Genomic DNA, 288358 nt, shown 5'->3' on the forward strand with positions numbered 1-288358 from the left:
ATATATCAGTGGTCGAAGTGGGGGGAAAAAAGTAGGGGAACTGTGGGTGGAGAATCAGAGGGCGGGAATAACCCAAGGATTGGATCAGTGGGCAGAGCCAGAGGCATGGCCAGAATGCTCAAACATCCCAATTTTTTGTATTTGTTTGGTTTCACTGCCCAGTTTTATCAACCAATGGATACACATGATTATTTAAGGTTATAATGAGTTATTGACAGTAAAATGTGTTCACAAAGTGGGATATGCTTCTAATCACAGAATGTCCCCAAATACGATAAAATGTGGAAGCACAAGCCATTTGTCTCCGAGCCATGGAGTTTCTGTCATCAGCACTTCTCCCTTTTCCAAAACAGCAGTTAAAACATGAATGGCTAAAAATCCTAGTTTGCAAATGTTTTCTAAATAATAATGGCTCTGCCATATTTGCCTCATAATGCAAGATCTGCAGCATGATCTGACCATTTAAACTAATAAATTGTTTGTAGCTCAAACGTATCAAAAGTTAATAAAAAATGTGACTTGTGTTGCTGCGGAGTAGATGACAGTTAATAGCTCACTGTTCTATGTTAGGATTTTAATTTATAAACTGCAAGTAACAAAAGGATCTCTCTGACAAAAGCAGTAGCCCACTGGCCTATTTACATTATGTGCACTTTGTGATCTGCATGGTACATGTTCTTTGCAGCAGGTACATTAACCCTCTGAGCTACCTTTCCATGAGTCAAATCTTCCATTAGACAACATTCCGATCTCTCTCTAGGAAGAACATTAATCACCAGAGTCATCATGACATTTTTATTGTTACCGAAAATTACTGGAGGCCAGGAAGGAGACAGCAAGCGCTTTTAAAAGCATAATATACTTGCAAAAATGATGCCTCCACCTAAAGTGAGCACCTGGTGTGGTCACACCGGTTGCACCGCCCTAGAGCTGGCCCTTCTCAAGGGTCCTGTGATCTCAGTGACAGGGTCACTGTTCTAGGGTGTACTGCTTTATAGGCCTGCCTGCAAGACTGGAGGTGAACTTCAGTATGAATAGTGGTGGACAAGCCTTGAAGGTTAACCTACACTTGTCATGCTAGGCTCCACCTGCTGGTGCTACGACACCGGGGCTTCGAATGTCTTGCGAAGCCTTCTTAGGTCTAGCATGAGATAGTGCTCTCTCAGGAGAGTGGTCTGGCGGACTGGTTATTAAGGCTGAACCTGGATCCCCAGTTTCAAATTCAGCAGCTCTGGCCATAGTGCCACATCCTCTCCCCCACTGAACACCATACTGCCCCACTGAGAAAAACTCAGACTGCCTTCAACTACAACCCAATTGTTGCCATCTATAAACACCTGGATGCGGCTCAATTTAAATTACGCACTGGGCAAGAGCAATATGTGGCCTACAAAAAAAAGTGACAGCATCCTGGAAAAAGCAAACAATCATAGGAAATGCAAAATGTTGCCAACCATGTGAAATGTAAGCAGGAACAACATGGTTACCTTAACGCTTTTAAACTCACTGTTCAGAAATCAGTGGGTGCTTTTGCCTGAAAAGTTAAGGACATGACAACAGGGCCCTGAATGGACCCATTTCAATGGCCATTGCTTATATCCTTACAAAACGTAAGCAGTATGGTAAAAAAAGACAACATCCCTAGATACAGAGCAGCAGTACAAATTTTGTTTTTCAATCCTCACATTGCAGTACCTCCAGGATTGATGCACTAGTTCCAAGCCCAGGGAAAACAAAGCCAAGACAACAAAAATAGCGCTTCACTGGCAAACTCTGTAAAAGTGGCGCTAATGTGTTTGGGTGTGAATAAAATCAATCTGGACAGTTTGCTACCACTCTGTCTTACTTTATTTAGTTATTTATTTTTCATATTTTTAAACTTTTATTCCCGATGCTGCATTTTGGAATTAAATGTCAGAAAAATACGACATTGATTTCCAGCAAAAGTGATTTTCTTTTTTGGATCTATTTCACAGGTAAGCAAATAAAAGAAAGGAGAGGAGACAGTGCGCACTGCGCACAGGCACCTCCTCCTCCTGAAAGGTTAGGTTGCTCTGCGCACACTGGCCCTGTTGGTGTCACCCCATGTGAGGGTGTCACCCGGTGCGGTCCGCACCCCCGCAACCCCATAGTGACGCCGCTGCAGCTAAACAAAATGTCAAGAATGTAAATATCCGACTAGTAACAGACCAATAAATTAGTGAGTTAATGATGATTGATGTCCATGATATCTTCCATGCTCCTTCTAAATCATAGAGATGTCTTCAGCTAATGCTAAAAAGGCCGTCTGTGGAAATCGAAAATAATTGCTGTTAGCATGAGCTGAAGCCATCTTGTTTGCAGCATCCATTTTGTTAGCCTTGTGATTCTGCTTTCGTTTACTGTTGCCTTCTTTTCTATTTTGCTTGAGTCATCAACCTTATTTAACTCCTTCTGTACTGAGCCAGAGCAATGTATGAGCTCAGAAAGGACTGTTGCTGCTAGAATGCACCTGTTTGAGAATGTAACTGTCTATCATATCCTACAGCAGTTCTGTTTCCACCTCCCACTTTGCTGACTAAGTGATATTCATCTGCCCGGGTTTGTCAGTATCTATTCCTGTGTAGGCCTGTACCTTTCTATTTGTAACTACATGCAACAAACTGTGTATAAAAGGCCCATGGTTTCTGTATTCCGTGTACTACCTCCTACTGCTCCTGAGGGTGTTGTATTGATGTACTCCCACTCATGAATGATTATTAACTTGTTATTTTGAATTCCAGCTTCAGAGCCAATCTCTTCTTTGTTAGTCTAAGGACCCGTGGACAAACTTAAGGGTGAACCCTGCACCGGTGTGTCCCTAAAAAGGCACAGGTCCACACAAGGTCTGGTTGAATCTCTCCACCAGACCGTTACCTTGTGGGTGGTAAGGGGTGGGGAACTTGTAGGTTACACCACACTCCTTCCACAGATATGTCACATACTTGGATATGAAGTTAGTTCTTTTGTCAGAAACCACCTGTCTGGGGAACCCCACTCGGGAAAAGATCCCCATTAACGCCTGGCCCACTACCGGTGCTGTCGTTGTCCTGAGAGGGATTGCCTCCGGGTACCGGGTGGCATGGTCCACCAAGACCAGGATGTGCCTGTTGCCCATGGCTGTCTTGGGGTCTAGTGGCCCCACGATGTCCATCCCTACCCTCTCAAAGGGTGTCCCAACAACTGGAATAGGTTGGAGAGGAGCTTTGACCTTCCTCCCACTCTTACCACTTGCCTGGCAAGTTTGGCGAGACCTGCAATGTCCATCTGACTGCCTTCGCATTTGGGGCCAGAAGAAGTGGGTGACAAGCCTGTCAAAGGTCTTGTCCTGCCCCAAATGTCCTGCCAGAGGCACGTCATGAGCCAGACCCAGTAGGAGGGTCCTGAAACGCTGGGGTACCACCAGCACACGGGCTGACCCAGGCTCAGTGACCTTAGGCTCACTATACAGGATGAGATCATTCTCCCAGTAGATCCAATGTGATCCGGACTGATCACCAGCTGCCTGGTCTGCAGCCTGCCACCGCAGACTCTCTAGAGAAGGGCACTCTTTCTGCTCCTTGCAGAATTCCTCCCTGGTGGGACCCCCTTCTTGCTGCCAGTGGGTGAGCTCAGAGATTACCCCCAGTTCGGCTACTTGCTCCCCTGTAGGCACCAGGGTGTCCCCCTCACGGTCCGCCTTCTCCCGGTCCGTGGGAACTTCAGAGGCCGGTTTCCCACGCCCCTTGCCCTTTTTCTTGGCAGGGACTTGGGCCACTGTTTCAGGCTCCTAGTCCTATTGATCACCCTCTCTTGCCGCCATTGACCTAGTGGACACTCATGACAACTCTGGCAACCCAAGCATCTCCAAGTGAGACCTGAGCTCAACATCCTTCCACAAGGACTGCTCCATGGCGTTACATAGCAGATAACCTACAGGCATGGAAGGGCTCACAGCCCCCCTCAAAGGACCTGAGACCCCCCACACTCGAAGGGAAGCTGCGCTACCAGACATTGGCGCTCCAAATTGTCCACAGCTTACTTGGTGGAATGCCCCGGGGACTACCTGCTTCTCAGAGACCAGGTGACACCGGACTGAGGTCACACTTGCGCCAGTATCCCTGAGAGCCTCTACCCTTTTCCCATTGATGGTCACCCAGGTGCTGTATTTCTTTGTGTTAGGGGGCACCTGGTTTCCTGGGACCATCTCACTGTCCCCTAGTGAGACGAGGGTCATTTCTGCGGGGTCCCCACCCTCCTGTGGGTGCTCCTCCTCCCCAAGCGCTACACTAGCCAACACCTTGGACTGTCAACCGGTGGGTGGCTGTGCCCCCTTTGAACACTTGTGGTCCCCCTTCATGTGATCCACCTGGTCACATGCAAAACACTTGCGGGGGCCGGCCTCAGAAGGCTTTCCTGATGAGACCTCTGGTTTCTTATCTGCGTGGGAATGGGAACCTTTACTCTAGGTGTTAGTTTGGGGCCCTTTAGAGAACTCCTGTGCTTTACCCGTGTCCCCCTCACTTTTCTGCTGGGGACCCTGCCCACCTTTGGCTGAATCTCCCCCAAACGCTTTCTTGTGGACCCTGGTACTCACCCAGCGGTCCGCCTTCATAGCAAGCTTCCTGGGGTCAGTCAGCTTACTATCAACTACGTGCTGGCACAGATCTGCAAAACATAGACTAGACAAGTGCTCCCATGCAATCAAATTGTAGAGCCCCTAAAAATCTGTCACATTACTGCCCTTCACCCAGCCATCCAGTGACTGGCAAAACACATCCACACATTCCAACCAAGTGTTGGCATAAGACTTCTTACTGGACCTGAACTGATCCCTGTACTTTTCAGAAGTAAGACCATACTTAGTGAGAAGGGCGTCCTTCATGTCTGGACAGGTGAGGCTATACCCCTTACCCAAAGCTATTAAAGTATCCCTTGCTTCTTCTGGGAAGAGAGGCCACAATCCTGCTCCCCAATTCTCCTCAGGGACCCCATTCATGTGGATCGCTGCCTCATAACCCTGAAACCACATTTGTATGTCATCCCACATCTTGAATTCCTAGCCTACATTTTTAGGGATGTGTACAATTCTGTCTGCCTGTCTTCACGGGTTGCTGCCACCAACTGAGCTGGCTCTAGTCATCTGATCCAGCTCCTTTATCCTGATCTCGTCATCTAACATCATCCTTTTCTCTTCCATGGCTAACTTAGGCTTCTCTGTTCTTCTTCCTAGTCAGGGTAAGGGAGTTACACTCCTAAAATAACCCCTGCTTACCCCCTTGGTAGCTTGGCACGAGCAGTCAGGCTTATCTAAGAGGCAGTGTGTAAAGCATTTGCGCATAACCGAGAGTAATACAGTGTAAGTACTACAAAAGGACACCACACCACTTTAGAAAAAAAATATCCAATATTTGTATATATTTAAGACAAGACCAAAAACGATAAAAATCCACAATACAGTACTTCAAAATCTCTTTTATCAAAATGTAGTTTAAAAATTGTTCCTTGATGTCCGGCGTCGTGAACAAACAAATCCAAAGAGCTCTGGCTGACCGCGGCGTCGCGGGCCAGCTACGGTGTCGGGGAGATGCGCAAACAGTACCTTTTAGAAATGTAGGGCGTCGATGACCTCTTGTTGAGCTTCCAAAAACACGGCGTCTGCAGGCATCAGTTCCGGAGGTCGGTGCCAGAGTCGTTGTGGCCCTCGAAGTCACACGCGTTGCAGGTCGATCTCCTCTCTGTTGGAGTCAGGAGCGCTGTCGTCGGCAGGTGTCGAGTGCTGCGGTGCGAAGTGCAGCAGTGCGGCATGCAGTGCCCTCAGGTTGCGGTGTGACCAGCGGCTCAGTGGCGGCGTCAGATGGCGTCATCTGTGCGAGATGTGGGTGGTGCGCCTCACGGTGCTGGCAGGTCGCGGTGCAAAGCAGCGTCGTCGTCGTTGCTGAAGCGCTGTCGTCAGCAAATTGGAGTCGATAGCACCAGTGTCGGTAGACCAAGGCTGCGGTGTGGGATGAGGGTGGTGCGTCATGTAACTTTACGAGCGGGGCCCTCGAACCACGGTGCAAGCAGCGGCATCGATATCGGCGTGGAGCTGCGTCGCCGGGGTATACGAAGGCGGCGTTGTGAAGCGAGGCGGTGTGGAGTGCGGTGCCCACACATCGCGTTGTCAGCAGCGGCTCGGTGGCAGCGTCAGCAGGCGGCGTCGGTGAGACCAGGGCCGCGGTGCGGCGTTGGGGCGGTGCCCTCTGCGGTGCCAAGGCTTCGTCGTTAAGTGAAGCGGTGCGGTGCCCACAGGTCACGGTACGAGCAGTGGCTCGGTGGCAGCGTTAGCAGGCAGCATTGGTGAGACCAGGGTCGCGGTGCGGCATTGCGGCGGTGCCCTCTGCGGAGCCTTCAGGACACGGAGTCGGCAGCAGTGTCGTAGACGTCGTCGAGTTGCTTTTCTTCTGTTGCAGCAGAAAACACACAGTCCCCAGTGCTGAGGGCAGAGGAGCTTTGAAGTCTTTGCTGTTCCTGAGACTTCTTGAACAGGGGGCAAGCTCTACCTCAAGCCCTTGGAGAAACTCACAAAGTAGATTGCAGAAAGTTCAGTCTAGTCCTTTCACTGCCCAAGACAGAAGCAGTCACTGCAGGCCAACTCAGCAAAGCACACAGCAAAGAGGTAGTTCCTCCTCACAGCTCTTCTTGGCAGTCTTCTTGATTCAAAAGAGTTCTAAAAGTTCAGGGGTCTGGGCCCCAATACTTATATCCCAAAATCCTTTGATCTCTTAGGCAGAGAGTGTCTGTGCCCAGCCAGAACCAGTTCTGCCTTCTCTGATGTGATTTCCTGGCAGGAGGTGGAGACAGCATTGTCAGAGGCAGACCAGGCCTTTTGAGGTGCAAGGAAATCTCCTCCCCTTGCCCCCATCGCAGCCCAGGTCTAATCAGCCCTTTCCTGACCCACATAGACTATCTGGAGCCACTCCTGCTCCCCAGCCTTCTATCATCCAAAACCCAGACAGGCAATCTACATTCCAGCAGAGGCACACGGGATTACTGAGCAAGAAAATACCGACTTTCTAAAAGTGGTATTTTTAAACGCAGAATGTAAAAATCACCTTCACTAAAAGATGCATCTTTAGATTCTGAGTTCAGGCGTACTACATTTTATTTTTCCTACCTAGTTCCCAGGGCCAGTTATGTTTATAAGATGTTATAAACAAATTTCCGATTCTGTCCTATGGGGAACAGGTAGCCTTGCCATAATGAAAAACAAAATGGGCTGTAATTCATTATCAGGACATGCCACACACACCAGGGCATGTCTTAACTTTCACATACACTGCACTGTTGAAAAGGGAAGGTTTAGGACCTGGCAAGCGGGTGCCCTTGCCAAGTCGACATGGCAGTCCCAGACTGCACACAGGCTCTGCAATGGCAGGTCTTAGCCACACTTTACAGGCTGCTTGGGTGGGTGGCACAATCCAGTGCTGCAGCCCGCCAACAGCATTTGATTGACAGGCCCTTGCACATGCAGTGCACATTACTAGGGACTGACACATAAATCAAATAGGCCAATCATGGAAACACCAGTCCATAACACAATTTACCACAGGAGCACTTGCACTTTACCACTGATCAGCAGTGAGAAAAGTGCGTAGAAACACTACGCTAGCAAAAACAGAGTCAAAACCGGGAGGGCAGAAAGCAAAAACTCAGGGGAAACACGCCAAAAGATGCCAAGTCTAACAAGCACATACAAACTTTTCTTTGACAGCCCATACATTATAATCCCCTTTCACCATCACTGTGCCTGGCGCTTTTCCAACTTCACGGGCACCAGTACTCTCCTTGTGCAAAGAGAAGTGAAGGTACTGTAATGGAGGAAACAGAAGTGCCGGTACTTAGTACCGGCGAGTACCAGCCCATTTAAAGCACTGAGTCTAACTGTTGCTGCACCCATTGTTCTGGTAAATGACGTCTATTGCAGGTTTTCTAAGGACTGTAAACGTTAGCCGATTAACAGTGAGATGCTCCCATTTGCATCTGAAAGTCATCTCTTCCCTCTCTCCCACTGGGCTGTTTAACACTTCATTTCCTACAAGAAAAACACAAGAAAGCCAGAAAATAACTTGTTTTTTGCTTCTCACAAATCTGCACTTTAGCAGTAGAGCAGAAGATAACATCATCTTTCTTTTATTTTCTTTAACTAATGGCTTGGTGCATTTTGGGTCTTATAGTTTTGCTTATGGCACAAAACCCCAGCATAATATGTGCTTTTGACTATAATTCCACAATTGGCCACTAGTCAGTCATGTTTTAAAAACTATACCAAGGGACTCATTTACAAGACCCCTGCACCACTGGAACGTCACTTTTAGTGACGGTCGAGCAGTGCACGCTGCTGGGCCATATCTACAAGGCCACCTAAAGCCACCCTGCATGGCTTTTCATTGCCTTGTAGATATGGACTGAGGCAACGCAGCACAAGTCGCTGTGTTGCCTCACCATGCAATAGAGAGGCGTGCCATGGGAGTTACGGTGGGTGTTCCAGCGTAACACCCATGGCATTTGACACATTCACAGATTCACAAGATTTCTTAAAACTGGGAATAAGTCAAAGTCTACGCGTCCTGAGGTGTGGTGTAGGGGAGGCGCAACGGGGAGAAATAACATTATTTCTCCTTGTTATTTCCTCCTTCTACGTGTGCTGTATTTTGCAGCACGGATAGAAAGAGGAAATTGCCTCCATTGATTGTTTTTGCGCAGGAAGGTGTGCCTTCCAGCACCAAAACAATCACCCCTAAAATGCAGTTTGCGTTGGCGCATGGCAGCCATTTATGCGCCAGTGCAGGGGGAAAGGAAAGCAGTGTGCTTTATCCGATGGATAGGACACATTCCTGCCCTTTTCTTTTGATGGAGGGAAGAGAAGCAGGAAGGCTTGGGGCGCTGCCCTACGTCAAAAGAATGAGGCCTGAAGTCATCGGCTATGTTTTAAATTTTACAAAGTTGACTACTCAATCTTTTTAAAATGCTTGTTTCAAACATAAATTCAAAGTTAACTCTGCTCACATTTTGTGAGGGTTCACTCTTTCACTCATATCATGGATTAAAAGAAGCATGAATGAATGAAAGATTTTACAAAGCTTGGAACTGCTTCTCGGAGCAGGAGCATACCAGCGCTAATTGGCAATATGAATCTTTTTTTTCTTTTGTGTGGGTTCACAACACAATAAAGAAACACCATGGTTAGCAGCATCATAACCTTCTCTAACAGAAATAATAAGTTAAGGAACATAACTCGATTCTCTTACACATACAGTACAGGTACAGGTAGCTAATAGACTAAAGAGTGAGTGAGAGGCGTTCATGGGCTGTATAACATCAGTATTGCAATTTTGGTGACAATCTTAATTAAAATAAGTGCATGATTGTCAAACTTTTTAAAAGAAGGTAGTATTCGCACAAAGTAAAATAAAATAGTGTCTGCCTAACTTTCCGTATAGATGAAGTTTGCATGGTATTATTGTAACGCACAGAGAGCCACAATACCCGTTTTATATTTGAGTAACACCAGTACACTGCAGTAAGGGCAGGCTTTTGCACATGTTTCTTTTATCCCAACCTGAAGTTCCAGATGGAAAACACAACATAAAGTCACATAATATTCCTAAGATGTCGCGTTTAATATAGAAATGAGCAAAGACTGCTAACAAGCATCACTGAAGTGTGAGTCTCGTGAACCACTTAATTAAAGGGCAGGCTGCGACAGTTTCTGAGGACATAATCCTTCAGTAACAGATAGTCCAGCACCCGTGTTACAAATACAGTATTGACGACGCGCCTCATTTATAGTTGGCAGTTATGCTACCAATGTGACAGATATCTCTTCACAGTCGCGACTCGCGGGGGAGGGGGGAGTGTTAAAATAAATTTTTTAAAATCCTTATCCTACCTGAGGTCCTGAGCACGTCCGCGCCACCCCGGGTCCGTCCGTTGGCACCTACAGCCCCTCTCAGGCTCTCAGCCAATCCTGCCGCTGCCAGTAGCACCAGGATTGGCTTAGGGCACGGTTACTGCTCGCCCGCCTGCCCATTAGGAGACCGAGGTTTGAGCCTTTGCTCAACCCTCGCTCTCCTAATGCGCATGCGCCAGCCAGAGCAGACACTGATGGGCATGACTAGGCACGGAGCGAAAATTCGCTCACCTTCCCCAATCATGCGCACTTGTGCTGCTGCCTGTTGCCCCTGCCTGGTCCGTCTGACAATCATCATGACGCCGGACCGCCCACCCCCTTCAGACTCTGAAGGGGGTGGGCGGTCCGACGTCATGCTGACTGACATGATTGTCAGTTCTCCCTCGGCTTCTTTGAACGTAAGTAAACTGATTCAGTTTACTTAAGTTCAAAGATGCCGACGCTGCGGGCGACGCTGCGGGTGGGGGGGCTACGCCCCAATGCCCTAATGGACGCACCGCTACTGTCGTACTCTTTCGCTCTACTTTCCCACCGGCTCCACACATTTCCTTTATGTATTCCACCCATGCTTATTTATCTATAACACCTTTCATTGCTCCCTTCTACTTCAACGACCCGTGTTGCACCAGCAGCCAGAACGTTTTTGTATTTTTTGTTTCAATTATTCTGAGCAGCCCCATCTGTGTTGCATCCTGTTTGGAAAGCGAGCACAGTGGAGGCTGGGAAGAGCAGCTCTTAGCCCATCCTGGACCTCCTAACCTGCTGCAAGTGTTGCGGACTTTATTTATAGCTGCGGTGTGAACTTTTACATAATAAAGTGTATTTTGGATTGCTGCACTTTTTTTTACCTTACATTATATCACTTACTGAGTGGCCTGTATTAGAATGGGTGAACAACACCCTTTCTGCCGTGACAGTTTAACAAATGACTCAAGAGACAAGGGTCACACTGTTTGGTCAAGATTGGAAGTCAGGATTGAAACTAGGTTTCCTGATTAGAAATTGTGCAGTTCCGATCCTGGATGGGTATCACATTTTTCTGCCTTCTGCCCCAATGACAATTCTATTACTGAATGAATGAATGAATACAATTTTGTGACATGCACAGATACTTCGGAAAGAAATGTTCCGGCGCTGGAAGTGAACGTAGGATAACCTAAGAGGCAAGTCGGTTTTCTAGTGCCTCCTATACAAGGCTTTTTTGTTGTTGTTAAAGAAGCATCACTATGGTCTATTACATCAATTATTATAGAGGTTTCGGTGCAATGCGCATCCTGAACTGAATTATTTCAAGGTACTCTCAAATTTGATGATCACAGAAAAGAGGAAGAGGGAAGAAAAGTATTGCCCAGGTTCACAAACTTTAGACAAGCTGGGAAGCTGTGATTTAAATCAGCCTGTTACTCAGTGGACTAAGCTCACAGAGCTAGAGTCCCAGCTTTCAATTCCAGTGTTGGTACCAAGAATAGTAATCTTCAAGTTACTGAACTATAAGGACAGGGTTGCCATCCTACAGTCAATTTGCCACATGAGTCCCAAGAGATTTAAAATTACGGAGGTTCTATTGTTTCCAGATTGCACCAAACTAGTTCAACAATAGAGAAAGAGCAGTAAAGTCAAAGGTACGAGGAATGAGGAATACTGATGACGGTTAAAGAACCAGAAACACGTGTCTAGAGATCAGCACTATCTGCGCCAACTGTGGCGAAACACTTGAATACTCTTGAAGCGAGCAAGTAACCGAAACTGCATTTACCATAATGCCAGGGACGAACCTTGCTGGGAGGTGAAGCAGTCTGCTCCCACCCCTGTTCCTGTTTAATAGTACTCCCGTGAGTCATTGAGCTGACGAGCTCGTGGATGAAGCCCCCGCATGCCTGTGAGAGGTACCTGACCTGAGAAAGGTGTTGGCAGCCTACTCAGCAAACCCCAAATTTGGAAGACTGTAATCTCTATTGATGACGGTTAAAGAACCAGAAACACGTGTCTAGAGATCAGCACTATCTGCGCCAACTCTGGCGAAACACTTAAATACTCTTGAAGCAAGCAAGTAACTGAAACTGCATTTACCATAATGCCTGGGGCTAACCTTGCTGGGAGGTGAAGCGGTGTGCTCCCACCCCTGTTCCTGTTTAATAGTACTCCCGTGAGTCATTGAGCTGACGAGCTCGTGGATGAAGCCCCCGCATGCCTGTGAGAGGTACCTGACCTGAGAAAGGTGTTGGCAGCCTACTCAGCAAACCCCAAATTTGGAAGACTGTAATCTCTATTGATGACGGTTAAAGAACCAGAAACACGTGTCTAGAGATCAGCACTATCTGCGCCAACTCTGGCGAAACACTTAAATACTCTTGAAGCAAGCAAGTAACTGAAACTGCATTTACCATAATGCCTGGGGCTAACCTTGCTGGGAGGTGAAGCGGTGTGCTCCCACCCCAGTTCCTGTTTAATAGTGCTCCCGTGAGTCATTGAGCTGACGAGCTCGTGGATGAAGCACCCGCATGCCTGTGAGAGGTACCTGACCTGAGAAAGATGTTGGCAGCCTACTCAGCAAACCCTAAATTTTAAAGACTGTAATCTCTACTGATGACGGTTAAAGAACCAGAAACACGTGTCTAGAGATCAGCACTATCTGCGCCAACTGTGGCGAAACATTCGAACACTCTTGAAGCAAGGAAGTAACTGAAACTGCATTTACCATAATGCCTGGGGCTAACCTTGCTGGGAGGTGAAGCGGTGTGCTCCCACCCCTTTTCCAATTTCTATTAATTAATCAAGGTTTAGACTTCGTGACAACAACAGTCATGAAAGGCTACCAAATCAGATAAACAGCAAGTTCCAATCCTAATTAAGGTATACGGATGTGTAAACCTTGAAACATACGATTGGTGTCTGGATCTCAAAGCGGTGTGTTGTGCATGATGATCTGAACTGCACAATAGTAGGTCTTTTACAGCTCAGGCTCATTAAATAACATAACTGTCACGGAGTGATTTTAAGAAAATCTAGAAAAAGGGAATAATAAATATGGCAGCTGGTTTTAAAATTCAGAAAACAGTGTCCGTGTCGGCCTGGCGGAGGGAATCAGTGGCCGCTAGAGTTTTTATTACAAAGAGATGACAAGGCCAACCGGCAGAAGAATTGCTGCCTTCTTTTTCCCCAGCACTTTAGCAGCTCTGATGACAAATTTGGTGAACCGAATGTTCAGCTTTGTATTTTCTTGGTTCATAGCTGCTATTATGGCCTGGAGACATGTGCGAGCTCCTAGTTTGTTCCACTCTGCTCGCAATAAAGTCCTTCTGTCATTTAGCAGAGCTGGGCATGCGCAGGTTATGTGCTGCAAGCTTTCGGAGTGGTAGCCGCATTCCCTGCATTCGATGTTGAGACTGAGGCGCCGCCATTGCGGCAAATACTTTGAAAAGGGCCACTCGCCTAGCCTTGGGCCATGAACGTAACCTTCCAAAAGAGGGAGTATGTGCTTGATAAGTAGGATGACTCAACCCCTGGTTTATAATCGGAGACAACGGCCCAGGCATGTTTTCTTCTGGATAATTAAACCCTGTCGGAGTGGAAAGACCAGAGCCGAATGCTTCGCTTGATTACGGTCTTCGATGCCTGTTGTGGTGGGTTTGTTCCCCAATATTCCGTGACTCCGAGTAGCTGTAGAGAGCGGGCAAAGTGTTGCCGATATTGTTGGCTAAATGCGCTGGTTGATATTTAATTCCAGAGTTTGGACTCAAGGCTGCCATCCCGGAAGTTGCACAGTCTATTGCATAGCTTGATAAAAGCACCGGCCTCGACGCCGTTGTGATCTAACAGGCCGAGTTCCAATCTGACTTGTGCCGGAGAAGAAGACCTCGGCAGGCGCCATACTCGCTTAAAGATTCTGGTGGTTGATTTATTTAATAAGGTGTTTGTTGAGCCCATCATAATCTCGTGTCCGTATGATAAGGAATTGGTGATCTTGTCCTTCATCACCTTGAGCAGAGGAGTTAGGCTTGGCCCTAGTAAATGTTTTGAAAGTTTTGCCGACGCAACCACAAGCGACAATGCTTTAGCCTTGACGGCGTCTGTTTGTTTGGTGAAGGAACCTCTGGGGTCAAGGAAAATTCCCAAATATTTATAGTGTGGCACTGTCTTGATGCTTTTATTGTTAAAAAACACCTGCTTTTCCGTTGCTTCTGTTTGCTGAAATGAATTATTTTTGTTTTTGACAGATTCAATTCAAGAGCATTGTCAAGTGTGTAGGGAAGGAGTTTGTCAAGAAGCCTCTGCAGGCCTACCTTTGTGTGGCTCAGTAGCACAAGGTCATCAGCGTATAACAGGTTGCTGATGCGGGTTCCATCCAGTTGGGGCGGGTGGGAGTTAACCTTGTCAATTATGGAAGATGGATCCGAGATAAACCGATTAAAAAGAAGGGGCGCCAAGACGATAGGCGTACTTTCTATTTAATGAAGTTTTAACGTGTATACGTGATTCTGTATTACGCTAGAAAGCGGAAGAGAGGGTTCAGGTTCAGACGGATGGATGCCGTTTAAATAGAATCCTCACTTTAGACGGTGCTATGGCCGGCGTATATTATTAGTGCTGGCCGGTGTGGATACGGGTTTGTGGAGCTTCCAGGCACCCACCAGCTAAGGAACGATTACATCCTTTCAGGAGCTGCAGTCCCTGTTCTCTCGACTGACCACACAATTTCGCAAGTATCTGCAGCTCAGACACGCGCTCGCGGCCCACCGACATAACTTGCTCGATCTCCCCGCGTTTAGGCCCCTAAAGGGCAAGCTGCTGATGGGTGCTCTGGGGAAAGGTGGAGTGTCTCAAATCTATAAATCATTAGTCCTAAACTCCCTAGATGATACCTGGCCTTCAAACACAAATGGGAAGGATGGAAGGCACACTGGGCAATGCTCACTGGAGAGCAGCTCAAATGGCTCCCGAACCCTGGCCATTTCATTGTGATTACACCTCATCCAACTACACTACTTGCATGCCAAGTATTATACACCACCCTGGCTCTGGCTCGCCCTCAGCATTAACTCACCAGATTGCTTCCGGTGCTCAACGCTGACTGCGGACTTCTTTCATATGGTCTCATCTTGTCCAATAGTAATGAGATACTGGAGGTCCATGGAAGCAACGCTGTCAGAAGTGTTGAGATTTCACCCTTAGACTGGCACTGATGTGTATCCTGGAGGATACGGAAGGCCCACACGGGGATGGTGAGCCTCGCCACCTTATTGGCAAAACAAGACATCGCCCGACAATGGAAGGGAACGCTTCCACCCAGACTTTCGGAGTGCAGAGCTGGACTGGTGCACCAAGATGGAGGAACCGATTTATCTAGCCAATGGCTGCCAACGTAGACACATGAAAATATGGGGACGATGGTGGGAATATTCCGGTTTGGAGAGTGACTCAGGAGATGTGAGAGATGGCTTATTTTATACTTCCTTCTGTAGACTTGACATGTGTTATACCCCTGCGAGGGGTTCCATTGTATAGTGACTGCTGTTATGGAAAATCAATAAAAGTTGGTTATAAAAACACTAAATATGGGCTGATACATTGTAAATGTCTGCATAGAGTGTACTACTCTCCAGTCCCAATGGGTAAATATGGTATGGCGCTCGAGATGTAAAAGATGCTCCAGGCAGACTTCTTGCATCTGGTTTGGAACTGCCCAAATATTGTGAGCTTCTGGTCACAGGTGATAGGGGTGATCATATGATTATAGGGAGTGGCTTAGAGACATAATATTTTGTGATGAAATGAATGAACGGTATGCTGCCAAGTGCGTCACGGCCAAGGGGCTTTTGGGGGCCACTGTGAACCCACCGGGCCAGCATTAATGATCCTCAGCAGACATGAGTAATGGATGAGACAAACTCAGCTGATTCTTCCAGAAGGGTCTTAACAGGAAGGACTGCTGTGGCCTTCATTGCCTCACACCTTTTGTTCTACGATCTGGGGTATGATTTATAATTTCCCACGCATGCCAAATTAAATATTCTGCTATGCTTGTGATGCCACATAGCTACGATATATACAATACATGAAATGATCGTTCTTTCTTTGACTGTAATGTTATACACTATAAAAAAGCTTTACTAAAAAATAAATAAAGCTGCTTGGAGGCTGATGCCACATGGGAGGGGTACTGGAGTCGGTGCCATTGGTGACCTGTGGGGTGCCTGCCTAATACCCTTCCCTGGACTCGGTGACTGCTGTTGGGGGTCAGAGGGCCTGGCGTTGCCTGTAGGCCAACTTCTTGAGTAGCCTCAGAAAGCCCGAAACTGGCGGGGAAACTGCCTAGCAGAGGTTGAAAATTCTAAAGAACACAATGTGACCCAGCTCTCCATAGAACATTCTAAGGCAGACATAACTTTTTCACCAAATAGGCAGGATCCATAAAAAGGCATATCCATAAGGAGTGCCACGAAATCTCCTGAAAAACCTGTGAACCGCATCCACACATGGTGACAGCTCGCTCCAAACAATCAATGTGTCCAGGCCAGCATGAATGATGTGTTTGGCTGCATCCTGACTATCCTGAATGGTTTGAGCCAGGGATGCCCTAAATTATTCCGAGACCACGGGCAAGATCTCACTAGCAGGGTCGGACTGGCTTATAAAGCTATCAGGCAGTGCCCGACGGGCGGGTCTGAGAGGTCAGGATGTGGGTGTTTTTTGCTGGCCTATTTGTGGGCCTGGTTTAAAGTCTGCTGGGTCGGTTTTTCCTAACAGTAAAACAAACATTACCTGCAGTAAACTCAAATCCATGCACTCTTCCATACCAAGTCACTTACACAACATGTCTTTACAAGTTCAAAAACTGCCCTATTTATAAACATGAGCCATTTTATTTAGCTATTGGGGGGCACTTTTATCTTGATGCCTGGGCCTATTATCTGTGCTAGTTCAACTGTGCTCGCTGTTCATGTCCCAGAGGGTGTGTGTATATCAGCCTACAGCAGAGGTCTTCAAACTTTTGGATGCCGAGACCCCCTTGTCAACATTTTGAGGTGTAAGGACCCCCTCCTGACAAAAATGTCTAAACCTGTAGGGCTACTGGAATTATGAGACAGGTGAGGACCAAATTACACGACAGGCTTGACTAAATTGTGTGGGAAGAAAATGTAAATGATGTTATGTGATGCAGCGTATTTTGGGATAGCATTGCTTCATTATTATGAAATTAATTTTTTGCACACAGTAACACAGAGGAAAGATTACACCCCATCAGTACCTGTTTATAACCAAAATACAGCAATTAACATCAGAAAGATTTCTAGTCAACCTTTGTGAAGGGGCTTCCACTCCGCAGGAATACGTGCTGCCACATTAGAAGCTCACCTGGCCCGGGCCGGGAGATGCAAGGGTCCCATAAAACCCTGGCGGTTTTGTGCAGAGTTAGGCAGTTTATCCATGAAGCTTTCCTCTCACTCACTCCCTCCCTCCCTTCCATCCCTATCTCCTCTCTCAAACCCGGATCCCTCTCTCACTTTGCAGGCCATTTTCTTTCACCCCTTTTTACAACTTCTGAACTCTCCCCATTCAACCTCTCACTTCACCTTTAATCGCCTCTTGCCATTCTGTCTTTTCACTGCCCTCATCTCGAACAGTCTCTCGCATTTATCTCATGGCCTCTCTGGCCCTGTCACCTCCCGTGCCCCTCAGCACTTCTCATTCACCTCGTCTCTCCATTCAAATTTTTGTCTATTTGTATCTTACACCTCTCCAGTCCCCCCATTCATCTTCCACATCTACCCTTTGTTCTAACAGAAGCCCTCACCTTTGGATCACACTCACTTTTTGCGTGTCCACACTTCTCTTCTGCACTTCACATTTCTCCTCATCGCTGACCTCTTCAATCTAACTCTCTCACTCCCTTGCTGTCCTCTCTCATCGCTCCTCACCAAGCATACGGGTCGGGCCCGTATGCTCCTCTCGGCCTGTGCCAATCTGCTTTTTGTTCCCTAATTCAAGAAGGCATGAGTTGTCTGTCGTGCTGATTTGGTGCAGGCCGCGCAGTTATGGAACTTGCACCCTCCTTTGCTTCGCTCCACCAAGAATCTATCATCCTTTAGGAAGATATAAAAACCTGGCTCTATGCTCTGTAGGTCACCCCATTTGGCTGGTTCTCCTTCTCCTTCTGTGTGTTTCTCATTGTCCTTTCAGCAGCAGATGGTTATTAGCCGCAGGACATCTTTTCATAACAGTAGCGCACTACAAATGTAAATAATAATAATATGGAGAAGCAGGGGAGCCACTAGACCAGAACTTCGGGGGGTGGGGGCTAACACTCCTAGCCACGGCTGGCCCTAACACTGGTTACACACTGTGCAACAGTCTTTTTTGGTGCCCCACCCCCGTTTCCTTCTTCTCCATGAATTACCTCACTACCACTCACCAACAATGCACTTCATCTCTCTATAGCAGCTTTCTGACAAACATTTCATTTTTTATAGCGCTACTCATACGTTAGTAACACTCATTTCTGTGATCGGCATGATACATATTCTTTGTAGCAGGCACATTAACCCTCTGCACTGTGTGGGTGACAAGAGTGCCCATCTGAGTGCACGGTGAGAGATGCAACAGTGTGAGAGTAGGGTGAGAGGAGTGACTGCAGGGTGAGTGAGGTGGCCGTACGAATTTGAGTGTGGATGCAAGTTCAGAATGGGACGAATGAATGTATGATTACTGATGGGCATGTTTGAGTGAGTTGCATATTGAGCAGTGAGGGGGACAGGTGAGTGAAGTGTCACATGAGTGCAGGGTGAGTAGTGTGCTTGTGTGACTGCAGGGTGAGGTATAGGGTGAACAGCGCAAGTGCATTGTGAGTGCATTGTGAATGCTGTGAGTGCAGGGTAAGCGTGAAAGAGAAGGGCGAGAATGATGAGTGAGTTGTCTGAATGCAGGGTTTATTCCCAGGCACTTGAAGTAACTCAGCATGTTATTGGAGGCAGCGTAGGGTTTAAGATCTAAGTTAAACTATTGCTATTATGGCATCAATCTGGGATCGAGTGTGGAGGAAATAAATAATGTGCTGATCCTGCAACAAACTTCCAGTCCTATAGTTAGGGTAGCCAGCAGATTATTTTGATGGCCCAGTTGGTACAAAAATAAGCAATCACCTAAAACAGTTTTTTAAGCACGTATCTGTGCATACTTGGAACAGCAAATATAAATAGAAAGCACTTTTAATTGTGTTCTAGGGCTGCTGCAATGATCCATGACTGATAATTAAAGAGAACAAAGACAGAAAAGTCACATAACGAATGAATACATACTTTTTTATTTATAAGTCTATTTGGTGTCAAGAGAAGGTCTTTGTAGGCTCTTTAAATAACACATGGCTCGCATTTTTCTTTTGGCAACCCTACTTTATATTCCTTTTTATTAAATGCATTCTCACACTACAGCAGTAAATCTAAAATACAAATGTAAGGAATAGGCAGAGTGAGGACCCAGGAGGTACTGGAAGGGGGGGGGGGGCACTAAGCCTTTGTAACCGGTTCACAAAGGCATGCAAATATGCAAATGGTCTTTAAAGACCTGTGAAAAACTTGGACGGGTGTGCCGGAGATAAGACTCCAGACACTGCCCAGCTGAGCCTCCAGCAGCTCGAGTTGCACTGCAGCAGCCCGGGCTGAGACACAGGATGGAGGAAGAGGGGGGCTGAATCCCTTGGGCCTCGGCAGAAGTGTGCTTGGGAATACGCGGCCCCCTTTGCATCGCTCCACGCCCCCCCTGGGGGTCGCGCCCCACAGTTTGAAGACCCCTGGCCTACAGGGCAAACCGGTTCACCGGCCTCATGGGTAGACTGAATGAAGAGAACATTTGTTTTCCAAATGCCTCAGTCCTTGAATATCTGTCTGGTGGGGGATGTTGGGGGGGGAGGGTCTTGACGAATGAATTAGGATTCACCTTGTTGTAGGAAACTTGGACCATCCAACTCTCAGGGGCAGAGTGCTGCGTAAGAAAATCAGGGTCACCAGGGACCGCTCTGTGGCATCTTGCCACCTGCCTATTCACAGGTGGGTAAGAGGTACCAAGCTCCCATCAGAGTATCAGTTAGGACTTCAATGAAATGGACTCATAGATGGCAGGTAAATGCTCCAGAACTCCCGAAAGGGCGTTTTAACTTCAACAGAAGGCAGTTTTAGATCCATGTCCTCAGCAGCACATCGAATGCAGGTAAACTCTGGTCAGAGTCAGAATTAGACGATGGAGCCTCTGAGGACGGCTCTGTGGCAGTAGAGGTATAGTATCTGAGCCAGGCTGTACGGGGACCGGGTGCAATGGAGTGAAGTCCGAGCAGGACCTCAGTCCGTCGGAGCCAGAATCGGGTCGGACAACGGCGTTGGCACCAGACCTCCTTCAGTGCAGGCTACATCGGGACTGGTGTCAATGAAAGAGGGCCAGGTGCAGGTCTTGGAATTTCGGGGCAAATCAGGGTCAACTGCAGAATTTGCTCCTCAATCAGGAATCGGGAGTGAGATCGATTGGCATCTTGACGCCCTCGCAACTTCTTTATAGACAGTGATCGGCAGGGTGGAGTTCAGTCTAGCTTCGACATGTTATGTTTCCTCTTAGATTTGGACTTCAACTTAATAGATGACTTCAATCATGAAGGAGATCGAGAATAGGCCCATGCCCTCGACTTGGAGCGGGAATTACACAAGGTCCATGACTTTTTTTTATGTTCGACGACGACATACAACTTCATTTCACAGTCCTGACTGCATTTGGGTGCATGAGGGCACACTCGTTGCATGACTTGGAGTCGTGTTCGGAACCCAAACACCAAAAGGTACACATCATGCAGTCCATTACTGACATCTGCTTCTGACAGTCACAGCATGGGTTGAATCCTCTAGTTTTAGTTTGGGGCATCGTCCCTTGCACACTGGATTTCAATTTGAAAAATCAACAAAAAAGAACAAAGAGGGAGTGAATGATCTGACATCATCAAGCAGAGGTGGCGCTTATAATGGCTCCACACTCTGTCACTCCCAGGGTGGAACACAGCAAATGTGGGACCGCACGGTGCCACCCAGTGGTGCAGAGGAAGATTGCAGAGAACATTTCTGGATCCAGTCTGACACCTGGGGGGATATTCCAAAGTTGAGGAATATGCGGTTGGAAGTATCCATCCAAAATTAGTTTTATGGCATCACACAGACACTGATTTGAGGCGCATCCAGCCCCCAACAATCCCTTGTTTGGTGGAACACACAATGAATGCATGGTTGTCGGTAGCTGGCATACACAATGCCAAGACGTGGGGGACTGGGTTGACAAGCATTGAATGATTATTTCAGGCACTAGAAGTAGAAGTTAAAGAGATTATCAATGAATATTAGGTGGAAATGCCCTTTAGTAAATCCCAATTTGTAGATAGTCAGACGCTAACACGCTATCTGCAGTGTTGCATTTCAGGCATTAGTCAGATTGATTATGCTACTTACCAGTGTGCATCTGTTCTTGGCATGTAGGGCTGCTGACATTCATATCTGTGCATAGATCGCCGCCTAGTGTTGGGTCCGGATGATTGCACATTGTTGTCCTGGAAGAGTCTTCGAAGTATCACGAGATAGGTGGCTCCTCCCCTGGACTACAGTGCGCATGGGCATCCTCTCCATCCTTAGATTGTTTTTCGCCATTGTGGCAGTGATGGAGTAGATACAGTAAGTGATGAGCATGCTATACAGAAAATGTGAGTGCTGCAGCCGCTACAGGCGCCGGGGAGGAGGGTGGGCGATATGAATGTCAGCAGCCCTACATGCCAAGAACAGATGCACACTGGTAAGTAGCATAATCAGTTCGAGGCATGTGGGCTGCTGAATTCATATCTGTGCATAGAATATATAGCAGTACCTTCCTTAGCGGCGGCTACCTGTGCCAGCTGCGGCAGTCTGGAAAAGAGTTTTGAGAACAGCCTGTCCTACAGCTGCCTGCTGTTTTGAGTGTGCATCTACACAGTCGTGTTTGGTAAATGTATGTATAGTGGACCATGTGGCTGCTCTACATATTTCTTGTAAAGGGATGTTTCCTAGGAAAGCCATGGACGCCCCTAACTTTCATGTTGAGTGGGCTTGTGGGGGAACCGTTAATGTGCATTTAGCTTTGTGATAGCAAATCTGAATGCATTTAACGATCCATCTGGCTATTCCTGCTTTGGAAATGGCGTTGCCCTTGTGTTGTGGAGAAAAGGCAATGAAGAGTTGTTTAGTTTTTCTAAAATCTTTTGTCCTATCGATATAGTACATGAGAGCCCGCTTCATGTGTTATACCCCTGCGAGGGGTACCATTGTATAGTGACTGCTGTTATGGAAAATCAATAAAAGTTGGTTATAAAACACTAAATATGGGCTGATACATTGTAAATGTCTGCATAGAGTGTACTACTCTCCAGTCCCAATGGGTAAATATGGTATGGTGATCGAGATGTAAAAGATGCTCCAGGCAGACTTCTTGCATCTGGTTTGGAACTGCCCAAATATTGTGAGCTTCTGGTCACAGGTGATAGGGGTGATCATATGATTATAGGGAGTGGCTTAGAGACATAATATTTTGTGATGAAATGAATGAACGGTATGCTGCCAAGTGCGTCACCGCCAAGGGACTTTTGGGGGCCACTGTGAACCCACCGGGCCAGCATTAATGATCCTCAGCAGACATGAGTAATGGATGAGACAAACTCAGCTGATTCTTCCAGAAGGGTCTTAACAGGAAGGACTGCTGTGGCCTTCATTGCCTCACACCTTTTGTTCTACGATCTGGGGTATGATTTATAATTTCCCACGCATGCCAAATTAAATATTCTGTTATGCTTGTGATGCCACATAGCTACGATATATACAATACATGAAATGATCGTTCTTTCTTTGACTGTAATGTTATACACTATAAAAAAGCTTTACTAAAAAATAAATAAAGCTGCTTGGAGGCTGATGCCACATGGGAGGGGTACTGGAGTCGGTGCCATTGGTGACCTGTGGGGTGCCTGCCTAATACCCTTCCCTGGACTCGGTGACTGCTGTTGGGGGTCAGAGGGCCTGGCGTTGCCTGTAGGCCAACTTCTTGAGTAGCCTCAGAAAGCCCGAAATTGGCGGGGAAACTGCCTGGCAGAGGTTGAAAATTCTAAAGAACACAATGTGACCCAGATCTCCATAGAACATTCTAAGGCAGACATAACTTTTTCACCAAATAGGCAGGATCCATAAAAAGGCATATCCATAAGGAGTGCCACGAAATCTCCTGAAAAACCTGTGAACCGCATCCACACATGGTGACAGCTCGCTCCAAACAATCAATGTGTCCAGGCCAGCATGAATGATGTGTTTGGCTGCATCCTGACTATCCTGAATGGTTTGAGCCAGGGAGGCCCTAAATTATTCCGAGACCACGGGCAAGATCTCACTAGCAGGGTCGGACTGGCTTATAAAGCTATCAGGCAGTGCCCGACGGGCGGGTCTGAGAGGTCAGGATGTGGGTGTTTTTTGCTGGCCTATTTGTGGGCCTGGTTTAAAGTCTGCTGGGTCGGTTTTTCCTAACAGTAAAACAAACATTACCTGCAGTAAACTCAAATCCATGCACTCTTCCATACCAAGTCACTTACACAACATGTCTTTACAAGTTCAAAAACTGCCCTATTTATAAACATGAGCCATTTTATTTAGCTATTGGGGGGCACTTTTATCTTGATGCCCGGGCCTATTATCTGTGCTAGTTCAACTGTGCTCGCTGTTCATGTCCCAGAGGGCGTGTGTATATCAGCCTACAGCAGAGGGCTTCAAACTTTTGGATGCCGAGACCCCCTTGTCAACATTTTGAGGTGTAAGGACCCCCTCCTGACAAAAATGTCTAAACCTGTAGGCAGGGCTACTGGAATTATGAGGCAGGTGAGGACCAAATTACACGACAGGCTTGACTAAATTGTGTGGGAAGAAAATGTAAATGATGTTATGTGATGCAGCGTATTTTGGGATAGCATTGCTTCATTATTATGAAATTATTTTTTTGCACACAGTAACACAGAGGAAAGATTCCACCCCATCAGTACCTGTTTATAACCAAAATACAGCAATTAACATCAGAAAGATTTCTAGTCAACCTTTGTGAAGGGGCTTCCACTCCGCAGGAATACGTGCTGCCACATTAGAAGCTCACCTGGCCCGGGCCAGGAGATGCAGGGGTCCCATAAAACCCTGGCGGTTTTGTGCAGAGTTAGGCAGTTTATCCGTGCAGCTTTCCTCTCACTCACTCACTCCCTCCCTTCAATCCCTATCTCCTCTCCCAAACCCGGACCCTCTCTCACTTTGCAGGCCATTTTTTTTCACCCCTTTGTACAACTTCTGAACTCTCCCCATTCAACCTCTCACTTCACCTTTAATCGCCTCTTGCCATTCTGTATTTTCACTGCCCTCATCTCGAACAGTCTCTCGCATTTATCTCATGGCCTCTCTGGCCCTGTCACCTCCCGTGCCCCTCAGCACTTCTCATTCACCTCGTCTCTCCATTCAAATTCTTGTCTATTTGTATCTTACACCTCTCCAGTCCCCCCATTCATCTTTCACATCTACCCTTTGTTCTAACAGAAGCACTCACCTTTGGCTCACACTCACTTATTGCGTGTCCACACTTCTCTTCGGCACTTCACATTTCTCCTCATCGCTGACCTCTTCAATCTAACTCTCTCACTCCCTTGCTGTCCTCTCTCATCGCTCCTCACCAAGCATACGGGTCAGGCCCGTATGCTCCTCTCGGCCTGTGCCAATCTGCTTTTTGTTCCCTAATTCAAGAAGGCATGAGTTGTCAGTCGCGCTGCTTTGGTGCAGGCCGCGCAGTTATGGAACTTGCACCCTCCTTTGCTTCGCTCCACCAAGAATCTATCCTCCTTTAGGAAGATATAAAAACCTGGCTCTATGCTCTGTAGGTCACCCCATTTGGCTGGTTCTCCTTCTCCTTCTGTGTGTTTCTCATTGTCCTTCCGGCAGCAGATGGTTATTAGCTGCAGGACATTTTTTGGTAACAGTAGCGCACTACAAATGTAAATAATAATAAAAGGGAGAAGCAGGGGAGCCACTAGACCAGAACTTCGGGGGGTGGGGGCTAACACTCGTAGCCACGGCTGGCCCTAACACTGGTTACACACTGTGCAACAGTCTTTTTTGGTGCCCCACCCCCGTTTCCTTCTCCATGAATTACCTCACTACCACTCACCAACAATGCACTTCGTCTCTCTATAGCAGCTTTCTGACAAACATTTCATTTTTTATAGCGCCACTCATACGTTAGTCACACTTATTTCTGTGATCGGCATGGTACATATTCTTTGTAGCAGGCACATTAACCCTCTGCACTGTGTGGGTGACAAGAGTGCACATGTGAGTGCACGGTGAGAGATGCAACAGTGTGAGAGTAGGGTGAGAGGAGTGACTGCAGGGTGAGTGAGGTGGCCGTACGAATTTGAGTGTGGATGCAAGTTCAGAATGGGACGAATGAATGTATGATTACTGATGGGCTTGTTTGAGTGAGTTGCATATTGAGCAGTGAGAGGGACAGGTGAGTGAAGTGTCACATGAGTGCAGGGTGAGTAGTGTGCTTGTGTGACTGCAGGGTGAGGTATAGGGTGAACAGCGCAAGTGCATTGTGAGTGCATTTTGAATGCTGTGAGTGCAGGGTAAGGGTGAAAGAGAAGGGCGAGAATGATGAGTGAGTTGTCTGAATGCAGGGTTTATTCCCAGGCACTTGAAGTAACTCAGCATGTTATTGGAGGCAGCGTAGGGTTTAAGATCTAAGTTAAACTATTGCTATTATGGCATCAATCTGGGATCGAGGGTGGAGGAAATAAATAATGTGCTGATCCTGCAACAAACTTCCAGTCCTATGGTTAGGGTAGGCAGCAGATTATTTTGATGGCCCAGTTGGTACAAAAATAAGCAATCACCTAAAACAGTTTTTTAAGCACGTATCTGTGCATACTTTGAACAGCAAATATAAATAGAAAGCACTTTTAATTGTGTTCTAGGGCTGCCGCAATGATCCATGACTGATAATTAAAGAGAACAAAGACAGAAAAGTCACATAACGAATGAATACATACTTTTTTATTTCTAAGTCTATTTGGTGTCAAGAGAAGGTCTTTGTAGGCTCTTTAAATAACACATGGCTCGCATTTTTCTTTTGGCAACCCTACTTTTTATTCCATTTTATTAAATGCATTCTCACACTACAGCAGTAAATCTAAAATACAAATGTAAGGAATAGGCAGAGTGAGGACCCAGGAGGTACTGGAAGGGGGGGGGGGGCACTAAGCCTTTGTAACCGGTTCACAAAGGCATGCAAATATGCAAATGGTCTTTAAAGACCTGTGAAAAACTTGGACGGGTGTGCCGGAGATAAGACTCCAGACACTGCCCAGCTGAGCCTCCAGCAGCTCGAGTTGCACTGCAGCAGCCCGGGCTGAGACACAGGATGGAGGAAGAGGGGGTCTGAATCCCTTGGGCCTCGGCAGAAGTGTGCTTGGGAATGCGCGACCCCCTTTGCATCGCTCCACGCCCCCCCAGGGGGTCGCGCCCCACAGTTTGAAGACCCCTGGCCTACAGGGCAAACCGGTTCACCGGCCTCATGGGTAGACTGAATGAAGAGAACATTTGTTTTCCAAATGCCTCAGTCCTTGAATCTCTGTCTGGTGGGGGATGTTGTGGGGGGGGAGGGTCTTGGCGAATGAATTAGGATTCACCTTGTTGTAGGAAACTTGGACCATCCAACTCTCAGGGGCAGAGTGCTGCGTAAGAAAATCAGGGTCACCAGGGACCGCTCTGTGGCATCTTGCCACCTGCCTATTCACAGGTGGGTAAGAGGTACCAAGCTCCCATCAGAGTATCAGTTAGGACTTCAATGAAATGGACTCATAGATGGCAGGTACATGCTCCAGAACTCCCGAAAGGGCGTTTTAACTTCAACAGAAGGCAGTTTTAGATTCATGTCCTCAGCAGCACATCGAATGCAGGTAAACTCTGGTCAGGGTCAGAATTAGACGATGGAGCCTCTGAGGACGGCTCTGTGGCAGTAGAGGTATAGTATCTGAGCCAGGCTGTACGGGGACCGGGTGCAATGGAGTGAAGTCCGAGCAGGACCTCAGTCCGTCGGAGCCAGAATCGGGTCGGACAACGGCGTTGGCACCAGACCTCCTTCAGTGCTGGCTACATCAGGACTGGTGTCAATGAAAGAGGGCCAGGTGCAGGTCTTGGAATTTCGGGGCAAATCAGGGCCAACGGCAGAATTTGCTCCTCAATCAGGAATCGGGAGTGAGATCGATTGGCATCTTGACGCCCTCGCAACTTCTTTATAGACAGTGAGCGGCAGGGTGGAGTTCAGTCTATCTTCGACATGTTATGTTTCCTCTTAGATTTGGACTTCAACTTAATAGATGACTTCAATCATGAAGGAGATCGAGAATAGGCCCATGCCCTCGACTTGGAGCGGGAATTACACAAGGTCCATGACTTTTTTCTATGTTCGACGACGACATACAACTTCATTTCACAGTCCTGACTGCATTTGGGTGCATGAGGGCACACTCGTTGCATGACTTGGAGTCGTGTTCGGAACCCAAACACTAAAAGGTACACATCATGCAGTCCATTACTGACATCTGCTTCTGACAGTCACAGCATGGGTTGAATCCTCTAGTCTTAGTTTGGGGGCATCGTCCCTTGCACACTGGATTTCAATTTGAAAAATCAACAAAAAAGAACAAAGAGGGAGTGAATGATCTGACATCATCAAGCAGAGGTGGCGCTTATAATGGCTCCACACTCTGTCACTCCCAGGGTGGAACACAGCAAATGTGGGACCGCACGGTGCCACCCAGTGGTGCAGAGGAAGATTGCAGAGAACATTTCTGGATCCAGTCTGACACCTGGGGGATATTCCAAAGTTGAGGAATATGCGGTTGGAAGTATCCATCCTAAATTAGTTTTAAGGCATCACACAGAAACTGATTTGAGGCGCATCCAGCCCCCAACAATCCCTTGTTTGGTGGAACACACAATGAATGCATGGTTGTCGGTAGCTGGCATACACAATGCCAAGACGTGGGGGACTGGGTTGACAAGCATTGAATGATTATTTCAGGCACTAGAAGTAGAAGTTAAAGAGATTATCAATGAATATTAGGTGGAAATGCCCTTTAGTAAATCCCAATTTGTAGATAGTCAGACGCTAACACGCCATCTGCAGTGTTGCATTTCAGGCATTACTCAGATATGTTGCTTCCTATGATGGCATATCATCTGAGCAAGAGTGTGTTGAGTAAGGCAATACCCGGAAAGCAGGGCTGCCCTTGTTGAGGGAGGCAGGGCGAACAACTGTTACTAAAGATATCTAGACCCACAGCTGCGACAGGGACAGCATCAAGGACGCAACCATGCATCATGGGAAGCGGGCTCAAGGAGGCATGTCAGGTTCAGGTTCCTGGAAAGATATCATTAAACATAATGTCATTTGTGCTGAACAGTAAGTACAGTTGCTATTAAGATGCAAATAGCCAGGATTCAAGCTTGTTCCTGAACCAGAGGACTTTATCTGGTTTTCTACGTCCCATGGGTATGTTGCTGCACAGTCCAGTGGCCAGATATGAGAAAGCGGGACCACCTGGGCTAGTATTAGGAAGCTTCCATATATGGATGTTACTGGCAGGGCTAGAGTTCAGCCTTGTACAGGTGACACTCGCACTTACAAGCAGATCTTTTTATGCAGACAGTATAGGTTTGTACATGCAGCCAGTGCAGTTCTCATCATGCAGACAGTGCAGTTCTCATCATGCAGACAGTGCAGTAGACACCATACAGACAGTGCAGGTCTGTACATTCAGCCAGTGCAGTTCTCATCATGCAGATAGCGCAGGTCTGTACATGCAGACAGTGCAGTTCTCATCATGCAGACAGTGCAGTTCTCATCATGCAGACAGTGCAGTTGACACCATGCAGACAGCAGTCTGTACATTCAGGCAGTGCAGTTCTCATCATGCAGATAGCGCAGGTCTGTACATGCAGACAGTGCAGTTCTCATCATGCAGACAGTGCAGTTCTCATCATGCAGACAGTGCAGTTGACACCATGCAGACAGTGCAGGTCTGTACATGAAGCCAGTGCAGTTCCCACCGAGCAGACAGCGCAGGTCTGTACATGCAGTGAGTGCCGTTCTCTTCATGCAGACAATACAGGTCTGCTCATGCAGCCAGTGCAGTTCTCTTCATGTAGACAATGCAGGTCTGTACATGCAGCCAGTGCAGTTCTCTTCATGCAGACAATACAGGTCTGTATATGCAACCAGTGCAGTTCTCTTCATGCAGACAATACAGGTCTGTACATACAGCCAGTGCAGTACTTTTCATGGAGACAATGCAGGTCTGTACATGCAGCCAGTGCAGTTCTGTACATGCAGCCAGTCTAGTTCTCTTTTTGCAGACAAGGCAGTTCTCTAAAAATAGTGATTTTGTTGCACAATACCACAGTTTCAATCAATTTATTTGATGTCTCTGTTTACTTTCTTTGACGTTGGCACATGTATTCACTTCTAAAACATAATTTAGTTTGAGACAAACCACCATGGTATTACTTAATCATACGCCCTTTTTATAACGCATTGTATACATACCGGCTGAACTAATATCGGTACAAAGACGAGCACTAGAAGCTCAGACAGTTTGTACTTCATTCACAGGATGGGCAAACAGGAGTCTAGTGTGATACCATTGAGTTCTATAAGAGGGCTTGGGAAGACATTCTTTTTTCAATTGACCTCCTGAGTTTAATGGAAACAATGACGTATTTTTGAATATATGCGACCACACTATTTGTATACTCATAATTAATGTTATGGTGTTTAAGTCATGGTAAAAAATACTTTTTATACAAAGTGGGCTGGTTTTAATATTCTGAATGAACTATATTCAGATGGTGTTTTATGTTGCAAAGACTACAGCTATAACCTGTCTGCTGCAATTTTAACGTTTTGCGTTGCATTTAAAATGTTCTCTATTAAAAAGTTATTGTCTGGAGAGTTCTATTATTTGTCTGTTGACCTATACAAATATATGACGCAGCACAGATTCTTGAACCTTACAAAATTAGAACTCAACTGACTGGACACTTCACATTTATTTATTTATTTATTTAGTTTACACACTCCATTTTTCACAGATCCTTATTTCACTACCTTTCAGTCATTGGAAGCTGCAGCCCTGCTCTCCAACAAAAAACACCCAACCTTTGGAAAAATACAGACATTAGACAACTCTCATAACACATACATTAGCAGCATGTAGTCATATTTTATATACCACTGACTGTAGGTTAAACCCTGAAGCATACATTACTTCTAAATAATCCAGGACTTGTCACCATTCAGTCTTGTCTAGCCGAAAGCCCTACACTCGTTAATGGAGAACTATTCAGGACTAAGAAAAGGACATACACTTTCATTTATTTGGAAAACGACAGGATATAATGCTTCCAACACCGCATGGGTGTAGAAAAGCAATAATTAAGAGAAAAAAGCAATATTCTCTTGCACAAAATGGGTATCCAAAGAACTGTTAAACATAACCAAACTTAAGAACTTCGAGGTTACACCAGGATCGGCGGCCCTCTTTATTTGCGACAACTGTGATATGGGCCAAATGTACCAACCACTCTGCAATAATTCACACTACGATTAGCAAAATCACAGGGTTTGCGACTACAACATTTTTTTTTTGCCACTTACTATACCCATTTTGCGATTCAGAAAAACCTTTCCAAAGTGCAAACTGGGCTTACCGACTCAATCCAAATTGCTATCAAGAGATGGGTTGGGGGCTGAGGGGGACATCCACCCCTAACCACAAAACACAATGAGATGTATCAATGGCTTGTGACCATAACTGCGAAGCCAATGAAAAGTCCATACCTCCTCAAAGAAGGTGGTAATCCAGGTGTAAAGGGAAAGCTGTCCTTGTTGGACAGTCTCTTATGGGAATTGTGTCAGGTGGTCTAGGATGGAGCTGGCAGTTGTCCAGAGGACCAAGGCCTGCTCTAGAAATTCAATTGATAATCAAATCCAATCTTTTCGGTTATCTAATACACCAATTGATCTTACGTTTGATACCACTATCTGGTGATTTGAATCAGAAATCCCAAACTAATACTTCACATAGTTCAGTTCATCATTCAATAAGAATCATATGCCCTTTTCCCTCCACATTAAGTTATGCCCTCTAGTGGGCTAATCCTCTTGCTTCATGCAAATAATTACGTACTTGTGTCGTGTGATTGTGCATTAGGGTTTAAATTGGTGTATTAGATAACCGAAAAGATTGGATTTAATAATCAATTGAATTTCTAAAATATATGGGAATAAACCCACTAGAGGGTATTGCTATAATGTGATTTCATTTGAATTTGGAAATGCCAGGATAGTAGCATATACACAATTTCTCCAGCTAAATGCTTCTATGAATTCAATAGTTTAGAAAGCAAAATAAATTGATTATGTTTTGCTGAAAACAATTCTCCCACATGTATGTTGAATGTTGTAAAATATGAAAAATATAGATCATACAAAGTTTATATTCATTCACTAGTTTCATTTTTAAGAACAGAACACATATGTGCACCAACAAACTACCATTTCCCAGGATTCCATAGAGATATAAACAGGAAATGAGTAAATGAAATGAATGACATATTTAAAGTGTGCACAATATGTTGATCGAATATCTGTGAACAAGGTCTCTGTGAGACCGAAACGCGTTGGGACATTGTTAGCATTTGGTTCCTGAAAGAAATTAAGATATTGCATTAAAGGAACGAAAACTGCCTGTGAGTGCAACCCATTTCTTTATTTTCATTAAAGTATGTTTGGGATATATATATATATATATATATATTATCTACTGGCGGTCGCCAGTAGATAGTTATAGTTAGGACCGTGTTTCCATAGGAAAACCGCAACATTCTATTTGGAATAACTTTGGCGCCGGTTGACGAATATATATATATATATTATTATTATATATTATTATATATAATAATCTCTGCTCACTAAGAGATTATTGTTGTAGTAGCCACGATGACATGGCGGACCTAATGCATTGAACTAAATGTGTGCCATGTAAGTCCGTCATCACTTGCCGGTACTCTTGTTGGACAAGAGAAGAGTACAAATGGACAAATTAAAGCGGAGGCGCTGCATTTAAAAACAGCATGCGAGGCATTGAAAAAGGCAGAATGCCGAAACCGGTCTGCCTGCGAAATAAAGAATTTTTGAATTAATGGTGGAGTCCGTGGAGTGCATTGTAAAACCCGATGGCAGGGAGTTGGTGAATACATTTTGTTCGTGATTGCCACAATCACGCCAACGGCACCCACCCGCAAGTTGATTCGGCAGTATGTGGCAATTGGAGGAAGTGTTAATGTGACTGCCAGAACCGCCGCCACTTTTTCAGGAAAGAGATGCCCATTGACACCAAGTCAGCAATTACCTCAATTGCAGGAATGCGGTTACAAAACTGTTTTCTGTGGACTGACCCCTGGATATAGTGGAGCACGGCAGGGTGAGGAACATACCTTAATTCAGCCCCCGTGGTGAGTGAGTTTCAACGTAAGTGTTTATTGAAAGACTGCATGATCGTGTCTACTAGAGTAACAAACCGTCATTGGATGGAAAATCACGACATGCAACCCTGCTCACTAAGAGATTATTGTTGTAGTAGCCACGATGACATGGCGGACCTAATGCATTGAACTAAATGTGTGCCATGTAAGTCCGTCATCACTTGCCGGTACTCTTGTTGGACAAGAGAAGAGTACAAATGGACAAATTAAAGCGGAGGCGCTGCGTTTAAAAACAGCATGCGAGGCATTGAAAAAGGCGGAATGCCGAAACCGGTCTGCCTGCGAAATAAAGAATTTTTGAATTAATGGTGGAGTCCGTGGAGTGCGTTGTAAAACCCGATGGCAGGGAGTTGGTGAATACATTTTGTTCGTGATTGCCACAATCACGCCAACGGCACCCACCCGCAAGTTGATTCGGCAGTATGTGGCAATTGGAGGAAATATATATATATATATATATTCACTGAAAAAACCATAGGTTTCACACATGTTATAGTTAGCGGAAATTTTACTGATAAAAAACCAGTGAAATTCCCCCGTTATAGTTAGTGCAGGCAACTATAACTCACGCGACCGCAATCCTCTGCTGATGCTAATACTGTATTTAGACACTTATTTGCCCATGTCTTCTTCCATACATTTTTAGCTATACATATATTACAAATATTTTTTTTTCATAAAGACACATATGTCATCAGCAGAAGATTGCGGTCGCGTGAGTTATAGTTGCCTGCACTAACTATAACGGGGGAATTTCACTGGTTTTTTATCAGTAAAATTTCCGCTAACTATAACATGTGTGAAACCTATGGTTTTTTCAGTGAATTTGCAAGGTTTTTTAAATGCTAATTCCTAACTATAACGTGTGTGAAACCTATGGTTTTTTCAGTGAATTTGTACGGTTTTTTAAATGCTAAGTTACTTTACGCCATTCGTGGCGTGCGCGCCCACTTAACGCAGTTCGTTCCGTGAGCGCACGGTGCGCTTCGCGCACCGTGCGCGCACAGTGAGCACGCGGTGCGCTTCGCGCACCGCGCGCCCACTTTACGCAGTTAGTGCCGTGCACGCACGGTGGGCACGCAGTGCGATGACAAAGCAAGAAAGCACGTCAACAAATCTGTTTCTGCTTTCCTCCGTGACTATGGTATGGGTGCCATTTACCACAACAACTTGCGTTATGACATGCAAGACATTTATAGAGGAGATGGTGTGCACTTCAATGATGAAGGGAACAGAGTCTTCCTCTTGAACCTTAGACTCTGCATCGGTACTTACTTGTAGGTACCACTAAAAAATCATTTCATAAACACAACGGCTCTTTTTAGAGCCCCCTAATATCTAAACACTTAAATCTGATTTTCATTTTTTTTTTTTTTTTCCTACCGTACGCTTACCGTAAGCTTACCGTGCGCGTACCCCGTGATTTTTTTTAAAATCAATAAATGTTTTCTTTGTACTTTTCTGTCCTTCTTTGACCCCCTTACAAATGTTAGGGGGTCTGTAACTCTCCTCATTGCCCCCTTTCCTTGTTTTCACTCTTTTTTTTCAGAGTGAAATACACAAAATGGCGGCCGCCGCTTCCTGGTTTCGGCCGATTCGAATGTTTACTAAGGTCTAAGAGCCAATCAGAATCGCGCTCGCGCACGCCACCGTACGCTTACCGTAAGCGTACCGTAAGCGTACCGTAAGCGGGCTCAGATATATATATTGATTTAAAGGCTATTTTCTCAGAATCTACTGAACAGATTTACACCAAACCTACAAAAGGCACTTCCTTGACCTAGGGACTACCTCTCTGCCAAATTTTGAGTAATTCTGTTCAGCCGTTCGGGCTGTAGCTCGTTCTAAAGGTCCTATGGAAAAATGCATGGGAAAAACGCGTTTTGGGACCCCCCTTTTATCTCAGCCCCCGCTTGACGGATCCCCCCGAGACTTCCAGGGTAGGAGCGGAGCGTAGCGCCCCACCTATTTTGAGAAATTCGCGAGGATTCGTCGACCGGCGCCAAAGTTATTCAAAATAGAATGTTGAGGTTTTCCTATGGAAACGTGGTCCTAACTATAACTACCTACTGGCGACCGCCAGTAGGTAATATATATATATATATATATACATATATATATATATATATATATATATATATATATATATTTTGATTGATTAGCATGTTCACAGCTCCTGAGCATAGTAGCAGGGTTTTGACCTTCTCGAGTAGTCAGGTTTATGGCTAGCTAAGCTAAACATGTTCGTTTTGTTTTTAAAGCAGCATTGGTTCCTTTAAGGAACATGGATTGCTTTCAAAATAAAAATGTTTCCTGCTTAAGAATGTAAACGCGTGGATGGCAGTCTTCGTGCCTCCGTTCCAAGCAGGTACTTTTACATGGCAGCAAAGTGCACTGTGCTTTTTAATATTTTCACCCTAAATGCATCGTGAAAGACAAGCAAAATAACGGTCTCAGACAAGAATTTAAAGCTACTAGTGCTAAACATAATACGATGTCGAGCCATGCTATAAATTTGCATATTGATGCTCTCTGGGAATTGTGGTCTGAAGTAAAAGCCACATGACCACTGGGACATTAATTCAACTCACCTGTGAACAAGGCACTTTGCGCCGAAACGCGTAAGGTCTTTATGAGTTGTTCACGCTGCCACGTATTCCAGACACAATAAAGAAGTCAGCTTGAAAGGATATCGAAGCTGTGGGCTCTTCCTTTTTTCATGGTTTAACTATCAGGATCTCCATTCCTGTCTGAGCGCCATATATATATACAATTTGATTGATTAGCATGTTCACAGCTCCTGAGCATAGTAGCAGGGTTTTGACCTTCTCGTGTAGTCAGGTTTATGGCTTGCTAAACTAAACATGTTCGTTTTGTTTTTAAAGCAGCATTGGTTCCTTTAAGGAACATGGATTGCTTTTAAAACAAAAATGTTTCCTGGTTAAGAATGTAAACGCGTGGATGGTAGTCTGTTTATCTTACAGGCCACCATCCCAGTGTTTGTAGCCAATCATTAGGGGGGTGCAAACAGCGACCTGCCTAGTTATTATTCATTTGGCAGGTCATAGTGCAACCCTCTGTGACTCAAGAGTTTGCAATGCGATGTATTAGTACATCGGTTGTACCACCAAATTACAGAGTGCAAAAAGTCGATGAGCAAAGTGATCTTTACATAAGGCCGCAGATTTTTAAAAGAACAACAACAATATGAACAGCCAAACTATTAAAAAATGCCTGTAGCTACACCAGATTCAGTCTATAACGCTCATCTTGTATTTTATTTACTGTATATTCCACATCCTAAGCCACTTTGGGCCTGCAGTTCCGTAGTTCAAAACTGTCTTCCATTCTTATATAATGTTTACTTTCTCCTTTCCTTTTCCATCTTGTTCACCTGTACACCTTTCACTCCTTCTTTTCCCCTCTTATTTTCTATCCTTCCCTGGCATCTCTTTATTTTTTATTTTTGACACTTATAAAGCGCCTGGTTTCACCAGCTGGTGTGTCCCCGCACTGAGGCTGCTAACAGACAAAACCAAGTGTAAACGGTGCACAAAGAGGGTCAAACGTAACCAGGAATAGTGGCGAAGACATAGCAAAGCTTAAAGTTGAAAAAGCCAAGTTTTAAGTTTTCTCCAATAGAGGTTCTCTGACTGTTTCGCACGGAGCATTCTAATTTTTAGCCGCCAAGAAGCTAAAGGATCGTGCGCCCATCCGGGCTTTTCTAATCTTGGGAACTCTAACCAGGTGAGTCCCGGTGGATCTGAGATGTCGGCCTGGGCTATAAGGAGTGAGGAGGTCCCGCAGGTAGATCTGGCCTTTCTTCTGTAGGGTGTGGTGGCAGACACACAGGGCCTTAAAGAGAATCCTCTTAGCTTTTGATAGCCAGTGTAAGGACTCAAGTGCTTTCTTAGAGGAAGCTCTCCTGGGTAGATTCAGAACTAGGCGTGCTGCTGCGTTCTGTAAGCACTGCAGCCTATGTAGACATTTACTTGTTGCGCCTATGTAAAGCACATTCCCATAATCCAGTTGAGATGTCACAAGGGCATAGACCAGGGTTTTCCTAGCAGAATGAGGCAAAATGTCCAAGGTTTTCCTCAGCATTTTCAGGGTCCCGAAACATTTGCCTGCAACTTTCCTGGTCTGAGTTTCAAAGGAGAGAGTAGAGTCCAGCCAGACTCCTAAGTTTTCACCTCTGTTTTGGGGCTGGGGACAGGACCTAAAGTTGTTGGCCACCAGGCTGAAGACCAGATCGATGGGGATTTCCCTACTACCAGGATCTCGGTTTTGTTGCCATTCAGTTTCAGGCAATTGCTTGTCATCCAGGATTCCAAGTCCTTTAGGCAGTCTGCAAAATAGTTAGCTGCCTTTGCTGAATTAGGAGAGTGACCACTAGTTGCATATCGTCTGCATACGATACGATGGTGACCCCATGGTTCTCCACAATCTCCGCTAAGGGGGAGACGTAAAGATTGAAGTGGGTGGGGCTCAAAATTGTTCCATGAGGCACCCCTTGAGATAAAGCAATGTTTTTGGAGGTGTGAGGAGGTTGAGTAACCCGGAAACTGCGGCCGTGTAGGTAGGAGGTCATCCACTTCAAGGCAGCACCACCCAGACCTCCTAGTCTGAGACAGTGTAAGAGGATTGTGTGGGACACCGTGTCAAAAGCTGCACTAAGGTCTAATAGGACCAGTGCAGTCATCAGGCCTTCATCCACCCTCATACGTACTGTCTTTGTGGCAAAGAGTAAGGCAGACTCCGTCGAGTGGGATGCTCTAAAACCCGATTGAGACGGGTGGAAAAGGTTATGTTGGTTGATGTGAGCCACCAGTTGTGTGTTAGACACCTTTTCTGCTATTTTTGAAAAATAAGGGAGCAGTGAGACAGGTCTTAGGTTCTCCCGTAGGTTCATGTCTGCCGAGGGTTTTTTTTCAGGGGGAGAACAATAGCTTTCTTCCACATGTTGGGTACCCTCCCAGTTTGAAAGGAAGTTTCTAACAGCTGCTGCACACAGGGAATTATGCTCTCTAACCCTATGCTGATGACTTTAGGCGTGGTTGGGTCTGACGGGGAGCCTGATTTAATGCTTAAAGCAATCTTTCCCAGATCCTGTAGGGAGGGAATGGAAAATTCTGACAGACAGTTCTCCCCCCACTCCGGGCCCAATGTGGCTAGGCAGTCACTGCCATTGCGAGCCGGGAAGGCGTCATAGATGTTTAATACCTTCGCGGCAAAAAAGTCTGCAATTTCATTACATGACTCCTGCGAACTGGAGGCTGGAGCCACTGTTCTCTCTAGAGATGACAGGTCCTTGAGAATAGCAAAAAGTTATTTGGTGGAAATATCTGCTTGCTCAATCTTATCATTGTAAAATGCAGCCCGTGTCTTCTTGATCAGGGAGTGATAGTGTTTTAAATTCCTCTTAAAGGCCACCTTGTTTATCTTCGAAAAGTGTGTCCTCCATTTACGTTCTAAGCATTTGCAAGATTGCTTAGCCATCCTTAGGACGTCATTAAACCAAGGTGCAGATTTTGTGCGTCTGCAGGGGGCCCAGGATGTCCATGGGGTAACAACATCCAGTGCCTCAGTAATCCATTTATCAACTACTCTACTTGCCTCATTACACCTCGGCATGGCTCTGCAGAAAATTTGACAATGCAGTAAAATAGACTCAATAGAATTAAGCCATACATTGATGTCGGGAAGGAATCCTGCAGTAGGAAATATATCTTTAATTTCCCTTTAGAGTCCTGATGTCCCTCCGTCATCAAATTGTATAATATTATCCGAGATCAGGGAGACCTTTCACCATCACCATGTCTGAATACTAGGCAATACTTGATCTATGCAAAAAATACAAACAAATGATCAAGATTACCGTATGTAATATCTCACACTTTTGGCCAACATTAGATTAATTATTGTAGACATATGTAACAAAGCTCAGGATATGCTTCCCTTTTCTCACTTCCTCCCCTTAACACATATCAAAATTGAATGAGCTTTTTCTCAAACATCTAAGAGGCATAGAACTGTACAAGTTCTCATTAACCTGTTCATTTGTCCATTATAAATGTATGGTTGATGCTATTGTCTTCAAGATGTAATTTAATTGCAAGATAATTAATAAAGAATTACAACACAAAAAAAAACGCCTGTAGCTATCACTTCCTCTGTCATCACCAACAGCGGTAAACCAGACGTACATGTTCAGACCAACTACAGATTGGTTGGACTGCTCCATGAGTGATTGCTGGTCGTTAGACAAGCTGCAAGCATTCGTCCCATCACCTTTTTTGTGTTGGATGTTCTGCCCTAACTGGCAAGACTATGACCAGATGTGGGTCCCATGCTCACTGTACACCGGGTACCAAGCTACACCCGACTGATATCCCAAATCAGAGTGAAACTGGTTTTGAGTTGTTTGTGTTTCGGTTGAAGGAGGACAATACGGGCTGGGCTGTTGCTATTAGAGCAGGGTCAAGATTGATTCACATATGGCTAGGTCTAAACAGAGGTGGTATGGTGGGCAAAATAACAAAGGGTTGGAATGCTACCCCAAGCGATTGCCAGTGGTTTAACAAATTGCAAGCCTTCCTCCCATCACCTCTTGTATGTTGGATTAAACTACAGGTTAGGAAAATTAAATGCATTGTCCATTTCATTCTTGTTCAGATAATCTCCAATATTATGTTCAGTGGCGTAACGATAATTGGGGGGCCCCCTTGCAAGGTACGTGGAGGGGCCTCTTCTGGACTCTTATCAGGAGCTCCCCGGCCGGTGTGCAGTGCTGAGGGGGCCCCCTGGAGCCTGCCCCCCCCCCCCGCACTGTGGGGGATGCGGGGGCCTGTGTTACGCCCCTGATTATGTTTAGAAAAGAGTAGCAGCTCTCCTCTTCTTCAAATGTTTACCCTGACCTGCTTTTTGTCTCAGGGAATAGATCTCTTCTACGTTTTGAATTTGGCAGAAGGAGAAAAATAGATTTATCCTCGAATCACATACAAACTCCCAGGCCATGCGAGTCCCATAATCCTGTATGGGAAAACATTATTCGGCACAATGTCTTAATATGCTTAAACTGTCAAGAATGCCTAGTTGCGAATTTAACTGAAATGGAGGATGCTGAAATGACTCATATTTTTATAAGTTACAAACACACAAGAGGTCAGCACTCGGAATTAAACATCTGAATGACATTGTGACATCGTTCAGGGAGTAATCATCTAAAATGGTACCGTAGAATAGAAGGACTTAGTCAAACTCTACGCCTTCCACTGTACACCTCAAAAGACCCAGAAGACAGAAGTAATTTGGATGGCACACTGCAATTACCAGACCAGTGACTGGCATTTGTTTGTAGCAATCACATTTTGTCAACCCTCTGCCTAGGACAATATAATCAAGTTTAGGCATAGCCATCGTAGCTACACCTAAGGGACTGTTACTTCAACAAACTGTGGGTTCAACTCTACTTTAAATGCTTCTAGGCTGATGGACATAAAATGAAAGTCTCAGCTGTTCTGTTCCCATTCTGCAAATAGAGCTATAACAAGGTCCTTATCATAGACAAGACCAACATGTCTCCAGGAGAGGCAATTTGCAGTACTTCGATGCATGGCAGGTTCATCGCAGTAAATGTCCAAATCATAAACCTAAGGTGCCAAGGTGCCAGAGTGACTTCTGAAAGAGAAGTAGGGAGCATATCTCTGATTCCAGCATCTTTGCCAAGCTTCTCTGCAGCTCCAAGATGTCCTCAGCCAGCTAGGGCCAAACACTGCTGCGGGAGGTGACTGGGGCAAAGATGGAGTCCTCAAGGACAACAGAGGAACAAGAGTTTCAGGGCATTGTCTTCTAATCGCTGGAGGTTGGACTAGCGCTGATATTATTCCAGCACCCCATGAATTCTTAGGCAGGTAGACTCCTAAGGCAGGTAGAAGCTATGATTTTGTCTCAATGTCATGCAGACATCAGGGGAGTGCCAACTTAATAAAACGATTAAGCATGGAATGCTCTATATATCCCATCTACACTAAGGAGGAATGCATCTTTGTTCAGTACGGGCAAACTCTGCCTTCCCTGGCCAGGTACTTCCCCTGCTCAGACTTTACATGCAAAGACACTGACTCAGACTTTACCTGCAAAGACACTGATAATACAGTAATCAATTTCTGAAACTTATGGAATCATAAAATTATTGTAATCGCATCCTAGGATATACTTTATTTTAAGGCGACAACACTTAATTTATAGAGGTGTGTTTATTTTTTATTCTGTTTACTATGTTATTGGTTTCTTTTACCAGGAGTCAAGGCATTCCAATTGTTTGTGAGAATTAATTTTATTGTCAGTATTTTTTTTTTTTACATTTTACAGTAGATTTTGTACCTTATCCCTTCCTGCCTGATAGTTGATAATGGTTGACCAAATTTTGAGCTGAGCCATGATGACGTTCTTCCTCTCTGTCTTGATTAGCTGCACCCAGATGCAGCATGCACCAGTATACCCCTCAAAACCTTTATTCTCCCACCCCGTCACCAATTAATGAATTCCTCACACCCAGCCTCCACCTTCAAGCCAAGGTCATACTGCAGGTGTCAGAATACACCACTATTTTAGGGCACTGTTACCAGCTGGCATGCTATTTCACTATGCTTTGCCCTGTTACCTCCATCATATGTACCCAAGAGGCAAGTGACAGGGAAGGCATGGCAGTGCGGCTGTTGAAAAAATAAGCTAGCAGGAGGGCTCAGTGAGTTGAACTCTTGCTGCTGACAAATCTGGTAATCTGAAGGTCACTCATTCAATTCCCTTTAGGGTAAACTCAGCCCTCTGGGGTTGATAAATGGAGTACCATAAAGATGCTCATAGTAAGAGCTGTTCTGTACATCGTTTAGAAAAAGCAGAATTGTGGCATGAGGCACTATGGAAAAGCCAAGTTATTATTACCATATCGATCCTTGGACATGGGAAGAGTTCAATAAATTGAAAAGAAATGTTATAACTCAGTTTCATTCTCCCTACTCACAAAACTGACCTGTTTCTGCTATTTCCTCCCGAGTGCTGTGACTGGGGAAGATGACCCAAAGTGTCCTTGCAGCACGCTTCTCTTATCAGCGGCATATGGACCAATACAAACCATATACACAGACATATACAAATGATGTGCTTGGCAGTCATGAAATGTAATAACCACTCTATGGAACACATTCACAGGTGACAGTCAATCTTTAAAATAAGTTGAGGAGTGAGACCTCTTAGGTGGATCCCATCGTAAAATATTGAAACAACACATCCTTGGTGGGCATTGTACAGCATGCACATCCGAGAAGTGCAAGGTAAAGTGCCATCAGTCCCCGTCTCCCAGTGTCAACCGTCCCTCACATTCTGAAGGCAGATAACCATAGCAAGTGTGCAAATCATTAGAGAACTGCACCATTCTTAACTTTCTATGGGCAGGTCAGCATGGGTTCAATGACGAGTCCTGCTTTGAGATCCTGTCTCATTCCCACTGGAATATGCATCAAATGATCACTTCCAGAAGTTTACTCGCTGTAAACAACATCTCCATACACAAAATAAATGTGCCTGTCGGTTGCTATCTTTTACACAGTGGCTTCTGCGACAGGATCTAAGCGCTAGACTTGGAGATCATTTTCTCTAGAAGGTTCATCATCCTTTCCTGTAGCTGTAGACTTTGGACTTGAATGATGTTCTGCTGGTCCAGGACTCGCCGCACCTCTCTGCAGGTCTCTTCCATAGCTCGGCTTAATTTCTTTTGCTCCTCTAACATGGCTTCCATTACTTTTAGTTTTTTCTTTTGATAATTTCCAGTTTGTATTTTTCTCTTCTTGACTGGTCTTTCTTCAGGCCTAAAACAAGAACATCAAAGTCAACAGGGTACTAACTGGAGTCAATACTTTTTAAAGGAAATGCTTGTCGTCAAAAACAAAATGTTAACTCTTCTTTAACACACAAGGGTAAAAAAAAAATGAAAATCAATCCTTCTAGCTCAGATGCCACTGGGCCCTCCCTGTGAGTCAGGGACTGCATCCAACTCTTGCTTAGTATGAGGCAACATATGAGTTGAAAAACTTTACACACAAGTAAATTTATGCATGTCCATTTTACTCAATAATTTGGCACAAATCACAGTTTCTACTTAATTCAAAATCATCTGCAATAATTCTGTTCTGTTTATAGAAATCAACATTGTAGCTTGTAAAGGGTCAACTGCGCAATTCATCCCACCCTTCACATAAGCATGCGGCTTGCAGCAGTGACTCCAAACCATCACCCCAGAATTTACAAATGAGATTTTCTTTTGGGATGTTTAAGCATCTTACTCTCACCTTCATTCTAGGAATTTTGCAAAATCTCATCAATATAAACATAGTTCTTAATATTGGATTTGAAAATAGTCATAGAATTTACACGATGTAGAATTCAGAGGATTACGTAACTTCCCATAGCACATCTTTGGGAGGAATTAATAAAACAACTACAAACACATATTAAGAATGATAATAGGTCTGCCTGAGCACCAGTTCCTTAGTTAGAACTCTCTGCTGCGATACTCCTTCTTCCTATTCGTCTATGGCATGCTCTAGTATTGTGTGTGGCTCTGACCTACACCAAGATGCCTGATCCCCAGAATGGGGCATTGTAACCCTCCCTTTCTCTGTGTCAACAACAGGGGGTGCTACAATATGGATTGGTCGTTGTGAGATGGGATCTACGACCCCCACCCGATGTGTCCTCTGAGATTGCCCTGACTAGAGGATGGTGACTGTACTGTTGCTGTTTTGCCTCCAATAATTGGTTGGGGTGAGTGGGTATGGGGGGTGGGAGGTGGAAGCTGTTATTGTTTACTGAATGAAAAGGCTCGGTAATGTTTTTCATAATTTGAGACTCAACCATGTTTATTCTGTACTTATTACTACTGCTCTTGCATATTTATATGACGACTCCATTATGGATTGGTTCCAATAAAAAATAATTAAAAAAAAATAACTTACTACGAAGCCATAGGTCTGTCAGACTGCTCAAGAGTTTGTAAAACAGTTTATTAATTATGGTTTTGAATGAATAATGAATAATGCTTTAATCATTTTTTATTTTAAATCAAATTTCATTTTAGACTTGTTTATTGATGTATCTTTGAACAGTATGGTTATATAGTTCTTACAAAAGGCAACACAATTCTTAAATGTTCAATGGAAAGGTTGGGATTCCACCCAATAAAGTTTCCATAAACGTACTTTGGTCGTGGAAGGATAGCTGTATGAAATTATTCTTTGGGATTCTCTAAGCTTTGAGAGCCTTATGAAGTAGAATAAAATTCCAATCGTGAAAACAGATGTTTATGTAGAAAAGAGGAGTTAGGACAGGAATGGCCCATGCATCCTATACGAGCAAGTGCCCTGTTGCATGTGGATCTGTTATCATGACTTATTTTGGCCCTTGCGTCACAATATGTGCACAGACGGCTAGGCTTGTCCATGACAATGAAAAAAAAGAGAGCCCTACTCTGAAAGGAAGGACAAAAGACAAGCTCTCAAAGGTCAACAGTGAAACACCATGATGTTATTCCGCCCTTCAAGCGGTATGATTAAAAAGGGAAGATTTACAGACCAAATCTGATTGTAATGAACCAGGCCTCTGTATGGTTTACATGTTTCAAGCCACTCTTCTCAGTGGCTAACTTCAGGACCAAGGAGCTAAACTCCCTGATTCCACTCCTAAGTTAAAGAGGCAGGGTGTGGACACTACATACACGCTGCATGCTCAAATAAGCATAGACACTTACTTGGAAAGGTAATTTGTAGGTACCTGCTACAAATAATGGGAGAGGTTAACCAGTTCAAACACAAGACCCTATACTGAGATTTCGCTTGGATAAAAATATTCCTAAAGGAACTTGGTGCTGGTACCAAATGGAACACCACCTCGACGTGCTGATGACCTGTGTCAAATAATGCAGGTTCACATTAAAGTGTGCCTCGTGAACACATCTACTAAGCACAGATGCGATGATCCCTAATAATAATGTATACAGTGACCACACACATATAAAACTCAACGCACTGAGTTTTATGGACAAAAGAATGTAAAAAAGTATTTTACATGCATACATTGGTCACAAAGCGGTGGTGGCAGTGTACCATGTTGTGAACTGCAGTATCACCAGACCTGTTATTTGTGTCATTGAGTTTGGGTACTGACTCCTCTTATTTAAAGTTCCACAGAACCTAGCACTAACATTAAAAGAGTATGATGAGTGTGTGTGTGGGTATACAGTGACACTGCAATACAAATGTGCTTGTAGGACTCTTTGTGCGGTTGTATGCAAGTCTAAGTACTGAAGCTAGTGGGATCTATTTGGATGCTTCTGATTTAGCATGGCACGAGATGGAGGATTTTTATTTTAAAACCGTTTTATGGAGTATATTATATGCATAAATTACATCCATTACGCAATTAGATATGCACATATCTACTATCTGGTACAATGGTATGTCTTCAATGATGTGGTAACAGCACTATTGATTACCTAATTAGTTTAATCATGTAATTATTTCTATACCAGTCTTCATATTTCAGAAATTCAGGTATCCAATTATTAAATACTCAGCTAATAAAAAAATAAATCAGCTCTAAAGGGGCTACATTTTTAAAGGTAAATGTATACAGGAGTAAATTTACACGTCTAAAATAATTCCTATACTTTGTAGTAAATTAAATACTATTTGCCATTTAAGAGTGTAAATGTACTACAAAGTGTGGACTTACATGTCCCCATCCCATGAAACCAGGGGGCGGAGACACTTTTACGGGTATAATGTTACTTACTACAAGTAACGTTTCACATGTAGGCCGATCTTTACACCACCAGGGTGAAGATCTCCCTATGGTAAAGTATAAGGAAGTTTTAAAAATTTATTAAAATTAAAAAAATTATAGTGACAATATTTTTATGTTAAATATTAATGCAAATGATTTGTATATATTAAATGTAGAGCAAAATCTCAAAAATGCTACAAGACTATTAACTCAATTTTGAATTAAATATTAAATGAAATTAAATATTTTACATTAAAGTAATTTTTTAAAAGATTTATTCAAACATATTCCCATCCAAAGTAAAATGTGTATATTTAATATGTAGCATAAATTACTAAAAGTTATGTATAGAATTATTTTAAATTAATGTCATTGTTTTTTTAACTTAGAAATAAATGTCAATAAACTTATTGCATAGTAAAATAATATTAACTTTCTACTTAGATATCATTTTTTTAACATTAAATTACATTTCTGTATATTTTTAAAACTCAAAATAAACTAATTAATGTTAACATTATTTCCTATGTGGTGATATTTTAAGTACATGCCACCATTATTTTCTATGAGAAGGTGTTGCGGCACCATTGGTTGGCTTTGGGTGGTGCAGGACTTACTCCAGGTCTAAACTGGAGTACATTTACTACTGGTTGGGGACCTTTTTTAGGTGTCGTAACTATAGATGTGCTTTTTATAAATGGCAATAGGCTTACTCTTCCGTGGGTGGGTGTTTTCCCCTCCCTAAGCCCTTCCTTAATCCTCCCTTAACTACTCATTCTAAGCCTATTCAATTTTGTAGTAAGCATTTCCCATTTGCCAGCAACACCTTCCTGTCTGTCCCCCCAAGAATATTCATCATTCAATCAATCAATAAACTTTATTTCGGTCACCAGACCATAAAAGTGCAATGTGCATATATACGGGTTAATAAAGTTTACAATATACAAAATACTTCAGGTTCATTAAAAAAGTAATATCTAATCGATACATATGACTTAATACTAAAATACAACCATCTAAAAACTATACCAATTGTTATGTTATGTTATAAAGGGTTTTATAGCGCGCTCAATTACTCAAGAGTGTCCTGGCGCGAGCAGTTATCAGAAAAAATAAGAGGGACAGCTAATTAAAAAAGAAAAGTTTTAAATCGTTTCTTGAAGGGTCCAAGCTCCTGAATACTCCGAATTTCTAAAGGAAGAGAATTCCAGGCCCGCGCAGTTTTGACAGAGATGGACTGTTCTCCCAGCCGGGACCTGCGAAAGAGGGGGATGGTCATCCAGTGTTGGGTGGCTGAACGTAATGCTCTGTTAGGGAAATAAAAGCTGAACCGCTTCCTTATGTATAGAGGGCCCATACCATGCAGAGCTCTGTGAGCCACCGTAAGAACTTTAAATTGCACTCTTTGGGCCACTGGAAGCCAGTGCAAGTCACGCAGATGCTGTCTCACGCTAGATCTTCTAGAGATGTTAAATAGAAGTCTGGCTGTGGCGTTTTGAATCGTTTGTAGTTTACTCAGGATGCCACAATAGAGGGCGTTGGCATTGTCCAAGCTGGAGAGAATAAGTGCCCGAGCGACCGTTTCCTTGGCATGGTTAGGAAGAAGGGGAAAAAACCTTCTAAGAGATTCAAGCGTGCCAAAGCAGACACCTGTGAGTTTCTTAACTTGCACCGCAAAGCAAAGGTCATCGCTGAACCATATTCTTAGGTTCTTAGCAGGCGCACCCACTGACTTAGAGCGAGGGAAGTCATGCAGCCACATATTTTCATGGAAGGCAGGTTGAAAAGAGCCATATAGCAGCACCTCTGACTTATCCTCATTGCACTTCAGTTGGGCATGTGCCAGCCACTGAAACACGGAGGAAAGGCAGTTCTGCGCTCGAGAAGTCGACAGGTCGCCATCTTTCCAAGTAAATAGGAGCTGGGTGTCATCGGCGTAGGCAATTATTTTTGCCCCCAGCTCCTCTGCCAAGTAAATAAGGGGTGTCAGATAGATGTTAAAGAGTAATGGGCTCAAGGTAGATCCTTGAGGAACTCCCGTCGACACTTTCCTAGCAATTGAGGAAAAAGGAGGTGACCAGACCTGCTGGGAGCGATCTTCCCAAAAAGATTTCAGCCAATCCAGGACAGAGCCTGCGATGCCGATGTTAGCCAGGCGAGTGAGTAGAAGATGGTGGGGTACCGTATCGAAGGCAGCAGAGAGATGCAATTAAAATATATCATTTGATTAGTGTAGTAAAACATCAATCCACACAGTGGACCTGACTTTCTGGTTTATAAAACCACTCAGTGTCCAGTCTTCATGAGTACACAGAAAGGTGTCACCAATGGCAGTGCCTAAAAAGGTTCATACTTGATCTGATGGACGGAACAACAGAATTGATTTTTGGGCCTATGTTCTGATTCCTCACATATGGTCCAGGAACTTTGCAATTGCACAAGCACATAGGGATCTTGCGCCTGATCTTAAAACACGTAAAGCTACACCATGATCCAATGTTCCCAGCCGTTTGCAAATGGGAATGAGCCATTTTCTCCTAGGGCCTGAGTATGCTTGGCAACCAAAAAAAACGTGGCCTAGGGATTCAGTTGGGGCGGGACAGCAAGGACAGCCCTTGTTCCGAGCCGCATTGCATGGCCATGAATGCGTTAACGAATTCAGGGGGAGTGAACCATGTCTAAATTGGATGTAAAGCTTTATGTCATCATTCAAAGATTCTGGCACTACTGAAGGTCTACCCATAAGAAATAGGTTTTCAGACATGTATCTACTCAAATAAGGGGATTATGCAATACTTAATGACAAAACTGCATATATGCTCTAAAAGATATTCGCTATGATATAAGTAAACTTGTTATAAATGTTTAGAAGGCCTGAGGGGAACCATTTTCTCTTAATGGCTTAAAGTTTGTGGTGGTCTCCCAATATTGTTACTTGGAACTAAGCTTTTCAAAATTATTGAATTGCTCTGCTTATTGTGAGGCTATAAAAGCTAAACTGGGAGTGGCCCTGGGAGATCTTATTTTGATAACAGCATGGAGATATTCTGTAATTCCATTACAAACGAACTAAATGCAAAAAATTGTTTACAGGGCACTCTCTGGATTCAGATTTGTCACATCAGGGCAAGGAAAGAATTGATATGCTAGCGAGTTACTTCTGAATAATGAGCTAGTGGCTCTTTGTTCCACCTCAATAGAAGACTTGATTCAGCTTTAAGAGGAATTATGCCAATATGTTCAAGTTCTGTAATAAAATCTGAATTGGTCTTCAATTACAAGTTAATGTCTTGGGGACCTTTCTCACAAGCAGCCAACATTCTTATGCAAGTTGTCGGCAAATCTATCAGCAAAACACCAACATATGTCTCTGAAAATGTATGTGTACTCTTAAAGGACGCTTGAGGCTTCCCCTCTGTGGTTTTGACAGGTCATCATCCAACTCATTCTCTTGTGTTCCTGCTCAATTCACAGTTTATCTGCGTCTCTCAAGTTCTCGCTTCAGGTGAAGTGAATGGCTTATACATATCTGGGGGCAAGCAAGGCCATTGCTCCAGTCCTTAGATGTTACATCCAAACATCCATAGTCCGACTGAAGCCATCAGATTCCAATCATTTACTTTGGTAATTTAAGCATATGTCACAACACAGCCTATCCTCAAAGACCATGACCTTCATTGCCTCTTCACTTTGATTCCAATGGGGCAGTTCTATTTAACCTTCCGATTCTACCTTCTTAGTCCCAGTACTGACCACAACAATTCATCCTATTTATGGCAATGTGAACAACAGCCAGTGCCTTTCTGCCTGTCTCGTCTCCGTACTGAATTTACAGTTTGGCTCATTCGTGTTTCTTGCCTTGAACTGCACCCTCAGTGCAGCAGTGGGTGTGGTGGACACTTGAAGGTCAAAATTACTATTCTAACTCCAGTCCTAGAATATTTGGGGAATGAGTAACTTTCCTACAATTATTCCAGGAGGCTTATTTTGTATTGCAAATCCAGTCATGGAATATTTTGGGAATTTTTAGAAATGGTTGAAAGTGCTTGTAGGAAGCTGGCTCAGTATATACTATACCAAACTAAGGTATAGTGTGCACAGAGTCCAGTGGATCACCAGAGGCTTTATAGAGGCTCAAGTAGATAATACTAATGCTCTCTTTTGTGGTAGTGTGGGCGAGCAGTTAGGCTTATCAGAGGGCAGTGCTAAGCATTTGTTGTATGCATACAGGCAAGAAATGATTACACACACTCAATGACTAAATCCGAGACCAATGGTTTGTAAAAATATTACTTTTTGCACATTTATGTCTTAGAACCAAACATACTTTGTTGCAGTAATATACATTTTGCAACATCACTGTTTTTCAATGTAAAAAATGGACACTGCATTTTTTAATCAGTACAATGTTATCCTTTGGGGGGGGGGGGGCGCTAGAGGGCGCACGGCTAAGATGGCTGCGTCTATGTGAGGCTGCCGAACCGTAGAGCCGTTATCCGCCGTTTCTCCTGCCTGCAATATGCCCCGAGGCTGCTGCTGCTGCCCGCTTTCCACTAAGAGACTCCGGCGGCCCTGAGGGGCTCAATTTGGGAGTGGAGGCAGCTCCCTGCTGAGCAACTTAGCCCTGACGACTCACCCGGCAGGAAGCGTAAGACGCGCCGGAGGCGGCGGCCGGCCGCGAGAGCTACTGTACACCGCGGCCTGCCACGAGGGGGCTAGGCCGCGCAACGCGCGGACGAAAGACGGCTGGCTGGCTGGCGGCTTGCGGGGATGCTTCCGCGCTCCCACATGACGGCGAGACCCAGAGGGGCTGGTGACAGGCTGGACTGTGGCGCTGCATATATGGGCGTACTGCGGCTGTGGGCACCTACTGTGGCGGACAGCGGTGGCGGCCATTACCGATGGTGATGAAGGAAGCGGACGGGAGATCTTACGGGGACTGGCGAGTGAGCAGACGAGAGGCCCCGTTCTGGCTGTGATCTCTTGGATGAGGATCCGGTGAACATCTGAAGGAGCGGCTGGGTGAGGAGCACGAGATCGCCCTCGGGAGTGAGGGGGACCGCTGCGGCAGTGGGGGTGAGACCTGGAGTGCGTGGTGTGGTCCTGTGTGCGGCGCCGCGGGAGTAACCTGACTGGCCGTCCCTGTGTGTGGCGCTGAGGAGACTGGCCGCTTGAACACTACTGGGAGTGCTGTTGTGGCCTGGCTGTTGTGGACTTGGCGGCAAGGGGCTTGGTGTTCGGACATAGTCCCAGAACAGGTCGCCAGTAGAAACACGGGACGCAACGGACTTCTCGCGCTGGAAAGGCTGACTTGAGCCCCAGTCCTCGGCGGTTGCCTGACTGCGGACGGGGTCCCCCATCTCCTTCCCACCCGATGTCCGTGGGAGGTGTCGGGGCGCCTGTGGGCTTATCGGCAAGGGGTGGAGGGGACGCGCCAAGCCCAGGTGGAAAGCAGAGGAGTGATCCCGAGCACAAGCGAAAGCTCAGTGGAGTATGATATACGTCTGAGAGCGCTACCTGGACTGTGATACCGGCGCTACCACACGGACGCCGGTGCATCGGTTGCAGGCCCCAGGGGCTGGGTGCAGACAGCGGAAGTGGCACATCATTGGTCCCTAGTGGTGAGTGACACAGTCATCGTGTGATTCTGTCACAAGATGCGTCCAATGTGACTTGATCGCAACGCTGTCATACGCTGAGGGGAATCATCCGGATGTCATTGATCCCACGGGGGCGGCCATAGTGCACGGGAGGACCCTGCGACCCCCGCTCTCCCGAATCTGGCTGTGGTGGTGGGACTTGGCCCCTTGTTGTCTGCGTGTAGTGGTGCCCAGGGTTGCAACCAACTGCAACACACCACTGGTACTTCCGAATGCCGTCAGCTCAACAATTGGCCATGGGGCGGCTACGGAATAAGCAAAATGAGCACCTACAGAGGGCGGAGGGCCCTGGCCCGGCGTCGGGACGCTCTGCCGGAAACACGGCGCCGCCAGTGTCGACTTTGGAAGCCAAAATGGATGCCATGCTGGCAGCGGTCGATCGACTGGGCAACACCCTAGAACAAACCAGAACCTCATTAGAATCACGTTTTGACAAAGTCACGGTTGATTTTACTCTGCTCCATGCTGGCCATCGTAAACTGGCGGACACCGTTGCCGGCCAGTGCCAGGAAATACAAGAAGTCCAGCCGATAGTGCGCAACCATTCTGCGACCTTACAGGACTTGATAGATCGAGTTAACACTCTGGAAGACCGTGCGGAGGATGCGGAGGGCCGTTCTCGGCGGCAGAACATACGCGTAGTGGGTCTATTAGAAGGCGAGGAGGGTCGGCATCCGGAGCAGTTCGTTGAAGGTTGGCTACGGCAAATACTCCCCTCAGGGGTACTCTCCGCACAGTTCGTGGTGGAACGGGCGCATAGAGTGCCGATGCGGAGGCCCATACCTGGGGCACGACCACGTCCTTTCCTGTTCCGACTCCTCAACTACCGCGACAGAGACGTGATACTCCGCGAAACGAGGAAGATGGGTGCCCTGGCGGTAGGGGGCGGACCCGTGATGCTATTTCCAGACTATACCGCAACAGTGGAGAAGCGGAGAAGTAATTATCTGGAGGTGAAGCGCCGTCTGCGTGAATTGCAGATCCCATACTCACTACTGTTCCCCTCACGCCTCCGGGTGGTCACGAAGGAAGAGACAAATTTTTTCGACTCCCCGTCAAATGTTTGGGACTGGCTGGAGGAAACGGGTCGACATAGTGGCCCGAAGCCCCCCGAGCCGAGCTTAGGTGGGCGACCGGAGAAACGCCCGAGACGGCGGCGGCAGCGGGAAAGACGTGGAGGAATGAGCCCAAGCCCCCCCGCAGCCCCTAGCCCGGAGAAGATGCGAATGGAGCGCCAGGAAGCTCTTGAGGCGGTGGCCACCTTGGGATCTGTGAGCAGTCAGGGGGACGTGATGATCCGTGAACATAGTGACACTGAGACTGACGGCTCATCCTCTCCATCTATCATACTTCCGGATGACCATGTGATGCCGGTGTTGACGCCCCAGACAGCTGACATTATTGTGTGATCACTAGACTGATCGAACAGTGATAAGTACGAGTGATGTGGGATGGTGGGGCGAGTATCACTAGCTGCTCCTGGGAGGGGGGATGCAGACCTGGCTGCCCCTTACTTGCGGCGGCGTGACTCATTGTGCCAGTACGAATGCGCTAGCTGGGGCGCTGCTCTTGGCCCGGGGGCTGGAGGGATAGCGGGGGGTTCCTTGCACACGAGATGGGAAGCGAGGAACACGCATGATACAGTCATCAGGAAGCGTGCGGCAGAGGCGAGCACATATGCACCCCTAGGGAGTGTTTGCAATAGCTAGCAGCTCCGACGACACACAAGGCCTAGACAGGGTTAACATTGGGCTCTGCAAACTTGGGACCACTAGGATTGCCCTTGGCACCCACTAGCACCTATCTGGCCTGGTAGTTTACAGGCAACTGAGTTCATCACTTTGGACGAATGCCCGGTTTGGGGTTTGCCCTCGCAGTTTTGAGTTTTTGCTGTTAAATTTAGTCTTACTTTTGACTACATGCACTCAGCAGTGCACTGTAACTCTCTTGTTCAACAGGTTATTGCAGCAGGCAGGCAACACAATTGTGATCCTGGTACCCCTCCCTCTGGCTGACCCGCTCCCGGCCGCGGGCCCCGTGTTGTCCTCACGCATCACTGATGGCTGACACTGCGATAGTCACATGGAACATAAGAGGTATGCACACACCGGCACGCCGATACTCTGTGTTTGCCTACTTGCAGCGGCATAGAGCGGCCATAGCCCTGCTCCAAGAGACTCACATGACACGTCCGGAATTAGACAAATTGCGCGCTCGTTGGAGGGGGCAGCTTTTCGGTACCTCATACTCTGCGCATGCCCGGGGTACGTCGATCTGGGTAAGGGCGGGCACACCCTTTACTTGTTCAGATGTGGTGGTCGATCCTGCTGGGAGATACACACTGGTTAGGGGTAGACTCAATGGATACCCTATACTTCTGGGCTCTCTCTATGCCCCGAACGTTGACCAACAGTCGTTCCTGGATCAGCTTTCGGTGACCCTAACCCCTTACGTGGGTCTTCCCTGGCTGCTGGGTGGGGACTTTAACGCAGAGCTGGACACACACCTCGACAGGTTCAACCTGCCGCTTCGTAGCATGCAGGCAGTTTCGAACGCAAGGGGTCTCGCTGATTGGTTGTCGCGTTGGGCCTTATATGACATGTGGCGTACCTTACACCTCAGTGATCGTCTTTATTCGTATTATTCAGAGGTGCATGACCTTCATGTCCGTCTTGATAGGGTGGTGGCCTCTCCCTCGTTGACCCCGCTGATAGCTCAGGCGGAATACCTAGGCCGGACTCATTCGGACCACAACCCTCTTCGGCTGCGTCTCTGCTGGGACCCGGGGAGGCCCCCCATTCCCACGTGGCGTCTGCATCCGGCCGCTCTCGAGGACGCGGAGTTTCGTGCTTCGCTCGGCACGGCGGTTGAACAGTTTTTTGACCTAAATGAGGGTACGACAGGGAGTGTACTGACAGAATGGGATGCACATAAATCCACCATGCGAGGCCATTGCCTGGGGGCGACGGGGAATATTCGTAAACAACTCACGTTGTTGCTTACTGCTTTGGAATCGCGTCTACTGTCGTGTGAACGCAACGGGGAGGGAGGAGGTCGGGACTCGACTCGGCTGGCGCGACTTCGGGCGAGACATGCTGAGCTGCTGGAACGACTACGGTGTCACAATTACGCTGCCCATTCGGCTCGGATTCACGCTACGTCCGATAGGGCGGGGCGGTTACTGGCCTGGCTAATCAGACAGGAGTCGATATCTGGACCAATAGAATCTCTTCGTAGCCCGGATGGGACGCTGGTGCATACACAGCGGGAGATTCATCAAATGTTGACAGCGCATTACACGGCCCTATACACCTCGGCAGGACGTGGACAGGCACAGGATCTGGATCGGTTTCTTGAAGCCGCCTGTCTGCCCACGATTCCGGATGCCCATCAGGAATTACTGGAGGGCCCCCTCTCGCTGGAGGAGATAGGAGAGGCGGTGGCTTCGCTGGCTACTGGCAAGGCGCCTGGACCAGATGGTCTCCCGGCGGAATATTATAAAGCCTACCGGGAATCCCTGGTGCCTCGGCTGCACGCGCTATATCTCGCAGCCCTTGAAGAGGCTACCCTACCTGCCTCCATGAGGAAGGCATACCTGATTTCTTTACTCAAGCCTGGACGAGACCCTAGCAACCTGGGATCCTATCGCCCCCTTGCCCTCCTCAACGCTGACTACAAAATTCTGGCCAAGGTTGTAGCGGAGCGGCTGGCCCCAACTGTACCTGTGCTGGTGCACAGGGACCAGAATGGGTTTGCACCTAAGCGCAGCACCTCTCTTAACCTGCAACAGTTCTTCCGTGTTGCCGCAGATGGAGCACAGCATTGGCCGAGGGCAGGCTGTTTAGTGTTAGACCTCGAAAAGGCCTTCGACTGCCTCGAATGGGGGTATTTGGTGGCGGCGTTGTCACACTATGGATTAGGCCTTGGGTTCCTCCAAATGGCGGCGCTTCTCTATAAGAACCCTGTGGTTCGGGTGAGAACCGACCCGTACATTTCTGCGGCCATCCCGGTTGGTCGCGGTACCAGGCAGGGATGCCCCCTTTCGCCCCTCCTTTTTGCGCTTGCCATAGAACCTTTAGCAGCTACCCTACGGAGGGTGTTGACGGACGGCATCCCCATGGGCGACGCGACTCACCAGGTCTCCTTGTACGCGGATGACCTCCTGGTCTTCATTAAAGATGTGGCGCACATCTCCGGGGACCTGGAACGAGTCCTGACGGAATTTGCTGCACTCTCTGGTCTACGGGTGAATGCGGCCAAGTCGTGCCTTTACCCGTTCCGAGCTGCTACTCTGGATCCCCAGTACCGCCTGGGAGGCGTGCCTGTTAAATAGCAACCGGACACATTACGCTACTTGGGCATCCAAGTGTATAGGCGGCCGGCTGACCTGGTTGAGGGTAACCTGGGCAGGGCAGTAACGGCGGTTAGAGCCCAGATGCGCTTTTGGGGTACCCTCCCCCTAACGGTCACGGGACGCATCGCCTTAGTTAAAATGGTGGTTCTGCCCAGGCTCCTCTACTATTTTGCTAACCTACCAGTCTACATTCCGGCATCCTTTTTTGCAGCCTTGGAGCGCTCACTCCGGGACTTTGTGTGGAGTGCTGCGCGCCACAGGGTGGCACTATCCAAGTTATATCTTCCTACGGGTCAAGGGGGCCTCGTGATGCCATGCTTTGCGCATTATTACCTGGCAGCAAAACTACAATGGGTGACCAGGTGGTTGGCAGATAGAGAACGGGACGACACGGCGTCCACGGAGCCACCTATCCCTCTGACGGCTGTCATGGCATTGTTCCACCCGACTGCCAGGGTGGTTAAGCCGGGGCCCCTCCTGGTAGGAGTGGCCTATAAATGTTACCGACGCGCTCTTTACTTGACCCGGAAGAGTGTCCCTTACGCTCCTGCCATACCGATTGAGGATTCCCTTAGTGGGCGGAGGATACTGCGCTCGGCTGAGCTTGCAGAATGGCATGCGGTCGATATTCACACATTAGGGGATCTCTACCGCGATGGTGCTCTTATCCCATTTGCCCTATTGGCGGAGGAGACGGGGTTGCCAGCCGGCCAATTCCTCTGTCACCGTTCGCTAATATCGACATTGGCGAGCCGATGGGGAGCTCTTCAAGAGGAGCCGGAGCAGCACCTCACGGTGCAATATCTACATGTCATGGGACGGGGGTGCCACATGATACGTTGGTTCGCAGCTTCCCTGCGCACGCAGGCAGCGACCGATTTGTCTCCGTTGCGACGTAAATGGGAAGCGGACCTGGATCGCCCACTGGCTGACAAGGAATGGAGTAATGCGCTACGGGGGCCGACACGTATTCCTAGGAACATGCGGTTTCGCCAAATTCAATACTTTATACTACATAGAGCGTATCTCACTCCCGACGCTATAAACCGGTATTTCCATCGCACAGATGCAAGCTGCCCGCGCTGCAGGGCTCTGGATGCTGGACTGGTTCACATGCTGTGGAGCTGCCCGGCGCTGGACTCATATTGGCGGATGGTGCACGTGTATTAAGTAAATGCGTGGGCCACCAGGTGCCGTTGGAATGGCCGGCATGCCTGCTGCACTTGTTTCGTAGAACCCCCTCCACGAAAGTCGGCTCTCGTTTTTTCGACTTGGGTTTGGTGGTGGCGAAGCGACTGCTCACCAAACGCTGGAAGGCGGCAGAGCCCCCCCGAGTGCAGGCGTGGTTAAGTTCACTGCTGGTAGGGGCAGAGGGCACGGCCCTCTTACGGGAGGAGACACTGGGCCTAAGGCGTACACCAATAGCGAGCCAGTGGAGCACACATTTGCAGACCTTGATGCAGCTAGATGGGGATGCCCTGGGACTCTGTGGGGCGCACGCTGGGGAGGCAATTACCGTGGGAGAGGAGGGCGGAGGTTCGGCTGGGGGTCAGGCTTGGGAGATTATGCAGGGGCCTTAACTGACACAGGTGATGTGCGGGGGAATGGAGAGTTGCCATCAATGAGGTGGGCTGTACTGGGGGGGTGGGGAGCCGCTGGGGTGGGTCAGATCAGGGGACGGAACATGGCGATTTTATAGTACGGACCGAGCCTGCTGCTGTGGTTATGCTAGTGCATTTGTTGTTCTGCTTCTTCCCCTTTTTTTTCTTGTTGTTTAAATGAACTGTTTAGAGGACTATAATAAGGAAAAACAGGTGTAATATGAGTGGCTTCCCTGGGACACATCCCCTGGTGACATGAGACTAGGAGGGGTGGTGAGACAATGGGACTGATTCGGAGATTCATAACACTTGTCTTTCATAGCAAACGGGTGCGACACTGGATCCTGTTGGTCACCATGTACACGATTGGAGAAGTGTCATTGGGCCTGTTGACTCATTGTCTGTCAGTTCTCTCGAATGTACTGCGTGCTATGTTTATATTAACAAAATGCCAATAAACAGATTTCATAATAATACAATGTTATCCTTTGGGAGGGAAACACAATCAGCAATATGCAAGTAAACCATTGACGATATTGAGCTTTCGGATGAAGAATCAGTACCATGCAAGGTTCAAGTAAGTGACCTCAATAAACCTCCAGCAGCACTGCGGCGGCCGGATGCAGAGGTCAAACTTAGGGTCTGTTGCCAATGTTATCCAATGGAGAACTGGGACAATTAAAGTGGTACTACTTGCAGGTAAGTAGCACGGTTTTATAACCCAGACTCCGGGGGTTAGGGTAAGCAAAGGTGGGGCCACAAGGCAGCACCAGACTTACACTTCCAGCCACACAGGGGCGGAGGGTGCAGAATGGCAACACAGTATTGGGAGCCCAATGAAAACCAATGGAGAATGTCCAACCTGGAAAAAGGCTGCAGGCTCAGGCCAGGAAGCTGGATGAAAGAAACCTACAGCTGCACAGGTAAGTTTGGATGTGCTGGAGCGTCAGGACACCATCAGTCGATCTCCCCAAGACCCAGGGGCTCCGGGTGCAGGGATGTCCTTTGGCTTCGGAAATCAGGTTACCGGTGTAGGTCGCGCGGGATGTGGGGGGGGGCGGGGGTTGGGGGGGGGTCGTTGTGTAGAGGCTGCAGGCGTCGACATGGAGTCCGGCAGGGATCAACCCATGAAGGACTCTTGATCAGGATTGCTGGAGAACCTTTGGTGGACTGGCTGGTTTTTGGACACAGGCAGAGCACTTGATCTTTAAAGTTGGTTTTCTTCTGGACAGGTCCTCTGTCCACAAGAGATCAGGAGACTTTTTACAAGCCAGACAGGGTTCTGGAAGCTGCTGGGCGACGGGACAAGTCGCTCTTCTGTAGCAGGGTCTTTGAGGGCTGCAGACTGGTCGGTAGGGCTGGGGTCAAGTCAGTTGGTTTCTCCAGTCTTCTTTGTCCTCTTCTACAAAGGTCGTCGGTAATCTGAGGATTAAGATTCAAGGGTGCCCCTAAATACTCAATTTAGGGGCATTACAGGGGCTAGAAGGCGGTGCCCAACTTAACTGGCTACTTAACTTTAGGGTGACTACACCCATTGTATGTCCAATCCCTCTGGGGAGCGGACATACCCCTAACCCTATTGTCTAAAACCCTACAAAAGAATCTAGAGGATTTTCAAAGGAGGGGGTCAGTTCAGCTCAGGGCACCTTAGGGGTGGTCCTGACTGAGAGGGGATACACCTCTCTTGCTAACTAATTTTCCTACCGACCTTGCTGCCAAATGTGGGGCTTGGTCAGGGGGGCAGGCATCTCCACTAGCTGGAGAGGTCCTGGACAGCATAACAAAGTGCAGAAAGTCCATCGCTGTTCTACGCTGTTCCTGCTTGGGGGTAGGTGTGAAATACCTCCACCCAGAGTAGGCTTTGTTTCGGACCCACAAGAGAAAAAGGCTCCCACCTCAGGGGGTCAGATATATATGTCTAGAGATGGCAGGCTGGTGCAGATCAGTCAGGCACACACTAGTGGTTTGGTAGGTTTGCAGGGGGCATCTCTGAGGTGCTTTCCGATTGCATTTATTAATGAATCCAACACTGGCATCAGTGTGGGCTCATTAATCTGAGATGTTTGGTACCAAACATGTTGGAATTTGGTGAAGCCATCATGGAGCTGTGTAATTCTTAGTGACAAGTTCCCAGCCTATGTACTCAGTAGGGTTTCACCGTGCATGTATAATGTCTAAGAATGGGCTTTGACACTATAGGGGCATATCTGCTCATTCTGTTATTCCCTCATATGAGGTATAGTGCACCCTGTCTTAGGGCTGTAAGGCCTGCTGTAGGGGTGACTTACCTATGCCTCTTGCAGTGCTGGTAGGTCTGGTACACAGGGATGTGTGCCAGGTCGACTCTTAACTTTTATCTGCGCCAAAACATGCAGGCTGCAGTGAAAGCGGGCATGTGTTTGTTGAGGGGCCGTTGAGGGTGACACAATACATGCTGCAGCCCTTAGAGACCCTCGCTGGTCACAATGGCCTTGGTACCACTGGTACCTTTTACAACTGACTTATATGTGGCTAGTGGTGTGCCAAATGTGGAAACAAAGGTACCGTTTTGGGAAAAACACAGGCACTGGGAACCTGGTTAGCAGGAACCCAGTGCACATTTAGTCAAAGATGTGTCAGAGTCAGGCAAAAACTGAGGGGGAACCATGCCATAAGGAGTGCTTTCCTACATTTCTGTCCTGAGGGCGCATCTCCGGCCATAAAAAAACATCCAGAAGCTCTTCTGCCACTGAAACCATAACTAAGACAGCACTGCAACCCATAATTGTCCACAACTGCCACTCAGATCCTTCTGACTTTCCTTCTCCATGCAATTCTACATCTGGGGACAATGTACTGAGCATGATCCCTTTCCTCCTTAGTCTCCTAATATACACTGTTGTGGGTGTGTTTTTTTCCTCTTTTTTTTAAACCTTATCTTACACTATCATGATTTTCTTTTTATGGCTGGGCTGGTATTCGATGGGACTGAAAGGTGAATTAATTTGTGAACTTAACATCTTTGCATTGCTCAGCTACTACAGCACTGGAAGCCATTATCTGCAGCGGCGCTTGCTGAACGTGCAGCAAAAATAGCAGGTCTCAAATACTCCACATGAGCATGACCTCCAAGTGACCAGATAAAGGGGTTGTTCCTTTGACCATCAATAACATTATGATATAAAGAAGGGACCAAGGTGTGCATTTTACAACAAGCAACAGTTTTTAAAGGAAGTTCTAAAGGGGAATTTATTAATTTATCCAGCACCTTAATAGTGTACCAAGCAAGCCTCAAGTATACACATGGGTGCATCTTTTTCCACCTAATTTCTATAAATATAGTTTAAATCTCTAGTTTTTAAAGGAAGTTAAAATCATGTGGGTATGACATTTGAAATGGTTTAAACAAATTACAAACTTTAAATAGCGTCATTCTTCATTTTCTTAAATTTTTCTATCCTTACCCGTCAACGAAAATTGGCAGTCATATATTATGACTGACGATCTAATTGGAATAGGTGAGATTGTAAAATGAAGGGTTATAGAGGTGTCATAATCTCAAACCATACCTGCAGAGCATTCCCTGAAATTTGATGAATATCACATCCTCAATACTAGAGATACCACTCAGATTACAGACATAATAAAGGTTCAGATAGTAGACCAGGTCACAAAAATCTTAAAGGCTACTCAGACATACGTTATGGTGATAAGATCATAAAAAGGTGCATCAATATAGATTATACAATGCTGCAACACGTTTTTAAAGTTTTCCCTCTTCCCAATTTCTTTGCAGCACATTAAAAAAAATAATAAAGGTATAAGTTGACTGTCAGATTCAATTAATCAATTTGTTTATTGCAGTCAGCATTTGCCTTACAATATCAAATATAACTGGAAAATTAAATCTGCATTTAGCTGATAACAGGATAAATGATGTAAAACACTTTATTAAAAACTTCCCAACACAATGCACTCACATTTATAATAGGATACCCTAGACAACTTCAGTTTCTCATACAAATTAAAAAATAATACAAAAGCTCGATTATAGTAATCATAAAAGCCTAGTTGTCTCCTCTTGCATCACAACTAACAATACCAGGGAACATAAGAGAGAACTCACAACTCGGTTTAAAATAGTAGCACAAATATTACTTCCTTATTGGATAGCACATCAGCCTAATCTAACAAAACAACCCTTGATACTTGCTTTTTGGTCATATTGTCAATAGATAAGAGGACACAAAGCAAAATTGTGTTTTTCATCTGCCCTTAGACACAGTGTCAAAGCCTCTGACAAAGACCAAGTACCATATATCCTGAATAACAGAAGTAATCATCACTTAATTGTCTGGGTGAGCAGGGGGAAAAATAGCAAAAAGTGCTTAACAGTATCTTTCTCACCAAATACACAGTCACAGTTATCGTTCCCTTTTCTACCCCTTCCACGCCTAACTAAATATCCACTTGTTGGGATGATCCCCAGTCTAATACTTATATAAAAGGGGGCTTCTCTTCTTCTCAATCCCAAGATCCATTTTACTTATAAGATACCTTGCTTGTAGGCAACCATCTCATACTTTAAATAAAATGTTCCTATAGTTTAAGGAACCAATTCTGCTTTTTTTCATTTCAGTCGAGTCCGGTATGACTTGAGTGGAGTCCTCCTACTGGAGGGAAGTTAGGAGATTTTAATATAGCTCAGCCAGTTTTTACCTCTGCTCCCTATGTACGTTGCCATTTCTGAAACTGATTTCTGAAATATTGCTTCATAGGGGATCCTATGTAAACGTGCCCAAAACAGTACAGGGTTCAGTGCAGCATGGGCTACTATAGGGGAAATATCTAGCACTAAGTATAGAGACCCTAGTGAAGTCCCAGGGCCTAGCAACAACAGAAACCTTAGGAAGTTGTTCTCTACCACTTAGAGCATCTTTAAATTAACATATCCCCAAAGCTCTGCACCGTATAGAGCCACAACCACCACTTTCCATTGGAAGAGTTGCAGGATTATACTCATAGATTGGCTACACATCTTTTGTTTGAAGTCAAGGACATACCTTGAAAATTATAAATTACTGGTGGAAGCCTTATCTGTCTGAGCTTTCCACCTCAGCTGATCTTTAAAAAGTATGCCCAGATAATCAAAATAAGACAGACTCCCTGGTTGGTCCTTCGGCTACCTCGTCTCAAAACTCTCGAATACTCTCCCCATTCACTTAAGGTCAGACCAAAACTTACTCAGCTTTAGGAAACTGTTGAAAACTCAGCTTTCACCCGAGTAAATCCTTCACTGCCTCTCACGTGTTTGCTGCTAGCACTGGGAAGCCCGTACATGGGTAGCTGTGCTCTCTACAAATATTCTATTATAATAATAATAGCTCTAGAGGTCACCATGGTCCCTAGGCTTCCTTCTGAGAAGTGTTGATGGTTTAACCACTATGAACTTGGTTTTCCTAGTGTTTAAAGTTAGATCTTTTCAGAGCAGTACCCTGTGAAGCACTCCAGTGAACTATGCAATGAAGTTTTGGTAGTAGCTAATAACAGAGATTTCTGTATTAAGAACATTTGGAACTTTATGCCCTGCTATAGTTGGTACATTACGGTCATCATTTAGCATATGCTCAGCCATTTCATTTTGAAATAAGCTAATAAGAAGTGGAGCCAGCACACAGCCTTGCCTGACCTCTTGGCCGACCGAGAAGGAACTTCTACACTCGACTAGTGATTCATAACGGACCCTGGCCATATTACTAGTGTGTAGTTCGATTATTGTATTTGAAAGGACCCTCTCAAGGCCCATTTCATGTAGTGATAGCAATAACTTCTCCCGATTGACCAGGTCAATATCCCTCTTGAGGTCTACAAAGGGTTACAGAAATCATAAAGATTCTGATAGTAACTTAGGGCACAACAATCTTACATGGAACTCAGACAACTTTTAATTTTATTGCTACCACCACAACTAAACAAGGCACACCAATATCCAAATTAGTTCACCAAAGCCTTTTGGGAGCTCAAGTACTGGTTATATATAATTGACTGCCATTGGTGTCAAAATTACAACCTTCCGACAAAACTGAAATAGAAAAAATATAACTACATCTATAAAGATTCTATTGGGAAAGCGAAGCAGGTTCTTTGTTCGAACAAAATCTTGAGCACCCCTAATCCCACTGCTGCTGTTTTCTCAGTTATGAGAGAACTATGTGCTCCTTCTAAGCTGAAAGGTCCCAATATATCAACAGTTAAATGTAATAGTATTGCCAATTTCTTCCATTACAAGATTGTTTCCACCCAGTTTTCCTTGAAAGAACATCGGGCTACGTTGGCTCCCATTGTCGAGTCTTCTTGTAGTCACTAACTAGACTTTTGGACACATTTGAATCCTCTCCAGAGGAGTTTAGCAATCTTATAGCACCTTGCAATTAACGATCTCGGATTCATCCTTTATTCCCCTAATCTGCGTGAAAGTTTCCTTCTTTTAGACCCTGTTTGGGCTAGATTAATTGTTAATGCTTCTTTTTTGTGAAGCTACATCCCTGTTTCTCTAAAACTGGCTATGGTGACTTCTTTGTTGAAGAAGCCTTCGCTCCACCCAGACAATCTGTCCAATTTCACGCCTATTTCCCAGCTACCTTTTTGGGCTAAGGTTTTGGAGAAAGCAGTCTTTGTCAGCATGGCTTATTTGTGGAAGCCAAAAATTTTGACACCCAGCTCGGATGGCTATTTTTGCTGGTCATAGTACTGATTTGATGGTAGTTTCAGCTTTAGATGACCTTCACCGCTGTGCTAATGTTAACATTCCTGACAGCACACTGGAGTTTGACAAGTGAGTCATAAAATACTGATGGAAAGACTCTCGGACTTTGGGATCAAAGACCTTGCTTTGTCCTGGTTTGCTGATTACATGCCAAATAGATCCTTCCAAGTATTGCTTCCACCTTACTTGTCCATTTGGTAAACAGAAGGATGCAATGTTGTCACTGCTTTTTAATATGACTCCTTTATCCCATCTTATTTAATCCTAAACTCATATTGTGGCTAAGCGTCTCTATGTTTGCCTATTTAAGGATGAGCAATAGATGTCTGTTATTCACTTAAAATTAAATGGGGACAAAACAGAGATACTGTATTTCCTAAAATCTTCTCAATTCTGAAACCAACCATTTTGCCCCCTTATTTGGGTCCAAAACTAATTCCAGTCCCAATTGTGAGAAGCCTAGGCATTCAGCCTGATTCAACTTCAAAACTGACATCTCAGGTCAATGTATTTAAATCCTGTTTTTACTAATTGTTTATTCTAAAACATGTTCGTCACTTTTCTTTTTTTCTCAACTAATCAATGCTTCTGTGCCTTCAAGTCTGGAATATTGTAATATGATCTTTCTTGACCTCTATGGTTACTTACAAACTTCAGAAGGTGCAGCTCTTTTCACCCAGACTTGTTTATGGTCTTCGGCGTAGACATCATATTATACATGCACTTTTATTTCTCCTTTAGTTGCAGGTGAAACAGGGATTCGTTTTTAAATCAATGTATTTGGTTCACAGGACTATCTTCATTCTAGGTCATCATCCTCTTTCCGTTGTAGTTTTCAGTGGTACCAACACTGTCTACTTTTGAGATCCAAAGACAAACTTCTTCTTGCTGTACCAAAAGGTCAGGGAAGAGAAGTTCAATTTCAAGGGACTAAGATATCCTTTTATTGGGATTTCACATTCCCTGTGCAGGAGGTAAGAAGAGCTTTTGGAGAGATCAAGAAACAGTTACACACCAGTAATGCGCAATAGGCGATGCTGTAACCTGCCAGGCTGAGTGTGCTGAGACAGCAAGGCACACATTTTCACAACCCTTGAGGAGGCTGTTAAGTCTTTCAAAAACATATCAGAAAAAGAGGAAAACATGCATTAAGAAAGGCGAGACATTGTAAGCGGAAGCTTCCCACCAAGACTTGGCAGAGCTCAGTGAAAATGATTGAGTTGATCGCATAGAGGTACTGACCTAATTGCAAAGGGCAAGCTATTCATTGATGGTGCCTAATTAACATTCTTACAATGTATTACTTGTTCATTTTGAGGTTCTGCTAGGTATAACAAGTCCCAGCATAAAAATGGGACTAAGAACGCTTTCAGTGATGCCCAGCACATATATAAACAATTATTTTTATGATGCGAGGGGTGGAGGTTGGGAGCATCTACACCACACTACATGGCGTGTAAGCTAATATATGGAAAGGTATCTGCCGTTTTAAAAAATATATATATTTGTTGTGGGACTCGCTGGTTTGTTGCCTTATCAGTGTGGGTGAGAGGCAACTGATTGTGGTCACTTAGCTGATATTATACGACATGAGCAACGTCTCTACGGTCAGCTCAGGATGGTTAAAAAGAGCCATAGTAATCAGTTAGTATGATCCCTTATGGCTAACAGTTATATGCTCAGAAAACAATAGCAAATTCTTGCCAACCTTCAATGCCAAATGACACATCTGGTATGAGCTTGGAAGCAAGCTCAGCTTAAGTGGGACATCATGACATTACATTACAGAAGGGGGTATCGGTGCCTGGCCTGGAGCGATATTTTCTTACTGCTCCAGCCCACTTTGCAATGTAGCAGTTCTATTCACCACACCTTATGCCACATAAAATACAAACAACTGGCCTCATAGACAATGTCCTGCTACAAACTGTGCTCTCCATATGATTGTCCTACCCCTGAGATAGCATTAACACTGCTTCTTATACCAACAGGCAATGGTATACCTTGGGGTTATGCTCAAATTCACTCACATGAATTCCCACTTCTGAATACTCCCGCTACCCCGCTTTCGACTGAAGGCATTGCAGCGAACTTCTAGAGACAGTGGTGATTGACCGGTGTAGGGCATTTATTCTAAGATAAGAAGTTTTGTCTCTTGACCAATTCAGAGAAAATAGTACAACTAATCCTCTGGACATTTACACTTATTTCAGAGTACAGCACACTATCAGACTGCAATTTTCCTATTTTTCCAATCAACCCCCTCACCTGCTGACTAGGTTAATACAGCTCAAAGATGTCAGAGGCTGAGTAGCTAGGCTATGCAATACGACTAATACTGCAAGAACTGACATACCCATCCCCTCCAAGATACACTGGGAGGCAGTTATTGGGGGCCAGTTAACTGAAGACAAATAGTCATTCTCTCGTACCCAAACGGCCACTATACCTAAAAATTACGTGCATAACCCTCTACATTTCAAGTTCCTGCATACATTATACTACGTACAGATTATAGTACTATTAGCCAAAGTCCAAGCAGCAAAATACTTGTGCAAAGTCCCAGCCTGGATGTAATACATTGGTTTCAAGACGTGAAGTGGTGTAAAAAATAAATACTGAGATAAATGCTGGACTCCAGCTGGAGTGGCAAGTCCAATGGGTGTATAAAGCCACTTATCTACAGAATGATGACGATCCACCACGGTGAAAAAGGCCCCTCTAACAAGCTACTATTAATCAGAATATGTCGAGGACATAACCTGGAATGGAAGACCATACATACCGATCTCCTGCTACCATTCCTGGCTATGGTCTTAGAGAAGATAATTAACAGACACCTCAACGACCACCAACTCCTCAACACCATTCAGTCTGGTTTCAGACCCAACCACAGCATGGAAACTGGCCTCATCGCTGCCTCAGATGACATCTGCATGACTCTGTATGTGATCTCTCACTCCACTCCACCCCATCCTCATCCAACGCCTACATGACATTGGAATCCAAGGACATGCACTATGATGGATCTGCTCCTTTTTGACTGGAAGACCCCAGTCAGTCAGCTTGGCTCTGTACACCCCAGATGCCCACGACCTCATCTGCGGAGTTCCGCAAGAATCCTCCCTTACCCTCTTCCATGTGTGCATGATCCATCCAGCCGGCATCATCCACTCTCATGACATCAACACCCAGTACTATGACAACGATAAATAACTCATTCTCTCCCTCACGTGCGAGACGCCCAGTACTTGGATCCAATTCAATGCCTACATGATGGAAATCTCCCACTGGATGAAGACCAACTGTCTGACGCAGAACACCGAAAAGACAGAGTTCTTCACCATGGAACTCCACCTGATGGCCAACAGAATTATGATCAACATCCACCTCCACCACTCACGCCAAGAACCTCGGGATCGTCATTGAAAGCAAACTCGACACGATGCTCAAGTCAACGCCGTCTCCGCCTTAAGCTTCCATACCCTGAAGATGCTGAGGAAGATTTTCAAATAACTCCCAGTCGGCACATGGAAAACCATCATGCATGCCCGTATCACTAGCAGGTTGGACTACGGGAACACCGTCGATAATCGGATTGTGAGGAAATGGGGTGTATAATATGGTGTGGTTGTGTGACCTCACCAGGTAATATACTTACCAACCCCTTTAGGACTAGTAGGTTCAGTTTGTTAAATCCTCTAGCTCAACCCTGGTTAGCTGTGGCTCTGAGAAGCAAGGCGTACACGAAGGAAGAAGCGGAAAGGATTTAACCAGCATCAAAACGACTGTAGGAATACATGAGACTCCAGAAAATCGAGACCAATTTATTAAAATATACTGTATTTTTAGATACCACGATGAAAAAGATCCACTGAAGGGTTCCGGAGTTATAGGTTTTACAAGGTACAGTAAATATACACTTTTCACTCTACTGCGAACATGCATCGGCAAATTCTACGAATTTGACAGAAACGTTTTTAAAGAAAACTTTGGATAAGTGTCAATGTGGTTACTTAGAGTTACTTTAGACGACAGACTTCGCAAAGGCGCTAGTCATGGGGACCAGCAAGGTCCACCAAAACCGTTACCTTAAAGGTAGAAGCAGTCATCAGGAGTAGGTTCCTATGGAAGTGGTCCTGATGCAAGGGATGCAGGATGCTGAAGATATTCAAGGATGATGTAGATGCGATGCGGCAGACAGGGTCTTCCTGCAGCTACTCCTCAGTTTATGGAAGAGGGTGAGGGGGTCCTGGCCATGGGTTTGACATCCCTTGAAGTCCTAGTGGTCCTAGCAGAAGTCCAGTCACCACCAGTCACCAGATATCGCGGTCACAGCCAAATCCTTCCTTGAACGATAACTTACCTTCTAAGGGACCAAGTTCTAATCCCACAACTCTCCCAAGTCCAGCAGACTTAGGTGCAACTTTGAACCTCGGGCCCTGGTCTTTTGTGCTGCACGGCGAGCAGAGATGGGGCCTTGAAGATTTGGGTTACCAACTCACCACAGAAGGCTTCTTCAGCTGTTGTGGTCCTGTGCTGCATACAGGAGGTCAGCCAACTGACCCTTGGAGTCTTTTGCTTCGGCTGGGCTCTGGAGACGACTTCTCCACAAGCAGGACACAGCAGGCACAGTCCCTCTCCTTTGCTGGACACCAGGTTCAGCAGGTGTAGTCTATGCCGGTGAAGCCTCTCTTTGCCGATTCCACAGTGAAGCAGGGCAGTCCTTCTTCAGTCCTTCTTCCAGTCCAGATGAGATCTGAGTTCAGGGTGCCAGGGGTTCCCTTTTTATGCTCCGAAAATGCCCTCAGGGTAGGATACGGTTGGTAGCCAATGGGCTACCAAGTTCCCTCCCTCCTGACCACTTCCTGTGAAGTGTGGCATTTGGCTAGCCAACAATGCACTATTCTGCCTACTTCCAACATGACAGAACCCCTCTCTTGGTGCCCAGAGTTCCCTAGCTCAACCCAGAAGTGTGGCTACACACCCATTAAAATCCAGTTTGGCAACTGGTTTCTCCTTCCCTGTCCCTGGTGCCAGCCTATCTATCTAGACAATGGAGCAGCCCGCTCCCAAGTGTTACCCAATTGCCCTTCAAAGACGGCTTCTCCTTCAAAGTTTGCCTTTTGGGCCAACACCCATCTGGCTTCCTGCAGGAGGGAGGGAGGTATCACCTCTCTCCAGTGCAGGCTTCTATTGTCTTCTTTCCTGGGAGTCGTTAGCACATCTCCCCAAGAGGGCAGAAAGCTGTCATCGAGCAACAGTTAAAGGCACAGGAGATTTAAAGGAAAAGTGGCAATTTTGTAAAAGTTACACGGTACCACATGTTACATTCATTTCGACTTGAAAGCTAAGTAGAGGTTAATGTAACTTGCCAATATCTCTCCACAGTAAGAATGACACTTTAAAGTTTTTACTTGCAGAACATGTCAAATACATGTTCTCCCCATGAAATATGCTGCATCCTGCCGTAGGGCACAGTAGGCCTGCCATAGGGGTGATTTACACATATAACATACAGAGGGAGGTTTGGCTTTGCAATTGCTTTAAATGGCAAAGCCGGGCTAGCAGTTCTGAACTGCTCTTCCAGTCTGCAATGCTGGACTGGGAGATAGGCTTTACCTTGGTCACACTTAGGGTGCCACATTCAGTGCTTCAAACCCTGGGGTGACCCTCTAACTTACATGCCCTGGGTACCATATACTAGGAGCTTGCCAGTAAGTTAGCCTATGCCAGTCTGGTACAAGCCAATTTGACATACACATTTTAGGGTCAGGGCACTCCCACTGACGTCTGTTTAGAAGGCCTCAGTGCACTCTCAGAGTTGGAAAACCAGGCTCATCAGTCCAAAACATTGGGAGGGACCATAAAAAAAGAGACATTTCCTTACAGGGAGCAACAAAAACTCACTAGAAGGCTGCAGACCAATCAGAACTCAACAGACAGAATCACTATCAACGTCTCATGCCGCACTCACATCACACCACACCTGAAGGAGCTCCACTGGCTACCCATACACAAATGAGCGCAATTGAAACTCCTGACCCACATTTTCAAGGCACCACATAACACTGGCCCAGAATAACTCAACAATCGCATCTGCTTTCACAAACCTTCCAGACACCTCCGCATGTCTGGACTCCTACTTGCACACATTCTACACATACGGAAAACCAGATCCGGTGGACGAGCCTTCTCCTATATCGCTCCCATAACATGGAACAAATTGCCATTACACATAAGAGCTTCCTCATCACTTCTTAAATTCCTAAAGAAGCTGAAGACCTGGCTTTTCGAACAGTCCCACTAGGTCCTAGGTTTGGCTAGACTCACACATGCTCAGCACCAGGGTACCCTCCCGAGTGAAAGTGTGCTCTACAAATCTTCGTAACATAACATAAAACAAGCAATAAAGACCAGAGCTGGACTGGAAACCAAAGTCAGCCCAGGCAAAAATGTTTAAGGCAGTCCTCTTCTGCAGGTATTTGTAATCAGAACCGGGCCATATGGGCCCGGTTGGATCATAGCAGCCCAACCTGATCTCAAAGCAACCACCAAGCCTGCAGCCCAATAGGGAAATAGCAAAATGGCCTAATGGTCTCCAGCGCTGGTGAAACAGAGCTACAATTAGGAGACAGAAAGGTAAGAGACAAGGCTATGCTTACCTTTGGAGGAGAACAAAGATGCATGAAGGAGATGACTGACCTTAATAGTCCTATGGCTGATCAATTGGTATCTGTGTAGAGCCTATGACAGAAAAAGTATGAGAAGCACATGCAGAAAGGAAGGAGAAGGTACGATCTGGCAATGGAGTAACCTGAAGAGCCATTAGGGACTTGTTTCGTTACACTGGGTAACTGATGAGGGTTGGTTAGGTATTAGTGTTAGAGGGAGGGTATAATAGTTCTATACTCATGCCGCATATATTGTGTGGAGAAGTGTGGCTCACTGGTTAGAGCAGGCAGACCCTGAAGCAGAGGTCAGACCCGGGACCAGGGTTCAATTCCCGACGCGGCAGGGTCTTGAGCTCAAATGTCCATGGACTCGATAATTCTCGCTTCGGTGCCTGACCTAATCATGGGTTCACACTCTGCAACTCTGGGCATTAAGCTTGCTTAATCTCCACAACGGCCCCCTGCAGCGGGATGCCTGGCTTTCACCTTGGGGATGCCCTGTAGGGGCTATCTCACAGGGAAAAGCCAGGACGGGTTCCCAAGGCAAGCGCGGAGATACCCCTTCGGGGGTTGATTCAGGCGCTATATAAGAAACATAATAATAATAATACGGAGCTTTTAATAAGTGCAGACTTTCGATTTCTACCTCCAATCCTGCTACTCACCACCACACTGCACAAAGTAGACTTGTGTTCTTGCAAGGAGTTAGCATAACAGTGCATAATTCTGCAAAACAGATGAATATAATAAATAGAATATAAACAGGGAGCTGCCCTACTGCATAGTAGTCATAAGAAAATATAAACAAAAAGATGGCATAATATGGCAGATGCACAGAGAACAATATTGTCTTAGGCATTTCACATATCATATTTTACCCCAAAAGTAGAAACTAACATAGTTTTCAAATACTTACCTGGTATATCGTGTCCACCAGAATACGTTTTAGTAAATGCAAGCCATAGTAAGAAATCCATACCTTAGTTTATACGAGTGTAAGCTGGAAGAACTTTCTGAGTGCTCATCTTCAAAGCACTCTTCCTTCCCTTCGTATGTGAATTGGTTGTATGGTAAGTAGAGGGAAGTCGACTTGGTTGATGGGGACAGCGAAGCTTCAGTCTGAGATGTGGAAGGGCCAGCTTGCTGAGCATCATGCATCTTTATATCACTGTTTTCAGGTACCTTTGACAGAATCCGGTCGATAGTTTTATAGTAAGGCCAGTCAGGTGGGATTGCTTCGCCATCTGTCATGCATTTCAATTTCCTGCATTAAAGATACACAAAAAATAAAATGGATTACAAAATATACAAATTAATTGAACAAGGGCATTTCTCCAATATTTTGCAATGTCCCTTTTAGCAAGTAACATGCCTGCGAGTCTACGCTGTGCCCAACTTCTTCCTTCATCTGATATGATGCCAAGCAGGGCAGTTTTTGGACTAAGAACCAGTTCACGTGCAGCATATATCCTCAAACTGTTTGTGTAGGAATCTGGGGTTTTGTTGCAGTACCCCCCACACACTTTTTGCCTGGGATCAGGGGGCAGATCTACAAGGAAGTGCCGTAGCGTGGCAACGCAAGCCCTTTGGCTGCGCCACGCTGCAGCACTTCCGAAGCACAGGAATCCGACATATTTACAATAATAAGTCGCATTTCTGAGCTCTCCCCTGCGCTGGCGCACAAACTGCAGCCATGCGCCGGTGCAGGCACCCTTGCACCATGGTGCAAGGATGTCTGCGCCATGGGGAGATTGTTTTTGTGCAGGAAGGATCACCATCCTGCACAAAAACAATCAATTGAGGTAATTTCCTCTTCCAATGCGTGCTGTAGAATGCAGCACGTTTTAAAAGAGGAGAAAATGAGGAGAAATGAAAATGCCTGGGGAGGCGTAGCATTGACACACATTTCCAGATTTACGATTCCTTGTAAACCTGAAATGTGTCTTGTTCCATGGGTGTTGCGTGGGAACACCCAGAGCAACACCCATGGAACGCCACTTCCACGCAAAGTGCTGCGTGTGAAGGGCCATATTTACAAGGAGAGAAAAAGTCACACAGGGTGGCTTTTCCACTCCTTGTAAATATGGAGAAGTGAACGTACTGGAGGAGCAGGGGGCTTGTAAATCTGCCCCATGGTGCAACTTTGAATGAGAGTGTACTGGGTTCCTGCTAACCAGGATTGTTCCACAATTGGCACCCCTTTAGGATCCTGGTAAGTCCCTAGTAAGTGGTACCCCTGGTACCTAGGGCCTTAGAAATAAAGATAAATTGTGCCATTTTAAGAGACCCCTCACAAAGCTCATGCAAACTGCCACTGCAGCCTGCTTGTCTTGGTGCAGAGAAAACGGAAGAGTCGACATGGCACACATCCCTGTGTAGCTCAGTGTGCAATTCAGTCGAATTTATCTTACATGTGTAATCATGTAAGTTAAATTCGACTGCTGAGCACACTTAATCCAAGTCACCAGTGGGACTTGGCCTCTATGAGTTATATTGTTAACGTATGTTTTGCAGCACACGACTCAGTGTTGCATGCATTTAGATAGTAGTTTGATAAAGAGTGCTTTTTGTTCTAAACTAGGAGTGCACAACCTACACATTAGAGTTGCACATACCCAGCACTACATCCCCTACACATTAGAGTTACAAATCCCCAGTACTACATGTGGCAGAGGTAAGTCACCTCTACGGCAGGGCTAACAGCCCTAAGGCAGGGTGCACTATACCCAAGTTTGGGCATATCTGCGGGAGTGGATATGTCCCGGTAATATCTAAGTTCACTCTTAGATAATACTAGTGCACAGGAAAGCCATAACGAGTACATGGGCTGGACACTCCTCATTACGAGTTCCCCAGTTACATGATGGCTTCACTGTACCTCACGGTGTTTGGTACCAAACACCTCGTCTTAATAAACCCAAACTGATGCCAGTGCTGGATTTAATAATAAATGCATCCAGGGGGCACCTTAGAGGTGCCCCCTGAAAACCTACCGACTTCTTGTGTGTTGACTGACTGGTCTCGACCAGCCAGCTACTACAGACAGGTTTCTGACCTCCTGAGGTGAGAGCCTTCACTCTCAGAGGTCAGGACCAAAGCTTGCTCCTGACGAGGTGTGCACACCTCCTTCAAGCAGAATGGGCATTCCAGAGCAGGAAGCTTCAAAGGCCCTGCAGACTTTGTTATGCAACCCCTCGTCTCTCCAGATAGTGGAGCTGCCCACCCCTCTGTTCTGACCCCACGTTTTGGTGGCAAGACTGGCGGGAAAATTAGTAAGATTTGGAGTACCCACATTCAGCCAGCACCACCCCTAGGGCGGGCCAGCGATGTGGACCCCACTTTTCAGATTCCTCAATGTTGTTTTGGACAGAATTAGTATTCTAGGATCAGGGTTATGCCCACTTCCCATAGGAAGTGGTCATATAGAGGGTGTAGACTCCCTAAAGGAAGGTAGCCCATTGACTACTACCTGTCACTCCCCGTAAACACCCCTAAATTGAGTATTTAGGTGGCACCCCTGAACTCAAGAACTCAGATTCGACAGAGCAATAAAAAAGGACAAAGAAGAGTCACTGACTGGCGAGAAATGCAGCACAACTTTGGTCTTTGGCACAAAACCCTGCTCTCCTCAGCCCTCTCTTGACAGTCACGGCAGAGTAAACACAAGGAGATGATGGACGGAGCGCTGAAACTTTTCAGACACTCACCCGCAGTCACAGATCTGGTTGAATCCATCATCGTCACTTCGCCACCCCAGTTCAGACACAGCTATATGCAAATCAGTCTTGACCCTGTGCCTCATGGGAACTGTCCAGCCCGACCTGCCAAGCCAGGTCTTCCCCAGACCGGAAACAAGCATCCTGGGACCGGTTTTGGGCTAAAAGCCCTCATCAGCCAGGCTAGCTTGAATCCAATGGGAAAGTGAGCAAGGGACAGAGTGACTCGTCTTGCAAGCTGGAGAACTACCAAAGCTCTAGGTAGCCTGGCACCACCAACACTCTCCTTTGGAGTTGAGGAACTACTCCCCTGCAGTTCACAGGCTCCGACAAGCAGAGTCTGGTTCATCGCCTTGCAGCTCTGTGGCCTGACCGAACACTGTAGACGACCAGGTTCTCGAGTTCTGGAAGGTCAGATCTGTCTCCCCACCGAGTGTGAAGACACCAGGACCAACCGGAGCAGTGCATCTCCAACCCCCGGGGTACCGGACGCCCTGCACCAAACGCCAACAGAGAGAGTCCAGTCCAGATTATCACTGCACCAGGACCAAGCAGCCACTGAGGTATGTTAGCATCACTGAGACCCACTTCAAGAGTGCCTCAGCTGCTTTGATTATGTCCCTGACAGCTGTTTGTTCCTGACCGCGAGGTGCATCTTTGCTCACCCAGCCTAATCAACCCAACCACTCTGCTCCTGAGCCCCCCAACCCGAGTCCTGATGAACCGGATGTGCCCCCATGCTCCAAGACCCTTTGCGACTTGAGCCCCCATGTGGGAGATCTTGGACTTGGCCGCAAGTCCCCCTGTGTAACCTCTTTTTAAGTGGCCCCCCTTCTCCATAGCGCCTGAGTTACCATCCTCACCAACACCCTGCTCCTGGTAGAACCGGGGTGGTTCCCGAAGAACTACTGGTAGTACTTTGAACCTTGGCCCACTGCTATTCTGATCCCAGATGGTGAACACCTGAAACCGACTGTACCTACTTTTATGCATCTTTGACTTTTCCTCCCATAGGATTTCATTGTATGTAAAAGCACACAGTTTGAATGTTTTACTTAGTGTGAATATTTCTATCAAAAATTGAACTTACCTTTGAACTAAGTTCTTGAGTTTAAAATATATATAAAAAGAAGCATTATTTTTCTAAATTGGTCTTGGGTTTATTCTTTGAGTGTGTGTCTCATTTATTGCCTCTGTGAGTACAACAAATGCTTAGCACTACCCTCTGATAAGCCTTACTGCTCGCCCACACTACCACAAAAGAGAGCATTAGTATTATCTACTTTTGCCTCTGTAAACTATTTGGTGTCTCACTGGACTCTCTGCACAGTGTACTTCATTTTAGTACACTATATAGAGAGTCAGCGTCCTACAGTATGCCTGAATTATTGTGCAGTCCTACTCTACATGGAAAAAGGAACCTTCAGACACTTGACGTCTAGGGCAGAGGCCGATCACACCCCTCCCCATCATATGCCGAAGGTATGGCATATAATAGATTCAGTGGCAATAGTTAAAGTGTATTAGGCAGAGACGGAATGAGATAATCAACTGACGAGCAGCCATTACAGCCTCTACCCTGTTTTATTCCACCAGTGCACGAATGACCTTTTCCCATTTATCTCGTAGGGATATTAGGGTATTAAGAGTGCTGACAACCAGTGCTCGGTATATCGAGGAGATACCTTTTGCCTCGATTCTACCCAAAGTTAGTTTGGATTGAAGCAGGTTGAAGGTGAGGTCTACTGTCAACTCTGCCTTGTGATCCTTCAAAGCATGTTTTAGTTTGTAAGTATCAGAAAAATTGCGAGTTATGGAGGTTGAAGCCTGCTTGCAGCTGGTCAAACGACCTCAAAGAGCTCCTCTCCCAGACATCTTCCAATTAGGAAATTTCTATCATATCCCAGGCTTTGAATCCCGAGAATTTTGCTGCAGATGGCAATGAAGTACCGTAACATAAGGACATTAAATTGGTAATACATTTGTGCCAGCCCATTCCCTTTAAGGGCCTGTTCCAACAATCAAGGGGATCCACGTGACCTGCAGAAGGGAGTGAGGGACCCATCCAATACACATTATTGACAGAAGTTGAGGGATATCGAGTGTCTCCATCTCAAGGCAAATGGTCGGGCCTAACCTATCAGCAGTCATTCATTTATAGGTATCAACTGAGCTGCCGAATAATAATGTCTAATATCTGCAATATCTGAGTGTAAGAAACTGCGTTATTTATTGGGGGGTTAAATTCCTTCTCAAACAACAACCACAATTCTTTTCAGGGCGAAGTCACAGTGTAAATTTTCCAAGTTGGCCAGCTCGAATTCCATCACTGCAGGTATGGTCACAGGCAGTCAGGTAGCAAAGAGAGCATATTTGGAAAAACAAAAGTAGCCAATCAAGGGGAATGTTAAAAAACTCAAATTGGTCTTAGATCATGTATGTCGGGTAGCAGTGTAAAACAAAATTACTAGATGGCACAGCACAAACACAAGTCCAAATCTTTGCCGCTAAACACCAGTGTAAGAAATTGGGCTACTGGTTGAGGGGGGATAAAACACTTCTAAGCAGCAACCACAATTCTTCTCAGGGTGAAGTTAGAAGCAAACCCTAAAATAACCAGTGCTCAACTCTTCGGTAGCTTGGCAAAGAGCAGTCAGGATTAACTCAGGCAATGTGTAATTTTTTTGTGCAAAACTTCAAACAGCATCATAGTGAAAACACACAACGAAAGTATTCCAAACCTGCTTAAAAAAATAGACTAACTTTTAATAACTCAAACAAGACCAACATGACAAAAAACAATCAGTATAACTGGAGATATTCAATTTTAGAGATTTTAGTAAAAATAGTGCCAAAAAGCACAAAGGGCCAACTGTGGATATCTGGTCGCACCAGACTGGGAAAATGTCACAAGTTCAGGCCAACCGCGATGGAGCGTTTGTCCGGTTACATAGATTAAGTTAGGCCTGCTGAACAAAGTACAATAAATCATGGTTTGTGGAGCATTGGGAGGATCTGCGCCGAAGATGCGCTACACAGCTGAAGCAATGCCTCGGTTCCAAGATGTGGTGAGGCTGCGGTGCGAGGTTCTGCGTCATCATTGATGATCCCGTCAACGAGGGCTTGCGATGCAAAGTCTGGAATTGAGGATGTATAGCATACTCGGGGAAATGCGCTGGCTCCGAGGAGCTGCGAGGCTATGATGCGGAGTCCAGTGTCATCGTCAAGGCTGTCGTCAATGAGGAATGTGAGAGTCTGCACTGAGGATGTGTTGCACAGCAGCGGTTTCAATGAAGCGATGACTGTGATGCAATGTGGGTCTTTGTGGAGGTTCCGATCCATGCAGCAGAGGTGATGTATTGGTTCTGCTCTGGGTTTTGCCAAGCAGTAGAGGAGATGCAGCTGTTCCGCTGGATCAACAGAGAATGGCAGAGTAACTTAGGCCCACCTCCAAGGGTCCAGGACTGGGATGGTACCACTTGGCAGAGTAGATTCACAGATGGCAGAGTCCAGGTGCTGGGGTCGAGGTTGTTGGGGCCTTATGTCTGTGAAGCTCAAGTCTGAGGGCCAGCCAACACGCCCTTAGAGTCACTGTGCTGGTCCAGGGTTCAACAGATCCCGGTCCAGTCTTCCCCAACCAGTCAAGAGGGCAGCAGGTCAGCACAGTAGGGCAGCAGTCCTTCAGAGCAGCAGTCCAGCACAGTGGCAGTCCTTTCAGCAGAACAGCAGTCTTTCTTTTACTGGCAGAGTATTCGCAGGTCCAGAAGTGTATTGAAGAGGTAGTGTCTGAGGTCCAATATTTATACCCAGTTGTGCCTTTGAAGTGGGGAGGAGCTTTTAAAGGCTTCCCTTCCCTGTCCTGGCTCTAGACTAACTAGACTTATGTGGAGGTAGGACACAGCTAGTGATGGCCCATCCAGGCACACCTAAGCTCTCTATGGTGTGTGACTGTCTAGGAGAATCATACCTTTACAACATAATTAGTTGTAAAGGCATGCATGGTAAAGGAATATGCATTGTAAAATCACACGTGGTAAAGGCAATGTGTGGTAACAGTAGATGCATTGTAACCACCGCGTTGTAAAGGCTATGCGTGGTAACAGCCATGTTGTAATAGCTGTATCCCAGGAAATAGACTCAGAGGAAGAGCTTGTGATCCCTGAGGGTGTGAGTCATCACTTCCACCAAGTGAAAGCTAATGGAATCCCTGTCACTGTCCTGAAGGACACCGGGGTTAGCCACACCATGATAGTGGAAAGGCTAGTTCCCCCAGAGCAGTACACCAGCCAGGTGTGTAGGGTAACTCGGGCCCAAGGACAGGACTTTTTCCAGCCCATGGCCCTGGCATCCTTGGAGTGGGGCGAGGTGAGGAGGTGACCCAGAGGAGGGTCATAGTTAGTCCCCAAATGCCCATTGACTGCATTCTGAGGAATGATTTACCCGTGGTGTCAGGAGAACTGAGAGGGGCGGCCCCCAAGGTGCCCTGACAGCTCTGTTTTCTGGGGGGTACTAATCCCAAGCAGAGGTTACAGAAGCCTAGATGGAGGGGCAGGGTGAGAGAGGACTCATCCCTTTCTCCTGTTCAGCCTCAGGGTACAGACCCTGGGCTTAGTGGCCAGTTTCAGGATACCATCCCTGAACTGCTGGGAGGTAGAGTGGAAGAAGTGTTGGTTCACTCTCTGATAAACCTCAAAGTATCTTCAGGAGCACCAAGGAAACTCCTTGCCAGCCCCAAGGCTTGAAGAGAGGTCTACCCAATGTCCCCCTTGGAGCCTTCACCTGGCAGTGGATGTCCTGGGCCTGGCTCTTGACACTGACTGATGTCAGTGGCCTCTGTTGGTTAGAGTCCTTATTGGAAGACTTTTCCTTGGGTTAGGGACAGAAGTCTGATCCAAGGGGTGGAATGAGCCACATTAATTTGTTGGTCTTGGTGGTACTGTCTGCCTACTGGGATTTATCTGTGAGCAAGTTACGGTTAGGTGCTGCACAGATGGGACCCAGTGGTGAGGAAAACAGTTCCCCATTGAACATTTAAGTGGCTAAGGAGAGTTTAGACAGAGGGATCCAACTGAATTCAAAAGGGCATAGACCTGACAAGTGCTGCTGCACTAAAGGCTCATTGTTCATGTTTGATCGCCTAAGCAGGGAAGTCTGTCAAGGTATTGATAAGTCTACCCTGGCTTTATGATGGAAGGGGGTCATGTTGGACCTGGCCCCCCTTTCTGCAGAGTTATTGCGAAACATTTTGCCTTCACTTCTCCCATTTTGCTGAATTCTTTTTTGTTGGCCTTAGGACTCTGTGCACTTTACCACTGCTGACCAGCGCCAAAGTGCATGTGCTCACTCATGGTAACATTGGCTTATCCCCCAACTGGCATATTTATTTTACTTATAAGTCCCTAGTAAAGTTGTTCTACTTGTACCCAGGGCCGATAAATTAAATGCTATTTAGTGGGCCTGCAGCACTGATTGTGCCACCCACTTAAGTAGCCCCTTTAAACATGTCTCAGGTTGCCACTATAAACTTTGTGTGCAGTTTTTACACTGCTATTTCGACCTGGCAAAATTATCCTTTTACCAGACCCAAACCTTACTTTTTAATAAATATTAATAAATAAATATCAAAGTTAAAGTATCCAGACAGTCGAAGAGTGATGTGTTTCAGTCTTGAGTCTTGTCCCATGACGAATCTGAGGACCCACCCACAGGTAAGTCCTTAAGTACCCTAAGGGAAAGGTTGGAACAACTCAAGGGTCACTCCCAGAGGAGGTGCTGGACAGAGGAGAGGATACTTCCATGTACTTTGTCCAGTTTCTCATCAGAGCGGGAGCCAAGAGATTATCTGTGTGTCCTTGGTAATATAGCCAGTTCCGAGATGGCTATTATCTCAGATCATTTAAAGCCTTCCTGTTTTGAGCACACTTCAAAGCAGTCTGGTAGCGCTGGCAAGCGCCCCCCACCTCAGCCCAATACACTAAGTCCTGTCTAGGAGGTGGTCACACCTCCCTGTGACAGGAAACCAATTGTTCTACCTTCCCCTGCTTGAGCTTGCCTCAGCAGAAGGAGGGCAGAATTGTGTCTGAGGTCAGCAGCAGCACGGGCTTGCTGTCAGACTCTGAAAGGCTGTAATCGGAACTACAGGGGGGTACCCCAAGGGAGCCTGCTTGTACATGGGATCATACTTCCAACACTGGAATCTGTGTTCGGGTTTGATTCCAACATGTTTGATACCAAACATACCAAACATGAGTGGTCACTGCACTTAAAACCTATAAGTCGGGCATGGCTAAGATGGCGACTCGCTAGGACGTGTCCTCCTGTCTCTCTGCTCGCGCCCAGCTCGGCCTTGACTCGTGGCAGCAGAGAGGGGGCCATCGGGGATCGTTTCCCCCAGCAAAACGCTTCCCAAGAGCTGGGGAAGCCAGAGAGTGCTTTCTCAATCGCTTGAGGGCTCAACTTTGCGGTGCCAGAGCGAGTGCGTGGTGAGAGGAAACCGCACGGAGGTGTCCGCTGCGGCTGGAGAGAGGACGGCAAGGTTTTGATGGGTGGAGCACTGGGCATTCCAGAGATCCGAGGCCACCTGTGTGAGCTGAGCCAGAGCAGCGCCTTGGTGGAGCAGCACCACGACGACGACGACGAAAGTGGGGGAAAGCGAGGCCGGTGGGCATACTAGATGAAGCCTGACCTGTGAACATTCCATGGCTCTGCGGTGGCGAGGCGTGGGCCCTCTCCTGCTGGGGAGGGGCTGGGAGTCACGGGCCAGGCTCAAGCAGGGGCAGGACGAGAACCAGGAGACAGCCCTGCAGCCTCCCCTGGAAGCAATCACGAAGGGCCGGTGGGGGCAGCAGCACGGCCAGGAAGGGACCTCGACTAGAGCAGCCTCTGGCTACGAAGCAGCACAGAGCACAGGCAAAGAGGCACGCCAACAGCACAGTGGCCTGCGGAGGCCCCAGGCCGTGACTCGCCATGAGGCCTCGGCAGGCGCTGAGGAGGTCGGGAGGCTCTTAGCGCCTTCATCGTGCAATCTGGAGGAGTAGGCAGCGCAAGGCCAAGGAGGTGAGGGGCGGCAGCGGTGGGGGGCCGAAACAGGGTGCAGAGAGACGGCAGCAGCCTGAAAGTTTGAAGCTTAACGGCGGCGGCCCCCTTCCCCCTGTTTGTTCCCCTCAATTCAATTTCAAGTGAAAGTCCCTCCACGGGCACAAACCATTCAGGAGCAACTTATGGGGCTGGGATCCTCTGACATAATTGGGGGGCCTGCAACACTGCCTCCGACTGCGTGCAAAGAGTTTTGAGGGGCCATAAAGGATTGTGGCAGTAACAGGGGGAGGCAGACTCAGGCCCGAATTCCACTGCACGGCCTGAAGCCCCAACCTCTCCCCCCTCCTGAGTGCTCCCCTTCGACCACCAGTGAATCCAACGCCGAGACAGGGGGGGAAATAGCAGCTGAAGGAAGTGGCACCACTACAATAACGATATAGCTCCCAGTGTGGACCATCACCCTGCTGTCGCTCTTCCCACGACGGCTAGAAAGATGAGCCCCACAGCACAGGGATAAGCCTCTTGACAATGGCTTCCGGCAAAGGGAGGAATGATAGATCCGTGAAAGATATGCTCATCAAGCCGCCCGGTTCGCGGGTAGAGGGCCCACCTTCTCAACAGATCACAGCAGCACCAGAGGAGGTGGACGGGTGGGGCTGGGGGAAGGACCTGGTCAGGCACTCCTTCCTGGAGTCGCTTTTCTCGTCCCTCTGAGAGGATCTGTAAACTATGAAACGTGATCTATCAGCCGATCTTCGGGAGGTTCGCCAGGAGCTGGACTCCATGGGAGAAAGGATCAATGCACTGGAGGAGCACGAAACTAGCAGAGACGAGAAGATAGAAGGCCTCCAACAAGAGGTCATTAGACTTCGTGAGCAAAACCTCAACCTCCAGGAACAAACAGAAGACCTGGAAAATAAGTCCTGGTGCAATAACATTCGTATCCGAGGCATAGCGACCAGGACGGAGGATTTAAACATTGAGGCCCTGGAAGCTGATCTCTTTCGCTCACTCCTAGGCGAAGCGCCAGACTTCCATATCAAGCTCGAGCCGCACAGACAGAGTGGGGCCGCGGAGGGCCGTCTCAGCCCTGCCGGCAGATATATTGACTTGTGTACATGACTTTCAGCGCAAGGAGCACATACTCAAGGCTGCCAGAGATGCCCCCTCTTTCCAATTCAAAGGCCAGAAACCTACACTATATCAGGACTTGGCGGCCTCTACGCTGTTGAAATGCAAAGCATTCCGGGCTGTCCCCCCACATCTGCGCGCAGCTGGTATCTCATATTCATGGGGCCTCCCCTTTCGATTGATCTTTCCTCTGAATGGGGAAATCCGGCAAATGTGCTCTGTGGCTGAGGCCTGCAAACTACTAAATATCAAAGCACCCGTGGCGACGGAACCGCCACCACACAAGTCAAGCAGGAATCGGCGGTGCGGTCATGGGTGGACCACCATCAAGTCTCCAACTCACACATTGCACCCTGATCCAGACACTATGACCAAAGAGAGGCAAGCGGTCCTGGCGACTCTGGCCGGGGACACTCATGGATCGCTGACACCATCAGTTACGGGAGCGGTAGTGGCCATACTGCTGGTCCCCTACTCTTGCTATCTGATCCGCTTTTATGAACACATGAGGCTGGGCTCGGGCGTGAGGGGGGAGACACTAGCCTCTGGTTTCATTTTATTGACTTCCTAGGAGCATGATGCTCCGGACATTCGTCAGTCCTACGATGACACTTCTTGGATTTCTAGTTTACAATGTTGGGGTTTTTCTTTTTCACAGTTGTTGTCTACCCTCCTGGGCTCCTTCATGCCTGGTCCCCTACATTGACAGCCGCCTTCCGCCCGTTCTCACACCTGGGCACGAGGGGGTACTTGAAAGGAAGGGCTCCCTGGTATACTCAGGGCCATCAAGTAGCTCCTGGTCACGGTCCAGTCCCCTATGGTAGCGAACACTAAAATCCTCACATTAAATGTGAAGGGGTTGAATAACCCGATTAAGAGACGAGCTATTTTATCCTACCTTTAGCAATTAGGCGCACACACATGTCTGCTGCAGGAAACGCATCGCCTCTCTAAAGATACGCATAGGCTCCGTTCAAAGGCTTTCCCGCACCAATACTTCTCCTCATATACGAATAAGACAGCTGGAGTAGCCATCCTTATTTCTCGCACCTTTCGAGGAAAGGTGGGCGCGAAATTGGCTGAGATTTGAGGGCGGCTCCTGGCCCTCTGAGTGACCATCAATGCTTGTACCCTCACCCTTGGCTCCGTATATGCGCCTAATGAGGGGCAGGAGGTTTTCTGTCGCAAAGCAGTGATGGAACTGATGGCCTCTCCTGACTGGCTGATCCTTATGGGGGGATATCAATATGGTATTTGATAACCATTTAGATCACTCGGCCCTACGGCAGGGAAATCTGGGGCCCTATCAAAAAGCGGTAGGGAATGGCTGCATGCCTTGGGGCTGGCAGACATCTGGCGCTCCATACACCCACATGCTACAGATTATACATTCTACTCACACATTCATAAAACTTATGCTAGGCTTGATTATTTTATTGGGTCCCGGTCGCTGCTCCCTCTGGCGCTCGCCTTGGACATCGAGCCCCGGTCACTTTCAGATCATGCTGCGCTGACACTCACATCAGCAATTCTCCTCGCACATAAGCCACCGTACTCATGGAGGTTCCGGGATACATTCTTACACCGCCCAGCAGTGGTACACCGCTTAACCAAGACACTGCAGGAATACTTGGCCTTTAACAACACCCCTGACACCTCAATTGTCACCCTGTGGGAAACGCTCAAGTTAGTTCTTAGAAGGGAACTTATCGTCACCTCCTGGGCGGATAACAAACTCCGCAAAGATAAGAGAGAAGCCCTCACTAAGCAACTGTTGGAACTGGGACGTATCCATAAGAGGACAGGGGCACCCAGGGTGTGACGGAAGCTAGAGGCAGTGCGCTTGCAATTTGCTGGCTTAGACCTAGACAGGGCAGAGCACGCCGCCCTGAGTTTGAGACATTCTTTTTACATGGGAGGGGATAGATGTGGGCACCTTTTAGCCCACAAACTGCGCACGCAGCACCAGGCAGCCACTGTTCCCTATGGTCCATGATGTGATGGGCCCTGAATGCGTGAATGACTCGGAAATAGCCCGTACATTTCGCCATAACAAGCCAATCTTTATGCAGTGCAACACCTACCAAAACAGGCCTCACTAAGCTACTTGCAAGGGATAACCCATCCCAAACTGACTCCGGAACAGGTTTCTAGCCTGGAAAGCCCAATCCGCGTCGAGGAAGTGATCTCGGCCATCGCCCGACTTACGTATCTTAAATCCCCTGGCCGACGGGTTTTTGGCTATCTTTCATAAAAAATGTTTGCACTACACTAGCACCTCTCCTTACTCGACTCTTTAAATCGATAGGCAATACTGCTGACATCCCCGCAACAATGCTCCTGGCATCACTCGTCATTCTCCCCAAATCAGGCAAAGATGGTAGCCATTGCGCTTCTTATAGACCGATATCCCTCTTGAACACCGATCTAAAACTGTTTTATGGGGATTTTGGCAGCCAGACTTGGGCCAATGATGCCGCCGGGCCTGGTGGACCCAGACCAGTCAGGGTTTGTGGCCACTAGGCAATGCAGGGACAATACGCAAAGACTATTTCACCTCATTGACAAGGCTGGGTGCCAGGAGGAGGAGCGGGTGGTGCTGTCGGTCGACACTGAAAACGTGTTTGACCGGGTACACTGGCCATACCTGGAAGCGACACTCGCACAATTTGGCATAGGAGCTTGCTTTCACAAATGGATATTTAACAGTTACAGGCACCCTACTGCCACAGTGCGGGTGAACGGGCATACGTCGGACCCTTTCCCGATCGCTCGGGGTACGAGACCGGGGTGTCCGCTCTCCCCGCTGCTATTCGCTCTCTACATGGAGCCCATGGCTCAGAGAGTGCGAGAGAACCCACAGATAACCAAGGTTAAGTTTGGGTTGGTTGGGGATGCGCCACACCGTAGGCTTATACACGGATAATGATATCGCAACACTTGAGGACCCTCGGACCTCCCTCCCGGCTTTCTTTGCTGAACTCAAAAAATTCGCAGAAGCCTCTGGCTGTTGGGTCAACATCTCCAAATTGCAGGCCCTTGGGATCTTCCTCCAGCCCCCAACCGGGGAGGCCCTTAGACAACTATGTCCAATTCAGTGGGAAACCTCGGCATTACATTAGCACCATCCACCCAAGCCACTAACGCCCTGAACTATGCCCACCTCCTCTCCCAAACGCGAGGGGATCTGCGCCGCTGGAGGCCATTTGGCCTCTAGTGGCTGGGTCGGGTTGCGGGGCTTAAAATGAACATAATCCCCAAAATATGGTACCTCTTCCAGACGCTCTCTGCTGAACCTCCCCCCGGAGTCCTGAAAAAACTCCAATAGGAATTGCTCTCTTTTGTCTGACAAGAAACCTAGGATGAACAGGGAACTGAGCTACAGGCCTCCGGGGGAGGGTGGATTGGGAATCCCTAATATAAGCCGCTACTACCAGGCTACCCAGCTACGAGTCCTGCTAGAATGGTCCCGCAGCGCATCCGAAAAGCATTGGCTTTTTATGTAAAGAGCCATTGCTGGCAAGTTATTGTGGAGGGTTCCTTTTCTTCATAAGTCTCAACGGCCTGCAGTACTAATCGCTGGTCACACGTGCAACATTAAAGGCCTGGGATGAAGTGGCTGTACGATGCAGCCTCACTTCTTTCCCATCGCCACTTACACCCATAGTCAATAACCCAGAGGTTACGCCGAGCCTGGACCTAGTGGCCTTCAAACACTGGGACAAGGAGGGGTCTAGATCGATAGGCCACCTTTTCGACAAAGAGGGCCCATTGACCTTCAAACAACTCAGCTCTGATCTTGCGCTGGTGGAGACGGAGCGTTATCATTTTCAACAAAAACGCCATTGGGTCATGCACCACTCAATCTGCCCAGGGACTCTGAGACCCCTTACCCCATACGAAAAGTGGCTACACACTAAGCTAACGAGTAGACGCCTCATCACAGAGCTATATCACCTCCTGCACCCTCCGAAACAGGCGGTTAAATCCACAGAACAGAGGAACTGGGAGACAGAGCTGGGGCGCACACTTACACAGAAGGAATGGAGCAACATCTTTTACTGAGCACGCCACACCGCGTAAAACGTTTCTAGCATAGAAACAATGACCAAATTTGGTACGTACTGGTTTCTTACAGTCCCTAGACTGCATAGATGTAATCCAACTAGCTCATCAAATTGCTGGAGGAATTGTGGGTCAGAAATACGCTAAAGCACTTGTAATGGATTGCCCCATACTCACTCCATACTGGGAACAGATCCTAGATGAGGTAGATAAACATTTTGATACACAAATACTGCGCTTCCTGGCATATGTTGTCTTGGGTCTACCCAATGCACTCACATTCCCTCTCAGATCACGAAAAGGCAGGCAAATGGGGTTAGCTCTATGCGCAGCTCTGCAAAATATATGATCTCACTGGGGCAAGGATCGAATCCCCACCTTTCAGGGTTGGGTACATAGACTATGGCACGTCCTGAGTATGGAGCGCATTTCTTTATCGCTCCAGGGGGACTGTACCTCCTTTGCAGACTTGTGGTACCTATTCCTTGCCCTGCTGACCTCAGAAATTTGGGAGCTTACCTGCCCCAAGTACTTGTGCCTCGTGCGCCTCTTGCGTCTCACAACACCCCCACAAGATGCAGCCTTATTCACACTATCAGACAACACATCTCGCGGGCTCTGACTTTATTCTATTGACCTTGTACCATGCAGGTTCAGGGTGGGCCTGGAGGAGGGCTGGGTTGGAGGCTTGAGAGGGGACACGGGAGGGAGAGGCAGGGGGGAGGAGGGGAGGTGGGTTTTTTCCCTCTTTTATTTTTGTTCTCAATATGTGCCTTGTTGAATATGTAAGTTCTATTTGGCTTATGTCGGATGACACTGTTTATTACATACTCTAAACTTACCAATAAAAAGATTTACAGCCTCATGCATCAACCCAAAATCCAGTCGGTAAAATACCGATTCGGTAATAGCTCCCGGTATTAAGTAAAAAATACCCAATCCCAATGCATCAACCCAAAAGCAGAAATCGCTATTTAAGGAATCCTTAAATAGCGATTCTTTAAATAGGGATTCCTTAAATACCGATTCCTTAAATAAGGATTCCTTAAATACCGATTCCTTAAATAGCGATTGCATTTAAGGAATCCCAAAGTGAGATTCCTTAAATGCAATGCATCAAAGTTAAAAAATTAGCGATTTCGCTAATAGGGGGAGCAAATTACCATGAAGATGAACTGCATGGTAATTTGCAAAAACTTTGAAAAATGCACTTTTGTGCATTTTTCAAAGTTTCATGTTGCGCACACACATGCCCTTAGAGCATGTGTGTGTGCAACATATGTGCACATATCATTTTCAGGGGTGCAACAGGGTGTCCTTTTGACACCCTGGCACCCTTGAAAGTGCTCCCGCTATTAGCGATTCGGTAATACCGATTCGCTAATACAGACTGGCTTTACATTCATTCCTATGGGCCTCCAAGCCCATAGGAATGAATGGGTAGGTATTCCTTATTACCGATTCGGTATTACCGATTCGGTAATAAGGAATATTAAGGAATCGCTATTTGAATAGCGATTCCTACATGCATAGCCTTTTGCTATTCCTTATTAGCGATTCCTTATTTTTCGCTAATAAGGAATCGCAAATGGCATTGTTGATGCATAGGCCCCTTAAACCAAAAACCTATAAGTCACCCCTAAGGCAGGACTTTCAATCCTGAAGGCACGGTGCTCTGTTCAAAGTGTGAGGGTGCCCTTGCATGAGCAGGACACCCCTACACCCTTCGAAGTCCATTCTCCTGGTTTGTAAGTACATCAGCCATGACGAGAGAGAGGGGCCATGCATTATTGCGCAATGGCTAAATTTAAACTGGCTGTAACGAACCCTGTTGTGTTTGGTATTAAACATGTTGGAATCATACCCCAACGGTGTTGCAGGTATGATTCATGCACTGTAAATCTCCTCCAGGAGCCCCTCAGTGCTCCCAGTATTAGTCTTCTAGACCTGGACAGCAAACTATAGCTGCTGCCGACCAGAGACACGATTCTGCCATCCTACTGTTGAGCCAAGCTTGAGCAGGTGAAGGAAGGACAATAGGTTTCCTGTCACAGGAAGGTGTGACAACCTCCCAGACAGGACTTTGTGTATTGGGACAGGGTGTGGAGCTTGCCCGCGCCACTAGACTGCTTTGAAGGGCACATTTGGTGCCCTCCTTGCATACTCCAGTTAGAACCAGTTCAGGGAGCCATTGGCTCCCGCTCAGGCGTGAAACTGGACACATGACATGGGAGTATCCTCCCCACTGTCCAGCCCCTCCTGTGGGAGGGACCCCTGAATCATCCCAACCCTTTCCTTAGGTTACTTAATGGCTTACCTGTGGATGGTTCCTTAGATTCGTTGTGGGACAAGAATCAGATCGGAAACCACTTAATCTTCAACCAACTGGGTACTTTGGACTTCGTTGGACTTTGCTTTGCGAACTGAGACTGCAACTGGAAAGACTCCTGCTACTCCTGGTTTCGTCGTCCTGCCAGTCTTCTGCGTCGTCTATGCCTGTGCTCCATACAGGTTCTTCTACAGGCCTCTGGACATCCAAGACACCTGAAGGAAAATCCCTGGAATTGAAGGATTCACTTCCCTGTATCTGCAGGCACCGCAATGAAGCTGACCAGTCGGCTGTTCCTGAGCTCCTACGGACTCCAAAATGTTCAGCAACACAGGTGGTGGTTCAGCAACTCCCTCGAGGCATGCACTGTCTTCACAACAAGTTTGAAGCCGGTATCCCTCGTCAGAACCGCTGCAGCAGTACCCCTGTGCACCACGTAGACTTGCCGTTACCTAGGCTTGTGGGCACTCTTCACCAGAGATCTGTGGGCTCCAAGAAGCTCCAGCCTCACGTATCTCCTGCAGCCAAGATCTTCGCCTGCACTGCATCCCCTGCACTGTGGGCCTTCATCCTTTGGTGAGCTGCTCGAGGTCCTCTTGAAACTCCTGTGCCTTCGTCACGTGGTTCCTCTTAAGGGTCTTCTGTGGCTCCAATGGGCTCCCCAGCTTGTTCGGGGCCTACTCTGACTTACCTGCTCGTGGTGAGTCCCTTGGACCTTACTGGTCCCGACACCTTACCTTTTTCGCATACTACATTTGTTGCCATTGCCAAGGTTGTTGGTGCCCCTGCCGGACACTGACCCCCTGGCTCTTGACATCCGATGTGGGACAGCTTGTGAACGGCTCCTGGTCTTCTACAGCATTACCTGGTCCGCACAACTGCAACTTCAAGGGCGCCGTCAAACTCTCCTGCATCTCCAACATCGGTGGGCATTCGTCTTCCGTGCATCCTGGTCTCTCCTGAGTGGCGTAGACTCTGCCCCCTCTGCTTGCAGGTACCTCTCATCTTGAATCCACCTTTGGGTTCCACCGGATTCTTTCACCTTCTTCGCCAGCAGCATCTTCACTGAAGTCCTCCATTGTGGTCTATGGTGGTTTCCGACATCAATTCACACCTATGAACCCGGCTTCCTTGGTGTAGGTATCCTGGTTCTTGCGGTATCCATGGGTGGGGTGACTCTCCAACCTTCCATCTTCAATGGGATTTCTTCAGGGTCCTCTGGGAAGGGTACTTCTTCTTAAAAACTGCAACGTGACTTCCCTGTTGACTTGTATTGAGCACACGGTTGTGTTGCCACTCTGCACAAGGCCTCTGTGCGCTTCCTGGGTACTTACCTTGGGTGGTTCCTTGGGTCCCCTGCTCTTCAACGTCTTGTGGGTCCAGTCGCAACTTAGGTCGTGGTTCGCATTCCACTATTTTAGTATATGGTTTGGTTTCCCCCTGGAGACCACTGTGTATTCATGCTACTTACGTGTTCTATTATCAAAGTATTGTGTGTATTGTGGTTATATCTCCGGGTAGGAGACATTGGAATGTGTTAGTGAGTGTTTATAATAAATACATATACAATACACTGTGTCATTCTTTTTCACTTAACCTACACTATAAGATTAAGTACTGGTAAAACAAGCTGCTTTACACTCCTTCTGGACTAAGCCTGAAAGCTGCTCTCCACAGCTACCACTTAGAGAGCTTTCTGAGGTTGTCTAAGACCACTAAAATCACCATAAGGGTTGTCTGGAATAGTGCAGGGTGCTACACTTCCATATGTGAGCACCATATACTAAGCCATCTTCTTAGAGGGGCTTTTTGAACTCCTCTGATAATTTAGTCAGTGGAAGGTCTTGCAATATGGGCCTTTGCTGTTCAAGCTCCTCGGGGTCCCTTTCGGCATACAAGGATGTGTAGTACCTGGCAAAAATGTTAGCAATGCCCAATAAATCTGCTACAACAACGGGCCTGAGGTCTACTATTTGCCAGTGATTCATCCACTCTTTATCCAGGAAAGCCTGCTGTGTAGGTTCTGTCTGACAAACTGCTCTCCTTGTATCAGCTTCCTATGATTCACAAAAGGGACTAGTAAACATTTGTCATAAGTTGCTGCTGAGGGTATAAATTAGTAGCAGCAATGCATTCTGGATCAAGTAGTCCAATAGAAAGGGAGAGAGGGCAACCTAGAATATTTTTGTTTATTGTTATTTCTTGTTGCAGCTCCTTGGGTGTCACTGCTGTGCCTTTTCTTTATCCCTGACGTGTGCTCTTGCTGTCTGTCCTGATACATATTGGTGAGCGGTGATCCTCTAAGGCAGCGGGGAGATGCCTTTTTAGAGCCCATTTCTTTTCTAAAACTGCAGGAACTAGGCAATATCCCTAGAGCACCAAATAGGGAGTCACAGAATAGATTCAGTGTTGTGAAAAACACTGCAACTCCAACTAGGGAACCCAAATACAGCCAGACGAGACTCATAAAGCTGTCAAAGCAGACCCTTCTGGACATAGATCATGGAAATATATAAAATTAAATGTACAAATAAAAAGGTTAAAATTAATTACCCTGCATTCAAATTGATCATAGTCAGTGCAGAATATCAAAACGTAACCACTGACATCAGGCACATCAATACTGTAAAGCAAAGGGAAACAGGAGGTGAAATAACGAAATAGCACAACAAAATGAAACCTCAGTGTATTTAACTGGTAAACCGCAAAAGCCACTGGTGGGAGATTAACAGAAGGAACACAATGTCTAAGTCAAACAGCATAATCCAGCAGAAGGCACAGCAAACAGAACAAGCATTGGCATAGCCAATAGGTCTCGCTTTTGGGACCTTATAAGTATTTAGTCATGCAGCACAATATCCTTGGTGCAACAACATTAACTGTTGCATGGTTAAACACTTATAAGGTCCCAAAGGCGAGACCTATTGGCTAAGCCAATGCTTGTTTTTTTTTTAAAGGACAAGCAGTGCTATCAGGCTCCGGCTGCCACTTAGAGGTAGAGAGAGAGAGGTGTGTATAGAGAGAGAGCGAGAGAGAGAGGTGTGTAGAGAGAGAGAAAGAGGTGTGTAGAGAGAGAGAGGAGTGTAGAGAGAGGAGTGTAGAGAGAGGTGGGTAGAGAGAGGTGTGTAGAGAGAGAGGTAGAGAGAGGGGGATAGAGGGAGTGGTGTAGAGAGAGGGGTGTAGAGAGGTAGAGAGAGAGGTAGAGAGGTAGAGAGAGAGGTAGAGAGGTAGAGAGAGGTAGAAAGGTAGAGAGAGAGAGAGAAGTAGAGAGAGGTAGAGAGAGAGGTAAAGAGAGAGGTAAAGAGAGAGGTAGAGAGAGAGGTAGAGAGCCAATAGGTCTTGCCTTTGGGACCTTATAAGTATTTAGTTATGCAGCACAATATCCTTACTGCAACAACATTAACTGTTGCATGGCTAAACTCTTATAAGGTCCCAAAGGCGAGACCTATTGGCTATGCCAATGCTTGTTTATAATGTGGTGGCACCTTGTAAGCGAGATCCAATAAGAGTGGTTGTTCAAGGCAACGCCTCCGACACGAACTCCGTTCAATTTTGTGAGGACTGTCGGAAGATGAGCCACGGCAACAACCAATCGAGCCACCTGCAGCACCCTGTGCTCGACATGGACGTAATTTAGGGGCCACTAGGGGTCGCTACTGCACCCTTACCATTCCCTTTCCCCTTGTGACCCCTTGCACTGTCTTTGCGACCCCTAGCATCAGCAGTGGCAAAATCAGTGGCAGGAACAGAAGCAGCTCGTCCTTATGGATGTGAGTGGGGGCTTCACTCACCTCGTTTTTTTTGTCAATTTCTTATTAACATTACATTATTTGCAAATAGCGGGAATATGACTTTCCCTGGCAGCTGAGGTAAGTTTGAGTGTATTTATGTAAGACAGAGTGTGTGTATGTGTGTGCATGTGTAGGCAGAGTGTGTGTGTGTATGTGTGAATGTGAGTGTATGTACAAGCATATGTATGTGTGAGTGAAAGTGAAGGTCAAGGGGCATGTGAAGTACTCTCCGCAACCTCTGGCATTTTGGTGAATTGACGTCCAACGTGGTGGTGCCTCAAATTTTGGGGGTCACTTCCCTTTGGTTTGACGGCAGCTTGTAATCTTTACACACCCCTGGCTGATTCCTTCACTCTGGAGCTCCAACAGATTGCAAAATAATTTACCACTGTAGTGAGTAAATCCTCTTTGAGCACTGGAGTGTGCCCAAAATTCTAACACAGGCTTCCCTTTTCAGATTGTCAATGGATTTAATTTGCTGTTCTATCTTAACCATGCCAACAACTGCACAGGGCAAACAGGGTTTTATCTGACAAGACAAACTTCTCTCAGAGATTTTCAGCGTTCAGCGTTCAGCCATGTTTGCTTTGTGACCCATTTGGAGCTTGTTAGTGCGATAGTTTGCAAGCTGCGATGATGTCATAGCTGGTGAGCTGGTACAATCAAAACCAGGATACTCGATGGCAAAATACAGAGCTTCCTGCCAGTGTATCTTTAAAATGTTCTATGGAAACGTGTTATTGCCCAATGAATGTAGCATTTATAAAGCGCGTGGCTACCCGTAGGCATCCCAGTGCTGAGAAGTGAGAGAAGCTTCTGAGACTCATCTGGGGAAGAGCTAAGTTTTCAACAGTTTGTGAAAGATCAGATGGGAAGATTCTTTTCGCAGCTGAAGGGGAAGAGTATTCCAGAGCTTGGCGGCGTTATAGGAGAAGAGCCGGCCTCCGCTTCTGGCTCGTTTGATCCTCGGTACGAAGGCCAAATGCAGTTCATCTGAGCGTAAAGGCCTATTAGCTTGATAAGGTTTGGCCAAGGGGGAGATGATCTTAGGCCCATTCCCTCCAAGCAGTTTGTGAGTAATACAAAGAGCTTTGAAATGGACTCTCTCCCGAACAGGCAGCCAGTGTAGAGCTTTCAAGGCAGGTTTGGCCGACAGTCGGTAGGGAATGCCCATAAGAATTCTTGCCGCACAGTTCTGGATCATTTGGAGTTTAGAGAATACTGCTTCAGGGGCACCTAAGTAAAGTACATTGCTAAAGTCCAAGCGTGATAAAATAAGCGCTTGGACTACGAGTTTCCTAGCTAGGAAAGGGAGCAATGGGAGTAATTTACGTAGCATTCTTAGAATGCCGAAGCAGGCAGCAACTACCTTTCTGGTTTGGACTTTAAGAGTAAGGTCTGAGTCCAGCCAGAACCCCATACTTTTTATATTTGACTTGGGGATGGGTGCTGATCCCATTGTAGTCGGCCACATCATCTTAGGTCTAAATAATGACGGGTTACCAAGGAGCATAAGCTCTGTCTTGTCGCCATTCAGCTTCAGGTAGGAGTGGTTCATCCATATGGCCACTTCTTCAAGGCAAGTACAGAGGCGGGATGAGGAGGTATCTGGGTGGTTAAGTGAGACCACTAGTTGAGTATCATCAGCGTAAGTTACGATATTCACTCCGTAAGGCTGTATGATCTCTGCCAGTGGAGCCATATAGGCATTGAAAAGTGTAGGGCTTAAAGAGGAGCCCTGTGGGACTCCACAGAAAAGGGGCCAAGGTTTGGAGATGGTTTCACCCTCAAATACCTGAAAGGATCGTCCTTCCAGGAATGACATCAGTCAGGTTAAGGCTATTCTGGACACACCCAGATTTCTGAGTCGGTCAATCAAGATACGGTGGTTGACAGTATCAAAGGCCGCACTAAGGTCCAGGAGGATAACGGCAGATGATCCTCCCGAATCGAGAATTTTTCTTGATTCTTCCATGACCGCTAAAAGCGCTGTCTCTGTGCCATGAACCGGGACGGAATCCTGTTTGAGTTGGGTGAAGGAGGTGGTTGGATTCCAAGTAGGCGGAGAGTGTGGTGTTTACATGTTTCTCTAGGATTTTGCTAATTCCCGGGAGAGAAATAGGACGATAGTTGGCCTGGCAGTCAGGGTCTAAGTTAGATTTCTTTAGGAGAGCTTTGACCATGGCTTTTTTCCAGGAGGAGGGGACTACTCCGGATGAAGTAGATGAGTTTATTAGGTCTAAGATGACCGTGCCGACTGTCTCTGTTACTTGTTTAAGGATCCTAAGTGGAGCAGGATCATTAGGTGACCCGCTTTTTACTCGGTCAGCAGTGGCTAGCAGACTGTTATAGTCCATTGTAGGAAAGGCTACTATGGACATGTTCTTGTCCTCTATGTGGGGCTTATCTGAGTGGGTGGTATTGGTTTCTTTAGTGGAAGTAAAGGAACCATAGATAGTCTTGATTTTATTATGGAAATATTCCGCCATTTCATTGCAGCGTTGGTCTGAGATAGCGGGGGAGTCAGGGAGAGAGGGAACATTCATTAATTTCTTGACACTTTGGAATGTTTCACGGGGGGGAGTTGGCCGAGGAAGCTATGATCTTCTCATAGTAGAGAGCTTGGGTATTTCTAATTTCAATTTTATATGTTTTGATAGCATTCTTATATTCCTTCTTCTTGTCTGGGGAGAAATTCCTTCTCCAGCCTCTCTCTGTCTTTTTGCAAATTTGTTTTAATTCCCGAAGTTTGGGAGTATACCAAGCCGCTTTATTAGGTCCTTTATGTAACTGGATTATAGTTTTGGGAAGAACTGAATTGAGTGAGCTGTTGATCCAGTTTTCAAAATTGTTATTGGCCGCTATCAGATCGGAGTCTGGAGCAGGCCTAGATCTCTCCAAGGTAGATATCCAGGCGACCAGTGGAAGTTTTGACCAGCATCTGGACTTAGTATGTACCAATCGGGTTAAGGGAGTGGCCTGGATGGGAGACCAGGAAAAAGGGATCAAAAGGTGGACTAACCAAGGGACGAATATAGTGGCTTGGCAGGATAGCTCCTCCAGACCCAAGAAGATGGGGTCTAGAAGGTGTCCTTTTGAGTGTGTAGCGGAAGGTACTTTTTGAGTGAGCTGTAGTGCCACTAAGTCTGAGATCAATTTGGATGCAATTTTAGAGGTTAAATCATCGAAATGGATATTAAAATCTCCAAGAATGGTGAAGTTCGTGGTGGAACTTGCTAGCTTGGGAGCCATTTCTGCAAGTGAATTGCAGAATTGACCTATACATCCTGGAGGACGATAGATCAGGATCCCTGATAGAGTTAGCGTAGGAGTGAATCTTATGGAGAACTGAAGATTTTCGCAGTCTAATAGAGGGCTTCCAAAGGTTCTACAAGTAAGGTGGTTCTTTAGCACGATAGCAATTCCACCCCCTTTACCATTGGTTCGATCTAGCCTCTGAATTATGTAGCCAGGAGGAAGAGCTTGAACTATGTCAGGATCAGAGGCTGTGTTTAGCCAAGTTTCCGTGAGAAATAGTGCATCAGGGCTTTCCTCCATAAGCAGCAGGGATACTTCCTCTGCGTGTTTGGGTGAGGAACGGCAATTTAATAAAAATAACTTAAAAATTTGGTGTGGTGTAGTAGCATGAGAACTAATGGGAATGGGGTGCTTAAGACTGTAAGGGCAATGCTTACAATTGTAATTTCAACAGTCAGGGGCACTAGAATGAAGACAGGCGGGATTTGAGCTTGAATTCAGTTGTTTGAGTAAGTTTGCACTGTAACGGTGTATTTGTTATAATCCAAGTGCCCGAAAGCTTAAAGGACGCACTCCCAGCAGTGTAAACCAAAGGGCTTTAATCATTTCAGCTAAACTAGCAGCTTCTTTCAGAGTGAATTTTCGCCGACGCGTTTCGAGGTCAAAGCCTCTTCATCATGGGCAGCTTCAGAAACGCACAGATGCCTCCAATGTAACGGTGTATTTCTAATAGGAGACGGGCAGGGGTTCTGGCCCCTGGTCCCAGAGGTGCGCGGACGGGCGCAGACGGGCTTGCCTTAGGTCGCGTCATCGTGCTTAATTTTAAAATAAGCAGAGTAAAAACGATTTTTAAAATAGTTCAATTTGCAAGGTTGCTAATCAAAACGCTGCTCTTGCACCTGGCGCGATTCACGCAGCTTCTGTCACACTGCGCGGTCGCGTCATCGTGCTTAATATAGCCCTGGTAGGCTCAGCGACTAGAGCGCTGACCTACTAAGATGGCGGCCAAGTAATGCGGGCAAAGTTCCCCCCTCAATTCCCACACAGTGCAGTAATCAATCAGTGCAAAAATACAATTTTAAAATGAGTAGAGTAAAAACGATTTTTAAAATAGTTCAATTTGCAAGGTTTCTAATCAAAACGCTGCTCTTGCGCCTGGCGCGATTCACGCAGCTTCTGTCACTCTTTGAATTCAAGAATTTTCCCAGTGCCTCCACAACCTGGCCACATGTTTGAGCCCAACTAGACAGCAGAAACATGCCGGCAGAAACATTAACTCTATCAATGCCCCACTAATGGAGCAAGCTGGCAGCAACTTTAGCCCTGAAACCCTCCTTTTCAACAAGGGTGGCAGAACATGAACATGCCACGCAGATCTTGGGACCAAACCCCTCAAATAACAAGTGTCATCCTAAAACCCACCGCATTGGCAGCATGCACATCAATAGAAGGCTTCTATCTAATGCGGACCAAGCAGATAGACCACCCTCCACAGTGCCCCTGCATCTGCCAACACTGAGACGTGCTCCGACCAAACATTGGTGAAGACACTATTTCCACCTGCATTCAGTCCGATGACCTAAGTAGTGCTGTGAGGTGGCATTTTCTGGCACCAAGCTACAATTGAATAAATACTGATAAAGCACCAATGCACCAAATCAGTGATGCAGAGATCTTAAGAAAATGTACTCAGTAACCCGAAGTGTACTGCTGGAGGTCAAACAAGCATTGGCATAGCCAATAGGTCTCGCCTTTGGGACCTTATAAGTGTTTAGCCATGCAACAGTTGCATAACTAAATACTTATAAGGTCCCAAAAACGAGACCTATTGGCTATTCCAAGCGGCCGTAAGGCCGCGAAAGTGATCGCAATCAAACATCAGAGCGGGCCTGCGGCCGTGAAAGTGAAAGTAATCGCAACGCCCGCGCACATGCACTGTAGCTCTAGGCTGGCCTGGTAGCACTTTTTGGAGCCCTCTCAATAAGTCTCGCCAGACCAGCACATGCGCTGGGTCAGGCGAGACCTAAAAATCAGGTTTGGCTAAATGACTCTAGGTGGCAATGTGCCCAAAAACGCGAACAACTGTGTACCCACCTTCTATCCATGTCGCCGTCGGCCTCCATGACAAAACAACGTCTTCAACAAAAAAGAGAAAAACTCGCTCAACTGGATAAAGTGAGTGGGCTCAGACAGTAAATCAGAGTGCAAATTGTGTGGTGGGCGCCTTTTATCATTGCACATATAAATAACGTTTTACCCAAAGTGCTCTCCGTCCATTAATGGAATCTTTCACACCTAATTGCATGCATAAAAGAGGCGCAGGCGAGCAGCTGTTTACAAGGAGTGGGCGGGCAGATCATGAGAGGCCGCAGGTGCGTTTTAAGAGGAGTTATGACATGAGAAAATTATGAAAGACTGATGTGGAGAGGAAGACAAAAAGGTTTCTGAAGGCAAGAGGAGGGAAAGGAAAATATTTACAAGCAGCACAGGCAAGAGTTGGCAGGAGAAGTGGTGACAGAAGTCCAGGAGATCAGTGGGTTGTTGAAGAGAGAAAGTAATATTTTTATAGAGCACCTTGGACTGCAACACAAAAAATACGGGGGTGGAGTAGAGGGAAAGGCAGAGAAACAGAAGTGGGGGAGAAAAATTAGAGAAAACAGGGAGAGACAAACAGAAGGGGGGGCAGAAAGAGCAAGCGGGAGAGCAACGGAAAGGAGAGAGAAAAACGAGATGGACAGATGCACCTATAACCTTAGTGAGGTAATAGCGGGGAAGAGCAACAGTATAGGGCAAGAGAAACCAGCAGTGAAAGAGACGCAAGGTGAGAGGGAGAAGCAGTAGGTGAAGAGAAGTACGTGGGAAGGGTAGGAAAGAGAAAACAAGAGCTGACACTGAATCCAGAATTAAAGGAAGAACAATGGGGAAAGAAATGCAAGAGAAGCCCAGGAGTTGTGTGCGAAAGTGAAAGTGATCGCGATGCACTTAATGAGGCCAGCAGAGTGACGAGATCTGTGGTGGGGGAGCGGGAGGGAATTGAAGCGCGGAGAGAGGCACGCAAAGCACGCGCCCGCGCACCTGCACTCAAGCTCTATGCCGGCCATTGCAGCATCTGGTAGCACTTTTTTTTACCCCTTTACTAAAAGTCGAGCAAGCAGGGCATGCGCTGCTCTAGGCTCGACCTAAAACCTAATAAAAAGGGGCTCAAACAAATATGAGCCCCAGTAACAGACCACCTATGAAACAAATCTTATCAAAGCAAAATAAACAAGCTCATCCCAATACATTTAAACTTAAAAATTGATGATGCGCGCATCTTCTTTTCTCCTTCAAGTATAACAAGCATTGGCAAAAGCCAATAGGTCTCACCAATACAAGAGCTATTGTCTTTGCCAATGTATTTTATTTATAATGTACACCAGTGTGGCTGCTGTTCAACATGGCTAAAAGTTAGTGGCATAGGGAAGAGTGGCGTGGAGTGTCGTAGAGTGGAATGACGAAGAGTGGCATAGAGTGTTGTGTTTCGGAGTGGCATAGAGTTGAGTCACCACGGCCGGACTGGCCGGACCGGGCATTTGCCCGGAAGGCAGGGCAGCTGGTTTTGTTTCTGGGGGCCATTTTCATAGCAGTGCAGCAGCTTTGAAGGCACCCGCTGCAGAGTTCCTTCTATATCCAGTAGTTTTCTGGAAACAATAAAAATGTCAAGATAACTCTGGTGATTAATGAACCTGCTGGAGAGAGATCTGAGTTTTGTCAAGTGGCAGTTTTGACTCATCTAAGGTAGCGCAGAGGGTTAATATGCCTGCTGTAAAGAACGTGTACCGTGCATATCAAAGAAAAGTATTTTATGTGCATAGTTTCATTGGGTTACTGCTTTTGTCACACAGATCCTTTTGTTACTGTGCAGTTCATAAGTTACAATCATAATCTAGAACCGTGAGCTATGAACTGTCATCAAAGAGCTGCATGCAAACTACATGGTACAGGTTGGAAAGTTATGTTTTTCTGAGTCTTTCACTGTCCTAATGTTGCTAAAAAGGGTTTGTTTGGGTATAAATAAATGATTATTAGTAAAGCCAACCCTAACCACTGTGTTACATTCTGAATCTTGAGTTTGTGCTTCTCCAGACCAAGCACTCCTAAAGAATGCCTACAAGTATCGAAAACATGAATCCTACACCTTGTAGTCCCTTTTGTTTTATGTAACATTTTTCATACACTGATTTACACACGTATGATTCATTGTCTCTGTATTTGTGTGTGATGTAAAGTGCTACACTGGTATGAAAGGCGCTATAAAACAAATGAAATACATGAGAGAGGGGCTATGGACAGATGCAGGGCCCTGTTGGAAGGTGATAGGGAGGTCCTGTCCTGGTGTACTGTAAGATTTGCATTTACTATGCTTTAAAAGCTAATACAATTGAATATATCATGAAATATGTGCTGTAGAATGCACCTTTTTTGCCCATATTTTCTTGGGAGAGAACCACCCCAAACCCTCCTTGTAGTGGTCAGGCTCGCTTACTTTATTCACTATGCACCGTACCGGGGCTGGTCTGTCAAAATTTGCCAGGACTGCTTTGGGCTCCCAGTTCCGCTGTGAGATTCGCATACAGTGGAGTGGCATGGAGTATAATGAACTGGTCTAGAGTGTATAGCAATGGGTGTCAAGGGAAAAACATGCGCTACCCGCAAAAGTACACAATCAATATCAGCTCGCCCAACAATTTTCACTACGGTGCATTCAACTTGAGGTTAAACACCCCATACCCCAAACAACAATCAATGATTGAATCATGTATTTTCTTATGATGAAGCACACGTAAAATTAATAATTAAAGTCTCCTAATGATAACAACAAAAGAGAAAACAATTAACCCCTTCTGTGCCCATGACGAGCTGGACTCGTCATGGGCCGCGGTTGCGCTGTGCCCATGACGAGTCCAGCTCGTCATGAACCCCGCCCGCTAATGCAACGCCCGGCACAGGGCGGGGAAAGGGCGTGGCACACAAGGGGTTAATGTGGGCTTCTCTTCTTCTTTATTTCCAAGTTGGATCTTCACATTCCTTGATTTGCAAACATTCCTCCACTCCCCAACGCGTTTCGTCGATAAGGGATTAACCCATATGACTTCCTCAGGGCTGGAAGTGATAAATTATATAATTGGAGTACAAACACTACTTGTTCATTTTTTAAAACAGCCCACAAATTCTCCATGTGCAAAAAGGAAATAAACATGCTGTGTAATATCACACCTGCTGTATCCCGTGTTTGGCATGTTATTTTTATACTCATTGGCAACATTTCCACAAAAAATATATAAGTCACACCCACATAGCCAACATAAGAAGTGTGTGCCTTGAACAAATCTCATAATAACACCATCCCATCTGTGAGGCGCATGCCATAATGAAAATCCTGAATGAAAGTTCTGTACCTTAATTCTTGTGTCTATCACCTAAAAAGAAACAACCATGTAGAACCGCATTAATCACTGCGGAGCACATGAGGCAAAGGCTGAACACATCAACACAATTCTCACCACATTAACATACCTTAGTGCTTATGTTGATATCCTCAGTATTATCTGCTAATCAAGTCCAAAAAAGCGTCGTTGGCGCTAACCTAAAATGTAATTCAAAAGTCTAAGTGAACTTAATCCTCTAATGTTCCCTACGTAAATCTTAATAAACATCTTTTCTACCTGTCTCATAAGAGTCAGTCTCACCTGAATTCTTCTTCCTGTCGCCCAATACACAAATTAAATCCTTGCTCTGTTTCTATATTTTAGAACCGCAATCACAATCCAAAAGTATCTTCTGTCCTTAAGTCACGAACATCAATTATTAATTCCTCCACAAATCCCTGCAGTACGGAGATCTATAAAATAAAATACCCAAATTACAACCTAGTTATTGCAATCATGATAATGCCAGTCAAATTGTATATAACACTATGACTGCTCTGCCACTTACTTTTGAAACGCACTGGCCCCCGAATACAGGAACGCATCCGTGTTCACTAATCTCGCGTTCGTTTATAAAGATCCTAAAAACAAACGAGGTGACTCGCGTTCGGCAAACTTCACGAGCGCCATTTTGGATAAGTCTTGTACTGAAATAATATCTCGATCACGGCAAATATCACTAACGTTATCGTGAACTAGTTTTCTAACTGTACAAGAAACTATTCTGCAATCATTTCAATCATACTCCCGCAATGCAAAATATAAAACACTGAGACTGCTCTCCCGCTTACTTTTACAACGCAAATGTCCCCGTATACTGGAACGCATCAGTATTCACTAATCTCGCGTTCGTTTATGTGATTCTAAAAACGAACGAAGTGACTCACGTTAGGCAAGCTACAACGGGCGCCATTATGGTAAAGTTTTATATTTAAACACTACCTTGATCACCGCAAGCGTCAATAATATATTCATCAACTTGTTTATATTAGGCAAAATATTTTTTATTCAACAATCTCTTTTCTTTATTTCACAGAGGACCATCTTAGCAATCACTGCTATGCTAATAATAGTCAGACTTAATTCAAAATGAACACAGAGTAACTTCAGTCCAGCCACCTTGGGCAGCATTTGATGCAGTGTTGCACAATAGTAAAAATCGTAATACTAAAAATAATCCACATGGGCACCATCTAAGTTTCACTTTCATCCAGAATCATTCATACTATAAATCACTTAGACACATTCATTTTGAAGAATGCACACCAATACTGCAAATCCACTTACACTATACTCTAACTCCTATAATCAGTTCATCATCCTTATAGGGACCATATAAGCACCTATCAAACCTTACAAAAGCACCTTATATGTCCTGCTTACATCTAAAAAGATTGCATTGGAAGGTATTAACCCAAATCTCTCTCATGACCATTTCTAACAAATTCAACCTTAATCCTCATTAACTGAAAATTCCACTAAAAACCACTATCCTAATCAAAAGCCTCATCATCTACTCCCCTAAGAAGTACTGTAGCTCTCGGTCATAATTAAGACCCTCTTCCACGGCCCTCAAGCGCATAATCCACCTCGCCTCATGCCTCCGCAGTGTAAGTTCTCTATTACCTCCACGTGATTCCATTTTTACATGTTCTATGACAAAGAATTGAAATGATTTATGCATACCTTGCGCTATACAGTTATGCACATGCTCTGCAATGGGATACCTCTGATCATTATTCTTGACAGCTCTCCAGTGTTCACTAATCCTATCCTTAAGAGCCCTTATAGTGCTACCCACATATATTTTCTCACATTTGCACATGATCAAATACACAACAAACTTCGTGTTACAATTGATATTGGACACAATGTCATAAGTTTGTTCACCATTGAACTTAAATTGCTTCGTTTTGTCCTTTGTGTGTTTACACATACCACAATGGCCACATTTAAAAAATCCTTTACTAAACTGTGAAAGCCATTGTTCCTTTTCAACCTCTACTGGGTAGCTTGGACTCAAGATTGTGCCTAATGTTCTACCTCTACGAAAAGTGATCTGTGGTTTATCTGAAAGAAACTCTTGTAAAGTCTTATCCGCTTTAAGGATATGCCAATGTTTAGACATACTTTTGTACAAAATAGTACTGATAGGTGTATAATCAGTAATCATCCTGATAAAAAGTGACTCTATTGTTCTTGTTTTGTTAGGTTTTAAGGTGGATGCGCGCTTTTTCTTAAATGATCTTTGTTTCGCTACCTTCAGATCTTCTTTACCATAACCCCTTAGGGTAAACCTTCTTTCCATATCATCTACACATTCCCTAAAGTGACTATCCTCACTGCAGTTACGCCGTGCCCGTAACATTTCTCCATAAGGGATCGCCCTGATCTGATGCCGGGGGTACGCGCTAGCAGCATGCAAAATAGCATTACAGGAAGTAGGTTTCCGATACATCTTACTGCAAATCTTGTCATTCTGTATGTATAATTCTACATCCAGAAACACCACACTGGTGGAGCTAATACATGAAGTAAATCTTATATTCATATCATTACTGTTCAGATAACAAATGAATTCTCGTTCACTTAGACTTTTGAATTACATTTTAGGTTAGCGCCAACTACGCTTTTTTGGACTTGATTAGCAGATATTACTGAGGATATCAAAATAAGCGCTAAGGTACGTTAATGTGGTGAGAATTGTGTTGACGTGTTCAGCCTTTGCCTCATGTGCTCCGCAGTGATTAATGCGGTTCTACATGGTTGTTTCTTTTTAGGTGATAGACACAAGAATTAAGGTACAGAACTTTCATTCAGGATTTTCATTATGGCATGCGCCTCACAGATGGGATGGTGTTATTACGAGATTTGTTCAAGGCACACACTTCTTACATTGGCTATGTGGGTGTGACTTATATATTTTTTGTGGAAATGTTGCCAATGAGTATAAAAATAACATGCCAAACACGGGATACAGCAGGTGTGATATTACACAGCATGTTTATTTCCTTTTTGCACATGGAGAATTTGTGGGCTGTTTTAAAAAATGAACAAGTAGTGTTTGTACTCCAATTATATAATTTATCACTTCCAGCCCTGAGGAAGTCGTATGGGTTAATCCCTTATCGACGAAACACGTTGGGGAGTGGAGGAATGTTTGCAAATCAAGGAATGTGAAGATCCAACTTGGAAATAAAGAAGAAGAGAAGCCCACATTAATTGTTTTCTCTTTTGTTGTTATCATTAGGAGACTGTAATTATTAATTTTACGTGTGCTTCATCATAAGAAAATAACTGGTGTAAAGTGCATTGGTGTAGAGCGTTGCAGAGTATAATGGCGTACTGTGCAGTGGCCTAGAGTGCGGCGGCATAGAATTCAGCAATGTAACAATGCAGTGGCGTAGATTAGAGTGTAGCATAGTAGACTGCAGTGGTGTAGAGTGCAATGGTGCAGAGTGGAGTAGAGTGACGTAGACTGCACTGGTGCAGAGTAGAGTACAGTGGCATAGAGTGGTGCAGAGTAGAGTGGTGCATAGTGGTAGTACAGTGGCATAGAGTATAGTACTGCAGAGTGCAGTTTCATAGAGTGGAGTGCTGCAGAGTCGAGTGGCATAGAGGGCAGTGGCGTAGAGTGAATTGGCATAGAATGCAGAGTAATTTAGAGTGTGAATAGAATTTCTGCAGAGACTCAGCATTAACGAGACATAGAAGATTGCTTTTTTGCAGTCTTTGGTGAGTATACTTTTATTGTGGCTTCATTCTCTCCGTACTGAGGGGCAGATTTACAAGCCCCTTGCACCGCCGGAGCTTCACGCTGCAACGTAAAGCCACCCTGCGTGACTTTACCTGTCCTTGTAAATATCGCCCCTTTTCACCAAACACTTTGCGTGTTAGGGGCGTGACATGGGTGTTGCTGTGGGTGTTCCCATGTGACACCCATGTCTACTGATGCATTTTTAGATTTACGAGCAATTGTAAATCTGGAAATGTGTCAGAATGCTCCGCCATCCTATGGGTGGCGTAGCGAGGTGCAATGAGGAGAAATATTTTCATTTCTCCTCGTTTTTTCCTCTTTCAATGCGTGCTGCATTCTACAGCACGCATTGGAAGAGGAAATTACCTCAATTGATTGTTTTTGCGCAGGAAGGTGATCCTTCCTGCACAAAAACAATCTCCCTACGATGCAGTCATCCATCCACCATGGTGCAAGGGTGCCTGCTCCGACGCATGGCAGCAGTTTGTGCGCCAGCGCAGAGGGAAGCACAGAAATGCTACATATTGTTGTAAATATGTTGCATCCCTGTGCTTCGAAACTAACGCAGCGCGGCACAGCGAAATGAAATGCGGCACCACACTGCGTTAGTTTCTTGAAAATCTGCCCCTGAATTTTCATCTCCATAGTGCCTCAAACCGGGATTGGCTCGGCAACCAGATACTTAGGGCTTCATTTAGGACCTAAGGAAACAGAAAATCCTCCAATTTCTAGGGAAACCCCTAAATATGGCAGAATTTCATCCACAGTCTTATCTCTATTCTGCGGTACTCTTCAAAACTGTCAGACAGCCATCACAACGACAGATGTGCCTGGGATTATGTAACGATCATTTTCAGCCACAAATGACAACCTTACATTTATGGGTGCAGGTGCTGCAGAAAGCAGGGAGGTGAAGCGCCATCATAGAGAAGAGCTGAGGTGGGTAATGTATCTAATTTCTGCACCAGGAGTCGCTACTCCCCACAGATCTGCAGCAAAGTACTGAGTACCTACAGAACAAGAAGAGGTGCCCAAAAAGATTTTTTCAAGCAGCGCCTTACCTAAATTTGTTACGTCCCTGCTCTTGATGCTATGACCACATTACTCTAATTCTGAATTCTGATACCTCCTGAGGCCAAAGTGTTGACTGTTGAATATTCAAGACAGAAAACCAGACTTAGAAGTCCACCCGCTTCACTTCATGAGCTACCTGCTGCAAAACTCACTACATCAGGCACAAACTGACACATCAAGGAGGGCCTTTTACACATGAATCTGAAATTCAGGGAATAACAAACACTTATGCAATCATTCTCTGATTACATACATACCAATCGACCCGAATCAGGCTGAAGAGTCTCGATTTCTTAAAGCCAAAAATGGCCTTATTTTGGCTGTTTCCCGCCTGAAATTGCCCTTTCTTCAATAGAAGTCAATGGGGGAAATACATGTTTCTGGTTATTATTTATTTTAATCTCCCACTTTCCTCTTGTAAAATGTTGGCATGTATCTATGTGACTACAATCTGTGATTACCTTCCAAGCAAGCTGCAACAATCCCCCAGCTTCAGAACTTTTCAGGTTGTATCTTACCCAAAAACACTGATCAACTCTACTGTCAACTTTCTATCCCATTTGCCCTTCTCTCGTGTACAAGCGAGACGGCATATTGCACATATTTACCTCGGCACATTAAATGTGTACATATAGGAGGCATAGTGAATGCATGTCATTTGAAAGTTGATTATGTATTCCTCCTCGAACCCTTAAACCTCGACAGCCCTTTGTTTAGTTATTGCAGCAATTTCCTACCACCAGGAAGCACCACAGCACTTTATAAATACAAATAACACCTTTACTGTAGCAGGAGCAGCTCCAACACAAATTGCTGTACACAGGGCTATAAGTGGGATGAAGAAACTGGGAGGTCTCTCAAAGGGGCGTGGCCGATGTAATTAGGGGGTGGCTTAAAACACATAAGCTAAAAATCTGTGCTTGGCATAGTGTATCGCCCAACTGATATTTTGCTGCTTCTGTTAGTGCACCCAGATATATATTACAACAAGTAAAATTACACCTACAACAAACCAGGACTACTGGCATTGTCAATGGTTGTTAGTTGCATAATATAAATAAGTAACATCTATGGATTTGCTGTATATAATATTCAAAATGCTTCAGTTCTAAAATTTTGAGACGGTGAAAGAACTATAGCAGTCTCTTGGAAGTTACATCAAAGGCAGTGAAGGATGGCAATACTGCAGACTTAAGATTTGTTCTTCCATCCTGAGGGTAAGGTCAAAAATGGAGAGCCCGATAGGGATTTGTCTCAGTATCTGCTTTTTAGAACTGCCTGTGCTGAGCGCCGGCAGGAGCCGGCCCACTTAAAGCCCTAGCTGTACATTGGGTTCCTATTTCCAGTGCCACTTCCAAATGGATGTTTTGTGCATGGTGGACGTCGTGAGTGAGGGTGCGCATTGTGTTACTTCTCATGACTGGCGAACTTCAGTGGTTTTCCGTGCTTGAGCAAGAACCACAACTTTTTGTAGCTGTGCTCTTGCAGTGATTTTTTTTTTAATTAAACTTGTTTTCCAGCTCCTGCTGACCAAAGCCTTTGGCCAAAAGCAACAGAGTTTGGAGGAAATGCCTGGAGCCCCACACCTTGCCTTCAGTCAACCCCCACTGCGCACAGCTACCGTGCTGCTGGGATTGAGTGTATGGCAGCATTCAATACTCTGCTGTCAGCCAATCACAGCTGCACATTGGGGACTGGGGGGGGCCACCCGACCACAGGGAGGTCTGCCCATGGGGTTTTTGGGGAAGCGGTGCAGTGAAGGTTTTGGGCTCTTTTTGGGCTACGTTTGTGGCCCAACATGTATAATGCCAGCCACCATTTTGTCGTGGTAGCATGGTGGCTGGTAGCTAGGCAGGAGCATTTTTGTCCGCTCGCTCCCGTCCCTAATTTAAGTCTATTGGAGTGGGGTTTACCATGAGATTGTCATCATTTGGGGTATGGGTTTGTTTTATTGGTCCAGGTGTGCAGGGGAAGCTGTGTGTTCAGGTTGTCGTTTGATTCAGGTGCACAGGCAGTTTTGCCATGATTGACAGAAGTTTATCTTTTGTCAGTGGCACTTCAGGCTGAAAGGGAACGGGTAGGAAGTTCACGCCTGGACAACATAGGAAGTTCAAGGTTGGGTAGGAAGTTGAATGAGGTTCAAAGGGTAATTAAGGTAGAAAAAGAGAAGGGATTTTAAAGGTTCCACTTACAGTTGATCAGCTCTGATGCAAGTATGTTATTGAGATTTTAAGTTGTTATGGAAGTGAAGGTTAATTTAGGGGTGGGGGTAGTTTATCATAGGTGATAAAGGATGTACACTCAGGTTATAGTTTTGTAAGGCAAAGGCCCACATTATGTTGTAAAGTGCACCTGTTTCAATAAAGGGGCCTTTTTCACACAATCCGGGTGTCAGTAGTCTGTGCTGCCCTCCTCTTCCCCAAGGTCTTTTGCCCTGAGCAGAAAGGGCTGGGCGTGGGATGTAGCCTGTTTCAGGGCCTTAGATCCAACTCTCTTCCTGCAGCCTTGGGTTTTCCACACCTCTAGGCCCCTACCATTTTTGCCCTGGGTCTGACACTAGTTATAGTGTCTCCCCTTGCCTATGGATTTTCTTCCACTGCACAAAAGTTGCAAACCATAACCAATTCGCAAATCGTTCATAAAATTGGTGTTGCCTACATTATCTAAAAAGGCAGCTTGCGGGATCACAATCACTTTTTGATTTGCGAATCACGCAGCAGTTTCAGTGTTTTTTCCTGGTGTGAGACTTAAGTTTTCTATGACTCTGGGTACCCCTCAGCATTCCCCCTGACTCCTCTAAGGATACCCCTCCCCTTGGCTAAGGACAGTTTTTTTCCACAGGACACAAATTGCAAATCAGAATTGAGTCGCAATTTTGAAAATGATGGGAAAAAATATTCAGAGAGGCCCTCTAGCCAGTTACATTTCTCAAAAAATTCAAAATGTGATTGACAGGAGCTGCGAATGATCTCACCATTTTAAACAGCATCAATATACAGAAGGGTTAACCCTTTGAAGTCCAACCATCATCTTTGTAAAATGGTTGAAACTGATTTGCACAAAGCCAACAAAAGCACACTTTCTGAATCTAGATCTACTTTTATGCCAAGTTCCGCGGTTTTGGCTGTAGGCGTGAGCAAACGTTTCTATCGGAACTAAAAAAGGGAAGACGCTTCTTTTTTCAGCCCTCTAATGTTTTCTCCTCACACGGATCTACATGAAAATTGGAGTGACGAACATAAGCTTACTATGCAAATGGAGCCAATTTTGGTACAGATACATCCATGGGCTCAAAATGTATATGGAAATCATAAAATGCCTTTTCAATTGAAATTTAGACTGAACTATAACTACAAATTGGCAACTGTGACTGTGTAACGTGTATGTATATATCAATCAATCAATCAATCAATCAAAAATAAGTTTATTTCGGCCACTAGGGCCATAAAAGTGCATAATTAAAAATCACCGCAACAATAGATACATAAAAGAGATAGCCACTTGCAATTATATATTCCATGTATCCAAATAGCCTTCTCGGAGCAGGATTCTCCAGCTTCTACCAAGATGTGACTATTAAGACGTAAGTGTCCTCATACACTATTAAAATCGAATAAAAGCACACATTTGATAAAAACACCGGTTAAAATATTTAGAGGAGTATGAAAATACGAAAGATATAGCCTGGGACAGAGAACCAAAATCATGTTTGCAATAAGCTGGACCTTTGCGGTTCCTACACGTAGGTCTACCCATTGTCGTTCTTAATCAAACCCCGCCGTATGTGCCACATATGATTTAAAAAGCGTGACACTGCAAACACATTTGGGGGGTGCGTGTCATATTTTAGAACTCTGTATGCCTCTAAATGGCGCACAAAGCCTACGTTTCTGCAAATTTGAATCAACCAGCATTTGCGGGGCAATTGGTATGCGGGGCAAAAAAACAGTACATGTACTTCGGACTCAAGCTTGTAATTACAGGCGGGACACTCAGCCGTGTTTTCTTTAGCCCATTTGCTTGTGTGTGTAGATAGTGGAAGATTCCCTAATCTAAACTGCACATACAGTTTCCTGGCCAATGGGGGATGTATCACATCCAGGAAGGGTTCCTTGCTATATACATCTTTCACTTGTAGGAACTCTGTTGTCATCCGACCACCAGTGGGACTTCCCTGAATGGCCATAATGTTCACGTGCTTGTAGAGTTGCACTAGTTCCAACCTCGATAACGTTAGGCATGAAGACTCGGGGGTTTTCCAGAGGTCCAACCTGCCTAGCCTTAAGGCAAGATCCCTTATGTAGCACAACCACGGTATTTTCTTGGGGACAGAGATTGACAAAATCGCCTTGAGCTCAGCTTTGTAGAAAGATAACTCCGTGGTCACCCATACCCGGCGCCAGAATGTAAAAGGTCTAAGGGCGATCTCTTCATCAATGGGCCTCATACCCAGGTCCATGCAGAGAGGTACTAGGGGGGTGCTACGAGGAAGGCATAATAGCTGCCTCATGAAGTTGTTCTCGACCTTCATAAGATTGGAGGTGGAGCAATGCCCCCACAATTCTGCCCCATATAATGTGGCTCCCCTCGCTTGTGCTTTATAAAGTTCCACAACAGGGGCTGCTGGCTTGAATGCTGAAGTTCTGTGCATTTTCATGATCCCACCCACAGTCTGGGTTAACTTAAAGCTTGCTTTAGCCAACTGAGGCCCCCACTCGAAGTGCTCTGATAGTGTGACACCCAAATAATCGAATATCCGCACCCTTTACAGGAGTGTACCATTTAGGGAGGGATTTGGACAGGTTGTTCGGGGGGGCGGGGGGTTTGAAGACCATGTATTTGGTCTTTGTTAGGTTGATCTCCATACCCCTCATGTTACAAAAATTAGCAAAGCCGTCAAGGATGCGCTGGATACCCGTTGCCGATTTTGACAATAAAAGGGTATCGTCCATGTACATCAGTGCGGATACCTTCCCCAAGACTAACTTGGGGGCATCATTATACTGGATCATTTTGAGGTGGTCGATGAGCCCATTGATGAAAAGACAAAATAGAGTAGGAGCAAGGACACATCCCTGACGTACCCCATTTTTAACGGGGAAACGTGAGGAAAGTTCCCTGTGTTTTCCACACCTAACTTGTGCATAGTTTTCTGCGTGAAGCCTTACTATCACATTGAGGAGATAGGGTGGAATCCCAAGATCACTGAGGACTTTCCAGAGTTTCTCCCTGTGTACAAGATCGAAGGTCGACTTCAGATCAACGAATATTAGATAGAGGCTGCTACCCTCTATCGTCACCGTTTTCCAGAAGAGTAGCTGTAATCTGAATATCTGGTCTACAGTTGATATGTTTGATCTGAAGCCAGCCTGAAAAGGGACTAAATATCTCCTCCTCCTTCATCCACCCCTGTAGACGGTCCAGAAGGACCCGACCCATCAGTTTTTGGGTGATGTCAATTAAACTGATAGGTCTATAGTTTGAGGGTAGAAGAGGGCAACCTTTTTTAAACATGGGAACTATCTCCGCCCCACGCCAGGTATCCGGGGGATCCATACCCTTCAGGATTGCATTAAAAAGGGCGCACAGATATGGTGCCCAGATTATGGGTTCCTCCGGAAAAAGGTCTCCCGGAAGTTTGTCTAAACCTGTCGCTTTACTACGGTGCAGATTGTTGATAGGTTTTCCTACTTCAGCTATCGTGATCTCCCATCCCCCCTCCTGATGGAACTCCAGGTATGAACTGGGTGAGCTAGGGTTGTCACTGGTGCCCTCCTCAGTGTCGTACAGAGACCCTTAATGTGACTCCCAGGCATCGGGCGCTATATTGGGCTCTATAGCCAAACTCCCTTCCCTATCATCGGAGCTCACTATAGCCCAAAAAGTTTTCAAATCTTTATCCCTTAGGGCTAGCCTGAGGGCATCCCACCTATCTTCTTCCCAGTTTTTCTTTTCCTGCTGGATGGTCCCTTTATAAATAGCCTTGGCGAGGATGATTTGTGGCCTGTCCTTCGCCTTCACCGCATCCAGTAGGTTCTGTTTGGCTTTACGGCACTTATCATTGAACCAGGAACAAGTGAAACGTTTATATACTCTTGACTGCGACACCGGATAGAATACATCGGTCAGTTTTGTAATTAGCTCCGCGTGGATTTTACCTGCCATGTCTCGTTCCTGTGATGGAGTTTCCTGTGCTTCCCACCACATTTTGATTATCGTTGGCGTTGCTATCTGGTAGACTTTCGCCAACTTTGAGGTAGAGTGTTGGAAGTGGCTCCACCTTATTTTCCTTCTATTGTTGTGTTGGACAGCGTTAATGCACAAGGCTCATTTATAGAGAGGGAAGGAGAGTTAGACACACCGAGCTCCCCAGTTTTTAGGATCACTATCAGGGCATTGTGGTCACTATCCTGCCTTTGCTGGACATAGAAGTCAGAGACCTTTTCCCAGAGTCTTGTTTCCACCATGATCAAGTAAAGAGGCCTGCCCAGGTCAGTTAAATGTGAGATGGCACGGGAGGTCCGATTTGGTCCTCCCATTACATGCCCTCAGAGAAAGAGCCAAAGTGAGTGAGTGGAGTTGCAAAGCCAGTGGTGACCATACCTTGATCGGATTGATCTGCGAGTCAGGGATCGGCCAAAATAGATCTTCATCCGAGGACATCGAGTGATTAGGATCAGTGAGGGGCTCGAACTGGCTGTTGAAGTCACCCCCAACAATCAACCACTTCGCTGGATCCAAGGTTGGTATAAAGCGCGCCAGTTGGTCTATAACAACAGATTCTTGTCTGTTGCTCGCGGGTCTAGAGAACACATTGATTAGGGCAATTTTTATTTTTGTAGGAAACGCCAGCAAGACACATTGGATGTCATTTGAGGGTGGTGTCATCTGCTCGGCTCTACAGCCCAGATGTGTGCCTACCCAGATAGCTAGGCCACCAGAGGGTCACCCTCTCCCCCCCATAGTTGCCAAGATGTTAAAAGACGCAAAGTCGACCCGCTGGAAAGCTTCCCACGCCCAGGTCTCTTGGAAAATACAAATGTTCTGTTTGTCCACAAAATGCCCCCATTCTGGGCAGGGCAATTTGTTTTTGAGACCTGCCAGGTTCGAGGACAGGATCCGCAGTCTGCCGCCCTGTGCTCCTATCCCTCTCGGTGCCTCTGGAGCAGTGGCGAGGGAAGAAGGAGGATCACCTAGTATGGCCCCACAATAACTGTCAAGTGCACCTCCTGGTCCATCAACCCTGTTTGTGCCACCCAGTAGGGGAGAGAATGTGACATCAGGAACCCTTCTCCTCTGTGTCATAGCTCTGAGTGGACTAGTCCGCAGATCGGTGACTAGGCTACTGCCCCTGGGTGGTCGCCTCTCATTACACCCTTCTTCTCCCTTTTGGTCCTGCCACTGCATTGGTGGGTTCACTCCATTGGGTAAACCACCCCCCAGTCAATCTACCCCCTGCAGGCTTTCGTATCTATTGCTCACCGGGATGCTGAATTGGGGGCGTCTGGTATGTACGCCCCAGCTACCCTCACTTAGGGACCCAGTACCGATTGTTAGCGTTAGAGGATAAACACCACCTCTTGTAGGCATTAGGTTTTGGGGGTAAAAGAAATTAAATGGACGCAGACTAATTCCTGTTGGAACATTATGACAGTGGGTAGTGGAATTTAGAAGATTTCTAGCAGTATTGGGATTTTTAAAGTTGATAATTACACACTCCCCTGGATCTATTTTTTGACGAGTTCCCACCCACCCTACTCTTCAGACCATTAAAATCTCCCCTGCTCTGGCGTACTCAAAGTGTTTATATCTTGCAAGCCAGAATAGACATTTATTTCTAAGCTCGAGTTGGGTTTCCTTTGTGTTGGGTGTAATTGGAGGGGTTCCGGTCAGGATGGCTACATAGGGTGCGCAGGCTGAGGGAAGGTTTATGTTGGGCAAGTGTGTGTTTGTGCTCACCTTCCTCTCTACAGTATAATCTTTCTCTGGTTGCCTACCCTTTTTACTTGTGGCATCCTGAACATGGGAGTTGGGATTGTCACAGCCCCTATCGTTAGGAGCTGTGGGCTCAGCACTAGGCTCAAGGCCAGAACTCACGTTTCCCCGCTCCCTGTTGGCACTCAGTTCCCTTGTCTCAAGGCTAGTGGTAAGACCCTTGGGAATGCTCTTCCCCACCCCAAGTGAATGTAATGTACTTGGGATATCCACCTGGCAACCTTTATCAATCTCTTTGCTTGACTTACTGGTGGAATGGTTTAGATGAACAAGTGTCACTGCATCCCTTGCTGCCAGTGCTTTCTCCAAGTTATCTAGCAGGCTATTCAGGGGAGCCAGTTCTTCTTTAATGGTAGCTCTCAGTTTGTTATGCAGATCTGCCATCAGATTCAATGCCCACGGAGGGTAAGATGTGTTAGCACAGCCTGTTTGAGGACTACCCTGGTTTTGTTCTTGCTCAAACCCCCCCCCCCCCCCGATCGGCTGAGGTGCCCACACAAAATTTATTTTTTTTAGGACCAACCTCTGTTGTTGATTTACGTTTACCATTCTTATTGATATTATTTGTAGCTCTGCCCTTACGAGGTGCTTTTTTTGTTTGAACTTACCGGGGGGATGCCAGGGGGGGGGTGATATAATGGGGTCTCCTAGCTGGGATTGGGTCATCAGCGTGGCCGGGTCCAATGATGAAATAAATAAATCTGGGGTGAGTGACAACCGCCTTTCCGTAAGTTCAATTTCGGCGTGCACCACCCCAATGGCCCTCTGTAACATTTTATCTATTTATGTTGGATGGGGAGGGGGGCACTGGTACTTTTATTTCTACCAGTGCCTGCCTTTTTTCCCATTTTATTACCTGCTAGCATTCTAGTACTCGTACGATCTGCCCACGGGTGATCCGCGTTTCTGTCCTACCTATACAAATGCGGATGACTTACAATTGGATAAAACACACCACTATTAGAACGAGAGTCCGAGTGGCGGGACACCTTGTTCACACCCAATTTTCAACATACATGGTCCATTCAGTCCTTGCCAGTTCTCAAGTTACAATTGACTGTATGCACTGGTCCAGTTTTCAACTGTGCAGTTAATAGGGCAAGATGATAATTACTATCTCAGACACACCCTATTTTGGGGAGAGTTTATCAATCTTGGCTCTGTTTCTGTATCGCAAAGTCTCTGCAGGAATACAAAGGTCTTACCCCAGTCTTGCAATTACGATGGGTGTCGAAGGATACTATATGTATTTAATTACTTTAGCCACTGTTTGTGGCATGAGCTTGGACCCATTAGGTGTTGTTAAAAAACCCCTCACACACCAACCTAGTTGGTGTCATGCTTCATCATTGGGGTCCCAACCGGGCAGCCGAGTGCCCCCCGGTTGTGCTGTGACGCCTGATTACAGCGGAGCTGGTGTTGGTGCGTAAGTGTGATGTGATGTGATATTCTACAGTTAAAAATACCTCTGAGAATCCTTGCCTTTATTTTTAATGTTGGCGGCTCAGGATATAGTTAAAATATGTGTGGTGCAACTGTTAAGGATTAATTACCTATAAGTTGGCTTATGTGTGGCGGTCTACATGTTTCAGCAGCCGCTGTGTGATTAACGGGGCTTTCTTCGGGACAGAAAGGTGATAAGTGAGTGGCGAAAGGTGAATATGGCCACGTGAAAAACCAATGTGGTACCTACACACGCGCTAAGGTGTGTGGTAGAAAATGTCGGCGTACTCACAGACACTTTAAAATAGCAAAAAATTCCAGCGGGAAATAAGAAGACAAGACAAAACATATAGGGTTTCGCAACATAAAATGCAATCTTAATGGTTATGTTATAGTTATGCAGTTGTCCTCATGGAAGGCCACTACAGTGACTAGTAAATATGCCCATGCAGATACTGTGAGGCATGCTGCTAGGTTAAAAACACACTGAGAGCGACGTGGTTGAAGCTGCGCTCCTGTGAATGGGTAGACAATGACTGTATCTGTAAAGGCGCTGGGCGCTATGTGCAGATTCTATATAGAGGTGAATGTGGCACTGAATCGTGCGTGTGGGCCACTGGGGTGAGTGTCAAATGGTCTCGGCGCACAGCGTGCATTTTTTGTGGGAATGTCATGCACTGGAGCGGTACATTGCACCTAAAAAACGGCCCCGATTACGAGGACATTGTAATGAGAAAAAACGCTGGAAGTGCGGTGTGATATTCAAGTTACAAAGAGTTAAAAATGTGTATTTACAATGCTAAGGACTTTGCGACAGAAATCGTGGCTCGAGGGGAGAGGCTCAACCCGGATCCGATCTGAAAGTAAACGTAAAAGCGCTGCGGTAAGCCCTATCGGGAAAGATAGGCTCGCTGAGGATGCAGCGTTTGGTAGTGTACAAGGCCTTACTTGGTAGAGAAGAGTCCTCTGCTGTAAACCTGATTATGGTCCCCGTGGTCCCAGCTGGTGCGTTCATTGCCGGTATGAGGTGGCTTATGTAGTGTCTAAACTCTGTTACGCGTGAGGCGGCATTTCCGGATCTGGCAAGACTCTGTGTACCCGGGTGGTGCGCATGCGTGCGCATGTGCAATGGCCTTCTACCTGATGTTGGTTCCGGCGGCCATGTTGGAAGGGGTCTATACACCCGCCAGTATCATGTAATTGTATCGCAGGGAGGTAATGACAGTACGCCTAGCGTTATTGCACGCAACAGTATTCTTATCACTGGGTATGCGTGCTGGGAGCTGCGAATCACTGAATATGTGTACTGGCAAGACCGACACAGTGCACAGTACACTAATCAATAAATGAATAAAGTATATGGATTGTTACAACAAACTGGAAATTAAAGGGTAGTGTGCCTGGGGTGTCATGGGCAGATGTGTCTCTGTGCAGTGCACAGTAGACATTGTGTGTATTGTCAAAATCACGGGATACGTGCACGGGCTGGAGACAGTTGGAATTATGTGTAGGATAGCTCTAGCCCCGTTTATACTGGTATGCGCTGGCACTGAAGCGCTATAGGTGGTTATCATGAGGGCAACAGGTAGACTTTAGGCAGCCCTTGATTTGGGGCAATCTGCATGAGCATATTTACTAGTCACTGTAGTGGCCTTCCACGAGGACAACTGCATAACTAGAACATAACCATTAAGATTGCATTTTATGTTGCGAAACCCTATGGGCCCGATTCACAGAATTAACTTAAGACAAAATCCTAAACTTACTACTTTTGGTATTCACAGAATGCACTTACTACTTTTGGTATTCACAGAATGCACTTACTACTTTTGGTATTCACAGAATGGATTTACGACTACTAACTTTACGTCCGCACTCGGGCCGGAAATTCTGGCCCAGAGGCGGAGCTTCCGGCCCGGAGGCGGAGCTTCCGGCCCGGAGGCGGGGCTTCCGGGCCGGAGGTGGAGATTTTGGCCATGGCTACATCTCCGCCTCCGGGCCGGAAGCTCCGCCTCCGGGCCGGAATTTCCGGCCCGAGTGCGGACGTAAAGTTAGTAGTCGTAAATCCATTCTGTGAATACCAAAAGTAGTAAGTGCATTCTGTGAATACCAAAAGTAGTAAGTGCATTCTGTGAATACCAAAAGTAGTAAGTTTAGGATTTTGTCTTAAGTTAATTCTGTGAATCGGCTCTATATGTTTTGTCTTGTCTTCTTATTTCCCACAGGAATTTTTTGCTATTTTAAAGTATCTGTGAGTACGCCGACATTTTTTACCACACACCTTAGCGCGTGTGTAGGTACCACATTGGTTGTTCACGTGGCCACATTCAGCTTTCGCCACTCACTTATCACCTTTCTGGTCCTGAAGAAAGCCCCGTTAATCACACAGCGGGGCTGAAACATGTAGACCGCCACACATAAGCCAACTTATAGGTAATTAATCCTTAACAGTTGCACCACACATATTTTAACTATATCCTGAGCCGCCAACATTAAAAATAAAGGCAAGGATTCTCAGAGGTATTTTTAACTGTAGAATATCACATCATATCACACTTACGCACTCCGAGGTAATCAGGCGTCACAGCACAACCGGTGGGCACTCGGCCGCCCGGTTGGGACCCCAATGATGAAGCCTGACACCAACTAGGTTGGTGTGTGAGGGGTCTTTTAAACACACCTATTGGGTCCAAGCTCATGCCACAAACAGTGACTAAAGTAATTACATACACATAGTGGGCCCGTCCACATTGTTTAAGTAGAGTACGCTTCTGGGGATCAGGACGCGCCCCAAAAACCCTTGCTCTCCCATTGATTTCTCTACTGTCGAAGGATGCTGCCAAGGGGGGTGGCCCAGCCCTGCCTCTTGCTGTCGATGACAGGCGCAGGGCGGGCCTGCCCTGCGCCCGGGCTTTGCCCCGGCGCACCCGCACCCATCCCGCGCTGCGGGAGCCCGTCGATGAATTTGAGCGCCTACGGGCGCTGGTGGCTGCTGGGCAGGGAACAGAGGAGCCTGGGAGGTGGAGTCCGTGGACCCGCTGAGCACGGCTCTCTACTCCGTCTGTGCCGGTAAGTGCTGCTGGCAACTGTGACTGAGTAACGAGTATGTATGTATACATATATATATATATATATATATATATATATACACACATATATATAATTCACTTAAAAAACCATAGGTTTCACACATGTTATAGTTAGCTGGACATTTCACTCGTAAAAACCAATGAAATTCCCCCGTTATAGTTAGTGCAGGCAACTATAACTCACGCGACCGCAATCCTCTGCTGATGACGTCAGATATTACATCACTGTATTTAGACACTTATTTACCCATGTCTTCTTCCATTAATCTTTAGCTATACATATATTACAAATATTTATTTTCCAGAAAGACACATATGTCATCAGTGATGTAATATCTGACGTCCTCAGCAGAGGATTGCGGCCGCGTGAGTTATAGTTGCCTGCACTAACTATAACGGGGGAATTTCATTGGTTTTTTACGAGTGAAATGTATTTCTACCAGTGCCTGCCTTTTTTCCCATTTTATTACCTGCTAGCATTCTAGTACTCGTACGATCTGCCCACGGGTGATCCGCGTTTCTGTCCTACCTATACAAATGCGGATGACTTACAATTGGATAAAACACACCACTATTAGAACGAGAGTCCGAGTGGCGGGACACCTTGTTCACACCCAATTTTCAACATACATGGTCCATTCAGTCCTTGCCAGTTCTCAAGTTACAATTGACTGTATGCACTGGTCCAGTTTTCAACTGTGCAGTTAATAGGGCAAGATGATAATTACTATCTCAGACACACCCTATTTTGGGGAGAGTTTATCAATCTTGGCTCTGTTTCTGTATCGCAAAGTCTCTGCAGGAATACAAAGGTCTTACCCCAGTCTTGCAATTACGATGGGTGTCGAAGGATACTATATGTATTTAATTACTTTAGCCACTGTTTGTGGCATGAGCTTGGACCCATTAGGTGTTGTTAAAAAACCCCTCACACACCAACCTAGTTGGTGTCATGCTTCATCATTGGGGTCCCAACCGGGCAGCCGAGTGCCCCCCGGTTGTGCTGTGACGCCTGATTACAGCGGAGCTGGTGTTGGTGCGTAAGTGTGATGTGATGTGATATTCTACAGTTAAAAATACCTCTGAGAATCCTTGCCTTTATTTTTAATGTTGGCGGCTCAGGATATAGTTAAAATATGTGTGGTGCAACTGTTAAGGATTAATTACCTATAAGTTGGCTTATGTGTGGCGGTCTACATGTTTCAGCAGCCGCTGTGTGATTAACGGGGCTTTCTTCGGGACAGAAAGGTGATAAGTGAGTGGCGAAAGGTGAATATGGCCACGTGAAAAACCAATGTGGTACCTACACACGCGCTAAGGTGTGTGGTAGAAAATGTCGGCGTACTCACAGACACTTTAAAATAGCAAAAAATTCCAGCGGGAAATAAGAAGACAAGACAAAACATATAGGGTTTCGCAACATAAAATGCAATCTTAATGGTTATGTTATAGTTATGCAGTTGTCCTCATGGAAGGCCACTACAGTGACTAGTAAATATGCCCATGCAGATACTGTGAGGCATGCTGCTAGGTTAAAAACACACTGAGAGCGACGTGGTTGAAGCTGCGCTCCTGTGAATGGGTAGACAATGACTGTATCTGTAAAGGCGCTGGGCGCTATGTGCAGATTCTATATAGAGGTGAATGTGGCACTGAATCGTGCGTGTGGGCCACTGGGGTGAGTGTCAAATGGTCTCGGCGCACAGCGTGCATTTTTTGTGGGAATGTCATGCACTGGAGCGGTACATTGCACCTAAAAAACGGCCCCGATTACGAGGACATTGTAATGAGAAAAAACGCTGGAAGTGCGGTGTGATATTCAAGTTACAAAGAGTTAAAAATGTGTATTTACAATGCTAAGGACTTTGCGACAGAAATCGTGGCTCGAGGGGAGAGGCTCAACCCGGATCCGATCTGAAAGTAAACGTAAAAGCGCTGCGGTAAGCCCTATCGGGAAAGATAGGCTCGCTGAGGATGCAGCGTTTGGTAGTGTACAAGGCCTTACTTGGTAGAGAAGAGTCCTCTGCTGTAAACCTGATTATGGTCCCCGTGGTCCCAGCTGGTGCGTTCATTGCCGGTATGAGGTGGCTTATGTAGTGTCTAAACTCTGTTACGCGTGAGGCGGCATTTCCGGATCTGGCAAGACTCTGTGTACCCGGGTGGTGCGCATGCGTGCGCATGTGCAATGGCCTTCTACCTGATGTTGGTTCCGGCGGCCATGTTGGAAGGGGTCTATACACCCGCCAGTATCATGTAATTGTATCGCAGGGAGGTAATGACAGTACGCCTAGCGTTATTGCACGCAACAGTATTCTTATCACTGGGTATGCGTGCTGGGAGCTGCGAATCACTGAATATGTGTACTGGCAAGACCGACACAGTGCACAGTACACTAATCAATAAATGAATAAAGTATATGGATTGTTACAACAAACTGGAAATTAAAGGGTAGTGTGCCTGGGGTGTCATGGGCAGATGTGTCTCTGTGCAGTGCACAGTAGACATTGTGTGTATTGTCAAAATCACGGGATACGTGCACGGGCTGGAGACAGTTGGAATTATGTGTAGGATAGCTCTAGCCCCGTTTATACTGGTATGCGCTGGCACTGAAGCGCTATAGGTGGTTATCATGAGGGCAACAGGTAGACTTTAGGCAGCCCTTGATTTGGGGCAATCTGCATGAGCATATTTACTAGTCACTGTAGTGGCCTTCCACGAGGACAACTGCATAACTAGAACATAACCATTAAGATTGCATTTTATGTTGCGAAACCCTATGGGCCCGATTCACAGAATTAACTTAAGACAAAATCCTAAACTTACTACTTTTGGTATTCACAGAATGCACTTACTACTTTTGGTATTCACAGAATGCACTTACTACTTTTGGTATTCACAGAATGGATTTACGACTACTAACTTTACGTCCGCACTCGGGCCGGAAATTCTGGCCCAGAGGCGGAGCTTCCGGCCCGGAGGCGGAGCTTCCGGCCCGGAGGCGGGGCTTCCGGGCCGGAGGTGGAGCTTCCGGCTCAGAGGTGGAGATTTTGGCCATGGCTACATCTCCGCCTCCGGGCCGGAAGCTCCGCCTCCGGGCCGGAATTTCCGGCCCGAGTGCGGACGTAAAGTTAGTAGTCGTAAATCCATTCTGTGAATACCAAAAGTAGTAAGTGCATTCTGTGAATACCAAAAGTAGTAAGTGCATTCTGTGAATACCAAAAGTAGTAAGTTTAGGATTTTGTCTTAAGTTAATTCTGTGAATCGGCTCTATATGTTTTGTCTTGTCTTCTTATTTCCCACAGGAATTTTTTGCTATTTTAAAGTATCTGTGAGTACGCCGACATTTTTTACCACACACCTTAGCGCGTGTGTAGGTACCACATTGGTTGTTCACGTGGCCACATTCAGCTTTCGCCACTCACTTATCACCTTTCTGGTCCTGAAGAAAGCCCCGTTAATCACACAGCGGGGCTGAAACATGTAGACCGCCACACATAAGCCAACTTATAGGTAATTAATCCTTAACAGTTGCACCACACATATTTTAACTATATCCTGAGCCGCCAACATTAAAAATAAAGGCAAGGATTCTCAGAGGTATTTTTAACTGTAGAATATCACATCATATCACACTTACGCACTCCGAGGTAATCAGGCGTCACAGCACAACCGGTGGGCACTCGGCCGCCCGGTTGGGACCCCAATGATGAAGCCTGACACCAACTAGGTTGGTGTGTGAGGGGTCTTTTAAACACACCTATTGGGTCCAAGCTCATGCCACAAACAGTGACTAAAGTAATTACATACACATAGTGGGCCCGTCCACATTGTTTAAGTAGAGTACGCTTCTGGGGATCAGGACGCGCCCCAAAAACCCTTGCTCTCCCATTGATTTCTCTACTGTCGAAGGATGCTGCCAAGGGGGGTGGCCCAGCCCTGCCTCTTGCTGTCGATGACAGGCGCAGGGCGGGCCTGCCCTGCGCCCGGGCTTTGCCCCGGCGCACCCGCACCCATCCCGCGCTGCGGGAGCCCGTCGATGAATTTGAGCGCCTACGGGCGCTGGTGGCTGCTGGGCAGGGAACAGAGGAGCCTGGGAGGTGGAGTCCGTGGACCCGCTGAGCACGGCTCTCTACTCCGTCTGTGCCGGTAAGTGCTGCTGGCAACTGTGACTGAGTAACGAGTATGTATGTATACATATATATATATATATATATATATACACACATATATATAATTCACTTAAAAAACCATAGGTTTCACACATGTTATAGTTAGCTGGACATTTCACTCGTAAAAACCAATGAAATTCCCCCGTTATAGTTAGTGCAGGCAACTATAACTCACGCGACCGCAATCCTCTGCTGATGACGTCAGATATTACATCACTGTATTTAGACACTTATTTACCCATGTCTTCTTCCATTAATCTTTAGCTATACATATATTACAAATATTTATTTTCCAGAAAGACACATATGTCATCAGTGATGTAATATCTGACGTCCTCAGCAGAGGATTGCGGCCGCGTGAGTTATAGTTGCCTGCACTAACTATAACGGGGGAATTTCATTGGTTTTTTACGAGTGAAATGTCCAGCTAACTATAACATGTGTGAAAACTATGTTTTTTTAAGTGAATTTGCAAGGTTTTTTAAATGCTAATTTGTAACTATAACGTGTGTGAAACCTATGGTTTTTTCAGTGAATTTCAAAGGTTTTTTAAATGCTAATTTATGTATGTATTTTTTTATGGGATTTTTAGCGTGCGCGCACGGTGCGCGAACCTCGCGGGTTTTTTCCGTTAACAACTAAAAAAATATTTTTACGTTTGTTTTTCAGCGTGCGCGCACAGTGCGCGCACTCCGCGATTTTTCAAAAAAAAAAAATCTTTTTTTGGCCCTTGGGGGTCCTTCTGGGACCCCTGACAAAGGCTAGGGGGTCAGGAACTGTCCACCCTGCCCCCTTTTCACGTTCTCCACCTTTGTTTTTCACCCCCTCAGACTGCGAGAGACAAAATAGCGGCCGACACTTCCTGGTTTCGACCGATTCGAATGTTTACCGACATCTAACAACCAATCAGAATTGCACTCGCGCAAGGCAGGATGCGCGCACGGTGCGCGCACGGTAAGCGCATATAGATATTGATATGGTTTTAAATGCTATTTTCTCAGGAAATACTGAACAGATTTACACGAGACCTTCAAAAGGCACTTCCTTGACCTTATGGCTACCTCTTTGCCAAATTTCACGTAATTCTGTTCAGCCATTCGTGCTGTACCTTCGACTAAACGTCCTATGGAAAAATGCATGGGGAAAACGTGTTTTGGGACCCCCCCTTTTTCTCGGCCCCCGCTTGACGAATCACCCCGAGACTTTCAGGGTAGGAGCTGAACTGAGCGCCCCATTAGTTTTGAAAATTTCGCGAGGATTCGTCAACCGGCGCCAAAGTTATTCAAAATAGAATTTTCAGATTTCCTATGGAAACTAGGTTGTAACTATAACTATCTACTGGCGACCGCCAGTAGATAATATATATTTACACATATATATATATACAGATACATATATATATATATATATATTCACTGAAAAAACCATAGGTTTCAGGGGTGTTATAGTTAGCTGGACATTTCCCTCGTACAAAACCCTAGAAATACCCCCGTTATAGTTAGTTCAGCTAACTATAACTTGCACCCCCGCAATGCACTGCTGATGACGTCACATATTACATCACTCATGACGTGGTCAGTGACATCACTGATGACATCTCAAATGACATCACTGATGACATCATCCATGTGATAAATTAGTGCATCTTCTCACACCCTAATTTAACCTTTGATACACCGACTCAAAATTTCAGGCGGGCATTTTGAAAACCATAGATACTCCAATACCAATAACTAAATACCCAATCATTAACTCTTAGGTCTACATACACCTCCACTCACTCACCTGTACAGTCACTCATACTTACAGTCACTCCGTACAAGACTATCATATGCATTTATACACCTATATAAATACTCACACACCGCCAATCATCCATTGAGGTACTGACACCTAGTCAGTCGTGCAAGTAATTAAACACAGTCGAATTTACTCACCTATACAGTTAAACACACTCAAGTTCACTTACTCATAAAAATAGTACCACATTCTAACGCTCTTATACAATCATTGATGCAAGCACACACTCATCCATACAGCCACTCTCACAATCACACACTCTCACATATACCTACTTATATACTCTTACACACATATATACTGCCTTTCACATATGTAGTTAGACACACATGTACCAATGAGATATACATTCAATCCCTAACACACCTGTACATACACTCACCCAACCATACAGTTCATCACAGATGCACTCTTAAAACCATGCACCCATAGAATCACCCACTCACACATCTATGCATAGAGTCACACACACCCTACCCACACAAACACTCAGGCACCCATACAGATACTCAGACAACCAATCAATAACCCATATAGACACTCATATAGGTATTCACAAAATCATGCAGCCACTTATACACCTACACACAGACACATACAGACATTCACACAGTTTAATCACTAGTCTGCAGTAAGATACATTTAATGACTCACTTATAGAGTCAGTTATGCACCTAGAAAATCATCCATTCACACACTTGTACACCCACTCATTCTTCCACAGGTTCTTTCACTATAAATATATAAAACATATTTAAACTTTACAGAAACACACAGTCACTGGATGACGTCATCAGTGATGTCATCAGTGATGTCATTTGAGATGTCATCAGTGATGTCATCAGTGATGTCACTGACCATGTCATGAGTGATGTAATATGTGACGTCATCAGCAGTGCATTGCGGGGGCGCAAGTTATAGTTAGCTGAACTAACTATAACAGGGGAATTTCTAGGGTTTTGTACGAGGGAAATTTCCAGCTAACTATAACACCCCTGAAACCTATGTTTTTTTCAGTGAATTTCTAAGGTTTTTTAAATGCCAATTCCTAACTATAACGCCCCTGAAACCTTTGGTTTTTTCAGTGAATTTCAAAGGTTTTTTAAATGCCAATTCCTAACTATAACGTGCATGAAACCTATGTTTTTTTTCAGTGAATTTCAAAGGTTTTTTAAATGCTAATTCCTATCTATAACTTATCTCTGAAGATATCATGAAAAGCATTCTTTTTTTAAAGTAGGGTGCACATTAGTTTTGTAGAAAAGCATCTTTGTGATTGGTTAAGAAAAAACAGTTTCAACGTGGAGTACATATCATAGGATAAAATTTGCTCAGCTCAACCACACCTGCTTCTTGCATTTGGTAGGCACTGTTCGAACTTAAAACAATCGTCAACTTTTAACCTGCACGTGTCGTTAAATGTTCAAGAAAAGGTTACAAAAAAATATCGTAAAGTTTTAAAATATTTATGAACTTTTAAGCTGCACGTATTGTAGAATGTTCTAGAAAGTGTGTTGATAGAATACGTTGCACTTCTGACTTCTATGTGTTGTTGAATATTTAAAAAAACGGTTCATATGGAAAATTAAAAAGAAACCAATAGAGAAGTTTTGAAACCTAAAATAATCAAGGAACTATTGTAATTTATTCTTTACATGTATTTATGTCTGCAGCAACAAAATTATAGACACAACAGCACTAGGATGAGGAAGAAGCAGGGAGTGGGGGAGATGGGCAGAATGGCACACATGCACAATTAAGTACAACACACATATAGACTAACAATGGCCAAAATGAAACACACCAACAAGGAGCACAAGTCACACAACCTGCCAACATCACACCACTGAATGAGCATAGAAGTTAAAACCACGCTGCATTCATACAGGATGTGTACAAAGGCCAGTCGTTGGTGTTGTGGGATGTCTGAGACCGTGGTCATCATGCATGAGATGCCCAGCATGTGGCACATGGTCGAGTTCACTGTGTGTTATGTTGCCAAACGGCTGCTCCTCCCTCCCACGAGCCCCCACACTTTTGTACGGTGAGCTGTTGTATCTCGTGCACTCGTACGGCACGCCATTGTAATGCCTATTTGCGCATGTCCTGCTGCATTCCAACTACAACATCACAGTGCCGTTTGGAGGTGGTGCATGCCACTTTACAACATCGACTGCTGTGGCTCTTGTAACAGGCCACACCAGAACACAGAGACACACTTACCGCACTTCCTGTACACGGACATGTCCGAGACACCCCGTTCACCTTGCCGGATAGGCACACCCCTGCACTGACCTGTGAATGACAGACCAGCACACGCCAGTTGTGCATGCAGGAGGATGCGTGCGTAGCTACACATCCAGCCTCACTGCCAACGCTGAGGTGACAGCACACTGTGATGTTGCAGGGCTCGTGCCTATCATGCTAAGACAATGACCACAGGGACACACTTACTAAGATGTGGGTTTGGGGGGCATTGGCGGTCCTGGAGTTGTTGAGATGAGTCTTCTAGCCCTCATGGGTATCCCTGTATCATGCTCATTGACTCTATGGCACCTGTGGGTGTTCTGGTGTGGCTCTTAGCTGTGTTCCCTTTCATGGTGCAGGTAGTTGTCCTGCTTAACACCAGCAGAAAGCAGGTGTAAAATCCCCGGTGCTAACGTGTCTTATCGCCGGAATTTGTTTCGCATTGCAATTGGTGTGAAAGTTGTGATGTGATTTTTTTCGTGTGCACAACAATATACGAACTGAGCAGTGTATCTCGTCAAGATCCAGCACGTGATGCACTATTCCCAATCAATATATATACAATTACATTTCTTAATAGATTTTGTGTGTACACTGTAAGTGCAGCCAATACCTCAGTGCAATACAATTCAGAATTTAAGTATTTAGAATAAATCGCAAAGGTGCACCTCGTGTCTTTTTGCACGGGAACAGCTACTCTCCATTTCATTATCAGCACTTTAACGGAAGTAAAGTTGAGATAAATCTAACACACTATTCACAAGTTGGTGCAAACTGCAGATATCACCAGTATTCCAGCGATAAGTGCCCCAAAATGTAACACCATGGTGCACTCCATCAAATAACAGTAATAAGAACAAGAAAAAGTCACACAGCAGTTAAGAGAACAACCAAAAACATTATTAATTTTTTTTTCAAACTTTATTTTTTATAATAATAAATATATAAACGATAAACTATTTTCAAACTTTATTTCTTTATTAACATAAATATAAACAATAAACTAATAAACAAAATGTAACAACAATAATACAAAACAACAAGGCGGAACACTCCTGTGGGAACCATGGATGTCGACGACAGACCTGGAAAATCTGAAAGATTGTTGAGAATACCACATTGGATTTTTTTAACAAAATACCATAAGAAACCAATCACAGATATATAAAATGCATACAGCTAACAAAATTTTATAAGTTTAACTTACAAAAACTGTAAATGTTGCCGCTTTAAAATATTTACCGAATCTGAGGATTTTTTTTGCAGAAGGCACCACGCCCACAACGTTTTTCTTCAGTGGTGAAGAAATTTTTAACTTTTTCCAAGGGGCAAACAAAGACCAAGGCCACCTTCTTCATTTGCAAGATTTGCCAAAGAGTTCTGTTACGAGGGGATCCTAACAAAAAATACTCGTGCGGCACAGCAAGTATGATGAAACACCTAAAGACCCTTCATCCAAACAATCTGGCACGAGAAGAGTGCAAACAGATGAGAAACACTCCTGTTCTGTATCTGTAAAAAAGAATCACAAATAAATGTATATTAATAACTTTCAAATTTATACTATTCCATTACTGTACAAACACATTTTAATAAAATCTGACTAAGAAACTATAGCCCTGAACCACAAGTGTGACGATGGTTAAAACACTACATGCATAGTGCATACTACTTTGAAGCAGTTCATGCCCTAACGCCTACCTCACTAAAAGACTATATACTAACTAACTAAATGATTACAGTACTATAAGGAGACACACTGGGTGAGTGACAGGGTGTTTGCTAGAAGTGTATGAATACTAACTAGGGAATTGAAGGTGTGAAAGACAACTGTGTAGGTGGTTAGAGGACTGCATGCATACTGGATAGGCATTTGAAGCAGTCCATGTGCTAAGGCCTGGCTCAGTGCATGAATACTTAGGCACTGACCGAATGATTAGAGTACTGCAAGGAGAGTGCCTTGGTGAATTTATAAGTGTTTGGGTTTTGGCACAGTGAATGAATTACTACATGGTGCTGAATGGGTCACTAGAGGAGTGCAAAGGGAGTGACAAGTGCTGGACTGTATGGATACTGACTACGAAATTGAAAGTGTGAAAGACAAGTGTCTAGGTGATTAGAAGACTGCATGCATAGTGCATAGGGGTTTGAAGCAGTCCATGTGCTAAGGCCTGGGTCAGTGTATGAATACTTAGGCACTGACTGAATGATTAGAGTACTGCAAAGATAGTATCTTGGTGCATTTATAAGTGTTTGGGTTTTACCACAGTGAATGGATTAGTACATGGTGCTCAATGGGTCACTAGAGGAGTGCAAAGGGAGTGACAGGGTATTTCCTGGAAGTGTATGGATACTGACTAGGGAATTGAAGGTGAGAAAGACAATTGTGTAGGTGGTTAGAGGACTGCATGCATAGTGGATAAGGGTTTGAAGCAGTCCATATACTAAGGCCTGGGTCACTGGATGAGTACTTAGGTACTGACTGAATGATTAGAGTACTGCAAGGAGAGTGCCTGGGTGAATTTATTAGGGTTTGGCGCAGTGAATGGATTAGTACATGACGCTGAATGGGTCACTAGAGGAGTGCAAATGGAGTGACAGGGTGTTTGCTGGAAGTGAATGGATACTGACTGGGGAATTGAGGGTGTGAAAGACAAGTGTGTAGGTGCTTAGAGGACTGCATGCATAGTGGATAGGGGTTTGAAAAAGTCCATGTGCTAAGACCTGGTTCAGTGCATGAATACTTAGGCAGTGACTGAATCATTAGAGTACTGGAAAGAGAGTGTCTTGGTGAATTTATAAGTGTTTGGGTTTTGGCACAGTGAATGAATTAGAACATGCTGTTGAATGGCTCTCTAGAGGACTGCAAAGGAAGTGACAGGATGTTTCCTGGAAGTGTATGGATAATGACTAGGGAATTGAAGGTGTGAAAGACAAGTGTATAGTATGTTAGAACACTACATGCATACTGCATAGACATTTGAAGCAGTCTATTTGGTACTTAGAAACTGACTAAATCATCAGACTACTTCTAGGACAGTGCTTGGGGAAAACTTTTAAATTTTCAGGTCTGCCACAGTGAAGAGAATAGTACATGGTACTGCACCTTAGTGTCAAACTCTGACTCAGCAAAGACTAGCTTCTAATGCTACTAAAACTTGACAACATGAGAGGTTTTAAATTGGTTATCTGTCAGCAAATACACAATGTTACCAAATGCTTCTCTCACAGTGGTTCTCAAATGCACACAGACTCACAGTGTGATTCCAGACAACAACCACTATACCTAGGAGTTTACCAAAAATCATTCACTACTGTGGAAGTGGTAAGCGAACTGCACCCAATCTTCATATTTCAGGACTGCACTTTTATGTCAAAGCCTGACTCATATAATCAAAGCATAAGCAAAGACTGGCTTCTAATGCTATTAAAACTTCACAACATGACCGGTTTTAAAACAGGTATATGTCAGCAAATACACGATGTTACCAAATGCTTCTCTCACAATCCTTACCCAAATGCACACAGACTCACAGTGTGATTTTAGACAAGCAACACTATCCTAGGAGTTTACCAAAACTCATTCACTACTCTGGAAGAGTTAATGGTACTGCACACAATCTACATATTTAAGTACACCACATCAGTGTCAAAGCATGACTCATTTAATCAACGCATAAGCAAAGACTGGATTCTAATCCTACTAAAACTTCACAACATGACAGATTTTAAAACAGTTATCTGTCAGCAAATACATGATGTTACCAAATGCTTCTCTCACAGTGATCCCAAAAACACACTAACTCACAGTGTGATTCTAGACAAGCACCACTATCCCTATGACTTTACCAAAACTCATTCACTACAGTGCAAGTGGTAAGGGAACTGCACACAATCTACATATTTCACAACTGCAATTTACTGTCAATGCCTGACTCATATAATGAAAGCATAAGCCATAACTGTCTTCTAATGCTACTAAAACGTGACAACATGGCATGTTTTACAACACTTATCTGGCAGCAAATACACGATGTTACCAAACACTTCTCTCACAGTGGTTTCCAAATGCACACAGACTCACAGTGTGATTCTAGACAAACAACGCTATCCCTAGGAGTTTACCAAAACTCATTCACTACAGTGGAAGTGGTAAAGGAACTGCACACAATCTACATATTTCACGAATACACTTTAATGTCAATGCCTGACTAATTTAATCAACGCATAAGCAAAGACTGGCTTCTAATGCTACTAAAACTTGACAACATGACAGGTTTTAAAACAGTTATCTGTCAGTAAATACACGATGTTACCAAATGCTTCTCTCACAATCCTTACCCAAATGCACACAGACTCACAGTGTGATTTTACACAATCAACACTATCCTAGGACTTTACCAAAACTCATTCACTACTGTGGAAAGGGGTAAGGGGACTGCACACAATCTACATATTCAAGTACAGCACATCAGTGTCAAAGCATGACTCATTTAATCAACATATAAGCAAAGACTGGATTCTAATGCTACTAAAACTTCACAACATGACAAGTTTTAAAAAAGTTATCTGTAAGCAAATACATGATATCACCAAATGCTTCTCTCACACTGATCCCAAATACACACTAACTCACACTGTGATTCTAGACATGCACCACTATCCCTAGGAATTTTCCCAAACTCATTCACTACAGTGCAACTGGTAAGGGAACTGCACACAATCTACATATTTCAGGACTGCACTTTTGTGTCAAAGCCTAACTCATTTAACCAACGCATAAGCAAAGACTGGCTTCTAATGCTACTAAAACTTGACAACATCACAGGTTTTAAAAGAGTTATCTATCAGCAAATACAAGATATTACTAAATGCTTCTCTCACAGTGGTTCCCAAATGCACACAGGCTCACTGTGTGATTCTAGACAAACAACACTATCCCTTGCACTATACCAAAACACATTTCTTCATCTAGAAGTAGTACTACATTTTAGTATAGAAACATAACATAACTCATTTCACAAATTCATAAACAATGACTGGTTTCTAATTCTACCAAAATATAAAAACAGCACAGTTATCTATTTACAAACACATGAAAAACACAAATGCTTATCACAGAATGGTTTCTACATGCACACACATTGTAGAGAAAAAAAGTACTCCCTACACTTTATCAGGAAAAATACATTAGTCTGATTAAAATCAAAATAGTCTACATATATCCCCTCACAATTAAATAACTCATCTTTCAAGTTCTTTTGTAGATTAAGAAGTATATCAATCACTCACCATATTTTCTTTTACAGAATCTCTGCACTGTGCACCTCTCAGCAAAAGCAAAGAAAAGAAAAGTTTGCCTTTCATTTTCCACACATATACATGTAAACATCAAATCACAATCCTTCACACATAAACTCAAAAGTAATCACACATTTCTATTGGTTAAACATTTCAACCCTTTCCAACTGAAATACATTTCAACCCTTCCCCCAATCTGCCTTCTGCCTGTTACCATAGAAACAGGTCATGGAACACTGCACTGAGCTCACAGGTCACAAGTTCAGCACACAATGTTCCTACACAAGATAGGAAGTGTGCTTTACTTTTCAACATATCAGCTTATCATATATAATGTTCCTTACAATCTGTTTTTGTTAACCAATAACAATCATACCTTTAAAAAACAGAAATATACACCCTACCTTTCAGTGTAGAAAGTTGTCATACAACCAATGATTTCTTGTCGTTTTTCAAAAAACGTTGCCGTGGATCCGCGCACCCACCGCGAGAGAATCCGTGCATTCAACGTGATAGGATGCGCGCACCGTGCGCGCATTTCCCCGGTTTTTGTTTTTTAAAAGGGGGACCCCTGGGGGTCCTTCTGGGACCCCCTAAGCACCTCTAGAGGGTCAGAGTATTTCCACTCTGCCCACTTTATATGTTTTACACACTTGCATCTTCAGCCTCGCTTCTACCGAGGCAGAAAATGGCCGCCAACAGTTCCTGGTTTCGAATGTAGAGAGACACTCGACAGCCAATTAGAATTCAGCGCGTGATCGGGAGGGTGTGCGCTCGGTTCGGGGAGGGTGCGCTTACGGTGCGGGTACGGTCCGCGGATCCTCTGCGGCCATAGATATCACTAACATTTTTACCCTAATTTTCTCAGGAACTACTGAACAGATTCACACCATATATGCAAAAGGCACAAGTCCGAACTGAGGACTACCTCTTTGCCAAATGTGGTGCCATTCCGTTCAGCGGTTCGGGCTGTAGCTGCGACAACAGATCCTATGGGAAATTGCATGGGGAAACGCGTTTTGGGACCCCCCTTTTTTTCTTGGCCCCCACTTGACGGATCACCGCAAAACTTTCAGGGTAGGAGCGGAGCGGAGCTGGACAAAAGTTTGGAAAATTTCGCGAGGATTCGTCAACCGACACCAGACTTATTGGGAATAGAATGTTGCGGATTTCCTATGGAAAATAGGTCCTAACTATAACTATCTACTGGCGACCGCCAGTAGATAATACATCTGTATATATACATACATATATGTTCAAAATACCATCTGTTTACCATCTAAACAAGAAATAACTAGCCTCACTAGGTGCAATGAAATTCAGGGGTTTTAAATATTTGTAATTCACGATAGACATATAACTCCAACATGTTTTGCCTAGCGTGAGCCTTGCTCATGGCTGTGCAATAAAATTTCCCATGCCATTTTTTTTTCTCTTCACACTATAACTGAGTATCCTTACGCTGTCATGCACATATGTTCTATTGACAACCAGGCCCTTAAAAATTAAAGGAGTTTATATTAGCCCAGCATTTTGTTAAACTATGTAACGTAGGTCAGACCCTGAAGCAAACACCCCCTGAGAAGGAGATTGGTTATACAAGGCAGTATGGGTACAGAGTCCTGGTTGTAGGTCAGGCCCTTCAGTAAACCCTTACTACACATAGCCAAAAAGGAAAGCCATGGTGATCCAAAGGACGCAAAATTGGAATTAGAGAAATTACAAAACTTCATTTTATAGGGGTTAATGTTGAGGAGGTAAGATTTCATCTAGTCCTTGATCATAGTAAGGCAGTCCCTCACACAAGGAATGTTCATGTGGGGGAAAACATCCATAACTAGAGATGGGAATTATCAGTATACTGGTCGACTGAGATGTCCAGTGGTTTGATACAGATGTTTTAATGAGTAAGGGCACCAGAATGGATCCCTGAGGCACTCCAAAAGTAATGTGGATGACCGAGGATCTGAAGAAGTCCATCTTTACACACAGGCAATGCCCACCAAGAAAGGATGAGAATCAATCCATGATGGAACTGTTGCTCCCACGCCCATACACCTAAACCATGGTTATCACGGACTCATGTCAGGAGACATGGCTTACTGTTTATAGCACATTATTCAAAACTCACTCATGCCAAGTAAATTTCAGTGAAAGAAATGTTGGTGATGTTCAAAGGGTGTCAGTGTTGCCTTGTGTAATGCTATGTGTTCGTGGAGAACGCACCACATGACAACGCGCACCATCAGCGAACTACATTTCCCAGTAGTCCTTTCACTCTCACACTATTTGGATTACGTGAATTCACAATTTGGGTTTGGAAGAAGAGTTCTTTCCATGATAGTTTAATGGAAAACTATTTTAAAAATATGGACAACTATTCTGAAATTCAAGTCGTTATGAGAAATTACATTTGAACAATATTGAGACTTTGACTTTAAATATTGTAAAATACTTTCGAACATTTTTGGCAGTTGAACTTTGGGTCGTATTATTCGGTTTTACTGTCTCCATGAACAGACTATGAAACAAATTATGGCTTATGGCAGGCGGCAAAATTGTTGGGCGCAGGCCTAGCTACATGCACCTCAGTGGGGAGAATTTTCTTGACCTCTAAAGAAGCATCACCCCTTCAGATTGTTTCCTATCTACTAGAAAACTGAAAAACGCTTTCATTATATCATTAAAATATGATTCTGATGAACGCCAATGAGTAATAACTTTGGGTTTAATGTTGATATCTAAACAAGCGAAGTGGCAAATATTTAAACAGAAGACACTGCAACTTTATTTGTGAACACTTTTTCTAATTAAGTAACGAGGGTATATATAGTTCTTTGTGGACAATATGGAAATTTAGTAATACGTGTGTAAGTGAATATCTGCAAACATTTGTTGTACTTTCAAGTTTAGGAACATGAGGATTGTTTGTGAAATGATGAACAGTGTCTATAATAAACCTTAATCAATTTTACTAAGATTTCTAAGTAACAAAAAAGAGGAAACAAGTGAAGACAATTAAGTTAAAGGTGGTATAAGGGAAAGGTAATTGAGAACAGTTAATGTATATTTCTACAACAAACAGAAGAGAGATACATTTTGTAATAATGAATAAATCAGGGTCATCTGTCATACCTGGACTGACTCAATTCTCCCTGAGGGTATGAAGTGTATAGGAAGGTGTTTAAATACATGAAGAGTCTGGGTTACTCCAGCATGATATTGAATTCCAAAGGGCATAGTGTGCGTCATAGGTTTAAGGGTCATCAGAAGTCTGCTGTTTTAAATGTCCTGCATGTTTCTGTGTGCTGCCTTCCAAACCCTGTCCTCTGCAGCCATTGTAAGTCTGGTGTGGGAATGACATCATCGTCAAAGCAGCAGGAATTTCTCTGGGCTTCCTTTACCTTGATCAAACCAGTTCCAGAATCATCCTGTGATGTGAGAAATGAGATACCTAAACACAAAGCTGAGGCCAAGCGTATGGCTACAAACACACCAACACAAAAGAGACAGATTTCTGTATTCGCATCATCTTGTGTCTTGTTCTGCTCAATAAGCAAAGCCCTGTGATTGGTTGGAAACTGACAGCTTCCAATACACATAGAAGTGGACGCTATAAGATGCCTTCAATCCCCAAGCAAACCAAAGAGGCCTTTCACATGAGCTGCCGACAGCTTCTCAAACTCATCTGATGTGACCACGAGTTTTTCCAACCACGCCAGTTAGTTCGTCCTTTTGTTAACCTGTGCAGCTCATCCCCACTGCACCACCATTACTGATAGCCTCTTCCTGCCACGTGAGCCTGATCACATGGTGTGCACACAGGAAGCTGAAGTAAAACTATTGTGCGGTGCAAGCCTCCCTCTCAAACCAGATACTGAGCTTGGGCTTCCAACCACCGTAGTCTTAGAAAAAGGAGCATCATTTATACAAGCAACTGTACTAAACAGAAGAACAAATTACTTACCTTCGGTAACGATATATCTGTAAGAAACATTAGTTAGTTAGATTCCTCACCTTAGAATATCCCCAGGAGTCAGGCTGGATCCGGAAAGATTTTTCGTCAGCAATACCCTTGCGCGTCATTAGGCGTCGTCTGCGGCTCCGCGTCCGTCGTCGTGATCGCCGGGATGACGTCGTCAGAGTACTTAGACGCCGCCCTCGCGCGCTGACGTCAGTTCTTGTACATAGCTTTCCGTGCCAGGAACGCAGAGCCATGCAAGAGACCAACACTGGTGCCAAGAATCTAGGGCCCTGAAAAGGGATGACCTTAACCCTAGATATCAGTTCGCAGAACGGGGAGGATGGGTGGGGCGGTGAGGAATCTAACTAACTAATATTTCTTACAGATATATCGTTACCGAAGGTAAGTAACTTGTTCATCTGAAAGAAACACGTTAGTTAGATTCCTCACCTTAAAATAGATACCCCAGGTGGTGGGTCTGCGAACCAAGATCACACCAGGAAGTCCTGTAGAACGGAACGGCCAAAGAAGCCGTCTCTCCGGACTTGGCTGTCCAGGCAATAATGTTTGGCAAACATGTGCAGCGAGGCCCACGTCGCCGCTGTGGCCAGAGTGGAATGGGCCCTCAGCCCCACATGAGGTTCCTTCTTAGCTAAGGAATAACAGGCCTTGATGCACAAAACGACCCACCGAGAGATGGTGCGCATGTGCACCACACGCCCCTTCTTAGCGCCCACGTAGCCAACAAAGAGTTGGTCGTCCACCCGGAATTGTTTAGTGCGGTCCAGATAGAAGGACAGCGCCCGTTTTGGGTCCAGACGGTGGAGCCTCTCCTCCTCTTTTGAGGGATGCGGAGGCGGAAAGAAGGTGGGCAGTGTAACAGATTGGCCGATGTGAAAAGCAGTTACCACCTTAGGGAGAAAGGAAGGACGAGTCCTGAGAACAACCTTGTCCGGATGGACAGAAAGGAAAGGAGGCTTAGAAGAGAGAGCCTGGAGCTCACTCACCCTTCTAGCAGAGGTGATGGCAACCAGGAAAGCAGTCTTAAGAGTCAGAAGACGAAGGGGACAATTATGAAGTGGCTCAAAGGGAGCGCACCTCAGATAGGTAAACACTAGGTTCAAATCCCACTGAGGCATTACAAAAGGGACAGGAGGAAACATGTGAGTAATGCCCTTAAAGAATCGAGAAACAACAGGGGATTTAAAAAGAGAAGGCTGATCAGGAAGCCGTAAAAAAGCAGAAATAGCCGAAAGGTATCCCATGAGGGTGCCCAGAGCAGAGCCCTACTGGGCCAGGGAAAGAAGAAAGAGGAAAACCTCAGAAAGAGGGGCGAAAGGGGATCCACAGCCTTTGCTGTGCACCATGCCACAAATTTGTTCCACCTGCAGGCGTACACCGTTTTTGTGGAGGGACGCCTGGCTGCCAGAATGACATTACAGACTTCAGGAGGCAAGTCAAATGGCATCAACTGTCGCCGCTCAATCTCCACGCATCGAGGTGGAGGCTGGACAGGTTCGGGTGGAGGACCGTCCCCTGCTGCTGCGACAGAAGGTCCTCCTGAAGAGGCAGTCGAATCGGGGCATCGATCGATAGACTGAGTAGCTCGGGATACCAGTATCTTCGTGCCCAATCCGGAGCCACAAGGATGACTTGGGCCCGGTCGCGCCTGATCTTCTTCAGCACTCTGGGCAGAAGTGGTATAGGCGGAAAGGCATACAACAGACCGCAACTCCACTCGTGACGAAAAGCGTCTCCGAGCGAGTGCCGCCTTGGAAATTCCAACGCGCAGAACTGATGACATTGCGCGTTCTCTTCGGTGGCGAATAGATCTAACCAAGGCTCTCCCCACTGCCGAAAGAGTCCTTACGCCACGTCCGAGTTAAGACGCCATTCGTGATCCATCATGCACCGGCGGCTGAGTTCGTCCGCTCTGGCGTTCAGAGAGCCCGCCAGGTGTTGAACCACCAGGGTGATGCCCTGATGTTCCAGCTATGTCCAGAGGCGCAGAGCCTCCTGACAAAGGGTCCACGACCCCACCCCGCCCTCTTTGTTGCAATACCACATGGCGGTGGTGGTGTCCGTGAACACCTGCACTACACTCCCCCGAACAGAGGGAAGGAATGCCTTCAGTGCAAGTCGGATCGCCCGCAGCTCCAATAGGTGGACATGGAGCCGGGACTCCGCCGGAGACCAGAGGCCTCTGATCTCCGCCTCTCCCATGTGGCCTCTCCATCCCAGGAGGGACGGATCCATCACCACTACGTGCTCCGGTTGGGGTAGGGAGAGGGATCTGCCACTGACCCAATAGCGGTCCGTGAGCCAGCACTGCAACTGTCTTGCAGTGTCCTCTGAGATCAAGACATGGTCGGACAGGTTGCCCCGATGCTGGGCCCACTGAAACTTCAGGTCCCACTGCAGAGCCCGCATCCGCCACCTGGCGTGATGTACCAGCAGGATGCAGGAGGCCATCAGACCCAGAAGCCGCAGCATCAACCTGACAGAAACCCGGGATAAAGTCCGAAAGATCGGAATCAGAGCCTGAATATCCCGAACCTGCTGTTCCGGAGGATAGACCCGGAACTGCGCCGAGTCCAGAACCGCTCCGATGAAACGAAGCTTCTGGGAGGGACTCAGATGCGACTTCGGCACATTGATGGAAAACCCCAGCAAATGCAGGTGGTCGGCCGTAGTCTGGAGGTGGGAGACGACTGCCTGGGGCGAGCCTGCCTTCAACAACCAGTCGTTGAGATAGGGGAATACTGGAACCCCTAATCTGCGCAGATGAGCTGCGACCACCGCCATCACTTTCGTGAACACCCGAGGGGCACTGGTGAGGCCGAAGGGGAGCATGGTAAACTGAAAGTGCTTGTGGCCTACCGTGAACCGCAGGTAACGCCGGTGGGCCGACAGGACGGGGATGTGGAAATAAGCGTCCTGCAAGTCCAACGCTACCATCCAGTCTCCAGGGTCTAGAGCAGCCAGAACCTGAGCTAAGGTGAGCATCTTGAACTTCTCCTTCCGGAGGAAGGCGTTGACGCTCCTGAGGTCCAAGATAGGGCGTAGGCCACCTTTGCCCTTCTTGGGAACCAGAAAGTAGTGAGAGTAACAACCCCGACCTACTTCTGGGCCAGGAACGTGCTCGATGGCCCCCTTGGCCAAGAGGGCCGTAACTTCCTCCTGCAGAAGTTGCAAGTGATCCCCCGACATGCAGTGGCACTGCGGTGGCATGGCTGGAGGGGTCGCCTCGAAGGGGAGGGAGTAGCCCCTTCGGACGATTTGCAGCACCCACCTGTCCGATGTGATGGTACGCCAGTGAAGCAGGTGATGGCGAACTCTGCCTCCCACTGGCGTGGAATGGGCCTGAAAGCTCAGACTAGAAGGGCTTTGAGGCGGATGCTGCTGGGGCAGATGTGGGCGGACCGGCTCTCTGCCCCCTACTCCGCCACGGCGGAATCCACGTCCGCGACCACGTTGAGGCTGGTTCTGCGGCCTGTGGCTAGACGGACGTGAGGGGTGCCCCTTCCTTGGCCACGAAAGGGGCGAAAAGTGGAAGTTTGCGGGCGCGGACCGAGAGGCCCAAGGACTTGGCCGTAGCCCTGGAGTCCTTAAAGCGCTCCAGCGCACTATCCGCTTTGTCGTTAAAAAGGCGACGGCCATCGAAGGGCATGTCTATAAGGGTGCTCTAGACATCCCCGGAGAAATTCGTGGATCTCAGCCAGGCGTGGCGACGAATCACCACCGTGGTCGCAATTGCCCTGCCTAGCGAGTCCGTTGTGTCCAGCCCACATCGGATTGAATACCGTACCGCATCCCGCCCCTCGGCAAGAGCCTGGGTGAGCCGGGTCCGGGCCTCCTCCGGACATTAGAGCAGCACGTCCGCCACCATATCCCACAAGGAGTGGATGTAACGGTCAAAAAGGCGCGCGGTGTTGATAGACTGCAACCCCAAACTAAGGGAGGAGAACAGTTTCTTCCCAAACTGTTCCAACCTTTTGGATTCCCGATCCGGGGGAGCAGACGGGAAGGCGGTCTGGCAGGTAGAGGCCTGGATAACCAGGCTCTCTGGCGTGGGGTGCACCGACAGAAAGCTGGGGTCGCCCGGTGCGGGCGATGGCGCCGGGTCACGTTCCGTTCCACAAGCGGGACTGTGGAGGGCTCGGACCAGGTGCCCATCAGAACGTCCGTAAGTGCTTCATTGAACTGCAGCAGAGGCTCCAAGGAGCTTACTGGCGGTTGAAGCACTTCAGTGAGGAGATTAGTCCTCACGGCCACAGCAGGGAGCTCCAGCCCAAGGGCTTCGGCCGCCTTGCGCAGCACCACAGAATAGGTAGCACCCTCCTCCGTAACCACGGAGGGAGGAGAGATGAAGCCAGTGTCAGGGGAGGTGTCAAGACCACTGGCATCCCCCAGCTCTTCTGCCCAGTCCTGAGATAACTGGCACTACTGTGCCAGAGGGTCCTCAGACCCCTCCCAGTCGTCCCCATCATCCGACTCCTGGTAGACAGGTGGAATGGTCGGAGCCGGGCAGAAGATGAACCTGTCATCCATCGGCGCCGGATACGGCGCCTGGCGGCGCCGCTCCGATGCCGGGCCCGGACCGGGACTAAACCTGGGGACGACGTTGTCCGAAGAAGGCGCCAGGGGTGGCACCGAAGGGGTCGACACCGGCGGAGGGGTCAGAAGGTCGACTAGCGTCGAACGGGATCCAGGCCTGGATCCCACGGGGGCCTGCGGCGTCGGGACCGAAGTCGACGACGGTACCGGGGCCGGAGCTGCCGGCTCGCTAGGCCTCCCTGTCGAGCCTGTGGGGCCTGAAGGCGCACCGGCAGGCGTCGACGGCGGAGCCAGACTCCTCATGGCCACGAGGAAGTCTCTGATCTCCGCCGGAGTCGCGTCGGACCCAGGGACTGGAGGGTATGGGGTCGGACGCGACTCCTGCGGCTCCGATGGAGCCACGTGGGTGGTGCCACCCGAACCCTCAGCCGAGTCGCGCGACCGGCGAGGGGAGTCAGAAGAGCAATGTCGCCTCTTCGACTTCTTCTTACTGTGCCTCGACTTACCGGAATGCGAGGGCTTTGACCCCGACGAGTGGTGATGGCTGCGGCTCCGCGACTGGTCCCTCGACCTCCTCCTCGGCCGGGACCGTGAGCGGCGCGGAGCCGACTGCCAGATCTCGAGCAGCTTGCAGGACCGCTCCCGCCTAGCCTTCGAGGTCAAGGCACGACTCGTGGTCGGCCCCAAGGCAGTAGAGACACCGGCGGTGGTGATCCGTGACCGACATCAGGCGGTGACAGGCGTCGCACGGTTTGAATCCAGGGATCCCTACCGGCACCAGAGTCGAGGTCGACTGGAAATGGAACCAAAAGAGTTCAAAAAGTTTAGTCAAAAAGTGACTAAAAGGGTATGCTCTTCCCAGATCGGCGCTTACTCGCGCGGAAAAAAGAAGAACTGACGTCAGCGCGCGAGGGCGGCGTCTAAGTACTCCGACGACGTCATCCCGGCGATCACGACGCCGACGACGGACGTGGAGCCGCAGACGACACCTAGCGACGCGCAAGGGTATTGCTGATGAAGAATCTTTCCGGATCCAGCCTGACGCCTAGGGATATTCTAAGGTGAGGAATCTAACTAACGTGTTTCTTTCAGATATAAAGAAATAGTTCCTTTTTTTAAAGACAACAGTACTTAAACAACATAATTGTTTCATACTGCAAATGCATTAATTGAAATCAACTTTATATATCATGACCAGCCTTCTAGAGAAAGCCTTGACTGTTTGATCTTGCTACCCCCTGAAAGTCAAATAGAAACAAGCATTTGCAATGCAATAGGTCTCGGTTTTACTCGAGTTTGAGCTTTTGACAATGCAAATAACAATGCCGTTTATTTTTGTTTTTGAAACATAAATAAAAGGCATTGTCATATACAATGCCAATAGCTTAAACTCGCGTAAATGCGAGACCTATTGCATTGCAAATGCTTGTTAATGCTTGTTAATGATTTGCAGGGTCTCCAGGCGGAGAAGGGCACGCACAGAGGCAAATAACATTTCAGCCACACATTCAAGCAAAAGCATACACTTCACAAATCAAATGGTAGACAACGCCGGCTGCTATATCTTGTCCAGTCAACCTTTCGTGGGTGAGGGAAGCACACCTGCCGGTAGTCTGCATTCCAATACTGAGGGCCGCCACCTTTTGTGGTGGGAAGCGTATTTGTTGATTTTTTTTCTCTTGTTTTATAGAGCGCGAACTCGACCCGACCCGAATATATGATCACCAGTTACATTACACAAGGAAACCTTCGTTTTTAATTTTTTTTAAGCACGGGTAGGTGAAGCAACATGCCCAAAATCACAGGATGTTGAGCCGACGCCGAGATTCCAAGCTGGTTCCCCAGTTCAAAGGTCGGCAGATCTGGCGTTAGTACACATTATTTGGAAGTGAAAAATGTTTTGTCCTTACTGTGCATGTATCAAGTCCACACACCTTTTTCTGGTACATTAAGGAACAATGATCGCACTGCAATCAGTTTTGTCACAAGCGCTTGACCAACAGATACACATGCTAAACTTGACTGAAAAAAAGAAGCATTGACAAAGTCAGAAGGTCTCACCTACCTTTTAATTACATTACCCGAACCTTTGGTTTTGCCAGTGCTTTTTACTGATGCTCTTCTACTTCAGCTAAGAGAAAAACATGCTTAATTTTGAATGCGGGATGGCATTGGCTAAAAAGAGTTGCTGCAGCGCGATGACACGTGTGCATGGTTCACCATGCAAGTGCACATATGCATCATGACATAGCAGATTTTTATTTTTTTAACTTTTAATTTACCTTTCCTAGAGGGTGGGTGCCAAACTTGAGGTGGAAATTAAAAAAAAATTTAAAAAGCACATCCAACAAAAGGATAGTTCCAGTAGCAAATACCAGTTGCCAAACCTCACAAAAATATTTAAAAAGCATAAAAAAATATGATGGCTGTGACGGTAAGAGTGGAACGGAGCAGAAATCAACATGGGAGGGGGTGTGGGAGCAAATAGGAGCTATGGGGTGGGAGAAGAAGAAAACATGAGCTACATAAGAGATACACACAGAAAGAAAAATTGCAAATGTACAAGTCGAAAAGTCACTCAAGGAAGTTCTTAGGCAAAACAAACGGAGCAGGCTAATTTTGGTGGTGTCTAATGTACATCGGATTCAAACAAACCAACTTAAAACACCACAGACTGAGACAGTAGTGCCTGTACCCGCGCTTCCTTCACACGGGCAGCTTAAAACCACCACAAATGTTTACGCTCTGTTTAGCTAATTCAAACAATGCTGATATAAGGCTGATATTTAAAAGCAATGCTGTGCGTGCGTATATGTGTGCACACGCAGTGTGCTATTTTTCAAAGCACATACTCGTGCTTGTGGCGTGTCGCTGCGCACTCCCACAAGGCGTATGCCGCCACAAGCACGAGTATGTGCTTTGAAAAAGAGTTGCACGACGGCTAAAGGTCTCTTATGCACTGCATGCGCGCTGCGTAGGCGAGACCTAAAAAGGAGGCACTTAGTAATTTAGTCAGCTCAAAGTAGCACCTGGCTCCTGTGGTAACAGCAATATTTATCATATACAAGTCTACCTGCACACTGCCCAATTTCCGTTACACGTATTTCCACAGATCAAGAATTATTTCTTCTGGATATCTTCCCCACTGGATTGGCAAAGCAAAGGAGATTTTAAGAGCTTGAATTTGGACAATTTCCGTATGAAAATAAATGGTTAAGAGTAACTAAGGAAGGCTCTTGTGGTCTTATGCGAATTCAATAATTTTTGATACAGCGGAAATACATGTGATAGAATTGGAAGGTCTGGGGGTAGACTATATGTGTTAATCCTTGAACTAGGTGTACAAGATATTAAGAATTGAGGAACCCACAATGCATTCCTACCTTGCCACTCGTGGAAAAAGAGCTTGCTTTGTGAACTGAAAGACTAACAAATTCATTGAGATTCATGCTCCATGGTGTGTGCAATTGCAAACCTCTGGTTGCTTAATATTTGGCAATATTTGAACCTCTGCCTCTGCATTATTTGTAATGGTGTACTAAGCGACTGTTTAATAAAAAGAATAAAAAATATATATTTGGCATTATTTGTTACAAGGATTACATAGTTGAGCTTGAGTCCCACAGGACCAGAGGCCAGCCTGGCGCTTGAGGTCTGATTTTGGAGTATATTTATACGATACTAACCTTGAATTGGCCTATAGCCCTTTTAATGCGTATCATTCAAGCCAGTCAACACAGTAGTCTAAATAATCAATAATAATCAACAATATAGCTAGGTAATATCCGGGTAGACCATGCATGTTTGTAGGGTGAGTACACATGCAGCAAGTCCACAATAATCTTCATTAAAAGGAATAACAGTAGAATTAGTACCCAATTGGGAATGTATAGTACACGGTGTATAGTGTTCAAACACATGGGGAATGCAATGTATTCAAAAGATAAAACTTTGACAATTAAGCATGTGGTAGTCAGAGGCAAAGGAGAAAGATATCTGTCAGGTGGTGAGGAAAAACTTCAGAGGCATCCAACCAGATATGCTAACACAATATGAACTTAGCCTCGGGTGTTTACTTGTAAGTGTTAGGCCCTTGGATGTGTCTGTACAATGAGAATGGTGACTGCTGGGATGCATGTGGAACTATATTCGTATGTTTCACCTTCCTCAAGAGTCTACTGAAAATATTAAAGGACAGAAAATCTATAGTTCAAAAAAAATTCACTAGCAACTACACTCAGGTTAGTGTACGCATTCCTAGTACTACATAATATTTAAACATGTTTGTAGCAAAGATGTAAAAAGTTACATACTGGTAAAGCCGCGAGACCGCATGTTTGTAAAAACAAATATATACTTCTGTGCATGAGCGTCCCATAAGAAACATGAGGGACAGTGATTAGAAGCTAATCCTTTAACATAGGTCAAGTCTGTCAGTTTTCACACTAATAAGAGACAAAGATTGACTCCAGTGTGTGCTAGGTAAGTAATTTAAGGTGTGCATCTGTGATCTATGTCAACCTAAGAAGAACTGTAATATGTTATATTGTGACTGTCACTGTAGGCCAATGATAGTTTCTGTTATCAACCTAGGCAAAAGATACATATCATTTAATCATGCGGAATTTCTTGAAAATGAGACTTTTAAGTTCCTTCCTAAAATTTAAAAGATCTGGATAAAGTATCCTTGTTTTGCGAATCAACTTATCTACATGCAGTGGACTGACTCTTACCAGGGTGCATGTACCATTCACACAAACAAAATGTTAAGATAACATCATCAGAGTCTGTGTTTATTTTGTAATGTCTGGGACAGAAATTCCGTGGGTTGGAGTATTGGGGTACACCGTTATGGGATTGTTTCTTGACAAGATTCTTTAGGGAGTCTGTGATTCTCTGTATGCCGGTAAAGATGGTGCTTCAGCAGGCGGATTACCACTAATTAACTTAAGCACTCACATATGTGACTACTATCTGTGGAACACTGGCGACGAGGATTGGATAATTTGGCATGTACCATTTACCCTGATGTGTAGAAGGGCTGCATGCATACTAAGATGTGGCCAGTATGGTGGGATATAAAGGGTGCCAAAGGTGCTCTGTTTAGAAGTAAGTGAGAAGGTAGAGGTACATCAGAAGAAGATTCCAGTGGAAGAAGTGGCTTGAGCCAGAAAGCCCAGAGGTGCGCAGAAAAAGAAGTCTTAACAATATATGCCTTCTACAGATGTCAATGTGGGCACATATTATGTGGTTTTTGAGTTGAAAGAAGGACAAGTACAGAGAGACTGGCCACAGTGATGTACAGTGTTGGGATGGAAAAGTTCTCCACATGAGAACAGACGTGCACCCCAGGTTTGTTGTCATAGGCAAACAGGGATCATGTTTGTGAGCCATGACATAGGCCTGACTCACGTACTGTGGTCTTGTTGGACTGGGAGGGGTGCCTAAAGTGCTACCCTCAAAGTGGTCAAATGCTACTGCCTTTCCAGGAGTTAAGCAACACAAGCATGTTGGTGGCAGCATACTGGAGCGATCAGTAGGAATGAACAGGTCCTTTTTAACTTGTGTCACTGGAGTGAGGCCCGCAGGCCCACTCATTTAAAGTACTGCTGCTGTGTACTTAACTCACCCCTTGGCCTACATCGATTTGGTGTGGTGCATGAGTGGTGTACCTGCACTGGGTATATATGTGCCTGGGGAAAGGTACAATAAATGGATAATGCAGTACACGTGTGAGTGGTACAATACATGAAGGGTGTAGGGCTGTGCAGTATGCGTATATTGAATTCATGTGCTGGATGCATGTGTGCTGTGAATGGTTCAATACATGGCAGATTTGGAGTCCCATTTTGGGAGACCCTGGGGTGCATGGTGAAACATGAGGAGAGGAGGTTGAGGAATCCCCCCAGACTGCATTATGTAGTGCTGCATTCCTGTAAGCTGGGTGGGACACAGTGGAGAAGAAGAGCCAGGCTCCCCAATTACACTTTAAGGGGTGCTCTCTGATTCAGAGAGAGGACACAAGAAAGAGTACTGGGCACATTTCAAGAAGGAGATCAGGCTGATAATAGAATCATAGAGTGGGACTGAGGCCCTGGGCTAACGTTTTGATACACATATCCGCTTTGGAGTCCCAGACTTCTTTCAAGAGGAAGAGAGGGCAGAGGAGTGGGCACTTCTAAAGGAAGCATACATCCAACATAAACCTCGAAGATACAGACTCAAAACCACATTTGGTATCTGGAAATGGACTAGAAAAAGGGGGGCTTTAACTTTCAACCGTCAAGCAGCCTGTCTGGCTGAGCAAGGAGGAGAAGCTCTGCAAGACTTCTGCCTGTGACCAGGACTGGAGGCCAAGGCCAGCTAGCCTCCCAGCTGTAGGACCAGTGCCTGCCTGATTGCCAAGACCAGTGTGCCCTGTAAAATGAGGAGAACCCTGGAGGGAGTAAGGTCCAGTTGGGAATCCTGTCAAGTGGACTCCTTTTGCGAGGTGTGAGGAGACAGCTGCTGAACCAGTCGGCTTGTTGCCCGTGTGTAGGAAAAAGTCAGCCACCCTTGTATGTCAGAGGAGGGATGCTGTAAAGTGAGCCGTGGACCCTAAGTATCACCCCACAATCATAGGTGATGCATCTAGCATCACTTCTCGGGCTGTGGAGAGAAAGAACGCCTTGCATAGAAGCTGCCCGCTGAAGAGCACCTTCTGCAATTTTAGCCTATACTGCCATTCTTTGCCCAGGCATCAACAATACATCTTTGAATTCCTCGCAGACAATTCCCCTGATAACATGTTCCTCATGGAAACTTGGGTACACTAGGCATCCCTACCAGATGTTACCACATAACTATTTTATTACTAGAAGGGACCACGAGGATAAGTTAGGAGGCAGCATTGCCATTATCTACCATGACAACTTCCAGTGTAAATACAGGAGCTTCCCTCCCCAGCTTGCAAAGCCTTCTTCTTCTCACTTCGCCTTACGCCTAAATTTGCGGTCTCCAGTGCTTTAATGTATTGGCCACCCGCCTATGCCGGGAACTCGTGCTCTACTATTCCTAACTTAATCTCTCCATATATATTAAAAAGTGCTAACTCTACATTCCTTCCCACAATATCTGTTTTTATAATACTTTTCCCCAGTTGGTACATCAGGTTGACCGTGATCAGCCTACAAATGATAACTGGCTCAAAAGTTCCCTTGACACAATTCTACCAGCTAAATTAAAATCTGTGTCCAGGCAGCACCCTCCTGCCCCGTGGTTTAATGCGCCCCTACTGGAAGAAAAAAATCTCTGTAAGCGACTTGAAAGGGAGTGGACGAAGCTATACGATCCGAACTCTAAATCAAAATATAAAATAACCTTGAACCATTACCATATGAACTGTAGAAATGTCCATGCCTCCTTCTTGTCCGAAAAATGTCAAATGCCCAAACTGCCTAAAAATACTCTTCAAAGTGGTCCCAGACCTCTCTGACCCCAGTAACACAGTCTCCTCCCTGGCGCTGTCATAAGCCCAAATGTGAATAGCTGGCGGTTTATTTTGTCGACAAAGTTACTGTTAGAAATGGGATTTCTGATTGGCTAGGGCTTGCGCCAAAGCCAGGCAGAAACCACCACTCTAAGTCAGAGCTGGGGAGTTACACGCCAAAGATAACCCCTGCTCACCCCCTTGGTAGCTTGGCACGAGCAGTCAGGCTTATCCCGGAGGCAATGTGTAAAGCGTTTGCGTGCGCACACAGCAACAACACCTTAGGTCCACCACAAAAAAAACTCCACACAAGGTTATATCTAACAAATAGCATTTGTATTATACCAAAACACATTAGATAATATGCACACAATTTACACTGTGCCAACTGGCACTGGCAGAATTTACAGGGGACTATTTACACAAGACAGGGCCACATGGACCACTGTCAGAATTAGCACAAATCACTAATTGTAGATATAAAACATATATCAACTGTAACACAAATTATCACTCTAGAACACAACCAGTACCTACTGGTAAAAGGTAAGTACACTAGGGGTGGGCGGAATTTGCGAAATCCACTTTCGCGAAAATGTTTAAAATTATCGCAAACAAGCGGAAATATCGCGAAGATGCGGAATTTTTTTTCCCGCATGTTCGCGAGATTTTCTGCATGGTTGCGGGTCGCCAACTTACCCATGTGGTTGCTTGGGGGCGCGGCCATCTTGTTTTGAGTTGTCTCGCGAGACAGCGCAAATGGCTAAAAACAATCCAACATCTCATGGAGAACGCGACCGGATCAAGAAAACTTGTCGGCGAACGCAGGGATTCAGGTAAGGCGATCGCGCGCGCGAGAATGTATTATTTTACAGCGCGAGCAAGAAACAAATTATCGCCAAGCTGCGGAAAGCGGAAATTTTTGCGCTCTCCGCGGAACGCGAAAATGTCAAATTATCGCAATTTCCGCGAACGGAACGAAATTTTCGCCCAGGCCTAAAGTACACCCTACGCAATCCTAAACACCTTAGGCGTATATCACGCAGGGAACCATGAACTCACTAGCACAGCCTATACTAGGAAAAACCCTCTCCTACGCATAGACACAGTCAGAAATACAAATAAGCATAACGGCAATGCACATTAAATGTAGAACAAATCAGAAATGTAGCGCACAACCAGTAACTACTGGTAAAAGTTAGGAGCACCCTATGCGATCACAATCACATTAGACATAAAACCTATTAGACCTAAAACACAGGAAAACTGTCCCCAGGCCAACCTGGCCTCTCAGGGGCTCAAACGCCCTTTGTCCAAAATGTCAGGGCTGGGCTGCGCAGGCAGCCAAGGAAGAATGCTCAAGGATTTTGAGGGCCTAAACGATGCAGCTGCCCACTAACTGCTGGGCAGCTGGGAACCTGAGCCTGGCACCAGCATGCCTCCTGGCTCTCCTCTGGGCTCTAATAGACAATAGGGCCCAAAACAACGTGGGAGCCCTATAGGCTCTAAGAACAAAACAACGGTGTCCTTTGAAGCCCCACTCCGGGACTTCTCAACCTAAATCCCCCCAAAAGAGATGTCGCAGCTGCCCACTGTCGTGCGGGGCAGCTGAAAGCAGCCAACAATCACTGGCACCCTCTGTGTCTCTGTAGAGCGTTCCTAGGGGGAGGCACTGACAAGGTGCCCCAATCTCACCCCCCCAGACACACAACACAGCCCCACTCACCGAGACCTTCTCGGTGAGCACGCCGCTCCTCCTTGGGCTCTTATCCGGGCTTGCGGTGACGGCGGCTGCTGTGCTGCACACGGGGCCCTCTTCCCACGCGGCGGGGCCGGCACCGGCAATGTGCCTCAAGCCCCCTCCGCTTCACTGGTTGTAAGGGCGGCACTTGCGGGACTCTCAATACTAACGGGAGTCCCACGCCGCAGTAAGCCTCACTTCACCCGGTCGCTCTCCTCGGAACCGGGACTCCGTTATGGAGCCTGCGAGGCTCCGGGTCACTTCCGCCTAGTCCCGCGGCAGAGCCGGGCGAGCCTCCCTGTTGCTAGGGACGCGCTCGAGGCGGGGACCAATCCGGGCTCGGCTCTGGCCGGGACGCGGCACGGCCGCTAGGCCTACGGCGGGGATTGGCCAATGCACCCAGCAGCATGGGTGATTGGGTCACGGACTCCGGGCCAGCTGCGGTGAGTCTTCGCTACGGTGATCAGGAGGGGTGGGCTCCCTTTCTTTTAAGCAGAGAGACCCTGGTGGGGTGGGCACCCGCTAGGGATATAAAAACGGCAGATATGCGGGGTAGGCACCCGTTATTAATTAAATTAACGAGGCGGCATAACGTGGGGCACCCGCTAGGCATTAAATGTCCGAAGCAGCAGTAACACGGGGTGGGCACCCGTAAAAGGTGATAAATATGAGGGGTGGGCACACGCTTTTACAAATCTGCCAGAAATTGTCACAGATGCGGGGTGGGCTCCCACTTTGAAGGACGCACCAATGCGGGGTGGGAACCCGCTTTTGCAATTCCCAGACAGCAGCCCAGCGCTGCAATTGAAGAACAGGAACGCTTTCCACGTGCCAGGGCAGAATCCCCAGCCCTCTCCAGATGCAGAGAAAGCGCGCTTCAGGGCAAAGTTCCCAGCCCAGAGAAAAGTCTTTCAGGAGGCAGGGAGGCAAGGGCTGGGCCCAGGGGCCAGCTCACAAGGCCCTCCAGGCAGGGAGGCAGTCCCCAGTGGCGGTCCTCCTGGCGCCCAGCAGCAGCAGCAGGCCCCTCCAGTTAGGATCAGCAGAGCAGAACTTTTTACTGGGGTCACAGCTCCTTTTTATATACACCTTTCCTTTGTCTCAGCCCCTCTCCCCATTCACTGGACAGGCTAGGGACATCAGTCGCACCACAGGGGGCGGAGCCAGCATTGTGTGGGGAAAGCCCAGCCCTATTCAGGTCCCAGGTGTACTCCTCCCTGCCATCAGATCTCTCCACCCACCACCTGGGCAGACCCATCCTGACTCCTGGAGCCAGGCACACCAGCCAATCACCAGCCAGACAGTCACTTCACATTCATTACACAGACATACCAGCTTCTAGAAGTGGCACTTCTACACTAGACACAGTAACGCCGCACACATCATCGCGCAGCATTCAATCTCACGAGTTCGCACATACCAAACTCGACCCTGCACTCCCCACGCATCAGGAACTACCATGGACACATACATTCCCCATGCATTCCTATGAAAGGGCAGGTCAGTCTCACTAAATGTAACACAGAGCGCACGCACTTTCCACTGGGACACAGTGTAAAAGCGCCTAGAGGCCTAAAACCACTTACACAACATAGGGAAAAAGCTAGGATAATTGCAAAAAGTTTTGGTGTGAACCTGCCAGAAGGGCCAAGTCCAACAGTTACAAATATTTAACTCGCTCTAGCCACAGCAAGCACTGCCATGCCCCAGCCCGGGAGCACAAGCTCTTCTACTACTCCCACCCCATCTTCCTTAGAGGAAAACATTCACTCGGCCATGAGCCAGCCGCTGACTCAATAACACTCTCTGGCCCCCTTATAGACTTATTGCAATTTCTGGACCAGTACAGTCAATTAAATTAGGTTCCCTGCTCAATCCTTTCCCCCCAGCCAAACTGTGCACTTTGAATCCTCACCTCATGTCTTCCCTGGTTGAACTCCAGAGCTTTTCTTTACATGAGGGGCTTCTTCCTAAAGCCTGGAAGCATGCCATGGTGATCCCCCTGTCAAAAATACCCACCTGGATCTATCCAATTGGTCCAATTTTAGGCCCATCTCTTTGCTGCCCCTTCTCTCCAAAATACTGAAGAAGCACGTAATCATCCAGCTCACTTCATTTGTTGAACCCTAGAAGGCCTTTCCTCCTTCCCAGATTGGATTCAGGGCTGAGTATAGCACTAAATCCGAACTCAGTGGAAAGCTGTGGCCTCACCCTCTTTTCATACCATGAAAACACCCAGATCATTTTCTCTTTGTCGTCCGAGCAGGATGCCTCCTCAGAAGACCTCAACTCCTGCCTCTGCCTTGTTTCCTCTTGGATCCATTTCAATTCTCTAAAGTTGATTGGTGACAAGACCAAGGTTATGCTTTAAGGTAGGAATCCCCAACTCTGGCCTTCCATGCTTGGGACTCTTCCCGTACCCACTAACAAGGTGAAGAACCTCGACTTTTGGTTAGAGTTCACTCTGCCCATGAAGCCTCAAGCAACCAAGGTAGCCGTCTTATGCTTTACCATTATGAAATGGATTAAAAAGATCTTATGGATATTTCCCTTCTCTGCTCAAAGAACCGTCATCCAGGCCATGATTTTGTCCAGGTTAGTTTAAGGTAACATTTTATATTTGGGAGCAGATAAGACCATGATCAGATGCCTTTAAGTGGTTCAGAACTCTGCCGTCAGGCTCCTGTTCCGGCTCTCCAAATATTCTTCCATGTCTGGCCTCCTTCATGACCCCCATTGATTTACAGTAGACAAGGGCATTAATTTTAAGGCACTGTGCTATATGTGTAAAATGTACTCGCGCTCAGGACCTCAGTATCTGCAAAATAATCAATCTCTCTTTATAGTTCCCAGAGTTAGTTGCGCCCGGATGGGTGGTCGCTCCTTTTCTTCACTCGGCCCCAGACTATAGAACGTCCTTCCAGAGTCTTTGCAGTGCTGCACTCTCTACTCACCTTCCGCAGGGAGCTGAAAACCTGGTTATTTTAGTCTACTCCTTAAGCTGTCTAGCTTGCCATCTAAGTGCTGGGAAACCCTATGGGTAGCTATGTGCTGTATAAGAACTCAATAATAATAACATTGCTGTGCCGGGTCCTTGCCCATATGCAGTAAGGAGTTGGCAACTTCATATGCCAGGGGGAACCATTGCAAGGTGAACTGTGATCATTGCTGTGTTGTTTGGCCTGGAGCTTGTGTGGTGGTGAGCCGGTGACCCCATATGCCAGGAGGGATCGCCATGAAGAAATCTGTTGTGCCGATCAGATCTGAGCCCTTGTGTAGTAGGGATGTGGTGACTCCATATGCAAGAAGGGGTCACCAAGACCAGCAAGAAGTGTGACCTGGTCAGGTTCATCACCAGAGAAGAAGGGCCGCAGGGGGAGCGATTGCCCACTTACTTCAGGACAAAGGATTAGCATGAGGACCTGTGCATTACTTCTCTCCCACCAAAGGACGGATAAAGAACTTAACCTACAGGAGGAGCTGCGAAGAACCTCTGGTTGCTGCAGTTGCACGACCGCATGTGAAGAACTCGAGGACCGTTGAGCTCAGCCCACCTGGGCCGCATGCAATGAACTCGCCTGAACCTGCCGCTGCTACTCCAGTGATTGCAGAGGGGGTGCGCTCAGGAACTCCGGTCACTCTGATAATGTAGGTGCGGATAAGACTGATTTTGTGCCAGTCGCACCAGGGGAACTGGCTTGATAGATGGTGCTTTGGCACTGAAACACTTTTGACTTTAATAGAGAGTCAAAGTGGACTCTTGAAACTCGAACTACTAGTGGGGCTTACCCAGAATGTTGCTTAAAATGAATAGGGAATAGCCACTATCACCAGAGCGAGTAGGTAGTGGGACACAGGGAACTGTCTACGAAACACAAGAGTCTCTAGCTCAGGAGCATTGTAGTTGATTGTGAATATTGTATTACCAATTGTGTTGTTAATGGTAAAATAAAATACTTCTTTTTCATAAACGTTAGTGTTTTTCTGGACAATAATTTATTGCTGCTACGGTGTGTATTTTGAGTTGTGAGCCTGTGTCCACCCATCCTGTATCTACCTCACACCAAGGGAGCTTTGGGCTACTAGGACCACGCTATTATGGAGAGTCCAGGGTTTAAGGGGTATTTGGCGTAGTTGCTCAGGATCCATAGTAGGTTGGGTCCCGTGATGCGGGGATACTCGGCCCAGATGCTCAGGATCCATGGTGGGTCAGGAACCAGGACATCAGGAGTAAAGGGCCTCAACCTCCATGGTTGGGCTCAGTGGCTCCTGTTTGTTTGTGGCCCACTGAACAGGATGTGACACAGAGAAGTTTTAATGGCATGGTTAAAGTGAGCAATTGCCCAGGGCCCCCACCACGTAGGGGAATACTGGGAAAAGGGTATTGTCTACCCAATTGACCTCTAGCTATCCAATTCCTATATCTAAACCCATCTCCCTCTCTGCCTACCTCTACCTCTCTACCGTGTGTCATTTTATTTATTTTTGGGGTCCAAGGAAGGACATAATTCAACTGTTTAGGTGTTGCCATGTTAAAGTTTGACATATAATTGAATATTGTTTGGCATAGTAATGGATTGAATTGGTAGGACATGGGTAATAAAACTCACTTTTTTCCATACAGGGGCCCAGAAATATGTCTTGCCCAGGGTCCCCAAAATCCCCAAGATAACACTGTTCTGACACACACAGCATTTGAAGGGCGGTGTACTGTGCCTCTTAGTTGCCTTTGTGGGCACACACCCATGGTTTAATTTAAATGAGTGTATGTGTAGTTTATTTAATGTAAATGTTTGCACTGAGTTTGTGGATTGTTTAAGGAGAGGTTATGTGTTGTCAGGGCTAAGATACAAGTATGGTGGGCTGCAATATTGGATACTGCTTGCTTGGAGTTAGAAAATGCCCTGTTTGGAATGCCCAAATATTTCCTATATCAGCTTTTTATTTGAATAAATACATATTTTATTTGTTTAGCCTAAGACTCACATTTAAGACATCCCGTGAAGCACCCAGAATCGATGCGAAGTCTAATTGCCTGAAAATTGCGATTTGTTTCATTTCCCTCCCCCTACTCCCTCCTTTCGTCGTTTTTACCCAGGGCACATTGCTCCCCTACCATGATAACAGCCACAGCATTCGAGTTCCCTGCTGCTGCCCCTTCTGATGTTTGGAAGATCAGTGGGTGACAGCAGGCACCCGCACTCCGCCCCCAGCCATCCAACACCCCCTCAACACTCCCCCCCCTCCCCCCCTCCCCGCGTAGATTTGGATTCCATGAGAAGCGCCTCGTCAGGCGGGGCCAAAGCCCGGGAAATCTTAAACTGGATAGAGGCCGCCGCCATTTCGAGGCTGAACTTTCACTTTTAAGTCTATTCAAGAACGCCTCTGCTGCTCTGCAAAAAGCGCTCTCCGTGAATAAGCCCCTCCCACACACACACTCATTCCAAGGTGCAAAGGTATAAGCTAAAATGCACCCTGCAGCAGCATGCATCAGCACTTCAGGAACCCAACGCAGAAAACACCTTCTGCTGCAAAATGATGCAGTTGTGTGACACCACTGCTGCCTGCCTGTGTCATAAACAAAACAAGCCCACTCTCTCTTTCATATTTTTTTTCTCAGTATCACACGGACGCAGAACCAGTTTGCAAATAAAAAAATATGTGAATATCGTCTTACCTGTACTGAAACGTCATGTTTGTGATTTTAATTTTAATTTCCTCTCCGAGGCGGTGCTCCCCTGTCATTTCAAACAGTTTGTTAGCCATTTTCTCGTAAACTTTGGCATTCCTCTTGGTCTGCTTCAGCTCGTCAAAATATTCCTCCCAGACGAGCATCAGGCCTCGCATTTCGGCATCAGTCCAGTTCCTGGCCCTCCTGTGCTTTTCATTCTGAGAAGAAAGCATGTAACTGGGGATGTCTGCTGCGGCCATCTCTGGCTGGTCTGAGAGGGGTTTTAAAAGAGGGCTCTTAATATACACTGGAAGAATTCTGCTTTAGATTTTGCAGGAGGAGGCAGGCAGGCCTGTGTGGCTGTAGGAACTGAGCAGCAACAGCACATATGAAACCTTTTTGCAACAGCTTGAGAGCATAAAATGAGGCCTACATCTGACAGGCTGGAATTTAGTTAAAAGCTTTTAAACAGAGAAACGTCATTTCGATGTCAGGTTCCCATAGCAACAGAGCAACTGCATAAGCTACAACAACAAAAACCTTTTAACTGAAAGCCAAGGAATCAGGACAAAGTTGACAGGCCATCAATATTAAAGCTTTTAAACACTTAAAGAAAGGTTTCATAGAAAAAGGTCTCTACAGCCTGGCAAGGATCCACTTTTAAGTTCCATTTCTTTTCAGCCCTGCTCTTCTTGCCTTTCAGGCACAACACTTGTGGGCGGATGGGGGTGGGGTGGGAGGTAGCTTTTAAGTTGCCCTCCCCCGCAGATGCCATGTCTGTTTAAAGAGACAAGAAGCGATGCATGCAAGAAGTAGCAGTCTTTTAAATATAGCAACTAAACCCGGATGTACACCTACAAAAAGAATTCATGCAGATTATGCAGCACACATGGGAGGAATACATCAGATGACACACACAACATGCTGTATCGGAACACTTATATATTCTCATAATTTTTTAAAACTTTATTTGTACTTAATCACGTTATAAACAACATAAATAAAACAGCTCACACACTCACATGCGGACATTGCTTGCAGTAATATATCAAGTAATACAAATCACTGAGGTGCCCGTACCCCAATCGGAGTCAACCACACATCCAATTGAGCCATATATGGTGATTCCATGCCAAAATATTCCCACCAAGCTCCTCAGATCCTTTGGTGTTTAGGAGGGCAGCTCTCCTTTGGCAGGTAGGCACTTCTACTGACAAACAACTTCTCCATACCACTTAGATATGTTTGCAGTACTGGAACTCCAATGCTTAGCCAAGAATCGCTGAGCCGGAAGCTAAACCAGGTTAAGAGACTACTTAGCGCTTCTGGCACGACCTACATCATTAAGCAGGCCCACTGAGGTAGCTTTAGTGAGGTTCCACCTCGATTACAAAGAAAATTACTTTAGACAAGTTACCAGCGGCCTCCTCCCAGTATATCTGCAGGCTGACCGACAAAGTCACCGCAGGGGACCCTCATAAGAGGGCGGCCCCTTTAGTGCCACAGGATGGCACACTGGGCAGCCTAGTGTCCAGAGACCCCTTCGGGGTCCTGTTCGTCACTTCCGGCCGGGGTGGGGTTTGGGGAGAGGTATAAATTCCTTCCCCGCCCACCTGGGGGCCTCTTTGTCCCCTCGCCCTGGGATAGAGGAAATTACATTGTTTGGGGGCCAAACTCTCAGCGGATGATTTTTATCTTTTCACTGCAGCTTCAGCTGGTTTGGGGCAAAAATCCCATCAACTAAATTTCAGAGTGCATTTCAAGGCAGCTTTTGCTGTTGGGCTCAATGAGAGTTATGTGGCGGAGTGGTTTTCCACTTCTAGCCACATGAACATGTTCCAGTTCAGTACCAGGAGAGAAGAGATTGTGGGGTCAACTGGGTATCCTCCAAGGGGTTGTTTTCAAAGCTGATTGTCCATCCTGACCTAGTGGGTGGCTTGGCATCCGAAGTCTCTTGCATATTGCCTGTCAGGGGATTGCTTAGTACATCACCTCAGGCATTTATAGGCATGTCCTGGTTCATGGCGAGGCTTAAGGTTTCATTTCTAAAAACATCCATTTTGCTTTGAATTGCATCAGATGCTGGGCAGGCATGTATCATAGCGGGGACAGTCACCAACGTATATATGTCTTTTGGTCCATGTATACTAACTGGAGCGCTTGGTAATGCAACGCAGGCAAAGACTTGGTTTCAATCTGATAAGCAGGGGGCATATTGAAAGCACTGAGGCATTCACATATTTAGAAAGGGCAGGCAAACCGCTTGATTGTTCGCCCCATTCCAGTCGCTTTTCCACACTCAGGCCTGCATTCTGGTAGGCGGCAGCAGGAGTGTGGCCATGGGCTACTCACGTGAGGGTAGGGACCTGGGCCGGCAATTGGAGACGACTTGCTCGGCATGCTCCCTGCAGTCGTCCTCTCTGACTAGGGTGATGCAGGGGACAGGTTGCAGTATTTACATGCCCGGATGTACGTAGTGAGGAAGTAATAGTTCCCTAGTTGCGCAACATGTATATACATATGTATAGGGTGCTTGTTGAACGCTTCTTTGGGACCAACGAGTGCCAGGCAAACGGGGACGACTTGTACAAGAGATAAACATGAATAGTTACTCAACACTGTGTGTTAGAAGGGATGTTGCCTAAGCAGAACTTAAACTGGCCTTAAACGCATGATGGAGACAATAAGTGACATGCCTAAAGAGGAAAAACCTGTGTTAAAGGGAGGGTATGCCAAGGGAGATAGCTTACATATTTCACGGAATTCCATCAATCCAACATGCCTAAGTAAGCGAGGAATGTCTGAGTGATTGGTTGGACCTGTTATTAGTTTTATTAAACACACCAAGTACTGCGAAGTAGTGACATTTGAACTCATATCAATGGTACTTCCAGGACACATCTCCTTCAGTACACACACTGCCAGACAGGGCTGCTCTCCCCTGGAGAAAAGGGAAGCTAAACACCATAGACGGCATAACGCCAACGTTGGGAAGCAAGAAAGATGGTGATGGAGTGGGGAGCGATGAATCTTGGTCTGCTCGCACAGGCAGGCGATTTCCGCAGGGGCTGATGAGCTGTTGAAGTGGAAAAGCGACTGAGCGGGCTGGGTGAGCTATACCTAGCGCCCAGGACAAATAAGAGATATAAGTCCTGCGTGCAAAAATGTTGTTCAGTGTCGGGGGCCATGGGATGAAGGCGAACTATCTTTAGAAAGCAGAGTGCAGTCCATCATATTGTGGGCTAAAGACAATGGGAAGAGTCATTCGTGGATATCGGGCCATCTTGCAGCAATCAGCCACCACGCTAGACTAAAGGGCCAGTCAGATCCAACAAGATCCTTTGTGATCAGAGCTGCATTAAAAGGGTGGGCCAGGAGTGAACCAAAGGCACCGGACAATAGGTCCCCCATAGACTTTGAGACACTGCAGGGGATGCTAGATTGGATGCATAAGGCCACCCACTCGGCGTTTGAGGCTGCATTGTTTGCTGCCACATTCAGCCTGGCTTTCTTTGGGGCACTTCGAATTAGTGAGTTGGTGGCCAGAGCGAAGAATGATAAGTCTGGGGTTGCACTGAAAATACAAGATGTGGTGCTCTCAACGGATTCCCTCAAAATATGCTATGAAGGTCTAAGGCTGATCAGAGCGGGGAGGGAAGGGTTTTCTGGCTGTGCAATCTGGGGGATGGCAGGTATTGCCCAGTCAATCTGTTTGCCGCCTATCTGGCCCAGCGCCCGGCAGCAGACGGTTACCTTTTTCTCCACGCAGACAGCACGCCCCTTACAAAGTACCAGGTGGAACACATTATGCACGCCTGGCACTGTCTGGTAACAGGGACCCTAGCAAGTGTTTCTGCAGCCACTCTTTCCGCATAGGGGAAGCAACTACAGCGTTTAAGGAAGGCTTGCCAGCAGAGGGTATCAAAAAGGTGGGGCAATGGCAATCCCACTGTTTCAAGAGATACATACGGCCATGAGCCCACAAACTTTAATGGCCGTTCAGCAGCCGGGTCATGGCAACTGACGGATGAGTGGTGTGAAGTTAATTTCCTGTTTACAATTTTGTATGGCCATGAGCCACGTAATTTCATTTGCTCGCAGGAACCGGTTTGCCGGGTACTGGCGGCAGTGTGTTGTGTAGTGTAATTTTACTGTTTCATTTTGCGTGCTGTGTTGTTAATAAACATTTTGCAACATCACATTTCTTTATTTGCCAGGAACAAAGGTCTGGGTGATTGGCCACTCTGGCGTCAGCTGATTGGCACAGTGGGCTGAAAGCAGGAAGTGGAGGCATGGCTTTTCCAACACCGAGATAACTTGGCTGGGGTACCCGGGCATGCGATGGAATGGGTTGTTGGACAAACTACAGCAGAGACTGGGGGGAGTCACCAGTCCCCCCAACGTGCTAGTTATACACCTGGGGGGTAACGACCTGATAACCCTGGGCAAAAGGACATTGCTTCAAAACATGAAAGCCACAATTTGCAAATTAAGCAATCAGTTAGGGACAGGTGAACTGTGGTGGTCAGAGATCACGCCACGGCTCCTGTGACAGGGAGCCCGATCAGGGGAAGCAATGGAGGCTGCGCGCAGGAGAGTCAATTGCGCAATGCATAAATTCACCGAACAAATGGGGTTTGAATTCATAAGACATGGTTTGCTTCATGCTAAATCCACAGGGTGTTTCAAGGACGATGGGATACATCTCTCCAGAATAGGCATGGACTTGTTCCTCCTGGAACTAGGGGAGGCCCTGGAAATAGCGGGATGTAAGTAGGATCGCCGGCCTGGCCACTCTGGCGTCAGCAGATTAGCACAGTGGGCTGAAAGCAGGAAGTGGAGGCATGGCTTTTCCAACACCGAGATAACTTGGCTGGGGTACCCGGGCATGCGATGGAATGGGTTGTTGGACAAACTACAGCAGAGACTGGGGGGAGTCACCAGTCCCCCCAACGTGCTAGTTATACACCTGGGGGGTAACGACCTGATAACCCTGGGCAAAAGGACATTGCTTCAAAATATGAAAGCCACAATTTGCAAATTAAGCAATCAGTTAGGGACAGGTGAACTGTGGTGGTCAGAGATCACTCCACGGCTCCTGTGGCAGGGAGCCCGATCAGGGGAAGCAATGTAGGTCAATTGCGCAATGCGTAAATTCACCGAACAAATGGGGTTTGGATTCATAAGACATGGTTTGCTTCATGCTAAATCCACATGGTGTTTCGAGGACGATGGGATACATCTCTCCAGAATAGGCATGGACTTGTTCCTCCTGGACATAGGGGAGGCCCTGGAAATAGCGGGATGTAAGTAGGAGCGCCGGCCCTGGTGGGGGGCCCTGGCTGCGACGGTCACCACACCCAGGGCTGTGGCGGAGTTACATGGCGATTCAGAGGCGGAAAGGTACTCAGGGATACCCTCTTCAGGAGCACAAAGGGTGCTGAGGCCGAATAGCCCTAGGAAGTCTGTGCGGTGGACCCTGGGGTGCGACGGAGCCCCATCTGTCCTACGGGCGGTTGGCAACCTGTACAACCGGGGGTCGCTTGAACACTCCACCCCTCGTAGGGGGGGGGCGTGAGTTATATGGTGGACCAAAGGTTCACCGGAAGTGGGAGGGGCTATCCCCTCACCACAACCGCTAAGCACTGTTTCGCTACACATCTTTCTGTGATTTTCGCAAGAAAAGGTAGGTTAGTGATGGGGCGGAAGTTTTTGAGGTCGTTCGCATCAGCAGTGGGTTTTTTAAGCAGAGGGGGTGACCTTCACCAGTTTTGAAGGAAACAGGAAGGGAGCCTTGACAGAGGGAGAAGTTAACCAGAGTGGTCCAATAGGAAAGAGAATGGGTATAGAAGTCAATGGCAATGGCACTAGGGATATGGTCAAGAGAATGGTTGGAGGGCTTTGTTTCGAGGATGCATTTGAGGAGGGCATCTTCAGAGATGGGGTCAATGTTCTGCCAAATGGCTAAGGATTTGCGCTCCTCTGGAGGGGTAGGATGAATGACTTGATCCACAAGTGATTTCACTCTTTAGTCAAAGAATATAGCGAATTCCGCTGCTTTCTTTGTAGAATCCTCCAACTTCGAGGTTGCGGGAGAGCAGTTTGGATTCTTGATGAGATCGAATAGTTCTTTGGGTCTATTTTTGGCTGAGTGGAGGAGGGTTCTGAAGTGCGACGCTTTTCCAAGGAAGATGTGCTTGTGGTACTTGGATCTTGCTGAACGAAGCGTGGCCAAATTATAGGTGGAGGGCGCTTGTCTCCATTGTTTCTCCAGGAATCTTAGGTACTGCCCTTCTTCATAGAGGGATTTGTTGAACCAAGGTGTTGAGGGAGTAGGCCTTTTCTTTTTGCTTTGGAGAGGAGCGACGTTATTGATTTCGACTGCAAGGACTGTGAGGCATTGGGAGGTGAGTTCATTAACATCTAGGTTCGGGTCTAGCCTTGGAAGTGATAGCAAAGCTGATTCACAGAGGGTACCGAGGTCAATATTTTTAGTGTCACGGAACCAGGAGGTAGCCCTCTTAGGTTGACCGAGAGTTATAGAGTGTGATAGGTGAAGAGAGAATGGGATGAGGAGGTGGTCAGACCAGTCTACATGAATAGGGGTAGCGATAGTAAGCATGCCTGCTTTAGAGATAACAAGGTACAGGATTGAGCCCTTAGAGTGTGTTGTTTCTGTGCAGTGTTGGATAAGATTGTTTGCAGAGAGGAAGGTGGCCAGCAAATTCGCAGAAGAGTCTGGAGGCGAGCCCCAGTGGAGATTGAAGTCACCCATGAAGATCTGATTGTCACTTTGCGAGTATTGGTCGCTGATGAAGTCAGTGAGTTCCTCCATAAACGAAGGGCCGCTACCAGGCGGGCGGTAAATGGCATGGAATCTGAGGGGTGAGCGTTGGTGCAATAGAAGCTCAAGAGATAGGCATTCAAAAGTGTGGAAGGAGCTGTTGGGAAAAGCCTTAAGTTGAAGGGAGTTTCTAAAGATGACTGCAACACCTCCCCAAACTTTGTCAATTCTGTCATTTCTAAATATAGAATAGCCTGTGGGTAATAGGAGATCAAACATAGAGTGAGATGTATCGTTGAACCAGGTCTCTGTGAGGAAGAGCATGTCAATATTGTGAAGGATGATGGTATCGGAGATTTCAAGTTGGTGTTTTATTGCAGATCTGCAGTTATGGAGCAGACAGCGCAGCTCTGTTGAGACTGTTTTGGTGACGGTGGCACTTGGGCTATGAGGGGTGATAGGGATATTGTACTTATACGAAGGTGCTCGGGAGGGTTTAGGTGGATGAGTGGTTCTGACAGAGGAGATGGTCGGAATAGTGTAGATAGTAGGGTTCCTTGGAGATGAAAGTGGAAGAAAGGGGGCGTTCGAGGGCTTGTGTGAGTTTGCGATGTTTGCAGACGACAGGTTATGCTTGGCTATTATGGAGTGTGGGGGCGAGGTGCATCTCGTGGGAAGGTGATTGTTTTCCAAAGGAATTGAGGTGTATGGAAAAGTGGAAATCTTGGAGCTTAAAAGTGAAATGGTAGCTTCAAGTTGGGAGATGGAGGTGATAAGAGAGCATGTCCACCAGTGTCCTATGGACGGAAGTTGTGGGAGGGGTAAGGGCTTGATGGAGGCACCTATTGGGCTTTTAACAGGGAACCCTTGTAAATACAAAAAAGAATATTCAAAATCTTGGGAAAGTATTCAATTACAAAATGTTTGGGGCAGATCTCAGGCCTGGGGCTGAGGATAAGAGGAGCAGCAACCTGGAGGGAAGGACAACTACATTGGTTAAGGTTTAAATTGGTTCATTGGCACTGCTTCTCCCATGACAAAGATGCTGCTTTGTTGTTGGAGTGTGTGATTAAGGAGGAGTTCAGATTAGGGAACCAAGGTCCCAGGGGATGGTAAGATCATCCAAAGACTGACCACAGATGGTACGGAAATACTGTTTAAGGAGGTAAATGGCGGGCCCCTTTCATTACTGGCAATTGGAAGATTTGATACTTTCCCCATGTTTAGGATGATTCATCATTTATTGTTGCCAGAAGGGCAGTCGGTGAATGATTTCATTGCTAGCGAGGATGCAATAGCTCAGTCTGCATCAGTGGATGTCACCATGGCGTTGGGTGGAGTCTTGTGGAGTTAGGGGGGAAAATTGTAATCTGCAACATTAAGTCAGCGTTTAGGCCTTTACAATTTCACCTGGGGGACTTTGCTTTGCTGGGGATTTAGTTTCAAGGGCAAAGTTGCCAAAGTGTACCTGTGGGTTGTGCTATTTCTTGAAAATTGTTTGAAACATTTAGTACATTTTTGCAGTGGTGTTTTGTGGCTTGTTCTGGTTATGAATAGATTACACATTACATGGATGATTTTGTGTTTGTAGGCATTGGCGAGGCAGGTGCACACGTAAGGCACTGGCACATTTTCAGAGTTTGGAAGGTGAGTTGGGGTCCACATTGGCGTCGGAGAAGACCAAAGAACCGACTACTTTATTGATATTTCTAGGTATCAAGTTGAAACCAATATCCATGAAGCCAAATTGCTACAGGCAAACATACAACAATTGGTTACTTTGTTGGAAGAAGCAGTTATGGCGTGGAAACTGGAGCTGTGCAAGGTGCAGAAATTGCTAGACCATTTTAATTTTGTATGGATGGTTAACGCCAGCAGAAAGCTTGGCGTTGCTATTTCAGATGCACAACAACCACACCACAGGGTGAGTATTTCAGCCTGGGTGAGAGGAGATTTGAGAGTGCGTCTTTGCACTGTGAGAAGCTTTAACGGCATGACAATGTGGCCCTTGCAGCCCAAGATTACTTTTCAAGCACTGCACATGCCAAGTATGGATAATAATAGCCGACTACTTGTCTCATTCACAGTGGCAAAGAGTCTGTGGTGCACCGGGAGCAGATGCGTAGAAGACAGTGGTGCTGCAGGAGGTCTGTTTACTAGGGGAGTGTGGATCTTGCATTTGATTATGAATTCACTCGAGCTCCCTATTAGGATGGCATACACTACACACAGACAAGCATTGAGAACATTTTAGGCTATGGTAGCTGAGAGGAAAGGTTGTCCAGAGAGTGAGTTGTTGGAGTAGAGAGAAGTTGTAGTATGTTTAATTATGTCTACGGTTGTCAGAGGTATGACAGCAGTGACTTTAGCCGGAAAAATGTTGGGAGTAACCTTTTTATGGGAAGTATTTTTGGGGATATGAACCCTCTGCAGGTGAATTGATGTGAAGGATATTTAGAATAGATGCTACTACACAAGTCAGTAGGATAGGCTTTCGCGATTGAGAGTATAAAGAGTTTAGGAAGATGGTCATCTAGTTGTTGCACGGGGTGTTTTAGACCAGTTGATGAATAAAAGTTGGAAGGTTAACGTTACTGTGTTTGTTTTCTTTCCGATACCATGGCGGGCCATGGCTGGTAGTAGCATTATTGTCCATTCTCTGGCTCAGTGGGTGGTGAAGCAAGCAGGAAAATAACTCTTTGAAAAAATGCCTCGGATTAAAAACAGATGTTTTTGGGTTAAATGGTGGGGTAAGAGTAGAATGAAATGGGGTTAGTGTACTTTACATCCTGCAGAGCATGCTCACATCTCCTGTTAATTCACTTAAGTGAAAATGATTTAGTTTAACTTTCAAATCTGGCGCCTTTGAAAGTAATGAAGTTTGATCTTGACATAATTTGCGGTCAGCTATATTTGAAGCATGGACGGATCAAGTGCAATGGCATGTGTCACGGGTCTGGAAGGCCTGTGGAGTAGCAGCGTGGATGCTTGCAACTAGAAAAAGACAGGAGTGCAGGCAGGGACATCACAGAGCAGGCAGGAGAAATCTTTAGGAAGAAGGAATAGTGCATGGAAGGCAACAGATGTGTTATGTTTTGAATGGATGGTGGCTTGGTGAGGCATAATTGGACTGGAGAAGGTGCTGGTTTAATAAGAAGAGTTTGCAAATAAGGAGGTGGTTTAAGGGAGGCACTGAGTAGGAAAATTTAAGGTACAAGTGTCTGACCTACTTTTTCCACCTGCCAGCTGCACGAAAAACCAGGCCAATGATCATCTCAAAGGCTGGAAGAGCGCACCCCAGAAGTTGTGATAGCAGACACAAGTTACGCAACCTTCCACTTGTTTTACACATCCTTGCCAAACCTGCTTTTCCCACCAATGAGATGCACTCAAAACACGACCATTCATTTCTAGGTCGAGCCTAGCGCAGCACGCATGCGCTGCTCTAGGAGAGGGCCTCTAGGAATCACTCCAGACTTTTGTGGTAAATAATTTAATTACCGGGACTTAATTTGATACGGAAACATAATAAAATAGCTCAGTAAATAAGAGGCAGAATCCGTGGTATTAGAGGTTCGGAATGGGCTTTATTCCAATGATCGATTATAATCGGTTGCTCCAAGTTCCATCACCACGGAGGTTCAGGAAGTGAAGTACATACATTATTGACAAGAAATGACTTTTATAGAACATACATTACAATGAAATAGATGCGGGAGGCGTAACAATTGATAAGGAAGGTGACGATTCACATGCGTAACCGAAAATGGGTGTAATGAGGAGTAAAAAGGAACATAATTGGTTATGATGTCATATATAGGTGGATCTATAAGATTATACTTGGCATAGATGCGCGCGCAGCAGCATGACGTGTGATTGACGTGCAACTAGGGGGTGAGGGGGACTTGACATTTAGCTCTACATGTGGAGACAAGAAGTCTGGGGGGTCAAGTCAACCTAATCCCAAATCATATCTAACATCCTATGTTTAAAGAACTATGTTATCCACAAAGGAAGGACTCTTAGACAAAATCTATTCTATACTGACTGTGTGTGCGTGCACAAGCGTCTAAGTGTCTACACTAGATGCGAGGGCAGGAATCTTCCATAGTAACAGGGCTATGAATTACTTGCATAAAGACAGAGAAGCCGGGCCCTTTTGCTCGGTAGCTGGAAGAATGTTTACTTAAACTACTAGACAGGAATGCATTGGGCAGGGAACGGAGCAGATAATTTCGAAGGTGAAATACAGTTTTTGGCAGAGAATAGGCTGATGTCGGCTTCGTGAGCCGCGCAGAGAATGAGGCAAAGTTCATGGTCACAGATGCAGGCTCAGACTGGAGCTTTCAGAGGCAGAAGGCAAGAGGAGTTTGATGACAGAATCAGGGCCTACTTGCCTGGACTGTAAAATGGCATAAGTGAACCATATAAAGCCGGTGGCCTTTCATACTTAGGAATGGAATATCCGGCCTATTCATGGCGGATCTGACAGAGGACATGTTGACGGTGGACGCACATGTGTTTGCGTCTTCAGAACTAGAACTGGAGGGAACATACATGTACTTGTGATACATACATGGAACCGTTGGGGTCCAAGATAGGGGACATAACTGATCAGAAAAATCCATATTTCCACATTCCCTCCTTGTCCCCTACTTGCCCGTCAAGAGATATCAATCTTCATCAATCCATTGATCTGTTCATATAGCATCATTTGCTCTTCTTTCTTCTTCCGTGATGAATGAAATCCTGGTGGTGGAATACACGATGTGGCACACAGACCACAGATCGCTGGTCCACATTGTAGACATAGACAGCAACTGAATAGTATGAGAAGGCCAATACCTAGGAAAGATAGGACCTTCCATCCAAAGGTAGATAGTACACTCCAAAACCAACCGGACCAAGTCCAGGTGCCTGGGTTCTGGTGTATCTGGCTTACAATCTTATGAAGGCGAGTTATGGCCTTATATACAGATGGCGAATTTTCTGGTATGAAAATGCAACAGCTTGATCCGATGACCCTACAAGCTCCGCCCCTATCAGCCAGGATGACGTCAAGGACAAGACGATTTTGAAGCACAACAATCCGCATAGCAGACTGCTCTTCTGTTAAATTGCCTAAAGCGGAAATAGTTTCATTCACTACTGCTTCAAGGGTTCTAGTTAATCTACGTATCAGCTTACTATTAGTAACAGTACCTATATAGGGAAAGAGACCTTTATTGAAATCTATGTATTTTTCCCATGCCGTTTCAGTGTAATCGACTATTGGGAGATCTCTCCTTACTCTATTATTTACTAAATGAGTGTTTCTGTGATAATCAGGGGGAGCTAGAAAAACAGGTGGCAAAAGGAATCCAATGTAGCAAGTACCATCCCAGTCTAGAGGCAAACGTACATATGCCGTCTGACCACATATGAAATAAGAATGGCGAGAAGCTCTAAATGTAGACTTGCCTTGATCACTAAATTCTACTACAGTGGTGCATTTACTATGGCCCATATGTATGGAACCATTTTTCCTTACACATAGTTCACCCTTTACTGGAAATATTGACATAGCGGGCAAAATTGGAGTAGCTTCGGATTCGACATTTAGGATCATAAGATTAAGTGTAAAATTACCTAATCCATACACTTCATTTTCTAGATCAGTTCCTGTTCTCTGGGGAAGTCCCTCCTTGTTGGGGTAGCAGACCTTAAGCAAAATTAAGTTCAAATTCCCCCATACCCAGTTATCTTGATAAACTGCAGAATTCGAATCTAGGGAATTAATTAAACTAAACCATGCTCCACAGGAGCCGTTGTGTGTGAACGGGTATGGAAAGAGAGGTAAAATTCCTTTATAATTCTGATAGGGAGGGAGTCGGCCACATATCCAACAATTTGTAGCATTGCTAACCTGATGGGAATGATGTAACATACTAATAAAAGTGTTATTGCGCAGCGCAAATCTATAAGACAACTCAAGCGGAGGTAATTCACTAAAAGAATGTTCAGCAGTAACATTGTAAACATGTCTAGAAATAGGATAATATATGTGCAACAATATACTTGCAGTAATTATTAAAAGACTCAAGAAAAACAAAATTAATAACGTCATTATGCAATGGCTACGCAGTGATTTACAGTACGCCTGTCGTTTCAACATTTTTCGCGATTTTCCATGATTCAGGTCTAAGGGATACATGTCGGAGACAGATTCAACCGCTTCACCTTGGAGAGGACTTAAACAATCAAATCGTCCGACGGTTTAGGCCTGAGTTTCAGTTTATAAAGTTCCTGACTGTTGGCCTCAGCCAAAGGTAGTTTTGAGTCAATGGGTGAAGACACACGAGGTGGGCTATTCACATCCGAAGGAAGTCCATGAAATTTCTTGATATGACTTGAATGCACCCATCCTTTTCTGCCTTCGATCTTCACGGCTGTCCTTGTGGTGAGCAGGACCAATTTGGGTGATTTCCACCTGGGCTCCAGCTGAGTCTTTCGGTCGAAATTCCTCACCAGAACGAGGTCCCCCGGAACTACGTCAAGGGGTTTCACCTCAGTGTTGTCGGGAAAGGCTGCAGCTACCTGTGAACGACAAGATTGTAGTGCAGACATCAAGGAAGCCAAGTAATCTGTCAGCATATTACAGTCAATATCAGTTATTTTTCGTGGCATAGGCGTCCCCCACATATTTGGTGGTCTGCCGAAGATCACTTCATACGGGGATAGCCCTGTTCGAGAGTGTGCTACCATTCTCGTGTAAAAGAGTGCAACTGGTAGTGCTACTACCCAGTCGACACCTTTCTCCCTGCATATTTTGGACAATCTAATTTTCAGGGTCTGATTATGTCTTTCTACGAGACCTGCTGCCTCAGGGTGTCGGACACAGTGGAATTTCCACTGATAACCTAACAAAAGTGAAACATGTTTCATTAATTCGGATGAGAACGGCTGGCCGTTATCTGAGTGAACAACACGTGGTAGACCGTATCGTGGGAAGAATTCTCGAACCAACTGTTTGACAGTAGTCGGGGCAGTGTAATCTGAAACCGGGTATGCCTCCGTCCAACGGGAAAGAGCACAAACAACTACGAGAACATATTTGAATCCTCGACATCGTTCCATCTGGATATAATCCATCTGGAGGACTTCAAAAGGGTGATCAGGAGGATGAAATCCACCCTGTTCTACGGGAACGCTTTTTCCTGGGTTGAACTGGCAACAGATCATACAGGTACGGACCTTTTGTTTGGCTGCTGCTCGTAAATGTTTATTGAACCAAATGTGTTGAATGCTATCTAGCATAGCTTTTTCTCCTAGATGTGCTGGACTATGTATAGTGTTAATTATAACTTGGACCATTGAATCAGGAAGGAACCACACAGACTTTTCCTTCATCATCCATCCTTGATCCGTTTGGATCCCTCCTAATTCGGTCCATTTCTTTATTTCATCTGGTGTAGCATGTGTCTGGATGTCAATTACGTCAAAAGTAGGATCTTTAACTGTCATACAATGTATCGGGACTATTGTCTTTGTCATGTCGGATGTTTGTGTTTGAGCAGTCTGTTTAGCTGTTCTGTCGGCTAGATCATTGCCTTGAGAAATGATATCAGTGACTTTCGTATGAGCTTTACATTTCATAATTGATATTGCAGTCGGTAGATGTATCGCATCTAATAGGGCATGAATGAGGGGTCCGTGCTGAATGTGGGCACCGTGGGAAGTTAAATAACCTCTCTCTCGCCACAGCACGCCGAAGTCATGTACAACTCCGAATGCATAACGTGAATCAGTGTATATGTTGACTTTTTTATTTGTGGCTTGAATACAGGCTTGTGTCAGAGCGATGAGCTCTGCGGCTTGAGCTGACAAAGTATTTATACGATTGGTTTCAATGACTTCAGTATCTGTTGTGACTGCGTAAGCAGCCACTAACTCTCCTGTATTTGTTCTCATACATGAACCATCTACATACAATGTCAGGTCTGGATCTGACAATGGGACATCGGTTAAGTCTTGTCTGGGTTTCGTCGTTATTGTAATAACTTCAATACAGTCATGGGCTAGTGGGTCTGTTCCGATTACTGGCAAAAGTGTGGCAGGATTCAATGTGTTACAGCGTCTGATTTCTATATGTGGCTGGAACAATGTAAGTTCGTACCCTGTAAGTCGCGCTATAGTCAAGTGTTGTGTTTGCGTTCTATTTACAAGAACCTCTACTGCGTGTGGTACTTGAACTGTCAATGGATGTCCTAACACTATGGCATCGCTTTGTCTGATTGCTAAAGCTGTCGCTGCCACTGATTTTAGGCACGCAGGCAAAGCCTGAGCTACGGGATCTAATGTACTAGAGAAATAAGCACATGGTTTGTGTGCTCCTGCTTGTTCCTGTGTGAGTACTGACAAGGCAGTACCTTCGCGTTCTGTAACAAAGAGTGTAAACTGTTTTCTGTAACATGGCGTTGCTAAAACAGGTGCTTGACATAAAGCTTTCTTTAGGCTTTCAAAAGCTTGTGTATGTTCCTGAGTCCAAGGGAGGACAGTCGATGTGGCTGCCTCCTGTGTTGTCAACTGAATGAGCGATTTTGCTAGAAATGCATACTGAGGGATCCACTGCCTACAGTATGAAGTGAGGCCTATGAAAGCCCGCACCTCCTTTTGTGTCTTGGGTATTGGCATGTTAGCTATTAACTGAATGCGGTCGGGTGTAAGCTGCCTTCCCTCCTTGGACAGCGAGTGTCCAAGATAAACAACTCGCTGGACACAGAATTGCAGCTTAGAAGGGGACACCTTGTGACCCTTTTCAGCTAGAAATTGTAAAACTGTCAGTGATGCTTTCTCACATTCGGGTTCGCTTCTAGCGGTGATCAACAGATCATCGACATATTGAAGCAAGGCAGTGTTAACTGGCATGTGGATACTGTCGAGTTCTCGTTTCAGTGCTTGGCTATAGATGCTGGGGCTTTCTGTAAATCCTTGAGGTGCGCGTGAGAATTTAAAGCTACGTCCATTTAAACTAAATCCGAACAAATATTGGCTTTCCGGATCTATTGGGACGCTGAAAAAGGCATTTTTAAGATCAATTACAGTAAAGAATGTTGCTTCGGAATCAATGGCTGTCAATAATGACGAGATATCAGGGACCACAGGGAATTGTGGCACAATGCACTTGTTTAATTCGCGCAGATCAATAACCAATCGATATACTGGCGGGGCCTTCGGATCTGTTCGTTTAAGAATCGGAATTATTGGTGAATTACATACATTGGAGTCTGTTTCCACAACTACTCCTTGGGCAATGAGCTCGTCAATGATTTGCAGCAAAGCCACTACAGCATCTGGTGGTAACTTGTATTGTCGCATTCGTGGTAGTACCACTCCTGCCTTTAATGTGACTCGATATGGTGTAATATTCATGCGACCAACATCAGTAGGGCCTTGTGCCCATAGATGTGTAGGTAAAGTCTGCAGTCGGGGATCCATGTCTCTAGATACATAGTGACCTTTAAAATCACGTAAAAACAATCTTACTCCTTCCGGAGAACAACATATTATAGCTCCTAGAGCTTTCAGTGTTTTTATTCCTAACAAATTTTCTGGACATGATTTAGTAAGCAATAAATCTGTAGTTCGGGTCAAAGGTCCTATCGTAAGTGGAAGAGGTTGTGACACTTCATTAACAATAGGTTTTCCTGAAAAACCAAGGGAAATATTCTGTGAGCCTGAGAGGGGTGCCCCTGGAACTTCACTACGTTTTATGGTTGTTCGACTTGCCCCGGTATCGAGTAAAAATTTTCTGTCTTGGCCTAATAATTCACTATGTACATAAGGTCCTTCTTGGTCTACCGGGATCTCGATAAGGGGTAAGTCAACTTCCCTCTCTAGGCTGGTTCATGCGTATCGTTGATAATCAGGATAGTCGTACTGTGCGGTTTGGTACAGTTGTCGTGTCGTGGTTTGTGCGGCAGCAACAGGCAGCGCTGGTGCAGCTGGCACAAACTGTATAGACTGTGGTGGAGCTGGCATGGACTGAGCATGCTGCGGAGCTCCTTGTTCATTCTGATCCTGTCTAGGTGGCCGTGGTCTTTCTTTTGTATTACCTATGGCGATATTATGTTTCAAAACTGGACAATCGTGTACGTAATGACCTGGCTTTTTACAATAATTGCATGTCCCTTTTACAGGTCCTGCGGAATCACCGGAATGCGTCACACCCTTTTTATGTCCTTCAGCTGGAACTGTCTGAGAAACTAGCATTTTCATTTTCGTGTCTTTCATGCGTCTGTGTTCATGTTCTTGTTCCTCTCTAATTCTATTGTGATGGTACTGTAACATTTGTAACATTTGTGATGGGGTGTTACCTTGCCAAGTACTCTCGAATTTTAATACTCTGTTCTTTACTTGAGGCAAGGCATTTTCCACTAATTTTGTCACAAACAGATGTGGGTACGACTCGCTACTTGCTTTTATGCCACTATTTATACCAAAACATTTTTCAAATCGGGCATAGTAATCACTAGTGTCTTCATCTTGCTTCTGTTTACAGGCTGAAATAGTACCCCAATCTTCCTTTTTTGTAGTTAATAAACGTGGCAGTACCTGTACTAGTAAACCTGGTAGTGCTTTAGTTTTATCCCCAAGCCCTGCTCCTGCAGTTCGGGCCCTTTCTTCTGCTTCTAAAGCTGACCATTCTATCTTTTGGTCTCCTACCTCCCACTCTTTTTCCCTGAGTTTTTCGTAAATGCCAGCAGGCATCAATACCTTTAATATTGTCATAATGTCGGGATAGGTATACTCTCCCATGAGTAACATGTCTTTAATTTCTCGGTGGAAACCCGCTGGGTCTTTGTCATGACTGGGTACCACTTTCTTCATTTCTAACAATTCTATTTTCGATATGGGCGTGTATACAAATACGCGTTTAAACTCATTGTCCTCGCCCTTTATTGGGTGTACTTCTCGTAAAGGATTCTGTCTGTCCATGTAATACGTGGTTCTTTCCTTAATGGGTAGTGAAACATGTTCTGAACATACAAAAAGAATGTACTGCTTTCTTGATTCTAGTATTTCTTTAATTAATTTAGTACCTGAACCTCTCCATCTATTCATGAGTAATTCAGTCAATGTATCAGGTAAGGGACCAGGGTCCGAATGTTGACTCTGATATAGTATAAGGAGTTGTTGAATCATATAGATTCCAGCTAAACGCTGTTCATCTGGGGTGAGATTCAAAAACGTGCGTGCTACTGTATCATCACTGTACTTTCCGGGACTGTCAACCCAATGGACAGCTGACCTGGCTAATTCTTGTTCATCCATAGAATCGAGAAAATGATAACCCCTTCGTTCTCGGAGTAATTTGTCAGCGGCTTGGAACGAATGCTCGTTAGACCTTATATGGACTATGGGTGTTGGGAAACTCCTGTTATTATCTGGACATATCGGACGTATCGGGTCAATAAGACATCTATTATTATTACAAGATCTTCCTCTACCTACATAGGCTATGGTGTCTGACTGTCCTGTGGGCAGTCCTGATCCTTCTTCTTCGTTTTGTTCGAACTGGTCTACCGCTAATCTTTCTTCGTGTAGGCGTTCTATTTCTTTTCGGATCTTTCGGCACATGGCTATTATACAATTCTGCTTATCATGTCTTCCTTCTGATATATTCTGACTCCATCTGGTAAGAATTTGCATTGCTTCCGGGTCTACCCCTGTTCGGTCTTGATTTCTGATCACACAATTTATGAGGAAACGTAACAGTTCCCCCTGTATCTCCACTTTCTGATATTCCATAGCTCTGTTAATACATTCAGAATCTCGCCCTGTTTGAACAAAATGGTATATATTATCTAGATGCGCAGTCATTCCTGGTAACTTCCCTAAATACACCGCGGCTCGTCTGATGCGTAATGATGCCATGATCATTTCGTCCTCTTTGCCGGGCACAGGGTCATATCTACAATCTACAAGAAGTTCCTTAAGCGTACGGGCGTTTATGAGTTTGGGGGTACGTGAATGTGCTGACTCTTGAAAGGTAAGTTTATTTATTCTGGGTGGCGTAGAGAAAATGTTGGTAGCACCTCCCGTAGCCCCGTCTGGGGTATCGGGCGTGAAAGGATTCGTTGAACGCGATACAGCAACTATAGGTGTTGACACAGCTATAGAAGTAGCTGTAGGAACGGATGCAGAAACAGATGTGCTTGCCGGAACTTGTGTCAGGACTTGTTGCTGTAGAGATACGGGTACTGGATCTTGGCGTTGAACCTCCCTGTCAGGCGGTCTATGTGGGGCGGAATTAGCATACTCGGGAGCTGCATCATCTAAATATGAGGAAAGAAAAACATCTTCTGCGGTTCTAGGATGCCCCTTAGGATGTACCTTTATTGGGAATAATGGGGGTGGCAAGTCTTTTGGTATCTCTGGAGTAGCCTTAGGTAATCCTTCGGCCAGAAGGGGATACATACCATTCATAAGGGCATGTCTTTGTCTGTCTAATTGTTCTGATTTCACTCTTGTACCTTCTTCAATTAATAGGTTTTCTCGTACTTTATTTGAATTCTCTCTACTTCTCTCTTCCTGTCGGAGGGCTTTTTCGGTACGTCTATGAGATTCTTTGCGCCATAACTCAACGGCATCTTTCTGAGACTGTCTGACTTTCCTTTTCAGGTTCAGGTTTCAGGTTTTAATGTCTTTATTTCGATGATAAAATCATAAAAGACAATTTAAGCAAGTATTTGAAAATAGTATCAAAATCTCCACATTATACAAATTCATGCTAGAAGAATAAAAATCAATTTGTTTATCAAGTATACAATCAGTCTAAAAAAAAATACAATTAAAAAAATTATTAAACCATTATTGGGACAAGATGTTGGATATAGCTGATCATAAAGGTTGGTTTAAACATATACAGATAAACACTATACACATTGTACTTTATGATCCAGAGGCAATTAAATTCCTCCTAGCTCTGATTGCCCATGCCCAGCCTAAGTACTTAGCCAAGCATATCACAATAAAATCAGAGGTGTTTGTTTTTAGAGCCCAAATAGCATCCGAGGATTTTTTACATGTCATACGTTTAAAAATGGGTTTTAACCATTTTAAGCGGGGTTCTCTGTATTGAGGACAGGCGAACAAAAAGTGACCCTCGGTTTCCTTACGTCCGGGGCAGCAACTACAAGAGTTGGTGGAGCTATTGCTCCAAGATGAGGTAAGGGAGTTTAGGGGTAATGAGCCCACTCGGAATTGGTGGTATAGTTTTTTATCCATTGACCTGGTGATAAGGTCCCAGTATGCCTCCCGGGCTGGATCCATTTTAAAACTTAAAAAACGCCCCGTCAAATTGTCAGAACTGGAGGCATGTGCCAAGGGAAGGCGAGTTGAGGCCCAAAATAAACCCTTAAATTCCTTTTTCGGTGGAAAGTTGTTCGTACCTGGCGAGACCCACAAATGGCTCAAGCCCATATCATGCAGGCTCCTTTTCACCGAGCGAAGCCATGGGATTCGCTCCGATCCCCACATGGCCTTTACCTCGGATAGCTCTTTTGCAAAAAGGGCCAAATCCTCCGAAGTCCATATGCGCCTCCAAGTGGACACTACTCTGTATCTTGCCATGTCCGATATTGGGAGGCAGCCCATGTCGTGGCAAAGTGGAATCTGTGGGGTTGATTGGGGCAGCCCTACCAGATTACGAAGAAACCTACACTGTATCCTATACAAACTCGAGAGGTCCATAAAACCCCATAACTCTGCCCCATAAAGTGTCGCAGCATTGATTTTAACATCATAGATTTGAAGGGCGGGGACAACCCTTTTAGTGATTGATTTCTTTTGCTCACGCAAAAGACAACCAGTCAGTTGGGCAAGTTTTAGCTGTTGGATCTCTATTTGTGGTTTCCAAGACAGTCGGCAATCCAGAGTGACCCCCAGGTACGTCATCGTATCAACTTGTTCCAGGTTAACCCTGTTAAGTTGTACACTACTACGTATTGGTTTTTTCCTGGAGAAAACCATAAACTTGGTTTTCCCCACATTTATCTGAAGGTCGTTCTGTTTACAATATTCCTCAAAGTGACTTAAAGCCGACTGCAAACCTCCCCTAGTCTTAGAAAGGAGAAGGGTGTCGTCCGCAAAGATCAACATTGGGAATTTAGTCCCCGCCAAGGACGGTGCGTCAGTATTAATAGGACCGAAGAATTTCACTACCTGATCTATAAAGAGTAAGAAGAGGGTGGGGGCGAGAACGCACCCCTGACGGACTCCCCGTGAAACCGGAAATGAGTCAGTATATTGTCCTTGTAACCCCCATCTTACCCTGGCAAAGTTATCTTCGTGTAGTCTGATAATCATCTCCACCAGTTCTCCCGGCATTCCTAGGTCCCTTAGTACCTGCCATAATTTTCCCCTCGGCACCAAATCAAAAGCTGATTTCAAATCTATGAAAGCAGCAAAGATGGTGCCGCCCCCCAGTATAACAACCTTCCAGAAAATCATGCAGAACCTCAGAACCTGGTCAATGGTACTTATACCAGATCTAAAGCCCGCCTGTAGCGGGGACAGTATTCCTTCTAGTTCAATCCACCCTTGGACCCTCGCCAGAATCATACGGGCAAAAACTTTCTGAAAGCAGTCGATTAGGCTGATAGGGCGATAGTTCCCTGGGTTCGATCTATCGCCCTTTTTGTGTATAGGGAGGATCTCCGCCCCCTTCCAAGTTCTGGGTATATGGGCACCTCTCGCTATAGTGTTAGATATGCTGGTTAAATAGGGAACCCAAAGGCCTAGGTTTTGCTTAAATAGGTCTGCTGGGATTTGATCTAACCCAGGAGCTTTCCCTCTCTTGATTAGGCCTATTGCATGCTCCGTTTCCGCTTCTGTAAAGGACATAGTCACGTTGCCAGGGGGTATTGCCGGTAGCAGATTAGGTGCAGACGTAGGGTCAACAACTACTGTACAAAATTGGGAGGAGTAATGATTTATCCAGACTTCCGGAGATACGTTGTTAGACGGGATACGGAATTCACCGTCTTTTCCGCATTTAACGATATCCCAGAATTTGGTCTGGTTGTTAGATTTACTAGCGTCCAAAAGGTCTGCCCAAAAGTCGTCTTCCCATTCCCTCATTGCCTCCCATTGGACTCTTTTGTACCTTTGTCTGGCCTCTTTTATTGCACTTGAGTCTCTGGATTTAACTTTCTCTATTAGGTGACTGTGCGCCTCTCTACACTCTCTATTATACCATTTTGCTCTTGGAGCATTCTGGTGCCCGTTGCTAGGCTTACAAGGTTTTGAGAGAATAGTTTTAAGCTCAGAGAAGCATTTGTCATGTATACCCATGATCTTGTCTAAATCACCCTGACCCCTCTCAACAACAGCAGACCTCACTTTATTTAAAGAATTAGTCACCACATTTTCAATGTTGGCCTGTATCATTGCATCATTTGATATGATTGACCATTTCAGTCTCCTGCGGTCATTTGATACGGTTACAACCCCTTGCCCCCTTGGATCTGGTTCCGCTAGTCTTTTCATGCCATACGTTTTAACTTTCAGGGACAATGGGTTGTGGTCGCTTTCCGGACGCAAAACAATTTCCATATCGACAATTAGACTCTAATATTCCATTTTTATGAGGATGTAGTCAATACGACTTTTCCTCGCACCATTGTCAAAAGTGGGATTGGCTCCAATGTCCGATTTGGTGCGTCCGTTTGCGGCCCTTAGTCCCCAAGTAAGGCAGAAAGCAGTCCAATTCAGGGCAGCCTCCGTTGCTTTGACTGGCTGTTTATTGGAAAGTTCGGGGATTTTCCAGGTCGCATCTTCTTCAAACCCCCAGTTGTCTTCCGGCAGGTACAGTGGTTCAATTGTGCAATTAATATCACCCGCTATTATAATAAATGAGCCTTTATTCCAACCCATTAGTAATGTGTCTAGGGCGCCTATCAGCTTGGGGCCACGGCCGCCAGGGAGGCCTCTAGAGTATATGTTAATAATAAGCATTTCCTGCCCCCCAACTTCCCTCAGCCTTATAGCCAATATGTCGGGATTATCCACATACAGTTCAGAAACTGAAAAGCACCAGGCCTGCTTTACCCAGGTGATCAGACCCCCTGACGCCCGCCCTTTAGTACCTTTTATAGCTGGTTTAAAAAAATTTATGTATCCAGCCATATAAGACGGAGATGTGGCCCATGTTTCTTGCAGGAGGACAACCTCATGTTTACCTATAAAGGCCAACCAATCCTCAGAAATCATACGGGTCTTAACTCCAGCAACATTCCAAGATACCATATGTGAAATTAAAGAGTTTACCTCTACATGGTTATTGCTAACATTGGGGGGGGAATGGGAGCTCGGTAAGCTGTCATTTGTTAGACTAGTCACAACTTTATTGGAGGTGGAAGCCTCTTCCTCACTTTGCCCCCTCAGCATACTAGTGTTGTTATGGAAAAGGGACTGTTGCTCCTTTACTAATTCCGAAGTGGGGTTAAATGGGATATGCGCTCCCTCCCCCTTCCCTATAGCTGTGTTCGGTAACTGGGTCGGTGCGCATAGTCAGTCAACCCATTCTAGATCTGACAGTGCCTCGAAATGATTGAAAAGGGGAGGGTAGTATTGTGGGTGATGGATTATGGGCTCCCGGGGCATTCCCCCTTTAAGTTTCCAATGATTGGGGCCTATTTGATTAATTGGGTACATATGTGGGTAGAAGTAACCAAGGTGTAAGGTCTGTACATCACCCAAATGGGCAAATCTAGCTTTCCTTTGGATTCTTTCCACCACCCACGGGTCTCTAAATGAAACTAAAATACAGTCCCCTTCCAGGTCTTTTTCGCCCTTGCCTACCCATTCTACTCTCCTTACAAAGAGGATTTCGGTGGGAGATGACGGGGGCAAAGGGCGATGTTTGTTTAGCCAGAAGATGACCTTATTCCGCAGATCCCCTTGTGATTCTTTAATACCTTCTCTTAGGGGGGCCACTCCAGTTAGAACGATGGTGTATTGTGACGTTTCGGGAGGTAGATTTACTCTGGGTGACTGTCGTGAGTTTCTGTTGTCTGTCCTCGGATTCCTATCTTGGAGAGTGGATTTCCTCTCCCTACCCATTATGGAAGTCTGTGCTGGAGTGTTATTAGGTAGATTTACTGCGCCATTTGCTGGAGGTTTTTTCCCCTGCGTGTTGTTAGTTGCCACTGGGCATTTAGCCTTTGGTGTTTCTTTAGTAAGGGCTCTGCGAACAATAGTCGCTGTAGTAGCTGTGGTTTTTGCTCCTGTTAGTGGTTTTTTAATAATAATAGTAGAAGGTGTCCCTACGGGGATAGTTGTGGTTGACCCCCCTTCTTGGTTAGCACCCCCTTTGGGGCCCCTTGCCTTAAAACTAGTAGTCGTTAAGTTTTGCAAGAGGTCCATATTAATATTGACCGCTGCTTCCAGGACATCTATTTTAGCGGACAATATCCTGGTATTTTCTAAGATCGGATGCAATAAGGTTTTAATCATTGCTTCTATTTTTACCAACAGGACATCGTCACTGCTAAAACATGTTGGGCATGGATTAGAAGACCCTGAATGGACCAATGAAGGACAGTACACTATTGGGGGTTCTTGTATGGTCTGGGAATGAGAGGAGCTATTAACATGATCTATTTTAGGTTGTTTTTGTACAATTTCTCCCGTTGAGCTTGGGGCGTGCTTTCTTTTCCGTGGAACCTGATTGGTAAGTACTGGAGGCAAAGCAGGCATGCTGGATAAGGTTAGAGAGTAAAGTTGGGGGGTTCTGGACAGGCTACTCTCGTCGTCCTTCGTATTTTGGCTATCCTCTTCTAAACAGGTCAGGTTATTATCAGATTTTGATTCAAAGTTATCATTAGACATGGATGTTGGATCTCCGTCCCCATCTACATGAGCTATCGCTTCAGTCTCTGAAGTAGAGATACAATTAAATGCAGCATTAGTTAAAGGGCTTTACACAGCGGTCGGAGTCAGCGGTAGGTGGCTGTGGTAGCAATTACAGGTTGCCCAATGTTGATAGGAGAAATCCACCTGATGTGAGGCTCGACTGCCTTTTAACTTTACCGGCGATTGGGGGCGGGGCCGGCAGGGAGAGGAGCCCAGCTGGTAACGGGCGCGCGGGGACTCCTGGTCCGTGGAGTCCTCCGCTCTACCCTCGCAGCCCTGCCGGTTGGAAGAAGCCCTTTGGAGTATTGCAGCCGCTGTGTTACCGCGAAGCGGGACCCGCGAAGCGGGTCCGGCGAGAAGGGGCGGTACACAGCGGTCGGAGTCAGCGGTAGGTGGCTGTGGTAGCAATTACAGGTTGCCCAATGTTGATAGGAGAAATCCACCTGATGTGAGGCTCGACTGCCTTTTAACTTTACCGGCGATTGGGGGCGGGGCCGGCAGGGAGAGGAGCCCAGCTGGTAACGGGCGCGCGGGGACTCCTGGTCCGTGGAGTCCTCCGCTCTACCCTCGCAGCCCTGCCGGTTGGAAGAAGCCCTTTGGAGTATTGCAGCCGCTGTGTTACCGCGAAGCGGGACCCGCGAAGCGGGTCCGGCGAGAAGGGGCGGTACACAGCGGTCGGAGTCAGCGGTAGGTGGCTGTGGTAGCAATTACAGGTTGCCCAATGTTGATAGGAGAAATCCTTTTCCATAACTCTTCCTCTACTTTCATGATGCACTCTGCATCCCAGGTTCCCGCTGTGGGCCACCTCTGACTTTCTGGTAATTCCTTGGTGTAGTCTACCCATAAATCAAGAAATAATATAGCATCTAAGCCATGTTTATGATACATGAAGTACCCTGGAGTGTCCCTAGGAGGAATAGGAACGGCTTCTTCGAGTACCCCTTTTCTTGTTGTGATCTGTCTTAGTTTCGAAAAGAGCGGCATATTGAGAACTGATCTGATACTCGATTTTGAACAAACTTAATACAGTAAACACGATAATGAACAGTCATTCATACCACAATATGCAGAACGTACTTAAAACATTTAACATTTAACATTTACCTGAACAGTCAATAATGATGATGGTCTAAAGAAACTTAATCACTAAAACATAATACTCGACTTTAACTGAATTATTCTGAATTTATATACTTGATATACTAGATATACTGCTAAACAGTACAGATACACTGCTGAAACAGTGCAGACCGGATTTGTGTACCCAAACCCGTCTTGACCGGCACAACCTATGTGCACGTCAGAATGCCTCCCCAGTAATGGTACTCACCGGGTAGCTCGGAAACGGAAGGCCTCGGAAACTGAACTGAACTTGAACCGGACTGGACTCGACTCGACTCGAACACTTCGGAAACTGGACTCGACTTCGGACTTCGGGAACTGGTGGGCCTCTGTATACCTCGGATCTTGCTCTCTCAGCTAGGCTCTGGTCGGGATACTTCGCACTTCTCACCGCCTCGTCTGGGTGTTGATCGCAGCCTCAGTCGCCCCCGCTTGACCGGAGGGAGATACAGGAAATCCTGCTGGTACGCGTAATTGTCCGTCCAGCTGTGGCAGGAGACCGGGCCTGCAACTCACCGCCGGCGCGTGAGATGAGAAAGTGTCCCTGTTCGGGCGCCATTCATGTGGTAAATAATTTAATTACCGGGACTTAATTTGATACGGAAACATAATAAAATAGCTCAGTAAATAAGAGGCAGAATCCGTGGTATTAGAGGTTCGGAATGGGCTTTATTCCAATGATCGATTATAATCGGTTGCTCCAAGTTCCATCACCACGGAGGTTCAGGAAGTGAAGTACATACATTATTGACAAGAAATGACTTTTATAGAACATACATTACAATGAAATAGATGCGGGAGGCGTAACAATTGATAAGGAAGGTGACGATTCACATGCGTAACCGAAAATGGGTGTAATGAGGAGTAAAAAGGAACATAATTGGTTATGATGTCATATATAGGTGGATCTATAAGATTATACTTGGCATAGATGCGCGCGCAGCAGCATGACGTGTGATTGACGTGCAACTAGGGGGTGAGGGGGACTTGACATTTAGCTCTACATGTGGAGACAAGAAGTCTGGGGGGTCAAGTCAACCTAATCCCAAATCATATCTAACATCCTATGTTTAAAGAACTATGTTATCCACAAAGGAAGGACTCTTAGACAAAATCTATTCTATACTGACTGTGTGTGCGTGCACAAGCGTCTAAGTGTCTACACTAGATGCGAGGGCAGGAATCTTCCATAGTAACAGGGCTATGAATTACTTGCATAAAGACAGAGAAGCCGGGCCCTTTTGCTCGGTAGCTGGAAGAATGTTTACTTAAACTACTAGACAGGAATGCATTGGGCAGGGAACGGAGCAGATAATTTCGAAGGTGAAATACAGTTTTTGGCAGAGAATAGGCTGATGTCGGCTTTGTGAGCCGCGCAGAGAATGAGGCAAAGTTCATGGTCACAGATGCAGGCTCAGACTGGAGCTTTCAGAGGCAGAAGGCAAGAGGAGTTTGATGACAGAATCAGGGCCTACTTGCCTGGACTGTAAAATGGCATAAGTGAACCATATAAAGCCGGTGGCCTTTCATACTTAGGAATGGAATATCCGGCCTATTCATGGCGGATCTGACAGAGGACATGTTGACGGTGGACGCACATGTGTTTGCGTCTTCAGAACTAGAACTGGAGGGAACATACATGTACTTGTGATACATACATGGAACCGTTGGGGTCCAAGATAGGGGACATAACTGATCAGAAAAATCCATATTTCCACACTTTCGCTAAACTCGTGCATGTGGCTTTTTATTTTCCACACATTCTATTGGCCTTTGCGTATGGCTTTCAAAAATGAAAGCACGTAATTGGCCAAAGGCGGGTGCATGTCCCACCTTTTCTGTAGATGTTCACTCCCACGGCCTACAGCTGTCGGAAGTGAGCAGCGGCGCGCTGGGTGCCATCTGTTGTGGATCATGTTACTTTCGCTCGGACATGTCGCTTTCACTTTCACGGCCACACGACCACGCTTGTTTACCAAAGGCCATATCTGTTTGACTCGGGCCTGTCTCCATCCAGGTCCCTCCTCTCGGAGATGAATGACCTCATTATCCATGACCACTGTTTCTTTTGGCAACGTGTTCCCGCCTCTGACAAAGGAGCCACCAGGATTGGCTGCTTTCTGTGTTTTATAATGCGCGCAGCTCTAGACTCTTTCCCTTGCGTCTAGGACTTTCTCCAAAGCAAATCTTTCGAAAAAAGATAATAAATCATTCTATTGCACAGAGCACACCAGCAGTAAACACCCGTTATCAGGAGTTTACTGCTCCTATGCATGGCCCCTCAAATCTATCAAACTGTTTCCTGTCAGGCATTTCTCGCCTGGCTCCGCCTTTTCTGCTCTGTATCACTCGGGCGGTGGTTCTCAGGGTTAGTGTTTTAAAAAAGAATTCCTTTGAACTTTCTAGAAAAAAAGAGAAAGGTGCTCCTTGTACCTGCATGTGTTGTGTTGTTTCCCTGGCATCGTCTGCACTTCGGGACTGCTCCCGAGCAGCTTTCACTGGCCAGCACTGCAACCAGAGTCTGACAGAATACATGCTGCAGGCCTTACACGTTCCCAGCCTCGGTTTCGATTTCCATTACAAACTGGTCAATCGGAAGTTTTAACTACGACTCCCAGAATGCATCTCTGTTGCGAACTACGCACACAAGATTGAACATACGAGTCACGTGGTAAGCGGAGCTCTGAAGGCCTGTCGGTGCAGGGTCTCTTTAATGTACCATTGTGCTGCACTTGGGACAAGTGCAAGTCCTCCGCGCTGCCCTCCAGCCCTAGCTGCACGAGACAAACCTCTTGTGGGCGGGGCGGATCATGGTCAGCCTCACAAAGGTAGAATGGTCAGGAGTTTCTCACTACACCCTCACGGGCCCCGGCATGCATTTGTTAAGAGCAATTTCTCAGACAGCGAGATTTGTCAGCAGAATAAGAGGACTGCACAGTGCGTAGTATGATGCAAGCAGCATGTAGTGACTTCTTACCCGGCAAGGTAATAGATTTACTCCCTCTTTGGAATCAGAACTGCAAGATACAGAGCTTTTAAGTGCCCCATTTAACAGAGGTCAGTAGATTGTAGCAAAAGCAAAAAGAAATGGTAGGAACTCTCCCATAAACGAGCAGGTCTTGAATACAGGCTATCAAACACTTACCCTTAAATTTTCTCTGGATAAACTTTCAGTAGCCACAGGTGACCCAATCTTGGCTTCCCATTTCCAAATAACAGAGCTATCCGGTTTCCTTTGTCTATGTCTGAGAAACGGTTCCAATCAGGGTCTCATTTAGCAAACTATAAAATCAGGACTACAATTCCCAGAATGCATTGAAAAAACCTGCACTACATTTGTAAGTTACCTAGGGAAAAATAAGAGCTCTGAAAACATTATTCAGATGTGAGCAAGGATGCAGCAGTCCGTGGAGGCTAGATCGGGGAAAGGGATGGAACCTAGTGAGTATGGGCGGGTGGTGCAGTATGGATCCAAGCTTGGTTTTGCACCCATGCTTGAAGGCATTTTACCACCAGGAATTACGTTTGCCCATGTGCATTTGGCGAATTTCCTGGTGGCAGTCTTTCCAAATTTTCCCTTAGTTAAGACATTACTAAGATCTGTGGGAGGGGGATGGTCCCTAGAGTGTCTCACTCACTCCTGTTCTCCCCTTCACACCACTTTCTTCTGCAGTCTCTCATTGTTGGACACTTACACCCTGTATCTCACAACATACTTCTGAAATTCTCCATCCGCATCTCTCACACATCATCTCCTTCCTCTTCATCACAGCCCTTTCATTCTCTTTACTCTACGCCACTCTATGCCCCAACACAATACACCACTTCACTCCACTCTATGCCACTACCCTCTAATCCACTCTGTGCCATGCCACTCTAAGGCACTCCAGTCTACAGCACGTCAGTCTACGCAACTCCCTCTATGCCAATCCACGTCACTTCACTCCACGTCATACTACTCCACTTTACACCCCTACTTGGTATGCCCCTCCACTCTACTCCACTACACAACATTCTACCAAACACCACTCCACTGGTCGACACTCCACAGCCCTCTATCCCACTCTATGTGACTCCACGACACTTAGAGACACTACTGAACTCCACTTACCTTTACAACACTAACTTTTAGCCATGCTGAATAGCAGCCACGCTGGTGTCAAAAAATGGATAAAACACATGGGCAAAGCCAATCGCTCTTACATCGGCGAGATGTATTGGCTTTGCCAATGCTTGTTCTAGAGACCATACATTATTACATCTGACAGAGGTCACAGTACTTGCCACTCCACAACACTCCAATCTTTGTCTGATCTGCTTTTCTTGCTAACCTGATTCACTCCTTCAGTGGACCAAAAAGGGCATCCCACCACCAGTATCATGGCAGAGGGTGATGCCAGTTTGAACCTGTTGGAGCCCAAGACCCCTGCCCCTCAAAGAGACTTACCATATCCCTCACACATAACATTCCACTCCCCATTCTCTTTTTTTTTTTTGAAAGAATTTTTATTAATTTTTCCCTCCAACCGTTACTTCATCAGATTAGCATTACTTACAATAGCCTTGTGCAAGAGCGCTTGGCAGCTTAAGGCATTACAATATAAATTAGATCCGTAGCATTCTTTTCCCTAACACCCCCACCCCGCTCCCTCTCTACCCCCACCCCCCCTTGTCAGTGTGCCCGTAGCAGACCCCCTCTCCACAATACACATAGTACTCCAAGAATTAGAGGCTCCACTCCCCATTCTCATACTCCTACCCATACTCAGACTACTCACACGCACACTACACCTGCACATTAAACAACAAGAAGTCCAATCTGATCCCTCTAAACTGCTAACACCATTCAACTCACTAACCCACTGTCAACAGTCTTCCACACCACTGGCAATGCAGACATTATATTTCAACACAAACTGGACAGCCTATTCATCACTGAGCCCTTGATCATTCACTTATCATCGTTGTTATTCACAAATCCACATGGCTCTATATCCTACATGATGCAACAATACTGACATAATTTGAGACCTTCATCTGCCACTTCCCACTCTCATCATCTCCCATCTTCAATCTAATCTAAAGACCGCATGAACCAAACAAGGTCTTCATATAGGAAATATCAGACCTCTTCACCATGCCTCAAAGACTTCAACCTCCTCGGTGCTAACGCCAATGAAAGCTTATTATACCCTTTGTTTTGGACTTACCATCTCACCATTCCCTTCACCTTGCACCGTACAACAATAACACAACAAAGTCAACTTAGATGACAAAAATAAACCTATAGCTCCTTTAAAGTTTTCACCATGATTTCACTTCAGAATTAACTCATCAAGCTCTTCAGGCAGCAAGAGGTGTCAATTACCCCTTAATATAATCAACACCACCCTCAAAAACGCTCTAAAAATGTTGTTCTCCATACTCAAACAATCAGCTCCCTAGTGCTCCTAAGAGTTCATCAAGAACAAATTTACCATGTGCAGACGTGAACAAATTGGAGATAGATCAAAGACTTTGATGTCACTCAACTCAAAATACTACACTAAGCAGTTTTGCTTCTCAACACCTCAGCAAAGCCTCATTCTTCAACAGTAAAATAAAAAAACACAAATAGAATCAAAGCACTCTTCAATACTGGTAACGCCTGTATCAGTCCTATAACAGTCCCCCCCCCTTTAGATCACCCAGTTGATAAGTGCAGTGCCATCAATTTCTTCTTCATCAAGAGAACGAATAAGATAAGAACGAATAGCGGCAATACCAGAGACTTTCACCCATTCCCAATCCCCTCTTAAATCACTTCCAGGATGAAATCTTTCAACACCTACTTACCTCACCTAACGCACCAATTATCTTTCAAGCTATCTTCCACAAAGACGACATCATACCATATGCCACAATAAAATCCCTTCACAGTGATGCCCTCACAGCCCTCCTCAACATATGAAGTTGAGGGGGGCTCAGCGCAAAAATAAATAGACAACAGAGGCCAGCCCTGTATTGTTCATCTGTATAATCTCATCTTGTCTGTGCAGGACCCATTCACCCTAAGCGCCTCCAGGGCTTTATAATTAGCCATTACCCAGAGTCACATTGTGTCCTCTTTTTCCAAATTTGATCAGCACTGCTGCTAGGAAATCCCAGCTCACCAGATCAAATGCTTTTCCTTCACCTATGATCACTAGGAAAGCTGTGATTCCTTCCTCCTGGCTTTTCTGATCAAGTGTGCTACTTTCCTTATGTTTTCCGGACCCTATTAGTTTCTAACAAGGCCTACCTGTTCAACCAATCCACCACTGTTGGGGTTAGCTTATCTTCTATTTTCATGAGTACTTTGAAGAAAATTCTTATGCTTGCATTCAGCAGAGCTGTGGGTGTATAGGATTTGCGCTCCTCTGGTGGGGGCACTTTATTGTAGAAATACTTTCTTATAGACACATTCACAATGATTAAACACTTCTCGAACTGGTGTCAAGACTCATACATTCAGATCAGTAATAACAGATTCTCTTCTGCCTGCATGTCAGGCTACAGTACTACTGAGAAGATTGACTTTGAGAGCTTGAGGGTATGGATACATGTTACACACTCTCGATATCCATACAGGAACCTGTAATTAGGTTGGTTGCGGTGGAAGATTTCACGCAGAAGAGTATTCCTCATTATTGCTCTTAATTTATGACTTTTGACAATAATGCGAGAAGTATTTAATCATTGTGACTATGTCTATACGTAAGTTCTAGTATGAAGACTTTATTTCAGATTTGGTGAAGGTCATAAAATATTAATTGCCAACATCATTTGAGCCCAGGTGAAGTTCCAAAAAAGGAGCTAAATACTTTGGATGCGCTGTCTATGATTTTACTACAATAAAGTGCTTTTATCTACACAAGGAATGAAGATTTGAGCTTGATTTCTTATCCCCTGAGCGTAACATGTTCTGTAATAATAAATATAGAAAATATTAAATTCATGTAAGTTGGGCATGGTCCCCCCCATTTAGTTTATAGCAGATGTCCCGCTACAACCACTATGAATCTGCCCCCTGAGTCACAGTTGGTTTCTAGGGGTACACATTTTAGAAGGAATTTGCAAAGAATAGCCACCCCTGGCGTTTTTGTTTCCCTTGAGGTCCAAACTTGTGTAGGATAATTTGTATGTCTCACTATGAATTTCCCATGTCTATTTTCAGCAAGTTGACATCTGGAGGAAGATTATGGATCAATCTTGATATCGTAGATAACTCCATACTCTGTTTCTTTTATTGGGAGAGTTTGATCCCCTCACGTTTAGCGTGATGAGTTTCAATCTTCTGCTGTTGCTCTTCTTTTACAGATATGATCATGGAGGTAAAGTTGCATGGGCAACCTACCATAATGTTCTGCCTCAATTAAACCGGTCACGAAACCAAGATGCGAAACTGAACAAATGTAGCACTTGCCTAGCTCTCTAATGGGGCAAGTTTGATTCCATAGAATACTCGGGCTTCATCCCAAGTGTTCAACCAGTATGCTAACTTTGTTTGCTGACTTTTCCTGAATAAACGTCTCTCCGGACCTGCTCCTGCTAAGCTCAGTGATAATGGAATTATACATGTCTTGTTTCATGACTAGAGTGTCAATGTGCTACTGGGACTCTCTGGTTCTCCTCCTATCTTACATCCTCTCTTTTAGATGCATTGGGTGAGGGGGGCACAAACGTACCCCTGTCCTCTCACTTACCGCAATCAATTAATCAAGACGTATTTTATAGGACGGTTTATAACCCAATAGGCTATTAGGCGCTGTGCTGCAGGCATCAGTCGAAAAGTCAGGTCTTGCTTCTCTTCCTGAAGTGGGTCAGTGAGGGTGCGGTGAGGAGGTGAAGGGGGAGGGCGTTCCAGGCTTTGGTGGCAAGGTGGGAAGAGGAGCGTCCTCCGGAGCGGCAGCAGCAAATTTGTGGTATCTGTCAAGGGGGAGGTGTGCGGAGCGGAGATTCCTAGTGGGTTGGTGGAAATGCAGGCGGTGGTTCATGTAGGTGGGTCCTTGGTCTTGGAGGGCTTCGTAGGTGTGGGTCAGACGCTTGAAAATGCCTCTCTTCAGGACGGGAAGCCAGTGGAGATCCTTCAGGTGCTGGGTGATGTGGATTCTCGTAGGCAGGCTGAGGACCAGTCTACCAGCTGTGTTCTGGATCATCTGGGATTTTTGAATGAGCTCATTGGTGGTGCCTGCATACGTGCATTGTCGTCGTCTAGTCGGTGTAATGCAGTCCCTCGTCTCTGAGGTTTTTTCCAGTCTCTAGAAAGTCTTTATTTTCATCATGCAATGGTGTCCCTTTAGCTGTGTCGAGGGGTCGCTTCAATCCCCATGGGTCAGGAACTGTACTGCGATGATGGGGTGTCATTGGTCTACGATTCGCCTTTGTTATTGGTCGGAAGAATCAGGAGTATCCTCTTTTCCTTTAGTGACATAATGGTGGTATCCATTCCTTGAAATTTAAATTGCAGGCCACCCAGTCATAACCCCCAATAGTGAACCTGTTTCTTGAAAGACCTTTTGTGACTTCCATGTACTCGCATCTTCTTTCTAGTGCTGTGGCTGAGAAAGGGATATCTTGCTGTCGCAATAAGGAATAGTTTTTAATGAGAAAACCTAGGACATGATTTTGCCTTTTGAAGTGTAACTTGAGTTTGACTATGCTGTCTCTTGGGTGTTCTGTGTTTGGCCAAAGTATGAAATTAATAGATGCTTATCAAGGAAATTGAACCTGCTCATATATGTTTGCTTGTTTCATTGTACATTAGGTAGTGGCAGTATGTGCATAATGTAAATCTTGCTTAGCACCAAGTATCAGTGGAACGTCGATTTGCTTGATTTCGGTTCCACATACATCATTCTAGAAAAAAAAACTATTTGTATGGATATTAGCAATATCTATACTGTTTACACAAAATTTGAAATTATGTGGTGCTTGTCAGCAAAATTGAGCCTTCGCAGATATGTATGCAAGATTCCATGTACTTTAGGAAGGTCTAATTCCTAGCCTGTCTTTGTTCCAGCTCCTGTGCAACAAGTGTATATAATTCCTACCCTGTTTCTGATCCTTCTGGAATACTTCTGAAAGGGGCAGTCTGTAAGTTGTTCCAGGCAAATCTCTGCACTGATTGATGCCTGTTCCGAAACTATCGCCAAAAAACATTTGTATATTTGTATAAAGAGATCACATACTCTTTAAAAAATTTCTAACAATCAAGGGTGTCTCATAACCACTACATTTGTGCAGTGATTTACCAGTTTGCTAACTCACAGTTATGCACGACCAATAAGTAAGAAACCCTTTTTCTTTTACCTGTATTTCAGAAATGTTTTATGTTTTTGGATTATTATTTTCAGCATTGTAAAAGCCATAGGCTTGCACGCCCATTAGGGATGAACTACATGTTAACTGTCAAACCGTAGGACCAAAGCCCCTGAAATTGGAAAAAAAGAAATCTTAACAAGGAATAATTGAATAATAGCTTTATGTTCAACCTAAAAAAACTATTTACTTATCACAACTGTACTAATTGATCATACATGATTATATTGTTTTTATTAACTATGCAGTAGTTGCATTATATATTATATATATATTTTTTTTTAATGAATAAACCAAAGGTTACAGTGGCGATATAGTTAGGAAATAGAATTAAAATCTTTTGAAATTCAGTGAAAAAAACAAAGGTTACAGGGACGTTATAGTTAGGTTCAGATTAAAGCCGTAAAAAACCATAGGATTTTAGTAGTTATAGTTATCTGAGCTAACTATAACTTACGCTTTGCCTCACATGACCTCACATATTATATCACTCATGACATGGTAAGTGACATCACTGATGACATCTTAAATGGCATCACAGATTACATCATCCAGTGAGTGTGTTTTCTAAATGTTTGTGTGTGTTAAACATATATACTAAGGTACTACAAAAGTTAAATCAGTATTTTTTGTGTACTACTAATGAGTGATTTTTTTCAACATATTTTATATGTGTAACTGTGTGTATCTGTGTGCGAGTGGGTTTCTGAGTGACTATACAGCTGTGTGAGTGGAAATGTAAGTGGCTGCAAGGGTGTCTTAGTGGCTGTGTGAGTGGCTATATTGGTAAGTGAATGGGTGTGTCGGTGGCTGTGTGAGTGGCTGTATGGGTGAGTGAGTGGGTGTCTGAATGACTATCAGTGAGTGAATAGTTGTGTAAGTGGCTGTATGAGTGAGTAAGTGGCTGTTTGGTGTGTCAGTAGCTCTATGGAAGAGTATCTGTGGGATTGGCTGAAAGGGTGAGAGAGTGGCTGTGTGAGTGGCTGTATGGATGAGTGAGTGGCCCTGTTAACAGGCTGTATGGGTGAGTGAGTGGCCGTATCTGTGAATAACTGGATGTATCAGTAGCTTTATGGGTGAGTGTGTGGCTGTGTGAGTGGCTGTATGAGTGAGTAACAGGTTGTATGATCAGGCTATATGAGTGAGTAGGAGTCTGAGTGGCTCTATGGATGAGTGAGTGGTTGTGTAATTACTTGTATGGGTCTGTGAATGGGTATGTGAGTGGTTCTGTGGCTGTGTGAGTGGGTGTATGAGAGGTTGTATAGGTGTGTGAGTGCTTCTGTAGATAATGTCATGTGAGATGTCATCAGTGAGGTCATCAGTGATGTTACTGACCATGTCATGAGTGATGTAATATGTGAGATCATAAGCAGTGCATTGTGGGGGCGTAAGTTAGAGTTAGCTCAGGTAACTATAACTGCTGAATTTCGATGGTTTTGTGTGAGTAACATCAGAGCCTAACTATAACGTCCTGTAACCTTTGTTTTTTTCAGTGAATTTCTAAGGCTTTTTTTGCTCTAGTTTCTAACTATAACATCTCTGTAAACGTAGTTTTTTTAGTGAATTGCTATGGTTTTTAAAAATGTTATGTCCTAACTACAACGTCCCTGTAACCTTTGTTTTTTCAGTGAATTTCTAAGTTTTTTAAATGTTATTTACTTACTGTAACCTTTAACCTTTGAGAGTGAGTGCCTGACTGTCTCAGTGGGTGTGTGAGTGTGTAAGTGTCTCAATGGGTGTGTAAGTGTCTATATGGGTCTGGGAGTGGCTACAAAAGTGTCTTACTAGCTGTTTCAGTGGGTGCGTGAGTATCTGAGTGAGTCTGTGAGTGGGTATGTGAGTGGCTGTGAGTGGGTGTGTGAGAGTCTGAGTGAGTCTGTGAGTGGGTGCGTGAGTGTCGGGGTGAGTCTGTGCCTGAGTGGGTGTAGGAAGGTGGAATCTGACTAATGGTTGCCCCCAACTTTTTGCCTGGTATTTGAGTGGTTTTTGACTAGTCTGGCTGGGATCCTGCTATCCAGGACCCCAGCCTATCTGCTTTCTCCTTAAAACGATGTGAGTACCCTAGGTACAAACCAATTAGATGCTGAGGGTGCCCTGACAGTCCCTTGTAGATGGTACCCTAGGTACCCAAGGGCATGGGTCCCCCAGTAGGCCTACCAGGGCTGCAGCACGTATTGTGCCACCCTGGGACAGCCATACAAACTGACACCACCAGACCACTACTGTAGTCTGGGTAAGGTGGTGCTAGCACCCCTTACAGGGATATAGGTACCCTATATCCCACCCCATTACAAAACATGTACTCTCATAGGTCACCCCTATAGCAGGCCTTGCTAATCCTACAGGGCAGGGTGCTGAGGTATGTATGAGGGGGGACCCCTACCTGAGTAGGGCCTCTCTGCAACCCTCGTAAAATCATTGCTGGGTTGTTTGTAGTGTAGCCATACCATATACTCTTAACCGCATTATAAGTCTATCGCGATAGCGTGATAACTTGAGAATGGCTACACAGAACCATATCGTGTTTGGTGTCAAACATGTAGGAATCCTACCCCCAGTCCAGCCATGGGCATGAGGGCACGATTCCCCCCTGCTAGAGGGGCGATATGGGAAAAGCGGCAGAATTCGGACACCAATTTAAAAGTGCACATGTAGTACAAAAGGGCTTCTACCCGCTACCCACACGACTCTGGCTGGCTGTTGCTGGGGAAAATCCCAGCCTCACCAGCTGGACAATAGGGCTCCTGTGGCAGGGAGGTGCTAGCATCTCCCCAGACAGGATATGTGGATTGGAACAGGGTGGGTGCACCAAAGATGCCTTTCAGAGTTGCACGTAGGCAGCTACAGCGCCTACATTCTGCATACACCGCCTGGAACCGGTTCAGGGGCATCCTGCCCATCGCCCAGGTGGGAAACACACAAAGGGGAGAGGGTGTAGCCACCCTTTCCCGCCTCACCTCTCAATGGTGGACACTACTCTGGACACTCCCCTAATCTTGGGGATAAAGGTGAATAACGTGGCCCCAGAGCCTCAAATTAATCTTGGACTTTACAGACTTGACCTTAGATGAGCTGCTGCCCAGCTGACTGAAGAAATCTCCCTTGGGATAAAGGAGTTATCCCCCTGCTTGGCAGGCACCTGAAACACTGCAAGTGACCCAGTTGAAACTTCGGTGCTCTCATGAACTTCGTCGACTTCCAGCACCCTTGAGGTGGATTTCCTAAGCCTCCCAGAGGCCAGTGAGTGTGCTCAGCAAACCTGAGCACCGTGGACCGCGTGGGTGCCGAGATTCCCAATACCCCAGGACACCGGCCACCTCTTGCGTAGCACACGACCCTGACCAGTGGGGAAGTTGTGCTTTGCCACATTATTGAGCCAACCACCAAGCAGCTTTTGTGCCAAAGATCAGCACCCTAGCCACCTCCGGTGGCCCGTGGGCTCCCTTTTACGCACTCCATTTTGCTGCCTTCTGCGGTCCCTTGTCTCTCAACTTGTGGGCCCGAGCGGAGGACAATCTTGACAACTAAGAGTTCCCCTGGTTGCTCCAGGCCTGCTCTACAGTCTCTCCAAAGGAGACCTCTCACAGACCTCGTGGGTCTGCACCAGTAGCTGATTTGTTTATCTTGCGTGGGTTGCGGTTGCCAAGGCTTAGTGGACCCAATCCAGACACTAACACTGCAGCGACCCTCATCCAACGTGGGACACTTGTCCTCCCAAAGCTGGCCTTCCTTGAAGCCTCCCGGAGCCCGTGGCTGCAGATCCAAGCTACACCTCATTCCACTTGAAGCACCCGACATTGAAGGGCTCTTTGCTTTGAGCTCCCTGGTCACTGTGCCGTGACCCAGACTCTGTCCCCTCTGCTTTCAGGTTCTTCTCTACAAGATCTACAACTTCAATCTTCACGGCATCATCGACGCTTTTGGCTAGCAGCACTTTTGAACATTTCTCCATTGAAAATCAGCCCGTGACCCGACATCGAAAACGACCTATGCACCCGGCTTCCCTGGGGCAGGTAACAGTGGTACCTCGGTACTCTCGTGGTAGTGGGCTCTTCAAAAGCTTAACTTTGTACTCCTGCTAGAAGTGACTTTAATCTGTTTAAATCAAACCGCGACATTCTCCATAGGCTTTAATAGAGATTCCGATAGCAGCTATTTCCACTGCACGCGCCTCCCGTGGGTCCCCTTCCTCATAACCTGGGGTGGATTCTTAAGGGGCCAGCGATCCTAAATGCCCTAGGCATTGTCTGTAGAATTGTCGTGGTTCTTATACCACTTTTTTTAATATATGGTTTGGTCCCCCCCTGGGGCCCTATGAGTCCAGTGCTATTTTATTGTATCTATCAATGCTTGTTTGAATTGTAACTTTGCCTCAGCCTCATAAAGAGACTTGTGGGATTCTGTTTAGAATAAATACATATATTTTATATATACCTGTGTGGACTACTCTTTCATTTGGTCATTCAAGAGGTTATCTATGGTAAAACAATAAGCTTAACACTCCTTCAAGACTTAGCCTGAAGGCTGCTCTCCACAGCTACCACTAGGATAGCTTTCTTTAAAGGTTGTCTTAAACCTATCATCAATAAGATTCGAATTGGACTGGTGCAAGGTGTCCCCTATAACTAGGAGACAGCATATGCCAGGCCAACTTCTCACATATAAATTCAAGCTTAGAATATAATAAGTTCTACTGAACATAGGAGTTGTGTGTAGAGGGTTTAGCACACCTTGACTACAACTCAAGAAAGGGTTCAGTAGGCCACACCTAGTGTAGGTAGATACACCAGTACCACTACACTAGAAATGTCTTTAAGTTCAGGTGCCCATAAGGCTCTGGAAGGACCCCAGAGGGTCCCAGTCGACAAATATGATCATCTCTCCTTTGCTGAGCTGAGGGAGATGTGCACCACTAGGCATCTTAAGACAAACAAAGGTGCCAATACCCAACGTCTCAGGGAAATCCTGCTCATAGCAGACTTTAAGCAGACTTAATGTCTGATGGGGTAAACAGGTTGGGTGGGCATCCCCCAGAAGAGGACACCCCTGGGGTGGACTCTGATGAGGACCAGGAAGAGGAAGATTAACTCAACCTGGATGAACAAGACCATTCACAACATGGAGGTGATGGCCCAAAAGGCACTCTCTCCATCCCTAAAGGGAGAATGGTGGGTCCAAACAGAAGGAACAGATCCCCCTCAGAGGGGTCCAACCATTCTGAGAGATCCAAGGGGACCTCTGCCTCTTCTCAGAGAAGAGAATCCTCCCAAGAGAGGAAATGCAGACTGATCCAGTTTGAGCAGGCTAAACTTCAGCTCAGGAGAGAACAGTTAGCATTGGACAGGGAATCCCTGGAGCTTCAGAAAGCTTCAAGAAAGTGGGGTCTAGAGACCCCTGGTGGCAGTAATGAAACCCCTAGAGTTAGAGAGAAAGTCCCTGACAATAGGAACCTCCACAAGATTGTGCCCCCCTATCATACAGGGGATGACATCCACAAATGGATCTCTGCTCTTGAGAGGGCCTGTAAAGTACAAAGGGTCCCAGTAGAGCAGTGGGCAGCAATCCTGTGGCTCTCCTTTGCAGACAGAGGAAGAGACGAGCTCCTCTCTGTAAGAGAAGAGGATGCAGATGATTACTATATCTTGAGAGATGCTTTAATAGATGGGTTTGGCTTAACCACTGATCAGTACAGACTTAAGTTCAGAGACACCCAAAAAGCACAGGATCAAGATTGGGTAGACTTTGTGGATTGTGCTACCAAGCCATTGGAAGGTTAGTTAAATGGCAGTAAAGTAAGAGATTACCAAGGATTGTATAATCTCATAATGAGGGAGCAGATTCTTAATAATTGTCAGAACCAACTCTTACACCAGCACCTGGTGGACTCTGATCTGACCTCTCCCCAAGAATTGGGAAAGAAGGCAGACAAATGGGTCAGAACCAGGATCAGGACCAAGAACCAAGGTGGTGACCAGAAGAAAGATTCTACCAAGCCCAAAGAGAAAGGTGGGGATAATAAAACAGAAAAGTCCTCTGAAGGGCCCCAAAAACCCAGTGCTGGGGGTAGGTCCCAAAATCATTCCTCTTCTAACAAGAAACCATATTGTCATGTGTGTAAGCAACCTGGCCACTGGAAAACTGACTCCAGCTGTCCAAAGAATGGCAACAAAGAAAATGTTCCTCCCATTGCAGCTCCAACACCTCCTGTTACTACTAGTAGTAATCCCCCAGGTGGTGGGAGTGCACCCAAATATTTAGTTGGGCTATCTTGGGGAACTCAGGTGGACTCTGGCCTAACCAGGTCCCCTACACAAGCAACTCTAGTCTGTGATGGTGGCATGGGGTTTGCCAACTTTACCATGAGTCCCAATATGTTGGGCAGGTACAGACAAGAGCCCATGATCAATGGTCAGAAGGCTGTGGCCTACAAGGACACAGGGGCTAGTGTCACCATGGTGACTCAGAGACTAGTGCCCCTAGAACAGCTTTTACCTGGGGTTAGCTACCAGGTGACCAACATAGATGGAATTAAGACAGACCATCCCATGTCAGTGGTAAATCTCAGCTGGGGAGGGGTCACTGGCCCAAAGAGAGTGGCAGTGTCCCCAAGCTTGCCTGTAGATTGTCTACTGGGGAATGATCTGGAAATCTCAGCCTGGGCTGAGGTAGACCACAAGGCCCATTTCAAAATGGCATCCCTGAGAGAGTGGATGAGACCTTAAAGGCCTCACCTCCACCCCAGGAGAAAGTAAAAGGAGTGAAGCCTGAAACTATGGATCACTCCACCCAAACAGAGAGCATAGGGGGTGAGGAACAGTCCTCCCCCCACCAGACCAAAGGTGAGGGTCAAGTTTCTAAGGGAACTGATCCTGTCCCTTGTGAAGTAACTGCCCCAGAAGTGGACAGGCCTGGCTTGACCACAGCTCTGATGGCAGGGGATCCTTCCAAGATGGCACCCAGTCTGGAGCAGGTATCCTGCCCCTCTCCACCCTGTCTCAGTCAGCCCAGAGCTGCAGAGGTCAGGGAGGTCAGTGGACCCTTAATGGGCCCCTGTCCAGAGGAACCCCCTCAGCAGATTAGGGACACCCAGCAGAGTAGTTCTAGCCAGGTGAATATTCCTCTACAAACTGAGGGATACCCCCTTACCCCTAGGTACAGGCACCCCCCAGATGGACTTTGTTGGGCACAGGGAAACCTGGGGCATAGTTGCCCCAAACATTCCAGTGCCCTCCACTATTCCAACCAGAGGGACCCAACCCCCAGCTATAGGCAGCTAGAGGTTGACCCTTAGGGCCAGATATGACACAGTCATGGGCAGAAAGGCTTCCATGGTGACCAGTGACCTGAGGAGGTTGAGACCACCCCAAATAGGGCCTCACTTCCAGACTCAGACACCCCACCAGCCCACCTCTGTATCAAAAACCAATACAGGTAATTCCCCTAGACTTTGGAGAAACTCTAGAACCCCTTGGGGTAGGATTTCCCAAGTGGACCATGAGGCAGGGAGCAACCATGCTGGTGCAGGTTCTTCCTTATATGGCCACTCAGGAAATAAAGGCTTATCTGGACAAGGTTAGCCTTATCTCCTTCCTTTTGGGGGGGGGGGGTTATGTAGGAAGGTGGAATCTGACTAATGGTTGCCCCCAACTTTTTGCCTGGTATTTGAGTGGTTTTTGACTAGTCTGGCTGGGATACTGCTATCCAGGACCCCAGCCTATCTGCTTTCTCCTTAAAACGATGTGAGTACCCTAGGTACAAACCAATTGGATGCTGAGGGTGCCCTGACAGTCCCTTGTAGATGGTACCCTAGGTACCCAGGGCATGGGTCCCCCAGTAGGCCTACCAGGGCTGCAGCACTTATTGTGCCACCCTGAGACAGCCATACAAACTGACACCACCAGACCACCACTGTAGTCTGGGTAAGGTGGTGCTAGCACCCCTTACAGGGATATAGGTACCCTATATCCCACCCCATTACAACACATGTACTCTCATAGGTTACCCCTATAGCAGGCCTTGCTAATCCTACAGGGCAGGGTGCTGAGGTATGTGTGAGGGGGGACCCCTACCTGAGTAGGGCCTCTCTGCAACCCTTGTAAAATCATTGCTGGGTTGTTTGTAGTGTAGCCATGTTTGTAGTGTAGCCATTCCATATATTCTTAACCGCATTATAAGTCTATCGCGATAGCGTGATAACTTGAGAATGGCTACACAGAACCATATCGTGTTTGGTGTCAAACATGTAGGAATCCTACCCCCAGTCCAGCCATGGGCATGAGGGCACGATTCCCCCCTGCTAGAGGGGCGATATGGGAAAAGCGGCAGAATTCGGACACCAATTTAAAAGTGCACATGTAATACAAAATGGCTACTACCCGCCACCCACACGACTCTGGCTGGCTGTTGCTGAGGAAAACCCCAGCCTCACCAGCTGGACAATAGGGCTCCTGTGGCAGGGAGGTGCTAGCATCTCCCCAGACAGGATATGTGGATTGGAACAGGGTGGGTGCACCAAAGATGCCTTTCAGAGTTGCACGTAGGCAGCTACAGCGCCTACATTCTGCATACACCGCCTGGAACCGGTTCAGGGGCATCCTGCCCATTGCCCAGGCGGGAAACACACAAAGGGGAGAGGGTGTAGCCACCCTTTCCCGCCTCACCTCTCATTGGTGGACACTACTCTGGACACTCCCCTAATCTTGGGGATAAAGGTGAATAACGTGGCCCCAGAGCCTCAGATTAATCTTGGACTTTACAGGCTTGACGTTCGACGAGCTGCTGCCCAGCTGACTGAAGAAATCTCCCTTGGGATAAAGGAGTTATCCCCCTGCTTGGCAGGCACCTGAAACACTGCAAGTGACCCGGTTGGAACTTCGCTGCTCTCATGAACTTCGTCGACTTCCAGCACCCTTGAGGTGGGTTTCCTAAGCATCCCAGAGGCCAGTGAGTGTGCTCAGCAAACCTGAGCACCGTGGACCGCGTGGGTGCCGAGATTCCCAATACCCCAGGACACCGGCCACCTCTTGCGTAGCACACGACCCTGACCAGTGGAGAAGTTGTGCTTTGGCCCATTATTGAGCCAACCACCAAGCAGCATTTGTGCCAAAGATCAGCGCCCTAGCCCCCTCCGGTGGCCCGTGGGCTCCCTTTTACGCAATCCATTTTGCTGCCTTCCGCGGTCCCTTGTCTCTTGACTTGTGGGCCCGAGCGTAGGACAATCAATGCTGCAGATCGGCGCATATAAAATCTCCCTGCTTCCACGGACAGAGTAAACCTACAGTCACACGCACATACACACACATCATACGCTAGGGCCCATCACACTGAAATTCATACTATTACTCTATCCACACTGAATATAGGAGAGAAATCTAAACCAATCTGCATCTAAACGAGGTCAATGCGACCATAAAGACATTGTCCTGAGTCATGATTTTTAAACATAGGAAATACATTTGTAACTCAATAAATGACAAAGATATGACCACCCGACACTGGAATTCAAACAAATGGTTGTTTATCTAAATTAGTTCAAATGAAAGTCAATCAATAGCAAAATCATTATTCTCATAGTTACCTATTCTAGCTAAATGGGTCAGGACAGGTCTCTCAGTAAAGTCTCTCGAGTCACCATCCTCAGCATAGGTTCAGGAAGAAATGGCCAAAAATCAGAACAGACCCTCTCTAGTCTAGCATATTTATATCGGAACTAACAAAATAAAGGTTACAAACAAATTCTGAATATCCATAGAGCCGCTGAGCAGAGCGAGCAGGAAAGGATGTCACTTGGTAACATTTAGAAAACCTCCGCTCAGAAAAAATCACAAAAATAAAAACACGGAAGAAGGAAACTCGAGTTTGCAAGCGATACTTTTATGAATGCTCTTCCTTGGTACCATAGCAGAGCCACCGCAGGTTTATCTTTGGCCATTGTGGCTTCATTCTTCTCCAAGGACAATTGGAATCAAGCCCAGAGCTGCTGTCCTCACGGAAACTTTTAATTCAAACAGAGGCTGTGGTCAGGTGACTTTCAACCATGTTCAGCAAGGCCTCTCGTCAAAATTCAATCACTCGAGCGCAGGCTGTAAATAGCAGCCATCTTTGTTTAGGCCAAAACGGACCATCTTAATTAAAAGAAACACAAAACAACGTTACCACATCATAATGATTATACAGTGTTATTTCCCACTAATACCCTTATGTGTATGTAATTACCTAGCCGTCTGCAACACAAAGAAGCATTAGCACACGTTATTTTAAAGCGCAAACTCGAAACAAATAACACTTTTGCAACACACATTTAATAAAATTGCACATTATTATTAAGCATCATATATGCATTCCCACGTGTAGTCTCTCTCATTAGTAATGTTGGTTAATTTAGACATTTTAACAAAACTAAAAATTAGTGATTACAGATTAGTAATTTTAATCATAACATATAAACAAAACTGGAGCTTAAAACTCAATAAATTTTCAACAGAAAACTCTGCTCCAGCAATCCCCCCTTTGGTGATATATTATCACCACAAAACCAACCCAAAAAAAAAAAACTTCAGTCCCAATTTTTAGGAGAAACTGAAAATGTCTTTTATGACACAGCATTAAACACCAGACTCTCTTTCATCATCTCTCTTCGTCTCCAAATAAACACTCTCCCTCATTTCTTCTAATTCTATTTCTTGTGGGTCTCTTTTTGACCTCTTTTGTTTCTTTGCAGTATTTTGCCCAATTTTCCTCTTTTTCCCTCCCCTGTTTTTACAACACAAACACAACAATCTTAGTATCAATAAAGCAACAATCAAACATGTCAAAGGAAATAATATTTTACCAATAATGGTACTACCTATTTTAGCAATAAAACTCTTAACAGCAACTATCTTATTAGCTATTTTAGTCCAGATACTTTCATCTTCCAGTGGTACTAATTCTTCATGCAAATCAGTAATATTTTTGATATAGACCTTTAGATCTTTACTTTCGTCTGGAATGTAAGTGCAACAATGTTGAACTTTCAGCATTCCACAGACTCCACCCTCCTTGGCCAATAGAATGTCAAGGGCAAGTCGATTTTGCATAGACATGGCACGTACGGCAATCATCTCCGTATTTACCAAAAGAAACCCTCCAGCGGTACTTGTCGATAAGCGATCCACCACTGTTGACAGTTTCCGAATTCCATATGCATTTAAAGAAATTCCCACTGCTGGAATTAAAGCTCCAAAGATATCACCCACAATTTCTGACCAAGTTTCTCTCTTAAAGCGTGTTAGTAGATTAATGTGTTCTACATCTTCTATCCTATCTATATGAAAAATCTTTGGAAAGACCAGGCCCACATAACATGTGCCATACCAATGGTCAGGCAACTTGTAATAAGCCTTGTTACCACAAACATAATACACTCCTGGGAAAACTGGATCTTCTCCACCTTTAAAACCCCATCCTGTTGCAAAGAAGTATGTATCATGGCACTCACTAACCCCAACAAAATAAGTATCATATTGGGATATCTTTCTGGTAATGCATAGTTTACCCTTCTGTGGTGCATCTAAAGCTAAAGTTGGACTAGCCCCATTCTTCAACTCCTTTCCCATCTCAATATCCCAAATTGTCTCACTCACTTTATATTTCCATGCCTTCTCATGCATGCTCATTCTCCTTTCCTCTACCATGTTTAGGAAAGCCTTCTCCTCTCCTTTTAAACTGCAAGTTAAATTGTTTCTAAAAATGTAATCCAAGGTTAATTCTTCTTTCTCAATAAAAATCTCACCAAAAATGTTAGCTTCTTTAGCTGGATTCAGCTTTTTATCCATAGGCAATTGCCCAAAAATGTTATCTTTGTTAGACATCTCATAATCTATTTTCCCTAACAAATAAAAAACACTACTTAGCACACTACATGAAATCCCATACGTAGCTGGTAAATGGTGATAAGTAACACCTTCTGAAACGGATGCAGGTAACTGCATACAGACGTAGCAGTCCCTAACTTCCATTGTCTTTACGTATTCGTACAACAACTTTGAAAAAACATTGCTAGAAAAATCATTAATTGACCTATCTTTATGTATGTAAATGTTACTAATTCTAGTTGGAACTACCTTTTGTGCACTCTTCTCTACATTAGACACATTTTCAGGATGTATTCCAAAGGTGTCTATTGTAACCCTAAAGGTAACTAATAAAGCTAATACACCCCATAATAGCATTAATAATCCAGTACAGCAGCAGCACATTCTACACCATCTTTTCAAGAAGGCACATCTACTTTGATTATTTTCTGTGTTAGCCATTTTACTACATCGGCAGTGTCTTTTGACTTAGCCTCTTCTACTCCACTACAGAGTGTCTAGAACTCTAGATTATTTCAAACAGCTAATTTAGATTTTTTCTTTAAGTGACTCCTTTAGTTCACTCAATTTGGATTTTCATCACTTTTCACTTCTTCTTCAGCAACATCAAATTGTATCAAATCTTCAACAACATCCTGGGCATCCGACTCTTCTCCAATGTCAGTCAGGATAACTTTTAGGATTCCAACAGATCTCTCCTCAACCACTTTTCTCAAGATTCCCTCCGGATTGACTTGACTCTCTGCCTCTTCTTCTTCTCCTTCAGGCAGCGCCACATAAGTCCATTCCGGTGACCTGTACTTTTGGTTGGGTTTTCTGATTCTTTTGATCTCCTCTGGTTCTTTTGATTTCTTTTGTTCCTCTTCCTTCGACTGATTTTGACTCGACACCTCGTTTACTTGTTCAGCTTTTGATGAATTCACTCGTGTCAGTCGATACCTCAGCCTCTTTATCCTGTTAGGCCAAAGGTCTCCTCTTACGCTCCTTTTTGATCTCACTTCTTTATTATTCCTTTCCCCGATCCAATTTCTCTTTCTCAGAACTCGACCCTCTGATTTCTCATTTTCACTCTCATCTGATTCTGTCTCATTTGCCTCTTGCTCTTCAACAGTTTTCTTTCGCTCCACAGTCTTTTCCACCACCGATTGAGATTTCCCTAATTCTGTCCCTCCTCGGGTCTCCGACACGCACTCTTCTTGCTGTCTACTTGTCCCTTCACCTAGCTTCTCAGAAGTGTTCCCTACACCTCCTCGGGGGTCTTCCGCAATCTGTCCCTCTCTATCTTCTACTGACCCTGCTTCTTCAGGCGTAATCTCAAGTGGATTTTCAACTTCTTCATTTGACTCAGGTGTAGTCCCTGTGGAATTATTCTCTTCTCCTCTTTCTTCTCCACTGTTCGTTGGAACTTCAGGCACTCTTACAGAATCTGATCTCTTTTCTGAGACTCTCAATGTTTCTCTTGAAGCCTCTCTTGGAAAGAAAAAAGAATCACCTGACTCTCTTTCTCCTTCTCCCCTTTCAGGATTCTTTCCTCTTCTCACTGGTTCAGTGTCTGGATCATCACTGGAATCTGACTCCTCAAAATACTCCTTACCAGTCCCATCCTTTGGATTTGGAACTCTTAGAGTATGACTCGCATGAACCCAGTTTTTCACACCAGCACACTTTACTGCAGTCGTTGTAGTCAGAATAACTTGTCTTGGCCTTCCCCACCTTGGAACCAAGCAATTTCTTCTCCTGTGCACCTTAATCCTTACCCAGTCCCCTGGACTCAGATCATGGGCTTGCTTCTTCTCAAGTGTAGTAGCGTCTTCTCCAACCTGGTGAAACACAGAATGAACTGCGTCAGCCAGGCCTTTACAGTAATCCAAAATCATATCATCAGTTATTGTCATCAACTTGTTGACAGGCACAAATGCATGTCTCATTGCACGTCCCATTAAGATTTCGTGTGGACTCAAACCTGTGGTTCTATCTGGAGTAGACCTAATAGTCATCAGCACTAGAGGCAAGACATCAGGCCATTTCATTCCAGTGGCTAAACACATCTTACCAATTCGGTTTTTTATTGTGCCGTTCATCTGTTCTACGACTCCAGAAGCCTCTGGTCTGTATGCACAATGTAGCTCCTGCTGTATGCTCAATGCTTCACAAATTAAACCCATGAGCTCATTGTAGAAGTGTCCACCTCTGTCAGACTCAATTGTCACTGGGAACCCGTACCTAGGAATCAACTCTCTTAACAGTAACTTTGCAACTGTTATTCCATCATTTCTCCTAGTCGGATAGGCCTCCACCCATCTTGAGAACAAACAGACTACCACTAGAACATACCTCAATCTGTTCACTTGGGGCATTTCAATGAAATCTATTTGCATTCTGGTAAAAGGACCTCCTTCTCTGCCTATTGTTCCTAGACTCACCACAGTTTTCTTTCCAGTATTGAACTGCTGACAAATCAAACATCTTTGACAGATGCTTTCTGCAATTAGCCTGAACTTTGCATTGTACCAGGTTTGCTTGAATGACCTAATCATTGCATCCCTCCCCAGATGTCCCTGGCCATTCTTGCCATTGTCGACAGCATGGAATTGGGCATGACTGGTCTACCATCTCTATAGATCCAAACATGATCAGTCTCTCTTGGGGCACAACCTGCCTTGATCCAATCTCTCATTTCCTCATCTCCTGCCTCATCCTGCAACTGTTTCACTTCATCCCACGTTTCTAGGACATTAGTAAACATCACAGAACAAAAAGACATTTCCCTTTCTCGTGCCCTATTTATCGAATGATTGTTCTTTGGACAATACTGTGCTATGTCATTGGCAAAACGATTACCAAGAGTAACAAAATCATCTCCTTGTCCATGAGCAGCACACTTCACAACTGCTAATTCTTTAGGCAGCTGTATCGCCTCAAGCAACTTCCCAATCACTTCAGCATTCTTTATTGGAGTCCCACTCGACGTCAAGAAACCTCTCTGTAGCCAAAGCTGGCCAAAATCATGAACGACTCCAAATCCGTACTGACTATCAGTCATCACAGTCACTTTCAGATTCTTCCCAATTTTGCAAGCTTTCGTCAATGCCACTAATTCAGCCACTTGAGCAGATCTTACTCCTTTCAAAGACGAAGCTTCCATAACTTCTGAAACCTTGCACACTGCATATGCTGCACTCAGCACTCCATCATCTGTTCTTAAACATGATCCATCCACAAACAGCACATGATCACTCTCAGGCAGTGGTAAATCTCTTATGTCTGGTCTTGATTTTGTGCAATAGTCAAGCACATCCAAACAATCATGATCAACATCATCTCCCACATTCACATTGTCAGCATCAGGCAACAGTGTTGCTGGATTCACATTCACACATCTCTCAAGAGTCACATTTGATGCTCCTAGAATGATTTTCTCATATTTAGTCAATCGACTATGTGACATGTACTGAGTCCTGCTTCTTGTCAAAAGAATTGCCACATCATGAGGTACGAATAGCCTTACAGGATATCCCATTATTATACCCTCACTCTGTTCCAAGCTTCTGCATGTAGCAGCTACTGCTTTCAGACAACCTGGCAAACCCACAGCTACGGGGTCAAGTGTCGATGAGAAGTACGCAATCGGCCTTCTCAGTTGTCCATGTTTCTGAATTAACACTGAAAGTGCACAACCATTTCTCTCACTGCAGTACAACTCAAACTCTTTCTCATAGTCTGGCATTCCCAAAGCAGGGGCTTCACACATTCTGCTCTTTAACTCCTCAAATGCTGCCATTTGTTCCCCATCTAGTTCCAATGGGTCTCTCACCTCACTTTTAGTCAATTTAATCAGTGGCTTTGCTATCAGGGAGAAACTACTTATCCACTGACGACAATAACCCACCATCCCCAGAAACATCCTCACTTCTCTCTGGGTCATCGGGGCTCTCATTCCTCTGATAATGTTGATCCTGTCATCGGTCACCTTTCTCAGACCTTTTTCAATATTGTGTCCAAGATAATGCACCTCTTTCTTGCAAAATTGCAATTTGGCTGGAGATACCTTCAACCCTCCATCTGCCAGATGATTCAGTAAAGCTATAGTATCTACTTCACAAGCTTCACGTGTCTTCGATGCCACAAGTAGGTCATCGATGTACTGTACTAATACTGAGCTTTCAGGCATGATCAAACTCTCTAATGATTTCTTCAATAACTGATTGAATATCGATGGACTCTCTGTATACCCCTGTGGGATACGACACCATGCTAAAATACGCTGTCCAAACCGAAATGCAAAAATCGGCTGGCTGTCATGATGCAATGGAATTGAAAAGAAAGCATGACACAAATCAATCACTGTGTACCACTCAGCATCATGAGGAATCTGATACAAAATCACTGAAGGATTTGGCACAATAGGACAACATGCCACCACAATTTTGTTAACCTTTCTCAAATCTTGTACAATCCTAAACTTTCCATTAGGTTTCTTTAGCCCCATTATCGGTGAATTACACGGGCTACTCAGTAACTCTCTCAAAACACCCTGTTGAATCATCTTGTCAATTATAGGGGTTATTCCCTCAATTATCTCCGGTGTCAATCTATACTGAGGAATATTAGGATAAACAATCCCCTCTTTCACTGAAATCTTCACTGGATCAACATTATTCATCAATCCCACATCTTCTCCAGTAAAATCCCAAACAGCTGTTTTTACTGTATGTCTCAACTCCTGAGGCAAATCATCTGGATTAAACACAGCATATGTACCAACAATCTCACTCTCTCTATTATCTAGAGTCATCCGGTAGAAAACATCCTCATCTGGTGTCTCAAAAGCTATTCCATCTGGAGTACAGAAAATTGTACAATTCATCTTGCACAATAGGTCCCTACCTAACAAGTTCACTGGACTAGTGTCACAGACTACAAACCTGTGCATGTCTGAAAATTTCCCTATTCTTACCCTTACTGGTTCGGTAAGACGAGTCTTAATCTGTGTATTGGCTACACCAACCACTTGGATTGCTTCGTCCGAGAGAGGAAGATTTCTAATATCTGCTGACCTGACAGTTGATCTCGTCGCTCCTGTGTCTACCAAAAAAGTAACACTCTCCCCATTTATTTTCCCATCTACAAATGGTCCTGCCTGGTCTATCTCTAGAGTTGCACCAAGTATGCACTCTTCCTCCTCTCTTCGGCACCGTCAATAGTCCCCTTCAGACTCACTCCCTTCATTCTTTAACCAGTACTGCTGTACCAAGTTAGAACGTCTCGGTTTGTTTACCTGCTCATCATTGTAGAATCCTGAGTCCTGGTTATACTTTTGGGACCCTCTATTCTGCGGCAAGGGTGGTTTTGGCTCTTGGCTCTGCTGTATGACAACCTTCTGCTGTTGCTGCTGTTGATTACACCACTCGTTCTGCACCTGTTGATTTAAGGGTTTATTCTCATTACTCACTAATGGTGGATTGGTACACTCGGATCTCCAATGCCCCAATTGTCCATAGTTGTGACAAGGAAACTTTTTCTTCGCTTCCTCTAAATTCCCCTTTCCTTTTCCTGCATATCTGGGTCTATTTCCTGGATTATTTGCTTGTTCCATCATCTGTGCTTCTTGTCTTTCAGCAACCTTCACCTGTGCCCACATTGCTTTCTCTTTCAGCTTTCTCTGTTTTGCTTCAATTTCATCACTAAAGTACTTTGCATGTCTCAAGATTTCATCAATCTTTTTACTCTGCCAATCAACCGTATGCTCTCGTATTCTCTCACTGATTTCAGGTCTCAAGCCATATACAAATCTGTATACAAAATGACTCAAATCCTTGTCACCCAGGTGTTCATCTCCACTGAACTGTTTAAACGCCAGTATCAGCCTTTCGTAAAAAGCATGAACTGATTCTTTTGCTTCCTGATGTGTTCGATCTATCTTAACCCAGTCTGTCTCTTTCGGGGGTACTTTATTTTTCAGGAACACAATAACCTGATCGTACTTCTTCATTACCTCTGGATCTGGTGCTCCTGTTTTCGGATCTCTTGGATACTCTTTTGCAGGCCAATCTACAACTATTTTACACTCTGCCCACAAGTCTGCTGGAACAATTATATCAAACAGACTATTCAGGTCAATCCACAGCACTTTTGACAATTTCACAAACCTGTCTACCTGCCTATACCACTCGACGGGCTTTTCTCTCAGTCGAGGAAAATCATTCGTAAATGACAAAATATCCTGTCTAGTCCATGGGACATGTACATATCCTCCTCCAGGAATCTCTCTCATAGGATAAGCATCCACTGTTTTTTCCTTTTCTCTCATGGGAAAAGCTGAGTAAGTCCTGTCCACTGAATCTTCCCTTTTCTTGTACCATCTATCCTTCCACTTTTCCACATCACCCCATTTTCGCAATAAGGCAATCATTTCCTTAATCTGTCCTGTTCTGCCAACACCATTTAGATTTTCAATATCCTTGTCAGTGAAATCCACCCTGTAAGGCTTCTGCAAAGCTTTTACCTTATCCATGTCAACTCCTTGTTCACTCGCTATTGCTTTTAACCTGTCATGTGTACTTTTAGCCCTCCAGGTGATACTCTTGCACATAAATAACAACTCTCCATCATGATGGTTTTTTAATATTTCTGTAGGAATTGTTCCTGAAATAAGCTCCTCCAATTCTATGCGCAACCTGGCTACATCAATTGCCTGTGAATCTTTTTCCTTCTTTTGAAGAACTTTCAACCAATCATTCAAATCTTCAGCTGTTATTTCAGTAGACTTTTTCACTGCACCCACTTGTTCTGTAATCCTCTGTGGTTCCAAAATCGATCCTCCCAAACAACCAGTATTCAATCCTGAATTAGGCTGCACATCTAATCCTCCACTACATGTGTCATGTCTCAATTATCTCAAATTATTTTCACCAGTCCTCATTCTTGATTCCTCCAAAGTGCAAGAACCAACCAAACCATTTCCAACATAAGGAACTGTCAAACCATTTTCACCCATTCTTTGTTTATCAAAAATAGGCACAACCGGACCTATGGTTACAGGCACTGTAACAGCTTCTAGATTTTTCGTCAGCTCTCTTATTTTCTCAGTCAGCTCAGATGTCGTTCTGGCTAATTCTCTTGTTTTCTCATCACTGACTCGATTCTCTCTCTCTCGCTCTCTCTCTTTTTCCCTTTCCGTGAAAGAGCTACCACTTTTCAGATCAGGTGTCACAACCTCAGTTTTCACAATTCGCAAAGTATCTCTTATTGGAGTAGCAACTGGCGTGCTCTCTTCTGGTTCTGGTCTATATGGAGGCGGTCTCTTGTAAATCATGTCATCCAAGACCTCATCCTCATAATCATTAGCCCCATACCTTCTCATTTCCACATCAGGCACCTTTTCTGTACCCTTCCTTCCTTCCGTTTCTTCAACTGTCCTCATAGGATATAATCCCTCTGACATACTAGCATCTCGCCATCTCCTCATTCGATCATGATGAGTTTCAAGATCATATTTCCTCCCAAAAAGGTACCTATAATTGCCTCCACTCCTCTGCTTTTCTCGCTCATGCACCTCATCTTCCCATTCCACCAACGCCTCGAACTGTGTCGGCCTTGGTCTAGGCTCTAGACACATCATTTTTTCCCGTAAATTTCTCAACACGGCCAAATTAAATGAACCATGTTCCGGGAACGCTAAGACACCATCGTCCTTAGTATACTTAGCCCAGTTATCCAACCATATACAGGTATGATATCCATATTTCACAACCATGAAGGATGCAGGAGTTCTAGTCGGAGGTAGCAATTCACCTTCTCTAGTTATTATGTTTTTATCCTTGTCAAACCACCTCTTAATTTTACCGACCAAGGATTTCTTTTTCTTTTCCTCCGTTTGGTAATACATTTTAACGTTTACTAATATTCTCTAGTCCCTTCCGCAACTGTACAATCTTTTTGTCCAATAACAGCGCGACTCACACCAACGCACCAATCCTGGAGCGTCTACGTCACCCTGTACTCCTTCCAATAACAGCGCGGCTCACACTAACGCACCAATCCCAGCGCGAGCACTGTTCTGATCCACTACCCAATCACAGCGCGGCCTGTATGACGTCAGCAGTCGCTGCAGTTGCTTCTGCTCTCTCTCCTGTCACTCGTCTACCCCTCCTTTACAAAGCCTTCCCAGTAGACTTCGTTTCAGATCCACAAAATCTATTAGTTACAACATATAAACATCTCCATTGTCTGCTTCGCTAACCACAGAATAGTAAAGAAATTCTTTTTCACAAGAATCCCGCTTTCCTTTAGAACAGCGCTTACCTCTGCTCTACCACGGAACTATCACTTTCGTTGACACAGTAGCACATCCCTCTACTCTGCCCTTCTAACATGCATCTATTAACTGTTTCCTCTAGAACTGCTCCAAAGGGTCTCACAATCAACTAAATGCTCATACATTCACGCACTTTTATACCAGAAAATGTAGCACATGCACACAGAATCCTGCCTTTCCCGAGAACAGCGAACAGTCTGTCCCACTACAGAATTATAACACGCGTTAACCAAGCAGCGCTTACCTCTGCTCAGTCCTTCAGACAAGCTCAGAGAATACCTATTACTACTCCAGCAGTAAGCTTTAACGGCGAACCTTACGGATCCCTGGGACTTAAGACCAGAGTTTCACAGATAACCTTCACTACCATACGCACTCCTTTTATACCGAAAATATGTCCCTAATAGTAACACACGACAATGTCACTGATTCCGAACCCAGACAATGTGACGCGCAACTTCAATTGTCACACGTTTCTCCTGCATACATACAGGTAATTCCAACAATCCCGTTTTTCCCGAGAGCAGCACTCTCTTCCGTCTGCCCTACTACGGAACCGTCACCAGCTCCCAAGTTCCAGAAGCACTACATAAAACTCAACACGACGACTTTCACATATAGTATTAGTACATATACCAACATCAATCAATAAATCAATGAATCAAAGCCAATGTACAAGCAATCTATCTGATCAAGACAATAATCTAACCATCATACTGCTACCAGGAAACTGCTGCAGATCGGCGCATATAAAATCTCCCTGCTTCCACGGACAGAGTAAACCTACAGTCACACGCACATACACACACATCATACGCTAGGGCCCATCACACTGAAATTCATACTATTACTCTATCCACACTGAATATAGGAGAGAAATCTAAACCAATCTGCATCTAAACGAGGTCAATGCGACCATAAAGACATTGTCCTGAGTCATGATTTTTAAACATAGGAAATACATTTGTAACTCAATAAATGACAAAGAAATGACCACCCGACACTGGAATTCAAACAAATGGTTGTTTATCTAAATTAGTTCAAATGAAAGTCAATCAATAGCAAAATCATTATTCTCATAGTTACCTATTCTAGCTAAATGGGTCAGGACAGGTCTCTCAGTAAAGTCTCTCGAGTCACCATCCTCAGCATAGGTTCAGGAAGAAATGGCCAAAAATCGGAACAGACCCTCTCTAGTCTAGCATATTTATATCGGAACTAACAAAATAAAGGTTACAAGCAAATTCTGAATGTCCATAGAGCCGCTGAGCAGAGCGAGCAGGAAAGGATGTCACTTGGTAACATTTAGAAAACCTCCGCTCAGAAAAAATCACAAAAATAAAAACACGGAAGAAGGAAACTCGAGTTTGCAAGCGATACTTTTATGAATGCTCTTCCTTGGTACCATAGCAGAGCCACCGCAGGTTTATCTTTGGCCATTGTGGCTTCATTCTTCTCCAAGGACAATTGGAATCATGCCCAGAGCTGCTGTCCTCACGGAAACTTTTAATTCAAACAGAGGCTGTGGTCAGGTGACTTTCAACCATGTTCAGCAAGGCCTCTCGTCAAAATTCAATCACTCGAGCGCAGGCTGTAAATAGCAGCCATCTTTGTTTAGGCCAAAACGGACCATCTTAATTAAAAGAAACACAAAACAACGTTACCACATCATAATGATTATACAGTGTTATTTCCCACTAATACCCTTATGTGTATGTAATTACCTAGCCGTCTGCAACACAAAGAAGCATTAGCACACGTTATTTTAAAGCGCAAACTCGAAACAAATAACACTTTTGCGACACACCTTTAATAAAATTGCACATTATTATTAAGCAACATATATGCATTCCCACGTGTAGTCTCTCTCATTAGTAATGTTGGTTAATTTAGTCATTTTAACAAAACTAAAAATTAGTGATTACAGATTAGTAATTTTAATCATAACATATAAACAAAACTGGAGCTTAAAACTCAATAAATTTTCAACAGAAAACTCTGCTCCAGCACCTTGTCTCTTGACTTGTGGGCCCGAGCGTAGGACAATCTCGACAACTAAGAGTTCCCCTGATTGTTCCAGGCCTGCTCTACAGTCTCTCCAAAGGAGACCTCTCACAGACCTCGTGGGTCTGCACCAGTAGCTGATTTGTTCATCTTGCATGGGTTGCGGTTGCCAAGGCTTAGTGGATCCAATCCGGACACTAACACCGCAGCAACCCTCATCCGACATAGGACAGTTGCCCTCCCGAAGCTGGCCTTCCTTGAAGCCTTCCGGAGCCCGTGGCTGCAGATCCAAGCTACACCTCTTTCCACTTGAAGCACCCGACATTGAAGAGCTCTTTGCTTTGAGCTCCCTGGTCACTGTGCTTTGACCCAGACTCTGTCCCCTCTACTTTCAGGTTCTTCTCTACAAGATCTACAACTTCAATCTTCACGGCATCATCAACGCTTTTGGCTAGCAGCACTTTTGAACATTTCTCCATTGAAAATCAGCCCGCGACCCGACATCGAAAACGACCTATGCACCCGGCTTCCCTGGGGCAGGTAACAGTGGTACCTCGGTACTCTCGTGGTAGTGGGCTCTTCAAAAGCTTAACTCTAAAGTTTTAACTTTGTACGCCTGCTAGAAGTGACTTTAATTTGTTTAAATCAAACCGCAACATTCTCCTTAGGCTTTAATAGAGATCCCGATAGCAGGTATTTCCACTGCACGCGCCTCCTGTGGGTACCCTTCCTCATAACCTGGGGTGGATTCTTAAGGGGCCAGCGATCCTAAATGCCCTAGGCATTGTCTGTAGAATTGTCGTGGTTCTTATACCACTTTTTTTAATATATGGTTTGGTCCCCCCTGGGGCCCTATGATTCCAGTGCTATTTTATTGTATCTATCAATGCTTGTTTGAATTGTAACTTTGCCTCAGCATCATAAAGAGACTTGTGGGATTCTGTTTAGAATAAATACATATTATTTATATATACCTGTGTGGACTACTCTTTCATTTGGTCATTCAAGAGGTTATCTATGGTAAAACAATAAGCTTAGCACTCCTTCAAGACTTAGACTGAAGGCTGCTCTCCACAGCTACCACTAGGATAGCTTTCTTTAAAGGTTGTCTTAAACCTATCATCAATAAGAGTCGAATTGGACTGGTGCAAGGTGTCCCCTATAACTAGGAGACAGCATATGCCAGGCCAACTTCTCACAGTGGGTCCATGAGTGTCTGAGTCAGTCTATGAGTGAGTGCAAGGGAGACTGAGTAGGTCTGTTAGTGTGTATATTAGTGTATGAGAGTGTGCATCTTATATCTCCAAAGACTCAGCAATCCGACTGTGGGGGAGTTACTTGTCAAAACAATAGTGTTCTTGGCCCCCCCAGCGACCCTCAGCAGCCAAGGGGACATCATCCCCCAATCCGTAGTGAGCCAGGAGGCTCCTGTGAAGAGTGGTTCAGAAAGGGAAAAGGGCCTCCAACAACATCTCAGGAATTTGTCTGTGGGTACTTAGTTATCACAACAATAGGGGTTCTTGGCCTCCAATAACCCTCCACACCCAATGGGAGTTAATCTTCCCACCGAGTAGTACCCCAGGAGGCCCGTGCAGAGTGGTTGAGAAAGTGAATGGGGCTTCCGACGAGGTCTCATCAATTCTCAGCAAGCTCATTTTTTACCTTTATTTTGCCTCTTTCTTACCTTTACTCTACCTCGTTGCTTGTTTCTAACCTTCATTCTGCCTCTTGCTAATCATTTCTGACCTCTATTATGCCTCTTTCCGGTCGTAGCTGACCTTTATTCTGCCTCATTTGGCTCATTTCTCACCTTCATTCTACCTCTTGTTGCTCGTTTCTGACCTCTATTTGCGTCTTTCTGCTCATTGCTGGCCTTTATTTTTGCTTCTTTCTGCTTGTTTCTGATCTCTATTTTGCCTCTTTCTGCTCATTGCTGGCCTTTATTTTGTTTCTTTCTGCTCATTTTTCCCCTTTATTTTGCCTCTTTCCGCTCTCTGCTGAACGCAAGTTTACCTCTTTCCTGCTCGTTTCTGACCTTTATTTTGCCTCTTTCTGCTCATTGCTGTTATCTATTTACCCTCTTTCTGCCCACTGTGGACCTTTATTTTCCCCTCTTTCTGCTCGTTTTTGACCTCTATTCTGCCTTGTTCTGCTCGTTTCTGACCTTTATCTTGCCTCGTTCCGCCCGTTGCTTACCTTTATTTTCCCTCTTGCCGCACGTTTCTGAACATTATATTGCCTCTGTCTGCTCATTGCTGATCCATATTTTGCCGCTTTCTGCTCGTTACTGGCCTCTATTTTGCCCCTTTGTACTCCTTGCTGGCCCCTATTTTCCCTCTTCCTGCTCGTTTCTGACCTTTATTCTATCTATTTCTGCTTGTTGCTAACATTTATTCTGCCTTTTGTGGCTTGTTCCTGACCTCTAATTTGCCTTTTTCTGTTGGACCGGTTGTTCAAATCTCTTCAAAAACCAATGCTTCTCCCTCACAACACAGATTTTCCCGTTGTGGGATTAGAGAACGACTTATACATGGAGTAAGAGGGAGGAGCCATGGTACAAGAACGGGCCACAAATACACTGGCCCTAGGCCCATTACAGGCCTCTCCTCATTCACTAAATTATCTGCCTGCGGCACCTCCCCAAGAGGTTGACCATAGGTGCTGTACAGGGGCAGGTTCAAAAGAGAAACAAGAAGAAGAGCAGGAAGTCCTCCCCTACCTCTGCACCCAGGAATGGGCCTCAGACCTGCTGGACTCGCCAAAAAGGCCCTTGCACAGATCATCTGAAACCCATACCAACAGATGCAGAAAAAGCAGCCTGGAAAAGTACCTCAATAGCAGAAAGCATCAAAACAATTTAGCTCTGTAGCCAATGGAAAGTGTGTACATCTCCCTTTTAAACACTATGCAACAGTCAGTGGAAGCACTTCAGTATCAGTCAGAAAAAATGGACATACAACTGACACTTCTAAATACCCAAGCCCTATATGTTGGGGGCATAAGTGAAAAGCTAGGGAATCTCAACAAACTAATAATACAAGCCCAATGAGATGCAAAGTCTGATCTGTGGCTGCGGGCCTATCGTCAAGAAGCTATCTTCCCTCCCTGGGATGCTGACTGACCTTGTTGAGGATCTGAAAAAAAGACATTTTGCAATAACTCACCGAATAGTGAATCAGTAGCCCTCAAAACACAAAGCCCAGCAAGAGCATATGCTAAAAACCTAAAAACAGATGACACAGGAAGCACACCGATAAGGTCTCCATTCCTGGATCAACACCACCCCAAGCCGGAGACGTGACGGTCCTAAACACCAAACAAAGGAGACAACTTAGGAGAAAAGGCTGCAACATCAACAAAATTAACTATGTACCCCCTTTTTTGCCCAAGAACAAGAAAAACACCTGGAAAGCATCCAACTTTAACACCACAAACACCGAGTAGCAGAGCAAGCCCCAGTCAGGGGGCAAACTGCTTCAACAGAGACCAGATGGAGGACACCAAAGAAAACAAAGTAAACATTGACGCAAACAGCCCAAATGCAGATAATCACCAAGAGGATCCAAATCCCCAGATCAGGGTGAAAGCCTTGGCCGTCAGAACCCTACACACCTCAACGAGCAGACTACCTAATGTGCAAGCTCACACCACTCGGGGTGATCATACAAGAGACTCAGTAGAACCGAGAATAAGCGCATCAAACGAAAACTGGGGCAGCACAGTCACAATGACTGCACAAGCAAACCACAGGAGCGGTGCCATGTGGACTTCAGAAATCTTTGCGCCTAACCCTAATGCTTTAGTCCAGCAAATCAACATAAGGGATCAAGTCTCAAGAACGGAAGAAACAGGAACACCTCCACGTCACCGGTTATCGACCACAGGGCCCTATTGCAGCAACCCTCACCTGGATCTAAATGACCAAACAACTTTCGGCGAAGGGGCACCAAACTATCTCTCCACAGGAGGGTTACCATGGAGCCAAGACTGTTTAGGGGTAAATTCCACCCGCTTTCAAACTGACAAACGCATCACGCTCTTGAAGCCTGAATTCAAGTCTAAGGGGAATGGTGACACCTTGAATAGAAGTAACATTCTGCAGTTAATACCAACTATCTCAACAATAAGGGATATAAGAACAACCAATCTGCTTTCAATAGAATTTATGAAGCCAGACCTGTACTCAGAAATGGAGATCACCAAGGCCACATGGGGATCATCTACATTGGCCAATAGAGTCCTCAACGACCAAGCAACTTTTAAGGCATGGGGAATAACCATATCAGGCTATCAGGGTACAGTATACCCCTTTCCATTACTCACCAACATTGGGAGCAAAAGTGGCATTAAAATAAAAAAAACAGTCTCTGTACTCAAGGGAGCCCGGGACTCATCACCTACAAGAGACCCAACAAGAAACTAATGTTAAAGCCATGCCCAGGATCTAACACGGCATTCGTTCAGGAACCGTGAAACTCAGCAAATTAACAGATCCGTTAACTGGTCTTGGGGACAAAACACGCAAGATGTAGGAACACCTCAAAAGAGCAATTCAACCATTAGTTTCTGCTCATGGAATGTGAACAGTCTAAAAAGTAAAATAGCAGACCCAGAGTTTAACCAGTATATAAGAGCATAAAACATAATTTTGCTGTAGGAAACATGGATGAACGAACCACTCCAAATGCAGGGCTATAACTGTTTCCACACGCCAGCAACCAAGAATTCACAATACGGCTACCTATCTGGCGGGTTGACAAAATATGTTTCAATAACCAGCACAACCTTAATAAAAGAAATTCCCTCTCCCACAACAACTGCCACCATGATTAAGATTAGTCTTAACTCCAATGGGTAAAGAGAAGATATGCTAATCTTTAACACCTACATAAACCCGAAGAAGAAATAAAAAGACTCAATACTCCTGGTGGACTGCCTATTGACACAAAAAAAGAAGCACAATTCCTCCAACCTGCTGCTTTCAGGGGACTTTAACCTTCACCTCCTAAGATCCTCAGATGGCGAAAAGACGCAAGTCCAGTCGGCGGCCTGGAATATCCCAGAACACAAAAATAAACCCCAATGTAGAGTGTGCACAATAGCCAGACGGTTGCTGGAAGACCTATAGCACAGCAACCTCAGGGTACTCAATGGCAGATTTTCAGATGACTCCCCACCCGCAGCTTCATATTACTCCAAAAAGGCATCCTCAACTTTGGACTACACTCTGAGCTCCCTCTCACTCTTCCATAGAGTAGCCTCTTTTTGGCTCGGCGACAAGGCGGACAGCAACCACCGACCAGAGGAAATTACCCTCCGGGCAACATTACCAATATTTGATCCCCTACCAGGGGTCTCCTTTCTAGTCATACAATTAACCTTAAAATAATTAAAGACTCCCTAGTAAATACAGGGGAGGTGCTCCAGGCTGAAAAAGCTTTACTACAGAATCAAATGGCCCACACAATCAGTACCATAAGTAAATGGGAAACCTTCACTTCAAATCTATCAAGCACTTTTTCAACAGCAGCCAAATACAGGCCACAAAGCGACCTAATGGAAACAGTCTTGCTCTCTGGAGCCGAACGAATGGAACTAAAGAATAAAAAACAAGGAATAAACAAAACGGTGAGACTTTTGAGGCTCAAACCTAAAGATCCCAATCTCAAATCATCTCCACAACAACAGAGGAAAACTCTCAAGAAGCCAAAATGGGAACATAAAAAAATCAAGGGAAGAGGAGCTCTGGGCAAAACTCTTACATGACTCAAAATCTCAAAATAGCATACACTTCTCAGCCACAGTAAACAAAATAATGCGCCCATCACATAGAGGGGCAACATTACACATTTACGAAGAGACTTGGTCGGAGTTCCTTACAACCCACTTTAACCAACAAAGCGGGAGCAGACTAAGTAACGCAACACATGCCCATAACAGAGAATCCTCCAGAAAAATGACATCAACATAATTGATACACGCTACAATGCAACTGAGGAGTCACCTCATACTGCAATTATAAAACACCAGATCGCCAAAGGCAAGAGAGAAAGAGCTCTAGGGCCAAATGGGATTACTCCTGCCCTCTTTAAGTAGGACTCCGATTACTGGGAAGCGTCCTTGGACCCACTATTCCGGGAAGCCAGATAACTGGGTCAACTACTGGCCTCTTGGAAAGGGTCCATCATTGCACCCATCTACAAACGCGGCGAGAAATCCGCCCCAAAGAACTATCACCTAGTCACTCTACTAGATAACGAAGCCAAATATTTTGCAGGCACCCTACTAGAAGAACTTCAGACATGGGTAGAAGACCAAGAAATAATACCATTCAACCAAATGGGTTTCTAGAAAAACACAGGGATTTTAACCAACATACTAACCCTGTCACTAATTATGGACAAGGCAACGTCATTTAAACAGTTGCACAATCTCTGTTTTGTAGACTTTAAGGCTGCCTTTGACAATATTGTTATTGTTAATTGCGATTTCTAGAGCGCATAATCACCTACTGGTCTCTAAGCGCTATGAGAGAGAGCCCAACCTCGGCACATCTGCCGGAGTGTGCGTTCCAACTTGGCCTAGTATGTGCCCCAGGCTTCAGTAAAAAGGAGTGTTTTTAGTTTCTTCCTGAATGGGAGGATGGCGGGTTCCTTACGAAGGCCCTCTGGCAGCTCATTCCAGAGTTGAGGAGTTATTGTGGAAAAGGCTATGCCCCCTTTGGAAGAGATATTGAAGCGGGGGCGAGCCAGCAAACCAGCATCCAAAGACCAGAGGAACTGCCCTGGCACATAATTTGCCAGGCTTTCCTTAATATATGCTGGGGCCTGACCGTGGATGGCTTTGTGGGCTACGCATAGACCCTTAAAACTAGTTCTCTGCTTGACCGGAAGCCAGTGTAGCTGCTGCAGTAGGGGGGTGGCGTGAGCCCGCCTTGGGAGCCTGAAAATCAGTCTGGCAGCATCATTCATAATTACCTGGAGTTTTGTTAGCAGCTTCTCCGGGAGGCCAACATACAGAGAGTTTCCATAATCTAAGCGTGAAATGATCAATGCTGACACTGGCATAAATGAGAGAAGGGGGGCGAGTCTCCACAGCAGTCTCAGCAGGCCCACGCATGTTCCCACCACGGTAGACACCTGGTGGGACATGGAAATCTTGGCGTCTTTTTTTATGCCAAGACTCTTTACGACTGGGGCTGGTTTGTGAGTAGGGCCAAGCTCTTGTGGCCAGAATAGGTCACTTCAAGGGTTGATATCCGTGGTAATGGCCAATATCTCGGTTTTATCAGGGTTGATTTTGAGAGAATTGGCTGTCATCCAGTTGACTGTGTACTTCAGGATATTCTGCATCCGTATGTGGACCGAGGGGGAGTTGTCGATCTGGATGATTATTTGGGTGTCGTCCGCATAATTAAAGACTTGGCATTCCATACCGGTCAATGCGGCCATCAGGGGCAGAAGATAGGCATTGAAAAGAAGGGAGGACAACGCCGAGCCCTGAGGGACACCGCACGTTAGCTCACTCGCATCAGACACCTGGTCGGCCAGTTGGATCCTTTGAGATCGGCCTGACAGGAAGGATGCAAGCCATTGAAATGCTAGCCCCTGGACGCCTAGCTCCATAATCCGTGACAAGAGTAGGCCATGGTTGACCGTGTCGAAAGCCGCGGACAGGTCTAGCAGGACCATGGCATAGAGAGGGATAGTCTCTGGAAAAAGTTGGCACGCTGGAAGATCCCGCAAGCTAATTGGGCATGCTAATAGGCTTGCTACTGCATACAGACACCTGGGTACAAGTAAAACTAGGTGATGGTATACGCCTGTCAAGGTGTATCTCTACCACCAAAGGCCTCAAACAGGGCTGTGTGCTCGCCCCAACCTTGTTTAAACTCCACATGGCTGACCTGGCGCAGACCTTTGACCTATGCAATGCACATGCCCCAAGCAATGGCGGCAATGCTCTAGCCAGCATTTTATACACAATGATGTAGTCCTAATCAGCCACACGTATATGGGCCTTTTAAATACCCTCCACAAATACTCAAAAGATAACTTCTTGGAAGTAAACCTAGAGAAAACCAAGACAATGCCTATAAAAAGATGCGGGGAAAAAACCCACAATTGGTACTTGGATAAGAAACAAATTCAGAACACAGTAAGCTACAAATATTTAGGGGTAATACTCAACTACAGGGGCCAATTCGCCAGCCAGCTGGAGACGATAAAAAGGAAAGGAATGGCCCTCGGTGATAACTTTGAGGCAAATAAAATCCCAGCTGACGGGACACAGGCTGTCTCCTCTTCACAAATTGCACAAGCCAAAATCTTGCCTACCATTACATATGGCAGTGAATCCTTGAGAGGAAGAGACTCACAAATCCTGGATAGCACACTAATCAGGGCATACAGAATTATGTTCAACACCTCAACAGATGCATTCACATCACAGATGCGGCTGGAACTTGGCCTCATAAAACAACAGCTAGCAAGACAGGGGGCCTACATAATCTGATGGCACAAAATCAAGATTGCCCCCCAAAACAGCCAATGCCATTTACTCTGGATATAACTTCAACAAAGAAAAGCTGCCACGGCAAGAAAACACCTTTATGACTGCCTTACAAACCTCAAACTCTTCCCGGTTTGAAAAGGCCCGACTACACATGATAGCTTCAAGAAAATAGTGCGGAAGACGATAAGGAGCATGTCTCTAGTAGAAGACAAAGCCACCTTTGCATTGAGAAAACACACCTGGATGACAATCCAAGGCTGTACATCAATTAGCTCACAACCATACTTCGGCATAGGATACCTCAGGACCATCAAGGAGAATATTCTGAAACTGAAAACTGCCAGCCACTCAACATCTACCACTATGGCTGAGGGGGGCAAATGCACATAAATTGCTGCCTGTGCAGCAACCGAGTTGAAGATATGGTTCACTTGATATGCACATGCACCAGCCTCACAGGGGAAAAGATCTCACCTGCTCAAACATCAATTTAACCAGTGTGCGATCCGTACGCGGACACAAGCCGTGAAAGCCTGTTTTCATATAGTTGCACTGCAGGCTAGTAAAATTCCTAGCGCAGATAGACGAGAAACTGACAGGCGCAGGAAAGTCTATAGGAAAGCCTCAGGATGCCCCAGCTGAACAGGAAAAGCCCACACAAGCTCTGGAATTGCATGTGCATTTTTGCTCATGCATGATGTTAAACTATCAATAAATGTTTTAAGAGTGAACAGCTAAAGGATGTGAGGACAGTAGGCTTAATGGCCCTAGTAACTTGTGCAATAGCTTCTTCTTATTTTATTTATTCCCTCTTTGCATCTGTATTAATCAATTTCTTTTATTCACTTGCGAGAAAAGAGCGCTTTTTTCTTCCATACTATATTGGGTTTAATTAACCTTATACAATAAAGATTAACGACTGCTCATTGCTGACCTTTATTCTGCCTTTTTCTGCTTGTTTCCGACCTTCATTCAGCCCCTTGATGCCTTTTTCTGACCTCTATTTTGCCTCTTTCTGCTAGTTTTTTACCTTTATTCTGCCTCTTTCTGCCTCTTTCTGCTCATTTCTCTCTTTTATTTTGCCGCTCTTTGCTGTCCTTTGTTTTGCCTCTTTCTACTCGTTGCTGACCTTTATTTTGCCTCTTTCAGCTTATTGCTGATTTCTATTTTGCCTCTTTCTGCTCGTTGCTGACCTTTAACCTGCCTCTTGCTGTTCATTTCTGAACTTCATTTTGCCTCTTTCTGCTCATTGCTGATAAGCATTTTGACTCTTTCTGCTCGTTACTGGCCTCTATTTTGCCCCTATGTGCTCCTTGCTGGCCTCTATTTTCCCTCTTTCTGTTTGTTTCTCACCTTTATTCTGTCTATTTCTGCTTGTTTCTGACCTTTATTACACATCTTTCTGCTAGTACTTGACCTTTATTCTGCCTCTTTCTGCTAATTTCTAATCTTTATTTTGCTATGTGCTGACATTTGTTTTGCCTCTCTCTGCTCGTTGCTAACCTTTTTTTTTGCCTCTTGCTGCTCGTTCCTGACCTCTATTTTGCATTTCTGCTCGTTGCTGACCTTTATTCTGCTGCTTTCTGCTTGTTTCTCACCTTCATTCAGCCTCTTGCTGCTCATTTCTGACCTCTATATAGCCTATTTCTGCTAGTTTTTACCTTTCTTCTTCCTCTTTCTGTTTATTTCTCTCCTTTATTTTGCCACTTTCTTCTCGTGGCTGATCTTTGTTTTGCCATTTCTGCTCGTTGCTGACCTTTATTCTTCCTCTTTCTGCTCCTTTCTGATCTCTAATTTGCCTCTTTATGCTCACTGCTGATCTCTAGTTTGAGTCTTTCTGCTTGTTTCTGACCTTTATTGTGCTTCTTCCTGCTCATTGCTGATATCTATATTCCCTCTTTCTGCTCGCTGTGTACCTTTATTTTCCCTCCTTTCTGCTCGTTTCTGACCTTTATTCTGCATTGTCCTGCTTGTTTCTGACCTTTATTCTGTTTCTTTCTGCTTATTGCTGATCTCTATTTTGCCTCTTTCTGCTCGTTGCTGACCTTTAACCTGCCTCTTGATGTTCGTTTCTGAACTTTATTTTGCCTCTTTTTGCTCATTGCTGTTCTGTATTTTGCCTCTTTGTGCTCGTTACTGGCCCCTATGTTGTCCCTTTGTGACTTCTTGCTTGCCTCTATTTTCCCTGTTTCTGCTAGTTTCTGACCTTCATTCTGTCTCCTTCTGCTCGATTCTGACCTTTATCTTGCCTCTATCTGCTTGTTGCTGACCTTTATTCTGTCTCTTGCTTCTCATTTCTGACCTTCATTCAGCCCCTTGCTGCCCGTTTCCGACCTCTATTTTGTCTCTTTCTGCCAGTTGTTGACCTTTATTCTGCTTCTTTCTGCTCATTTCTATCTTTCATTTTGCCACTTTCTGCTCGTTGCTGACCTTTATTCTGCCTCTTTCTGTTGTTGCTGACCTTTATTCTGCCTCTTGCTGCTGGTTTCCGACCTTCATTCAGCCCCTTGCTGCCCTTTTCTGACCTCTATTTTGCCTCTTTCTGCTAGTTTTTTTACCTTTATTCTGCTTCTTTCAGCTCATTTCTATCCTTTATTTTGCCACTTTCTGTTCGTTGCTGTCTTTTGTTTTTTTGCCTCTCTCTGCTCATTGCTGACCTTTATTCTGCCTCTTTCTGATCTCTAGTTTGTCTCTTTCTGCTCATTGCTGGCCTTTATTTTGTCTCTTTCTGCTCATTTTTAGGACTCGCCTAGGCAGCGCTTCGAAACTGGGGTGGCATGGTGAGCAAAAGAATGATGGATTCAACCCAGATCTCTTGACTGGGGGTGAATGTTTTGATTTGTTCTGCATTCAGTCCATCAACTGCGTGTCTTTTGCTTTCTCGCCCTAAGTGCGCCGGGTTCCAGACATGGGTCCCGGGCACACTGTGCCACTGTAGTCAAGCAATCCTGGCTGATGAGTGAAACCCCGAAACCGGTCCTAGAATGCTTGTTTCCGGTACAGGGAGGACCTGGCATGGCAGTTCGGGCTGGACTGTTCCCATGAGGCAAAGGCTCAAGACTGATTTTCATATGGCCAGGTCAAAACTGGGGTGGTATGGTGAACAAAAGAATGATGGATTTAACCCAGATTTCTTGACTGGGGGTGAATATTTTGATTTGTTCTGCATTCAGTCCATCAACTGTTTGTCTTTTGCTTTCTCGCCCTAAGTGCGCTGGGTATGCCCAGACGTGGGTCCCAGGCTCACTGTGCCACTGGATTCAAGCTATCCTGGCTGATGAGGGGTAAAACCCCGAAATCGGCCCTAGGATGCTTTTTTCGGGTCCAGGGAGGACCTGGCTTGGCAGTTCAGGCTGGACTGTTCCCATGGGGCACAGGGTCAAGACTGATTTGCATATGGCCAGGTCTAAACTGGGGTGGCATGGTGAGCAAAATAATTATGGATTTAACCCACGTCTCTTGACTGGGGGTGAATGTTTTGATTTCTTCTGCATTCAGCCCATCAACTGCGTGTCTTTTGTATTCAGGATATGGGCATAAAGTCACTAGAACATCTCACATTTATATGAGACCGTCTATAAATTACCCTTCATCAGCTCCACACAGAGTACAACCTAATCCAAAATTAATGTAATCATTCTTTTATTATATTTCAAAGCTACTAATTGTATATATGGACATAGCTCTTTGAATGTACTCGTAGTACTGTCTTGCATGCAATGCATTATGGGTAGGGTGGATTTACCATATCTTCTGCAAGGTGCAGTACCATATTTGACCAAAAGAGGTCCCCTTTTGGCCACATATGGTACTGAACCCTGTAACATGGCTAGGTAAAAAACATTGCCATTTATAATGCCGATAAGTCCAACTTTGTTGACATGCAGTGCTGGTGCCTTGCTCACTAGGGACCTCTGGGAGCAGTTTGCAGTACTGCACCTAAAGATGCAGTGCTGGTGCCTTGCTCACTAGGGACCTCTAGGAGCAGCGTGCCTCTTTCTGCTCATTTCTATTCTTTATTTCTCCACTTTCTTCTCATTGCTGACCTTTGTTTTACCTCTTTCTGCTAATTGCTGACCGTTGTTTTGCCTCTTTCTGGTCATTTCCGAACTTTATTCTGCCTCTTCCTTCTCGTTTCTGACCGTTATTCTGCCTCTTACTGCTTGTTTCTCAGCTTTATCATGCCTTTCTGCTCATTGCTCTTTCTACTAGTTTCTAACCTTCATTCTGCCTCTTTCTGACCTTTATTTTTCCTCTTCAGCTCTTGATCAGGGAGCTTCTAGGCCCGACAGTCCCAGCCAACTCCTGCGGGAGACTGCAAAGCTCCAGCAATCAGGGAGCTGCTTGAAATAGCAGGTCCCTGCTTGTGGGAACAATGTTTTCATCTGTTTCCCTGTACGCATATTTGCGTGCAGGGAAACGGATGTAAACGCCACTTTCTAAAAGCCGGAGCTGTTTGACAGATCTCACTTGCAAAAAGCGGAGTTATGTTTGCCTTTGCTTGGTGATAGCAGTCAGCTCCCATCAAGCAAAAGCAAACAGCCACCGCCTGAGGGTGGGCACTCGGGGGTAGAGGGAGCAGGTACCGGGGGGTTGCAGTCCCCAGGGCCATGAGGGGCTCTACGAGGTGGGTCGTGCGGCTACCCCTCCATCATAAAGTTTTGCCCCAGGGAGATGGTCCCCGGGGTCCGTTACGGACCCCTTACATGCATTTATTTCTTCCCAAGGGAGGTGGCAGTCCACGGGCCTGCAGGAGGCGGGGGCCTACACCCTGCATATTTTCCTGTTATTTGCCCCAGGGATGTGGCAGTCCACAGGTCTGTGTTGTGGTGTGCACGGGCCCCTCATGCATTATTTTATAACAATTTGCCTTGGGGAGGTGGTGGTACCCGGAGTGTGGGGTCCCCCCCCACATATTTAAACATTAGTGCTGCTGGGAGGTGGCTTTTCTAAAGCCCAGGGGAGGTCACACAAGCCCCCCTTTATTTTTAATAACCCCTCATTTCAAAAAAAAAATATCTTTATTAAAATTTTCATAAATTTCTTGATACAAACCAATCAAGCATAATCTTATATTGCACTTACATACAAAGTCAATATCACTGTGGCAGTGCATACACAAGTTCAAATAATACCACATGACATGCACAGCGTAATTTTACCGCTACTTCTCATAAGGTAACGTGCATTGGTAGTTTGGAATGGGCATATAATACCCACATACACCGTCACCTCTGATTGAGGGGTAGGACATGTCAATCATATGTATCTTCTGCTAACAGCAATTAGTACATTGCGAGTATGTCTGCCAACACAGTTATATAGTGTGTGTGTAATACAATTTCTAAGAAACAATAAACAATAAGGCATGGATTGTAGGAAGTGAGCAATGTCGCTAATTTACAAAATGTCTACATCTTTCAACCTTTAAATCATAACTAATAATCTTAAAATAAATGCAACAAAACTGTGAGATATCAAATACACAAAGCATCCTGCATCTAGAATATTATGTGCCGTTCGAGTGAAGACATATTGGGGTTCGCGCGTGGCTTAGCAAGCATGGGTTGCTGTTCCTAGTCTATGTGTATTTGTGTGGATTCAGAGGTGTCCCGTACCTGGGGTCGTGTCCATGTCGTACTACGAAGGAATGTGGAGTCATTGCCCACCCTAGTAGTCCTGTCCAAGGGTGTCTTGTGTGCACGGCCTATCCGCCCCACCCGGGTATCTTCTTCAGACATCTTCTCCCACTTACTGCGCTTGGGGAGGACACATTGCTCCACTCGCCTGTGTGAGAGTTTTCAGCATATCATCCTAGGCTTGTGCGATGGGAAACTTACGCAGCCCAGCTGTTTCTTCTCTATGAAGAATGGTGCTCTCCGCCTGTGCCCAGTTTTCTAGAGATTTTAGCCAGTGGGATGCCTCTGGAGGATCTTTGTGCTTCCATCTCTTAGTTATTAATCGCTTTGTGGTGATTAAACCTAAGTTGTAGAATCTGGAGCCTACTCTGTTAGCTTTTGTACGTTTATAAAACCCCAGGATGCAAACCTCCCATGTGTATGGCACTTCGGTGTTGGTGCTGCTGGTGAGAGTTGCTGCTATTGTGCGCCAATAGGTGTGAAGCAGGGAGCAGGACCACAGCATGTGTAGTAGGTCAGCGCCCAGTAGATGGCATCTCGGACAATCAGAAGTGGTGATGTTAAAGTATTTGTTAAGAGATACGCCCTGTGTAATATATACGTTTGTATGAGTTTGAAACGTGAGTTACGCGGTATGTATGTGACACTAGCCAAGACACGTTCCCAGTCCTTGTACGTCCAGGGTTGACCTCTGTCCTCAGCCCAGCTCATCCGGAGTTTCTGCAGTGGTTTTAACACGTGTGTAATAGGGCCTGCACTAGCCAATGAATCACATGTGTCCCCTCCCCCATTACATGTAGATACTGCAGCAGCTGATGTGTTTGTGGTTCAGTTGACAGATCTCCCCATGTTAGTGTTAAAGTCCGTATGATGGCTGCATGCAGGAGAAACTGGCCTACCGGCAAGCCAGTATCCTCTGTCAGGGTTGCAAAAAACAACAAGGCACCGTCCGTATATAGATCTCCCAGTGTCTCCACTCCTGCCTCTGTCCAGGGCGCCAGCTCTATGTCTGCTACAAAGTCTCTACCTCGGGCTATCTCAATGTGTAGCTGTGTTGGGCGGGGAGATTTCGCCAGTGGGTGAAATAAGCCATAGATTTGTGGCTGTGTCCATGAATATGACTCAGTGGCGGTATCTGCCAGGTGCTTACCGCTTAGCCACTTTGCGACCCACTGCAGCTGTGCAGCTAAATATATCATTCTAAATGAGGGACATCTAGGCCCCCATGTTCCGGTGGCGCATATAATTTCTGCAGCGCTATTCTGGGCCGCCCCGTGTTCCATATTAGGCCTCTGATTAACCCTTCCAGCTTCCGAAATAGCCGCACCGGGACATATACTGGCAAATTTGCAAAATAATACAATAGTTTGGGTAATACTATCATTTTAGTGAGGGTGACACGACTCATCAAATTAAGTGGCAGAGTCTTCCAAAATTGTATCTGCACCTGTATGGAAGAGATGGCGCGCACCAAGTTGCCTTCTATTATGTCCGCAGGGGATCTGTAGATGTATATGCCCAGATATCTAAACACTGTCGGGTACCAGGCAAGCGCCGTTCCATTTATTGTTATATCAGTCACGTCCACGTTTTCGCTAAAAGAATAAGCACCCGACTTGGCCCAATTCACCTTTAGGCCTGAGATTTACTCAAACCTGTGGAATATATCGGATATAGCTGGCGGTATCTCATGCAGGTCTCTCATATACAGCAACAGGTCATCGGCATATAGGGACACGTGTGGAGACCATCTTCCAGGGGTATACCCCAGTCTGCTCCACTTTCTCGCAGCATAACCGCTAGTGGCTCCATGGCAAGGGAAAAGAGCAGTGGGGACAATGGACATCCCTGCCTAGTTCCACATCTGACCCTGATTATATCAGACATAAGTTTGCCTGTACGGACCCATACCATGGGTCCCTGGTACAATAACTGCACCATTTGTAAATACCCGTCTCCTAGCTCATATTTACGCAGCACCGCTGCGAGGTAAGGCCACTCCACTGAATCAAAGGCCTTCTCCAGGTCGAGTACTAAGCAGCCAGATCGTGGCCACTTGTTCGTTGCATATTTCTGAACTCTAAATAACCTACGGATGTTAAGAGAGGTGTTCACTATGGACCAGAGCTGGTACAAATGGGGATATACGCCTAGCCAGGATGGAAGCAAGGATTTTATAATCCGTGTTTAGCAAGGCCAGTGGGCGCTAAGAACCAAGATTTGCAGGGTTTCTACCTGGTTTCAGGAGGGAGATCAGTGTCGCCTCATTTTGCGTAGGTGTAAGGGCGGAGTCGTCTAGGGCTGCCGTGTAGACTCGCAGCAACTCCGGTATTAATATATCGGAGTAGGCTTTAAAAAATTCGGCCGGTAGCCCATCCGGACCTGGGGACTTGCCGTATGATAGGGAGAAAATACTCTCACCCAGTTCGTCTGGTAGCAAAGGGACACCTAGTTCGTCCTGTTGATGCTCCGCCAGACACGGCAGCGTCAGGGCTGAGAGAAACTCCTGTGTGTCTGTGCCTGTAGCCCGCAAGCAAGACCGATACATCATGGTGTAGTATTCTACAAGGTATCGTGTATATCTGTCTGTGTATGAACCATGAAGCCATGCGCGTTTTGTATAGACGTCACAGGTGTGGTAATTGTATCTTGCCGTATTAGCCACGATAACAACTTGCCAGGTTTGTCTCCCATGTGATGAGTGCGTACTGAGTGTGTTGCGTAGTTCAGATTGTGGAGTCGGTCAAGCAATCTGGAGTGCTCTCCCCTAACTTCCGCCAAAGACCCATCGTCACCCTCTACAGCCTCTCCCTCCCTCTGGAGCAGGTCATTTTCGATATGCGTGAGTTCAGTCTCCATTTGCTTTCGCATACCCGCCTGCATACCAAGACATTTGCCTCTAACCACTACTTTGAACGCATTACATTCTACTTGGGGCATCGTGGCGGTGCCAGAGTTCTCCTCAAAGTAGTGTGCTATATGTGTGGCCAGCAGATTCTGGAAGGGTGCATCCAATAACACCTCTGGCTGCATCCGCCAGGTCGGAATCGGTGACCGGGGGCGTTCCCACAATATCTCCAGTAAGTGTGGATTATGATCTGAATGTGTCCTTCCTAAATAATAGACCGCAGATACATGTGGAAGTAGTCCATCAGAAAGCATGTACCTGTCTAATCATACATGTAAACCGTGAGCGCCAGAATAGTAAGAGTACACCCTGTCATGGGGGTTGCGGTGTCTCCAGATGTCCCTGAGGCGCCAGTGCTCTGCCCAGTTAGTCAGCGCTTTCATGGCAGCGTGCGTGGCTGTGCCCGGCAGGGGTGGGAAGGAGCGGTCCAATGTGGCATCAAGTACGCTATTGTAGTCTCCCCCCAGAAGCATAGGTATGTCATGCCATGGCGCTAGGATGCATGACATATCATCAAAGAAAGAGGCCTGGTCGGTGTTGGGAACATACAATGATGCTATCACAACCTGTCTGCCATCTAGTGTGCCCCTCACCACCACATACCTTCCTTCTGTGTCCGTCAATGATTGTGTGACTGTAAGCGGGACCCCCGTCTGCACCCAGACTAGCGCACTTTGTGCATATGCTGAATACCCCGTGGCATATAATTGACCTCGCCAGCGACGGTCTAAACGTTGGATTTCCGATGTGGTCAGGTGCGTGTCCTGCAAGAGAGCTATTTGTATGCGATGTCTCTTGAGGTATGAGAATATCTGATACCTGCGGAACCGTGTATACATGCCTCGCACATTCCATGTACCAATTCTCACTGGAGAGATGTTTTCTATAGTACAAGAACCTCCCACGCATCCTCATCAACCCATCAGACCCACACAGTATATATGGCCCTGCAGTGCGCAGCGTTCCCCACATGTGAACTTGTGGCACTGTTTGTTGGATAAGAGCGAAGTGCATTAAAAGATATCTCATAACAAGCCAATATGATAACATAAACATTAAAATAATTCCAGAAGGGCGATGGTGCAACAGGCAATTGTCCAAACTCTCAACAGAGGCAACAGTCAAAACGACCTGGGGGATGCGCTGCGTGTTGTGTACTAGGGATTAACAATATATGTGTCTCATAGTCTAGAGGCTCCCCGTCTACAGGCTGAATACAGTATGATGTAAGCAAACTATGTGTCTCAACCCGGGGACCCCAGCTAAGCCAACGGCACAATCTGGCGTCAACACAGCCACGACAGAGCCCAAGATCAAACCCCCCCTCCCCTCCAGTAACCCGATGGCACTCTTCACTCCATACCCAGTGCGGTGGCCAATCTGCAGCCTCTGTATATGGACACATCATTAGCGATTGAATACTTCTACACATACATCACAATACCTCAGTTTGGAGTCCAATCAAGTGTAAAGTCTCATAGTGTTCATATGATGTGATCAGCTGTCTGTGGAGTGACGTCTGGCTGCTCAGTCAAGTCTTGTGAGTTTTACAGACCATATACCAGCTCATCATCAATGGACAGGTCACGTTGGATCATGTTTGATGCGTCCTCAGCCCCCAAAGAGCCACTGATCTCCGCCACCGCCTGCAAGGCATCTCGCTGTCCCCTGAGAATCAAATCCGTGTGCGGTCCCATCGGCGGCAAGGGCGGCAATCGGGTTCCCATCGATCTTCTCTCTCTCCTACGGCGGCGGGAGGGGCCCCTCAGTTTTTGCAAGGTGGCCGCCACAGAGTCACCTCGAGGTCTCGCAGTAGTAAAGGTGTCCAGCCAGTCCTCTGCTTCCTCTGGCATGGCAAAGAAATGCGTTTTGTCATTCGCCACTACCCGCAATCACGCCAGGAAGAGCAGTGAATATTTCAGGCTGTGTTGCCGAAGACGTTTCTTCACCGCCATAAAGGAGTATTGTTGCCTCTGCACTTGGATGGTATAGTCCGGAAAGAACATTATTTTCTGGTTGTCTATCTGGATGTCTTGCAGTTTCCTGGTTTCCTGTAGGATGGAGTTACGGTCCCGATAGTTGAGAAGTCGGAGGAGCATGGGCCGTGGATTAGACCCCGTAGGGGGGGGCCTTGCTGTTGCAGGGATTCTGCTTTTGCACAGAACTATGCGCAGGAGACCAGGACCTCAGAGAATTGTGGCGTACCAGAAAACTCCCCTCAGAACCCAGAACCCCTTATCCGACTAGCTTAGTATCCCATTCGTTAACCTAGATCTAGCTAGGTGGTCCCAATGTATAGACAAACCAGAACAAGCGACTTAGATATTTCTCAGGAGTGGTGGGAATCTGAAATACCTGTTCGTACTTATTTATTAGTCCACAATGGAATAATACAGACACGATAAAGTTTAAAGAGTTTATTTTATAAACCTCGCGTCCTAAGATGCAGTACTTTGGCTAACACTAGCAGACTAACAATACAGATCAGAATCATGAGCATTATTACAATACCATATAGAATGAAAGGAGCAATCATACTATTAATGACAGTGGTATACGGCCACACTCCTTTCACTATAATCTAATACATTATTATTATTAGACTATTAGAAGGTCTCTTAGGCTAACAGGGGGGACCCCATACCGTATAGATCAGCTTAGTCGAATCACATCAAAGGATCAGCTCTCACAGCATGCATCAGCTCTTCTTGTTCGAATGAATGTAAAACCAAACTGTTCTGCAATATTAAAGACGCTTGTCCTTCAAACATTGGCAGCTGTATGCATGATATGTCTAACAAGTGTCTACGATCAATCTAAACACAACACTCTGTACCTTCTAGTGACCCAGACGCGTTCTTTGCATGATGTACAGACCAAGGGCACATTTCACGGTTAAGAATGTATAACAACGGTTTGTTATTCTGTAAGGCAAAGTCGAGTCAGCATTTTACAAAATGAATAACACATAACAACAGTGTTGTGTGCAGCGCAGCAGAAACAACAAGCTAGCTTGTTAACTTATGATCTCGGTTATGCTAACTTAGTGTTGTAAGTAGGGCGTGGCTTAGTCCATCTCACACCCCCCCATGATCGGAGCACTAACCAATAGGGATACATTTATCAAGAACGCAGAGTTCAAGTGATTTAGAACGGACTCAAGGGCATATAAGATAAGTGTAAAGTCCGAGAATAAAAAAATGTTCGTTTAAAAAATGAAAAAATGACATGATAAAAGGTAAGCAAAATTTTCGTAGAAATTTAACAACTCCTGATGCAAGCTGCATTGACAATGTCAATCAGTCAATCCATGAAGGTATATGCACCGTAAGTTGCGACTGCTTCCAAGAGGAAATCATTGGAGCGTCCCGCAAAAGTATCAGCCATCCAGTTGAGCAAGTGAAAGTAACATACATGTTCTTCAATTATCGGAGCATCCAGCACCATGATAGGACAACTGTCAGTCTCCTCAATATAGCCCCTTTCAAGGAAATCAATAGCTGCCTCTCCGATATCCCAGTTTCCACGGACTCCGTGTGCCGCACCCAAAGCCATAAACGCGACACCAGAACAGTCGAATTCATGAGCCACTAAGGGACACATTAGTTCATCAAAATCCGGGTCAGGCGACGCCAAGTTTGACAGGCACAAGTCCAGAGCCCATTGGAAGGGACAATCTAGGCAATGAAAAACAGGTTGTACACACGTAAAAAAGGGAAACCAGAAAGACAATCCATACTTGACGCTTAATACCGCCAGTGGTAAGGTGCCGTAGAAATCAAGCATCCGGCTACGAAGACGCAGCATTCTGTCTTGCAGCTCCCGGTGTGCAGCCATAGCGAAGAGCGCAAATCAACAAAAGGATCCCAGCCACCAAAGCGAGGAGCACGGGGAACCCTCCGAAGACACTCGAAAAAATAGAATGTAAAAATGCGGGGATCACACCAAAAACAGTCTGGAAAGATGTCACGAGGCCGGAGCCCACAATTTTAAAAAAATGAACAAGGCCAGTCGTAGACGAAGCATTAAAGATAGTTTGAATCAAAGTTCCAAAATGGAGGGGGAGGTCAGTATTTAAAAGAGCTTGTACCTCAGTGCGTGTGTTTGCAACATTAAGAAGAAATGTTTCACGGGATGAAGTTAACGCAACCTCTTTTTTAGACAAAAGAGCCCTTATTCTGCTCATCCTATTGAACTCTGCGTTCAAGGTTGGAATCGCTGGCCAGATGGATATATCGAGTCGGCCTTGCGGGGGTGGGAAAAGGACGTTATTACAGCAAACTACTTTTTGTGAAACAGTCACTATGTAAGGAATACCCACTAGCATCCCACAGCAAGCTTCACTATTTAAAAGCAAATAACTACCGTTGGCAAGCAGCTTAAATGAAGACGTTATAACTGGCATTGGAATCCCCTTTAGGACACAAGCTAAATTAGGAGCGTGTATATTGCAAGCGCCATGTAATTGTATATGTCTGCAAACCACAGAGTGATCAGGAGCGGAACTGCATTCTTCACCTTTTAAGTAAACTTCCTTGCCATCCCTCACGCATCTGTAAGTGAACGGAAGTGACCAAACTTCATGCAGAAACGCATCACCCAGTTGTTCGTATCTGCCGATAGCATAATGTTTCATGCACAAACTAAACTTGAACAAACTGAACGGTAAAGTTACTAATCCGTGTACTAACCACACGGCTGAATTTAACTCAGCTACAGAAAAAGGTAAAGGTTCTAATTTTTCAATGTGCAGCAATGCATAAGTAGCATCTTTCATGGACATGAACTGCTGTTTGTCAGTCAAATTAAACGGAAGGAACAACGATGAAATATTCATGTAATCCCAAGGGACTTTCCCTGCCTTTAACGTTTGCAATGTCCATGCAAACTGCATAATTGAACGCAATTGATTTTGACCATGATACAACACAGATACATCATCTTGCACAATGTCTACGACAGAAGAAACTATATTATCTAATGTATAAATTCTTGAAGACAACATGTTAATACTATTATCTATCACAGCCAATACTTTTTCCATATTGGCCTGGTCAATAGCACGTAGTCTAGAAGCAGCCTCAATTTGCGATAACTTCCAAACTTCATTGTAAATAGCATAAGCCCATCGTTTAGACCTACCATTAACAGGACCCTTAATGAAATCATTCAAATCTATTTTTTCATTTAAACGTGACAAATGAAGTTTAACTGAAGTTAAGGTGGAATGTTGCAGCCATGACTGACATAACTTACCTACAGAGTAGGTAGTCACCGTGTGTGAAGATGTGAAACGAGGGTCAACCCTAAGTTGTGTATACCCCGGGGTCAAATCTAGAAATCGACGTTACCAGGAATCTGAGTTTGTTTGCCATACCAGCCAACCCTCAGGATTCAATGTAGAAATATTGAAGGTGCCATTGGAAACAAGCGACTGCAACCCAGTAAGGGACAGATCTGAGTGATTTTCCCAACCAGGATAAGCACCCAGATCAGGGATCGAGGGGGAAATTAATTTTTTAGATATAGCCAATCCAAAACAGGTTGTCTGAAAAATAGATGAATTTAAAAATAAAATATGGTTAGGGATAAGACAGGCACGATGCAAAGCTTCTGTTCCTTGTACCTGCCACGGTTTAGTTCCCCAAACCGATTTAAGATCGATAGTAGCTTTCCATACGTCATAACCTCCAATAGCCAATTCCTCCACAAAGGCTTTGGAATATAATAATTTTGTGTGTGTCAGTCTGACTTTAGAAGAGGGTTCTTCCGTTACCTTAAAGTAAAAAGATTCAGGGGTTGACACACTAAAATCCGAAAAGTATGTGAATTTTTTCAATAAAGTGGCAGAGCTGCCAGGCATAGGGACAGGACAATGTTCCCATTGTGTGAAATTAACAAAATTTCTGAGAGTATTTGCTCTGTGTAGGAAATGTGTGCCATAATGTTGAAAACAAAACTGCTCCTCATAATTTGCAGTATTTAAATACAGATCCTCAGCATCAAATGCAGCATAATATTTTAAATCAGAAAACAGTGCTTCTATTGCTTGTACATCCCAATCATCTGAGCGGATGTTTTGTTTAACTACATCACCCATAGGCTTCGTTACAGTGAATAAAGGATTATTCATGGGTGACACACATGTCTCAATTACTCCTTGATATTCCAATTGCTCAAGGATTGACGCGACGTGAGGTCTAGCCTCGCGACGCGTGGGATATTGGGGTTGAGGCTGGGGATCGGATCGCAATGGAATCTCATGATTGGGAGAACATTTGTCCCAGCCAACCTGATTACGATATAACGCAGGCGCAAGCACCTGTGCCCACTCCCCGGCCAACCTAGTAGACTCCTCCGTGGGCACTGCGTGCCCAAAGGAAGGAAGTATAACTTCCTCTCCCCTAGGGGCGTCTAAAATGAAAGCCGGAGGCCAATCTTTCTCCGCCAAAAGAATATCATATGTGGTGGTAAGATTATCCCCAAAAAATGCTTTAATTTTGCGTTGTATGTCACCCTCAATATTAAGGACAGTTTCAACTGTCACATATATATCAGTTGCTGTCGCCTCCAGAAATGGACGCAATGTTTCCCGCACTACTGTAACTTCCGCCGCGCTGTCTAGCAGCGTTAGTGCCCATATCAGGTTCCGAAGCTGTGTCCTGACCATCTGAGGCATATCTCACTGAGATAGCAGCAACTTTCTTTTTCTGAAACGGTGGACGCGGTCTGGCAGCGTCTTCCTGCTTGCCTTTACCGTCAGTCTGGCGGGGCTGGTCTCGACCTTGAGTGCCCCTTCCTCTTCCACGCTCTCCACCACCAGAGTGCGAAGTCGATGTTTCCTGTGAAGAACGAGGAGAGCGTTGTTCAGAAACCTGAAACCTATCAGGTGACTTAATACGAGTATGATCGCGCAAATCATAAGTGCGTTCACTATACGACTGAACTGGTGAGGCAGGACGAGAAACCCGTTTCTGTTGCTGCTTCTCTTGTTTTTTGGCTCGCCAACTTTGTTTAGGAAAGTTGGGCTTTTTGTCTTTTGTAGACGAACTCACCTTAGTTTGTTGTACTACATCTGGAATTTTGATGGTGGGTTTTACACCTAAGGCACTACGTCCAACCATCCTGTAGGCTTTCGCAATAATTTTTGCGAATTGCCGAGGCTTGTCTTCATCAGCCAGAAGCTCCAGCATATTGCCAACTTGGAACTGCATGGCATCTCCTTTGAGGTTGCCCATTACCATGGAACAAACCACATCGAAACTGTCGACAAGCCTCATTCCCAACTCAATAGCTGCCTCCGCACCATGACTTTCTTGAACTTTCTTGATGACGGAGGGTAGTACAGCCATAGACGGAGTGCCGTAGCACTTCGAATATGTCGCCGCAAAGATCTTGCCCCAATTGTCACAATCAACAAGCTCAGGGACCAGGTCTTTGGGCAAAGTAATGGTGAGTATCCTGTGTTTATCCACAGGTGTAGTGTTTGGAAACACGGCTTCTAATTGATCAAATTTTTCTGCAAGCCAGTAAGGAAATTCATCCTTACTGAGGGGGCGCTTGCCGACAACCGCGTTAACCATAACAGGGCTTATCACCACCGCGTGATGGTGATCCGCCCCGTGTCCAGCAACCGCAGGTGTTCCCACCTGAACTGTGCGTGACACATACTGCACTAAAGCCCTATGGACCGTAATCAGGGCAGTGTGTAGTGTTCGTAAATCACCCACTCCCACCGTCAGGTAGCGTTGGTGCGGAGTATATCCGGCCAGTACCGGCCATGTAGCTCCCGCAATTGATAACGGGCCCATTCTCGCCGGTACGACCTCATGGGGGAGGGCGCCATTAAACCAAATTGTATGCTGCCAGGCAGTAATAGGAATTTCCAGAGTCCGATATGGGGCATAAGCCGCAGGTACAGCCGAGGCTGAATATTCGTGGAACAAATTATCGTCTGCATCCACCTCCGCAAAGGTCACCCATGAGTAAAACAACTCATACGGGTAGGTGGTATCAGCACTGACCACAAAAACTACGGACATCCCGTCATCAGGTACCCCATACGCCCTCAGATGAGCGCGCAGGGGAACCCTACTATGAGCGGGAATATTAACCGCCATAAGGACTCCTAAAAGAATAACAACGATTTACTCAGTAGCACTTGGGCTCAAAAATTATAACCTTTTTAATTTTCAAGCTTGATAGAACCTTTAGTCTAAACCTAGGTAGGTTAAACCGTCACCCAAGTTTTCCGGAAACGAGAGCGAGGGTTGTTGTGGACTAAAATCAGCACTACTAAAGCGTCTCAGATGTTAAGGCCCCATGTTGGGCGCCATGTTGCAGGGATTCTGCTTTTGCACAGAACTATGCGCAGGAGACCAGGACCTCAGAGAATTGTGGTGTACCAGAAAACTCCCCTCAGAACCCAGAACCCCTTATCCGACTAGCTTAGTATCCCATTTGTTAACCTAGATCTAGCTAGGTGGTCCCAATGTATAGACAAACCAGAACAAGCGACTTAGATATTTCACAGGAGTGGTGGGAATCTGAAATACCTGTTCGTACTTATTTATTAGTCCACAACGGAATAATACAGACACGGTAAAGTTTAAAGAGTTTATTTTATAAACCTCGCGTCCTAAGATGCAGTACTATGGCTAACACTAGCAGACTAACAATACAGATCAGAATCATGAGCATTATTACAATACCATATAGAATGAAAGGAGCAATCATACTATTAATGACAGTGGTATACGGCCACACTCCTTTCACTATAATCTAATACATTATTATTATTAGACTATTAGAAGGTCTCTTAGGCTAACAGGGGGGACCCCATACCGTATAGATCAGCTTAGTCGAATCACATCAAAGGATCAGCTCTCACAGCATGCATCAGCTCTTCTTGTTCGAATGAATGTAAAACCAAACTGTTCTGCAATATTAAAGACGCTTTTCCTTCAAACATTGGCAGCTGTATGCATGATATGTCTAACAAGTGTCTACGATCAATCTAAACACAACACTCTGTACCTTCTAGTGACCCAGACGCGTTCTTTGCATGATGTACAGACCAAGGGCACATTTCACGGTTAAGAATGTATAACAACCGTTTGTTATTCTGTAAGGCAAAGTCGAGTCAGCATTTTACAAAATGAATAACACATAACAACAGTGTTGTGTGCAGCGCAGCAGAAACAACAAGCTAGCTTGTTAACTTATGATCTCGGTTATGCTAACTTAGTGTTGTAAATAGGGCGTGGCTTAGTCCATCTCACATTGCAGGGACTCTGTGTGCGTGCTCTATAACGAAGTGTGGCGAGAGGGTACCCTCCGGCAGGAGATCTTTGAGCCACTTTTCCATGTGCAGCGCGGGTTCCCTTCCTTCCCAGTGTTCCGGCACTCCCACTATGCGTACATTGTTTCTGCGTGCACGCCCTTCAGCGTCTTCAGCCCCATCCTCCAGAAACTACAACTGGTTGAGCAGGTCCTGAGCCTGCTTGTCCGTCTGGACAACTTGTATTTTGATGTCAGCAAGTGAGGATTCCAAAACAGTGGTGCAGTCTTTTAGCTTCCGGTGATGTGCATGCAGATGAGTAAGGTCAATTATCGATTTTGGATTCGAGAGAGGTGCGGGTCTGATTGATGTTTTCTTCCAACCGCTCCATCGCAGCGAGCATTGCATCTAATCTATTCGCTGTTTGATCTGCGTTTCCGTGCTTCGCCATCTTGTCCGTTTTAGCCTTCGGTGGTAGCTGTGGGGTCTGTGTTCCTCCTGTTCCGGTCCATGCCCGGGTGCCGCCCGACATGGGTTCACTGTTTCGCACTCCGGTGCCGCTCTGTATACAACAGGATTAGAAAGTGCTTTCCCCTGTAGCGTAGTGCACAGGAAGGCTCACTCCGGTTGCGGGGGGACACGGGTGTTTACAGTAACCATCTCCTAGTCCCCAACCGTAGCAGCATGGCAACACCCCTCCTCCTAGACGTGCCAGCCGCAGTCTGATTACCAATCCCAGGCCCTAATCTCGTGTCTTGCCTCTGGTGATGGCGTCAGCGCATGTCCCAGGGGAGGGCGGTACTGTCCATGTCGATGGCGTGATTTCCCCCCCCCCGCTTGTATCAACTGGATTCTCCTGCGTGTCACCACCCAGATGCTTCGCATGAATACATGTGCAGTGTGGCTCAGGTGCGCAGAAATATATCAATATCAATAGTCCGACCCCTACCAGGGCAGCGATACGTGGCTACACTCTGGCCCGAGGGGTATATGTTGGGCGCTTGTGCCAATGTCATCTGTATTTGCCATATGTTAATGCCCACCAGCTGTGGAAATGTGATGGACTGAAGGGACGCCATTCTGTATAAAGCAGGCTCCATTTTGTATTGCATTGCTTCGACAACTCTGCTGATCTGTTCATAACCTTTGCTCTGGTGCTCTGTTGGCCTTCCCCGCTCCTTGCGTTAAGCCGACTCTGATAAACTATATGCTAACCCGCCTTGTTATGTTGAAACTGCTGGTGGCCGTTGAGCCGCTCCTTGCAAGGTTCGCACTGGCATTATTTGTCTGTCCTTGGCCTCTGCCTGATGCTGCAAGAATGGAGAAACCCCATCACGCGGCGATCACACCGTCTGCCCTGTAACAAAGAAAATGTTTATGATTGGTTGATGCTTAGGGCATGTTTTTGTCTATAAAAGATTGTACGCTGCGGAGTAAAGCAGCAGTCTCCAGAGAACTTACTCTGTGTACTTCTGGGACCACTGTTCATAGCTGCAGCTAATAAATTGTTCTTTCTCGCAGACAGATGGTTCTGTGTCTCTGTTCATATAGGTAAGGTGAACCCAGAAGAATTTAGGTGTTCCCTGTACCGCCGGACAAAACGGTGCCCGGTTTCTTCAATTGGCGCCCGACGTGGGGCGTCATCAGTGGTCGCGGTCAAGCCAGAGGGTCGTGAGGGGTCCTGGCGGTGAATTCCGAAGGATACGCACCACTTCATAGACCACCGGTTGTCTTCATGGACCTGAGGTCTTTCACGACGTGACTTCCCCTTCCCAAAGGCTAAGCGGCCGCCGCCCTGACTGACGCTCCTGTCCTGGTCGACTCAGTTGGTACTGGTCGAGACACTAGACCAGAGGTCTTCAAACTTTTGGATGCCGAGACCCCCCCTGTCAACATTTTGAGGCGTAAGGACCCCCTCCTGACAAAAATGTCTAAACCTGTTGACTAAATTGCGTGGGATGAAAATGTAAATTAGGTTATGTGATGCAGCGTCTTTTGGGATAGCATTGCTTCACTGAGGAAAGATTTCACCCAATCAGTACCCATTTATAACCAAAATACAGCAATTATCATCAGAAAGATTTCAAGTCAACCTTTGTTAAGGGCCTTCCACTCTGCAGCAATACGTGCTGCCACATTAGAAGCTCACCTGGCCCTGATCGGGAGAAGCAGAGGTCTCTTAAAACCCTGGCGGTTTTGTGCAGAGTTAAGCAGTTTACCCATGCAGCTTTCCTCTCACCCCCTCCCTTCCATCCCTCTCTCCTCTCCTAACCCCGGATCCCTCTTTCACTTTGCAGGCCATTTTCTTTCACCCCTTTTTACAACTCCTGAATTCTCCCCATTCAACCTCTCACTTCACCTTTAATCACCTCTTGCCAGTCTGTCTTTTCACTGCCCTCATCTCTAACAGTCTCTCACATTTATCTCATGGCCTCTCTGGCCCTGTCACCTCCCGTGCCCCTCAGCACTTCTCATTCACCTCGTCTCTCCATTCAAATTTTTGTCTATTTGTATCTTACACCTCTCCAGTCCCCCCATTCCTCTTTCACATCTCCCCTTTGTTCTAACAGAAGCCCTCACCTTTGGATCACACTTACTTCTTGTGTGTCCACACTTCTCTTCGGCAATTCAAATTCCTCCTCATCCCTGACCTCTTCAATCAAATTCTCTCACTCCCTTGCTGTCCTTTCTCATTACCAAGCATACGGGTCGGACCCGTATGCTCCTCTCGGCAGGTGTATTGTTCCCTAATTCAAGAAGGCATGAATTGTCTTTCTCGCTGTTTTGGTGCAGGCCGCGCAGTTATGGAACATGCACCCTCCTTTGCTTCGCTCCACCAAGAATCTATTATCCTTTAGGAAGATATAAAAACCTTTCTCTATGCTCTGTAGGTTACCCCATTTGGCTGGTTCTCCTTCTCCTTCTGTGTGTTTCTCATTTGCCTTCAGGCAGTAGATGGTTATTAGCCCCAGGACATCTTTTTGTAACAGTAGCGCACTACAAATGTAAATAATAATAGGCAGAAGCAGGGGAGCCACTAGACCAGAACTTCAGAGGGGGGGCTAACACTCCCAGTCAGGGCTGGTCCTAACGCTGGTTGCACCCGGTGCATCAGTCTTTTTTGATGCCCCACCCCCGTTTCCTCCTTCTCCATGAATTCCTTCACTGCCACTCACCAACAATGCACTGCATCTCTCTATAGCACCTTTCTGACAAACATTTCATTTTTTATAGCACTACTCAGTTTACTCACACTCATTTCTGGGATCTGCATGGTACATATTCTTTGTAGCAGGCACATTAACCCTCTGCACTGTGTGGGTGACAAGAGTGCCCATGTGAGTGCACGGTGAGCGATGCAACAGTGAGAGTAGGACAAGAGGAGTGACTGCAGGGTGAGTGAGGTGGCGTATGAATTTGGGTGCGGATGCAAGTTCAGAATGGAATGAATGAATGTATGATTACTGATGCGCTTGTTTGAGTGAGTTGCATATTGAGTAGTGAGGGGGACAGGTGAGTGAAGTGTCACATGAGTGCAGGATGAGTAGTGTACTCGTGTGACTGCAGGTTGAGGTACAGGGTGAACAGCGCAAGTGCATTGTGAGTGCAGAGTGATCACTGCGAGTGCAAGTTGAGCGGGTGAATGGTGCGAGTGCATGGTGATCAGTGTGAGTGCATTGTGATCGCTGTGAGTGCAGGGTGAGTGTGAAAATGAAGGGCGAGAATGAGGAATGAGTTGTCTGAATGCAGGGTGCATTCCCAGACCCAGGAAGTAACTCAGCATGTTATTGACGGCGGCGTAGAGTTTAAGATCTAAGTTAAACTATTGCGGCATTAATCGGGGATCGAGGGTGTAGGAAATAAATAATGTGCTGATCCTGCAACAAACTTCCAGTCCTATGGTTAGGGTTGCCAGCAGATTATTTTTATGGCCCAGTCGGTACAAAAAAATCTGTCACCTAAAGCGGTATTTTCAGCACTTCCATACTGCATACTTCCAACAGCAAATATAAATAGAAAGCACTTTTAATTGTGTTCTAGGGCTGCCTCAATGATCCATGAACAAAGACAGAAAAGTCACATAACGAATGAATGCATATTTTTTTATTTCTAAGTCTATTTAGTACCAAGAGGAGATCTTTGCAGGCTCTTTAAACAAAACACGGTAGGCATTTTTCTTTTGGCAAGCCTACTTTGTATTCCTTTCCATGAAATGCATTCTCACACTACAGCAGTAAATGTAAAATACAAATGTAAGGAATAGGCTGAGTGGGGACCCAGGGGGTACTGGAACAAGGAAAACAAGCATTGGCATAGCCAATAGGTCTCGCCCTTGGGACCTTAAAAGTGTTTAGCCATGCAACAGTTGCATAACTAAATACTTATAAGGTCCCAAAACCGAGACCTATTGGCTATGCAAAGCGGCCGCGAAAGTTAAAGTGATCGCGATCGGTATCACGATCAAACATCAAATCGGCCCTGCGGCATCGAAAGTGAAAGTAAGTGCGGCGCGCGCGCCCGCGCACATGCACTGAAGCTCTAGGCTGGCCTGGTAGCACTTTTTGGAGCCTTCTCAATAAGTCTCGCCAGACCAGTACATGCGCTGGGTCAGGCGAGACCTACAAACCTAAGCCTCTGTAACCAGTTTGCAAAGGCATGTAAAAATGCAAATGGTCTTTAAAGACCTGTGAAAAACACGGGGGTGCCGGAGATAAGACTCCAGACACTGCTCAGCTGAGCCCCCAGCAGCTCAAGTTTCACTGCAGCAGCCCGGGCTGAGACACAGGACGGAGGAAGGGGGGGGGGGCTGAAGCCCTTGGGCCTGGTCAGAAGTGTGACTGGGAAGGCGCGACCCCCTTTGCATCGCTCCACGGCCCCCCTGGGGGTCGCGCCCCACAGTTTGAAGACCCCTGCACTAGACGGACCTCTGTCGGTGACAAAGAAATTGGGTCAGGTAATAGTGGGATTTCCTTAGTCGCGACATAAAATTGGTATTGATTGTCTGTTCGACTTTCGCAAAAGCCAAAACCAAGGGGTAAGTACTGATTGTACTTTTTTTATCGTGTATTCCTTGATGTTTCAGGAATTTGTAATGCCTGGTTTTAGTAAGTTTCGTAAATGGTGTTGCTTTTTTTGTGATAGGGACTCCGCATTGGAGGAATCCTGCCCAGTTCCTCCTTTGGGGACTCCAAACCATGAAATATACGTTAAACATGGTATAGGGCCCATAGTGTTTTCTTCTTTATGGCAGAAATATACTAAAACAGATGATGAATTACAGTGGCCCCAGTATGGGAGTTTTGAGCCACGCGTCTTGGATAATTTGGAAGAGAAATTGTTTGGTCGAAAAGTCCGACCGGCCATGTTTGATTCCTTCCGGGTTTGGCGCAAGGAGGCCAAACAGAGGGAAATCAAACAGAAAAAACTGGAATCTAAGCAAATACGATTATCAATTGTTCAAAAAGCGCAGGCTCATGAAACGGACAAAGTAGATAAAAGTATTGATATGGTTAATAGAGCTCATCATTTAGACATTGATAAGTGTTATCCTGCTTTACCTATGTCACCAGCGGATCGGAAAGATCCAGGTGGTGATGGTCTTCTGTCACTCATGTTATCTACACCACCTCCCTATGCACCAGGTGCACCCGTCCCCCCGTTTAATGCACCTCCTCAAGTTAATGTAGTTGCACAAGTAAATGCACCTCCTCAGCCGCCCCCTCACCTTCCCCCTGGAGGTTCCGTGGTTCCCCAACATCACACCCCGCCAAACCAACGACAGGCTCATCCGACTGCCCCGCCATTATTTCAGCCCCCCTTTCTCCTGCCACTGTGTCATCTATCGTCTCTGTCCCGCCTCCATCTCCTTCTCCATCATCCGGTGCCTCTCGGTTTCTTTCTGCAACTTGGTCACCCGCATTTCAGGCACTGCGCTCTCGTACACCCCGCAAAGGGACTCTTAGGAGAAATATGTACACAGACCACTATGAGCAGAGTGTTTTGGATAAACAGGCGTGTAAATGGATGACGAATGAGGGCGCGTATGGATCTCACGAGATCATAGAAACATTTTTTCAATGGACGAATGCTACGCAGCGATATGTTTTTAATGTTATGTGTGACATCCTGATAACAATGGGGCAGGCTGATATATCAGAGGGCCCCCCAACGGATCTGCTTCAGTTGCAAAAGGATGTGGCGTCTGGTTCTGTCCAGGGGGAGGACATGTATAATGCGGTTATTACTTTGGTCTCTTTCTGAGACATGTGGACCTGTAGGAACAGTGATAGGAGTGGCATCTGTACTTTGGGAAAGGGCTTCCTGATGAGAGAGGTTCCACCCGTTTGGAGGGACCCAGTCCCGGCTGTGGCGGGGGGTGCAGCTGCAATACCAGGTCACTTTCAGCAGGTTTGGGTTCATGTACCATGGAAAAGAACTGATGTCCTAACTTTGAAACAAGCTTTGCCCGACCCCCGAAAAACCCTGCTGGTTACTATAAGGAACTTACTCAGACCATAGAAGCATGTATAATGAATTTGGCCGATATAGATATGTTGATGGGTAACGTGGTGCCACATGATGTTTGGACTAGTATCCGATGAGCAGATCATGTGGCGGAATTAGGAGGTACCTGGCAACATATTCAATGGATAGATGCTGCCCAGGTGGGTGGAGCCAAGCCTGAACAGTTGATACAGGATTTCCCGGTAGAATAATTGATTTAATGAAGACATTTATGCCCCCTCTTCGGGTTAATTGGGATAAACTGACTGCTTGCAAACAAAAAAAGGATGAAAGTGTGTCTGATTTTTTCACTAGGTTCGAGGGAGTGTTTCTTGATCATAGTAGCCAGGATATGTCCACTGAAAGAGGAACATGATTATTTGTTGATAAGTTTGTGTCTAACTTGTTGCCCGAAGTTTCCTCTAAAATAAAAATGTCCGAGAGTGCTTGGCCTATTTCCACACCCGCAGGTATCCTTACCACAGCCCAGTACTATGAGAAGAGGGATCAGGAGGAGAAGGAAAAAGCAGATAGGAGAACAAAGGATTTAAAGACGAAGGTTTTGCTTCAGCAAGCTTATGCCCCCACAAATAGGCAGGCACCCCATGCTGCCCCTCCCCCTAAACGACTACTCCGGTCTGTCAGATATACTGGTGTGCGCCCTCCCCTGGGCCCGAATCAATGCGCATACTGTAGACAGGAAGGCCATTGGCGCGACCAATGTCCTGTATTAATGGCTCAACAGAGGCAGGGAGGTGCCCCTCGTGGAGGAAGAGGCCGGCAGGCTCCTCATCTAGAGGCAGAGCCCGTGGTGGAGGTGTTCCCCAGGACTCTAGACCTCTCCTACAGCAGGCCCAAAACTGTTTCGATTCCCCTGGAGGGAATTATTACAACGATGATTATTATCCCGAGGAAGGGACTGGCTTTATTTCCCACTAGGAGTGCCCAGGACAGAGTGAGGGAGCTATCGATATTCCTGTGGATCAATGTGGCCCTTATGTCTCTATGACCACTTTAGGAGTACAGGAGAAATTTTTGGTTGACACTGGCGTATCCCGAAGTTCCATCATCCATTCCAAGCTCCCTGGGGCACCTTTGTCTGGCGCACACAACGTTTCGGTGGGTTTCTCTGGAACGCCCGTCCGGAACCCAGTTTCCTGCCCCCTACCCCTATTTATTGGACCTTGCCACTTGGAGTCGCCCTTTATTCTTACCACTAGATGTGGTGAAAATTTGTTGGGACTGGATTTACTAAAAAGACTGTATGCTTCCATCCATTGCTCTCCCGAAGGGGTCCATTTGACATTAGGTCCAACAACTGTCTCCCCTACGTATCTCTCTCGTTCAGCTCTGTCAGAGGACCTTAAGTCCCTCCCGGCATCCTTATGGGCTAGTGGGGATAATGATGTAGGACTGTTAGACATCCCCCCTTATACTGTCACTCTGCAGGAGAATGCGCGTCTTCCACGTATTCCTCAGTATAAAATACCACCGGAAGGTGAGCGTGCCCTTTTAAACATTATTTCTGAATTGATCCAGAAGGGTGTAATGGAGGAGACCCGCGGTAATCCATGCAATAGTCCCGTCCTTCTTGTCCTCAAGCGAACAGATCCTGACAAACCTCCTCAGTATAGATTAGTAGTAGACCTGCGAGCCCTTAACAAACTGGTAGTTCCACAGTTCCCTGTTGTCCCAGATATCACCACTCTCCTTACTATGATTCCTTCCACTGCTTGTTTCTTTTCTGTTATTGATTTGAAAAATGCCTTTTTTAGCGTTCCCATTGCACCCACCAGTAGAGGTCTTTTTGGGATATCTCTGGGTGGTCGCAGCTTCAGGTTTTGTCGCGCCCCCCAGGGGTACACTGAGAGTCCATCTATTTACAGTCAAGCATTAAAAGCGCAGTTGGATTCTCTATCTCTGCCTACTGGCACCACCTTGATTCAGTATGTGGATGACTTGCTGATTGCGGCTGATTCGGAGGATTTGTGCCGACGGGCAACTCTGAAGCTGCTACAGCATTTAGCTACTCATCATCACAAGGTTTCCCTCCCTAAATTGCAGTATTGTCAACACCAAGTGACCTACTTAGGTCATTTTTTGTCGAAGGAGGGAAGACGTCTGACCCCTGAAAGAATACAGACAATTTTAGCAATGACACCCCCGCGTACACAGAAGGAGGTTCGTGCCCTTATCGGTATTACCTCTTACTGTCGCCAATGGATACCCAATTTTTCGTTAATGGTCAAACCATTATTATCTTTGACACTCAAAGACACACCTCATCCCCTTCCTTGGTCAGAAGAATGTCAGAAAAGCTTTCAAGACCTACGCTCAGCTCTATGCTCAGCCCCTGTGTTAGGAACACCAAATTATACAAAACCATTCACATTGTATGTCCATGAGCGAGAAGGGTGTGCATTATCAGTGTTAACACAGCAATTTGGAGACAAACAGTGCCCATGTGCATATTTCTCTGCAATATTAGACCCTGTGGCTCGAGCACTTCCTAGCTGCCTGAAGGTAACAGCGGCAGCTGCGGTGTCTATCCGCCAGTCAGCAGGTCTGGTATTGGATACCCAACTTATTGTAATGGTTCCCCATGCAGTAGACACGCTATTAAACAGAACGAAGACACAACACCTCACTAGTGCCTGTCTGTCTGGTTATGAATTGACACTATTAGCTAGCCATATCACTATTAAGAGATGTACCACACTGAATCCAGCTACACTCTTACCGCTTCCCTCCGATTCAGATCTTTTGGAGGGAGAACATGATTGTATTTTTAGAACAGAGCAGGAGACTAAGGGTCGAGTGGATCTACAGGATGTTTCCTTTCCAAAGCCTGATGGAACACTCTATGTTGATGGTTCATGCTTTGAGCTACCCAATGGCGATACAACAACGGCCTATGCTATCACCACCCTCTCTACTGTGGTAGAGGCACAGCGAATACCACATAAGTCGGCCCAAGCTGCTGAATTAATGGCCCTAACAAGAGCATGCGAGCTAAGCGAAGGGAAAGTGGTGAATGTCTATACTGATAGCCAGTATGCCTTTGGGGTAGCGCATAACTTTGGCCGGCTGTGGGCAGAAAGAGGGTTCCTCACCTCCCATGGCACTGAGATACAACATGGTCAATTGATTAATAGATTACAAGAAGCACTTACGATGCCAGCTAAGATAGCAGTAATAAAGTGTAGCGCCCATAAGAAAATAAGTGATGATACTGGGCGAGGGAACGCGTTTGCGGACCAAATTGCTAAAGAAACACCAAGCGACATATCCAATAGAATATATGTGGCTGGACCTGCACGATGGGTTGTAGAAGGAGGGATGTGTGAAGATACTTTGGAAAATGTAAAGGATATTCAGGCCGCTGCTACGGTAGAGGAAAAAGCAAAGTGGGAGTAAATGACTGGTCAATTGGACGAAACTGGCTGTTGGATAGATGTCAGATCAGCAGCGCTGGCTCTTGCCAGACGCTTATGTCCTCCCAGTAGTTACTACGGCCCATGGCCCAGCTCATATTAGCGCAAAAGGGATATGTAAAACGTTAACACCAGTGTGGCAGAATTCGAAAATACCAAAATGTGCAGAAAACGTAGTAAAGAATTGTTTGATTTGTGTAATGCATAATCTTGGTAAGGGCACGCCAACACCAGCTGGACACTTTGCACCACCCTCGTATCCATTTGAGGTCCTTCAGATAGACTACATACACATGGAAAGGTGTAATAATCTGAAATATGTCCTGGTGGTGGTTTGTGCCTTTTCTAAATGGATAGAGGCTTATCCTCTTAAGGATAATACAGCTGTCTCTACTGCTAAGGTACTCCTGAAAGAGTTCTTCCCCAGATTTGGCCTACCTAGAGTTGTGTGGAGTGACAATGGTAGCGAATTTGTGGGACAAGTCATGCAGAAAGTATGTACAGGTCTGGGCATTAAGCAGAAATTTCACGCAGCGAACCACCCACAGTCAGCTGGACTGGTGGAACGATACAATGGCACATTGAAGCTGAAGCTAGCAAAGATACAGGCTAGTACAGGTCTGGCATGGCCCGATGCCTTGCCTCTGGCCCTCCTGTCTACTAGTACAACAGCACACTCACGTACAGGGATATCTCCTTATGAAGTGGTGTTTGGGCGACCGGCCAACGTGTGGGGTATCCCTAGGCCAAAGATATTTTCTGATATTGAATATCCTATGTGAATTGATTACCTGTATGAACTGACTAATAAAAATGCGTGTTCTCCATTAGCAGGTACATGAGGCCTTGCCCTCAGCTTCCACTGATGCAGGCCACTCCATACAAACAGAAGACTGGGTTTGCGTGAGAAACTTCCAGAGGTCCAAGAATCTCGAGCCTCGGTGGAAAGCTCCTGAACAAGTTCTCCTGACAACACGCACGGCCGTGAAAGTTGCCGGAAAGAAAAACTGGATTCACTGAGTGCATTGCAAGAAAGTCCCACTACCTCTGCCATATGACCAATGGGTAAAAGAAGGAGTAGGAGACGTTGAATGTGAGAAAGTACCAAGGTTCGTCCCTTTCAGCGATGCTCATGTTGACTTTGCTACCTCTGAGAAAGAAGACGATGCCATTCTGCAAGAGGCTGTGCTTCTCTGTGGAGAATTCAATTCCCCGTCTCGGCGGGTCTTGGGCTCAATAATTCCACGGACCTGATAATTCTCGCCTCGGTACCATTCCAATCATGGAGTCCCACTCTGCAACTCTGGGCAATAGCTTGCTTAATCTCCACAACGGCCCCCACAACGCTAAGGATGCCTGGCCTCCACCTTGGGGGTGCCCAGGAGTGGACGCCTCACAGGGAAAGCCAGGATGGGTTCCACAGCGGTATTCGTACAAGCGCCTTGAGACCCTTGCGGGTGAGTAGTGCGCTATACAAGTATCAATTTACAATTTTCTTTACCACACTTGAGGTTAAATACAACTGAACCCCACCTCCTCTTCCAAGAGCCTACGGTGCCGGACTCAGCACGATATATCTTGCGCCGGAGGCCAAGAAAAGATTCTTGACAAGTCCTTCTCTGAGCTTGCTGATACTCTTGTTTGTCCACTCAAGCTGCAGGGCCGTGATATCTGTCTCAGTACATGACCAGAGTCGTGCTTATATGTCTGCGGGACCAGAGTGGTCAATAGGACTGCAGGGCATCACTGCTGGGTGAAACAACCACCAGTCACGGGCAGCGCCTAGGGACACAGGAGTTTGGCTGATCTACCAGCATGACTGAGAATTCGGTTGAAATAAGGTTGCCAAGCACAGCATTGAAGATAACCAAATATGCAAAGGTAATGCATGGACGCTATGCCGCCTGTCTCTTGATATCATTGCTGCTCTGTCTGGTTTTGGCTGGCATTGGCTGGGGCCTTCATGCCCTGTTACCACAACAACAGCGACCAAATGTAACGGAAGAACATAGCTATGTCACTTTGCCACCACATGAGGAATACCGACGCAGAGAATATGTTAATAATACGTTCGTCCAACTTTTGCACCAACACCAACTGGTAGTGAACGTAACTGACTGTTGGGTGTGTGGCCTTCTGCCACACTCCAATGGCAGGGGAACGCAATACTTGACATTGCCTTTCACCCTGAAGGGGTCGGCCTGGGTCTTCGCGTCCCTGTTCGCTAATGCCTATCTGAACAAACCCGGCCAACATCGCGAACCCCGCACTGACCCTGTGGTAACTGGGATACTAGCAATGAATGAATTCCCAAGTGAAGGGTGCAAAGCATATATTGACTGGAATGTGACTTACTACGTTACCAGTCTCAAGGAAAATGTGAAGCGTAAGAATAAACAACCAACGGTGTGGACGGTGCCTCATAAGGGCCACTTGTGCCTCAAAGGTACAGGTCGGAATGCCAAGGCTCAGTTGGGAACGAGCATCTGTGTGCGGACGTATACATTCCCTATCCCGACCTCTCCTTCCCTTGGTGGCGGCCCAAGGAACATATTTCATTTGCCATGACATGGCTTTCACATGGCTGCCTGCTAACTTCTCGGGGACATGCTATGTCGCCTTCCTCCTTCCACCAACATATACCGCTCCAGCAGGGCATCATAGGTCAGCACATGAGACTAGGGACAAGAGGGGTGTCATTGGTGCCGAGGATACCGCTGGCCAGGAGGCTGGGGACTCCCTCAAAGGGTTTATTCCTTTCTGGGGTCCCATGATGAATAGCCGGGACATAAGACATCTCACGAGGGTGGTTGAAGCAATGATAAATGAGACAGCTGGGGCGTTGGGCAACATTACAGCTGAGCTCCAGGCTGACCGCCTTATGACGTTTCAAAACCGCATGGTCCTAGACATCATCCTCGCAGACCGTGGTGGTGTATGTAAATTGATTGATCTAGTTGTTGTATATATATTCCAGATAACGCCCCAACAGTGTACCAGGCCATTTCTCGCTTGCATAAGATGGCAAGTTCAATTCATCAGGACGAAGGAAGCTGGTCCCTGACGGGATGGCTCTGGGGAATACTGTCAACATGGGGTTCGAAAATACTGACTTTTATAGGACTTGCATTAGCCCTGGTCTTTTCCTGCTGTCTTTGTCTCCACTGCGGTCCAACCATTTGCGGTCTCTGTGCTTCTGCCTGCCAGTCATATCCAATGCGAAGAGCAGATGAAAATGCTAAAAATATGCTACAACAACAAATATATGAACTAATGGCCATAGAGGTGGAGTAGCATTAGAGCAGAGTTGCCTTCGCATGGCAAAAGGAGGGACTGTGGAAATGTGATGGACTGAAGGGACGCCATTCTGTATAAAGCAGGCTTCATTTTGTATTGCATTGCTTCGACAACTCTGCTGATGTGTTCATAACCTTTGCTCTGGTGCTCTGTTGGTCTTCCCCGCTCCTTGCGTTAAGCCGACTCTGATAAACTATATGCTAACCCGCCTTGTTATGTTGAAACTGCTGGTGGCGGTTGAGCCGCTCCTTGCAAGGTTCGCACTGGCAGTATTTGTCTGTCCTTGGCCTCTGCCTGATGCTGCAAGAATGGAGAAACCCCATCACGCGGCGATCACACCGTCTGCCCTGTAACGAAGAAAATGTTTATGATTAGTTGATGCTTAGGGCATGTTTGTGTCTATAAAAGTTTGTACGCTGCGGAGTAAAGCAGCAGTCTCCTGAGAACTTACTCTGTGTACTTCTGGGACCACTGTTCATAGCTGCAGCTAATAAATTGTTCTTTCTCGCAGACAGATGGTTCCGTGTCTCTGTTCATATTGGTAAGGTGAACCCAGAAGAATTTAGGTGTTCCCTGCACCGCCGGACAAAACGGTGCCCGGTTTCTTCACAGCGTGGGCGCAGAATGATGGCGTAAAACAAACAGTGATTTGGAAGAGGGGCACCTCATCCCTAAAGCACACAGCAAATGTAGAGACAGTCAAAGCCCCCCCCAGCCGCAGTGCGCTCCTCACCGTCCAGATCGTGCAGGGATGATGCGGAATAGTCCGCTGCAGCTCCCGGCCCGCCAGCGGGGGGGCCAAGCACTCCAATCACGTTGTGGCAGCAACGGCAGTCAGAGCAGCTCAGGCATAGGGGAAGGGAGGGGTGCTCTCCCCGTTCACGCCGTACAGGCAGCAGCAGCACAAACGGGTGAGGTCTTCTTTCTTCGTGTTTCCTCTGCCACCCCTCCGTCGCGCCCGGCGAGACCAGAGCCCGGGGCGCCATGGGCAGCACCGCGGGAGCACCAAACATCTTCCGCCCGCCAGCGGCAGAGAGTAGAGGGCAGTCACACAGTGGGAGGACGGGTGTCTACAGACCCACATGGACCGCTGATTATTGCCCTCTATCGCTCCACAGCAATGTCAACGACCATGCGGGCAATCCGAACTCCGCCACCGCACACTTTCTTCCACCCTCATGGTTCGGCAATCGGCAGACAGTCTAGTCCTGTAGAGGCTGGGGCAGGTGAACAGCACAATGAGGGCCCCATCCACCCCTCACCATCAAGTAGCGGGCAGCGATGTAGGAACCGCATTCACGGACACTTGTCGGCCCTTCAAAACAACTGCGCCATGTCTCGCGGCCTTGTGGGTGGAGTCAGACCCCGGGCTCCAGTAGCTGCAGTTGGCGCCACCGAATCCATGCAGCGGGCGGCCCCGCCAGCTGATGTTGTCACTGCGGGGCTCGGGTGAGCTCTCATCCGTGTCGCTGCTTTAGGGTGGTGTCGCGCACACACTCCGCCCGGCCGGTGCCCCCTGCAGCGACTGCATTCGGAGATATTAGCCCATTTAGGGGAGCCTCTTGCAGAGCTCTACCTAAACACGTCCGTCGCCATCGCAGTCGTAGCCACGCCCCCATTTAATAACCCCTCATGCCCCCGGGATTTGGTCCACCTTGAAGCTTCCCAAGAAAGATGCGCAAGAGTCTTCATTTTTTTTCTACTATTTCGCCGTGGATCCACCACAGAATCTGTGGCAAAATTGCAAAAAAAAGAAATATCTTTTTAATGCCCGGCAGGGTCACTGTTGAATCACCCCGCACCCTATCTAGGGAGTCAGGGTATTCCTATCTTGCCCTCTTTTCTTTATTTTTTACATTTTTTGTGGGACTCTGCTTCAAGCCAAGCCCAAGATGGCTGCCAACACTTCCTGGTTGCAGTGTTGGAAGCCAATTAAATTTCAGCATGGTGACTGTCAATTTACGAACCCACTGCAAGGATATGTGTCCCTAAATATCTATACATTTTTAACCTTGAATATCTCTAAATCTACTGAATGGATTTACACAAAATCACAAAAAAGAACACTTTCTGGACCAACATAGAGCTTTCTGGCAAATTTGGTGTAATTCCGTTCAGCAGTTCGGGCCGTAGTCTTGTTTAAATTCCCTATGGGAAAATGCATTGGAAAAAAAGGCATTTTGGGACCCCCCTTCCTTTCTCGGCCCCCACTTGATGGATTACCCCGAGTTTCAAAACAGCAGCTGAACCGACTAAAGTATATGTTTTGAAAATGTTATGAAGATTAGTCTAGGGCGCCAAAGTTATTGGCAAAACAAAAAATGCTCTTCCTATGGATAGTAGGCCCTAACTATAACTACCTGCTGGCAACTGCTAGCAGGATATATATATAACAATCTGTGAGCAAGGGCACCCGCCCGAAACGCGTCAGATTTTGCAGCTCGAAGAATAAAATATTCGTGCCTAAGAATTTGGGACTCGTGTTGTCTTTGGTTCGCCGAGAGGAAGTGCTAAGACAGCCCACTTTTCTTTTATATATATATATATATTTTTTCACCAAGATGCCCCAAGCATTGAGAATGCACACGACTTCAAAAGAACCTTCAGGTTTATTAACACAAGGCAAACGAGCTTCAGTGTTCATGTAAGAGTTTCATTCCGACGCGTTTCGAGGCTCCTGCCTCTTAGTCATGGACATCTCTTAAACAGTCAGCAGATGGCTCCGATTCTGTTTGCTTCATTTAAATACCCTCAGTGGGCCTCGCACATTGCGTGATTAATTAATTGCAGGCTGGGACTTGTAGTCTCAATCAGAGTAAATTTTTCACCTTTAGTAGGCTCTGCATCATGTAAAAATATTTAGAGTTTATTATTACCTTCCAGTAGGTCATGGCACTGAGCACGTTCGATTTTGCCGCTTTTGAAGTGCTGTAAAATGAGTTAAGGCGCAGTTCCTTCTCACAGCCTTTCCTTTGCAGTTGATTGGAAATGGTGCAACTCTCCACGGCCGGGCTGCCGTGTTAATATTTTTTCACCAAGATGCCCCAAGCATTGAGAATGCACACGACTTCAAAAGAACCTTCAGGTTTATTAACACAAGGCAAACGAGCTTCAGTGTTCATGTAAGAGTTTCATTCCGACGCGTTTCGAGGCTCCTGCCTCTTAGTCATGGACATCTCTTAAACAGTCAGCAGATGGCTCCGATTCTGTTTGCTTCATTTAAATACCCTCAGTGGGCCTCGCACATTGCGTGATTAATTAATTGCAGGCTGGGACTTGTAGTCTCAATCAGAGTAAATTTTTCACCTTTAGTAGGCTCTGCATCATGTAAAAATATTTAGAGTTTATTATTACCTTCCAGTAGGTCATGGCACTGAGCACGTTCGATTTTGCCGCTTTTGAAGTGCTGTAAAATGAGTTAAGGCGCAGTTCCTTCTCACAGCCTTTCCTTTGCAGTTGATTGGAAATGGTGCAACTCTCCACGGCCGGGCTGCCGTGTTAATATTTTTTCACCAAGATGCCCCAAGCATTGAGAATGCACACGACTTCAAAAGAACCTTCAGGTTTATTAACACAAGGCAAACGAGCTTCAGTGTTCATGTAAGAGTTTCATTCCGACGCGTTTCGAGGCTCCTGCCTCTTAGTCATGGACATCTCGTAAACAGTCAGCAGATGGCTCCGATTCTGTTTGCTTCATTTAAATACCCTCAGTGGGCCTCGCACATTGCGTGATTAATTAATTGCAGGCTGGGACTTGTAGTCTCAATCAGAGTAAATTTTTCACCTTTAGTAGGCTCTGCATCATGTAAAAATATTTAGAGTTTATTATTACCTTCCAGTAGGTCATGGCACTGAGCACGTTCGATTTTGCCGCTTTTGAAGTGCTGTAAAATGAGTTAAGGCGCAGTTCCTTCTCACAGCCTTTCCTTTGCAGTTGATTGGAAATGGTGCAACTCTCCACGGCCGGGCTGCCGTGTTAATATTTTTTCACCAAGATGCCCCAAGCATTGAGAATGCACACGACTTCAAAAGAACCTTCAGGTTTATTAACACAAGGCAAACGAGCTTCAGTGTTCATGTAAGAGTTTCATTCCGACGCGTTTCGAGGCTCCTGCCTCTTAGGCACTTTTGAATGTTAATACAAGACACGGCAGCCTGGCCGTGGGGATAGAGCACCATCGCCAGCTGAAAAAGAAAGGAAAAACCAGCCTGGTGAGGCTTTGGTTCTGCACTGTTCAGGACTTACAGCACGACGCTCTATATGCTAATTAAGCATGCCGAACTGCTTTGTAACCTACTACAGGATATAACGAAACTTTTGAATATAAAAAGGACATCTGAACTTACTTAAAGGTGTATCATAACTCGCTAGGACTTCATGTCCCATCGTGCCTTCCTAACATCGCACTGAGCACACGCCCCCTGTGGCTGAAATACCAATAAATTAAATGCCGGAAATTGAGCACCGCGAGCTTCAGCTGTCTTTTTTAAGCCCAGGAAGAAGGGGTTGAATACCCTGAAACGCGTTGGCAGCATCAACTTGAAAACAGAGCAATAAGGCAAGCTGCATTGAACAGCCGAATGGCAGAGCGCCGTCGTGTGCCATCCCGATGCTTCAGGGCACTTTTGAATGTTAATACAAGACACGGCAGCCTGGCCGTGGGGATAGAGCACCATCGCCAGCTGAAAAAGAAAGGAAAAACCAGCTTGGTGAGGCTTTGGTTCTGCACTGTTCAGGACTTACAGCACGACGCTCTATATGCTAATTAAGCATGCCGAACTGCTTTGTAACCTACTACAGGATATAACGAAACTTTTGAATATAAAAAGGACATCTGAACTTACTTAAAGGTGTATCATAACTCGCTAGGACTTCATGTCCCATCGTGCCTTCCTAACATCGCACTGAGCACACGCCCCCTGTGGCTGAAATACCAATAAATTAAATGCCGGAAATTGAGCACCGCGAGCTTCAGCTGTCTTTTTTAAGCCCAGGAAGAAGGGGTTGAATACCCTGAAACGCGTTGGCAGCATCAACTTGAAAACAGAGCAATAAGGCAAGCTGCATTGAACAGCCGAATGGCAGAGCGCCGTCGTGTGCCATCCCGATGCTTCAGGGCACTTTTCAATGTTAATACAAGACACGGCAGCCTGGCCGTGGGGATAGAGCACCATCGCCAGCTGAAAAAGAAAGGAAAAACCAGCTTGGTGAGGCTTTGGTTCTGCACTGTTCAGGACTTACAGCACGACGCTCTATATGCTAATTAAGCATGCCGAACTGCTTTGTAACCTACTACAGGATATAACGAAACTTTTGAATATAAAAAGGACATCTGAACTTACTTAAAGGTGTATCATAACTCGCTAGGACTTCATGTCCCATCGTGCCTTCCTAACATCGCACTGAGCACACGCCCCCTGTGGCTGAAATACCAATAAATTAAATGCCGGAAATTGAGCACCGCGAGCTTCAGCTGTCTTTTTTAAGCCCAGGAAGAAGGGGTTGAATACCCTGAAACGCGTTGGCAGCATCAACTTGAAAACAGAGCAATAAGGCAAGCTGCATTGAACAGCCGAATGGCAGAGCGCCGTCGTGTGCCATCCCGATGCTTCAGGGCACTTTTGAATGTTAATACAAGACACGGCAGCCTGGCCGTGGGGATAGAGCACCATCGCCAGCTGAAAAAGAAAGGAAAAACCAGCTTGGTGAGGCTTTGGTTCTGCACTGTTCAGGACTTACAGCACGACGCTCTATATGCTAATTAAGCATGCCGAACTGCTTTGTAACCTACTACAGGATATAACGAAACTTTTGAATATAAAAAGGACATCTGAACTTACTTAAAGGTGTATCATAACTCGCTAGGACTTCATGTCCCATCGTGCCTTCCTAACATCGCACTGAGCACACGCCCCCTGTGGCTGAAATACCAATAAATTAAATGCCGGAAATTGAGCACCGCGAGCTTCAGCTGTCTTTTTTAAGCCCAGGAAGAAGGGGTTGAATACCCTGAAACGCGTTGGCAGCATCAACTTGAAAACAGAGCAATAAGGCAAGCTGCATTGAACAGCCGAATGGCAGAGCGCCGTCGTGTGCCATCCCGATGCTTCAGGGCACTTTTGAATGTTAATACAAGACACGGCAGCCTGGCCGTGGGGATAGAGCACCATCGCCAGCTGAAAAAGAAAGGAAAAACCAGCTTGGTGAGGCTTTGGTTCTGCACTGTTCAGGACTTACAGCACGACGCTCTATATGCTAATTAAGCATGCCGAACTGCTTTGTAACCTACTACAGGATATAACGAAACTTTTGAATATAAAAAGGACATCTGAACTTACTTAAAGGTGTATCATAACTCGCTAGGACTTCATGTCCCATCGTGCCTTCCTAACATCGCACTGAGCACACGCCCCCTGTGGCTGAAATACCAATAAATTAAATGCCGGAAATTGAGCACCGCGAGCTTCAGCTGTCTTTTTTAAGCCCAGGAAGAAGGGGTTGAATACCCTGAAACGCGTTGGCAGCATCAACTTGAAAACAGAGCAATAAGGCAAGCTGCATTGAACAGCCGAATGGCAGAGCGCCGTCGTGTGCCATCCCGATGCTTCAGGGCACTTTTGAATGTTAATACAAGACACGGCAGCCTGGCCGTGGGGATAGAGCACCATCGCCAGCTGAAAAAGAAAGGAAAAACCAGCTTGGTGAGGCTTTGGTTCTGCACTGTTCAGGACTTACAGCACGACGCTCTATATGCTAATTAAGCATGCCGAACTGCTTTGTAACCTACTACAGGATATAACGAAACTTTTGAATATAAAAAGGACATCTGAACTTACTTAAAGGTGTATCATAACTCGCTAGGACTTCATGTCCCATCGTGCCTTCCTAACATCGCACTGAGCACACGCCCCCTGTGGCTGAAATACCAATAAATTAAATGCCGGAAATTGAGCACCGCGAGCTTCAGCTGTCTTTTTTAAGCCCAGGAAGAAGGGGTTGAATACCCTGAAACGCGTTGGCAGCATCAACTTGAAAACAGAGCAATAAGGCAAGCTGCATTGAACAGCCGAATGGCAGAGCGCCGTCGTGTGCCATCCCGATGCTTCAGGGCACTTTTGAATGTTAATACAAGACACGGCAGCCTGGCCGTGGGGATAGAGCACCATCGCCAGCTGAAAAAGAAAGGAAAAACCAGCTTGGTGAGGCTTTGGTTCTGCACTGTTCAGGACTTACAGCACGACGCTCTATATGCTAATTAAGCATGCCGAACTGCTTTGTAACCTACTACAGGATATAACGAAACTTTTGAATATAAAAAGGACATCTGAACTTACTTAAAGGTGTATCATAACTCGCTAGGACTTCATGTCCCATCGTGCCTTCCTAACATCGCACTGAGCACACGCCCCCTGTGGCTGAAATACCAATAAATTAAATGCCGGAAATTGAGCACCGCGAGCTTCAGCTGTCTTTTTTAAGCCCAGGAAGAAGGGGTTGAATACCCTGAAACGCGTTGGCAGCATCAACTTGAAAACAGAGCAATAAGGCAAGCTGCATTGAACAGCCGAATGGCAGAGCGCCGTCGTGTGCCATCCCGATGCTTCAGGGCACTTTTGAATGTTAATACAAGACACGGCAGCCTGGCCGTGGGGATAGAGCACCATCGCCAGCTGAAAAAGAAAGGAAAAACCAGCTTGGTGAGGCTTTGGTTCTGCACTGTTCAGGACTTACAGCACGACGCTCTATATGCTAATTAAGCATGCCGAACTGCTTTGTAACCTACTACAGGATATAACGAAACTTTTGAATATAAAAAGGACATCTGAACTTACTTAAAGGTGTATCATAACTCGCTAGGACTTCATGTCCCATCGTGCCTTCCTAACATCGCACTGAGCACACGCCCCCTGTGGCTGAAATACCAATAAATTAAATGCCGGAAATTGAGCACCGCGAGCTTCAGCTGTCTTTTTTAAGCCCAGGAAGAAGGGGTTGAATACCCTGAAACGCGTTGGCAGCATCAACTTGAAAACAGAGCAATAAGGCAAGCTGCATTGAACAGCCGAATGGCAGAGCGCCGTCGTGTGCCATCCCGATGCTTCAGGGCACTTTTGAATGTTAATACAAGACACGGCAGCCTGGCCGTGGGGATAGAGCACCATCGCCAGCTGAAAAAGAAAGGAAAAACCAGCTTGGTGAGGCTTTGGTTCTGCACTGTTCAGGACTTACAGCACGACGCTCTATATGCTAATTAAGCATGCCGAACTGCTTTGTAACCTACTACAGGATATAACGAAACTTTTGAATATAAAAAGGACATCTGAACTTACTTAAAGGTGTATCATAACTCGCTAGGACTTCATGTCCCATCGTGCCTTCCTAACATCGCACTGAGCACACGCCCCCTGTGGCTGAAATACCAATAAATTAAATGCCGGAAATTGAGCACCGCGAGCTTCAGCTGTCTTTTTTAAGCCCAGGAAGAAGGGGTTTAATACCCTGAAACGCGTTGGCAGCATCAACTTGAAAACAGAGCAATAAGGCAAGCTGCATTGAACAGCCGAATGGCAGAGCGCCGTCGTGTGCCATCCCGATGCTTCAGGGCACTTTTGAATGTTAATACAAGACACGGCAGCCTGGCCGTGGGGATAGAGCACCATCGCCAGCTGAAAAAGAAAGGAAAAACCAGCTTGGTGAGGCTTTGGTTCTGCACTGTTCAGGACTTACAGCACGACGCTCTATATGCTAATTAAGCATGCCGAACTGCTTTGTAACCTACTACAGGATATAACGAAACTTTTGAATATAAAAAGGACATCTGAACTTACTTAAAGGTGTATCATAACTCGCTAGGACTTCATGTCCCATCGTGCCTTCCTAACATCGCACTGAGCACACGCCCCCTGTGGCTGAAATACCAATAAATTAAATGCCGGAAATTGAGCACCGCGAGCTTCAGCTGTCTTTTTTAAGCCCAGGAAGAAGGGGTTGAATACCCTGAAACGCGTTGGCAGCATCAACTTGAAAACAGAGCAATAAGGCAAGCTGCATTGAACAGCCGAATGGCAGAGCGCCGTCGTGTGCCATCCCGATGCTTCAGGGCACTTTTGAATGTTAATACAAGACACGGCAGCCTGGCCGTGGGGATAGAGCACCATCGCCAGCTGAAAAAGAAAGGAAAAACCAGCTTGGTGAGGCTTTGGTTCTGCACTGTTCAGGACTTACAGCACGACGCTCTATATGCTAATTAAGCATGCCGAACTGCTTTGTAACCTACTACAGGATATAACGAAACTTTTGAATATAAAAAGGACATCTGAACTTACTTAAAGGTGTATCATAACTCGCTAGGACTTCATGTCCCATCGTGCCTTCCTAACATCGCACTGAGCACACGCCCCCTGTGGCTGAAATACCAATAAATTAAATGCCGGAAATTGAGCACCGCGAGCTTCAGCTGTCTTTTTTAAGCCCAGGAAGAAGGGGTTGAATACCCTGAAACGCGTTGGCAGCATCAACTTGAAAACAGAGCAATAAGGCAAGCTGCATTGAACAGCCGAATGGCAGAGCGCCGTCGTGTGCCATCCCGATGCTTCAGGGCACTTTTGAATGTTAATACAAGACACGGCAGCCTGGCCGTGGGGATAGAGCACCATCGCCAGCTGAAAAAGAAAGGAAAAACCAGCTTGGTGAGGCTTTGGTTCTGCACTGTTCAGGACTTACAGCACGACGCTCTATATGCTAATTAAGCATGCCGAACTGCTTTGTAACCTACTACAGGATATAACGAAACTTTTGAATATAAAAAGGACATCTGAACTTACTTAAAGGTGTATCATAACTCGCTAGGACTTCATGTCCCATCGTGCCTTCCTAACATCGCACTGAGCACACGCCCCCTGTGGCTGAAATACCAATAAATTAAATGCCGGAAATTGAGCACCGCGAGCTTCAGCTGTCTTTTTTAAGCCCAGGAAGAAGGGGTTGAATACCCTGAAACGCGTTGGCAGCATCAACTTGAAAACAGAGCAATAAGGCAAGCTGCATTGAACAGCCGAATGGCAGAGCGCCGTCGTGTGCCATCCCGATGCTTCAGGGCACTTTTGAATGTTAATACAAGACACGGCAGCCTGGCCGTGGGGATAGAGCACCATCGCCAGCTGAAAAAGAAAGGAAAAACCAGCTTGGTGAGGCTTTGGTTCTGCACTGTTCAGGACTTACAGCACGACGCTCTATATGCTAATTAAGCATGCCGAACTGCTTTGTAACCTACTACAGGATATAACGAAACTTTTGAATATAAAAAGGACATCTGAACTTACTTAAAGGTGTATCATAACTCGCTAGGACTTCATGTCCCATCGTGCCTTCCTAACATCGCACTGAGCACACGCCCCCTGTGGCTGAAATACCAATAAATTAAATGCCGGAAATTGAGCACCGCGAGCTTCAGCTGTCTTTTTTAAGCCCAGGAAGAAGGGGTTGAATACCCTGAAACGCGTTGGCAGCATCAACTTGAAAACAGAGCAATAAGGCAAGCTGCATTGAACAGCCGAATGGCAGAGCGCCGTCGTGTGCCATCCCGATGCTTCAGGGCACTTTTGAATGTTAATACAAGACACGGCAGCCTGGCCGTGGGGATAGAGCACCATCGCCAGCTGAAAAAGAAAGGAAAAACCAGCTTGGTGAGGCTTTGGTTCTGCACTGTTCAGGACTTACAGCACGACGCTCTATATGCTAATTAAGCATGCCGAACTGCTTTGTAACCTACTACAGGATATAACGAAACTTTTGAATATAAAAAGGACATCTGAACTTACTTAAAGGTGTATCATAACTCGCTAGGACTTCATGTCCCATCGTGCCTTCCTAACATCGCACTGAGCACACGCCCCCTGTGGCTGAAATACCAATAAATTAAATGCCGGAAATTGAGCACCGCGAGCTTCAGCTGTCTTTTTTAAGCCCAGGAAGAAGGGGTTGAATACCCTGAAACGCGTTGGCAGCATCAACTTGAAAACAGAGCAATAAGGCAAGCTGCATTGAACAGCCGAATGGCAGAGCGCCGTCGTGTGCCATCCCGATGCTTCAGGGCACTTTTGAATGTTAATACAAGACACGGCAGCCTGGCCGTGGGGATAGAGCACCATCGCCAGCTGAAAAAGAAAGGAAAAACCAGCTTGGTGAGGCTTTGGTTCTGCACTGTTCAGGACTTACAGCACGACGCTCTATATGCTAATTAAGCATGCCGAACTGCTTTGTAACCTACTACAGGATATAACGAAACTTTTGAATATAAAAAGGACATCTGAACTTACTTAAAGGTGTATCATAACTCGCTAGGACTTCATGTCCCATCGTGCCTTCCTAACATCGCACTGAGCACACGCCCCCTGTGGCTGAAATACCAATAAATTAAATGCCGGAAATTGAGCACCGCGAGCTTCAGCTGTCTTTTTTAAGCCCAGGAAGAAGGGGTTGAATACCCTGAAACGCGTTGGCAGCATCAACTTGAAAACAGAGCAATAAGGCAAGCTGCATTGAACAGCCGAATGGCAGAGCGCCGTCGTGTGCCATCCCGATGCTTCAGGGCACTTTTGAATGTTAATACAAGACACGGCAGCCTGGCCGTGGGGATAGAGCACCATCGCCAGCTGAAAAAGAAAGGAAAAACCAGCTTGGTGAGGCTTTGGTTCTGCACTGTTCAGGACTTACAGCACGACGCTCTATATGCTAATTAAGCATGCCGAACTGCTTTGTAACCTACTACAGGATATAACGAAACTTTTGAATATAAAAAGGACATCTGAACTTAATTAAAGGTGTATCATAACTCGCTAGGACTTCATGTCCCATCGTGCCTTCCTAACATCGCACTGAGCACACGCCCCCTGTGGCTGAAATACCAATAAATTAAATGCCGGAAATTGAGCACCGCGAGCTTCAGCTGTCTTTTTTAAGCCCAGGAAGAAGGGGTTGAATACCCTGAAACGCGTTGGCAGCATCAACTTGAAAACAGAGCAATAAGGCAAGCTGCATTGAACAGCCGAATGGCAGAGCGCCGTCGTGTGCCATCCCGATGCTTCAGGGCACTTTTGAATGTTAATACAAGACACGGCAGCCTGGCCGTGGGGATAGAGCACCATCGCCAGCTGAAAAAGAAAGGAAAAACCAGCTTGGTGAGGCTTTGGTTCTGCACTGTTCAGGACTTACAGCACGACGCTCTATATGCTAATTAAGCATGCCGAACTGCTTTGTAACCTACTACAGGATATAACGAAACTTTTGAATATAAAAAGGACATCTGAACTTACTTAAAGGTGTATCATAACTCGCTAGGACTTCATGTCCCATCGTGCCTTCCTAACATCGCACTGAGCACACGCCCCCTGTGGCTGAAATACCAATAAATTAAATGCCGGAAATTGAGCACCGCGAGCTTCAGCTGTCTTTTTTAAGCCCAGGAAGAAGGGGTTGAATACCCTGAAACGCGTTGGCAGCATCAACTTGAAAACAGAGCAATAAGGCAAGCTGCATTGAACAGCCGAATGGCAGAGCGCCGTCGTGTGCCATCCCGATGCTTCAGGGCACTTTTGAATGTTAATATATATATATATATATAACAACCAGTCTTTCTCCAGGTAAGGACAAAAGTGCGAGACAGCTCCGGGATAAACTGCAACTGACTTTAATCATTCCCAGCGCTCTGTATAAAACAACCCATGAAACGCTAGGCAGACGCGTTTCGCTTGTAATAGCTTCATCAGTGCCCGTTTCAAAAGATTAAACAGTGTCCTGGGGGTCTGCTGGTATTTTAGCTGTTATTGCGGCCACTCCCAGTCAGGTGCTTACTTGCCCCTCCTCCACCTCCGAGGCTGCAGGACAACTCGCGCTCCACCCATCAGGCAACGGCATTCTGGGAAATGAAGTCCTCCATGAGTGCCCATACAGTGATAGGGCCTCTCAGGCAACAGGTGATGCCCCAAACCAGTTTGGATGGTGGCCCCCACTCCTTCGCAGTTCCCTGGGGGGTGCAAGTCAGTTACAGTCTCCCTTATCAGGCAAATGATTTGCCTCCTCTCTCCCCTTACGCCAGTAACCTCCGTGTGGAAATATGCAGCGTCGGGGGGGTATCGCGGTGTAGACAATACTTCAACCAAGGGTTGCAGGTATTCCACGATCCTCCAGAACGAGAGGGCGTCTTGCTAGAGCCAGCACCTGCAAGCTGGCGACACACAACAACCAGTCTTTCTCCAGGTAAGGACAAAAGTGCGAGACAGCTCCGGGATAAACTGCAACTGACTTTAATCATTCCCAGCGCTCTGTATAAAACAACCCATGAAACGCTAGGCAGACGCGTTTCGCTTGTAATAGCTTCATCAGTGCCCGTTTCAAAAGATTAAACAGTGTACTGTCGGTCTGCTGGTATTTTAGCTGTTATTGCGGCCACTCCCAGTCAGGTGCTTACTTGCCCCTCCTCCACCTCCGAGGCTGCAGGACAACTCGCGCTCCACCCATCAGGCAACGGCATTCTGGGAAATGAAGTCCTCCATATATATATATATCTCAAAGAAACTTCCCAATGTGCAGTTGCGCACAGCAGCAGGAACGGACAGCTTCACTCGCCAATGCTTGCAAATAGTGTTTATTGAATATAAATTACGTGCCTAGTCCATGGCGCGTTTCGAGCCACTCGGCCCTTGCTCACATGACAGCGTTACGTGCAAAACAGTGTATTTAAAGAGAAAACACCAACCAACACCTGAAAACAATCTGATGGCATTGCTAAGGAAATAGAAGAAATACTGTAGCGTACTAGTTCATTGTTTTAACAACTCAGTGTCGTATTCCAAGCATAATTGAAAAAAACACAATTCATTAAATATGAGACATTTTTCTTTGTGTGTGTAAACCGAAATTACCCGAAATATAACCAAAATCAAATGGTATAATTAATAGTCGAGTGATCACAGACATTAGTTGTACAAAATAATTGAATCTGTCCATAGATATGTAAATACAGAATATATATAATACAGAAACAGCTCATACATAGTCATATGGAGACAAAAATGAGAGGTAAATTAGTTGGTTAAGGACATTCACGATTGGACTTGGTACATGATGTGCAGGTGAATGAAAGTTAATACTACTAGGTACAAATACCCTAGTGAACAACTAATGTGGTAACTCCACTAATTTATAGATAGGTAAAATACTGTATGCATAAAGGATGATACACTAAAATTTGTCAACTGGAATGACACCCTGGAAACGGTTTACTAATAATTACTTGGATCCAAGTTGGAAGATATTTTGAAAAGAGTAACACAATTAGTATGCCATAATCAAATAAGTGCTCAGTGCTAGGATACACAGTGAAATGTGTGTGAAGTGCTAATAATTTTAAAAATATATATTTTTGGTATCAGCCATACAGGTCACCAACTCCGAAATGGGGAGGGACTAAGAAATATTGAATCAAAATATGAGGTATAGATACCTAAGGCTGATAACTGACTGAAGGGATCCCCCTTAAAAACAACCCAATGTATGTAATAAAACATACAGAGTGAACAAAGAATTTACAAATGTGATGTACTTGTAGGTCAAAGAACATATCATTGGTATGCAACGCACAAATGTAGATCAACACCCAGGAGTCATTTGCTGTATAGTCAGTATCGGTATTGATGTAACGGAATTGAAAATAGCATAAAAAGAGGATATAGGATTATAATGAAACTAAAGCGATAAGTAGTTGGCCATAGAATATGGAAACATAGCCAATAACTGATTCCTGTACCTCATGCACTGGCCAGAAATTAATTAGAGGAAATGGTGCATGTCCTCGCCTGTATTGAGACCTTGGGGGTATTTGGTGTCAAGCTCGATGATATAGCGAGATTCCAATTGTCGCAATCGCTTTTCGCGATTGCCTCCCCTTTTCTGGCTTGGTACGGAATCCAGGACACAATATTTAAGGCAGTTAAGATTGTTGTCATGCACCATTTTAAAATGTCTGGCCACTGGATATGCGGGATCCGAATTGACGATAGCTCGTAAGTGCTGGAGAATGCGAGCATGAACCGGCAGCTTAGTGCTGCCGATGTATTTAAATCCACACGTGCATTGTAACATGTAGACTGCATACTCCGTTCGGCAGGTGTAGTGCCCTTTAATAGGGTAACTTTCCGTTGAAAAGGCAGTGGTGTAGCTAGTTGTAGTTATCCCAAATTTACAGGCGCGGCAGGAACTGCACTTGTAAAATCCCAATTTGGGAGATAACCAACTGCCTTTGGTTGTAAGTTCAGGACTAGATCTAACTAAGTCACTGTGCATGGAATGAGCTTTGCGGAAAGTGATAGTGGGCCTGATGGGAAGTACCTGCTTGAGAGTGGCATCTGTCAAGACAATAGGCCATTGTTTATTGATAATGGTCTTAATGTCTTTGGCTTGTTTGCTGTATGTGGTTATGAGCCTACATGAGATTTGATTGCACTGTAAATCATTAGTTGGATTTAATGTAGGTGTGTTTAAAGAATGTGCAATGTTGCTTAGTAGTGAAAGTCTATTCTTGCTGTTGGCTTTCTCTTTGGCTGATTGGAGTTTAGTAGGATTATATCCTCTCTCTAAGAACCTCTGGGTGGCATCATTTTGATGGCGAACCAAATCATGGGGGTTGCTACAGGCTCGGCGTATTCGTAGATATTCGCCGTAGGGGAGACTGGTGATAGTGTGGGCAGGATGGAAGCTTTTGGCGTGTAGAATGCTGTTCCCAGCTGAGGGCTTGCGATAAAGACATGTATATTCGCTGAAAAACACGTTTCAGGGATGTTATAGTTAGGAATTAGCATTTAAAAAACCTTAGAAATTCACAGAAAAGAAAAAAAGTTACAGAGACGTTATAGTTAGGCTGACATTTTACTCATAGAAAATTAGAGAAATTCAGCTATTATAGTTAGCTGAGCTAACCATAACTTGCTCCCCCGCAATGCACTGCTTATGACCTCACATATTACATCGCTCATGACATGGTCAGGGACATCACTGATGACATCTCAAATGACATCAGTGATGACATCATCCACAGCATCTCTGACGCACCCACTCACACCACTGTGGAATCATTTATACATCCACTGCCGCTCCCACACAACCATTCACAAACCCATTCACAGAGCCATACTAGTACTTACACACCCACTCACTGATTAATTGATCTATACACACATCCACTCGTTCACCCATACTGACACTCATCTACCCACTCACTCACTAATACAGCCATTGACATATCGACTCATACAGGCATACAGGACTTGGGGGTCCCTGGGGGCCAACTAGCCCTCCTGTTACCTCCAGTAAGCCCCACACAGCTGGATTGCTGAGAGGTGGGCAGAGACCACGCCCCTTTCTCCACAACTCTGCAAACGCACCTCCTGGCATACTGCTGCTTTGGAGATGAAGTCTACTGCCCTCCTGAGGCCCTCAAGTGGCAAGGGGACCTCATCAACCCACAAGCAATGCGCCGAGAGGCACGTTTGCAGAGTGGTGCAAAAACGGGCATGGCCTCCAAACACCTCTCATGAATCCTTACTAGAGGTAAGAGGTGGGCTACTTAGCCCCTAAGGGCCCTCAGCAACAAAAGGCACTTCATCCTCCAACCAAGAACGGGCCAGGAAGCGCGTTTGCAGAGTAGTGAAGAAAGGAGGCGGGGACTATCCGAGTTGCCAGGTTCTGTTTTTTTTAAAATTTTAGGAAGGGGTCTGTGTGGGCCCCCCTTTCCTTTACCCTTTTGGGCCCCGTGGACCCTATCCCCGGGGCCTGACCCATTTTTTAAAATCAGTAATAAAATGGAAGGGGGGCCGAGCAGCCCCCCTCCCGAGGCCAATTTCGGCCCGAGACCCCATCCCCCAGGGCCCAGCCTTTAAAAAAAAGAAAAATGTGAGGAAGGGGGCCGCGTGGCGCCCCTTCCCTGGGCCAGTTTTTGCCCTGGGGACTTCATCCCCCGGAGCCTGCCCTCAATTTATTTTTAAATTATTTTTAAATAGATAGGGGGTCCTGAGGGTCCCCTACACAGGCCATTTTAGGCCCTTGGACCCCATCTTCCGGGGCATGGCCACTTCCTTGGAGACCCACCTCGTGCAGGAGCCAACATTGCTTTTGGGCAGAGGGAGCTGCAAAAATGCAGCTCCCTCTGCCCAAAACCAAATTCTGCTTCGCTTCATTGAAGCAAGAGCATCTTTTCTGCTCTCGCTTCCATGAAGCAAAGCACAGTTTGCTATGGCTTGGCTGGAGCAGTGCTCACCCCCAGGACAGTGCTTGAGCCGGCACTGGGAGGGTGGCGGTCCCCAGGGCCATTTACGGCTCAACAAGGGGGGTCGCACGCACGCGCCCCCCAACATGATTGAAGCACCGGGAAAGTGGTGGTTCCGGGTGGGGGCTCCAGCCTCCCCACACTTTACTTTTCAATATAGCCCCGGGAAGGTGGGTGTGCCCGGGGCTCCATGGGAGTTAGGGCCCCCACACATCTGGAGAGGTCTGGCTCACTAGTTAGAGGCGGCAGACCCGTAAGCAGAGAATCGGCCAGGGACCAGGGTTCAATTCCCGACGCGGCAGGGTCGTGGACCAGGGTCAAAACGGACTCGATAATTCTCGCCTCGGTACCTACTCTAACCAGGAACACACTCGGCAACTCTGGGCATTAAGCTTGCCTCATCTCTACAACGGCCCCCCACAGAGGCCGGGGATGCCTGGTTTCACCTTGGAGATACCCAGGGATAGCCAGGACGGGTTCCCCAGCGGTCTACAGCGCCGGGACGCCCCGTTGCTGGGGCAGCTGTGCGCTTTACAAGTCTACAACATTTACATTTACATTTACATTTAGCCCCGGGGAGGTGGTGGTCCCCGTGGCTGCGGTGGCCACGTGCCCCCTACATTTAACAAAATTAGCCCTGGGGAGGTGGTCCCGAGGCTCCAGGGGGCCTACGTGGCCCTCTGCATTTAATGGAAATAGCCCCGGTAAAGTGGCAGACCCAAGGACGGTGTAGTGGGGCAGGAACCCCCCACGCTTTTATTTAAAAATTAAAGCTCTGGGGAGGTTGTGGTCGCCAGGGCTGAGGGGGCCCACCCAGGCAGCCGCATGTTTTTTGATCATTGGCCCCGGGACTCAGCTTCAAGGAAATGAACTAAGGGAGTCCGCGATACATTTAAAAAAAAAACATTTTGGTGGGATTCATAGACCCAACGCAACTCCCGCCTAATTTTCTTTTTTTTTTTTCAAATGCTATTTTGGGCCCTGGGGGTCCCTGTGGGACCCCCTGATTAGGCCTCTAGGTCAGGGTGTTTCTACCCTGCCCCCTTTTCTTGTTTTTATTCTTTTTTTAACCTTTTTTCTTGTGACTCGGTTTAACCGAGTCACAAGATGGCTGCCAACACTTCCTGATTTGAAGTGCTGGCAGCCAATCAGATTGCAGGCTCGAGATCAGGAGGGTTAGCGGATCCTTTGTGTTCATATATAAATATCTAAGAAATCTTTACATTTCTCAGGAACTACTGAACGGATTTACACCATTTAACAAAAAGAGTGCTTTCTGAACCAAGAGCTACCTTTTTGCCAAATTTGATGCAATTCCGTTCAGCAGTTCGGGCTGTAGCGGTGTCTAAAGTTTCCAATGGAAATAAACACATAGAAAACGGGTTTGGGGACCTCCCCCTTTTACCCAGCACCCGCTTGATGAATCACCCTGAAACTTTCAACACAGTAGTTGAGCTGAACCCCAATTAGTTTTGAATATTTCGTGAAGAATCGTCAATCGGCACCAGAGATATTGGCAATAGAAAAAATGCTTTTTGAATAGAAACAAGGTCCAAACTAACTACATACTGGCGACCACCAATAGGTAATAATACACACGCTCAAAAGGAAGCATGGCACTCTCCCAACCCAAGTTTAGGCAGAGGGAAAAATCCTTTGTATGGAGCACCCTACATCACCACCAGCACTCTGAATTTGCTCACCACAAATGTCGGTTTCTCTAGCAGAGTTTGTAAGCATAGGATTAGCTCAGGGCCTTTGGCCATGATCAGTATGGGGTTATATGCAGGGCATGCCCTGTTGTCAGGCCTTGCACCCAACCCCATATGGGTAGCCACCCCATGCTGCTTAAAGACAACTGCCGTACACGGCCAGTGGCCACATTTGTTGCTGGAATCAGAAACGTTTTAAGGCATGGGCAAAGTGGGCTAAGGACCAGGGCCCCCTGATATAGCCAGCTCTGTTCATCAGAGTATTGCCCTGATGAACTTTAATAATTCTTAAACAGATTTTTTTAAATACTATTTTCCTTCAATTTATTTTCAACTTGATTGATGTGTGAAGTCTATTACAGACATTTTTCAGAGACGTTTTTTTTTAATGCAGTCCATAAAAAATTGTTTCTTTTAGATCAAAATAGTGCCAGACAAATGAGAAATGGGAGAGCGTCACAGAGATTATTTGCATTAATATTAGTGAGCTGCTGCAATATTAAAAACACACGTCACTACCCCTGAATATTACATGCAAACACATTTAGAATTTGGGCGAGTGTGCCTGTGCACTGTCAGTGACCTGGCCAAAAAGGGCATGACAGAGCTGAAACTGAATTATAAATTCGAGACGGTTCCAAACAGGGTCCCCAAAAATAAGTTTGGCCCAGGGCCCCCAAAATCCTTAAGATGTCCCTGGCTAGGATTTCCATTGACAGATATTGGTGTTTTTTCTTATGTAATGGTTCTTGGCCAAAGTGAATCCTTCCATGGAAGATGCAGGCAGTTTGATAGACAAACACGTACTCTACGTGGCGTAAATTTGCAGACACCTCTATCAGATATGGTGGCTAACCAACAAGCAAAATATGGTGACTAGCAAGCCATTATGTTTGATGGAAATAATTCCATGAAAAACCGCCATGGAAATGGGGAGAAACTTTCAGGTAAAGGGAAGGATAGGATCCCTAATCTGCTAGGTTATGCCCCAGTATTTGAACACTGACTCTATACATGGACACTCACTCCATAAATCCACCTTGATGAACACTGCCAGGGGCTAATTGTGTGCAAGTGAATTTTCCACCAGCAGTGAGGGGCAGGAGTGGTTTTTTTTATGTTTTCCCACCAAAGAGGCTCTTCCTTTCACCGGAATTCAAATGAGGTCATTGGTATTTTTCATGAATATTTTTCTATCACCGTATACCTTTTTGCCATGTTGCGTATTTTTGTACAGTTAGCTGTCCAAGTTAACGATTAGTTATTTTTTTCCCCATAAATCATTAATGATAAATGTCTTTTTGTTGATATGTTAATCATTGTCTGAACAATTCTGAATTCAGTGTCTTTTACCTTGTATCGCCATCACATCCTGCCTTGACCTCGAGCTGGCAAAAGACAAGTTAGAGATAATTTGGAGGGATCCAGATGAGTAAACAGGTGAGTGAACTTGCAGTGGGAGCCTGCGTAAAGTATGTATATCAGTTAAACTCTAACTGAGGGGGCGTTTCCAAGATGGCGAGCGGGTAGGACGTGTTTCCCTGAGTCTCCCCGCTCTCGCTGCCCAAACCGGCCTAAACACAGCAATTTCCCACCCTTGATCCTGCACGGAGGGACCTGGCCGCCGGCAGCAAGCCCGGCTCCAGGAATTTTTATTTGGGTGGGCCAAGGGTGCATTTGGGTGGGCCACTGCGGGCTCGATTTGTCGCATATATGTCTGGGCAGGCCTGCTTCAAGGCCCTCCTTTATCTCTTCTTAGTCTTACAAGGCCCAATAAAACGCACTCTTTTCCAAATCTCTTTCTAAATGTTATCACTCTCAAAAAGTGTTTTTTCCATGTAATGTTCCTTTGATGGGAAGAGGAGGTTTCTGAGGTGGGAGTATCGGGCAAGTGACACTTCTCGGGCTCCCTCTGTGCCAGCCTTCAGGGAGAATCCCTCTTCATTACTACCTCCACCTGACCCCTGACTCTGCAGCGCAATCCCTTACAGGCTTGATTATCCTCTGCTCCTCTCCAGTGCACCTTATCTCACAGCTGACCTTGGGCCCCAGCCCCATATCAGGTACCATTGGGCTCCACTTTCATTTTTCACGGTAAAAACATTAGTAAAATCACCTTCAAACTTAAAACATTGAATATAGCAGTAAATATAATTAGCACACACTTTAAAATATGTTCCACAGTAGCCCTTATGACCCGACTGCTAATTAAATAAACAAAAGCAGAAAGGCCATGACAGGGCCGGCTTTAGCGCTGATGCGAAATTGTTTTTTGGCGCCACACCAATAACCGCTTTCTCTGTAAATACCTGTACTATCACCTTCCTACAGTGCCCCTCATCCCTCCATGCCCCCCCCTATTGACCTCCTCCTCGGATTGCCTCACTGCCACCCTCCAACAGTGCCCCACATCTTTACGTAGCCCCTCTCTAATATGCATTTCATTTGTTGTATAATGCTACTCATATCAGTGTAGTGTGTGTCAGTACTTTACACCACGCACACATTATACAGAGACAATGAATCATATAAGTATGTAAATCAATCTGCAGGGAATGTCACATAAACCAATGAGGATTACAAGGTGTAGGAATCACATGTCATCCATACTGGTGGGCAGTATATTTTAAGAGGGTTTCGTCTGGGGAAACACAACCTTAGGATTTAAAGAGTATTCCATGGGGGTCAGCTTTACTGATAAAAATGTATATCTGCCCAAACATACTCATTTTAGCAACATTAGAATAATGAAAGACTGAGGAAGTTTTAACTGTATCACAAAACAAAAAAAGCGAAGTTCTAACCATTCATGTTTGTTTGCAGCTCTTTGGTGCCAGTTCATTGGTCACTGTCCTATTTTAGGATTGTAACTTCTGAACTGCAAGTAACAAGGATCTCTGTGACAAAGGCAGTAACCCACTGAGCTATCCACATAAAATACAGTTCATCTGTATTTAAAAACTACTAACAGACAAATTATTGCTCTCCAGCAGGATCATTAATCACCATCGTTATCTGGGCATTTTGTATTGTCGTATTGTTGTCCTGCATCGGCCATGATAATGATAAAAACTGTTTAAATGAAGCACACATGAAGTATTCGCACAATAACTCACGATCCACCACTTCTTTATTAGCAAAAAAGGCCACTTTATTAAGACAGGTGCCAAATTATAATTTTTCTCTAAACACTATTTTTCCATTATCTGATAATCCTGCTGGGCCAGCGCAGATTTTAAAAAGAAAAACAACTAGTAAGACATTCTCTTACCTACTCCATTAGTCAAACTTTGTGTCACAGCCTGATGTGATAAGCTGCTACAGGGGTCAAGAAAGGTGAATAGGAATAAACAAACTTATTTTCTCCTGCGCTGCATAGAAAAATAAATATCCACGTGACACAGCAGGACAGTAGGCAAAGGTTACCGGTGCCACACAAAGGATTTGTCTCCTTTCGCCATGTGGAGATGAAGGGGTGAAAAAATAAACAAAGCCTCGTTAACATGTGTATGGTCTTTTAAAGACCTGTGAAGTACTCGGGTGCGGCTGCGATAATCTCAAAAACTGCCTGTGAGTGTGTGCGCCCGGGAAGCTGTCTGTCTCAGCCCGGGCGCACACACACAGACAGCCCTTTGAGCCCATTGCCGTTGCGCGCCTGCCTTCAAGCCCTCACTTCGAGGGCCTAGGCTCCCGGGCCTGGCCGGCAGGGCTGCCTCCGAAAAGAACTGTACCAATACGGCTGGGGGCAGACAAACCTGAGTCCTAAAGTGCCGAGTGGCTGAGGAAGGTACTGGCGGACGCCCCTCACCTGGCCCGCTGACAACGCAGCCTATTGGCCGCCCGGCCGAGCCCCCGAGTCCAGTGAAGCTGAGACTCTCCCAGGTGCCGGTGTAACTGCGAAGGCGGGCGGGGAAGCGGGAGCCGCCCAGACGCAGAGGGGTGCCTGCCCGATTCCAGGGAGAAGGAGAGGCGGGAGACAGATCGTGCCGAGGCCGGCGGGAGCTAGGAGTACGAGCAGTGCAGCTGCCCCACCACAAGGTGCATCGGCCAGGTAATCGACTGGCAGGGGCCAAAGCGACACTCGGCTGGCCGCCTGCGGGGCGGAGGCAAGCAGATTAAGGCCCGTAATCGGCACCCACAGCAAGGGGTGCATGGTGTGCCAGACTCCGAGAATATCACACAGTGGAGTAGGCCCTGCACCAGGTACAGTCGACCCACGCTGCCGCGGTGTCCCTGCATTTGCCCCAATGTGGCCTAGGGCTACGAGAGGAGGCAGGCGCGCTGGAGGGTGCTGCCGGAGACCTGCGTGAGAGGGGGAAGCGGGGACAGAGGCTCCGGACCTGGACCCTGCCAAACACGGTCCTGCTAAGGTGAGAGCTGGGAGAGAGAGAGACACAGCCCGCTACGCCACTACTACCGAGGTCCGGCTCCGGAGGTGGGGACCCGAGGAGGTCGCAGGCGAGAAGCAGCATATGGTCTCACATGATAGAGCACACGCACTAGTGAAGTCGGCCCTAGCGAGAACAGGACCTACAGCGCTTCAACAAGATACGCCAACATCAGGTTCCCAGTGGTGGATGTGAAGACAGGTCTAGCGGGTGGCCCGCCTCATGGTGCATCGGCCAGGGCCTTCGAGTGGCGCACAGGGGCCTAGGGGTGACAGGAGAACAGCACGGCTGGAGCGCGGAATGGCTGACTGAGGGGGCTTCAGAGACAGGTGGGAATGCAGGCGTGCGGCCAGATACGCCAGCTGTAGTGAGAAACGTGTAAGACGGCCTACCTGGCCTAGAGGCACTGTAAGCAACGAGGAGCACCCACGTCGTCCGTCTCAGCGTCTGAGTACAGGCCTGCAGTGGCACCCATAGTGTCCCGTTCTCCGTAACTCTATGGGCAGTGAGGGTATAAGGGCTGAGGTGACAGGGTACGGGGAATGGGAAGAGTACAAAACCACCCACACTCAGCGCTGTAGTTGGAAGCCCTGCCCCCGAGCGGGCTGCCTCCCTTTATTGGCTCCCCGCAGGCCACGCCTGGCCTGCGGATGTAGGGGTGTGTGTTCGATGTCGCTACAACAACTAGACCGCAGTCATTACATCCCTACCAAACTCCGGGGTCTTTTCCTTCTTCCTTCCCCCCCCCAACAATACTCTGAAACATGTATAATAGTCACCTTACACATTTTGTTTTGGTTTTGATACTTGCGCTTTCCCCTGATGTCGGTGGTTGGGTCTCAGCCGGCATGCAAAGTCTCTCAGTCTTTGGCTGGGCTGGGGATTTGGCCTTAATCCATACCTCCCCGAGCGGGGTCCCTCGCTCGGCATCATAGCCCGAGGGCTATCAGTGGCTGCCACGGGCATGGGAACTGCCACAGCCCCCCCTGGTGTGGCTGGCGTACGTTCCACGGTGGCCTCCTCTTCCTCTTCCAGCACAGCGTTCTCTAGGGGCAGCCCTCCCTCAGTGCCCCCTCCGCCGTCCACCGGTGACATTGCTCTGAACCAGGAAGCGTTTCTTGTCACTGTCTCCCCTCCCTTCCTGGCGGTGACCATGGTCCCTTTTACCGCCTCGACAGTCCAGAGGCCGGGTTCGAAACGGGTTTGAAATTTTCCCCCGGGCCGCCTATTTTTAATGATCACCTGCGTTCCCAGCGAGGGTATCTTGGATGCGGCCCTCCGGCGGTGACTGGCTCGTCTATTGCTTTGTTCGCGTCTCTCCTGGGTCCCTTCCTGGTCGACGGGCGCCGGTGTCCACTCCCGGCTACTGGGGAGGAGGTCCCTCCTGGTCCCTTGGAACATGAGGCTCCACGGGCTCCTTTGGGTGGTACAATGTGGCGTGCTCCTATATTCCCTCAGTAATTCATGAAGTCGTTGCTCTGGGTCAGCCTGTTCCACCATGGCTATGCGGAATGTCTTGTTTAGGGTGCGCATAAAGCGTTCCACCTCCCCGTTGGCTTGAGGCCATTGGAGTGTGATGCGCCTGTGCCGGATCCCTCTTTGGCTGAGATAGGTGGCAAATTCTGCGCCCTGAAACGGTGGCCCATTGTCACTGCGGAGTTCTTTGGGGTTACCAAACATGGAGAATATCTTCTCAAGGGCGGGCCCCACCTGTCCAAAAGCCGTGGACCTCACCTTCTCTGCCACGGGGTATTTGGAGTATGCATCTACCACCACTAGAGTATGCCCCTCGCCGGGGAAGCTCCCAAAGTCCATGCTAACTTTTTCCCAGGGTACTAGGCTGGCGTCCTCCGTGATGATGGGTTGGGGTCGGTCCGGCTCGCCCGTGAGTTGGCAGGCCAGGCAGCTCCGGACATGTTCCTCGACCATCTGCTCCAGCCCCGGGAACCACATTTTCTCTCGGATTCTGGCCTTCATTTTGGTGGTCCCTTGATGTCCCCCGTGGGCAAGTTGGATCGCCCGCTGTCTCAGGGTCGACGGGATGACTAGCCGTGGGCCACGTAGCAGTATGCCATCTTCTGTAGCACTTAGTTCGTGCCGGATGCGCCACATTTGGGTGAGTGATTCTCTGTCTTCTTGCGCCCATGCGTTCGCTTGGTGTAGGTATCCCGTCCATGACCCTTCTTGGACTGCTTTCAAGGTCTACATGTACATTGAATCCATCTCAGCCCCCTCTTTGATGTCATCCAGTGTCATGTTCTGGGGGCATGCAGTGAGGGCAACCCACTGAGCAAATTCATCGCATGCTTCATCTGTCCCCGTCTGATCCGGGACCGGTGGGTGACGGGATAGAAAATCCGCTGGGTTTCTGGCCCCCGGGCGATACACTACTTCCATCTCGTACGGCTGCAGCTGGACCGCCCATCTCTCTATCCGCGGGGGCGGATGGGGTGAGGTTCCTTTGAATAGGGGCACTAGTGGCTGGTGGTCGGTGACCATTACAAACGGATGCCCTCGTAGGTATAGATGGAAGTGGTTGCAAGCCCATTTTATGGCGAGCGCCTCACGTTCAATTTGGGCGTACCTTGCCTCGGTTGGGGTGAGGGCTTTGCTGGCAAAGCTTAGTGCCGTCCACTGGCCCGGCCCTTGTTCTTGGGTAAGTACCGCACCCAGCCCTACGGGGCTCGCGTCAACCAGTACTTCTGTCCGCTTCTTGGGGTCGAAGTAGGCCAGCGTGGCTTTTTCCAGTAGTGCCGTCTTAATCCCCTGGAAAGCTTCCTCCTCTTTCGGTCCCCACCTCCACGGGGTGTCTGTTCTCGTCAAGGCGCGAAGCGGTTCGCTCCACGTTGCCAGCCCCGGGATGAACCGGCCGCAATAAGTGGCCATGCCAAGAAAACTCCTGACTTCCGTGGGTGACGTCGGGGCTGGAGCGTCCTTGATAGCTTTGGATTTTCGAGGCTCCACCTGAATCCCTTCCTGACTAAACACGTAGCCGAAGAATTCGATCTTTGGCTGAAAGAACTGGCACTTGTCTTTGTGTAATGTCGCACCATGAGCACTCAGTCTCCCCAGGGTATCTCGCAGGTGTTTGTGATGTTCGGCCGCCGTTGCCGAGTGAATGAGGATGTCATCGCTGACATTGATGACTCCCGGCAATCCAGACAGCAGCTCCCGGATGGTATTTTGAAACACCTCGGCCGCCGAGGAGATCCCAAAGTTAAGTCTTTTGTACCGCCGGAGCCCTATGTGGGTGCTGAATGTGGTTATGAACCTGCTGTCCTCAGCCAGGGGCAGCTGGTGGTAGCCGGCGTTCAGGTCAATCTTCGAAAACCACCGTGATCCGTTTACATCGGCAATGATATCGTCCATTGTTGGGGTCAGGTGGCGTTCCCTCTTGATGGCACGATTTGGCAGTCTCATGTCTATGCACAGCCTAATGGCTCCCGGTTGGCGCGGTTTCTCTACAATCACCATGGGTGACACCCACGGGGTGGGCCCCGAGACTTTTTCGATAACCCCCAGGTTTTCCAGGTTCTCCAGTTCCTTTTCCACCACGGGCCTCAAGTGAAACGGGATTCTGCGATGCCTCAACGCAGTCGGCTTGATCGTCTTGTCGATGTGCAATCGTATCGGGTCACACTTGATGCATCCCAGGCCCTTGAAGAGTTCTGGGAATTGGGCCAGTAGTTCATCCACCTGGTGTGTTCGGATCCGGTGTGCGAAGGCTATCAGCTTCAGATCCTCTGCCGTGTGGCTACTCAGCAGTGTTTCTGCCTCCCTGTCGATGATGTGGACTGTTGCTGTTACTTCGACTTCATCAGCTTTGATGGGTACAATCATCTTCCCTTTCAGTGGGAGAGGGGTGTGGGCCCCATACGCAAAGATCCTTGTCCTGGACGGTATTATCTGTGGCCTGGGTCGTAGTTGATTGAATTGCTGCAGTCCCATCACATTCACTGTGGCCCCGGTGTCGATTATGGCCGTTATCTCATTCCCTCCCAACTGAACAGTGCACGTCGGTTGTGGCCTCCTCCTACGCTTCAGCTCCTGTGCGAAATATATAATGTGCACCTCTTCGTCCTCGGAGTCGGAGTAGTCGTCCACAGTTGGCAGGTATCTTTCTTGGGCAACCCTGGCTCCTTCCGGGGGCATCGGGTCCTCTAGAGATAGTTGTCGCACCGCTTTCGGCAATGATTTGAGTTTCCACTGTCCTTTGGTGTGGTTTCGCCGTCGACAGACAGATGCGAAGTGGTTCGGGACCCCACAATTCGTGCATGTTTTCCCCTGTGCGGGGCATTCTTTGGCTGCATGTGGTTCATATCCGCAGTATCCTCATTTTGCTCGTGAACCTTCCTTCTGAGCGCCCCTGTGGTTCCTGTTCTTGGCCGTCGTCTTTACCGCATCCACCTTTTCCGTCTTGATGTTGTCGCACTTTCCCGAGTGTTTGTTCAGGGCTTGGTCCATGGCGGTGGCCCTCACCGCTGATAGGTCGTGCGACCGAGCTAATATGAGTATGTCCTCAAGCGAGATGCCTGGTTTTCTCAGGATCAAACCCCTTAGCGTCTTATCCCTGCAGCCTTGGATAATCTGTCTCCGTATGGCTCTGGGTTGGTCTTCATTGGTGCATGTACTTGCGAGTTCCCTCACCCGCGCGTAGAATCGGTCCATAGATTCACCTTCCCGCTGCCGTGCCTGCCCCAGTTTAAATACCTCAAAGTCCAGATTCAACTGAGGGTCAAAGTAACCATTGATAGCCTGGACAGCCGCATCGTAGTCGTTCACCCTGCCAGTATCAGGCAAATGCTTGAAGAGTTTGAAAATTTCCTCCCCTGCATAGTGGAGTAACAACGACCTCTTGATCGCCCCATCCGTCTCCCTAGATGCCATGAAGTAGTTCTCTAGGCGCTCCAGCCAGAGTTTCCATCTGGGGGACGCGGTTGACGGGTCCTCGACCTCGCTAAAAGGTGGCAGGACTCCCGATGTGGCGTGCTGGTATGGGATGCGGGCAGGAGTCGCCGATTCGTCGTCGGCCATGGCTTGACTCTCTCTGGCGTGGGTCGTCGAGTTTGCTGTGCTTCCCCCACTTGGCTCCCGGCTCCTCCGTGGCCCGATGTGATGGTCGTCTCGCCCCTCCCGGGTGTGAAAACTCTCAGCGTTTGGCTGTGGTACCTCCTGCTTGTGGGGCGATTTGGCAAAATCAGGGAGTGGCAGCGACGATTTACTTTGGCCCTTGCTTGTTGGTGACCGGCTTGTGTTGGCCAATGTTCGTCGTTGTTATATTCTTTTTTTTTTTTCCTCCGGGCCCTCTGGGCCCCTTGCTGACTCCTTGCAGCCCTGGGGTTGTCCTCGATGTCGCGCGCACCTCCCTCCTTCCTTTCGCGCCTTCCCCTGCCACGTGCTGGCCGGGCCTCCTGTTCGCGCTGCCCGCGTGTGTACTGGTAGGCCGTTCGTTACTGCGCATGCGCGCAGGGCTCCTTATCGTGTGGGGCGCGCTCCGCGCGGCGGTTCCGCTCCTTCCCGCTTCGTTGCGCCTTGCTCGCGCCTCGCCTGCCCTTCTGGACCCTCCACTGCTCACAGGGGTTGGGCCGTGTGATCTTCGGGCCCGCTCACCTCTCGATCGTGCTTTGGGATCGTGGGGGTCCCCGGTGCCACCCCGACCTTCTCAGCTTGTCATTGTCGGGTGGGTGTGCGTGGGACCGGATCCCACTCTCGTCGCCAGTGTCCCGTTCTCCGTAACTCTATGGGCAGTGAGGGTATAAGGGCTGAGGTGACAGGGTACGGGGAATGGGAAGAGTACAAAACCACCCACACTCAGCGCTGTAGTCGGAAGCCCTGCCCCCGAGCGGGCTGCCTCCCTTTATTGGCTCCCCGCAGGCCACGCCTGGCCTGCGGATGTAGGGGTGTGTGTTCGATGTCGCTACAACAACTAGACCGCAGTCATTACACATAGTACCGTGCCCTGGAATAGCAGGCAAAGGGGAGTGAAGACGGTTGGAGACTTGGCAGCAGTGGGGGAGTAGTGGAGGTCACCGCGGGCATGTCCTTGCTGAGGGGGAAGAAGGACAGGTCACTAAGGAACATGTTAACCAAATTGCCACAACTGGGCATGGGGGGAGGGGGGGGTTTCATGACTCCACGCGTACCTTCCTGGAGACACTGTTCAACAGCCTGCGAGAGGACTTTCAGACTCTAAAAAACGAGGTGGCTGGCGAGGTGAAAGAAATTCGGCGGGAGGTGGATGCGATCGGCGAAAGGGTGGCGAGCACAGAAGACCAGGAACAGGCCAGGGAGGAGGACGTGGCACAGCTCCAACAGGAGGTGATACGACTGCGGGACCAACAGATTGACTTCCAGGCGCATGCAGAGGACCTCCAAAACCGCTCTCGGCGGAACAACATCCGCGTGAATGGTGTTCCCTCGGACGAAGAGGGGGCGGACATAACTCACTACCTGCAAGGGATGTTTTGAGACATTCTAGGGGCTCCACCGGACTTCGAGATACGCATAGACCGTGCGTACAGAGTGGGGCTGAGGAGAAAAGCCCCGGCGCCCCCACCAGACATCTTGGCCTTCCTCCCGGACTTCCCCCTCAAGGAACGTATCCTGTGGGCGGCCAGAGCTAAGCAACCGATTCACTATAAGGGACACTCTATAGCCCTATACCAAGACTTGGCTGCCACTACGCTACAGAAACTAAGGGAGTTCAAGGAGGTGACTACGCATCTGCGAGATAAGGGAGTCGCGTACTCCTGGGGGCACCCTTTCAGACTGATTTTTAAATGGGACGGTAGGCTTCAGCAAATCAGATCCCTGCAAGATGCTCAGCCTGGAACGGACGAGTCAGGAGGCTACGGCCGGACCAGAACACAGGCCACCACGGGAGCACTGGCATAAAGTCGGCAGGAGGCGGCCATCTACTAATCCCATAGGGCCAAATGCCACAGCCACGGCGCAGGAAAGGCAATCTGCCCTAGAAACGGTCCTCAAGGACACTGCATCGCAGGACAGCTCTTGACCTGTGGAGGAACACCACATACAACCGAGATAAGCATGACCGAGGGAGGCTGCGGGGGCGGTGGGATAAGAACTGCTTAGCCACGAGATGCCTCATCTGACTTTTTTTTCCTAGGCGGCTGCGACTGCGTCCGGTGGACTCGGGCCATCGTGGCTGCGCCCTACAGCTCCTGGACATTTACATGGGGTAACTTGTTGGGTTTGTTAGGGAAGGGGGAGGGGGGAGTCCGATGTCCAAGTCACACACCTCTACATCCACAGAGTATCCACTCCAGGGCACGCATATGGCCCTACATATCTTTGATCCACAGACTGATGGACCCCACACCGTGGAGGATATGATACCCCAAGGTAGCCAATACATCTCAGCCCTTACCCCCTCACTATTGCTTGGGAGACAGTGAAAATCACCACTCTTAATGTCAAGGCGCTCAACAACCCAGTGAAGAGACGAGCGATCCTCTCAAACCTCAAACACGCGGAGGCTGACGTTTGCCTCCTCCAGGAGATGCATCTCCTTGCAAATGACTGCCACCGCTTTCGCTCGAAGGCTTTCCCTCACCAGTACTTCTCATCCGCAGGGGAGAAAAAAGCAGGAGTAGCCATTCTTATATCCAACCATTGCAAAAGGGTAGTGAGGGGGAAAATAGCTAAATTAAAGGGGAGGCTCCTAGCGTATACCATTCAGTTTGTAATAGGCTCGATCTATGCCCCCCAACTCCTTCAAACAGCTTTAATGGACTTCATGACCCCACAGAACCGCATGACAGTAGTAGGTGGGGGACCTCAATCTGGTCATGGACTCAGCCAGGGACAGATCACACACTTCCTACTTTCACAAAGGAGAGATGTTGGTTGTGGGGAGGAAATGGCTGAAAGACATTGGGCTCGTGGACATTTGGAGGGAAGCCCACCCCAACTCAACACACCATACATTTTATTCTATGCCCATAAATCTTACGCACGCCTGGATTATTTACTGGGCACGGGGAGATCAATAGGGTGGTACAAGCAGCGACTATTGAACCAGCAGCCCTCTCGGACCATGACGCCCTGTCCATACAGTTACAGATTACATCAGGCCCACGCCACTCTTGAAGCTGGAGACTCAAAGAATCCATGCTCCATAACAAAACGGTAGCACAACAGATCTCCAAATGCATTACCGATTATCTCACGCTTAATGACACACCAGGTATGGCTGTCACCACCATATGGGAGGCCATGAAAGCAGTAGTGCGGGGAGAGCTGATAGCAATTGCAGCAGCACACAACAGAGAACGTAGGGAATTGCGGGCCAATCTAGCAGCACAGGTGCAGGAATTGGAGCGGGTGCACAGTAGCACAGGGGTACTGAGAGTATGGCGCCAACTGAAAGCCGTCAGGGCACAGCTGGCAGGTATCGATTTAAACAGAGCAGAGTATGCCGCAGTCCGTCTGAAACACTCCTACATTGGGGGCGATCGCACAGGCCGACTACTGGCGAACAGGCTACGGGCCGACGACAGAAGACAATGGTCTCTTCCTTGCATAGGAATGGCCAGACGGATGCTTTAGGGGATCAAGAGATAGCCAACACTTTTAGAGAGTTTAACGGGTCTCTCTACACGGCGGATACGCCTGCAGAACAAGACATTGCAGCTTATCTGCAGTCCGTCGAAATATCCTCACTAACCCCAGATCAGACAGCAACACTAGACGCACCCATCCGTATAGAGGAAGTTATCACCGCGGTCTCGCGTCTCAAGGTACAGAAGTCACCGGGCCCAAACGGGTTCCCTGCCCTTTTCTACAAGAAATTTTGTTTCCTCCTAGCCCCGGTGCTGACGAGGTTGTTCAACTCCCTTGGAAGCATGAACCCGATTCCGGCCTCAATGTTGGCTGCGGCGATAGTGGTATTACTCAAACCGGGCAAAGAGAGACAACATTGCGGCTCTTACCGCCCGATTTCTCTACTCAACGTAGAGTTTAGAATCTTTACTGGAATACTCGCCACACACCTCAGCCCCCATATGCCGAACATAATAGATCCAGATCAAGCCGGATTTATCCAGTCTCGCCAATGCGTAGACAATACCAAGCGGATACTCCACCTTATAGACAAAGCCCATTAAACACAAATGGATGCGCTCTTACTAACTGTGGACGCTGAAAAAGCGTTGTATTGGGTGGATTGGTGATTCTTAGGGCAGGTGATGACAAAAGTTGGGTTGGGAGTGAAATTTCAGGAATGGGTGCGCTGCTGCTATAACGGGCCAACGGCCTCCATCAGAGTTAACGGCACCACCTCGCGCCCCTTTACTATTCAGAGAGGGACCAGACAGGGGTGCCCGCTATCCCCACTTCTATTCGCGCTGTACATTGAGCCGCTGGCACAGAGGGTCAGGGACAGCCCTGGAATTAGAGGTATCCCATTTGGGGGGGGGAAAGATACGCCATAAGCCTATATGCAGACGATGTGATAGCGGCACTAACTGAACCGATGACCTCACTCCCCGCTTTCCTGGACAAATTAAAATTGATCTGCAAGGTCTCTGGCTTCCGGGTTAACATAGGCAAGTCACTGATCCTAGATCTGAATCCGGCACGGCACACACCGAGCCCCACTGTGAGCTGGCTGTCTGGCATTAAAATGGTAGACTCTATCCCATACCTAGGGCAGGAATTAGCGGCCACAGTACGCCAGAAGGCTTGCTTGAATTACGCAAAGCTACAACGTCTGGCCACCAAAGACTTGGGAGCCTGGAGCAAGCACCGTCTCTCCTCATTAGGGAGGATAGCCGCAGTTAAAATGTCGCTGCTACTAAAGGCATTGTACCTGTTCCAGACCCTGCCGGCACTGCCCCCCCCGAGGGGGTGATTGTATCGCTGTAACGCAGTATCAACAACTTTGTGTGGGCAGGGGCTCGTCCTCGAATGGGCAGGATCTTAGGGTACATGCGAAGATGGGGGCCTGGGAATGCCAGACATCCTCAACTACTATAAGGCGGCCCAAATGAGGTGTCTTGTGGAGTGGGCGAGACCGGAATCTGAGAATCGCTGGCTCTTCCAAGATCGAGCGATGGCGGGTATCCCTCTGTGGAAGGTCCCCTTCCTGAAAAGGCAACAGCGTTCTTGCGGCTTAATGGGTTCACCGATCACCAGGTCTGTGCTGAAAGTATGGGACGGAGTAGCGAGCACTAAGAAGCTCATGACCTTCCCGTCTCCACTGACCACCATATTTGGGAACAGTGACTTTACACCGGGAATGTCGGAAAAGGCGTTTGTGGAATGGCGCGACACCGCGTGCCGCTCAGTGGTGCGCATCTTCGATCTCTCAGGCATACTTTCATTTCCTCAAATGAAATTAAAATATGGGATTCCCAAATTCGAACTGTTTCGATATTTACAATTAAGGCACTGGGCGCTCCAGGAGGGGGTAAGTGAACTAGGGAGCCGCAAATTGACCAAATACGAAAAATGGCTAATCACCAAACTCACGGATAAGGGGATGATCTCTGAATTGTATGCTATGCTCTGCTCCAACCCGCTGACAGGCCACACCGAGTCAAAAGAGGTGGGGGAGGGAACTAGGGGGCGACCTCACACGAAAGGATTGGGAAGGGATCTATTACAGAGCAAAACACACAGCTCCTCGTAACGTGGCAAGCATCGAAACAGCTATGAAAATGGCTACTTATTGGTACCTCACACCAGCGCGTCTCCACAGAGGCAATCCAAATAGGAGCCCCACCTGTTGGAGAGGGTGCGATAAGGAGGGTACACCACTTCATATTCTATGGGAATGCCCAGTGCTGTCCAACTACTGGACTAAAATCTTAGACGAGGTAGATGTGCTCTTTGATACAGAGATTCCACGGCTCCCAGTATACGTGGTTCTGGGTCTCCCTAATCCAATCACATTCCCCCTCAAAAGCATGAGAGGCCGTCAGATGGGGCGGGCATTAGGGGCAGCACTGCAGAATATACTGACACACTGGGGGACATCTACACCTCCCACTCACGTAGGCTGGCTGCACCGGATGTGGCACATCCTAGGGATGGAACGCATATCGGCAACACTGAATAACTCAGAAGCTGCTTTCCGGAAAGTTTGGAGCCCTTCTTGACACTGCTCTCAACAAAATTCAATGAAATAACCCGGCCCATATATCTGAGAGTGCTGCAGCTTACAGACTCTGAGGCTCAGAAGGGACATCAAGGTTAAGAGGCAGGGCGGGTTGGGCGGGGACCATGGACTATCGGACAGGGCGGGGGTGTTCATGTTCTTGTTTCAAAGTTCTAGGCTGAATCTCCAACGATTTAATTTTTATACCGTCTCAGAGCTAATTGCATCGATTGTCCAAAGGCAACGGTATACTGTCCACTCTAGTGCAAGAGCTAGTGGGCATTGTACATCATGCAACAAGTTAATGCTTATGTCTGTGTAGTTTGGTTTTCTTGAAAATGCCAATAAACACATTTAAACATAAACTCTAACTGATCTCTACTGGGTAAGCAACTTCCTCACGTGTGAGGTTGAGGTAGGATCTTTGCAAGTATGGAAGAAAAAGTTACTTACCTTCGGTAATGCTCTCTCTGGTGGATACTCTACCTAACCACAGATTTCTCACCTTCCAATACTCCCCAGGCACCAGACAGGATCTGGAAAACCTTTCTCTATCAATGCTCTAGTGTGCTGCTATGTGGCGGTGTGTAGCTCCACGCTGACTCTGTACCACCCCAGAAGTGATGGAGCAGAGCAGCATATAAGCACCATTGTGCGTGGTGATGTCAGTTTCTTGCTTTTCTTTGTCCATGTCCTGAGATGAAGAGGATGAACAATTGGGAGTACCAGAGTGCAGATTTCTCACTTGGGACCTTTTTAAATGTTAAAAAGAGGCCACTACACAGAATGGGGAGATGGGAAGAGAATGAGGAATCTGTAGTTGTAGTGTTTCGAGTGTTCACCAGAAAGAGCATTACCAAAGGTATGCAACTTCTTCTGATAGATACTTCTAATTGTAAATTCTTCAGCATAGAATAGATAATAAAGCAGCACTTCCCCGGGCGGAGTGGAGTCCACAAAGACCAAAACATCTTCCAGGACCAAACAGGCAAAATTTCCTTTCCTCTGGCGCACTTATGCCAATGTTGCAGCCGTGCAGATGTTAAGGACAGGCACGCTGCGTGTCAACAAGGAGGTCACAGCCATAGCCCTGGTAGAATGGGCTTTCGGACCTTCCAGTGGCTGCTTCTAAGCCAGTGCATAGCAGAGCTTAATGCAGAGGAACATCTCACCTGATAGGGTCCTCTTTTGTACAACATTTCTCTTTCTGTGCCCCTGAGAAACCCACAAACAAGCCTGATAGACCACATGATGCTGCTTGGTATGATCAATATATAAGCTTAAAGCCCTTCTGGGGTCTGGCCGATGAAGCCTCTCCTCCTTTTTTGAGTCGAAAAAAGGAGCAAAGAACA

General features: G+C 46.3%; 1 protein-coding gene across 1 annotated transcript; it reads right to left on the reverse strand.

The window, feature by feature from the left end:
- Positions 1–34799: 34799 nt before the first annotated feature.
- Positions 34800–156292, reverse strand: MSANTD1 (Myb/SANT DNA binding domain containing 1). The gene is made up of 3 exons (XM_085642498.1): positions 155575–156292; positions 71479–71763; positions 34800–42494 (listed from the first exon to the last, which is right to left on the reverse strand). The coding sequence occupies exons 1-3, from the start codon at positions 155826–155828 to the stop codon at positions 42254–42256; spliced, it is 780 nt and encodes a 259-aa protein (XP_085498624.1). The 5' UTR covers positions 155829–156292; the 3' UTR covers positions 34800–42253.
- Between the last annotated feature and the right edge of the window lie 132066 nt (positions 156293–288358).

This window comes from Triturus cristatus, chromosome 2_2 (assembly GCF_964204655.1).
Source record: "Triturus cristatus chromosome 2_2, aTriCri1.1, whole genome shotgun sequence".
Taxonomy (NCBI): Eukaryota; Metazoa; Chordata; class Amphibia; order Caudata; family Salamandridae; genus Triturus; species Triturus cristatus.

Bases quoted from the DNA above. Each gene is read 5' to 3' on its own strand.
- MSANTD1 (XM_085642498.1), bottom strand. From the start codon at position 155,828: ATGGCCGCAGCAGACATCCCCAGTTACATGCTTTCTTCTCAGAATGAA. The intron at 71,764-155,574 runs GTAAGACGATAT...TCTTTAATGCAG, and splicing joins AACATGACGTTTCAGTACAG to GAAATTGAAATGCATGACAG. The intron at 42,495-71,478 runs GTATGGATTTCT...TTCTTGTTTTAG, and splicing joins TTACACTCGTATAAACTAAG to GCCTGAAGAAAGACCAGTCA.